The sequence below is a fragment of the Bubalus kerabau genome, chromosome 16, assembly GCF_029407905.1.
Source record: "Bubalus kerabau isolate K-KA32 ecotype Philippines breed swamp buffalo chromosome 16, PCC_UOA_SB_1v2, whole genome shotgun sequence".
Classification (NCBI taxonomy): domain Eukaryota; kingdom Metazoa; phylum Chordata; class Mammalia; order Artiodactyla; family Bovidae; genus Bubalus; species Bubalus kerabau.
In genome coordinates, this window is record NC_073639.1 from 21,218,475 (window position 1) to 21,506,832 (window position 288,358).

At 39.9% G+C, this 288,358-nt stretch overlaps 5 protein-coding genes, 1 long non-coding RNA gene and 1 other non-coding gene across 16 annotated transcripts; 5 read left to right on the forward strand and 2 right to left on the reverse strand.

Annotated features, from left to right (window-relative positions):
- The first annotated feature begins 9,404 nt into the window (after positions 1-9,404).
- UCP1 (uncoupling protein 1) lies at positions 9,405-15,235 on the forward strand. Of its 3 annotated transcripts, none has more exons than XM_055550308.1 (6): positions 9,405-9,542; positions 10,274-10,472; positions 12,393-12,587; positions 12,688-12,789; positions 13,611-13,791; positions 15,121-15,235. In XM_055550308.1, the coding sequence occupies exons 1-6, from the start codon at positions 9,405-9,407 to the stop codon at positions 15,233-15,235; spliced, it is 930 nt and encodes a 309-aa protein (XP_055406283.1). The 3 variants fall into 3 exon arrangements, with proteins under 3 accessions (XP_055406283.1, XP_055406285.1, XP_055406286.1); XM_055550310.1 differs by having other exon boundaries at positions 9,405-9,530; XM_055550311.1 differs by lacking the exon at positions 15,121-15,235 and adding an exon at positions 10,819-10,844 and having other exon boundaries at positions 9,405-9,530; positions 10,274-10,449; positions 13,611-13,795.
- A 2,681-nt stretch (positions 15,236-17,916) lies between these two features.
- ELMOD2 (ELMO domain containing 2) lies at positions 17,917-47,018 on the reverse strand. Its single transcript, XM_055550649.1, has 9 exons — positions 46,482-47,018; positions 45,197-45,347; positions 43,895-43,923; positions 38,164-38,261; positions 36,220-36,349; positions 33,668-33,801; positions 31,553-31,621; positions 30,583-30,716; positions 17,917-21,479 (listed from the first exon to the last, which is right to left on the reverse strand). Exons 2-9 carry the CDS (start codon positions 45,336-45,338, stop codon positions 21,334-21,336), a joined length of 882 nt encoding a protein of 293 aa, XP_055406624.1. The 5' UTR covers positions 45,339-45,347; positions 46,482-47,018; the 3' UTR covers positions 17,917-21,333.
- On the forward strand, positions 23,244-23,315 carry TRNAC-GCA (transfer RNA cysteine (anticodon GCA)). Its single transcript has one exon. It is a non-coding gene; the product is annotated as a tRNA-Cys (tRNA).
- A 10,871-nt stretch (positions 47,019-57,889) lies between the features above and the next one.
- MGAT4D (MGAT4 family member D) lies at positions 57,890-114,228 on the forward strand. Its single transcript, XM_055550822.1, has 12 exons — positions 57,890-58,090; positions 68,720-68,878; positions 72,811-72,948; positions 79,357-79,490; positions 82,094-82,140; positions 90,666-90,779; positions 92,477-92,552; positions 94,126-94,240; positions 96,755-96,885; positions 99,023-99,130; positions 112,209-112,277; positions 114,133-114,228. The coding sequence occupies exons 1-12, from the start codon at positions 57,997-57,999 to the stop codon at positions 114,226-114,228; spliced, it is 1,281 nt and encodes a 426-aa protein (XP_055406797.1). The 5' UTR covers positions 57,890-57,996.
- On the forward strand, positions 58,069-167,500 carry CLGN (calmegin). 5 transcript variants are annotated; one of them, XM_055550648.1, is made up of 15 exons: positions 58,069-58,090; positions 131,549-131,689; positions 134,217-134,290; positions 136,003-136,061; positions 139,560-139,701; positions 143,212-143,293; positions 144,823-145,015; positions 148,050-148,239; positions 159,645-159,758; positions 159,880-160,030; positions 161,608-161,823; positions 163,068-163,193; positions 163,817-163,976; positions 165,192-165,292; positions 167,203-167,500. In XM_055550648.1, exons 2-15 carry the CDS (start codon positions 131,558-131,560, stop codon positions 167,281-167,283), a joined length of 1,821 nt encoding a protein of 606 aa, XP_055406623.1. In that variant the 5' UTR covers positions 58,069-58,090; positions 131,549-131,557; the 3' UTR covers positions 167,284-167,500. The 5 variants fall into 5 exon arrangements, with proteins under 5 accessions (XP_055406623.1, XP_055406620.1, XP_055406619.1 ...); XM_055550645.1 differs by lacking the exon at positions 58,069-58,090 and adding an exon at positions 119,380-119,517; XM_055550644.1 differs by lacking the exon at positions 58,069-58,090 and adding an exon at positions 120,314-120,518.
- A 7,376-nt stretch (positions 167,501-174,876) lies between these two features.
- Positions 174,877-189,794, reverse strand: SCOC (short coiled-coil protein). 4 transcript variants are annotated; one of them, XM_055550653.1, is made up of 4 exons: positions 189,773-189,794; positions 178,310-178,381; positions 177,861-177,944; positions 174,877-176,431 (listed from the first exon to the last, which is right to left on the reverse strand). In XM_055550653.1, the coding sequence occupies exons 2-4, from the start codon at positions 178,329-178,331 to the stop codon at positions 176,289-176,291; spliced, it is 249 nt and encodes an 82-aa protein (XP_055406628.1). In that variant the 5' UTR covers positions 178,332-178,381; positions 189,773-189,794; the 3' UTR covers positions 174,877-176,288. The 4 variants fall into 4 exon arrangements, with proteins under 4 accessions (XP_055406628.1, XP_055406626.1, XP_055406625.1 ...); XM_055550651.1 differs by lacking the exon at positions 189,773-189,794 and adding an exon at positions 186,616-186,811 and having other exon boundaries at positions 177,861-177,941; XM_055550650.1 differs by lacking the exon at positions 189,773-189,794 and adding an exon at positions 186,616-186,811.
- Positions 186,875-222,374, forward strand: LOC129630207 (uncharacterized). The gene is made up of 3 exons (XR_008703597.1): positions 186,875-186,942; positions 195,097-195,137; positions 221,998-222,374. It is a non-coding gene; the product is annotated as an uncharacterized LOC129630207 (long non-coding RNA).
- The last annotated feature ends 65,984 nt before the right edge of the window (positions 222,375-288,358 follow it).

Consider the following 288,358-nt stretch of genomic DNA (forward strand, 5'->3'; position numbering starts at 1 on the left):
CTATTTGCAGGACAGCGATGCAGTCCATGGGGTCGCTAAGAGTCAGACACGACTGAGCGACTTCACTTTCACTTTTCACTTTCATGCATTGGAGAAGGAAATGGCAACCCACTCCAGTGTTCTTGCCTGGAGAATCCCAGGGACGGGGGAGCCTGGTGGGCTGCTGTCTATGGGGTCACACAGAGTTGGACACGACTGAAGCGACTTAGCAGCAATGGAGACACAGACATGGAGAACAGACTTATGGCCATGGGTGGGGAAGGAGAGGGTGGGACATACAGAGAGAGTAACATGGAAACATATGCACTGTCATATGTAAAACAGATAGCCAGTAAGCATTTGCTGTGTGATCCAGGAAACTCAAACTGGGTCTCTGTAACTACCTAGAGGGGTGGGATGGGGTGGGATGTGGAAAGCAGGTTCAAGAAGGAGGGGACATATGTATCTCTATAGCTGACCCATGTTGATGTTTGGCAGAAATCAACACAATATTGTAAAGCAATTATCTTTCAATTAAAAGTAAATTTAAAAACAAAACCAAAGGTCATTCTAGAGATCCCTGGAAAACGGTGCAAACGAAGCTTTATTCTCTTGTCTGTGAGATTCTGGCATCTTAAAATCGGTCACACGTGTCTCCAAATAATCACCGTAACCACACAAATAAGATATAAAAGAGAACACTTTTACGGAATTTTAAGCACACAAATGTGCATGCACGTGACAAAGTCTGCATATACCCTGAACTCTCCCTTCAGACACGGCAGCTTCAGAGGCGCGAGATGACACGTTTCCCTGGGGAGTTCCCATTCCCTGCCCCCTTAGCCTTTCACACTCCACACTGACACAACAAGGTGAGGATACGTAGAGGCAGTGTTTTATTTCACCCTGTTGTATCATGCTATGGAGGAAATAAAATCCACTGCTTCCCTAGTGTCAGGGTTTCCCGTCCCAGACACTCGGGATTAGGGGCTCGCCACACAGGCCGACAGTGGTTCTTTCTCAGGCAGCACACGGCTGAGCGGCCTCCTGGCCTGTCTCTGATTTCCTCGTCGTTGGAAATAGGCAAACCATGTTTGAAGCAACAGATTCAGACATCATAAAGAAAGTTTCCAACATGGATGAAACTACAGATCATCTTACTAAGTGAAGTAAGTCAAATAGAAAAAGATAAATATCGTATGCTATCACTTACATGTGGAATCTAGAATACAACACAAACGAACATAGCTACAAAACAGAAGCAGACTCACAGACATAGAGAACAGACTTGCGGCTGCCAAGAGGGAGATGGAGGGAGAGGACAGGAGTGGGAGCTTGGAGCTAGCAGATGCAAACTGGTATATGTAGAACGGACTGGGCTTCCCTGGTGTCTCAGACAATAACGGATCCGCCAGCAACGCGGGAGACTTGGGTTCCATCTCTGGGTGGGGAAACGGCAATCCGTTCCAGGATTCTTGCCTGGAAAATTCCATAGACATAGGAATCTGGTGGGCTACCACCCATGGGATCCAAAGAGTCAGACACAACTGAGCAACTAACAAACAACAGGGTCCTACTTTATAACACAAGAAATTATATTCAATATCCGGTGATAAACCATAATGGAAAAGAATATGAAAAAGAATGTATGTATGTGTGTATATATACATGTATATATACATATATATGTATACGTATAACTGAGTTACTTTGCTGTATAGCAGTAATTGACACAACATTGTAATTCAATTTGATTTCAACAACAAATACTTTTTTTTTTTAAAAGAATGGTTTCAACATAACCTCAGTTGGTTTTTGTTCCTGTCCCCAGTGTCTGTGTCACATGAGGCTGCAATCCCTAACCTTTGGCCAAGTTGTCTCTGCCAGGCAGGACACACCAGTCTGAAGTTTCCCCTTGTCCAGGAGATTAGGAAGAGGAGGGATGAGGGAAGGAGAGGATCCTGGAACTGGGCTGTGACCTCTGACCAGGCCACCATGTCCCCATCAGAGCACTGACCCAGCACTTCCACCCCATGTACCAGGAACATCGAGGCTTTTTCTCAGCCGGAATGTCCCCATTTCACCCTCATGCCACTCTTGGCTGATCTCAGTATAGAGATCTGGGATCCAGCTCTGCTTCTCCTCTGTAATAACTGCATCCCGGGGGGGGTCACAGAGTCATGGACTCAGGAACTCAGAGTGTGAAGCCACTTTTCACATCCTTCACTAAAACCTTTAGTTCAATGCTTTGGCTCCTGACGACCTGCACAGTGGGCATCAAACTGCATTCATAAAAAATGCAATTGTTCTGATCACTTCTTATGCCCTTTCGAGGTACCACGTTGCAGTTACTAAGATCATTACTTGTGGCGTTATTTACTTGTGACCTCTCAATATCACTATAATTATGATTACGGTCCCCATTTTATAGACAGGAAAACAGAAGTATAAAGAGATTAAATATGATGTATATGGGACTTCCCTGGTGGTCCAGTGGTTGAGAATACACCTGCCAATGCAGGGGTCACAGGTTTGATCTCTGGTCTGGGAATATCCCACGTGTCATGGAGCAGCTAAACCTGTGCACCACAAGCAATCAAGCCCGCATGCTTAGAGCCTGCGCTCTGCAAAGAGAGAAGCCTCCGTGATGAGAAGCCTGAGCAACCCAACTTGAGAAAGCCTGTGCGCAGTAATGAAGACCCAGTGCAGCCAAAAAATAAAAAGTAAATTAAGAAAAAAGATGCCTGAGGTCACACGGATTGCAAATGGTAGATTCAAATCCAGGTCCTTCTGAGAATAAATGTGATGCTCTGAATTAATCTTATACCAAATTACCTGAAATTTAATACGTGTAGTGAGAGAGAACTTATTACCCAAAATAATATCACAGTCCATCTCTGATCGCCCCAAGTAGAACATTTTTTACATTTAACCCTAAATCTGACCACCTGTACTTTCCACTCCTCAGCATTAATTCTTTTCCTTAATCATATATAGAACAACTCTAACTGTCCACTGCCTTCAAGTATCTGAGGACAAGAAGGTCCTGCTCTCTAAGTCACCTCTGTGTTCTCTGCTCCCGCCGACTCTTTGCAACTCCATGGACTGTAGCTTGGCTCCTCTGTCCGTAGGATTTCCCAGGCAAGAATACTGGAATGGGTAGCCATTTCCTTCTCCCAGTGGGGTCTTCCAGACCCAAGAATTGAACCCAGGTCTCCTGAATTGCAAACAGATTCTTTATCATCTGAGCCACCAGGGAAATCCCTGCTCCCTTTACTAGGCCTCAAACCCTATAAATCTAATTTTTCTAAATCTCATATATTACCTTCCCAACTCTTCCACCAGGTTCAACTGAAAATGACATGAAATCAAGTGATTTTTAAAGCAAAAGTGTTGTTTATTTTTGTCTTTGTAAAACTTTCAATAATGTATATAAACTGAGTAAAAGAATGTTTGTTTCAAAAAAAAAAAAGAATGTTTGTTTCATGGGATTTGGGGGTAATATTTGATGTGACTTATAGAAAAAATATGATATATCTAGCCATTACACACCTTCAAAACTTAGCAAAGTATCGTGTCACAAATACATTTGGGATTAAAATATACACACTACTATATATAATATAGATAACCAGCAAGGACCTACTGTACAGCACAGGGAACTATATTCAATATCTTATAATAACCTATAATGTAAAAGAAGCTAAAAAGAATATATATTCTATATATATATATATTTAGAATATATATACTGCACACCTGAAACTAACACAACATTACATCAACTATATTTCAATAAAAATTTTAAAACAATAAATAAATACATTGGGAAAGCATTTTGGGCATCATTTAGAGATTGAGAGTCTGGGGGTCAGACAGATTCCAAGTGTACCATGAAGTGGTTATGTGACCTAGATGTTACTTAACTCCTCTGAACCTCTGCGTTTCCGCCTCCCATGAAGTGGGTAATGGTAGTACATCAATCCATACCTCAGGGGGCAGCAATGGGTAGCGTGAGATGTGCTCAGTCGTGTCCGACTCTTTGTGACCCTGTTGACTGTAGCCCACAAGGCTCCTCTGTCCATGGGATTTTTCCCAGGCAAGAATACTGGAGTGGGTTGCCATTGCCTCCTCCAGGGGATCCTCTCCACTCAGGGATTGAACCTATGTCTCTTGCGTCTCCTGCATTGGCAGGCGGATTCTTTACCACTGCTCCCTCTGAGAGAGCCATGAGGACTAGTGTTAAATTTTGTCAAGTGCTTAGAGAAGCTTCTGTTAACTTTTCATTAAGTGCACGAAGTGGATGATCTTTCGGAGGGTTATAAGGATTATGTTCATTCAGTGCTAAGCATAAGGAGTGATCGATTAGTAAGAATAACCTAGTGATTCATACCTATCACAAAAGTGAAGCATTCGAGGCTCAGAGAAGTTAGGTAATCTGTCCACACTCACCCAGTTGAAAGCATCTTAGAATTGAACATGGGCTACTTGTCGTTCTCTTAATCACTAGGCTATACCATGTTAATCGGGATGAAAATGGAATATTTTCTCCTTAATTTGGACCTCAATAGACTCCTTCTCTTTGGGCTGGACTGGACCCCATCCTGCCCTCTCCCTACCGCTGCCCTGTTCCTAAGGGCAGGCTCTGTCCCTCCTCACGCATCAGTGCGCAGAGCAGACACTTGTGGACAGAACATGCCCAGCCCTGCAGACACACCCAGACGTGCAGAGCTAGATCTCACCTAAGGCTGGCACTGCCTCTAGTTTGCTGCTATAAATACTTAACTGTCATAATCTTCCTACATATTGACTTTTTCATATATTGGCTAATGATTTTAAGATAGCTATCCAGAAATAGAATCGTTAGAGGAAAGGATATGGACATTTCTTGGCTCAGGACATGCCGCCAAACTGTTTTCTAAAAGAATCATGTAAATTTATACTGCCATCACTAATATAATGCTGACAAGATAATTACCACATTTTAAATATGCATAATTTACACCACTCACAATTTGTATTTATGATAGTAAATTTAAAATGTACATGTAAATGTTAAAATAATTATGCTTTTTGTAGAGACACTGTATTAATTTATTAGGTGAAGTACATTTTTTTTATTAGTGATGGTAAATATATCAGTCTATTTTAAAGGTTGTATTTCTTCTTTTATAAATTGTCTCTTCTGTCATTTGCACATTTATCTCTATAGTTATTATCTATAACTACAACATGATATTTCCTACTGGTGGTTAATGAGAGAATTATGGGAAAGTACAGAACATTTTTCAAATGTACAGCATTGTTATGCTTGTTTAATATTAGTACAAAAAGACATTTTGTTCAGAGGTTCCTAGTCGACCACAGTTTGTTGTTCTAAATTTTATTTTTTATTAATTTTTGTTGGCATATAGTTGCTTTACAATGTGCTAGTTTCTGCTATACGGCAAAATGGATTAGCTATATGTTTATATATAGCCCCTCTTCTTGGATTTCCTTCCCATTCAGGTCCCCACAGAGCGCCAAGGAGAGTTCCCTGGGCTACACCGTAGGTTCTCACTGGTTACCTATTTTCTCCATAGTATCGACAGTGTAAATATGTCAGTCCCAAGCTCCCAGTTCATCCCAGCCCCCTTCCCCCTCAGTGTTGTTCTAAATTTTAAGAGGGAAGTAGGCGTTTACCATCCCGTAGCTACGTCACAAAAGCTCTGCTGCCCTTGCTCACACTGCCCTGCTCTTCACCTCTCTACTTCTTTGTGCCAGAAGAGCAGATGGCTGAGCCTTTGGGGACACCGCCCTCTCCCCTACTGTTCTCTCCAACCTGAGGCAAACTTTCCCCTACTTCCCAGAGCCTCCCGAAGGGGTAAAGGAGCCTGGTCCTTGGAATCCAGAACCATTTCCGAATCTGGAACGCCTGTGACCTCTGATGGGTGCCCCACAGGAGACTTTAACTTTTTTTTTCTTTTTAACCATACCACGTGGCATGGAGGAGCTTAGTTCCCTGACCAGGGACCGAACCCACACCCCCTGCATTGGAACTGCAGAATCCTAACCATTGGACTGCCAGGGAAGGCCATGGAAGCTGTGACTTCTGCTTCTTCTGGACCCTTAGTTTGGCTTTCTGGCCAGCACACCTCAGATGCTCACTCGTCAGTCACTGAATAAACCAAATCTACCTTCTGGAGAAGTCTCTTAACTGGCCACGCCCACCCAGCTAGAAGTTAACATTCCAGAGCTCGAGGCTGTCCTTCTCATAGTCTCAGAGCAATCGCAGTTCTCCGGTCACAGATCTCCTCTCCTTATCTGTTCTTAGCTGGTCACAAATCTCCTCTCCCTATCTGTCCTTAGCTGGTTGGGACCACAACCTTTCCTCATTTTTAACAGACCCTTTCTCACGTTCCCTTCTTTTCTAATAGCTTTCATTTCACCCTCTCCTCTAGCCTGTCATACCCTGCCTTTTAAAAACATGAGCCTAAAGGAAACAAAATGACTTTCCGTTTACCCTGCTTCTCCTTCAGAAATGTACTACGACTTCCCTTTATAATCATAATTCCAAAATTCCACACCATGCACTGTATCCAACTCATCATGAAGGTAGTGTTGGAGGAAAGTGTAAAGAGAGTGGATGCCAGTCCTAACTTCTCAGAAAAGAAAAGGTTGTTCCAGCTTAAAACCACAACCACTGCGTTATGTCTCACAATTTCATGGGTCAGGAATTTGGGCAGAACTCAACTGATATGGTATGGTATGGTCCCATCACTTCATGGCAGACAGATGGGGAAAAAGTGGGAACAGTGACAGATGTTATTTTCTTGGGCTAAAAAATCACTGTGGACAGTGAAATTAAAAGACACTTGCTCCTTGGAAGGAAAAGTGAAAGTGAAAGTCGCTCAGTCGAGTCAGACTGTTTGCGACCCCATGGACTATATAGTCCGTGGAATTCTCCAGGCCAGAATACTGGAGTGGGTAGCCATTCCCTTCTCCAGGGGATCTTCCCAACCCAGGGATCGAAGCCAGGTCTCCCGCATTGCAGGTGGATTCTTTACCAGCTGAGCCACAAGGGAAGGAAAGCTATGACAAACCTAGACAGTGTATCATAAAGCAGAAACATCACTTTGCCAACAAAGGTCCATATAGTTAAAGCTATGGTTTTTCCAGTAGTCATATATGGATGTGAGAGCTGGACCATAAAGAAGACTGAGCTCTGAAGAATTCATGCTTTCGAATTGTGGTGCTGAAGAAGACTTTTGAGAGTCCCTTGGACTGCAAGGCGATCAAACTAGTCAATCCTAAAGGAAATAAACCATGAATATTCATTGGGAGGACTGATGCTGAAGTTGAAGCGCCAATACTTTGGCTACCTGGTGCAAAGAGCCTTTAATGCTGCGAAAGACTGAAGGCAAAAGGATAAGGGGGACGCAGAGGATGAGATGGTTAGATAACATTACCAACTCAATGGACATGAATTTGCGCACTGGGAGATAGTGGAGGACAGGGATGCCAGGTGTGCTGCTGTCCATGAGGGCGCAGAGAGTCAGATGCGACTGAGTGACTGAACAACAGCTGGATGACCCTTCTGTCCTACTCCAGCGATGGAGATCACGTGGTGTTTTCAGCTGGCAGGCGGGTTTATCCGAAGAGTCCAAGGCAGCTGCACTCTCGTGTCTCCTGCCTTGATAGGCAAGGCTGGAATTGCCTACCTAGGGCAGGCCTCTCCAGCATGACAGCCTCAGGGAGGTTGGATTTCTTACATAATAACCCAGAGTTCCTAATGTTTCCTTAGGAAAGGACGTTATAGTCCAGCGTCAGAAACCAGCGGTGCTGTCTTATTCATTAGTAAGGCATGGACCAGCCTTCCTGGATGCAAGGGGAAGAGATATGCACCTTTGTTTTCTGATGAGAGCAATTTGCGAGTATGCTTTAAAACCACGTCAGATGGAACCACTGTGAAAGACAATGCATAGGGTTGGTGGGTTGGGTTGTGGGTTGGGGATTATCCAGTTGACAGCAGTTCACCTTTTATGCATTATAACAAACATTCCCAATCTGCTTAGCCATCATCCTCACAACCTAATAACTCTACCACAGCTGCACTCCCTAAGGTGATCAATTATGTTAGAGCCAAATCCAATACTTTCCTTTGTTTTTATTCTCTTGACATTTTTTCTGAACATTACAGTATGACTACTTGACAGACCCAACCCTTCATTAATTATATTCTCAAATGCCATAGTTCTATGGCTGAGGACACTGTTTCTTTCCTAATTTGACCTTTGATAAGGTCATTTTTCCTAGACTATAACTTTGGGGAATCCCTATAGCTTGACCCTTGACCCCTTTTCCTAGTCCCATTATACTCATTCCCATGTAAAGTGTGGACCTTCTTTTATTGCATTCATATTGCTGACTCTCAAATATCCACACTTTACATGGGAGTGAATATAATGGGACTAGGAAAGGGGTCAAGAGTCAAGGGTCATAGATGACTTGCGAAGGTAAGAGCTGCATCTGGAGCCTGGTGACCTGCCCTTGTCTTTGTCCTTTTCACCACACCGCCCCTGCACCCAGAATGTAATTAAAAGGAGCACTTTATTGCTCTAGCAATTTACTCTGGGTGTGCTTTCTAGAATGGTCATCATTTCATTTGACACCCTCCTACAAAAAGTGTTCAAATGAAAACCTTTGAAAGTTCAGAATGTTCTCGGATTCTGCTTGGAAGTTTTTGGAATGGCATTTGGCTGCATGTGGCTGGGAGGGTGAGAGGATAAGAAATCAGAAAGAGAGCAAAGGGAAGCCAAGCAGAGAAGGTGTCTGCAAGGCTCCTGGGGAGTCAGAGGAATAAGAGGAGTCCACTCTTGCCTTGGAGCTCTCCGGCTGGGCAGGGACTTCTGCCAGGATCACTGAGCTCGCTCTTGTTTCAGAGACTCCCCCTCCCCGCCCTCCAAGGGTGAGCAGCTGAAGACTCTAGAAGCCTGGAGAGATGCCCAGCTTGCCAGGCTCAGGGTGCGCGCTGCTGTGCGCCCTTCCCTGCGCATCGAGGGTAGAGCGTAGACGGCGGGTCCCCAGGTGCCGAGCCAGGATGGGGAGGTGGGAGGGACCTGCACCCCAGGACACGCCCTGCCATTCCCCAGAGACCTGGATCGGCTCAGCCCGGATCCCGATCGCTGGCGATATAAGTCATCCGCGGAGGCAGAGGGCACGGCGTGGCCAGCCCGGACTCGAGGCAGGGCAGGCAGGCGCCGCTGCATCGACCCCGCCACCTGCCACCTGGGCCGCTGCAGCCCCCTGTCTGCCTCCCCCACTGGGCAGAAGTCGGAGAGGACGGGTCTGCTGCCCGGCCGCGCAGGAGTGAGAAGCCAGGCAGAACTTCCACCTTTGGGACTGAAGCCCTCATCCCCTTGCGCCGGAGTCCGCGTTGAGTCAGGATGGTGGGACACACAGCGTCAGACGTGCCCCCTACCACGGTGGTCAAGATCTTCTCGGCTGGGGTGGCGGCCTGCGTGGCTGACATAATCACCTTCCCGCTGGACACCGCCAAAGTCCGGCTACAGGTAGGGAGCGCTGTGGACAAGGGGAGGTGCCTCGGGCAGAGAGGGGACCTCTACTGTGTGCACCCTTTTGACTCTGGCTTCGGTTTTACCATCCTTTCTCACCTTAGGTAGAGCAGGTGGCCACGTTAAAAAAAAGTTTGCCTGTCACTGGATGGATGCCGTAGGGTGGGAAACTGGAACATTGGAGGAATTAACTAAAGAAGAGCGAGGGTCAAGGAGGACGGGTTGACTGTGACTGTTGCCAACCTCTCCTGTACTTGATCAGACAGGCACATCTTCCTAGCCTACTGCCTAAGGGTTCTGGAGAGTTCCTGGGGGTGGGACAGTGAGGTGCGAGATGGGGAGGACCTTCAAAGTATGCCTAGTAGCCAAATTCTCTCCCTTCCCCCTTTCCATAGATAGATATCTAGATATCTAGCTCTAGATGTGTGCTAAGTCACTTCAGTCCTATGTGACTCTTTGCGACGCTATGGACTGCAGCCTCCCAGGCTCCTCTGTCCATGGGATTCTCCAGACAAGAATACTGGAGTGGGTTGCCATTTCCTTTTCTAGGGGATCTTCCTGACCCAGGGATTTAGATAGATAGATAAGGGGAGATGTTGGCTTAGAAGGCGAAAAGGACTGAAAATAGGAACACAATGGAAAAAATATCTTGGCTCAAGTTTTCTCCATTGAGGACAGCTTGATGCCAACCTTTGTTTTTTCCTCACTAGGTAGGACTCCCTTTCAATTTTCACTTCCAGATCCAGGGCGAATGCCTGACCTCCAGTGCCATTAGGTATAAAGGCGTCCTGGGAACAATCATGACTCTGGCAAAAACAGAAGGGCCAGTGAAACTCTACAGCGGGCTGCCTGCTGGTCTCCAGAGACAAATAAGCTTCGCCTCTCTTAGGATCGGCCTCTATGATACTGTCCAGGAGTTCTTCACCACAGGGAAAGAAGGTAAGCAGGCAGTGTTCCTGGGAGGGGGAGAAGTCAGAGAGACATGTCCTAGGCTCAGCTGTGACCCAGTAAACAGTTACACACAGGGTAGTGGTCTTCATAACAAACTGGCAAGCCAACATCAACATTTGAACACACAGAGCATGGAGGGAAGACATGCTGGTGAGTGGGAAGAAGTGACACCAGAAAGGCAGAAATGCATCAGATCACAGGAGAGCTTGCAGGCCATGCTAAGGAGTTCAGGTTTTATCCTTAAAATGATGGGAAGTCATTGAAAAATAATAAACAAAGGAATAACATAAATAATTTATATTTTCAGAAGGTCACTTTGGCAGCACTGTAAAAGCTATACAGAAAAAGGGGAAGAAAAGGGTAATTTAGAAAGGAAGAAATGATCAGGGCAAGCTAAAGCAATGGCAGTAAAGATTTTGGAAATGTAATTGACTAAACTTGGTGGAGAGTTGGAAGTGAGGTATAAAGAAAAGGTAGGAATGTTAAGATGACTTACAAGTTTCCGGTTAAATATCCCATTCATTCTATCCCATTCATAGAATGTGTCGAGGATAGGTAATGTCTGGTCTGCACAAAAACTTAGGAGAAACACCTGGGATAGATTTCCCAGTCATGGGAGGAATTATCATTAGGGCCAAACAGCAGAGGTATCTAGTGAGGAAAGGAGGGAACGATGTACCTAACAGCAGAAACTCATGGGTTTCCTTGGCAAAAGCATGTTGAGCCGAGTAGTAGAAGTGGCAGCTAAATTGCAGAGGACTGAGGAGAAGATGGGCCGTGAGAAGGGAAGACAAAGAATATGGCCCTGCTCCCAAGGAGCTTGGGAATTGAAAAGGGGATTGGAACACAGGATGAGTGCAACCAAATAAGACTGTAAATAGGGGCCAAAAGTGAAGGGAATTATTTAAGTATCATCTTGCCACTTAAAAGATGGGTATTATTCAGTGCTCAGCTCCTGGCCAAGCGTATTGAGAAAGGAAAGCAACCACACAGTCATGAAAAGACTTGCTGAATTTCCCATACGCAGGACACTATGCTAAGTGCTATGTTGTTATTAACTCTTAGAAACAGTGACTCTGTGAGGTAGATATTATTACCTCCATTTTATACAGCTCAGGAAATAGAATTAGAGACTGAGAAAGTCCTTGATGAGTAAATGTGATTGATCTACACTTTAATTATGGGAATAGGTATGGGGCTTCATGGGGTCACAAAAGAGTAGGACATATCTTAGCGACTAATGAGGCTCCAAGACTATTTGTCATTTTATTAAATGATATCTGTCTTGAGGAACCCATGTTAATTTTTCAAAATTTGCAATTAAAAATCACGTGATCACTTCTTTCTTATTTTTGTCCCTTTAGGAGCCTGTTGAAGCCTGAGACCACTTGACGTCCCAAACTCGGGCAGTTTGTTCTTTAGGGCTTTTCCTAAGATCCTTAAGTCCAATAATTAACAGTCTCATTGATGGTTAGAAGACTAAGCTTCACTGGTGACTGGTGCTTCCGCCCAATTGGGAAATACTGAAAAATAGAGCAAATATAAAGAAAGAACTAAGCCAAATATAGGAAAGAACTAAGCCATTGTTTAAACAAGCATTGGGTTTTTCTTTCTCCTTGAAAGTCTTTATTAAAAAAACAATTCAGTCAACTTTGAAATCTTCTAGCCCTCCTATGACATACATTCTTAGTACAGTCCATGGGGTGACAAGGAGTTGGATGTGACTCAGCGGCTAAGCACAGCACAGTACATGATTAGCACGTGCACAAGCATTAGGGAAGTACTCAAGATAGAATGACACAGTAGTATTAACCACTAAAAATTAAAAAGACATACCCATGCATTCTGGGTCTTGACTTTTTTCTCTTTTGCTTGACACATCATTTTTTTCTCTCTGGATAACAACAGCTAGTTTAGGAAGCAAGATCTCAGCGGGTCTAACGACTGGAGGCGTGGCCGTGTTCATTGGGCAACCCACAGAGGTGGTCAAGGTCAGACTGCAAGCTCAGAGCCATCTCCACGGTCCCAAACCTCGATACACTGGGACTTACAATGCTTACAGAATGATAGCAACAACAGAAGGCTTGATGGGGCTTTGGAAAGGTGACTCTCTTCAACATGGATTCTATAATCGTTAAAACACGCATATCCAATTAGCATCTTATCGTATGATGGAGCTATTCAACACTTTCTTTCCCCCCAGGGACTACTCCCAATCTGACAAGAAATGTCATCATCAACTGTACAGAGCTAGTAACGTATGACCTAATGAAGGAGGCCCTTGTGAAAAACAAACTATTAGCAGGTAACTTTCTTTTTCACATGGCAGGTCTGCACATTTATAATTTCATCTTTTATTATACTGAACCCCTTAATTGTAATAATTTTATCTTTAAAAAAAGTAATACTCTTGAATAATAGATATAACCAAAACCGCAGGCTTTAGAAGTTCTGTTGCAACAGTTTTTTTCTTTAGCTCATCTTATATCCAGATGAGCTAGTTAAATAAGGAGCTTCTTGGTGGTTTCATCCCAAAGTAGAACCATTGGATAGGTTCCTAAAAATTTTATTCTAATGGGTTCTGGAAACATTGAAATTCTCCTTGGACAATGACTTTAATCTTTTTAAAAAAGTATAGATGCCTATGTGTTGAGTATTATGTCATGCCCTAAGGACAGAGGTAAGTAACTGGTTATTTTCCTAAAGCACTTATAATCCAGTATGCCATGTACCATTTGCCAACTTTTTCTAAAATTATAACATTCCTTACTGTATGTACAAGCTTCCCTTGTAGCTCAGTCGGTAAAGAATCTGCCTGCAGTGCAGAAGATCCCCGGGTTCGATCCCTGGGTTGGGAAGATCCCCTGGAGAAGGGAATGGCAACCCACTCCAGTATCCTTGCCTGGAAAATCCCCTGAACAGAGGAGCCTGGTGGGCTGTAGTCCATGGGGTCGCAAAGAGTCGGGCACGACTGAGTGACTAACACTCACTTACTGTATGTTATTTATTTATAAGACAACTACGTTGAGCTGTTATCAACAGGCTTTTGAGGATCTGATAGATAACTAAAAACTAGAAGCCCCTCCCCAGAATCCACTGTTGACCTGCCTCATCGACCCGTTTCAGACGACGTGCCCTGCCACTTCGTGTCCGCTGTTGTTGCTGGATTCTGCACAACGGTTCTGTCCTCTCCCGTGGATGTGGTGAAAACCCGATTTGTTAACTCTTCACCAGGACAGTACACAAGTGTGCCCAACTGCGCAATGATGATGTTCATTAGGGAAGGACCGTCAGCTTTTTTCAAAGGGTAGGATGTGTTCTTCGGTATCTACAATGTTATGTTCAGGGATTCTGTGTGCTACGGTTGGGGGGCGGGAGGCATCTCATCTGAACAATTGACAGCTGAGCAGCCTTAGAATGTGCAGTGTACTTAATGTCTACTTTTCTTTGCCATAAATCTCTCCAATACACCAATTCCACTGTGTCAGGAAATTTAAAGCTGTGATAGTAAAATCTTCTCAAGCTTGATCAGTGGCTCATTCGAAACCGACAGCTTGTCCCTTGGTCTCAATCTATTGGCTGAGGGGAGTGGGGAGTTATTTTTTAATGGGTACAGAGATTCAGTTTGGGATGGAGATGGGGACTGGTAATGAGAACAATGAGAACATATTTAATGCAACTGAATTATACTATTGAATATATATATATGAGAGAGACATATATATATATATACATATGTATGTGTATAAATGGCTGGCTAAAATTATAAATTGATGTTATGTATATTTTACCATAAAACACACACAAACATTCAGGAGTCAGAAGATATATATTAAGAGATTCCCCCAGAATATTGGGGGGTGATCTTTATAGGCAAGATCTCTAACATACCTATCCAAGACAGATTTAACAGATTTTACATCATTTTCTCTGGGAATATTTCATTGCTGTAGACAGGATTTTCAAAATAAATCATCTGGTGTGTACACCATGGCAGAATTCTTCAAAACAGCAAGAGCAACAGAAACAACAAAACGCAAATCAGTCTCTGGCCACCCCTCTTAGGACCAGAATTACCAAGATCTAGACAGCACTGATTTCTTGACCCTGGAAAATGGTCTAATTACTCATCACTTTGCTTTCTCCACTTACTTCGTCTTTTAAACGATTAAAGTTTCCTACACTCCATTCAGAAAGCAAAGGGAAACAAGATTTCCTGTCCCCTCAAAAAGGAGAAGATGATGGAGAAGCAGGAGACCAGCTTTGGTTTAGTTTGGTGGGACCGTTGTATAGATGGGCTCCTCTGGATTTCGTTGTTCAGAAGCAGGGTAGGGCACCTGGATGAAACTTGAGGCCGAGGAAGGAAACAGGAAGAGCAGGCACTCTCAAGTGCCTGCGCTGGAGATGCGTGGCACAGGAGAAGCATGCACTGCCTGGACCATGATTTGTTGTTGTTCAGTCGCTCAGTTGTGTCCAATTCTTTGGAACCCATGGACTACAGCACGCCAGGCTTCCCTGTTCTTCACCATCTCCCGGAGTTTGCTCCAACTCATGTCCATTGAGTCGATGAAGGCACGCACTGTAATAGCTATCAGAATTTAAGCAAACTAATAGAGTGATGACATCACTTTTCTAGATTTGTACCTTCCTTCTTGCGACTGGGATCCTGGAACATCATCATGTTTGTGTGCTTCGAGCAGCTGAAGCGAGAATTGATGAAGTCGAGGCAGACCATGGACTGTGCGACCTAGTCCTCCTCAGGAAGAAGACGGAACAGACCAGTGGGGATCTTTGCTAACCAGATAATTTTAAAAAGCAAGCGAAACTATTCACTTTATTTCACCCAGATAAGGAAATTCTGATAGAGAGTTCTGGACTATTTTTTTTCCAAGGGAAAACTACTATTTCCTATGACTTTTATTCTCAGTATTTTAAGGAAGGGAAAGCAAAACATTCAATGTATACCCTGGCAAATGTAATATCCAGATAAGCTACTGTACCTAATTGACTATTTAATGGGGGGAGGGATTTTATGATTGAATATGAAGACCTTTAACATGTTTTAATTATTAATTCAATTATTAATTGATGGAAAAGGAAAACTGAGTGAAATACACTTTATCAATACTTAAAAACGAAGTTTCCTTTTTATTAACCCCGTTGTCAGTTAATATATTCAATAAAATATTGCTAACATCTCTTAAAGTTTGCCTTTTTTGGATCTGTTTCTAATGTAAGAGTTGAGGTTCACCTGGGTTACAAAACTTCCCAAATAACAAGGAAAGGTCTTGAGAATCAATGGGCGAAAACTTACTTTTAATGTTATTAGTACAGGCTTTTGATTTTGAGAGTCCACATTTTATGGCATCTATAACAACTTCTAAGACACTGTGTTCATTGGGGCACTGCTGTTATTAGAATCATAGTATCTATCCTAGAATCACAGAATTTTAGAGCTAGAAGGTGCCTTTGGTTAGATAGAGGAACAGATTGAGATGAAAATTAATCTACATTGCATCTCTCCAGCAAAGCCAACTTCGTCATTTGCATCTGTAGTAACCTTTTCATTTACCAGCTGAGTACAGAAGGAATAGGCAAAGAATAAACAGGAGATTAAAAGAATTGTTCAGACAAAAACAAGGAGTGGCCACTAAATGGCCAGGTAGTCCCCAGGCTGCCAGGCGCTGTGAGCTCCACATCACATTTACTATTACGTTTCTCCTCCGTTGACTCTGAGGGTTCCCTCCCATTTCTTTCCCTTAGTTGTTAACTGTAAAGCATCTTGTTGCAGATGACCTCAATTTAAGGCTAGCTGAATCCAGCTGAGACTACCCAAACTGTCTGGCTAGCCTACCCATGTGTGAGGAGTAAAATTGTTTTGTAGGTCACTGAGATATTTTTGTGGTTGGTTATTGTACATTGTATTGTGGCAATGACTGACTGATACAAGAGATGAGAAAAGACATCCTTTCTTAATTCTGATCCCAATATTTTATAATTAAGTATATTTGCTATAGTTCATTTTATAAAGATATATTTTGTAAAATTAAGGTAATCCCTTTCTATTTCTCATTTGCCAAGTTTTTAACACGAATGGATATTTAATTTTTATTGAATGCTTTTTCTGTATCTATTAAAGATCATCATATGCCCAGTGGTAGGTTTGCTGGGTCATATGGTAGTTCTGTTTTTATTTGTTTAAGGAATCTCTGTACTGTTCTCTATAGTGGCTGTACCAATTTATATCCCACCAACAGTCCAAGAGGGAAGGTATATATGTACACATACAGCTGATTCACTTCACTGTACAGCAGAAGCTAATGAACATTGAGAGCAACTATACCCCAATTTAAAAAGTAGATCATAACAGTCTTATGAATTGCAGAGTGTACACATTAAGTTATTTGGAAAGTTCTGTGAAAACTAACATTATTTTATTTTTAAATGTGCTAACTCACTGGTGAAACCCATATGAAACTGCAGGTTTTTCAGTGGAAAGGTTTTTAATTGCTGAATCCATTTAATAGCTCCAGGACTTTTTTGCTTCTCTATTTCTTCTCGGATAGGTTTGATAAAATGTATTTTTCTAGAAATTATTTCATCTAATTTTCCTAATTTTGATATTATTCAATATATTCTTTTTAATATCTACAGTATCTCTAGTGATTTTTCATATTTCATTCTTGACAGTATTTATTACTTGCTTTCTTTTTTATTGTTAATTTGTCTCACTAAAGTTTATCAATACTGTCAGTCTTCTCAAACACTTTGTTGATCCTATTATATGCATTTTTTCTTTTCTATGCATCCAAGCTCTTGTCTTTGATATTTTCTTCTCTATTTTCTTCAGGTTTATTTGGTACTTCTTCTTCAAACTCCTTGAGACGATTGCTTTGTCTTTAAAGCACTTCTTCCCTAACATATACATTTAAAGCTATAATTAGTACTAACTTTAATAAGGACTGCATTTGCTGTATCAAACCAGTTCCATATTTAGTTCAAGATAAGCTACAAACACACACACACACACACACACACACACACACACACACACACAGAGGAATGCTTTGCAGCTTTAAAAAAGTATGGAAGCTATGCATTAACATACAAACAGATCCGTGAGCAACTGTGAAAACACGTTGCAGGATAGTATGATTTATTCCTAGCCTTTCTAAGAACAGGGGGAGGGGGGGGTGATGGTAGTTTCTTTTCTGGTGTCATAACCAATTGTTCTTTTCCAATAACCTTTTAAATAGGTAATCAGTAGATGAGTTAAAGTCATAAAAATAAGAAAATTTTCTGTATATTCTGATTTTACCCTACAGGAACATGATTAAAGGATTAAATGAAAAAAGTATTATTTCATGAACATAAATGATATAAATAAGGGATGAGGAAGATGGGAAGGAAGCAGAAATATTAATAGAGAGGCTTATGACAATTTCAACATGTTTTTATTTGCTCACAAATTCCAAACAAAACGACATTACATTTCAACTATTGCTTTTACATAGGAAGTTAATTGCTTTATCCAAAGTAGACAGAAATCTATTTCTTTACGTTGCCAACCAGCACTCTTTCCCCTAGGGAAAGCTACTGCTTAAATATTTTTTGAATACATTGTTTAACAGAAACACAGCCTTGCCCTATAATAGTAAGGTAGTAGTTGGGTCTTACCTGCACTACATTTTAACATTTTTCTTATTCAAAGCTGAAGCTAGGGGAAAAAAGGCTCACTCATGATTTTTCTCAGATTTTTATCAACTCCAGGAATCCTCATTTAAAAATATCGGAGAGGTTCATAAATATGAAATCGAAATAAAGCCTCCCCAGAAGTTGGGTGGACCATTTATCCTGAGAAAATAGCTGCTGGTCCCCAATCACTAATTCAAAAGGATAATAAACATTATTGCCCTTCAAGCCAAATGTCTTCTCTTTGTGCTAAGATAACATGTAATCTTTCCTGCTCTGGCAATGAACACTCCTCCTTCACATTCCTCTACTGTTTCTCCTTTTAGCAAATCTTTGACCAAGTTCTATTTCACTGAATGCAAAGGGGGGAGAGAGCACATAAACAACTACGGACACTGGAATAAAAATGAAGAGTACATATATTTTCACATAGAAAAATACATACAAATCCAAGTAGCTCATTTTAGGAAAAAAAATCAGGACAGGCATTTTTAAGAAAAAGATTCCGCTTTCTCAATTATAAATGGTGCCAGTAAGACACTGATTTTTATATCTAACTATATCACCATATTTATATATATAAAGAGGGGTGGGTCTAAGTTCACTGATATCCCCTGATTTCTCTCAATTCTTTAAAGATTGTCTTTCAGAATGTATTTAAACTGCAACTTGTAATTATATTTTTAGACTACTTTTGTCACTGATTCACTCTTCAGTCTGGCACACACAAAAATTCATTTCAACACTGATTAACTTTTTTGATGCTAAAGCGAACAATTTTCCTTCTACTTCAATTCTATCACTACTTTGGTATTGTATTACTATAGAAACAGGTCAGATTCTAACTATGGATTTTTAGACTACCTAAAATTCTAACATACATATGTTGAAAGCAAGGAAAAGTAGGATGGCAGACACAATTATCATATTTCTCTTTTCATGTATGTCACTATCACATGAAAATCAGAAGGCTCATGTTACATTCTAATTTACAACTGGTGACATTTAGCTTGGCTTTCAAACTATCAAATCTTAGAATCTATTGGTGACTTTCAACCAACTTACCATAGAATTGTCTGAAATGGTTACGGATCATCTTAAAAACAGAGCAATATATTATACAAACAAAGGTGGACTTAAATAATATATTATTGAACAAAATTTCAAATGACATTTAAAAACATTATTATTAAAGAATTATTAAAAAGGTTTTTCTTCCCCCTAGGAGAAACTTAATACTTGAAAAGTTTCCCATTCTATACTTCAATCATTCTTTAAAACCATACTGACAAAGGTTTATATCAGTTCAAGACCTCATCTGTTAAAAGATTAAATATAAAGGTAAGTATTTTCTAAGCAAAAACTAAAAGACTAACAATCGCTTTCCATGTAATGGTAAACGTCCTGATAAAATGAACTTTAATGGCTAATACCTGATTTTTATCTCATAGAACTCTGGCTGGATGATAAAGTATGGAAAACATTTAAAGAGATGAAGTCAAGGTACTCCTAGGATTGAGAAGTCTCCCACAAGAAACCTGTTTTAAAATTCCTATAATACGGAAAATCTAAACCACCATTATAGTAAAATGGAGCCAATTATAACATTTTATCTTGTTGAGAAAAGAAGAATTTCAATGCATGTACTTTTTTTTGGCATGCACTGTTAATGTATGTGCTATACAACACTGCATCTGTTATTTTCCAGCTGAATATTTTATACCACTCTTCTCTTTGGCAAGTTTGAAGAGAGAAGTCTGTCAGTAGACATAAACAAATATTTGAAAGTTTCAGGTCTTGATATATTATATAAAAGCCAGTCCTTAAATGCTTGATATGTACCACTTTAAAGATGTATTAACTATCATCACATTTTAAATTATGTATTTAACAGGCTGCTTTCTGTAGGATTTAAGGAGGATTTGGTAATCAGATGGACCTATCTTTAAACTCTCTTAGTTTTGCTGTGAGTACAAATGTCAAACACACAAAGAAGAAACTGTTCCTGTTAGAATCTCATCGCTTTATAATCCTTGGCAGCAGTCGCCGCTCTCCTGAGATTTTCAGAGAATAAAGCTGTACAAAGGCACAGCCATCATCCTCGGGCTACTTTAGGTCCCACAGACCATTACAGAAAACCCACGAGGCCGCACAGCATTATCTAGAAACGTGGTGGCGTCGAAGCAAAGGGAAGCGAGACTCAACAGTGAGTAAAATCAACCAACATCGCTTAACTGAGATCTTTAAAAAGCTTGGTTTTTCTCTTGCTAAAATTCGAAGACAGCTTTATTAAAATAGCACCTGTTCTTTGAGTATAATCAAGATTTTCTTAGCAGAGCATGTCTTTTCATAAACGTACACAGACAGAGAGGCCTCATAAAAGCCCTCACATCAAGCACTGAAATTTCTTCTCTGTAGCTGATAAAAAATACTGAAGATGAGAAAGTCTTTAAAGCTTTAGAATTACACTGTGATATTTCAAAGTGTGTTATTTAAAAACAAAAGAGCTAGTCACTAATACTTCATTCTCGCATTAACTATCACATGAAATAATCAGAAACACCAAAAAGAAGCCCATAGTTCTGTCTTCTCTGACAAAGAGTGTCTCTCTATACGCTCCTGTTGCTCCTATGAGACAACACTGCGACGTGTGATTGAGATGCAAACAAAGAGAACCATGACGAACTATTCTGTTAATTAACCTACAAATAAAATAAGGCAAAGGAAAAAAAGACCATTTCCAGACTAAAAACCAGAAACTCTTAACAGAGCTTTGAAAAGATACCAACTTGATAGTTACAACACATAAAAATGAAAACTGACTTTTACACATTTTAATCAATCAATTTAACAAAAATTGATTTGTACCTGATTTGTACTTTTACACTGAATGGGTTAAGTCCGAAGCTCCAAACTGCAGCAGTTCATGCGACTCTACAGAGGGGATCTTTGGAAGATAAGGTACCTTTGGAGGACAGTGTATTACCAAGTGTAAACATACACTGATTGTCCACTAGCTTTCTTAAATAGAATTTCTGAAATATTTTTGTAGGAAATTATATATAAGGTGTGTAATTGATCAGATAATTTCTGGTACAACATATAAATTCTGTCGTGTGTGCAAAATGTGGTAGAAATAGAAGATACTATGGATGAGTCATATTTTTAAAGTAAGTGATACATTACAATCCAGTAAGAGTCCTTTAATCTTTTCATGAAACTTCTCTCTGTACACGTTGAAATACATAATGCTTTCTGGCTTTTCCTCGAACCAAAACTTGTCAAATTCATACACAAGATAACCTGCAGTTAAAAAAAAAAAAACAACACATAAATATAGTGCTCAATAACGAAATCACACCCAACCATCTCATTTTAAAAGTGTATAACCATTCTTTAAATTCCATATTAGGATTCAATGATCAGAAACCATCTTTAAGAGAAACCTGAGGAACTTTATAAGAAATATTTTTTTATGTTCAAAATAAATATCAACTTCAATAAGATATTTAAGAGTACATTTATTCTTTGTCTCAAAAAAAATCAACAAAAGTCTTCAAATTTAGAAACTATCAGAAGATACCCTGAGAGTAGGGGGAGAAGTTATCTCCAGAGACCCGTGAAACAGAAAAATGAAAGTATAAGAAAATGTCAGGCATGGATAAAGTACAAAAAAAGCTGTGTTTTCTACTAGATTTAAAAATGAGTTACTTTTGCTTTTTTCAAAGAACTATCCAGCACCTTCTCTTTTTGAAAAGAATACATGAGTACTAAACAGGCTTAATATTTTTGTTTTTCAATATCCTCATTACAATAGCCAAATTAACACTCAAAATGTTAAAAGCATTTAATGAAGATGAACGTGTAAATAGACATATTTACAATAGCAAAATATGTGAATTTAAAACTGTTCCTAAACCCTATTTGGATTCAACCAGATGCATTTATTCAATTACTTAGCAAATGCTACTATAGCCGTGGCCATGTGCTCATTCACTCTCATAGCAATGCTACGAGCCAGTGTTGTCTATTCTCATTTTTCTGCAGAGGAAACAGAGGTGCAGGGAAGTTAAACGACTCGCCCGAACCACAGTGTGCAAGTGGCCTCTAGTACTTTATAAATCAGACTTGGTTTCCACCAGCATCTCACTCCCCCTTCTGAAAGGCTGTTCAAGAAGTGACCTATTTCAGATAAGTGGGGGAATACAGCCACTGACTTTACATAAAAGAGTGGCTACATGATCACAATTGCATAGTATGAAATGACTGTAAATTCCACTTTACAACATTAGTCATAAAGTAAACAATAACAGATAAGAACCACGACACTTCAACAGTGAAATATCATTTCATAAGAAGGTCAACTGAAGAAAGATTTCAGACTAATCCCTTGATAACAGATCTTTGTCAACCGGGTATGTGACACAATCAAAGAATAAGGCCTCTTTGAGCAGAGAGACACCATCTGCTTCCTGTTCCCAAGAGACAAGCTGAGAATGGTGATCTTGTAATTATTTTTAACTAATATTTTACATCTTTCATTCAAAATTTATTCTGTGTATACATTAGCACAATAGTACATCTACTCATCCATATATAAATTGAGTCTGTGTTCTCCCGCACCCTACTCCCAATATCATAAAAGGGATGTGCACTCAGAAACTTTGGAGATTTAATGCTCTAGGTAGTATTATAAGTCAAGCATCCAACTAAATTTTATAGAACACAGCTTGTTTTAGTATTTCTGGCTATCGGGTTTTAGCTATTTACCATACCTTTAAATTGCTTTTCATTACCTATTCAAACGACTTTAAAGTGATAGAAAAGAGTTGTTTCTATAAAGCAACATACCCAGTCTATTGTCCTTTGACTCCAGGAGTTTAAAACACCAGACTTGATGGAAATACCACACAAAACTTCTAAACTTACAATTCCCTGTATGCTTCTACTGTCCGTAACCAAAGCTGCAGGGGTGCTTTCCCACAGGGATTGAAAATAGGAGAACCACAGGAACAGGAATTAACTGGTATGAAGGATGTTACTGGGGTGAAGGATGCTACAGAGGCTTCCCTGCTGGCTCAGATGGTAAAGCGTCTGCCTGCAATGCGGGAGACCCAGGTTCAATTCCTGGGTCGGGAAGATCCCCTGGAGAAAACAATGGCAATCTACTCCAGCACTCTTGCCTGGAAAATCCCATGGATGGAGGAGCCTGATAGGCTACAGTCCATGGGGTCGCAAAGAGTCGGACACGACTGAGCGACTTCACTTCCCTTTTCCTTTCACTGGGGTGATACAAACGTTCTAAAGCTGGATTATGGTGACAGTGTACAACTAAGTAAATTTACTAAAACTCACTGAACTGCACACTTAAAACAGCTGACTTTTATGGTATACAAATTACACCTCAATACAGCTAGTAAAAGTCATAACCTTTTTATTATACAAATTTAAGAGTTAACTTTTTGGAACCTCCAAACCAATGGTTGGTGACTTCCCAGGATGACAGTGACTATGTGCTTACATGTTAGATATACAAACGGCAACAACAGAACTAAGAAGCTGATCACCACTTGCTGCTTCTAGTCTTGTCCATGGAAGATGATAACAATAAAATGGTAGGAGGGACAAGGAGGACAGCGGAGACAGACACAGATCATAGGGAAATAAACAATGTGAAAGCTAATCTTTTTATATAGTTCTTTCTTTTTGATAGAAACTATGACCCTGGAACTGACTTGTGCAAATGAATTGGGCTCAATCTCCCAACAAAGAAAGGTATGTATGTTCAAAAGATAAGGTTTCAAACTATCTTCCAGTTAGAATATGCTTCTTCTAATAAGAGCAGAAAAATTGGATTAAAGATTTACTGAGCATGGCCCCGCCCACCAGAACAAGACCCAGCTTCCCCCTCAGTCAGTCTCTCCCATCAGGAAGCTTCCATAAGCCTCTTACCCTTCTCCATCAGATGGCAGATAGAATGAAAACCACAATCACAGAAAACTAACCACACTGATCACATGGACCACAGCCTTGTCTAGCTCAATGAAACTATGACCCATGTCCTGTAGGTTCACCCAAGACAGATGGGTCATGGTGGGAGAGTTCTGACAAAATGTGGTTCACTGGAAAGCAGAATGGTAAACCATTTCAGTATTCTTGCCTTGAGAACCCCATCAGTTCAGTTCAGTCACTCAGTCATGTCTGACTCTTTGTGATACCATGGACCACACCACGCCAGGCCTCCCTGTCCATCACCAACTCCCGGAGTTTACTCAAACTCATATCCATCGAATCGGTGATGCCATCCAGCCATCTCATCCTCTGTCATCCCCTTCTCCTCCCGCCTTCAATCTTTCCCAGCGTCAGGGTCTTTTCAAATGAGTCAGCTCTTCGCATCAGGTGGCCAAAGTATTGGAGTTTCAGCTTAAGCATCAGTCCTTCCAATGACACCAGGACTGATCTCCTTTAGGATGGACTGGTTGGATCTCCCTACAGTCCAAGGGACTCTCAAGAGTCTTCTCCAACACCACAGTTCAAAAGCATCAGTTCTTTGACACTCAGCTTGCTTTATAGTCCAAATCTGACATCTATACATGACTACTGGAAAAACAATAGCCTTGGCTAAAAGGACCTTTGTTGGCAAAGTAATGTCTCTGCTTTTTAATATGCTGTCTAGGGTGGTCATAACTTTCTTTCCAAGCATCTTTTAATTTCATGGCTGCAGTCACCATCTGCAGTGATTTTGGAGCCCAAAAAAATAAAGTCAGCCACTGTTTCCCCATCTATTTGCCATGAAGTGATGGGAATGGATGCCAGGATCTTAGTTTTTTAAATGTTGAGTTTTAAGTTTCGCTTTCATCAAGAGGCTCTTTAGTTCTTCTTCACTTTCTGCCATAAGGGTGGAGTCATTTTCCTATCTGAGGTTATTGATATTTCTCCAGGAAATCTTGATTCCAGCTTGTGCTTAATCCAGTCCAGAATTTCTCATGATGTACTCTGCATATAAGTTAAATAAGCAGGGTGACAATATACAGCCTTGATGTACTCCTTTCCCGTTTTGGAATGAGTCTGTTGTTCCATGTCCAGTTCTAACTGTTGCTTCCTGACCTGCATACAGATTTCTCAAGAGGCAGGTCAGGTGGTCTGATATTCCCATGTCTTTAAGAATTTTCCACAGTTTGTTTTGATCCACAGAGTCAAAGGCTTTGGCATACTCAATAAAGCAGAAACAGATATTTTTCTGGAACTCTCTTGCTTTTTTGATGACCCAGCAGATGTTGGCAATTTGATCTCTGGTTCCTCTGCTTTTCTAAATCCAGGTGAACATCTGGAAGTTCACAGTTCACGTATTGCTGAAGCCTGGCTTGGAGAATTTTGAGCATTACTTTACTAGCGTGTGAGATGAGTGTAATTGTGCGGTAGTTTCAGCATTCTTTGGCATTGCCTTTCTTTGGGATTGGAATGAAAACTGTCCTTGTCCATTCCTATGGGCACTGCTGAGTTTTCCAAATTTGCTGGCATATTGAATGCAGTGCTTTCACAGCATCATCTTTTAGGATTTGAAATAGCTCAACTGGAATTCCATCACCTTCACTAGCTTTGTTCGTAGTGATGCTTCCTAAGGCCCACTTGACTTCACATTCCAGGATATCTGGCTCTAGGTGAGTGATCACACCATTGTGATTATCTAGGTTGTGAAGATCTTTCTTGTACAGTTCTTCTGTGTATTCTTGCCACTTCTTAATATCTTCTGCTTCTCTTAGGTCCATACCATTTCTGTCCTTTATTGTGCCCATCTTTGCATGAAATGTTCCCTTTAACCCCATGAACGGTATGAAAAGGCAAAAATATAGGACACTGAAAGATGAACTCCCCAGGCTGGTAGGTGCCCAAAACGCTACTGGAGATCAGTGGAGAAAAAACTCCAGAAAGAATGAAGAGACAGAGCCAAAGCAAAAACAACATGAGTTGTGGATGTGACTGGTGATGGAAGTAAAGTCTGATGCGTAATCAGCAATATTGCATGTTGCTGGAATGAATCAAGGCAAATTGAAAGTGGGAAACAGGCGATGGCAAGAGTGAACATAGACATTCTAGGAATCAGTGAACTAAAGTGGACTGAAATGGGTGAATTTAATTCAGATGACCATTATATCTACTATTGTGGGCAAGAATCCCTTAGAAGAAATGGAGTAGCCATGCATAGTCCAAAATGCAGTACTTGGATGCAATCTAAAAAACAACAGAATCATCTCTGTTTGTTTCCAAGGCAAACCATTCAATATCACATTAGTCGAAGTCTATGCGCCAACCACTAACGCTGAAGAAACTGAAGTTGAATGCTTCTATGAAGACCTATAAGACCTTCTAGAACTAACACCCAAAAAAGATGTTCTTTTGCATTATAGGGGACTGGAATGCAAAAGTAGGATGTCAAGAGATACCTGGAGTAACAGGCAAATCTGGCCTTGGAGTACAGAATGAAGCAGAGCAAAAGCTAACAGAGTTTTGCCAAGAGAACACACTGGGCATAGCAAACACCCTCTTCCAACAACACAAGAGAAGATTCTACACGTGGACATCACCAGATGGCCAGTACTGAAATCAGACTGATTATATTCTTTGCAGCCAAAGATAGAGAAGCTCTATACAGTCGGCAAAAACAAGACCGGAAGCTGACTGTGGCTCAGATCATGAACTCCTTGTTGCCAAATTCATACTTAAATTGAAGAAAGTACGGAAAACCACTAGACCATTCAGGTATGACCTAAATCAAATCCCTTATGATTATACAGTGAAAGTGAAAAATAGAGTCAAGGGATTAGATCTGATAGAGTGCCTGAAGAACTATGGACAGAGGTTTGTGACATTGTACAGGAGGCAGGGATCAAGACCATCCCCAAGAAAAACAAATGCAAAAATGAAAAATGGTTATGTTAGGAGGCCTTACAAATAGCTGTGAAGAGACGAGAAAGGTAAAGGAGAAAAGGAAAGATATAACCATTTGAATGCAGAGTTCCAAAGAATAGCAAGGAGAGATAAGAAAGCCTTCCTCAGTGAACAGTGGAAAGAAATACAAAGCCTAGAGATCTTTCCCACTGGAATGGGAAAGACTAGAGATTGCTTAAGAAAATTAGAGATACCAAGAGAACATTTCATGCAAAGATGGGCACAATAAAGGACAGAAATGGTATGGACCTAGCAGAAGATATTAAGAAGAGGTGGCAAGAATACACAGAACTATACAAAAAAGATCTTCATGACCAGATAACCCATGTGATCACTTACCTAGAGCCAGACATTCTGGAATGTGAAGTCAAGTGGGCCTTAGGAAACATCACTACGAACAAATCTAGTGGAAGTGATGGAATTCCAGCTGAGCTATTTCAAATCCTAAAAGATGATGCTGTGAAAGCGCTGCATTCAATATGCCGCAAATTTGGAAAACTCAGCAGTGCCCATAGGAATGGACAAGGACAGTTTCATTCCAATCCCAAAGAAAGGCAATGCCAAAGAATGCTGAAACTACCGCACAATTACACTCATCTCACACGCTAGTAAAGTAATGCTCAAAATTCTCCAAGCCAGGCTTTAACAGTATGTGAACTGTGAACTTCAAAATGTTCAGGCTGGATTTAGAAAAGGCAGAGGAGCCAGAGATCAAATTGCCAACATCTGCCGGGTCATTGAAAAAGCAAGAGAGTTCCAGAAAAACATCTACTTCTGCTTTATTGAGTATGCCAAAGCCTTTGACTCTGTGGATCAAAACAAACTGTGGAAAATTCTTAAAGACATGGGAATATCAGACCACCTGACCTGCCTCTTGAGAAATCTGTATTCAGGTCAAGAAGCAATAGTTAGAACTGGACATGGAACAACAGACTCATTCCAAAACGGGAAAGGAGTACATCAAGGCTGTATATTGTCACCCTGCTTATTTAACTTATATGCAGAGTACATCATGAGAAATTCTGGACTGGATTAAGCACAAGCTGGAATCAAGATTTCCTGGAGAAATATCAATAACCTCAGATAGGAAAATGACTCCACCCTTATGGCAGAAAGTGAAGAAGAACTAAAGAGCCTCTTGATGAAAGCGAAAGTGAAAAAGTTGGCTTAAAACTCAACATTCAGAAAACTAAGATCCTGGCATCCGGTCCCATCACTTCATGGCAAATAAATGGGGAAACAGTGGAAACAGTGACAGACTTTATATTTTTGGGCTCCAAAATCACTGCAGGTGGTGACTGCAGCCATGAAATTAGAAGATGCTTGCTCCTTGGAAGAAAAGCTATGACCACCCTAGACAGCATATTAAAAAGCAGAGACATTACTTTGCCAACAAAGGTCCTTCTAGTCAAAGCTATGGTTTTTTTAGTAGTCATGTATGGATGAGAGCTGGACTATAAAGAAAGTTGAGTTCCGAAGAACTGATGCTTTTGAAACGTGGTATTGGAGAAGACTCTTGAGAGTCCCTTGGACTGCAAGGAGATCCAACCAGTTCATTCTAAAGGAAATCAGTCCTGGGTGTTCACTAGAAGGACTGATGTTGAAGCTGAAACTCCAGTACTTTCCCACCTGATGCGAAGAGCTGACTCATTAGAAAATGCTGGGAGAGATTGAAGGCAGGAAGAGAAGGGGATGACAGAGGATGAGATGGCTGGATGGCATCACCGACTCAATGGACATGAGTTTGAGTAAACTCCGGGAGTTGGTGATGGACAGGGAAGCCTGGGGTGCTGCGGTTCATGGGGTCACGACTGAGCGACTGAACTGAACTGAATAAGAGCAAAACCTTAACCAAGACATTAAAGTCAATTCTGAGGGGGAAACTTCTGTGTAAAAGATGAGTATATGTGTGTCTTTATGTGTGTGTGTTTGCTTTAAATGTTTCAAGAAATTTGAAAAACATTAGCTTCACTGCTTCCTGGATGATCCACAGGTCTTAGGGATCTGGCTGATAGAAACAAAGCAAATGAGAAGGTCCTATAACGACTTTGCCACCTCACGTATTACTCTGATGATCTTCCTAGTCAGGAGCCAAAGAAGATGCTGGTACTGAAAGCACTGTAAGCAACACTATCGAAGATGCTCCAGTTACCCCTCTGTGGGGAAAATACTGGACAGAGTTCATTTTGTACTGCATTCCCACTTGTCACTCTAACACATTTATTTAAATATGGTAAAATGCTGAGGGGGGGGGGTAGTTTTTTGGTTGTTTATTTTCCTATTTGTTTTTGTGTTCAACAAGCAGCATTACACACGCATATATTCATAAAGAAGACAAATAATCTGGAGACAGCTGGCCAAGTCCCAGGAGTTTCAGCCCTTTGCACAAAGTCAATGAGAGATTTAGGAGAAGAAATCAAACAAGACTAGAGGAGGGAAAAACAGTTTTTCAGTGACAAGATGAAAGAAAACGACCAGATTTTCATTTTAAATAACTATACTTTCAATGTGGACATCTAGAAGAGGGTCATGACTGAAAGACTAGGGAAAAGGCTATAACAGTAACCTAGTAACAAAGTAACATTACAGTTCCAATGGGACAGAAATAGGTGGAGAAATTCAGGAAGGAGACAAACCTGGAAATTTGGGATTAGTAAAGGCAGGGGAGGGTATGGCAATGGAGACCTGGATGACTCCTTTGAGAATGGATGAAGATGTTACGATCTGGGCCCTTAGTATCTAAGTAGTTTCCTATTACCTATATCCTATCTAAAGACACAAAAAGATCAAGAAAAAGGAGAGTATGAAGCCAGGGTAAATCTGAATTCTTTGCTTCTGAGCAGTATCTTCAGAAGATGCGTTTATTCACATTAAACCTTCAAGATTCAAATATCATTAAAATAAAAGTTCAAGGAACAGTTACAACTGTTACATGACTGTTACATAACTGCTTTAAGAAGAGTTACTAGATAGCCCCAACCTAACACACAAAAAACCTGGTCTTGAAATAAGGGGTGTGTGTGTGTGAAACATTCCTTTAAACTTCCTTACAAGAGTAACCAAATGATATCTGTCCTTGATTCAACAGCATTCATTAACCACTACATAAGAAGAAAAATTCATCTATAGTTGACTGGAAAATGAATGTCTACAGAGAAACTGCATAAATACTAAATTTGCATACATGTCAAAAAACTGCCTCAGTGAATTTTTTACATCAGCAAATATATAAACTGAAGTACAAAATACTCTTAGAAACCCATATTCCATTATCTTGTTTTTCAGAGATACTAAATAGCAAAATGACAAATACACATTATATATTTGATCAAGGTAGTATATATTACATATTTAATATTATATACTGTGTACATATATGTATTTATATATGTACACTTTACTAAGGATTTAAAATTTTTCTTAGAAATATCTACTTTTAACTCATTTCAATACTCACAATAAAACTGGTGAAAGTGTTCCATTGTTGGTATACCAGGAACAAAGTTGTAGAGGTGAAACTTCAAAGCTTCACTCTTCAGTAAGCTATAAGCCATCTCTGTAAGATTGATTCCAACTATTGCATAAGAATACCTATGTCAGAAACATTACCAGTTATCCCAGCTAGCCAAATAGTTCATACAGTAAATTTTAAACTATGCAAGGAATTAGTAAAATGTTATTCTAATTAATTTCTAACACAGTATTGATTTTAAAATAATTTCTACATATTACAAAAGTAAATCAGAATTGATTAAACATTTTTGTTCTTCAGAGCCTATTGATTTTCTGGATCTAATCTAAAACATGAAAATAAAGCTCTGGTCACATGAATATCTAAAACCAAAATCCTTTTTAAAAAATCCAAGAGAGTACTACATACACCCTCATTGATTTCTAAAATACACTGGGTAATCTGACAGTTTCTCCATTATCAGGGTATTTATTTTTATGATGTAATACTGTTATCAATATAATGCTTTTTCAAAGATAGGTATCATTGAAATATAAAAATAAATAATGATAAAGCTAATAATTGCAAAGAATCAGACACAACTTAGCAACCGAACAACAACAAAGCTAATAATGTCAATTTACATTTCACTTCACAAATTTCAAAGTTATTTCTCATTTTCCTATTCCTATTTCAAAGCCATTTCCCATTCCCATTTTCAAATCTTCCTCAGAAAAATTTTAAAAGGTCCTTATTTTCATTTTATAGATAAACTATATCTTGTGATAAAAATAACTGAAATACATACAAAATCAGTTTATGATCACATATATTAAAATAATGTCATGCAGTATTATTTATAAAGTTCTTATTAACTAAAATAATCTAAAAAAATACCCTGAAATACTTTCAAATTCAGATCTTCTAATTAACTTAAATTCAAGAGTTTACAGTTTCTTTAATATATCCAGCTTACCCTAATTTTGGATGATTTGAACGGGAAAGAATCTGATGAGCTTCACTGGTGTAATTTTCACTGAAATATCTGAAAAAGTTTAAGAAAAATAACAAAATTAACATGCCATTCAAACTGAAGATACCCAGAAGCAATTTTAAAAGCTACTGTCAAAATGACAGTCCTATTGCCAAAAGTACCCCAATCTCCATCTCAAATCCTTTAGTGACTCTGAGATGCTTCTCAATCAAAACTTAATTCTGAGCCATCAGGCCTATCTAGTATAGGATATGGGTCCTTTGCTAGATTTTGAAGTATTTGACAAAAAAATGATCCAACAAGAGATTTTTTAAATATATCTTAAGGAAAATCTAGAGTTCTGTCTGTCTGTTCCACATTTCTTATAAAATAGTCACTGTCTACCTCTTGGGACACTTCCTTTCACCTGAGTTCATTCCTTCTGTTGTGACTTAAGTCTGTCAATGCAATCAGAAGAAAGTCAATAGCCTTCCTTTTGCTTAAAAACCAAACAAAAACAAAACCCTCCTTGATGAGTGGTATAACTAAAATACCAGCTATAAAACAGAAGTATTAGCAGGTACAGAAGAGAAATATATAAAGGCTCATACATCCTGCTGGTGAGTACCAATGCAACCTCTTTTGAGTTCTTATAGACCAAATCTTATAGAGAAGTCAGAGCTAATTTTATATTTTCAACCATTTCTAGTACTTCAATGGCCATCAAACAATATATCTGGATCTCAGTCATTTTTCAAATTAGTAGCTATTAGCTCTAAATACAGTAAAAATATCTGCAAATTATTTAAAGATCTATCAGAATCCCTTACCACAGAACTGAATCAAATCCTATTAAATTATTTAAGTTTTAAGCTAAATTATCTTCTGAAAAGTGCTGAAAATCTTGATTTCTGAGGAAATGAGCCAAAGCAAGGTTATTTAGCAAAAGTTAAGAAAGGAAACATCAGAAGAATGTGTATCTAACTGAACTCCAATTACCTGTGTAGTTTACAAGTACCAAGAAAAAAAGATGGACTTTAAAGGCTAAAAACAAAAGATCTACAGGTTCTGAACAATAATAAATTTTAAAATATTTTAGAATTTTCCCAAGTGAAAACAAACTGCATTTATTCTACTTAAATTCAAGTTTCTGTTTATCAAAGTGAAAAATTGGCAATCTCATTTTTTGTAATTATTATTATCATTATTTTTCAGACTTTTGTGCTTTATTTTTGAAAAGTAGACATATAGGGAACTTTCCTACTCATAAATTTAGGTATTACAGAAAATTAAATACTTTTGTTACTGGAAAAAAACCTGTAAATATCAAAGCCCTACTATATCTTCTATTTTCCTCCCAAATAGCCTTATCCATATTGATCTAGATATTTTTTCTCAATATTAACATAAATTAGCTTAGTTTGGGGATTAATTCTTTCACAGTAACAATTATATGAACTTTGTTATGGTTAGGGTTCTCACCCTAGGCATTTTATAAGCCTATAAATCACTACTCAAGGACAGGCCCAAACACAGGCCCAAATATCTCCATCTGCACATTCATATACATATTAATCTTCCAGGTTAATTTCTAAAATAGAGTTGGTTATCAATTCTGACTTTAGTTACATATTTTGAGATTTCACATATATGCCCAAGCATAAATATTAAAAAAGAAAAACAAGAGAGAATTCATATAGGCTCTGAAAGGTCAGGGATTTAGATCACTTGTCACAGATGGTGAAGATAAGTGTGAAGAGACTTTATTTTCATCTTGTGTGCTTATATTTCCTAAAATGGAATCAGAGAGCCAAGAAGGAAGAGGCAAAAGGATAAAAAGAGTAGGAAAAGAGTACATACAATTCCTTAAATGGTATCAGAAAGGTAGGAAGAGAAAGAGGAAAAGTTGGTAAGTAAAGAAATCATACACACACACAGACAAAGCATATGGCCATATTCAAATTTTTGCCAGCATATTAGTAAATACTAATAGCACAGCAGCTACTAAAATTCAGAGATAATATGAAACAACCAGATTAATTCTTCCTAAAACTTAACAAGATTGGAGATTACATGGAATTTCATTTAGAGAAGAAAAGAAAGTTTATTTTCACTTACACAAGATTGATTAATCCAAGTATGCCCATGCCTCTGAAGTCTGTTTTGGGATCGTCACCCTGGAAACCAATGTCAGCCCACTGCTTGGAGATTCTAGCCTTCAACTTTTTCGTGGGCATTAGAAGATTCCAAAGCTGTATAAACATGCTTCCATATTACAAACAATAGTGATGCTCTTAATTACCAAGACATTTTCCTTCTCGCAGCTGACATACTGGTAAGCTGAATGCTTTCAATTAAACTACTTTTGTAGACAAATCACAGGCTCAACAAAGACTTTAGAGAACATTTCAGTTATCCTAAAAAATGTAGCACACTTATTCCAATATAAAAGACTGATATAAAGAATGACAGATTTTGAAAAGGTAACAAATACACAGAAATCTGAAACAATAAGATGGCTTTACTTACTAAGTAATACATATACACTAGACTTGGTAAACTGCTTCCTTGAGAAGAACACAGTCCTAGGCACTTGGCCCTTGCCTCAAACACTATATTCTTAAGTAGGCTTTATTCTAATGGTGGGCGATTAGTCCCTAGTCAGAAGGAATACAAGTCTGAGATAGGGAGGGGATCATGGAGAAACAATACCAATAACATTATTTTTACAAATTTTCATAATTTTAAAAGAAAAAAGTATGACTTGTTTGTAAGTAAATATATTCCTCAAGACTGAGGATTTAAGAACAGCTATCAACTATTGGATAGCAACAAACTAATCAATGCAAACTAAAGTTAAAAAAAAAAAAATCAGTCATTTTCCAAATTCAACACCACAAGTCATCAAACAAAACAGACTTACAAAAGTTGATAAGAAAGTTTGTGAAAACTTGCAAAACAGAAATACTTGCATTTTTTTTCCATTTCACTATCATTTCAGGCATTGTTGAGTAAAGGACTCCTAATGAAAGGAGTATCCTGTTACCTAGAATGAAATGTGAAGACTTTGTGACCTTACTGTAAGACAGGGTCAGGACTCTGGCCCTGAAGCTAATACAGTCATGAGACTGGGTTTTCTCTGGTCCCTCCTCTCATCACTAACACATGCATCTGCTCACCTTAGCATCTCTCCATGAGCTCAGCAAGCATTTGATTATGCCAAGAGTGAGGCCCACAACGATGTGGTGAGAGACAAGGTAAGACCACTAATACTGAACACTTACTCTGTGTAAATATCAAATTTCTGGGTTTCACCCCTGGAGACTGTGATTTCATAGGCCAACGTGGAACTCTGGATTCCAAACGTTAAAACAGTGGTTACCTTTAGTGAAAGAGGCCCTCAGACTGCACTTAAAGAGGCATGGATCTCCTCAGCCCCTGACCCTGCTGAGTTTGTGTGAGGCTGGGTGATTCACTGCCAGCCACTGGCTCTTCACCTTTCGGTAAGTTTCACGATGAATCACCAAGATGAAAACTCCCCTGACTAAAATGCTAGGACCTGGGTCTTACTCCTCTAAAGAGAAGATACAGTGTAGAGAGGGTCTGAGGTTACAGGAATAATGATGATGAGAAGGTTATAAAGAGCAGTCCAGCCTCAGTGAGTGCCAGGCACTAACTATGCTAACACCTGAAACATAAAAACTCAACCCGCAGCAAAAGTCCTTTGAGTAGTTTTATTATCCTCTGCCAAAATCAAGTTTTATTTTTAAAGTTCGGTGAAGTGCATATTTATACTCTTTCTGAAAACAAGGAAAAAGTGTTGTTGTTTTTAAACTTGTCTCTCACTGTTACTTAGATACCCTCTTACTGGAATGACATTTCTTTCCACAACACTTTTAGTTTATAACTAAACACCAGGTGCTCTGTGCTGTCTTCCCTAACTTTAAACATTAAAAAATACAATCAGAATAGGTGAAGTGGACAGGCAGGTGATTCATTTCTGTTTTAGAACTGATCATTGTAAGACCTTCCCGAAGCAAATGACTTCATCTTCTCTAGGCCCCAGAATTAAACTCATCCCTCAAACAAAGGTACTAAAGTAGATGATTTGGAAAGCTTGCTCCAGGTCTAATCTCTCATTTTGGCACCACACCGGCCTTATATACTTCTACTCCAGAAATAAGAAATAGGAAGGTTCTAAGTAAATTTCTTTACTCCCTTAATTTTTAAATCTATTGTGGCAATATTCAGCACGTTTCATAAATCCCCAAAGATCTGACATAATGATCTGAAAAGGGACCTCCGTGTTCACAGTTTGAGAGGAAGCTGAAAAAATGCCTAATTTTTATGAGGAATTCTATAAAACTTAAGGGGGAAAAAAGTCTGAAGCTTGTGGACTCACTTCTCAGTTGAAAAGATCTCCCTTTTTAAGTTTATGATTTATTTCAGAATTTAAAAAAATTAAAATTAAATGTGAATATCTTATTGATTCTTATCAGAAAATTACAAAAGTAGTTAATGAAAAATCTTTCACCAGCATGATTACATTTTCTAAGAGGCAAAGAAATCAGATAGCTGTGTAAGCCTCTAGACATTGCACACAGGCCTTACTATCTTAAGCCTGATTTATTTTCCAGTGTCACTCCAAATACAGAATGCCAAAAACTTACCTTGATAAGCAGCTTTTCATGTTGCAGGTTATCAGAATCATACGGCTTTTTTCTCACACTTTCTACATCCAAATAGAGCTGTTTGTAACCAGATATCTGTAGTAAGCATGCCTTCATGCAGATTTTAAAACTGAAAATGATAAAAATTATCATTTTTTAAAAACATACCTTTCTACCACAATAAAGTAACACCTTCCATAGCTTGTGGTTCATATGTCTATTTAGAAAGCAATTTCTAGTTTTCAGTTGCATACAATAAGCATCAAGAGCCTCTGAAAACACAAAACATTATACAAAGTATCATGTACGGTAAGATAGAACAAGGCCTAGAAAGAGAGCAAGATGCATAGGAAAAGCAAACTCTGCAAACTGTAAAGTGTGCAAATCCTTCATTTGTTCACTTCTTTTCACATTTTCTTTGTGCAATCTCACACATTTCCCAATTTTTATTGCCCAATATTAACAGCAGACCTGGTTTTCCAAGGATCAAACAACACACATCACCATGACAGGTTCTCCCAGTTCTCCTGAACACAACAGCTTATCTTCCCTGAAGAAGCATGCTCCTTCTCAACTCAGTTTCTCAATCTGTTCATGGAATCACTAAGCTAGTTCCCCAAGCTAGAATGCTCCGAGTTCTGACACTCCTCTCCATCAAAAACACATCAAAAGGTCCCCGAGCCCTTATCCTTTCTGGCTCTGAAATGTCCGTTAAAGCCCTCATCATATATCTGTTTAACATGGTATATTTATGGCTTCATTGTCTCTTGTCCAAATGCCTCAGTTTCTTGTTTTGTCTTTATCCCTTCTACCAGCCTTCTATACCCTCAAATTTACCCTCCATCTTCCTAAAATACATATCTGATCATGCAGCTTGTTCACTTAAAAAAAAAAAAAAAAACAGAGGACAAATCCAAGTTTTTCAGTGTGACGTGTGAGCCTTGCATGTGTCTGACCTCGCACCCCACCCACTTCTCCAGCCTCTGCTCTGTGTCTATCCAACGCTCAGGCCGCAAAGGACTCTACCATTTCCAGATCCACAAGGGCTCTGTGCCTTGTAGCCTCCTTCTCTGCATGAAATGTCCTCCCCAACCCACTCAATGAGGTACAGCGCAAACGCTCCCTCTTCTGTGGAATTATCGTCACAGTTCTCTCCTGTACCTTTCCCTGTTTCAGCCTAAACAAATGACTCCTTCCTCAATATCCACATAGAAAATACCAAATGAAGAAAAAATTGCTAAATATTTACTATCTCAATAAACTAGTGCTGAGAATACAAAACTGGAATAAGTCAAGTCCTTCTCTTATGGAACTCAGAATTCATTTGGGGAGGAGCAAGAGCAGATCAGCGACTATAGGACAATGGGTTAACTGTGTAATAGATGACCTTCCTGGAGGAGGGTGGAGGAACTGAATTTTGAAAGACAAAGGACACAGGTGCTGAAGTTACATTTAACTTTGGGAAAGTAATGGTAAGCTATTTGAGAGAAGGCAGATGATAAATTGGCAACAGTACTGGACTGGGACCCAGTGAGTGAGTGAGTGATATCGCTCAGTCATGTCTGACTTTTTGCGACCCCCATGGATTGTAGCCTACCAGACTCCTCCGTCCATGGGATTTTTCCAGGCAAGTGTACTGGAGTGGGTTGCCATTTCCTCCTCCAGGGGATCTTCCCGACCCAAGGATTGAACCCGGGTCTCCCACATTGAAGGCAGACACTTTACCGTCTAAGCCACCAGGGAAGTCCTGGGACCTAGAGATACAGGTTTTAGATTTCCTACTACTCACCTCTCCGGACCTCACTTCCTCATCGAGTGAGGTGTAAGGATTGAATTGGATGATTTTCACAAACCTTTCACCTCTCATGTTTCACAACTTTGTGTGATCTTTAACCTCACAGGATGTAAGCACACAATAAATGAGAATACTGTAAAAACACACACCTGGCATCCTTCTCAGGGTTAATATTCTTTTCCTTCATTATATCTTCTACACATCTGTCCACTTCACTCTGAACAACAAGTGTAGCTTTCTGTAAAACCTATTTGTGTGAAAGAAAGCTGTATAAGAAAAATCTCTTATAGCTGGGGAAAAAAAGGAGTATTTTCAAAAGGGCAATTGTGCTTTTTATTACTGAGTTCTAAAAAGTTCGTTACTGGATATAAGTCCTTAATCAGATATATGTGCTGTAAATGTTTTCTGTGTGGCTTGCCAATTCATTTCTTAAAGGCGTTTTTGATAACTAGTTTTTATTCTGATGAAGTCTAATTTTTCGATTTTTTTTTTAAATGGTAATGCTATGTCTTCTCTAAAAGAAACTTCTGCTTAACCCATGGTAGAAGATGTATATTCTCCTATGGTTTCTTTGAGAAGGCTTAACATTTTAAATATAGGTCTAAAGTCCATACCAAATTAATTTTCACAAGAAGAGAGTGATAGGAGCCTCCCCACCCCTGACCCTCCCAATTTGGTTCCAGCTGTTCCTGCACTTTACTGGTTTTCCAATACTTTCCTGATCTCACTGAATTGCTTTAGTATTCTTTTTAAAAGTTACATATGGCCTATTTCTGTTCTCTCACCTGTTGTATTTATCTCTTTGCCTAGAAAGTCTTGGAAGTCAGACAGTATATGTCCTTTAACTTTGTTCTTTGAGAAGACTATTTGAGCTATACTAGGTCCCTTAAAACTCTGTATCAACTTTAAATGAGCTTGCCACTCCCTTCAAAAATAACTTGCTGGGATTTTGACTGGAATTGCATTGAATCCACAGGTCAGTTTGGAGATTGGCATCATAACAATACTGACTCTTCTAATTGATGAATACAGTATATCTTTCCATTTTAATTTTTCTCAGGAAAAGGAGTTGTAATGTGGAAGTCTTACACAGCTTTCATTAAATTTATCCCTGAAAATATGCTACTGTAAGTGGAATTATTCTCTTTTTTTGTTTCTAAGAAGTTTATGTTAACATACAGAAACATACTATGTCCTAGGACATTGCTAAATTCATTTACTAATAATGCTAGTAATTTTTAGATTTCTTAGGATTTTCTATACTCATAAACTATGCCATCTGTTAATAAAGACAGATGGCATTTATTTCTTTTCACTCATTATGTCTTAGATTTATTTTCTTTGCCTTACTACACTGCTTAGGTCTTCCAGCAAATGCTGGATAAAAGGAGAGTAAACAGCCTCATTTTTTTCCAACTGAACGTGCATAGCATTCAATATTTCAGTGTTGTATGTCATGCCAGCCTTTAATATGACGATGAAGTTCCTTTTATTCCTAGTTAGTTGACTGTTTTTGATCATGAATGGATATTAAGTTCTGTCAAAACAGTTTTTTTAATATCTACTGAAATGACCATATTTTTCTGATTTACTTTGTTAATGTGGCAAGTTACATTCACTGACTTTGAAAACATTATTATTTTTATATATTAACTGCTTCCATATTAACATCTCTAGTCTTAAAACAACCATGTGGATATTAATACCTTCCTTTTACAATGAGTAACTTGCACAAAGTCAAAGGAAGTGACAGAATCTGAACTTAGACTTTTTTCATAGAAATAAAAAAGTAGAGCAAGTTAATGGAAATACCACAAAATCAGAAATCAATTTTACTCTGCAAAGTATGGATAAATGAAGTATACAAATGAGATACAACACACATCATAAATTGTATGTCTAAACTGATAAGACTTCGCCCATTAGCTTATTGACAAGTTTACACTAGATTTAAAACTTAAAACAAAGCTCCTATGATTTAATTCAGTAAATATTTAACCACCCACTTGCTGACCATTTCTTTTTAGTATGCTCTTGAAAACACAATTAGCAATTTTCAAATAATAACATCATAAGAATACAATTTTAATGTGTAGTTCTCTAGTGAACTTTAGTAGCCAGTAAAGGAGATAAAAGATAATGAACATTTTATTTTCTTTAAACTTGCAACTACTACCTTAAAGCCTCCAGACACTTCACCTCAGCCCACCTTACCTCTTACATCTCCAGATGCCTGTTTATAATTACATTAGATTTTGTTTTTTACTTCCTGTTTCGTATCCCAAAGACCCTGATGGAATGTTGAACATATAGCAATCACTCAAATCTTTGCTCAAGGACTTGACTAAGGCACTAGAGTTCTTAAAAAGTAACGTCTTATATACAGTCTCACTTAATTTGGGCATAATTTTACAACACATGAAATCCCACTAGCAAATTCCATGACTGAAAATGTTAAAATCAATTTTAGTAATAATAGTTACAGAGACAGATATGTGAAAGAGAGTTCCCAGTTTCAGAATCTCGCCAGATGTTCATCTACAATTTATGATGTTATTACTTCATAAAATTGTGTTCCAAGTTATTAAAGGAACTATATGGGTGGATAGGTATAAACAAATTTTTAGAATCAGCAATTTGGTAACACTCTAGATCCCTACAGTCTCATTAAAGAAGGAGAGAAAAAGATTCTGAACCAAATAAGATTCTGTAAGATTCTGAACAAAAAAGTAGGACTCTGCACTGCTCCCCACCACAATATTCATTCATGTATGAGTTATACTGACCATTTATAAATAAAAGACTATATCAGTAAAGCACCTATTTTATAGGTCACTTTCCAGAACTTAACTGATAAGCTTGCAACATTCAACACTGTCCATTTTCTATCTGGCATGAATCAGGTACTCATATCAGTATCATCAGACACTAGTAGAAAGTCAACATTGCTGCTAAGTCGCTTCAGTTGTGTCTGACTCTGTGCGACCCCACAGACGGCAGTCCACCAGGCTCCCCCGTCCCTGGGATTCTCCAGGCAAGAACACTGGAGTGGGTTGCCATTTCCTTCTCCAATGCATGAAAGAGAAAAGTGAAAGTGAAGTCGCTCAGTCGAGTCCAATTCCTAGCGACCCCATGGACTGCAGCCCACCAGGCTCCTCCATCCATGGGATTTTCCAGGCAAGAGTACTGCAGTGGGGTGCCATTGCCTTATATCCACATTGTACATCACGACCAAATACAAACATATATGAATATCTAAAAAATTTATAGATGTATAGTGACAGTGAAGTTGCTCAGTCGTGTCTGACTCTGCGACCCCATGGACTGTAACACATCAGGCTTCCCTGTCCATCACCAACTCCTGAAGCTTACTCAAACTCATGTCCATTGAATCGGTGATGGCATCCAACCATCTCATCCTCTGTCATCCCCTTGTCCTCCCACCTTCAAACTTTCGCAGCATCAGGATCTTTTCAAATGAGTCAGTTCTTCACATCAGGTGGCCAAAGTATTGGAGTTTCAGCTTCAGTATCAGTCCTTCCAATGAACACCCAGGACTGATCTCCTTCAGAATGGACTGGTTGGATCTCCTTGCAGTCCAAGGGACTCTCAAGAGTCTTCTCCAACACCACAATTCAAAAGCATCAATTCTTCGGTGCTCAGCTTTCTTTATAGTCCAACTCTAACATACATACATGACTACTGAAAAAACCATAGCTTTGACTAGAAGGACCTTTGTTGGCAAAGTCTCTGCTTTCTAATATGCTGTCTAGGTTGGTCATAGCTTTTCTTCCAAGGAGCAAGCATCTTTTAATTTCATGGCTGTGGTCACCATCTGCAGTGATTTTGGAGCCCAAAAAAATAGTCTCCCACTGTTTCCACTGTTTCCCCATCTATTTGCCATGAAGTGACAGAACCAGATGCCATGATCTTAGTTTTCTGAATGTTGAGTTTTAAGCCAACTTTTCACTCTCCTCTTTCACTTTCATCAAGAGGCTATTTAATTCTTCTTCGCTTTCAGCCATAAGGGCGATAATCATCTGCATATCCGAGGTTATTGGTATTTCTCCAGGCAATCTTGATTCCAGCTTGTGCTTCCTCCAGCCCGGCATTTTGCATGATATACTCTGCACATAAGTTAAACAAGCAGAGTGACAATATACAGCCTTGACATACTCCTTTCCCGATATGGAACCAGTCTATTGTTGCATGTCCAGTTCTTCTTGACCTGCATATAGATTTCTTAGGAGGCAGGTCAGGTGGTCTCGTATTCCCATCTCTTTCAGAATTTTCCACAGTTTGTTGTGATCCACTACGTCAGTCAAACAAGAATCTAGATGACCCACTCTACCTCTGCCACACCAACTAATCTATATACAGAGGAAAAAAACTGTGAACTACTATAGGGAAGTATAGCATGTGTTAGGGAGAAGGCAATGGCACCCCACTCTAGTACTCTTGCTTGGAAAATCCCATGGACGGAGGAGCCTGGTAGGCTGTAGTCCATGGGGTTGCTAAGAGTCAGACACGACTGAGCGACTTCACTTTCACCTTTCACTTTCATGCATTGGAGAGGGAAATGGCAACCCACTCCAGTGTTCTTACCTGGAGAATCCCAGGGATGGCTGAGCCTGGCGGGCTGCCGTCTATGGGGTCGCACAGAGTTGGACACTACTGAGGCGACTTAGCAGCAGCAGCATGTGTTAGAATGAATAATCGGCCCCTATTTTTCATTCCCATGTAACTGAATTATATACTCACATGTCTAACATGGGTTTATGGTGAGCAGAATGTATTTCTCCATCCCTTGACTCGGGCTTGGCCATGTAACTTATTCTAGGCATGTTAATGACACATGACACAAGAAAACTTAAAATATATTTGTGTGGTTGGAGCTCCAATGATTTACTATGAATCAATGTGGATTCTTTTCAATCTGGATCCCAGAAGGAGACAACTGGAACAGACCTGAACTTGGCACCAGCTTGAGGAAGAGCCTGTCCAGTCGGCCCACAGATATATGAGCAAGAAATAACTAACTTTGGTACATGTCACTGAGATTTTATAATTCTGTTACACAGAAGACTCTTACAAGAGTCCCTTGGAATGCAAGGAGATCAAGGCAGTTAATCCTAAAGGAAATCAACCCTGAATATTCATTGGAAGGACTGATGCTGAAGTTCGAATACTTTGGCCACCTGATGTGAAGAGCCAACTCACTGGAAAATACTCTGATGCTGGGAAAGAGTGAAGACAAAATGAGAAGTGGGTGGCAGAGGATGATGGTTGGATAGCATCACTGACTCGATGGACATGAATTTGAGCAAACTGTGGAGATAGTGGAAGACTGAGGAGCCAGGTGTGCTACAGTCCATGAGGTCACAAAGAGTTGGACACAACTTAGAGACTAAACCACAACAATACAGCAGTAGCTGACTAATCAATAGCATGAGTAATAAAAAGTGACTTATTTTGGATCAAAAGGTTTTCTATTGAAAACCCAAATAACTATCCAAACCTATCCTAAGGACACAATCTATGAGAAGGCTTTCCCCCTAAACACTTTGCTTTCCCACAAGTTATCAAGTTTTGAGGTAAAATAAACAAGCAAAACCTCAAAACAGAACAAATTATTCAAATACTTCTTTGTGACAAGTATTGTACGCTCCCCCCCCCTCCTCACACACACAAAGAGGAAAAAAGTGTTTTAAAAAATAGAATACTACTTCTTAAGTGGGAAAACTTCACACAATACTCTTAACAGCAAAGACTCTTCTAGTAGCACACTAAAAATAATTAACTCTAAAACTGAGACATTCTTTTAAAGAAAAAGTATCTCCAAGTTAATTTTCTAGAATTATTACCTTGATATGATCCTACCTTATTCTTGGAGTATGTCAAGGAATTTTCTGAAAAGAAGCAAAAGAATATTATTACTTAAATACTGTTTGTGAATTACTCTATAAACAAATATTATAAATACCAAGAAAATAACAAATTATTTTAATAGCTCTAGATGATACAATAATTTTTACATTTTTTTCTTATCAAGAGGTACTTTGCTCTCTTCAGAGCAGTCAAAAGGGCAACTCTTAAGATCAAGCAAGAATTTAAGTCAGTCAGAAATTTGTGAAAAATCTTAGGAAGTAATTAAACTTCAGTCATCCAGATGCCCTGAGGTTCCCTCCCTGACCGTCTGCCATTCTTTGCCTGTTGTCTTGGCTACCAACACCCACTGCTCACATCTAACAGGGGTGGATTTCTTAGTTGAAGCGCACTTGTTCAACACAAAAGAGGTTTTGGTTAAGTCATGATTTTCCCATTTAACACCGTGAGCATGAAGTACAGTCCATCCCTGGTCTGCCTTACTCTGGTCAAGGAGAAATGACCTCAGTCACACTTCTCACTCATCTGTGTTCTAATTTAAAGTAATATTTTTAATTTAGCATGGAAATCTGATCAATTTTAGAAGGTTCTAGAGTAGCACTGTTCAACAGAAATATAATGCAAGCCCAAATGTGAACCATGTATGTTCACATTTAACATTTACATCTTAACATTTTCCAGTAGCCATATAAGAGTAACAGACACTGATAAAAGTAACATTAATATATTTTAACCCAATGATCCAAAATATTATCACTTCAACATTCAATGAATATAAACAATTATTAATGAGGCACCTTTACATTCTTTGTTCAGTCTTTGAAATCCAGCATATATTTCATACCTCTGCACATCTCAATTCAAACCAATCACATTTCAAGTGTTCAACAGCCACATGTGGCTATTGGCTACACAGTATGACAGAGCAGATTTCCAGTCTAATGATTTTTCTCAGGGATTACCAGATTGTTCTTTCATGACCTGCATTGAGAAATTAAGACTGAAGGATGCTGAATGTAAAAATTTACTTTACTTAAGTGAAAATTTCAAAGGGGTGATAGCAGTAGAGAGATTTTTTTTTCTAGAAAGTAGGTTGCAAGTATAATCTAAGATACAACTGATGAATTAAATAATTGTTTCTTTTTCCATAAAATCAGTTTTAGAGTTAGAAGGATTCAAAGATCATGAAACAGATTAAGTGATTTGATCACGATACGCAAGAGCATCTGTCACTATCAGTACTGAGAAAAATAGAATCTTGTTCATTTTTAATCATTCTTTTTTGAAAAACATTACCTATCCTGTGCGTCCTTTGTGCACCTACATAGGTATCAAAAATTCGCTGCAATTCACATTTTCCAGTCATCTGCCGTAAGAGCCATTTCATCCAAAATCGAAAAAAGTGCCCATAGAAGAACTCCCACAAAGCAATAAACATTTTTTTTCCCTGCAGAAGGAAATATATGACAGGTTTAATGGCCCTAAATTGGATTTTTTAAAAGGGAAAAATTAGTTTATCCAACTCATTGAATCCCAAATTATATTGTTAATCCATCATGCCTGTTTTGTAGTAGTGTTAGACATCTAAGAAAACAATGACAGGTGTAATATACACCATTTATATTAATTGAATGATGCTGGGTCAAACAGTCTATTTACGTCTTTTAAACAACTAACTGTAAAAATCAAACTATTTACCTAGATTCAAGCTCTAGGTAAGATTCGGTTCACTATTTAATTTCTTATTCTTTGAGAATAGGGATCAACAGCCCAAGAACGAAAAAACCCCAGCTAAGCAACGATTAAATCAAATACAGTATACATCAGGATTGTTTGTATAAGGAACAACTCTTCTTAACCCCGTTGGTAACCCAGTTACATGTGTCCCAGTCAGGTGATCCCAGCAAACAAAATCACTACATATAGCTTACAAATTGAAGTACAAAGTTGAACACGGAGTAGATCACACCCTGGCTAATTGCTGATTTTCCATTCAACAGGTGAAGGGCAGAAATACTAAAAAGAGTGATAAACTACACCCTCGATAAAACTTAATCTTTATGCCCTAAGAAAAAAATCTCCTGTTCTTAACATGGAGCGGGGTGGGGGAAATTTAAGTCAGGAGGAGTTACTTAAAAACTAAAGAAAAAGCTCATCTCCCTCCTGGCTTAAATATTCCCACCGATACATAGTCTCCCGAGGGATTGTCAAATTCGAAATCCCCTCAAGTCAGCGCAGAATCTGTGCAATCAGAGACGGGCTGAACTGTGACTTTAAAAAGAATCCATCTGGTCCGCGCTCATCAGAACAAAAGAAGCCGAACTGCCAAGCAGAGGGAACGCCAGCCTCGCGGCGCCAGAGCTCCCCAGCCCTTGGGGTGTCGCTGCGCCGCCGAGCCCCCCTCCCGGAGTCTGGCCGAATCCAGCTCGCGCCCTCCCCGCGAGTGGGAGGGAACGGCTCGCACAAAGCCCCGCCGGCCCGGACGCCCAGTGGACTTTCCGCAGGGCGCCACGGGCTCGCGCGCCTCCAGCGAAGCCGCACCCAAGCAGCACCCGGCGAGAGGAAAACAAACAGCAGCCACCTCAAGGGAGCGGAAGAACTAGGAGGAGCTGGAGCTGCCTCGGTTTCCCCAACTGCAAACTGCCGGCAACGGAAACGACGCTACTAGCCGTGCGCTCCCTGCAAGCACCGCGACCCGGAAGTCGGGGAGCGAGACGGTGGGAACGCCTTCCCTTGGACACTGCTCGTCCCCGGCCCGCCCCACCGGCTTCTCCGATTGGCCCGAAATCCACCAATCAAGACCTCTGAAAGAATGACGCGCCGAGGGCCCCCGTCGCGCGTGCTCGGATGCTGGAGACGCCAGACAGTTGCCCTGATAACGGTTACCTCGCGGCTTGTCCCGCGTCAAAGATAGGTCTTTGTCAGAGGGGCTCTGAAGACTTCGCTCTCCTTCAACTTCAGGTCAGTTGCGCACTGGAGAAGCGATGCGCTTTGTGTAACTTTCATAGCGCCAAGGTTACAAAAGCACTTTCACCTACATTTAGTCTTAACTCTGTGAAGTAATTAGCACTTTATGGATGAGGAAACGGAATTTATGTTGAATGACTTGCACATGGCCACTAGCAGGAAGATAAGGAGAGCCCTGTACGCTGAGTAAAGAAGTTTAGACCTTGTCCTTTCATGATATATATCTAATCGTCAATTAATAGGACATTTATCCCGTAACTGGTGTTTGTTTTTTCTTGAAAAAGTAATTTATGCACATGATTATTTTTTTTAAAACCCAACCTCAGACAATGTATTCATTAAGTCAGGTAATCTGTTGATTGGCTGTTATGCACCAGGCAGTGTTCCAAAAGGGAGTCATACACCAAATAAATGCAAATATTTAGTATGTCAGGTGGTACTAAAGTAAAAGGGTATTAGGGAAAGGAAGGAGTGTATTTACATACAGTATAGTCAGGGCAGTCTCCGTGTTACGGTGCCACTTGAGTAGTGATCTGAGTGAAGTAAGACAGGGAGAGAATCTGGAGGAAGAGTATTCTAGACACTAGAATAGCAAATGCGAAGGGCTTGAATCAGGAGCATACTTTGTAAGTTGGAGGAATAGCAAAAGGACAGTATGGTTGGAGAAGAAAGACCAGGGGGAGAGTAAAATATAAGTACACAGGACAACCTATATTGAAAAATGACTTTTACCCACCCATGCACAACTCCTGGTCCCTCAGCCCCTTGCTCAAAAGCAACTAGTATTAGTTTTTTATACTTTCGGGGGTATTCTATGAAAATGTGTGTGTGTGTGTGTGTATACATATATATATATAGAGAGAGAGACAGACAGGTATATATAATATTCCCTCCCTCCATCTCATTGTTAACACAGATTGAAGCAGCAGTACACACTCTTCCACACCTCAACCACATTTTTCAAAAAGGTGCTAATTGTAAAACAGTAGACATGTGAAGGGTGCGTAAGTCCTCATCCCTGACCCATAGAAGCAACCAACTTGTAATGAAATCTGGACGTATACTATAATGATAAAACATAGACTCAGATCTTGAAAGGAACTTAAAGATCATCTCAATGAATATTTTTTTATTGTACATTAAAAATATTCAAAAGGCAAAGTTACACAGCCAGTCTGGCAAATTTAAGATCTAGAAACAAACTTCTATTTTAGGGGTCTAGTATTACATAATACCTTCATATAATAGAGAGTGAGATAATTCTGTAGTACAATTATGTAATTCTTTTACCTTTTCAAGGTGCTACACTGAGTGGGGGAGGGGCAAGAAAAGAACTCTTCTTATTGTCTCCATGCTGCCTGTTAGCCCATGTCTATCCAGGTTTTTCTCCAGGAGAGGAGAATGCTCACCCATTTGGTCAGAACTCAGGAAGTTGATTGAACTGATTTATTGGAAGTAGGATCACTGTCCATTATAACGCCTTGTGCATATGATTTCCTTGTCTGCCACAAATTCATTTGCTTGTAAGAAGGCAATGGCAACCCACTCCAGTACTCTTGCCTGGAAAATCCCATGGATGGAGGAGCCTGGTGGGCTGCAGTCCATGGAGTCGCTAAGAGTTGGACACAACTGAGCGACTTCATTTCACTTTTCACTTTCATGCATTGGAGAAGGCAATGGCGACCCACTCCAGTGTTCTTGCCTGGAGAATCCCAGGGACGGCAGAGCCTGGTGGGCTGCCGTCTATGGGGTCGCACAGAGTCGGACACGACTGAAGTGACTTAGCAGCAGCAGCAGCAGATACATTGGAGAAGGCAATGGCACCCCACTCCAGTACTCTTGCCTGGAAAATCCCATGGACAGAGGAGCCTGGTAGGCTGCAGTCCATGGGGTCTTGAAGAGTCAGACACGACTGAGTGACTTCATTTTCACTTTTCACTTTCATGCATTGGAGAAGGAAATAGCAACCCACTCCAGTGCTCTTGCCTGGAGAATCCCAGGGACGGCAGAGCCTGGTGGGCTGCCGTCTATGGGGTCGCACAGAGTCGGACACGACTAAAGTGACTTAGCAGCAGCAGCAGATACGTTAAACCAGTCCTGTGCCTCAAGAAAGACTGGCTTTCTCTCTCTCCTATTCTATTTGGCTTTCTTTTTTCATGTGGCTGGTAAATGACGGTTAAATCCTAAGATTAGAATTCTGTCTTCAAAAAGATAGGACCTACTTAGGTCTCTGAACTAACTTCTAAATTTCGACCAGGTCTTACTAGATATGCCTACATGGAAAACAAAGGCTATAGTGTATTGGAGTTTGGTTGTATTTCTGAGTAGTACTGAGGAATCTCTGCTTTCTTGGATTCTCAGACTAAACAGCCAAGGCACTGTTGATTTAGAAGCTGCTTAATGGGAAGAGTTGTTTGGTATGACTGTTAATCAACAATTTGTTATGGTGTTCAGTTTGATTCATGTGCATCCATGTGTGCTAAGTCACTTCAGTCGTGTCCCACTCTTTGCAACCCTATGGACTGCAACCCTCCAGCCTCCTCTGTCCATGGGATTCTCCAGGCAAGAACACCGGAGTGGGTTGCCATGCCCTCCTCCAGGGGATCTTCCTGACTCAGGGATTGAACATGCGTCTCTTATGTCTCCTGCGTTGGCAGGTGGGTTCTTTACCACTAGTGCCACCAGGGAAGCCCCCGATCCATAGAGGACACAAATAAAACATCGAGTCTTTTGAAGTGTGTGAACTCTGGAATGCAGCAAGTTTATACTGAGAAGGAAAACTATATTCTCCTTCCACTAACAGTGAAATGGATTACTTCCTTGGAAGCATTAAAAATGTTAAGGACAATCAACAGATGAATGGATAAAGAAGTTGTGGTACATATACACAATGGAATGTTACTCAGCTATAAAAAGGAATGAATTTGAGTTAATTGTAATGAGGTGGATGAACCTAGAGCCTGTTATTCAGGGTGAAGTAAGTCAGAAAAACAAATTTTGTATATTAAAGCCTATATATGGAATCTAGAAAAACAGTACTGATGAGCCTATTTACAGGGAAGGAATGGAGACACACACACAAAAAATGGACTTGGGACACAGCAGGGAAAGAAGAGGGTGGGACGAACTGAGAAAGTAGCATTAACATATATACACTACCATGTATAAAATAGACAGCTAGATGGAAGGCACTGTATAACACAGGGGGCCCAGCCTGGCACTCTGTGATGACCTAGAGGGGTGGGATGGGGCTCAAGAGGGAAGGGATACATATATATACACACACATAGTTATGACTCATATGTGATGTTGTACAGCAGAAACTAGCACAACACTGTAAAGCAGCTGAAAGTGAAAGTGAAAGTGAAGTCGCTCAGTCGTGTCCTACTCTTTGCGACCCCATGGACTGTAGCCCACCAGGCTCCTCCATTCATGGGATTCTCCAGGCAAGAATACTGGAGTGGGTTGCCATATCCTCCAATAAAAAAATTTTTTTAAATGTTATGTTCAATGACAACCCTGATTGGTTTTATGCTGATTTGTGTTGCACTTCCCTGAAACTATGTTAGACACTGTGCTTAGGGGACCCCCTGTGTGTGAATTCCCCATATAATTCTTTTAATGGAAGACCAAGGCAATACACAGAATTACAAGGTAAATGTGTACAGCTTCTAGTAATGGGCTTTACCAATGAAAAGAAAATGTAAGCTATGCAGAATTAAGGTAATGGGCTGGGGTAAAGATAGTAACCAGAACAAAGCAAATAAACACAGAATCGGGTAGAACTATTTATTTGATCCAAAAAAAAAACCAAAAACAAAACAAAACAAAAACCAAACAAACAGAGGGTGAGAATGAGGGGGAGTAAAGAAGCAAGAATTTTGACAGGGACCCTACAGAGAGTTTGGTGGCACATTAACAATGATTGGGAGCAGGGAAACCTACTCTAGCTCCTGTGTCCACCTCACCTAAGTTAACCTAAGTCTGTTCCAGTTATCCCAGCCTAGATGAGTTTAGGGCTAAGGATGCTGAAGATAAGAGGGAAATAAGGTGTGTTTAGCACAGAGAAGTTATTTTATTTCATCTATTAGGATTGTTGGAGAAAAGCACAACTAACTTGAGGGTCAGGAAATCTTCAGTTGACCCCTGGTAGGAGGTCCAAGATTGTATGATACAGTTGATGTTGAGTGGCAGAGGATAGTGGAAAATCTTTGGGGGATTATCTAACTGTGGTGCAAAATGTACTGTATTATCATCAGGGGAATGGAAGGACAATATTAAGGTACGAAATTGAAATTTGGGACAAATGAAAATGTTATGGTGTGTGCGCACATGCCCAGTCACATCAGTTGTGTCTGACTCTTTGCAACCCCATGGAGTGTAGCCCGCCAGGCTCCTCTGTCCATGGGATTCTCCAGGTAAGAATACTGGAGTGGGTTGCCATGCCCTCCTCCAGGGGATCTTCCTGACCCAGGGATTGAACCCATGTCTCTTATGTCTTCTGCATTGGCAGGTTCTTTACCACTAGCCCCACCTGGGAAGCCCAAGTGTTATGGTAGGCAGCACCAGAATCACAATGAGGCTGAAGCTGGAGAAATAAGGTAGGAACTATCCAGTGCTTGCCATTGCCCGAATCTCTGATTAGAGTGGATGTGATGAAGTGCCTTGTCACTACTAGCTTAAAGCCATTTCTGTCTTTTAAGAGACAGAAATTTGCCCTTTTATGTGTTTTCAATTAAACATACAAAAGGAAAGCCCCGAGGACTGCTCAGACCTCCGTTTGTAGTTAATACCAGGCAGTGTCAGGTTCAGGGAAGACATAGGAAATCTCATCTCTCATTAGAAAATAATGCAAGCAGCAGTGCTAATCTCCACCAATGCCTTTTATTAATCCTCTGTGGTCCATAAGATAAGACCCTTGGAAATAACTGTTAGTGATCATGATTTAAACAAGGTAGCTGGAGAATCCCAGGGACGGGGGAGCCTGGTGGGCTGCCCTCTATGGGGTCGCACAGAGTCGGGACACGACTGAAGCGACTTAGCAGCAGTAGCAGCAGCAGCAGCTGGGACTTCCCTGATGATCCATTGGTAAGACTTCATTTTCCAATTCAGGGGGCGTGGGTTTGATTCCTGGTCAAGGAGCTAAGATCCCATAAGCTTTCAGGGTCAAAAAACCAGAACATAAACAACAGAAGCAATATTTTAACAAATTCAATAAAGACTTTAAAAATGGCCCACATTTAAAAAATGTTAAAAAATCAAAATAACCAAGGTAGTTACCATGATTTAAATTAGTGTCTGTTGTACCAAGTATTTTAAAAAACTATATAAGAGGTTCAACAAATTTTGACTGCAATATTTTTTGTGACATCTATGCAGTCTTCTTTTCTTTAACATTTATTTGACTACAGTTGATTTACAATATTGTGTTAGTTTCAGGTATACAGCTTCAGATTGTTTTCCATATAGGTTATTACAAGATACTGAATATGGTTTCATGTGCTAGACGGTAAATCCTTGTTGTTTATTATATTTAGTGGTGTGTATCTATTAATCACATACTCCTAATTTATTACTACTCTCCTTTTCCCTTTGGTAACCATAAATTTGTTTTCTATATCTGTGAGTCTGTTTTTGTTTTGCAAGTGAGTTGATTTGTGCTTTTTTTTAAGATTCCACATATAAGTGATATCATATGATATTTGTCTTTGTCTGACTCACTTTACATAGTGTGATAATCTCCAGGCCCATCCATGTTGTGGTGGATGACATTAGTTTGTTATTTTTTATGGCTGAGTAATATTCCATTGTGTATATGTACCACATCTTCTTTACCCATTCATCTGTCAGTGGACATTAGGCTGCTTCCATGTGTTGGCTGCTATAAATAGTGCTGCTATGAACATTGGTGTGTATGTAACTTTTTGTTTTCCATTCTTCCAAATGTATGCCCAGGAGTGGTAGTCTTTTTAGGAACCTCCAGACTGTTTTGCATAGTGGGTGCACCAACTGACATTCCCATCAACAGTATAGGAGGGTTCCCTTCACAGCTATGGTATCTTCTTGATCTCACTCTCAGAGTAAGATCAGTTTCCTTGTACAGGAAAAGGAATGTATAATATGTTTATGGTTCTTCCTCAACGACATCTGACCTTGGGGTCTCCAACTCACTGCTAAAATTTGGTGAGACTGTATTTAGAGATGATCACTATCAAAATGAAGTTAATTCATTATACTGATTACATCATGATCATTCCCCACCCTGGAAGGAGATACTCAGGAGATATGAGAGCTGTTACTGGTACATATGATGCACAGAATCAATCCAGTTTAGATTAAGAGCTTAGCTAAATCAGTGAAATTTCTAAAGGTAACTTAGGGCCTCTAGATGTGTTATATAAACAAACAATACATTATTCCCCCTCAAGGACTCTATCAATAAAAAGGAGTTTATTTTTGGAATATTTGACAAGCTATGAAAAATATATAATAGGTACTGGCCCAAGGCAACCCTCAGTTCTAACACACTCATACATAATTTTACATAATTCATACATAAGTTTCTGATACTATAATATATTCAAATTGGAAACTTTGAATTAAATATAACACTGCCACCTCGTGGTGACCACTGGGATTTGGGGCTCAGAAAGTTCCTGATGATGGCACTAAGAGAGCCAGTCTGCCAGCATGCTGTTTGTGGTCTGGTATAAACAGTTCCCATGGCGCTAGTGGTAAAGAACCTGCTTGCCAGTGCAGGAGATGGAAGAGACATGGGTTTGATCCTTGTGTTGAGAAGATCCCCTGGAGAAAGGCATAGCAACCCACTCCAGTATTCTTGCCTGGAGAATCCCATGGACAGAGGAGTCTGGTGGGCTATAGTCCATAGGATTGAGAGTTAGACATTACTGAAGCAGCTTAGCACACATAAACAGTCCCCATAACTTAAGAGTGGCAAATTATATTAAGGTCTGAACTACCTGTGATATAATATGGGTGATATCAGAAAGAAGCTGCACAACAAAATTCTCAAATAAAATGAAATTCCTATCCTGAGAATTGTCTCTGTGGAGTTATAACACGTAGCAGGCAGCATCTCTGCTTTTAGACTAATTCGAAGTTCACTTCTGTTGCTAAACTGTCTAAACCTCATGACTCTTTCCACTAAAAGGGGACAACTTTCTTGGTTTATCCATAAGAGACCCTGCATAGAACAAAGCTGAATATACAAAGCAGCTACCGTTTGTTTTATAGACAGTAGAAACAGTCAGATGATGTCAAGGTAAGTTCAAGCAATGGGCCAATTGACAGCATAAAAGATGGTGGAGGGAGAACTTAGTTCTTTGCCTCAGGCAATGTTTGGACATGTTAAAAAGAGTTATAGGCAGTAACCAATAAGTGAATCTGGGTGATGCCCCCATTGGTTACTACCTGTAAGTTATATAATACTGTACATTAACTTTGTATCAGTGAAAATAAAAGTGTTTATTCTGGTCCCAGTTTCTTCTCCACACCCTTGCCCCCAATCCCCCAGTGAAATGGAAAGAATTCTAAAACCTGAGAGGAAAAGGGAGCCACACCATGGAAGGGCCTGGAATCCCAAGCGATCACATAGAAAATTGCTGGTCAATTGGTCATTATTTGAGCAAGAACAAAATGTCTACTGTATTAATCCATAGAGGTTTCGAAGTTCATGTGTTCCTGGAGCTGGTTGTTCTTTAATTAATTGGTTGTTAATATGTTTAAATCATCACTATGAAGTAAATAAATAGTGAATATGAAGATAATGTGTTTGGATTTATGACTTAGACTGTATATACATATTTGAATTATAATAGCATACAGTTTATAGTAAAATGTACAGAACTAAGCAGTAAGCTTGCCTTTTCACCATTTGGATCTAAGAGTCTTGATGCAAATACAAAGTGTTTCTACAATCGTCGATTGTATCACACAGAGCCTGGGTGTTTTGAATAAATCCATCATCCTTTTGAGCCTAGCATCATGGCCTCCTTGGGTTTTCCAACAGAGATGAACTATGTGGATAAATTAAAGCACCAGCTCTTTTTCCATTGGATATCCTGATTTGCTCGTTCCAATACCAACAAAAATCTAGTGACATTCAGAAGCAGTTAAGAGCCAAATTTAGAAAGATTCAACAATTAGAAACTCTTGGCTATTAAATCGCTTTCCTTAGTTTAGCAGGATGGAAAATAATCCTAGGACTTTTTTCTGGGCAAATGGACTTGTTCAATTAGGCCTGTTTACAGTGAGGTTTTTCTTTATATAACAGTGATGGCCTTGTAAGTTATCAACATAACTATGCCTACCAAAATTTTGTTGGGCTCTCATTGTACCCTTACCCATGAGGTTTATGTGTACAGGGTTGTTTCAGTATATTTATTGTTTATTTGGGGAAATGAGGCTCTGAAGCAGTTTTTCCTCCTGTGAGTCCCATGGTCTCCTTGGAAACAGGCCTTCAGCTTCTGCCCACAGCCAGCTCTTTTTCTCCCAGGGCTCATCTACATGGTATGGTAAAGAAGCAGGAAGCCCTCTTTTCCCAGGCATCCATGCACAAGTATTCTCTATACCATTAACCTTCTTAACCACTGACATGAATGTCTGGAAGTACATTTCTTAGGAAAATCATCAATTATTCAATCTGCTTTAAATAAATTTCTCCCTTAACCGTGGATATAACTCAGACTCATCTTGGGGATCTCTGCCCCTATAGCAAAATGAAAGGCAGATACCTGATACACTACAAGCATTCAGAGAAGTGGTCTGCTGTAGTCACATTTTGATTCATGAAACACAGAAAACTTGAGACCTTGAGAGGTGGAAAGCAGTTGAACGGTCAGGGAGGAGACTGGGCATCCTGGACTGTGGGTAAATATCAAGAGAAAAGGTACAGAAACAGAAGCGTGAACATGACATGTTCAGGACAGAATAGAGTCTGGCAGGTCCTTAAGGCATGTAAGACAATATCAGGAAATACTCTTGAGAAAGCAGAGAGCAGCCTGATGGATTGAACTTTATCACTAAGGAAGAATGGAGCTACTTAACTAAGACAGTTGACACTAGAGAACTGGTAATCTACTGGAGTAAAAAGTGGACTGCAGAGTGTAGATACTACAGCGTGGGCAGCCTGAGTATCATCGTAAGAATATGGCTATTGGGGTAGTGTTAGAGCAACAGAAGTGCAGGTCTGGAAGATGAGACATTTCAAAGGAGGACTGTAAAGATTTATAAATTATGAGGCATAATGAAAAAGAGTAAATTGATCAGGACAACTATGGTGACCTTGACAAAAGTCAAATGACTGTGGGAAGATAGCTAGCTTGGGGAAGAAGTTTGAACATCATCTTTCAGGACATCCAAGAAGTGCTGAGAAGACAGTTAATGAGACACGGGAGCTCAGGTAAGAGAACAATGAAACACTGATTTGGAAATTCCTTTGTGCTGGATAGCTGGGTTCTCCCACTTCAATCTACTCTATATCTTTTCCCACCCTGCTTCATATGTCGGGAGAAAGGGTCGTATAATATAGCATATATAGTACATCAAGCTGAAGTTCCTTTTCTTTTGGTTCCCAGTAGAACTTAGCCAGTAGGAAGCACTGGCAAAAGACTGAAGGGATGGAGGAGAAGAAAGTAGAGGTATTTATTCCTCTGGGCTTCGTCTTTTTTTTTTTTTTTTTAGAAACATAACTAGATTTATTTTTAAGCTGTTCTACACATCTTTTATTTGCTTCAACAAGATGGGCTTCCTCTTTTGGCACCTGGGTAGATCACTGCTTAACTGAAGGCCACAACTTCTAGCCTTTCACTCATGAGTAAACGCACCTTAAATAGCATCCTCACGCTGGCTTGTGTTCTAATCTTTCTCCTGTCATGGGGCCAGAAATTAGCCCAACCAGTGGTGCAGTGCTGATTTGAAGTAGCAGTAGAATGATTGCTACCAGACACTGCCAGGGAATCCCAAATAAGAAGAGAGATCAGAGCAGAGAACCCAAAAAACAAACCACATTTAACCTGCCCAGAGAGTATAACCCTACTGATGTTCTCCTAGTGTTTCCCAGTTTTGGGTAAAAATCTGAGAAGCTGATACCTTGAACTTGGCTGAGCCCAGCAAATCTCTCTTGGGCTGTTGCTCATTGTATTTACAACTTTTTTGTTTTGTTTTTTTCCCCCACAAAACTTGACTCCCTGCTCCTTTCTTTGGGGGACGGGGTACCAAAATATTTTAAAATAAAGGTAAGGGGATTAAACTGAATGTCTAGTCTTGGTCACTTCCCACACAAAAATATAAGCCTCCCAAGTCACTTGGGCATTTGACAGTTACTATTTAAGGCTGTGCTGTGTATGTGCTAAGCTGCTCAGTCCTCTGTCCATGGGATTCTCCAGGCAAGAATACTGGAGGGGGTTGCTATGCCCTTCTGCAGGTGATCTTCCCAACCCAGGATCTAACCCTTGCCTCCCACATTGCAGGCGGATTCTGTACCACCTGAGTCACCAGGAAAGTCCATTTAAGGCTAGCAAATTCCAAGTAAAGACACATATTTTCTTTAGGAAATTCTTGTCCATGTACAAAGTTTGTACTTTGTATGAGAAAAAAGGAACCGCTTCCAGCAGTGCAACTTGAAGCAAGTTGCTCAGCATATTAGGCAGATGATGTTATTTTCATTTTATACTTTTAAAAAAAGACTGAGATTTTGTGAGGACTTAATGAGGTCATACATGCAAACTGTTCAGCCCAGAGTTTGGCTAAAGCGACATCTTACAGGACAATAAAGTTATTAAGCACTCACCTGGAGTGGGAGCTTTCGCATAGTTTATTTCATTTAAAAATCAGCAGCCCTGGCAAGCGGTTCAGGATAGAAGGCCAAAACTGCTGCTGGGGGAAGGGAGCTGGATGCGTGTGTGAGTGGGTGTGTGGGTGTGTGGGTGGGTGGGTGGGTGGGGGTTGGGGGAGCTAGGTTCCTTGCGACGCCGGGGAGGGGCGCAGCGGCGCGCGCCCTGGGGGGCAGGCACAGTGCGTTGCCCATCCTTGGCCGGTGGCGGGGTGGTTGCCGTGTGCACTGCTGTTCTAGCCAAGCTGCGGGTTGTCGCCGCCGTCGAATCAGCACCATGAGGACCAGGCACGTGAACCTGCTCATCACGCTCATCGCTGTCGTGCTCTTCAGCTTCTCCTGCTTCTGCATTTCCAGGATGACTCAAACCAGTAAGCGGCGCCTGGCTTCTCCCGCCTTTTTTTCGGTTCTGGGGCTTCAGGGCTCCAAGATGACTGGAGCGGCCGTGTTGGAGAAAAGTGGGAAGATGTGGGAACATGATGGCTGTCTCTCGCTCTCGTATTAGGGTCTTTCAGATGTGACCCCCACACCCCGCCACCACCACGCCCTTAAACGGCCAGCGGTTAAACTGTAAAGAGCGCCCCTGGCTCACCGGGTGGTCGTGACCCCTGCGGGGCGCGCGCGCTAATGGTCGGTCAGCGGGGTTCCCTGGTCCCCTCACCTCTGCGGGCTGTTTTCCCCACAGAGGTTCAGGGGCCCCTTCCGTGCCCTGCATTCCACACAGTTCGTCGTTCTTTTCCCCATCGTTTTTTTTTTTTTTTTTAAATGTGAATGTCTGACTTCAGGAACTCCTTTTACACAGCCAGCCTCTTTCCTCTTTCATATTCTATCAAAATGTCAGTTTTGAGTCACACTTCAGGGCTCCCAAGCGTTTTTGGTTTTGTTTTGCTTAGGGATGAGGTGACGGGGAGAGAGACTATGAATTTAGAGTACTGGTTTAGCACCTGATCTTTCTCAAATGGACCATGTGTGTTACCACTTTGAAATGCACCAAGGTTTTTAGTTTATGGTTGTCTTTAGGGTTGCCGATTTAGCAAGTGAAAATGGAGGTTGTCCTGTTAAAGTTGAATCTCAGATGAACAATGAATGCATTAATTTGAAGTACAAAAACTGCATGGGATATATTTATACAGAAAATATTATCATTTGTCTGAAATTAAAAGCTAACTAGGTTTCCAGTATTTTTTTCTTTCAACTGTAATCCATAGTGAGTGTGTGTGTGTGTGTGTGTGTGTGTGTGTGTGTGTATATATATATATATATAGTTAAATTTTGAATTTAAGACTCAGGAAAACTGCAAATATATTAACTCAGCCTTCCAAGATTATTCTTATATATTAACTCCACCTTCCAACGTTGTTTTTGGTTAAATTTTAATTCTTCTTATTAAACACATTTATGTATGACTCTGGGTGCACACTAAGTAATCTTGATAGTAACCTGCTGGTTCAGGTTTGGAAGTGGCTTTGGTCCTATAATTAATGTTGATGTAATCTCACTAAAGTTAAAATTTTGTTTGTTTCCTAACGGTAAATTTTGTCATGTACATGCAATATCAACATTTTACCCCGTTTGTTTGAAAAATCAGAAATGTATATTAATTTGATTTATACTGATCTTCAGTCATTTTATACATTTTTTTCTTCTTCATTGCCTGTAAAGAACATTATCCAAATGTGTTTTTATTTATTTTAGAACAGTTAACAATGAGCACTTTCATAACAAAAAAATAGTTACTGTTAATTAGAAAGCAAAATAGAAACTTTGTTTTGTAGTAATTTTGGAAGATAATTTAAATTAGTAACCTCAGAAAGCATTTTAATACAGTTAGCATTCTTATAATGAAATGGTAGCCTTTGACATACATACAATCATTTGGATGTTTTTTTTCCAGTTTTGTCCAGGAAAATGAAGTTTGATTCCTCAAAACATCTATTAATAAATATTCCCATCATTTGTATTTTCAAGTTCAGAAAATGAGATATTGTTCTTGAGAATGCACTACTCTTAAGAGCAGATGAAACAGTTTTTTCATTTTCTAAGTATGTGTCTATATGGAACCTAGCTCTAAAATAATTAGGAAGTCAATTGTAGCACTATAATAAGATGTTCTTACATCAACAGAAGAAAACACAGACTTCACTTATTTGAAATAGTGATTTTTATAGAACACCAAAAATGGTCCCTCTGTCTTTAAACCATGATTTATGGTTATAATTCTTATCAATGAAACTTTGGGAATACTTATTCGAAAAATAGTGACTACCTAGTGCTTTATTCTTCCCTTCTTAAAATTAATTTTTATGTGTAGATAACCTTTTAGTTTCTTTTTGAAAACTCCTAGTATTACTAATTCATTGGTTTGTTCAATAAATATGTAAGTTCCATGAGGAGAGGAATTTTTTCCCTGTTTTTGCCTGTTTGCTTCACTGCTATATCCTCAAAATCTTGAAAAATGTCTGCATATAATAGATATAGGGGCTTTCATCTCATTGATGTTAACTACTCTCCTGAATTATGTGCTTATTGTTTCTTTGCTTTTGAGAATATAGTTTTCATCAATTTATACATGTCCCTTATCTATGCTGTTTAGTTTGCTTTGTTCCTGAGCTTTCTAAAACTCGCATCTGCTGACAGTCTTTATAGGCCCTTCTACATTCTTTGTCATGATCAAAACCAGTAGCCTGTTAGGTGCCCTGGCCAGCTGTGTTCTCATTCCATCTTGCCAGTGGGAGGCATTTGTGCCAGAGGGTGCACAAAGGTGGGAGTCACTTTGCTTTTCGTGGTTCCTCTGCCAAACTACTAGCCCTCACTGGAGTGTAGGGGTTCGGGCAGCAGCAGCAGGTCCAGTATTGTCAGGGATGACAGGCATGGGAGGTAGCTAGCAGATGGCCAGGGGCCCCTGCGGAGGCTGCATCACCCAATAAACACTTTCATGAAAGAGAATCTGGAATTGCTTATTTGCCTTGCTTGGGCCTGAACCCATGTCTCCTGTACTGGTAGGTGGATTCTTCACCATTGAGCCACCAGGGAAGTCCCCAAGACTCCTCTTCTTTAACATCAAGGACTCAGCCAGTGAAAAGCCATGGACTCTTTGTTTACCGTGGCCCTCCCTACTTCCTTTTCCTCTCTATTAAAGAGTGCTTCTTCCTTTGCTGCGGAGGGACTTGGCATATGGCTCACCATGGCTGTGGACTCTGAATTGCAATTCTCTGCTGATACCGAATGAACTCTTTTTTTTTTTTTCGGGAGAAATAACCAGCAATCTATTTGTTTTAGGTCATCAATACTCTTTGTAATGTTAAAATATTTCCCCATAAAACTAGGGCATAGAGGAACCACTCACAGGGAGTTTAAAGAGCATGGTACATAGTATAATTTGATTATTGCAAAGCATACATGGAGGGGTGTAATCTGAAATGTATTTACCATTTTAACTACCTCAAATATTCTTTCCTTGAAACCACAATGGGTATACAAATAAGTGAATAATAAGTTTAAAATGGACCAATACTTGAACTTAATGCTGTTTCTCCTTCTTTTCCTTACTGACTGAATCACTTGCTTTTCCCTCACTATTCATACTATTTTATACTTACGTATTTATGTTGTTGTTTTGCTTAGTCTAGAATACCCTTCCCTCTCTTTGCTATATGCAAAATTAAGCACATTCTTCAAATTTTCTAATATTCCCTCTTCTCTGAAACTTTTTCCACTTCCCTCCCCCACTCTTCAGTCCTCCTTAAGAATTAGTCATTAAAAAAAAAAAGAATCATTCTTGCCTTCCTTTCCCTGTAGCACTAAATGATAATTCCATTTTAACAATTAACTTATAATTAGTTGTTTAAATATATGCTCTTTTCCCCAACCAGAGCACCCTGATTGTCAGTTATTTAGGGCAGGAACCTGGCTTTATTTGTGTTTATTTACCTATCACATAGCACAGTGAATGGTACATGGTAAGTATTAAATGGAAGTAAGTATGACTATATCAGCTTGCTTCTCATTACTGGAAATGTTTGGTGAGTGAAATAAGATGGAAAAGTCAGATCGTGGCTATATCGTATCAGACTTCCTATATTAAGATAGGGCTCCCTGGTGGCTCAGCTGATAAAGAATCTGCCTGCAATGCAGGAGACCCCAGTTTGATCCCTGGGTTGGGAAAATCCCCTGGAGAATGGAAAGGCTACCCACTCCAGTATTTTGGCCTGGAGAATTCCTTGGACTGTATAGCACCAAAGAATTGATGCTTTTGAATTGTGCTGAAGAATATTCTTGAGAGTCCCTTGGACTGCAACAAGATCAAACCAGTCAATCCTATAGGAAATCAACCCTGAATATCCATTGGAAGGACTGATGCTGAAACTGAAGCTCCAACACTTTGGCCACCTAATGTGAAGAGCCTCTGATGCTGGGAAAGATTGAAGGTGAAAAGAGAAGGGAGTGGCAGAAGATGAGAAGGTTAGATAGCATCACTGACTCAAGGGACATGAGTTTGAGCAAAAATTTCAGGAGACAGTGGAGGGCAGAGGAGCCTGGCATGCTGCAGTTCATGGGGTGGCAAAGAGTCAGACACGACTTAGCGACTGAACAACAACAATTTAAATTTAGTAACAGAAACAGTGCAAATTCTTTCTCAATTAAGCAAATTTTGTTGTTAAGACTGCATTTACTGTAACTAATCAAAATTTAGCATCTGAATGGCTTCCCTGGTGGCTCAGACAGTAAAGTGTCTGTCTACAATGTGGGAGACCTGGGTTTGATCCCTGGGTCTGGAAGTTCCCTGGAGAAGGAAATGGCAACCCACTCTAGTACTCTTGCCTAGAAAATCCCATGGATGGAGGAGCCTGGTGTCCATGGGGACACAACTGAGCGACTTCACTTTCTTTCACTTTCTTTAAGGTGTATTGTAAAAGTATAAAATATGCACAGGATTTAGAATACTGAGCACAAAAGAATGCAAAGTATTCCATTAATTGTCAATACTTTTGTGTTGATTACATGTTGAGAAATATTTTAGATATATTGGATTAAATTTTCTATGCTATTTATAAAACTTTTTTCTTTTTAATTTTTTTCAATGTGGCTACTAGAAAGTTTTAAATTACAAATGTGACTTGCATCTTACTGTTCCTGGGGAGCAGTGCCTTGGACCTCTGCTGTACCTCTGCTGTGAGGAGCAAAGTCAGTGGTACTAAGGATTTTACCTGGACTCTTCTTATGGGTGAAGTCACTTTTGCCCAGTGTACGCAGGGACTGATGTTTGTTTTCACAATTTCACCTCAGTTAACTCAAAACATCAAATTATTCAAACTTTTGCAAAGTAATTTTGTAATGGTTCTTCCTCTAAATATGTAACTGAATATGCAGTAACATAAATGTTTTAAATAGAACATTGATGAATTGAATTATCAGGTAAGAATATACAAGGAGCAGATCCAAGAGTAGAGATTATATCCTTTAATATTTCTGTATGGTTGTTTCTAAAACTACTCTTTCCTCTGGAGAAAACTCTTTCGTTTACCAAATTAATCCCTCAAGGACTGACTTACATTGTGGAAGTATAGATATGTTGCATCATCCATGACTCCAAACACAGTATCCATTTTGCAAAGCGTATATTACCCTGGGAATCCCAATGACAGGATTATCCTGGTTAAACCCACATCCATTGTAAACAGTTAAACATCCTCAAATAGTATCCACTGTATGAATATTCAAGATTTATCTGGATAGTGGCAGTTCTTTTGATCAAAGCATAATTCACTTTTAGAGTCACTCAAATTAGTTCCTATGCTGGCCAGTCCATTTATACATTAATTTGTTCATTCATTCATTCAGCATGTGTTTGTGGAAGTGCTATGTGGCAGTCACTGTTTCAGGCATAGAGAATTTAATACTTAAAAAATCCAAAGTTCTTGCACTTCTCAAGCTTTCATTCTATGGAGCTCTAGAGAGAGACATAAAAACAGTGAATAATAACAGTAATAGGAATAATAAACATGAGTAGGAAGTCAATGATAAGTGATTTGAGGGGGGGAAAAAAAAGGACAAGGGGAGAAAGGGATGTGCTATTTCATGAAGGATGTTAGGGTAAGCTGCTCAGAGGAGGCAGCATTTTAGCAGAAAACTGAATGAAATTAGGGAGCTCTGGCCACTCAGTATCTGCAGATGAGCTGAGAAAATTTGCAGGAGTCAAAGTGTAAGGTGGGGAGAGTGGTTTGCACGAGGAACAGCATGGAGGCCAGTGTGTCTGGAGCTGCACCCCAGAATCAGGTGGGAGGGACGGGGATGAGGCCAGAGAGGGAGCCAAGGCCTGACACGTAGGGCTCCGACCTGGTGAAGGTTTGGCTCTTTGTCTGAGTGTGATGAGAAATCTCTGATGGGTTTGGAGCAGGGAAATGGCATTACCCAACCTTTGCCACAGGCTACATATATGTATATTCTTGTTTATAAAAGGCAGACAAGTGAAAAAATATTAAATGTTTCTGTCCAGATATATTACCATTACTTTTATACCTTTGCATTTTACCTTAATTTAAAAAAAAATTCCTCTGGAATTTATTGTCTTCCAAGGGGTGAATTCTCTTTTATTCCACCTCAACTGACAGCCAATTTCTATGCTTTCCTTGCTAATTAAAATATAAAATTTTCCCATATTCTTGTGTTTCTAATAGTTTTCTTATGTATTTTGATATTTGACTATATAACATAAAGACTTTGTTTGTATCATAGATTATGATGAACACATAAGCCTTTTTCAGTGTAAAACAAGCCACTTTAACTTATTGCATTTTCCCCTGTGTGATTGTTTTTGACATTTTATACTGAAGCAAAGGGAAAAAAGTAAGCACAAGTCTAGAGCTATGTAAAGCTAAACACGTAGGGTGGTTCTCTTTAAGCAGTGAAATTACAATGGGTTTTTTCCTTTTCTGTGCCTTTTTCTAAAATGCCAACCTATGTATTGCTTCTCTGCGAAGATGTTTCCATATTTCAGCAAAGTGGCCAAGACTGGAGACCACTTGGTGCCCTCATGCTCTCTGTGCCCTGTGTTTGCCATACATTTGGATGCCTCAGGAGCATCACGACTACCTCTACCCCGCTACTTTTCCCGTTTCCCAATGCAGATTGAATACCAGGTTAGAAATCTAGGGTCAGGTTGGAATCCTGAGAGGGATTCTGTTCTCTTCTCTCGGAGCAGGCAATGGCACCCCACTCCAGTACTCTTGCCTGGAAAATCCCATGGATGGAGGAGCCTGGTAGGCTGCAGTCCATGGGGTTGCTAGGAGTCGGACACGACTGAGCAACTTCACTTTCACTTTTCATTTTCATGCATTGGAGAAGGAAATGGCAACCCACTCCAGTGTTCTTGCCTGGAGAATCCCAGGGATGGGGGAGCCTGGTGGGCTGCCATCTATGGGGTCGCACAGAGTCGGACACAACTTAAGCGACTTAGCAACAGCAGCATTCTCTTCTCTATCAGTTGAAAGTGAAAGTGAAAGGCACTCAGTCATGTCCCACTCTTTGCAACCCCATGGACTGTACAGTCCATGGAATTCTCTAGGCCAGAATACTGGAGTGAGTAGCCTTTCCCTTCTCCAGGGGATCTTCCTAACTCAGGGATCAAACCCAGGTCTTCCACATTGCGGGTGGATTCTTTACCAGCTGAGCCACAAGGGAAGCCCAAGAATACTGGAGTGGATAGCCTGTCCCTTTTCCAATGGATCTTCCTGATCCAGAAATTGAACCAGGGTCTCCTGTATTGCAGGCGGATTCTTTGCCAACTGAGCTATCAGGGAAGCCCCTCTATCAGTTAAGTCTTTGCAATAAAAGTTCTCAGATATTTCTCATATCCATCTCCTACTTCCTAATCCTTTGTGCTTTGCTGCTGCTGCTGCTAAGTCACTTCAGTCGTGTCCGACTCTGTGCGACCCCATAGACGGCAGCCCACCAAGCTCCCCCGTCCCTGGGATTCTCCAGGCAAGAACACTGGAGTGGGTTGCCATTTCCTTCTCCAATGCATGAAAGTGAAAAGTGAAAGTGAAGTCGCTCAGTCGTGCCCGACTCTTAGCGACCGCATGGACTGCAGCCTACCAGGCTCCTCCGTCCATGGGATTTTCCAGGCAAGAGTAGTGGAGTGGGTTGCTATCGCCTTCTCCCTTTGTGCCCTGGTTTATTCTTTATCATCTCTCACTTAAAACTAATATCACTATAGGTTCCTTACTGATAGTTTCTCTGGCATTAGTTTTGCTTTCCTGAAACAATCTTCAATGGGGTCATCAGAATGATCTTTCTAAAACTATTAGGTAGTCATTACCTAATAGTCTTCAGTGATGCTTCACAAATGAGATAGTTGTTCCCATGATAGTCTGTAGTGGTGTTCTAAGATGTATAAAGTTACCCAAAGAAAAACGAGTGATTCCATTATCTTTATATTAAAACAAATATGTGCTGTGGAATGGGCTACACAATTTGCCCACATTTTAAAGAAATGTTACAGAAATTCCATGAATGTTGTGGGCATTTCAAGTTATACCTCCCCCTGTGTCCTTTTTCTTCAAATTCACTGCCATTAGAGGTGTTTTATTTATTTTTTAAAAATATGTATTTTTTGGCTATGTTGCATGGCATGTGGGATCTTAGTTCTCTACTGGGGATCAAACCCATGCCCCTTGTATTAGAAGCTTGGAGTCTTAACCACTGGACCACCAGGGAAGTCCTCTAGAGGTTTTATAGAAGAAAGGTTTGAGAAACACTGGTTCATATGAAAAAGTTCAAGCTCCTTATCATAGCTTGTCAAAAAGACCAGTATAATGAGATCCTTTTTTACCTTCACTATGAATTTTCCCTGTGTTGTCCTGAAATAATGAACAGCTTCTGGGTTTGTAGAGACTGTATTTTTGAATGCCTTGTTGCCTTTTCACACTGCTTTCCAACAGAGTACCTTTCCCTGTTTCCTTAACTGTCTAATAACTCTGGCTCCTTCAAGAGTCTGTGAGCGATCTCATCCTTCAGATCCTTCCCCAGCCTGCTCTCCCCTCCCATCCCTAACCTTCTCACTGCTTTCCTCTGTGCATACTATTGTCATTGCATGCCAGGGGTTGAACTTGTTCTCTGCCCATATTTCCTTAAGGGGATATCTTTCATTTCACCCTCCTAGAGAGGGCATTTGAAAGGGAACCCTTGGAACTTCGCCCAGCAGCTCATTACATTTCTCAGAAGACTGAGGGTTCTCCTGAATGGTGAGATTGTTCAGACCTAGCATCAGTGGGCCAGATTAACAACGTGGCAGAATTGCTTCCTTAAAAAGCCAACTTGGGCTATCTCTGGCTTGTCCTCTTACAATAACTGTCTGAAAGAAGGAATGGGCTTCCTCTCTACTCTTTGCTCCTGAGTAGTAGGCACACGCGGCAAGTCATCCGCTCTGTGGATGTGGCCTGACTGTTGTCCACCTCCTCTTTCAGGAGTGAGGCAAGAGCAGGGGTAACTTGGGTGGGCAAATAGGACATCCCAGCGCATTGTGCAGTATCCCATTGTCAGAGCCACGAATAAAGCTCACAGTCCCTGTTTGGAACTGATATTATCAACGTGTGTGCTTAGTTAGTTAAAATCTAAGGAGAAGAGACTCTATAATATCAGAAATAGCACACTGATTTCAGTCACTAATTTAGTTCTATCAATCAGCCTATAAACTTCCTGAAAGCCAGAGCTGACCATCTCTATTTTATATTTCCGTGGACAAGGAGTACTTGACAAATAAAAGATGTTTAATTTTTTATTTCTTAATGTTTTGTGTGATTATAGGCACAATGAAAATGCTTTTAAGAACAAAAGAATTTTGTGAAAATAGGAAATAAAAGTGATTCAACAAACCAAAGATTATATATTAACAAAATATAAACTTGTACACTTTTTTTTTACTATATTAATGTACTTTCTTTGCTAAATGGAAATTATCATTTGCACCTGAAGGAACAAAGGCTAACAGAAATTAAGTAGCTTGCCCAGCGTCACACAAATATGCAGCCATGAGAGCCACCAGAACTCTTAAAAGGTATTCTGTAATTTATTTAGGATACTTCCATCCCTGGGTATTATGGTTGTTTTCAGTTTTTTCACAGTGATAAATAATGCTGCCTATGTTCAACATCCTTAGAGCCAAATCTGTGTATGTATTTCTGGTCATTTTCTTCAGAAAAATTCCTAGAAGTGAATTTTTTGCCTTCACTTGCTTTTCCCTCTAAGTTCAAATCTAATACATGCACAAAATGGAAAATTTGGAAAATACAGAAAAGCACAAAATAATAAAGCAAAAACTATTGATAATCTCCCCTTCTAGATATTACCATTTTTAACACTTCATTTTTTTTATGTATACATGTACATATATATTATATGTATATAGCACTATATGAGCTTCTCTGGTAACTCAGCTGGTAAAGAATCCGCCTGCATTGCAGGAGACCTGGGTTTGATCCCTGGGTTGGGAAGATCCCCTGCAGGAGGGCATGGCAAGCCACTCTAGTATTCTTGTCTGGAGAACCCCATGGACAGAGGAGCCTGGCGGGCTACAGTTCATGGGTTCACAAGAGTCAGACACGACTGAGCGACTAAGCACAGCACAGCACTATATATGTCGTTACTCTTCAGTAGTTAAGTCGTGTTTGGCTCTTTTGTGATCCATGAAGCCCGCCGGGCTCCTCTGTCCATGAGTTCTCCAGACAAGAACACTGGGGTGGGTTGCCATTTCTTTCTCCAGGGACTATATACACACACACATACATATAAATGTAGTGTTATATATAACTGTATTGAAGTATATACTTTACATTTTGTTATAGAAAATTGTATGATATCGCCTAGGATCGAAACTGCATCTTTTATGTCTCCTGCTTTGGCAGGTGGGTTCTTTACCACTGGCACCTCCTAGGAAGCCCATATATTATAGAAAATTATATGATATTGCTACATGTATAAATATCTACATGTTTTCTTTGTAGGTAATCAATTAACTAATTGTAGAAACCATATTTCGGAGTTTAAGGAAAGTATACTACGCTTAAAAAACAAAACAGAAAGAAATCGCCAAGAGTTGCTTAATGCCTTCAAGGAAATGAAGCTTGACATTTCAGAGAAAGAACGTGATGCACAAAACGCAGGTTTGCATTGTTTTTGTTTTGTGTATGGTGGTTTGTTGTGTAATGTTTTGTGTTTGGAAATTTAGATTTTATGCTTTCTGATTTTAGGGCATTTCTTTCCAGTAGATATAACTAAATCAGTACTTATTCTTTTACTATGAAATATGCAAAAGTACGGTAAGAGACATCACTGATAAATTTCCTCTCACCTGTACCTCGAAAATGGTCCTCTTCTAGTTTCTGTCTCTGTGAACGGTGCCGCCATCCGTGATCCATCTGACAGAAGCAGCCAGAAACCTGCACATCCTCTCTGAATCCTTCCTCTTCCTCTAGCATACTTCTCCCATGACTGTCAGTGAGCAGTCCTGTTGATTCATAATACTGTATATCTCACAGATCTATCCACATTTTTCTGTCACCAGCCCTACTACCCAAATCAGGCTCCTTTGATGCTTCATCTGAATGACTGCTAACATCTTTTTTCCCCCTGTCTCTCTCCATTCTTGTCCCCACCTGTTTATGCTCACGTTAGCCAAAGTGAAGGCTACACTGCCCTGCAAATCAACTTTCCGTGGCTCTCCATTTCTTCAGGATGGAAAGTTCTGCCTCCTGCTTCCCCTTCTGTAATCCAGTACCTCCCCTGAACTCAGCCCCTGGCAGCCGCTGATCAAGTCTTCATAGTTTTCCAGAATGCCATACAAATGGAATCACACAGTGTATAAATAACCTTTATGGACTCTTTGACTTAGCATAGATTCATCCAAGTTGTTATGTGACCAATTGTTTGTTGCCTTTTTGTTGCTTAGTAATATTCCACTGCATGGATGTGCAGTGGAGAGTTTGTTTCACCAATTAAGACACATTTGCATTGTTTTTCAGGTTTCTTTGTTTTTTGGTGATTACAGCTACCTGTTGCCATAAGCATTCGTGTACAGATTTTTTTGTATGAAGAGAATTTTCCTTTCTTTAGGATAAATATCTAGGATTGATGGGCATATGATAGGTGGATGTTTAACATTATAAGAAACTGCCAAGATGTGTATCAGAGTGGTTGTGCCATTTTGGATCAATGTATGAGAGTCACAGTCACTCCAGTTAATTATAGCCTTTCTGGTGTCATGGCCTGTCATAGTTTTAAGGTGTATTTCTCTGGTGACTAATGATGTTGAACTTTTTTATGTGCTCCTTGGCCCTCCATATATCTTCTTTGATGAGATGCCTATTCACATATTTTACACATTTCTAATTGAGTGGTTTTTTCTTATTTTTGAGTTTTGAATATTAAAAAGCATATTAAAAAGCAGAAACATTACTTTGCCAATAAAGGTCCATATAGTCAAAGCTATGGTTTTTCCAGTAGTTATGTATGGATGTGAGAGTTGGACTATAAAGAAAGCATCAAGAAAATTGATATTTTGAACTGTGTGGTGTTGGAGAAGACTCTTGAGAGTCCCTTGGACAGCAAGAAGATCAAAACAGTCAATCCTAGAGGAAATCAGTCCTGAATATTCATTGGAAGGACTGATGTTAAAGCTGAAGCTCAAAAACTTTGGCCACCTGATGCGAAGAACTGACTCGTTGGAAAAGACCATAATGCTGGGAAAGATTGAAATTGGGAGGAGAAGGGGATGACAGAGGATGAGATAGTTGGATGGCATCACCCACTTGATGAACATGAGTTTGAGCAAGCTCCGGGAGTTGGTGATGGACAGGGAAGCCTGGCGTGCTGCAGTCCATGGGGTCACAAAGAACAGAACACAACTGAGCGACTGAACTGAATTGTTGAGTTTTGAGAGTTGTACATATCCTGGATACATATCTCATGGATGTGTGATTTGGAAATATTTTCTCCCAGGCTGTGATTTGTCTTATTTTCTTTGTGGTGTCCTTCAGAAAGCAAACATTTTTAATTTTGATAAAGTTGAGTTTTCCTTTTTATGTATTATGCCTTTGATGTTGTATCTAAGAACTCTTTATCTAACTCAGGGTCATAAAGATTTTCTTTTTTTTTTTAATTTATCATTTTAGATTTTACATTTAGGTCTATGAAACTTTTGAGTTTATTTCTATAAATGGCATGAAGTATAGGTAAAGTTTCAGTTTTTATTCAGTTCAGTTCATTCGCTCAGTCGTTTCCGACTCTTTGCGACTCCAGGGAATGCAACACACCAGGCCTCCCTGTCCATCACCAACTCCTGGAGTTTATTCAAATTCATGTCCATTGAGTCGGTGATGCCATCCAACCATCTCATCCTCTGTCGTCCCCTTCTCCTCCCGCCTTCAATCTTTCCCAGCATCAGGGTCTTTTCAAACAAGTCAGCTCTTCACATCAGGTGGCCAAAGTATTGGAGTTTCAGCTTCAACATTAGTCCTTCCAATAGATTTCTTTTCAGATAGACTGGTTGGATCTCCTTGCACTCCAAGGGACTCTTAAGAGTCTTTTCCAACACCACATTCAAACACCACAGTTTTTATTATTAGAGTATAATTGCTTTACAAAGTTGTGTTAGTTTCAGTTGTATAACGAAATGTATCAGCTATATGTATACATGTATCCCCTTCCCCTTGGACCTCTCTCCCTCCCCTCCTCCCACCCACTGAGGTTGTCACAGAGCACCAAGCTGAGCTTCCTGTGCTATATAGCGCAGCCTCCCCCTGCTGCTGCTGCTAAGTCGCTTCAGTCGTGTCTGACTCTGTGCAACCCCATAGACGGAAGCCCACCAGGCTCCCCTGTCCCTGGGATTCTCCAGGCAAGAACACTGGAGTGGGCCGCCATTTCCTTCTCCAATGCGTGAAAGGGAAAAGTGAAAGTGAAGTCACTCAGTCGTGTCCGACTCTTAGCGACCCCATGGATTGCAGCCTACCAGGCTCCGCCATCCATGGGATTTTCCAGGCAAGAGTACTGGAGTAGGGTGCCATTGCCTTCTCCAAGCCTCCCCCTAGGTATCTATTTTACACATGGGTGGAAGACCAAATAGACATCTCTCCAAAGGAGATGTACAGCTGTCCAAGAATCACATGAAAAGATGCTCAACGTCACTAATTATTAGAGAAATGCAAGGTTCAGTCTTTTTCATGTGAATGCCTAAGTGTTTTAGAACCATATATCAAAAAGGTTTTTCTTTCTGCAGTTACCTTTGCATCTTCTTCAAAAATCAATTGGCCATATTTGTGTGGATCTATGTCTGTATCTCTGTTGTTCCATAGGTCTGTGTGTATCTGTTCTATAGTACTCCACCGCCTTGATTACTGTATTATGTATTATGAATTAAATTGGGTAGTATACGTCCTTCAACTTTGTTCTTTTTCAGAATGATGGGGGAAAATTTGAATGAGTGGAGTCATTAAATGTTGAGAGGCTTGAAAATAAAGTTATAAAAAGACAGGCTTTAATGATGCAATGTTAAAGTGATAGAGCAGGCCAGTTAAAGCATGTTTCAGTTCTACTTCCTTCAGTTTGGAACCATCTGTTCTGTTAGCCTCTGGTTGTATCACTCATAGTGTTAGATTTACATTAAATACCTTGAGAATAAATGGGCTTCCCTGGTGGCTTAGATGGTAAAAATCCTCCTGTAATGCAGAAGACCTGGGTTTGATCTCTGGATTGGGAAGATCCCCTGGAGAAGGGGATGGCAACCTACTCCAGTATTCTTGCCTGGAGAATTCCATGGATAGAGGAGCCTGGTGAGCTACAGTCCATGGGGTCACAAAGAGTCAGACATGACTGAGTGACTAACACTTTCACTTTAAAATAAACATGAATCAATAATCTTTGAGCTGTATTTTATAGCCTTACGATGTTGTTAATTCACAGTTAATAGTATGTATCCTATATATTGAATACTTAATTAATCGTGAATTAACTTATTAACTACTATGTTAAAAAATTGTACTGGAAAGAGAAGAATCCCTATGGTTGTGAACTCAAAAACCCTATCTTTTCTCTTTTTCAGTTGAGAAGAAAGTGAATGCCTTGGATACGAATGAAACAGTATCTGATGCATTTGAAGTCTTAAAGTTCTTTTTCCCTCATCTAAGGAAAGTAGATAGAATTTACCCTGATGTAATCATGGGCAGAGAGAAAACAGGCGGTAAGAAAACTTAGCATTGGAAGATCAAATACAGACATTTTGATGATTGGAAACATCCTTTTAAATTTTAAAATGTAATCAACTCATATGATATTCAGACAGACCCCCAGCCTATCTGGCATTCATTTGTATTACTGGAAATCAGTGTATTGTCTTTCAGAAAAAAATTGTTCAATAAATATTTGGAGACTTGAATTTAAATCCAAGTTTAATGAAGATGCTTTGAAAATAAGTCAATATAAGCCAGACATCATTAAGCATCTGTTACATGCTTGGCAACTCTTTTCTCCTTTGGTTTTGATAAATCTATTTCTTATCTGGTTGTCTTCCTATTTCCTCATCTTTCTGGGGAGCAAAGTCAACAAAAGCCTTATAGAAGAGATAATGCTTTAGTTAAGCCTTGAAGAATGGGTTCAATTTCACCAGGTATAGGAGAAGAGAAAAAGTATTTGCATTGGAAGCAGGGATATTAGGTTAAGTCTCAGAAAACCTGCCATTCCCACCAATCTCGTTCATTCCAATGAGCGAGTCATTCCAGGTCAGAGGTCAGCAAACCCGCGCCTGCAGGCCAGATTTGCCTGTCTTTAAGAAGCTTTATTGGACCATAGTCATGCTCGTTGTTCACTTGTTGTCTATGACTACTTTTGTGCTGCAGCAGCAGAGATAAGTAGCTTCAGCAGAGATGATATGGCCCAAGAGCTGAAAATTGTACTGTCTGGCCCTTCAATAGAAAAAGTGAGCTGACCTCTGCTCTTGGCAGTTCCTTGGGAATAAACAATGTTGGTCTGTGTCACATGCCTCTAAGAAACCTGTTGTGTTGGGATGGAGGAGCCAGGTGACATTGTTTTCCATCTCCCGAATTCTGTGTCCCATATACCAAGTTAGATGTTTTCTTTCATTATCTCACTTCATTCTCACAATCCAATGCAGGAGGGCCTGTGATTATCTTTATTTCTTACCTGAGGCCTAGAAAGATGATGGAACTCTCTGAGGTCACACTTGTAAAGGTCTTCACTTGCATCATATTCCTTCCTAGAAGTATTTTAATTGTGGCCTATAAATATGTACATACACATGTGTGAATGTATGAGAGAGTGCACACCAGACAAAACTACATCATACAGAAAGAGGAGGAGTTGAAAGACACAGCGAAGGTAAAATCAGTACCCAGTAACTCTAAGATACTGGATACCAAGGAGAAGCCCAGCCTTGATAAGCATCAGAAAAGATAAACTAAAGCCCATGATATTGAGTGAAAGGAAGGGGAGAGAGAGAGTTTGGTAACTGGGGAGAGCAATGGAATGCCTTGCGTGGGAGCTCGGGGTGTTGAAATAAACCAGTTATCAGTGCTGTATTAAATCCTGAATAATTGTCTAATTCCCCAACTGTTTCCTTCTTTACAACCATTGCTGAATATATTCATCCTTCTTTTGAGAATCCTTTTGTGGATTTCCTAGGTTCTTGGAAGGAGATGCTTGCATATAAACCTTCATCCCCAGAAGTAATTTAAAGGGAGATTTTAGTTACCTTAAGGATGACATAAAACATTTGCAAGAGTGCTGAAGTCTGTAGCATGGCCTCCTGGGGAACCTGTCATCAGGCTTGTATCTTCTCTATTCTGATATATCTCAGATAATTTCTACTCTCTATAGCCCCTCTGTAACTATTTTTCATTCAGCCTTCTTTTCTTGCCTAGTCTATTGAAATAGACTTGTCATTTTTCTCTTGGCTTTAGTATTGTCAAAGTCAATTCATTCCAATACTTTCCTCAGGGGTACATACTTAAGTGCATAACTCATCATGCACAACTGTTCCTTAAAATCCTTCAGTAGATGCTCAGTGCATATAGAGTGACATTAACTCCTTGATATGGTATATGCACCAAGACCAAGTGAAGTCGCTCAGTCGTGTCCGACTCTTTGCGACCCCATGGACTGTAGCCTACCACACTCCTCCATCCATGGGGTTTTCCAGGCAAGAGTACTGGAGTGGGGTGCCATTTCCTTCTCCAGAGTATCTTCCTGACCCAGGGATCGAACCCGGGTCTCCTGCATTGTAGGCAGATGCTTTACTGTCTGAGCCACAAGGGAAGTCCTGTGTATATGCACAGTAGTCTATATCTTGCAAAGTCTTTTAAAGTCTGTATCATTCAAATCTTATTTTCTGCCACTTCCTTTTTTTGCAGCAACCCTAGACATTTCCTACAAGTTGATAATTATCAGTTGATAATTGCCTATAAGGAACATATCACCTCCTGTCAACACACAACTAACTTGTCATATCTCTTATCCAATATGACTTTTCAGCTTAACTGACAACTTCTTTGTGAAGTCTTCCACGTTTCCTCCCTTAACAAGCTTCTGCCCAGCACCAAACACTTACTCGGCTCTAGTGAGATAGTGGTGAACAGATGCGGAACTTGTCCTCTTAGAGACAAATGAGGAAACAATTACAATAGAAATTAATCAGTGCTCTGACAAGGATATGCAAGGGTAGAGCCAAATCTACTTGGGGATTTAGGGAAGGCCAATCTTTATGACCAACCTAGATAGCATATTAAAAAGCAGAGATATTACTTTGCCAACAAAGGTCCATCTGGTCAAGGCTATGGTTTTTCCAGTGGTCATATATGGATGTGAGAGTTGGACTATAAAGAAAGCTGAGTGCCAAAGAATTGATGCTTTTGAACTGTGGTGTTGGAGAAGACTCTTGAGAGTCCCTTGGACTGCAAGAAGATCCAACCAGTCCATTCTGAAGGAGATCAGCCCTGGGATTTCTTTGGAAGGACTGATGCTAAAGCTGAAACTCCAGTACTTTGGCCACCTCATGCGAAGAGTTGACTCATTGGAAAAGACCCTGATGCTGGGAGGGATTAGGGGCAGGAAGAGAAGGGGACGACAGAGGATGAGATGGCTGGATGGCATCACTGACTCGATGGACATGAGTTTGAGTGAACTCCAGGAGTTGGTGATGGACAGGGGCCTGGCGTGCTGTGATTCATGGGGTCACAAAGAGTTGGACATGACTGAGCGACTGAACTGAACTGAATCTGTACTTGGGGAATTAGGGAAGGCTTTCTGGAGGAGGTGACATCTAAAGTGAGACATAAAGGGTAAAAAGAATTGCAATGGGATGAGTAAGGAAAAGGGCTTCCCAGGTGGTGCTAATGATAAAGAACCTACCTGCCAATGCAGGAGATGCAGGTTTTCCTGCATGGGTTCGATGCATGGGGTGGGAAGAACCCCTGGAGGAAGGCATGGCAACCCACTCTAATATTCTTGCCTGGAGAATCCCATGGACAGAGGAGCCTGGTGGGCTACACTCCATAGAGTCGCAAAGAGTTGGACGCAACTGAAGCAAATCAGTGACATGCATGCATGCAAGTAGAGAAAAGGCAGATGGTGGATAGCAGAAAAGGAGAAGAAAGAATGTAAAGGTCTAACAGCAAGAGGACTTGGAAAAAAAGATGTGGTTTGTGTGTGCAACTGGGGCTGGTGACTATTGGCAGTAAAATATGAGGCGGAGGCCAGATAATAGAGGAGTTTGGCCATGTGTTTATCCACCCCAGATTTTTGGACATTGTTATGTGGCAGTCATTATGTTAATGCTGGATTCATAATAACGGTGAACAAGAGAAGCAGAGTCTGCCCTCACTCAGCGTGCAGTCTAGGTAGGAAGACAAATGAGTAGCAACAAAAAGGACAAGTTGTATGAGAGGCGAGGTCAGAATCCATTTAGAAAGAGTGAGTAGAACTAGCACAGGCGCCTGCAAAGGAGTGTTCTGGGCACCAAGGAATAGTGCGTGCAGATGCCTGGAGAGGAGCAAGGACTGAATGATCAGGCTGGGAAGCTGACAGACACCAAGGAAGACTGGTTTTGAGAGAGGGTAGTTGAAACAGAAGAGGTAGGTTGGGACTGGGACACTAAGGGTCTTGCAGACTTTTGTAAATGTATTCCTTATCCTAAGACATGGGAAGCCATTCAAGAAATTGCTTTCAAAAAAAAAAAAAAAAGAAATTGCTTTCAAGAGTAGATCCCAAAATTTGAAACTTGACTCCTGCTTCACACCATTCATAAAAATCAATTCCAGGTGGATTGTAGATCTAAATATAACAGGCAGATAATAAATCAGTTAGAAGATGATCTGAAAAACATCTTTATGGATTTGAAGATAAGCAAACATTTCTCAGCAGGAATCAAAAAGCACTGGCCATAAAGGAAATGATTGATAAATTGCACACTGCTAAAGTTAAGAGCATCTTTTCTTAATTTTAAGAGGTAAAACATTGAAAAGGAAACCTGTGATGGAAGATGATATTTATAATACACATAACTGACAAAGGATTCATATTCAGAATCTATGAAGAGCATCAGTCACTCAGTAAGGAAAATACAGACAACTTAATAGAGAAATGGACAAATCTTGAACAGGGATTTCACAAAAGAATATCCAAAGGTCAATAAACATATGAAAATATGCTTAAACACAATAGTAATCAGGGAAATACTGATTCTTACTGCTGTCACTGAAGTTCAGTAATTTTTCTTAAGTAAACACTTCTCAGTGTTTTGTATACCAGGGCTCTGATGGTTTTGACAACTTTGTTTTACAGCTTGATTATTGCTTTTTAGGGAGAGGATTTTTCTGAGTTCTTCACTGAGCCATTCTCGAAGTACTTATCTCCATTATAAAGGTGTAGAAATTAAGGCAGGACAGGACAGAAAAACATCTACTTTTGCTTTATTGACTATGCTAAAGCCTTTGACTGTGTGGATCGCAATAAACTATGGAAAATTCTTCAAGAGATGGGAATACCAAACCACCTGACCTGCCTCCTGAGAAATCTGTATGCAGGTCAGGAAGCAACAGTTAGAACTGGACGTGGAACAACAGACTGGTTCCAAATTGGGAAAGGAGTACGTCAAAGCTGAATATTGTCACCCCGCTTATTTAACTTTTATGCAGAGTACATCATGAGAAATGCTGGGCTGGCTGAAGCACAAGCTGGAATCAAGATTGCCGGGAGAAATATCAATAACCTCAGATATGCAGGTGACACCACGCTTATGGCAGAAAGTGAAGAAGAACTAAAGAGCCTCTTGATGAAAGTGAAAGTGGAGAGTGAAAAAGTTGGCTTAAAGCTCAACATTCAGAAAACGAAGATCATGGCATCTGTCCTATCACTTCATGGCAAATAGATGGGGAGACAGTGGCTGACTTTATTTTTTTGGACTCCAAAATCACTACAGATGGTAACCGCGGCCATGAAATTAGAAGACATTTTCTCCTTGGAAGAAAAGCTATGACCAACCTAGACAGCATATTAAAAAGCAGAGACATTACCTTGCCAACAAAGATTCATCTAGTCAAAGCTATGGTTTTTCCAGTAGTCATGTATGGGTGTGAGAGTTGGACTATAAAGAAAGCTAAGCACAGATGAATTGATGCTTTTTAACTGTGGTATACTGCAAGGAAATTCAACCAGTCCATCCTAAAGGAAATCAGTCCTGAATGTTCATTGGAAGGATTGATGCTGAAGCTGAAACTCCAGTGCTTTGGCCACCTGATGCAAAGAACTGACTCATTGGGAAAGACCCTGATGCTGGGAAAGATTGAAGGTAGGAGTAGAAGGGGACAACAGAGGATGAGATGGTTGGATGGCATCACCAATGCGATGGACATGAGTTTGAATAGGCTCTGGAAGTTGGTGATGGACAGGGAAGCCTGGCGTGCTGCAGTCCATGGGGTCGCAAAGAGTCAGACATAACTGAGTGACTGAACTGACTGTATATCTTGACCCAACTCAAATAGCTGAGCACTGGTACAGCAAAGATTGAGTTTGGGTAGACTTCGCTGATAGAATCTTAACATCTATTGGAAATGGGGTCTGTTCTCCTAGTGCGTCAGTCATTAACTTGCAATAAAAGTCACTTAGAGGCATGGATCCATGCCTGATCGATTCCATCAGTCATTTAGAAATTACTTTATACAATTTCTTCACAGGTGAAAATATTTCAAAGTATTTTTCCTATTTTAGGTTCCAGCATCTCCTTGGGAAGAAGAATAGAAAATCAGCCAGTGTATGATGTTTTGTACCCAGTTAGATGAAAGCTGTAATAAATGGAGAATGGCTAGTTTTATTTTTTAGTACATTGAAACTCTTCACATGAGAGCATCATAGAGTCTATTTAATGTGTTTGCTAACAATCCCCTGCAAATCGAAATTTCCTCAAAAAGAAAATATGTGATAAAACTTAACAGCAGTTTGGATTATTTTTGCAATAGAGTTCCAAATACTTTTTTGATGATGACACAACTAACCCAAACATAGTAATGAGCATACATATTCGTGCTAAATTATGTTTTTCTCTGTGCTTTGAAATGATACCATATTCCTGTGCCTGCAGTTACCTTTGCCCTGGGTATTTCCACTGTCAACAGAGGAAATTACAGTTATCTGAAGCAAACACTGACCTCTGTCCTCTCCAGGATGACTCTTCCAGAAGAGAAGGACTCTGTGGTGATTGTCTCTATCGCAGATGTATGTATGAAAATAAACAGGTCCCCTCACTCCTGACCCGTAGTCTCTAAACACCGTGGTAATCACAGTGGTAATTTCCTCTGTGGTTATCACTGCATCAATTTGAATTTTATCTTAAATTTTAAAAAGCATCTCCTAGATGCCTTCTTTGAATAACAATGTATTTAATACTTGTTTGATACCACCATCAGTTTAAGGGAAATGAAACAATTCTATATGGAGAAATATGATTATATTGTTAAATATGCTACCAGGAACCCTGTATACTATATGGCACAGAAATTATATTTAAAAACAGGACATTTAAATGGATGCTATAGTAATAAAACCTGCCCAGCCCAAGAAAAGGTTGGTATATGAATCAAGAGATAATTTATATTAAGTCACAGTAACTATTATTAATTGAGGGACTCCTTTCTATGTCTGAAGGATTGTGGACAATTTTTATATACATTATTTATAACCTGCATATAACCCTGTAAAGTAGGTATCCAGATGAAAAACCTGGATCTTAAAGAAAGTAAATAGTTTTCCCAGCACTTAGTAGAGCAGATTCAAATCTGCATCTCTCTAGTGGCCCAAAGTTTTCTGTCTTGCCTCTAATGCCATGTAAAATTGTAAAGTGTGAAATAAATATTAACACTATAAAAGGTGTTTCCAAGGGGAATTTGGCAGAAGATATCAGATTTTAAATGTGTCTATCCTTTGAATCAGAAATCTCAAGTCTTGGGAGTTATCCTAAAGAGATAATCAAGCAAGAATTTCAAAATAATCAAAACGTGACAGTAGATAGGGACAATATGTTTGTAGTACATAATATAGTGCAAAATGTGCCGATGTGATTGAGAACAGACTCTGGATCTAGATTGCCAAGGTTCAGATGCCAGCTCCTCCACTTCCTGCCTTGTGAACTTGAACTTCTGCATGCTTCGCTTTCTTTATTTGTGAATCAGTGATGATATTGCCTGTAGTATATGGATGTTTTGGGCATTAAATTAGCTAACATATGGGGAGTATTTACAGTGATGTATGTTACGTAGCAAGTGTTCAGTAAGTGGCAATTTCAAAGATTTTCAGTGCACTGTCGTTTTATAATAGCATATTAGACACAGCCAAAATAGGTATCAGTGAGAGGGTGAGTACTTTTGTCTACATTGCAATAATTTGTAACCACTGAAAGAATGAATATCCATATTCAGTGATATAGAAGATGTCCATATCATATTGTTGACTGAAAAAAGTTGTTAAGTATCATGTTTAACATTATATTATCTATGGAAACTGTGATAGAAGAATCAAGGAAAGAGAGGAAAAATAGAATACATAAAATGATAGAATACATAAAAAAAGACAATGAACAAACCTCGGAATGATGATCTTCAAAATATTAGTAATGGTTATCTCTGGGTATTGGGAGTTAAAAGGATCTCTGCTGTCCTTTAAGTTTTTTTCTCTGTTGTTTGAATTTTCTATGAAAAACATGTCTTAGTCATTGCTGCTCGGGCTTTTCTCTAGTTTCAGAGATAGGGGCTACTCTCTCATTGTGGTGCAGAAAAACTCAAAACAAGCAGAAGAAGTATTAATAGGAACATAGAAATAAAAGATTAAATAACCATTCTATCCAAGTTTAATTTTTTAATATTGGAAGCATTTACCTAATCTTCAAAATGTTTTATCACATTACCATGTGTTACATATTACAATCTTTATTTCTTTACTGTTGGCACATCTGCCTAAAATGTTTAGACCAATAATAAAATATCAGGGGACAAATTTTAAAATGGAATATAGAATGCTTAAGAGGTATAACTTTAGTACTATGTTTCACATATGTTTCAGTGGGTAAGAAATAGCTGGTGATTATATTTTTGGCTATCTTAAGAAACCAAAGTACTATAATAGAGTGGTCTGTATCATGGCTGATATTTTTAAACAAGCAGTTTAACTATATGCATTCAAAGTTGCCTTTCAGACTACTCAGATTTGACAGTAGTAGAACTCTTAAGTATTCAAATATTCTCACAATTTTGTGTTGGGAATGCTTGTGGGCCCTGAGGCTACATCTTATAAGTGCCATAGGTTATGTTAAAAAAAATTACCTGAAACTATAAGCCATCAAAAGCTACTTACAAATGAATCTGTCACCTAACATAGCAGAGTAGATACAGTTTGCTGATGGAAGAAAATTTGGGAATCAAGCCAACAAATACTGTCTAGAAAAATGTGATGTGATTTTGCAGTAAGCTTCTTGTAGTACAATACTCGTAAAATGAAGACACTTTCAAAAAAGGGCAGTTCTTTGAAATAAGCCATCCCATTTTTAGGACAAAGCTGTTTTAGATACATAAGTTTTTGTGTGCTAATTTCTAATTGTAAATAATGTGTAGTGATATTTCATATTATGACAAAGGGAGAATAAACTGTCTTCAGTATTCCAGTCAGATCTTTCAGATGCATGAATATTTTAAATTCTTTCATAGAAAGTAAAAACACTAGAAATATTAAGACATAGTAACAGTCCACACATAAACTAGGTTTACATGTATTAATAGAACTATGAGGCATGCTTCTTCATTTTAGTAAAATATTTCTCTCATTTTTAGAGTAACGAAAATTATGTAAAATCTGTGGTTGACATGATTACAAAAAAGTAAGTACTGTGTCATAAATTTAAAAACAACTTTTTTCATTTTTCTGTCCAATTACATGATTTTATTAGTGTCTTATTCTATTCAATGAGTGTAACTGTGCAGAAAAAACGTGTAGTTCTATCAATGCTGTGATGAAATGTAGCTTATAATTTCCCCCCAATTCTGTACATCTTCTACCTATTAAAGTCCATATTTGTCATGATATTATTTTTATAGTATCTATTCTTCATGAAATCCATGGCCTCCGAGAGAAGCCTGCTGGATTATTTTTAAAGCATTCTTGTGTTCCTTACTGTATGAGGTTACTTCCACAGCTTCTGCTTAGAATCTCCTGCTGCGTGCAGCCCAGGAGATGCAAGCACATGCTGATGAACCAATATGAAATTTTTTATCAAGCAAGATGCTGTGGAATGGACCCAGCCATCCAAATCCTTATGCTTAAGTGGGCCATACAACTGGTGAGAAAAAAAAAAAAAAGCAAGTCCAGCAAAGAAGCTAGTGGAATGGGAAGGGCAATGTGAGAATACACCGAGTAGGAAGGATTTATCTCTAAGTTCACGTACCAAGAAGGACTTTCCGGAGAACTTAATAACTGGACTGAGTCGAAGTGTAATTAGACATGTTTTGGGCAGACAGAAGGAGAAAAGAATGCCTGGCAAATAGAATTACTTGGGAAGGCAGAAGGGCCAAAGAGGGAGCATGATACATGTGGGGAAAGGACTCTAAGTACTGGTATCTCCTGAATGTAGTAGATGTTTGGAATTAAGGAGGAAAGATTGATGGAGATGAGGCAGGTCACAATGAGATCATGAAAAGCCTTATGATCGGTGCTATGGCTGTGTGCTATTTGTGCAACAAGCTAGGGTTGCCTTCAAGCTGAATCTGGCTAACAGACATGTTTGTTTCAGCCAGCAGTGCTTTGTTTTGTTTTTCCCTCACCAAATAGCTCCAGCAGATGAAGCCAACTTATTCTAGTTAAAAGAATTCCAGCCAGTGACTGTGGAATGAATAGAATTAGCAGCTCACCATTTTGAAACGTAAGCAATTCAGGCATATTATGAAGTGACAGTTGGAGGGGAAGCTTTCAAGGAAGGTGTATCAGTCAGCAGCCCAGTCAGCAGCCAAATGGGAAACTCCTGGCGGTTCAGAGAGAGGAAATACAGACAATTTAATACAAAAAAATTGGCCAAGGGACTCCCCTGGTGGTCCAGTGGCTAAGACTCCTTGCTCCCAATGCAGGGGGTCCAGGTTCAATCCCTGTTCAGGGAACTGTTAATAGATCCTACATACCGTGACGGGACTAAGACCCAGTGCCACTGAATTAATAAATATAAAAAATAAAATTATAAAATTAGCCAAAAAGGTTTACAAGAGCTGAGAGAAGAAAAAGAAGAAGGAAGGAGGCAGGAGAAACTTAAGGGAAGATGGGGTTGCACCCCGAGGTCTGCGGTTGTGCGCGGGCTGCTGTGCTGTGCTCAACGCTGGGACGCAGCTCTGTCGCTCCTGCCAGCGCTGCCACGGCCCTGCACTCCAGGCCGCTGCTGGAGAGTTCTCCAGAAACCAGTCATATGGAGAATCTCCTCCTCCTGCCTTCCAGGCTCTTTCCTCACTGCTTCCCATAGGACTTCCTGGAAGGAGCGGGCAAGAGGTGTTGGAATGGTGGCTTGCAGACCCCTACCCTACAATATCTGGCACAGTGGGAGTGGGGAAATGGGGGCTAAGAACAGAGGGATAATTATCAATAGCGGGAAGGGCTCAAGTTCCCCTTCCTGACCCTCTAATCAGTGGCAATGTCACTGCAAGGTACAGAGTCAGACAATTTTGCCTTCTGTTATGATGCAAAGGAGATGCACCCAGAAATAACTGTAGGCTGTACTTGGTCACCAACCTCAAAACAAAACAAAACGACCTTGACTCTGTCAATGAAAATTCAATTAACACATTAAGGAAAAAGAATTTTAGTAGAGCCAAATTAGGATTAAAACCCTGGAGACAGACTTTCAGAAGCTCTGAGGACTGTTTCTTCCCCCTGGTAGAAGTCAAAGGCACAGTCCGGTACATTTTTGAGACAGAGGATCATACATCAAAATGACAGAGTGATGGTCTACCTAAAGTTCCCCAAAGATACATAGTCCAGGTAAGCACATACAAAGTGAGCAGTAAGTCACTACAAATCCTTACAGGGTTGAGAAAGGATACTAATCTTCTAAGAAATTTACGCCAGAAGAAAGGGGGGAAAAATGGATCTTTATGGATTAGCTGGCACTCCCATCTTTGAGGCGGTCTGGTTAATGTGTATGGAATGCAGAGGCACATGGTGTACTCGGGGAGAGGGTTGGAACAAAGAATTTTATGCTTAAATTTTCTTGTCCTGCCTTAAAATATAAATTTTATCTCATCAAATTTAATCAAGCCTATGGAGCTAAGCTCCAGTTCAGAGTATACACAGTGAGAGGTGAAAGTAATCTGGAGCAAACCCCCAGGATGTGGGACCTTCTTTAGGACAGCTGACCCACTTCCTTCAAAAAGACAGTTGTATGGGGGAAAAGAAAGAAGAAAAACTAAAGTGACTGGTCTAGGTAATAAGCTTAAAAAAGAAATAGTTCAGTTCAGTTGAGTTCAGTCGCTCAGTCGTGTCCGACTCTTTGCGACCCCATGAATCGCAGCACACCAGGCCTCCCTGTCCATCACCAACTCCCAGAGTTCAACCAGACTCACGGCCATTGAGTCAGTGATGCTATCCAGCCATCTCATCCTCTGTCATCCCCTTCTCCTCCTGCCCCCAATCCCCCCCAGCATCAGAGTCTTTTCCAATGAGTCAACTCTTCGCATCAAGTGGCCAAAGTATTGGAGTTTCAGCTTTAGCATCATTCCTTCCAAAGAAATCCCAGGGCTGATCTCCTTCAGAATGGACTGGTTGGATCTCCTTGCAGTCCAAGGGACTCTCAAAAGTCTTCTCCAACACCACAGTTCAAAAGCATCAATTCTTCGGCGCTCAGCCTTCTTCACAGTCCAACTCTCACATCCATACATGACCACAGGAAAAACCATAGCCTTGACTAGACGAACCTTTGTTGGCAAAGTAATGTCTCTGCTTTTGAATATGCTATCTAGGTTGGTCATAACTTTCCTTCCAAGGAGTAAGCGTCTTTTAATTTCATGGCTGCAGTCACCATCTGCAGTGATTTTGGAGCCCAAAAAAATAAAGTCTGACAGTGTTTCCACTGTTTCCCCATCTATTTCCCATGAAGTGATGGGACCAGATGCCATGATCTTCATTTTCTGAATGTTGAGCTTTAAGCCAACTTTTTCAGTCTCCACTTTCACTTTCATCAAGAGGCTTTTTAGATACTCTTCACTTTCTGCCATAAGGGTGGTGTCATCTGCATATCTGAGGTTATTGATATTTCTCCCAGCAATCTTGATTCCAGCTTGTGCTTCTTCCAGCCCAGCGTTTCTCATGATGTACTCTACATATAAGTTAAATTAGCAGGGTGACAATATACAGCCTTGACGTACTCCTTTTCCTATTTGGAACCAGTCTGTTATTCCATGTCCAGTTCTAACTGTTGCTTCTTGACCTGCATACAAATTTCTCAGGAGGCAGGTCAGGTGGTCTGGTATTTCCATCTCTTTCAGAATTTTCCAGTTTATTGCGATCCACACAGTCAAAGGCTTTCGCATAGTCAATAAAGCAGAAATAGATGTTTTTCTGGAACTCTCTTGCTTTTTCAGTGATCCAGCGGATGTTGGCAATTTGATCTCTGGTTCCTCTGCCTTTTCTGAAACCAGCTTGAACATCAGGAAGTTCACGGTTCACATACTGCTGAAGCCTGGCTTGGAGAATTTTGAGCATTACTTTACTAGCGTGTGAGATGAGTGCAATTGTGTGGTAGTTTGAGCATTCCTTGGCATTGCCTTTCTTTGGGTTTGGAATGAAAACTGACCTTTTCCAGTCCTGTGGCCACTGCTGAGTTTTCCAAATTTGCTGGCATATTGAGTGCAGCACTTTCACAGCATCATCTTTCAGGATTTGAAATAGCTCAACTGGAATTCCATCACCTCCACTAGCTTTGTTCGTAGTGATGCTTTCTAAGGCCCACTTGACTTCACATTCCAGGATCTCTGGCTCTAGGTCAGTGGTCACACCGTCGTGATTATCTGGGTCATGAAGATCTTTTTTGCACAGTTCTTCTGTGTATTCTTGCCACCTCTTCTTAATATCTTCTGCTTCTGTTAGGTCCATACCATTTCTGTCCTTTATCGAGCCCATCTTTGCATGAAATGTTCCCTTGGTATCTGTAATTTTCTTGAAGAGATCTCTAGTCTTTCCCATTCTGTTGTTTTCCTCTATTTCTTTGCATTGATCGCTGAGGAAGGCTTTCTTATCTCTTCCTGCTATTCTTTGGAACTCTGCATTCAGATGCTTATATCTTTCCTTTTCTCCTTTGCTTTTCACTTCTCTTCTTTTCACAGCTATTTGTAAGGCCTCCCCAGACAGCCATTTTGCTTTTTTGCATTTCTTTTCCATGGGGATGGTCTTGATCCCTGTCTCCTGTACAATGTCACGAACCTCATTCCATAGTTCATCAGGCACTCTATCTATCAGATCTAGGCCCTTAAATCTATTTCTCACTTCCACTGTATAATCATAAAGGATTTGATTTAGGTCATACCTGAATGGTCTAGTGGTTTTCCCTACTTTCTTCAATTTAAGTCTGAATTTGGCAATGAGGAGTTCATGATCTGAGCCACAGTCAGCTCCTGGTCTTGTTTTTGTTGACTATATAGAGCTTCTCCATCTTTGGCTGCAAAGAATATAATCAGATAACCAATTATAATGAGAGGATCTCATCCCCACCCCCCACCATTAGACCCTGTACTTAAACTACTAGGCATTTGTGAATATCCACCGAGTATTATGTGATGTTAAATAATTACTCTTAGTTTTGTGAGATGTGATACTGTCATGTCATTACATAAACAAATGTCCTTTTACAATTTCACACTGAAGAATTTAAGGGTAAAATATGATATCTATGATTTGTTTTAAAATTCTTAAGCAAAGAGTGCGGACTGCATAGATGAACAAGTTAAAAAATTAATGGTTGTTGAAATCAGGTGATTTGGGATTTGCATATTTGGGGTAATTTTCATAATAAATTTTTCAAAAATTAGTCTCTTCTAAATGAGCTTAACTGATGGGGAGAAAAGTTAAAACTAGCTCTAGGGAGACATGTTTGGGGAGTTTTGAGATGGGAGCAACTAGAGTGTTTTTCTGTGTGCTCAGGTGAAGAGGGAGGAAGCTGATAGAGCAAGTACTGCAGGGGATTAGGTGCAAGGTACACATGGAGATATAGGCAGGACTAAGTAAAAAAAGAAAAGAATGGGTGAAAGAGTAAGACAAAACTAGTTTGGACAAGGAAGGTGAAATGAAACAGTCCCCTCCCTAAAGGTAGGTCTCTCATTTCTGTATAAGAGAGGTAAAGATCATACGTTGAGAATGAGGAGTTAGCTGGCAGCATATAAACTTGAGAACAGTATGGAAGGCTTGAAAGAGCTGATATGTGTAAAAGGAGACAGAGTTAAGCAATATTAAATAAAACACCATGGATGTCTAGTTTTCCCCAAAGAAGATTTCCCAGGAAAAATGTTGCATTATACTCAAATCCTTAAAATGTCCTCATATCCCATGCTATCCTCTCAGTTGCTTTGTTCTGAATAATAAACCACTGTTCAGAGAAGACACGTTATCCTAAAATGACGTTAATCCATGCTAGTTTGATATCCTTATAAGCGATTCTTGACAGAAACAGCTAAAAAGAATACACAGGTTTACAAACATTTCCTGTGGATATGACTACATAATCACAAGCAATTGTTTCATGACCTTTAAACATTGGTCCAAATGTTTAATACTCTCTGACAGCTATAAATGTATAGAAAAATGAAAAATATAGTAAAGCTAATATTCATCTAGTACACTGTAATTTAAAACGTGGAGACATGAAAAATGCTAAACATCACTAATGTCAGAGAAATGCAAATCAAAATCACAATGAAATATCACCTCATGACTGTCAAAATGGCTATCATCAAAAAGTCTACAAATAATGGATATTGTTGAAGGATGTAGAGAAAAGGGAATGCTTGTGCAGTGTTGGTGGGAATGTAAATTCATGCAGCCACTAACTATGGAGAGTCCCCCAAAACTAAAAGTAGAACTGCTGTATGATCCAGCAGTTCCACTGCTGGGTATATATCTGAACAAAACGGAAACACTAATTCGAAGAGAAACATGCATCCCAGTGTTCATAGCTTTGTTTGTAAAAGCCAGGATATGGAAGCAGCCTAAGTGCCCATCAAGAGATGAATGGATGAAGAAGATGTGAGATACATGTATATAATGGAATAGTGGGCTTCCCAGGTGGCTCAGGGATAAAGAATCCACCTGCCAATGCAGGAGATGCAGGTTTGATCCCTGGGTCGGGAAGATCTCTGTGGAGTGGGAAAGGGCAACCCACCCCAGTATTCTTGCCTGGAAAATCCCATAGACAGAGGAGGCTGGTTGAGCTACAGTCCGTGGGGTCACAAAGAGTCGGACAAGGCTGAGCACACAGCACAACAAATGGAATATTACTCAGCCATAAAAAGGAATGAAATTCTGCCATTTGCAACAATATGGATGGATTAGAGAGTCTTACACTTAATGAAATAAGTCAGAGAAAGACAATATCCTGTTACCACTTACATGTGGAATCTAAAAAAATAAACACACACATAACAAAACAGATGCACAGATACAGTGGGGGAAGGACAGGGGAGGAGGGAGATGGAGCCACAAACAGCTGTGTATAAAATAAATAAGCAACAAGGAAATGCTGTACAGCACAGGGAAATATAGCCATTATTTTGTAATAATTTTAAATGGACTATAATCTATAAAAATGTTGAATCACTGTGTTGTACACCAGAAACTAATATGATATTGTAAACCAACTGTGCTTCAATTAAAAAATAAATAAATAAAACCTGGCAATCATTGAGAATAAAGTATTTCATTTAGAAAATTTATTAAGAGTAGTTTAAGCATTGTTTGCCTTTTTCCTGTCCTATAACTTAAAATTCAGAGTGAACATTTTTTTATGCCTTGACAAATTGTCATACTCCTGAGTTTGGATCAGGCACCTACATTTTATCGTTTACATTTTCAATGTCATGAAACATCTCTGAGTGTTCCTTTAACGTGAAGTTTTTTGCCAGCGTCATATCCTACGGGATATCCTTTCCGCTACAAACATTTTCCTCATTTATGTCAGGCGAGTTCACCTTCACTAAGCAGTTGTGGGAGCACATCCCAGGTGTCTCTGGAGAGCGAAGGTGTCAACATTCCCAGGGTCTGTGGTCTTTTAGTTGCATCCAGAGAAAGTTCTGGCGTTATCACTGTCTGCACTTTCATCTGTAAGCCAGTCCCCTCTTTTGGTTATTTTCCTCAGTGTCACGTGGGTTGGTTTATTACTGGGAGACAACGATTGCGTGTTTTGCTGGCTATCAGTGACCTGAAAAACAGACGCACAGTGACCGTCACCAGCAGACTTGGAAAGAAGTGACGAGATGACGTGCATCTGTTATTTATGTAGTGATTTATGAACTGAGGAGTCGGGAAGTGAAGTTTCTACTTTATACTATATTAAGCTAATATTCCATGAAGATTCATATTTGAAAAGTGTTGGGGAAAATGTACATTATTTAATTAACATGTAGTAACTGAAATTCAAAGCGAGTACTGCCTATTTTGCACCGAATTCAAATCCTGCATATAAATGCTGTCCTGCTTCCATTTTAATAAATAATGCCATACCTAGATTTAAATCTCATTTAAAGTCACATTGTTTTTCTCTTATGGAAAACCATTTAAAATGCTCTACCTGGTCTCTCATTATTTACCTTGATGGTACAAGATTTATAGTACAGCTTTTGGAGCAGTATTTTATGCATTTTAATGATGTCCTTGTTGGTCTATAAATATTAACTTTTAAAAATAAAGAGTCTAAAAAATACTCCTCCAAAGAATTGTTGACAAGAGTCACACTTAATCCTTTCTATGACAGTCTGATTTCAGGAGCCACATTGCTATTTGGTAGGACCCTTATTAAATTAAAATTATGCATTTAAATCTTCTAACGTTCTTGCTCTTTTGCAGTTACTATATTGTGCCAACTAGTCGATTAACTTGCATCTGTTAAAGTACATATCTGATTGAAAACTTGAAAAATTCAAAGTACTTATAATTTTTATAAGAGGAAATTAATTTTATATTATATATTGTAATTTTTTACATGTGTCACTGACTTAGAAAAGAACTATTTTGGCTTAAAAAGTATTAGTTTTATGATGTCACTATCAGGTATACCGTGAAGTAATTCAGATCAAAATACTATATGGATATACATAAGGAACTTCTTTTTAATTGTGTGATTTTGGTAAATCAAATTCAATTATACGCCTCCACTTCTGTTTATAGATTCAAAAGGCAGGTGACATCTGGATCCTTAGAAGTCATTTCAATACCTGCTTATTTTTATCCAAACATATCACATGCTGCCCGATCAACTGAGGACTCAGAAAAATTAGAGAGGTATGATATATTGAAAAGTAGTGTCCTTAAATAAGTGGCTTCACCTGATGAAATGTTAGGCTTAGCATATAGTAGTTAGTACTTGATGCGCAGTGGTGTGCTGGAGCCAGCTTCTGTTGGCTGGCACCTAGATTCTATTAATATTCCCAGCTTTTCTATTTGCTGATCATCCGAGGCAGGTAATTCAGCCTTTGTTCCTTAACTTCCTCAACTTTCTAGTATGTATAATAAAATCCACGTTATGTATATGGGAAAGTCATTGTGAAAATACAGTCGTGTTTATGAAAGAATTCTAAAAAAATTAAAAGCTCTATACACATACAAAGGATTGCTATTGTTCGATTATAAATGTGGTATGTGTTACAAGAAGAATAATAATTTGGTTCCTCAAAACTCAGTAGAGCAAAAGACATTAAGATTCAGAAAAAGGTCTTATCCAGGAAGCTTATTGGCACTGGGTTCTTTTTTTAAGTAATAAGTGGTATGTCCGAATCTAGATACCTTTTAAGGATTTTGTTTTGCTTTTAACGACCCACATTTTACTCACTTCTTAGAGTCCTAAAGCTGGGAGACATTCTAGATCCTTGTTTTCCTTCTGCCCTTTGTGACTCCATCATCATTTCATTTTTAGATTCTCTCTCTACATTATCCCTCTCATCCCCAGTCCTCTGCCTTGGGCTTAGTTCAGACCATTGGAGATCTATTGGCTTCCCTTAATCCTAGCCTAGCCTTGCCTCCAATTCATCCTCCATATTCTAGCCAGAAGAATCCTTTTTCATACGGGATGTATAAAGTTTCCTGCACGTCATGAAAGACCCTTCATGAGCAGGTCCTCGCTGATCTCACTACCCTCCACTTCCTTTCCATCAGCTCACAGTGTTCTCGGAGGCGGCATGCTCCTTCACAATCCATGCCTTTGCAGTACTCCTCCTCCACAGTGGATGTTCTACTTCCTGCTGCTCCGCCCTCCCATCTTATTATAAGTCATCATTGTCAATGTCTTTATGTAGTACTTGTCTAATGGCTCTCGGTTTATGATTTTTCTGTCTTTCATGCTAGATTATGAGACCCAGAAAGGCAAGAACCACGCTGTGTATTGCTCGCCAGAGCTTCAGGACCTGGCCTTGTATCTGTCATTGTTTAGTTGCTATGTCCGACTCTTTGCGACCCCATGAACTGTAGCCCATGAGGGTCCTCTGTCCCTGGGATTTTCCCAGCAAGAATATTGGAGTGTTTTGTCATTTCCTCCTCCAAGGGGATCTTCTCAGCCCAGGGATTGAACCTGCATCTCCTGCACTAGCAGGCAGATTCTTTACTGCTGAGCAACCAGGGAAGCCCAGCTAGTATCTGGTTTACTATTAAATTAGTATAATGGTTCTTTATACTTTTATTTAAACAAGACCTAAGATCAGAAAGAATATTAACTTTATTATATAGATGGTAATTTGACTAACCAAAACATAAAATAAGTAGATTATGCTTATCCTGGCTTAGCAATGGCAGACACTGTCCACTGAATAAAGTTGGGAAACCTTTTAGTATAACTTTAGTACGAGATATTCAGTTTCACTTAACGTAGATAGTATTTTCTGTGAGTAAAGTGTAAAAAAAAGTTTGTTTTTAATTACTAAGATATGCTTATAAATAAAAATTAAATAAAATTAAAAATGTTAACAAATTTTATTATTTATCTCTAGTTGGAGAATCAAACAAGTATTAGATTTTTGTTTTTTGATGCTATATGCCCAGCCCAAAGCTATGTATTATTTACAGGTAAGACCTTATTTAGATACATAATTGAAAGTGGAAGTATTATATCCTTCTTCTCTCCTTCAGTTACTTCCTTCCTCATTGTAGCCCTCCACTTGACCCTGTACTTAAAAAGTGGAAAATATCCATTATGTTAAAACGCCAAAAGGAAGCTTAACATTGATTCTGTGTCAGTTTTCTTTCTGGGTCACTGTTAACAGAGGAAATTATAATTACATGAAGCAAACTGAAAAAAGTCTCAAATTAGCAAAAAAATAAATTATATTACATTTTTTCTACTCACAAGTATATTAGATTAAGCACACATATTTTGGGCACTTATGATAGACACTATATATATACACTTATCATTGCTGTTCTGTGTTGCCCCATGAGTAACACAGCTCTACAGTGCCTTATGTGTTTGTGAAATAAATCAACTATATATAATTTGTACCTCCTAAATTCCTGCATGGTGTTAAATAATAATACCACATTTCCCCAAAGTAAGTATATACCACACATGAGAGGGTGCACAGTTGTGACAGGAGTTGGCAGAATATCACTGGAGAATGGAGAGGGAATTTGAAAAAGGCCTGAAGCCAGATCTTCTCTTTTTACTGTAAAAAACCAAAATCCCTTCCGATTCCTGCTGCTGCTGCTGCTAAGTCACTTCAGTCGTGTCCGACTCTGTGTGACCCCATAGACGGCAGCCCACCAGGCTCCCCCTTCCCTGGGATTCTCCAGGCAAGAACACTGGAGTGGGTTGCCGTTTCCTTCTCTAATGCATTAAAGTGAAAAGTGAAAGTGAAGTCACTCAGTCATGTCCGACTCCTAGTGACCCCATGGACTGCAGCCCAGCAGGCTCCTCCGCCCATGTGGTTTTCCAGGCAAGGGTACTGGAGTGGGGTGCCATTGCCTTCTCCGTTCCAATTCCTAGTTAGAGGCAATGTAATAGAGACATGAGATGCAGCCAATGTACTCATCCCCTTTTGGAAGAGCACGATTCTGTTGTGTGCCCTGGTGTTGTGCCTGAGGACTTGCACATCTTCCCAAATCATGTAGGAGCCCCTCTTCATCTATAGATTCCACATAATACACATTAAACTTAGAAAGGAAATTCTAAGTTCCTTTCCACCCCACCCCCTCATGGACATCTATGCTTACTGGCACCATACTTCTAACCAGCTAGGTGGGGCCGAGAGTGCCCCTCCCTTTTGTCACCTCTTTGCCAAACACAATATTTAGCACTAGAACATGGCACTTATCAACTAAGCATAAAGCCAGTTAGTCTTAAGCAAGAAACTAAATAGTTGTGAGAGTGAAAATGAATCCAGATGAATAGACTCTTCTGAAGAGGATTTAGATCGAATGTTACTTACTAGTATTTAGGAAAGAAACTGATAATCTCTGGTCTCAGAATTAGAAAATGAAAATTGACTAACAGGAAATAACCTCAACATGAATTGAACTAAAAATCAATCTACTACATCATAAAAAAATTTTTTTTCAGCGTATTCTATTGTATTTTCAATTTTCAAGCTAATTTGTTCCAGGGAAGCATCAAAGATACTAACGCCTTTTTTTTTTTTTTAAGCTGGAAGATGATATCTTAGCTAACAAGATGTACCTTACAAAAATCACAGATTTTGTACATAACATCACTTCAAATAATTGGCTTTATATTGAGTTTTCAGTTCTTGGATTTATAGGTAAGCAGTGGATCTATTTTTGTGGGGTCAATTTAGTACATAATAATCTTAAAAGTTTTTAAGAACTTATCAAAGAGATTGTTACTCAATGGAAAGGAATGGCATAATTTCTATAAAGATACTATTAGTTTAGCAGAAAAATTAGATCAAGGATCTGAATTTCAGAAAATGTGTTTTTAAACCAAATTTTTTGTAGATAAACAGTATAAATAAGCAGATTGACATATATTCACATGTTATAAAAACATAAGGCAACTACTACTTATTAATGCTAGCTCTGAGTCTGACACATATTAGCACAGTGACTAAGATGTACTTCTGTTTTACGTGAAAAATATTGAAACTCAAAAAATTAAAGTTATAGAGGAAGGAATTTTAACAGGACTATTGTACTCTGAAGTCCTTTCAATTTCTAGTATGCTGAAGCTAACATGCTTAAAAAATGTAAAAACATACGAATTATACCCAGCACAGAAAACTTCCTAAAATTGTGCCCATGGTGTATTGTTTTTATAATTCTTTTATAGACCTTCCTTTTGCTTCCTTCCATTTTTTCCTTCCATCCTTCTCTCCTGTTTTCTTTTATTTAACCCTCACTGCAGGAGGCCAAGTTACCTAACTCGCTTCATATTGCATTTCATCTTTGTTTACAAGCAGGAGCCCTTTTTTATTCCTCTGTTTAAAGCCCACCCCCAACTTCTACCCACTCTCATGATAGGTTTGCACTCAATATATTTCAGTCAGATTATGCATATAAATACCAGATACCATGCAGCAAAGGATTTGGTGTTCATTGTGTTTGTACTTGTTTAAAATTTACATAAATGGTGATTTGATAAACATATTTCTATTCCTTATGTTTTTGTCCACAAAACTAGATTTTATAGCTGTCTATAGGTTGCTTTATGTTCATTTTCCTTATTGTTGCATAAGTGCTACATAATAATCTATTTGACTTGTCCATTCCCAGAGTGGTGGACCTTGACTGCTTCCAGCTGTCTGCTGCCACAAAGAAATGGAGTGATATATATATGCCCTGGGATGGGATCACTGGGGTGAATGTAGCCAGGTCTCACAAGTACTGCCAGATTGCTCTGCAGGTTGACTGTGTAGTATATACTCTCATATGCAATGCATCTGAGTTCCTGCTTCCCCATATACTTGATAACATTTGATTTTATCCATTAAAATTTTTGTTTGCCATGGGGAGGAGAATAAAGCATTTCTCTGATTGCTAGTAAAATCCGTCTATTCTTCTATATCTACCACTTCATATACTGACCACTTTTCCCCCCAAACTTTCTGTAAAGTGGTGTGGAATCCAATTTTAAAACTCTGAAAGTTTTTTTTTTTTTTTCCTCAGCTTTGATTACAATAAAGAGAAAAATTGTAGGTGACAGTAATACCCATTGAAAGCTTGGAGAGATAATTTTGTTGGTTTATTACTTTGAGAATTTTAAATTCTTTTTGCTTTTCTCAGAAAAATCAGGTAGAAGGATAGAGAGTATTCACAAGAGCACATTGAGCAAGAAACACTGTATATATGATAGTGAATTCTTATTTAAGCTTAAATCTATAAAGGCTTCATTTTCTTTGTTATAATAACAATTCTGTTTTTCAGTATTTTCTAAAAATATGCGCTTGCTAAATAGAATTTTCAGAATGCTGGCAGCAGATAAAGAAAACATGTTAAATCAACTATTTCTATCATTAAATCACTTGTTTTGGTTACTATATACATAGGTGCCTAAAATTCAAATACAACCATATACTTGAAGTGACCCATATAGACTCAAGTCCTAGTGAAAAATGAAATGCCTACATCCTAGTATCATATTTATTAGGTGGCTAGATGTGTTTTACACTGTTTAAGGTCAAAATTTACCTGAATCTTATACCTTCAGCTTTATTTTCAAGTTAAAGATGCAATATGTTAGAAATAAATAATTAGATGTAATGAAATCGTACTTTAAAATACAGTAAATCTTTAAAAATCATAAATACAAAAAAATAACATTCTTATAAAATAATGTTCAAATATTGAAATAATACTCTATTTTATTAAAAATTAAGCACTAAAAGTAAAAAATGTAGTATGTTGATAATGTTCTATGTAAATAAGCTTACAAATCATAGTTTCTGAAAAACTGAGTGAAAGGTTACAGGTCCTAAACTTTCCATTTTATTTATATATCTTGCAAGTGGTTTAAACAGTTGAGCCTCCTTAGTTATCAAAGTTAATTTCCTGAGAGTATTCACGATTCTAAACTTGCTTCTTACTTGTCCCACCAAAAGTGGTAACTCTTAATACTGAAGCAGATATATGATTTTGCTTCATCATCCTCCAGCTTCATTAATGCTTTAAGCTTTGCAAGGAATAGATATATTTAATTTTTAATATTTTTGTACTCTTTCCCATGTTAATGGAATGAATAACTATATATAAGGGCTATGTTTTGGTGTGTGGTATAAACACTGAGGAGTTATTGGGCTTTGTTTATTTTTTCTCCATAGGAAAGCTATTTAAATCTGAAGATTTAACTGACTTTGTACGTTTTTTTTTAATGTTCTACAAAGATAAACCCATAGATTTGCTCTTGGGGGACATTTTTCTGGTAAAGATGTGTACCCCAGGAGAACCTCTTGTGAGTATTTCTTTACTTTGTATTTTTAGGAAAATACTCTATGATGTAATTACCTAAATTTTATTTACAAATTTTAGTGCATCGATTTTCTTAAACTGGGTATTTATATATATTTTTAAAAAGAATTGATGTAAACATATACCTGTTACAAATATTATTTCAAAGTATATCACCTAAGTATAAAAGATAAGACTACAAAATTTTTAGAAGAAAACATGGGAAAAAAATCTTTAGGACCCAGGATTAGATGAAGAATTCTTAGACATGACATAGAATGCTTGATCCATTTTTAAAAGTTGATAAATTGGACTTCAATAAAATTAAAACCTTTTGTGTTGCAAAATTTACTGTTAAGAGAAGGCACTGCAGGATAGGAAAAGATATTTGTAAATTCCATGTCTAACAAAGACTTGTATTCAGAATATATAGACAATTTTCAAAACTCAACAACAGGAAAATAATCCAGTTGAAAAATAGGCATAAGACTTGAACGGACTCTTATCAAGGTATTTTCTCCTTTACTGCAGTAAGCAATGAATTCAGCTTTGCTTCATCAACAAGTTATTTGAGTGGTTATTTTGGGCAAGCAAGAATTTGATAATACCATCCTACTGAAACTTTTATTAATAGATTAAAGGTATTACTACATTTCCTATATTTTAAGCCCTCAACTAACTTTATCTGAACTTTAGTTTCAAATTAACTGTACATTATTTAATGACTTTACAGTTTTAAAAACAATTTTAATACAGTATTATCCTACATGTTAACATCAGTAGAAATGAATTTAAGCCTGCTGTTTAACATTATTATGCACATAAATTTGAGATGTATTTTAATGAATTTTATATGTATACATTACATAAATAATGATAGCAATTATAATAATTTTTAAAACTATTTTATTGATGTATAGTTGATTTACAATGCTGTATTAATTTCTACTGTACAGCAGAATGATTCAGTTATACATATATATATATATATATATATACACATTCTTTTTCATATTCTTTTTTCATTATGGTTTCTTAAAGGATGTTGAATATAGTTCCCTGTACTATATACAGTGGGACCTTGTTGTTTATCCAATAAATATATAATAGTTTGCATCTGCTAACCCCAAACTCCCAGCCCATCCCTTCCCCACCCCGTCTCCCTCTTGGCAACCACAGGTCTGTAATCCATGTCTATTGAGCTTGTTTCTTTTTTGTAGATAAGTTCATTTGTGTCATATTTTAGATTCCAGATATAAGTGATCGCATATGACATTTTTCTTTCTCTGTCTGACTCTCTTCCTTGGTATGATACTCTCTAGGTCCATCCATGTTGTTGCAAATGGCATTATTTCATTTTTTATGCCTCAGTCATATTCCATTGTATATATGTACCACATCTTCTCAAATGCTTGTTTTTAATAGGGGTGATAATGTCACAGGCCATCTTTCTTATTTTTATTTTTAAGAAGATTATCCAAATCTTTTTCCATGAATATAATACTGGTTTTTTAAAATCATTTTTGTTTTAAGGAGAAATTGAAGAGGGAGTAATTTAGTTTTGAAATTAATAAATGGGGAGAGAATAATGTAGACCAAGAGAAATGGATAGATGGGAAAATATTGGAAAGTTTATATTACTGGAATAGAGAGGAGAGGAAAATTATAGTTCGCACAATAGAAGCCTGATTTTCTGAGCTTTCCAGATGACTCAGTGGTAAAGAATCCGCCTATAACATAGGTGACGCACAGGAGACTTGTGTTCCATGCCTGGGTTAGGGAGATCCCCTGGAGTAGGAAATGGCAATCCACTCCACTATTCTTGCCTGGAAAATTTCATGGACAGAGGAGCCTGGCAGGCTATAGTCTGCGGGATGACAAAGAGTTGGATAAGACTGAACAAGCAAGCCTGATTTTCTAGTGAACTAATAGAGTTCATGAAAGAAAATACATGCTTTTGTATCTCGATTTCTTTGTTCCATTATTCTTATAAAGAAAAAGCTAAGAATTTAAATGTTTTGTTTAAATTTTAAAATAGTAATATAGAATCCAGGAAAAAACTAATAAAAGGTTCTGCCACCAGTAAATGCAATAAAAATGAGTATTTGGATTTTTACACAAGATTGTTTTTTCTCTTACAGGAAAAATGTATAGAACGAAATAAGCATATTCGTATTCGATATAAACCTTCTCTTTTCCAGCATGTGGGTATACAGTCATCATACCCTGGAAGAGAACAGTATTTCAAAGTAAGTGTTTTGAAATTTAGTTGTGTAATACACAAGGCTTCATGAGCTTATATTATTTAGAAAAGGAATGATGAGAACATGAGAGGCTATCAAAATTGTCTAAACACAATTCATCTTATGACAGAAGTATTTGTTATGAAGAGCAATCAACTTTACAAGATCCAGGTTATCTATCATAGTTAGAAAAATCCAGCCTATGTAAACTTCTATGCCTTACTCTGCTCAGCTGTATAATTTAAATAATGAAACTAAAAAGGTGTTTTGAAAATTATAGTAAAATTCAGCATTTTAGTTTAATATTCAGAATTATAAAAGAATATTTCAAAAATAAAATGCCTCTATTATTGAATTTAATGTAGCAGCATTCTTTTTCAGATCACTGTTTACCAAATGAACAAAACTTTAGCATCATTTGATTTTTAATCATTCCTAAGTTTTTCATCATTTTCAAAAACAATGTTATTTATAATTGACTTAGCATCTTGGTGGAGTAGAAAGAGCAAAGACTTCAGAGTCAAAACAATCAATTTTTAGTTGTGATGACTTAACTTATATGCAGAGTACATCATGAGAAACGCTGGACTGGAAGAAGCACAAGCTGGAATCAAGATGCCTGGAGAAATATCAATAACCTCAGATATGCAGATGACACCACCCTTATGGCAGAAAGTGAAGAGGATCTAAAAAGCCTCTTGATGAAAGTGAAGGTGGAGAGTGAAAAAGTTGGCTTAAAGCTCAACATTCAGAAAACGAAGATCATGGCATCCGGTCCCATCACTTCATGGGAAATAGATGGGGAAACACTGGAAACAGTGTCAGACTTTATTTTTTGGGGCTTCAAAATCACTGCAGATGGTGACTGCAGCCATGAAATTAAAAGACGCTTACTCCTTGGAAGAAAAGTTATGACCAACCTAGATAGCATATTCAAAAGCAGAGATATTACTTTGCCAACAAAGGTTCGTCTAGTCAAGGCTATGGTTTTTCCTGTGGTCATGTATGGATGTTAGAGTTGGACTGTGAAGAAGGCTGAGCGCCGAAAAATTGATGCTTTTGAACTCTGGTGTTGGAGAAGACTCTTGAGAGTCCCTTGGACTGCAAGGAGATCCAACCAGTCCATTCTGAAGGAGATCAGCCCTGGGATTTCTTGGGAAGGAATGATGCTAAAGCTGAAACTCCAGTACTTTGGCCACCTCATGCGAAGAGTTGACTCATTGGAAAAGACTCTGATGCTGGGAGGGATTTGGGGCAGGAGGAGAAGGGGACGACAGAGGATGAGATGGCTGGATGGCATCACTGACTCGATGGCCGTGAGTCTGGTTGAACTCCGGGAGTTGGTGATGGATAGGGAGGCCTGGCATGCTGAGATTCATGGGGTTGCAAAGAGTAGGACACAACTGAGCGACTGAACTGAACTGAACTGACCTGTGTACCTGAGACTGGGCAAGCCCTATCACTCTTCTGAGCTTTCTTTGTCTACAGAATGAGGTTGACATGAATGAGCCTTAAGATTTCTTTCACCTCTGCAATGCTGTTGGCATTGCTATCCTTCTTAGCTTCCTCACACAACAAAGCTAATGATTGCTTTAATACTCTCAGTTGAAATGAGACAAATGCACATGTACACCCTCTCATCATTTCATTCATTATTCGTCTGCCCTCTTTCCACCTTTTCTATCATTTTGCCTGTTCATACTGTTCATGGGGTTCTCAAGGCAAGAATACTGAAGTGGTTTGCCATTCCCTTGTCCAGTGGACCACATTCCGTCAGACCTCTCACCATGACCCATCCGTCTTGGGTGGCCCCACATGATATGGCTTAGTTTCACTGAGTTAGACAAGGCTGCGGTCCGCGTATTTATTGTACTGCACCCTTTGAAACAGTACCTTAGAGTGTGAACTCAGTATACATTAGCTGTTAGCCATCAGGCAAGGTGGAATTCAGGATTTAAAGGGTTTGGTAAACAAGTGTCTGGAATAGTGAAAACTTTTATGAATCTTTATCCAGAAAGTAATATCATCAAAATACATAAAACATAGTCACAGGTGATGCAGACAGAAATTAGTCTAGGCCTTTTTACTTGCTGATACTATTATAAAGGGATTCTTTTTTTCCTTTATATATCTATTTTACAAATAAGATATTTTAACCTATCTTTGTAAATTCATGACAGATTAAGGAGAATGTACATCTAATCACTCATAGTTTGATGTTATAATCTTAACTTTTTTTTTATTCTTTATACTGCATAAAACAGAAAGAAATAGCAATTTAATGATGTGTAAAATATGATTGTATTAAATTATTTTAAAAATTTCCAACAGGATATCTATTATTAGGAATTTCAAAATTTAACACCTTCTTTAAAAATGATCAGAATCATTGTTTGGAAAAAATGGCATATTAAGGATTAGACTATTTCTCAACTTTCTTCATAGTGGGTAAGAGATTACATCATATTACAGAAAGTTAAACCATCAATAATAAGGGTAAGTATAAAAATTGATATAAATATATAGAAAATTGTCAGTCATCAATGTGTTATTTTATATCCTTATGTTTGGAATGTTTTTAAATTTTATGCATGTAACTTTCTAACATTCACTAATACTTTGTTTCATAAGGATCAATTTCCTTTTCCCTTTTTATCATGTACTGTAAAGGGGAATATAATATCATGTACTGTAAAAGAGGAACTTCTTTTTCCCTTTTTATCATGCACTGTGGATGTACAATGAATTTGGAGACAATAGATCTGAGTTTGAAGCCACATTCTTTCAAATAGATGCACCATTATGGATAAATCACTAAAATACTATGCTAACTGAAAAAAGCCAGGTGCAAAAGACTACATATTGTAGGATTCTATTTATATAAAATTCTAAAGCAAGCAAACCTGGCTATCTCATTATGATTTTAATTTATATATCTTTAATGACCAGTGATGTTGAGCATCTTTTCATGTAATTACATGTAATTACATTACATCTTTTTATGTAATTTTATACATAATTATGTATAATGAAATATACTTAGGATATATCCTAAGTATATTTCATTATATGTATTTTATGAAAAATCTGTTCAAATATTTGCCCATTTAAAAAATTTGGTTGTTTGTCTTTTTAGTTTTGAATTGTAATAATTCTGTTTATAGTCTGACCACAAGTCTCAGCTTTGCCTTGTTCTCTCATTTTCTTTTTTTTTTTAATTTTATTTTATTTTTAAACTTTACAATATTGTATTAGTTTTGCCAAATATCAAAATGAATCCGCCACAGGTATATCTGTGTTCCCCATCCTGAACCCTCTTCCCTCCTCCCCATACCCTTCCTCTGGGTCGTCCCAGTGCCAGCCCCAAGCATCCAGTATCGTGCATCGAACCTGGACTGGCGACTCGTTTCATACATGATATTATACATGTTTCAATGCCATTCTCCCAAATCTCCCCACCCTCTCCCTCTCCCTCTCCCACAGAGTCCATAAGACTGATCTATACATCAGTGTCTCTTTTGCTGTCTCCTACACAGGGTTATTGTTACCATCTTTCTAAATTCCATATATATGCGTTAGTATACTGTATTGGTGTTTTTCTTTCTGGCTTACTTCACTCTGTATAATAGGCCAGTTTCATTCACCTCATTAGAACTGATTCTAATGTATTCTTTTTAATGGCTGAGTAATACTCCATTGTGCATATGTACCACAGCTTTCTTATCCATTCATCTGCTGATGGGCATCTAGGTTGCTTCCATGTCCTGGCTATTATAAACAGTGCTGCAATGAACATTGGGGTACACGTGTCTCTTTCCCTTCTGGTTTCCTCAGTGTGTATGCCCAGCAGTGGGATTGCTGGATCATAAGGCAGGTCTATTTCCAGTTTTTTAAGGAATCTCCACACTGTTCTCCATAGTGGCTGTACTAGTTTGCATTCCCACCAACAGTGTAAGAGGGTTCCCTTTTCTCCACACCCTCTCCAGCATTTATTGCTTGTAGACTTTTGGATCGCAGCCATTCTGACTGGTGTGAAATGGTACCTCATAGTGGTTTTGATTTGCATTTCTCTGATAATGAGTGATGTTGAGCATCTTTTCATGTGTTTGTTAGCCATCTGTATGTCTTCTTTGGAGAAATGTCTATTTAGTTCTTTGGCCCATTTTTTGATTGGGTCATTTATTTTTCTGGAGTTGAGCTGTAGGAGTTGATTGTATATTTTTGAGATTAGTTGTTTGTCAGTTGCTTCGTTTGCTATTATCTTCTCCCATTCTGAAGGCTGCCTTTTCACCTTGCTAATAGTTTCCTTTGTTGTGCAGAAGCTTTTAAGGTTAATTAGGTCCCATTTGTTTATTTTTGCTTTTATTTCCAATATTCTGGGAGGTGGGTCATAGAGGATCCTGCTGTGATGTATGTCAGAGAGTGTTTTGCCTATGTTCTCCTCTAGGAGTTTTATAGTTTCTGGTCTTACATTGAGATCTTTAATCCATTTTGAGTTTATTTTTGTGTATGGTGTTAGAAAGTGTTCTAGTTTCATTCTTTTACAAGTGGTTGACCAGATTTCCCAGCACCACTTGTTAAAGAGATTGTCTTTAATCCATTGTATATTCTTGCCTCCTTTGTCAAAGATAAGGTGTCCATATGTGCGTGGATTTAACTCTGGGCTTTCTATTTTGTTCCATTGATCAATATTTTTGTCTTTGTGCCAGTACCATACTGTCTTGATAACTGTGGCTTTGTAAGAGAGCCTAAAGTCAGGTAGGTTGATTCCTCCAGTTCCATTCTTCTTTCTCAAGATAGCTTTGGCTATTCGAGGTTTTTTGTATTTCTATACAAATTGTGAAATTATTTGTTCTAGCTCTGTGAAGAATACCGTTGGTAGCTTGATAGGGATTGCATTGAATCTATAGATTGCTTTGGGTAGTATACTCATTTTCACTGTATTGATTCTTCCAATCCATGAACATGGTATATTTCTCCATCTATTAGTGTCCTTTTTGATTTCTTTCACCAGTGTTTTATAGTTTTCTATATATAGGTCTTTAGTTTCTTTAGGTAGATATATTTCTAAGTATTTTATTCTCTCCGTTGCAATGGTGAATGGAATTGTTTCCTTAATTTCTCTTTCTGTTTTCTCATTATTAGTGTATAGGAATGCAAGGGATTTCTGGGTGTTGATTTTATATCCTGCAACTTTACTATAGTCATTGATTAGTTCTAGTAATTTTCTGGTGGAGTCTTTAGGGTTTTCTATGTAGAGGATCATGTCATCTGCAAACAGTGAGAGCTTTACTTCTTCTTTTCCAATTTGGATTCCTTTTATTTCTTTTTCTGTTCTGATTGCTGTGGCCAAAACTTCCAAAACTTGAGGGGAGGAGCCAAGATGGCGGAGGAGTAGGACGGGGAGAACACTTCTCCCCCACAAATTCATCAAAAGAGCATTTAAACGTCGAGTAAATTCCACAAAACAACTTCTGAATGCCGGCAGAGGACATCAGGCACCCAGAAAAGCAACCCAACTCTTCGAAAGGAGAGAGAAGAAATACAGCTCCATCCACCAGAACATCGACACAAGCTTCCCTAACCAAGAAACCTTGACAAGCCACCTGTACAAACCCACACACAGCGAGGAAACGCCACAATAAAGAGAACTCCACAAACTGCCAGAATACAGAAAGGACACCCCAAACTCAGCAATTTAAACAAGATGAAGAGACAGAGGAATACCCAGCAGATAAAGGAACAGGATAAATGCCCACCAAACCAAACAAAAGAGGAAGAGATAGGGAATCTACCTGATAAAGAATTCCGAATAATGATAGTGAAATTGATCCAAAATCTTGAAATCAAAATGGAATCACAGATAAATAGCCTGGAGGCAAGGATTGAAAAGATGCAAGAAAGGTTTAACAAGGACTTAGAAGAAATAAAAAAGAGTCAATATATAATGAATAATGCAATAAGTGAAATTAAAAGCACTCTGGAGGCAACAATAGTAGAATAACAGAGGCAGAAGATAGGATTAGTGAATTAGAAGATAGAATGGTAGAAATAAATGAATCAGAGAGGACAAAAGAAAAACGAATTAAAAGAAATGAGGACAATCTCAGAGACCTCCAGGACAATATTAAACGCTACAACATTCGAATCATAGGGGTCCCAGAAGAAGAAGACAAAAAGAAAGACCATGAGAAAATACTTGAGGAGATAATAGTTGAAAACTTCCCTAAAATGGGGAAGGAAATAATCACCCAAGTCCAAGAAACCCAGAGAGTCCCAAACAGGATAAACCCAAGGCGAAACACCCCAAGACACATATTAATCAAATTAACAAAGATCAAACACAAAGAACAAATATTAAAAGCAGCAAGGGAAAAACAACAAATAACACACAAGGGAATACCCATAAGGATAACAGCTGATCTTTCAATAGAAACTCTTCAAGCCAGGAGGGAATGGCAAGACATACTTAAAATGATGAAAGAAAATAACCTACAGCCCAGATTATTGTACCCAGCAAGGATCTCATTCAAGTATGAAGGAGAAATCAAAAGCTTTTCAGACAAGCAAAAGCTGAGAGAATTCAGCACCACCAAACCAGCTCTCCAACAAATACTAAAGGATATTCTCTAGACAGGAAACACAAAAATGATGTATAAAATTGAACCCAAAACAATAAAGTAAATGGCAACGGGATCATACTTATCAGTAATTACCTTAAACGTAAATGGGTTGAATGCCCCAACCAAAAGACAAAGACTGGCTGAAAGGATACAAAAACAAGACCCCTACGTATGTTGTCTACAAGAGACCCACCTCAAAACAGGGGATGCATACAGACTGAAAGTGAAGGGCTGGAAAAAGATTTTCCATGCAAATAGGGACCAAAAGAAAGCAGGAGTAGCAATACTCATATCAGATAAAATAGACTTTAAAACAAAGACTGTGAAAAGAGACAAAGATGGTCACTACATAATGATCAAAGGATCAAGCCAAGAAGATATAACAATTATAAATATATATGCACCCAACACGGGAGCGCCGCAGTATGTAAGACAAATGCTGACAAGTATGAAAGGAGAAATGAACAATAACACAATAATAGTGGGAGACTTTAATACCCCACTCACACCTATGGATAGATCAACTAAACAGAAAATTAACAAGGAAACACAAACTTTAAACGATACAATAGACCAGTTAGACCTAATTGATATCTATAGGACATTTCATCCCAAAACAATGAATTTCACCTTCTTCTCAAGCGCACATGGAACCTTCTCCAGGATAGATCACATCCTGGGCCATAAAGCTAGCCTTGGTAAATTCAAAATAATAGAAATCATTCCAAGCATCTTTTCTGACCACAATGCAGTAAGACTAGATCTCAATTACAGGAGAAAAACTATTAAAAAATCCAACATATGGAGGCTGAACAACACGCTGCTGAATAACCAACAAATCACAGAAGAAATCAAAAAAGAAATCAAAATTTGCATAGAAACGAATGAAAATGAAAACACAACAACCCAAAACCTGTGGGACACTGTAAAAGCAGTCCTAAGGGGACTAGTCCTAAGGGGAAAGTTCATAGCAATACAGGCACACCTCAAGAAACAAGAAAAAGTCAAATAAATAACCTAACTCTACACCTAAAGCAACTAGAAAAGGAAGAAATGAAGAACCCCAGCGTTAGTAGAAGGAAAGAAATCTTAAAGATTAGAGCAGAAATAAATGCAAAAGAAACAAAAGAGACCACAGCAAAAATCAACAAAGCCAAAAGCTGGTTCTTTGAAAGGATAAATAAAATTGAGAAACCATTAGCCAGACTCATCAAGAAACAAAGGGAGAAAAATCAAATCAATACAATTAGAAATGAAAATGGAGAGATCACAACAGACAACACAGAAATACAAAGGGTCATAAGAGACTACTATCAACAATTATATGCCAATAAAATGGACAACGTGGAAGAAATGGACAAATTCTTAGAAAAGTACAACTTTCCAAAATTCGACCAGGAAGAAATAGAAAATCTTAACAGACCCATCACAAGCACAGAAATTGAAACAGTAATCAAAAATCTTCCAGCAAACAAAAGCCCAGGTCCAGACGGCTTCACAGCTGAATTCTACCAAAAATTTAGAGAAGAGCTAACATCTATCCTGCTCAAACTCTTCCAGAAAATTGCAGAGGAAGGTAAACTTCCAAACTCATTCTATGAGGCCACCATCACCCTAATACCAAAACCTGACAAAGATCCCACAAAAAAAGAAAACTACAGGCCAATATCACTGATGAACATAGATGCAAAAATCCTTAACAAAATTCTAGCAATCAGAATCCAACAACACATTAAAAAGATCATACACCATGACCAAATGGGCTTTATCCCAGGGATGCAAGGATTCTTCAATATCTGCAAATCAATCAATGTAATACAACCACATTAACAAATTGAAAAATAAAAACCATATGATTATCTCAATAGATGCAGAGAAAGCCTTTGACAAAATTCAACATCCATTTATGATTTAAAAAAAAAAAACCCTCCAGAAAGCAGGAATAGAAGGAACATACCTCAACATAATAAAAGCTATATATGACAAACCCACAGCAAACATTATCCTCAATGGTGAAAAATTGAAAGCATTTCCTTTAAAGTCAGGAACAAGACAAGGGTGCCCACTTTCACAACTTGTTTTCTTTGGGGTTTTAAGTTTGGTTTATTTCAGTGTACTTAAAAACCTCAGATTCTCTGTGAATTATCTAAATCTTTTCTTTATGTATTTGAACATTTCAAAAAATCATGAATGAGGGTTGAATATTGCCAAATGCTTTTCTGCATTTATGTCACTTTCACTTGACAAATTTTTCTCTCCTGGGGCCTTCTGACCGGCTCTGGGAGTTATCTCAGGATCCTCCTCTTTGTCTCTTGAGTTGATTCCCCTATTTTCTGGATTGTGATCTACATCATTCTTCATTTACTTATTTGCTTTTGTGAAGCATGCTGTGGCTGCTGCTAAGTCGCTTCAGTCGTGTCCAACTCTGTGCGACCCCACAGACGGCAGCCCATCAGGCTCCCCCGTCCCTGGGATTCTCCAGGCAAGAACACTGGAGTGGGTTGCCATTTCCTTCTCCAATGCATGAAAGTGAAAAGTGAAAGTCAAGTCGCTCAGTTGTGTCTGACTCTTAGAGACCCCATGGACTGTAGCCCACCAGGCTTCTCCATCCATGGGATTTTCCAGGCAACAGTACTGGAGTGGGATGCCATTGAAGCATACCCACCAGTAATTTCTTGAAAAAGATTGTGTGAGATGTAAAGTCTTGGAGAAATAAAACATCTTTAAATGACTTCAGTCTGTTAAACTTAAATGTTAAATTAGCTGGGGAAACAATTCTGAGTTGGAAATGATTCCCCCCATTTTTGAAGGTGTTTAAGGGTATAGCTATTGAAAAGTGGTTAAAGCCATTTTAATTTCTGTTTCTTTATATAAGGTCAATTTCCCCATCTCTAAACCTTTAAAAATGTTCTTGTATTTAAATCTGGTGGGGCTTTTTAATCTGAAAATTCAGGCTTTGATTCTTGGAAAATATTCACAGAAATCTCTGTTTATGAATTTTCCCCTTTCCATGATCTTTTTAAGGAACGCGTTTCCTATTTTCTCTATTTGCATTTATTTCTGGGAATGTTTCTAAATTTTATCTTTCATTCTTTGTATTAGAGCGTCTTTTATTTTTTTGCAGGGGAGGGTAGTTTTAATTGGCTGGTTGATTTGGTTGTTTTTTTTTGTTTGTTTTGCTAATACACTTTTAATGTCTAAGAACCCCTTTTATTCTCCTAATGTCACTACCTCTTTTTATAACATTTGGTTGTTATTTTGTGATTGAAATTTTAGTAGTTCAACTTAATCCTCTGAGGGCTTCCCTGGTGAAGAATCTGGTGGTAAAGAATTAGGTGGTAAAGAATCTGCCTGCAATGCAGGAGACTGGGGTTCAATCCCTGTGTCGGAAAGATCCCCCTGGAGAAGGGAATGGCAACTCACTTCAGTATTCTTGCCTGAAGAATTCCACAGACAGAGGAGCCTGGCAGCCTTGAGGCTTCCCTGGTGGTTCAGACAGTAAAGAACCTTCCTGCAATGCAGGAGACCCAGGTTTGATCCCTGGGTCATAAAGATCCCGTGGAGAAGGGAATGGCAACCCACTCTAGTATTTTTTCCTGGAGAGGTCCATGGGCCACAAAGAGTTGGACCCCACTGAGTGACTATCAACTATCTGAGAATTTTAATAGTTTTAAAAAGATTTCTTTTAGAAAATTTTTTATAGTATCTTTTTTTGGGTATAATTTTTGTATAAAATCTTTTTTGTACTTCCTGTATAGTTTCTCTTTCCTCCAGTTTTTTTTAAAGTAAGTCCCTGTTTTCATGTTAAAGGGTTTTCTCATATATCCAGTGATAGTAGGTAGGTTGTGTGTTCAAATGCAGAGAGCGCTGATTGGAGGATGTAGCACATGGCTGGATTTGTCCCTTTCACTTTGAGAGGAGTGGATAGGTCCTTCTTTTGGGAAGTCTCCCTATGTTAGTATCTTTAGGTCTTGCTTAAATTGCTAGAGAATATGAGAGCCATGTGGGCAAAGACAGATGGAGTTTTCACTGTTCACTTTGTCAGAATTCATTTATTTACCCTGTTTTTCATTACCACCCCTACCCTGGTTTGAGTCTAGGTACCCTGTTTTCCTTTTTAGAGAATTATCCTTCAAGAGTGGAGAAAAGATAATCATCTGAAATCAAGCGGCCAGAGATGGTCTCTAGAGCTTTAACCACCTCTCAGACAGACTTGCCAGCCACCCCCAGGGTTTTGCCCCACTTTCACCTCCATTTCTAGCAGTACGTGGCAGGTTCTGCCCTGCAGAATGCTTGTCCATTTCCTGCCGAAGGTTTGAGATACAGCTTTCTTAGACATCGTTCATTTTGTTACCTTTGTCTTCTCTCTCACTCTGTAAGATCATGCATTTTCTAAATGGCCTTCAGTGTTGTTTTAAGTGTGAGTTCAAGAAAGAGTGAAAGTACCTGTGTCTGATTCACCATTTTATTAGGCAGACTACTAGTTCATTCTTGCAGCTTTTACTTTTCCGTCTCTTCATTTGTTTTTCAACTTCAGAAAACTAAATTTTAATTTCCAGGACTTCCAGTTCATTCTTTTTATGTATTGTTGTTTATTGTTCAGTCGCTCAGTTGTGTCAGACTCGGCAATGCCGTGAACTGCAGCACACCAGGCTTCCCTTTTTATGTACACAAGTATCCTATCTCTCCGAGAAAATTAATTACACTTCAAATTAGTACCTTAGTATAAATGTAATTCGTTATTTCACCTGCTTCCTTTACTTCACATCTGTCATTAATCCTGCATCATCACCACCCTCTCTCCATTCTCTTCTGTTCTCGGGAAAAACCGAGAAGTATAGCTCACAGAAGGTCTTCATCCAGAAAGTTCCACGTTAGATTCTGAGAGCAGAGATACTCCCATAGACAAGGAAGACAGCTGAGAAGGCGGCGGTCACCTGTGGAGGATCAGGAATTGAGGTTGCGCTTGGTGCCAGGCAGTGAGATCACTGGGGCCTCTGGCCTCCAGGGTTCCTCCCCACGTGGCCTGCTACTGCTCTGATCATCCTCCATGGCTTCCTCATGACCCGTGCACTTCCAGAGCTCCTCAAAGTGGCTTTCTGTTCCTTGTTTTATATATTATACAACCAAAAGTACGCTTTATTTATCTACCGACCACCACTTTAATGTGGGTACATTTCCATGAATATAACTCTGCACTGGTGACTTTCAGTTAGACTTGCATCATGATGAAAGGTTTTTTTTTTTTTTTTTGGTTTTTATTTTAAGTGGGACTGAGATCAGGAAAAGCTTGAAGCAAAGATGAGATATGGTAAAGCATATGTGGAGTTTTCAACATTGTAATGTTCAAAGATACCCAAACATACTATAGCTCTAAATATGATAGATCCCCAGCTGCTTTGTGGAAATAAAGTATCAATAGCTCAGGTATTGAATTTCCCAGGCACCTTTATCCATTATCAAATCAGTCAAGTGTCTGTCTCCTTTCACAGCTCCTTTCTGAATGTTTCCCTTCTTTCATACAAGAACAACAAGCAGACCACCACCACTCCTTTTTCCCTCCCAGTTTAGGAATCTGAAGTGCTTTCAGCATCCTTTAAATCAACTTCAGGGAAATGATGGACTGTTAATTTCCTAGGACGTTTAAATACCTAAGATTAGATGTTTCCAAACTGATGAAAGGTTGCAGAATGGATTATCCCTTCCATTTTCCAAACACGGCATTTCAAAATGGAATAAAATTCAATTATATTTAAGATTCATAGCTTTGTTTCTATTTATCAAGTAATATACACACACATATAGTTAAAAGTTAATAACAAGAACATAATAAAAGGCATCAGTCCCCTCTCCCTACTTCCCCTGCTCTATCTGACTCACCAGCTGCTGCTGCTGCTAAGTCGCTTCAGTCGTGTCCAACTCTGTGTGACCCCATAGACGGCAGCCCACCAGGCTCCCCCGTCCCTGGGATTCTCCAGGCAAGAACACTGGAGTGGGTTGCCATTTCCTTCTCCAATGCATGAAAGTGAAAAGTGAAAGTGAAGACGCTCAGTCGTGTCCAACTCTTAGCAACCCCATGGACTGTAGCCTACCAGGCTCCTCCATCCATGGGATTCTCCAGGCAAGAATACTGGAGTGGGGTGCCATTGCCTTCCAGAGGCAACATTTAATCATTCCTACTTTGAATTCTCGTAGTTATCTTTCTACAGCTAAATAATATACCTGTGCTGCTAATTTTTATTTTTCCACACAATTATTTTTCCTGCAGGATAGATTAATATTAACTCAGATTCTTATTCATTTTTATTACATCTTAGTTTGGGCTGCTATGCCCAAAAATACCACTGATGGAGTGGCTTAAATAGCAGCAATTTATTTCTGACAGTTTTGGAGGCTGGTAAGTCCAGGATCAGGGTGGCAACATGGCACGTTATGGTCAGGGTCCTCTTTCTGGTTTGCAGATAGCTGTCTTCTGGTTATATCATCACATGGCCAAGAGCAGAGAAAGCTCTGGTTTCCTGGCTCAGAGGGTAAAGCGTCTGCCTACAATGCAGGAGACCTGGGTTCTATCCCTGGGTTGGGAAGATTCCCTGGAGAAGGAAATGGCAACCCACTCCAGTACTCTTGCCTGAAAAATCCCATGGACGGAGAAGTCTGGTAGGCTACAGTCCATGGGGTCGCAAAGAGTCGGACACGACTGAGCAACTTCACTATCACTATAAAGGCACAGATCTCATTCATGAGTATTCCACCCTCATGACCTAATTATCTCCCAAAGAGCCCACTTTCAAATACACTGGGGATTTACACTTCAAACATACAAATTTAAGAAAGGGTGACACAGATATTTAGTCCAAGGCATATTATTACTTTGATTATTTTGCCTCTCTTTTTTTTTTTTTCCTAATTTTCATTTCTGAAAGTCTTAATAATCAGACATTAAACTTAGTTAGCCAATCCTCTATATGTCATAGCTTTTATCTACTATTTCCTGTACTTGTTTTCCTATGTACTTGGTGGGTTCCTTGACTAACTTTTCTATTGAAGTTTTTAAAAATGTTCTTCTGTTTTTTCCTAGCATCTTCTTGTTTTGAGGATACAGTTTTCCTCAAATTTCTGAGTATTAGATCTTTTCAGTAAACAATTTTGAAGTTCTCTTCTGCATTCTGAATGAGCTGGGTTTTTTTCTATAATAAAATCAAACTATCTGCCTGTTTATTTTGACCTTTTTTCTGTCTTGTTGCACACTTTCTCAAGTATTTGGTGATTCTTGGTTGCCTGGTGGCAATATAGATAAATTTTATTTCCTTTCCCTCACCCTCAGGCTGACCCTGCATTTATCTTCATATTCCTTTAAAAAACTGAAAAGGATGAGGCTTCCTGGAAGTTTTTGGTACATTTGGAAGAATCTGTTGGTTTGCAAACAATGTTGTAGAGTGTATGAATGCCTTTTCTGTTCATTTACGCTCGCTCATTCCAGTGGAGTCTAGTTCTCCATACCTTAAACAGAGACGTGGGATATTTCATTTCAATTTTTTTCAACTTTTGATTTTGTTAAGTAAAATAAGATTTACATACATGTCCCCAGAGGAGTAAAAGTCTCCGTCTTTTCTTTAATCAAGACCATCATAGCAACACTTTCATTGCTGTGTTTTCCTTAATATTTATTCCTTTTACATCCTTTAAAAACCTTATTGTAAAATTTTTTCCTTAACCAGTTATTTCTTGTACTTCTCATATAATTCTTTTTATAAGATAAATTATATATAGTTTATTAAGCAGAAAAATAATTTAGGTTATCTCTATTCATCTAGCTTATAGTTCAAAAATAATAATCTAGTAAGATAAAAATTCACCTTCGTGATGAATTTTAGTTTGACAAATTTTAAAATTTTACCTATGTCTTCAATTTAAATGTCCTTTATCATTTCATGTTCTACATCTATAATAAACATAAAGAATTTCAACCAAAATGTCTCAGTACTAATAACTTGTGAAAACTCAAAGTACTTAAAGAGTCTCTGTTATTTGATAAGCCAGAGAACAGCGTGTTTGATAATTTGCTAGTGCTTCGTCCTACACGAAAGGTCATCTTCCTTTTACTGCAGTGCCCTGGGCTCAGGGCAGAATGTTTCAATGTGTTGCAGGCAGGGTTGCCAGATTAAATACAGGGTGCCCAAATAACTTTGAATGTCAGTTAAACAATGGCTTTTTGTGTGTGTATGACCCATTTGTTTTGTGTTAGTCCTGGTTGGAGGTGATGGAAGAAGGCATAGAAGAATAGTTCCCATCAAAATACATTAACTGTTGAATAATGACATGCAGCATGTTTGTATTTTCTTCACAATTGTTATGTAAAGTTTTATGTGTCTCTTTTATGTAAAGATAGAGCAGACGGAGGTGGTAGCAAAAGAACAGAATAAGGAAAGAGTACTGTCAAGAAACTGTCATGAAAATAATTACATCCTTATGAATGAATAATATACTATTTCTAGATGTTAACAGATTTCTTATTTTTATTACAGGAAATATGAAAAATGAAGCACAAGAAGAAGAAGCTCTGTAATACTTTAATCTTCGATCACCATGATTTCTAATGGCATCTTTCAGAAATTGTAATATTCAAAACAAATGATTATATATACAAGAGGAAGGAATAATGAACAAGCTTTGAAAATATTTAACTGCCTCTATGTCAAGAAAAATTTGCATATTTGTTTATGATACTTGTATCCTTATTATTACAAATTTTTATAAAAATAAGACAGGGAAGTTTTTAAAAATAAAGAAATCTATTTTGTTGAATTAGATAGTTAAGTAGCTATCTAAGTAGCTAAACATTTTAGCTAAGTAGCTAACATTTCAGAAACTTGCTATCATCCGGGACAGGTCCTGTGTGAACCAGTACATGCTGTTATCTATTGTGTTAAGACACCAAAAATAGAAAGCACAAGGCTGAGCAACTCTGAGGCTGGCGGCGCCACAGTATCTTCCTGTCCTTTTAACAAATGCATTTAAAACTAAAACTTCCAAGTGCCATTTGAGCTGATTAACAAACATCTTGATGTATATGTATTCTGACAGTCATTCAGTTTCTAAAGATTTCATATTTTCTCTTCTTATTGCATTCTTAACTCTTGGGTTATTTGGGAGTGTTTTTTTAATATCTTGGTTTTGCCATCTCTTATTGTTGATTTATAAATTTAATTACCTTGTTGTTAGAGAACTTTGTGTGATAAACTTTGAGAGTTAAGAATTCTTATATTTCATATGAATTACGGAAGAATGTATAGTCTTTACATACTCCCTTTCAAATATGCATTACTCATTTGCATTTTTATTGAGGTATAATTGATTTCCTTTTTTCATTTGTTTTTATAAATGTTAGTTTTGTGCTTTATAAATGTCTTCTTTAAATATTCCTATTCAATGGGTGCTGGTTTCTCTTATATCAGGCTTTTTAATTTATTTGTTAAATGCTTTTAAATCTTTATTAATTCATAAGTTTCTTATAGGAATCTATTAAAATCTATTTTTCTTCTTGTTATTCTATTGAGTTTTACTTTATTTTGAGAAATAATGAGATATTACTTCTTTCTTATCCTTCATAAAATATGAAAATCTTAATTCAAACTGCTGTATTATCCTTGACTAAAAAACTTCACACATTTACATCAATATGAACCGTGTCACATACCAAAGTGAATATGAATGATGAACTGTTCATATGCACCATTTCACTTTCTTCTTTAAAGAAAGGAGCTATATTTCAACTATTATCTCAATAAAGTTGGGAAGAAAAATAAGAATAAAAGACATGTATTTTTAAAATTTGACTTCAGTTTTGAGCTTTTAAATCTACCAGATCATATTCCAGGTTAATATGAAAAATTACAACTAATTCCAGGTAGAGCATTTCTCAAAACGAAGGCACGATTCCTTGTAAAGGTACCCACTAGGACTTCTTAGCTCACCATCCAAGATTGGCACAAAATACCCGAAGGGTTGATACAATAAACTGGAACAGTATGAAAGGAGACTGTCCAACATTCCACTGGCTGTTGTTGAAAGGCCTGAATGATTGCAGATGATTCCAAGGGAACACCGCTGTGACACCCAGAAAGAGGCATTTGAACCCTGACCCATATACCCTGGCGTGGCAGATGCTGGAAGTTATGATAAAGAGAAGGAAGTTAAAAGAGCCTTAAAGATTCAACCCAATGACTGCTGTCCTTAAGGGAATGATTCCAGAACAAGAGTGTTTCAGTGGTCAGCACAAAGCAGTTCTCAAAAATGTTTCTAATGTAGCCGGGAGAGATGCCCCCATCTTCCATTCCCATCCCCACTGCTCCCAAATGGTAGATATTTGGAGGGTCTCGTTCACCACCCACAACCTCTGGTCTAAGTGTATGGGGAAGCGGAGATTTGGAGAATCTTAGACACCTATCTGAAGTATAGCAGAGCAAATAGTGCTCACTGGTTGGTTGGGGCATTCATTTTATAACATACTAATTTTGCTTTTTAAAAATCACTTGTCTTCAAACAAATACATGAAGGCAAATTATGTATTTAAGCACCTGACTCAATATATCAGATAAGTTTGTAGAAGCCACATTCAGAACAGACTTTTTTTTTTTTTTTCAACATTACTTTTAAATGAATAGCTCTGTAAACACGGGAGGCATGGCAAGTGAAAGTCTGTTGCCAGAATGGCTCTCAAGTACTGGTAATAGCCACCATCACCTGCCTTAAATACTGTGGACGTAAATGGTTATATGGTAGTACAATTAATAGTAGTTGTAATAGTAAATGTGGTATACTCCTGGTAGAAGGGAAAGAGACACTCTCTTCTAATGTGTAAAGTATCTAGGGATTTGCTGTGTTCTGTATGGATCTTCCACCTGGTGACAGAATTGAAACAATTATGAACAAATAATGGGAGCTAGATCTGTGCAGGCATTTTCCCAAGAAGACCATCATCTTATGTTGTTTTTGTTTTTTCCTCACTAACCTGCATATATTTTTAGATGCTGTGTTGATATTAGTAGCTACTCATAGGTAATGAATGAATCATGAGATGAAAGATTTTTGTTTTACTGATATTTTCTTTCTGAATGCTTAGATAAAAATGAGTGATTTCTTAGGGTAATACAGTTTACCCAAATTGATAACAAGTAGAGACATAAAATGTCAACCATGATACCAAGAATGCCCACTTCCTTGGCTTTCATAGGGTCCAATAGTACTTCTCTGATGAAACTTTCCTTTAGGAAAAATGAATGGCAACATACTCTGTCCCAGCATTTTGTCCATTCTATTATGTAACTTATACATTATTGAATATTTAATTTGATAATAAAATTATAATGGGGTAATCTTGGATCAGGCGGAGTCATCTTGGATCAGGCATACAAAAATGGAGTTGGGTGGCCAATGAAGACCAGGTCTCAGAGAAGTCTCTGCACCACTGAGAACCTGAACTTTCTTTGAGCTATGCCAGACTCAAGACCACCACCAGCTGTATTCAAAACAACACCTGTCAGCTGCAACCTTATGGTCTCAAGTTCTCCCCTTGTAACTACACAACCATTTGGGACCCCCACCAATCCTCACTTAATAAGCACCCTTACTTCTTGCCAGCTCCAATTATAATTCTTGATAACCACTCAAGTAACTTTAAGCATTCGGTTTTTGCCTTTATAAGCCTCCCTCATTTTGTAGTCCAGCAAAACACAATTCAGGTAGTTCTTGAGTCTGTGTCTCCAGGGTGGAGTCCTAACAGACCCCAGATAAATGCCTTTTTATCTCAGTTGGGTCTCTTTCTAGAATGGTGGTCAACAGATTATATGTCTGTTTTTCTAAATATATTAGCTATTTGAAAGCAGAGCTCATCGAGTTGTGATCTTTGCATTATCAGCATTTTCATAGTTTAGCAGATAGAAGCTAAATATTCAATAAGTGTCTGATAAGCCTCTCAGTACGAGGAACATGGAAACACTTTAGCTTTTCATTCTGAATTCCTATTAAAATAACAAAATAGATAAATAGGTACTCCTTCAAACAACATTCTAAACTGAGAATAAGTATTAAGCATATATCTGAATCTTGAGTTTTTAAAAATCTTTACATCAATGGATCAGATTAAGGGCTCATTTAGCTCAGATTCCTTGTTCCTAAAGTTTATGCTTTCAGCTTCTTCATTGCAAACTTTGAGTGGATCCTTCAGAAATTCTTTTCTAACAAGTCAAATTCGTTACCGGTCACAGAATTATGTTGAATAACAGAAGTTGCAAAGCCTAAGAAAAGAAGAGCATAATACTGTTAAAAGTACCTGGAATAAAGTTGTCTTAAAAAGTTGTTTAAAAAACCCATAAATACCATCCAAATACCAAAAATACCATCTTTGACACAGAAGATGACAGTGTCAGAAGTCTAGATATAGTGGCCTTATCACGGATGCAATGTGAAAAATGTTCAGTGATCTTTATATCTAGCCAATAATCACATTTTATGCATGGAGCTCCATCAATTCCCTTAATCTGAGACACTTTAATAGAGATATCACAAGTTAAGTATTTTATTATTACAATAAAATTGAAAGCATGATAATACCAAAATCAAAGTCAAAATTTACTACCAAGAATAAGGAGTAAGGGCTGTATGATCCAACATCTATGGGGCGAAGAAAGTTGTGATTCAACCTGGTGGCCATGCAAGGGAGCTGAAAGTGCTCATGTCTGCTTCTTGGGGCCCGTTACCTAGGAGTGACTCAGATATTTTCTGCATTTATTTCCCCTTTCCCATGCTTAGACGGTAAAGCGTCTGCCTACAATGCGGGAGACCCTGGTTCAATCCCTGGGTCAGGAAGACCTCCTGGAGAAGGAAATGGCAACCCACTCTAGTATTCTTGCCTGGAAAATCCCATGGACGGAGAAGCCTGGTGGGCTATAGTCCATGGGGTCGCAAAGAGTCGGACACGACTGAGCAACTTGACTTTACTTTTGACTTTACTATGTTTATGCTATATTTTAACTTTTAGTGAGTTAAAATGACAGGCTTTGGAAAAGATTTGAACTCCATTTACACCATTAATACTTAAAGCCAAAGGCAAGTAATTATCTTCAGTTTTTTTCACCAGGGTTGTTGGGACGTTCGATAACATAATGGAAGTAGAACCGTTTAGAGCGCAGTAAACACAACGAAAGATTAACAATTCTTATCAGCATTTCAGAAAGAAACCATGTAGTACTCTTTATTATGTTAATATTTAATATATCTCTATCATACACTTTCAGGGAAGAATAGCTCCCTGCTGACCACAATGACCTCCCATCAGAACGTCTAGAACCCCGGGGAAGGCCTGGGGTACTAACTGGACGCTGTTAAAATATGATTTACTCAAAATTCAGGGCCCAATTATGTGCATTAGGAGGTTGAACCTCACTGCTCCCAGAGAGCAGGCGCTCTGCGGAAAGGAAGGGTCTTCGGATGGTTAGCGAGGAGTTCCTCCCAGGCCATCCGAGGAGCCGGATGCACGCAACAACCGGCCGGTGGGGGCCGCGCGGCTCGGGGTTGGGAAGGTCCCTCTGCGGCGGTTGAGTCCCTTGGTGCAGGTGCGCGCACCACGCGCCCGCGGCCGCACGCGCACGCGCGGTTAGCAGTCGCTGCTGCGCGGCCGGCGGCTGGATTGAGCTGGGGGAGACGCGGGGACCAAGTGGCAGCAGCTCGGACATCTGAGCTGCCACTCCCGAAAACGGGCCCGCAAGACAGGTGCGTGGGCAGTAGTAGGTCACTTTTCCGCGTCGTTCTGTGCTCCAGCTGGGGGTGAGGAAGCCGAGTCCTAGTTCTTCCTCGCAGGGCGGGGGTTCCTGCTGCGCCCCTTTCTTGGGCGTCCGCTGGGCGGACCGGTAGGGACCCGTGAGGAGGTGGGTGCTGAGTTTGGGGATGGGGACGCGGCCAGCGAGGTTCTCGGGAGGGCTCTCCGGGCCTCGGGGGTAGGGAGGCCGGCCCGGGCGGGCGGCGGGCGGCGGTGGGGTGATGCCCCCCTCGGGGTCGGTTGGGACCCCCGGAACTTCTATGTCCATGTCCACCTGCGGCGCTGGGGCTGGCGCGGGGAAGGCCAGGTGGCCCGTCAGCCCGGCCTGTTCCCGAGGGTTCAGAGGCCCCGGGGAGCCGAGTCCGTTACTCCAGCGGTTGCCATTTCAGCCCCGTTCCACGCTCGAGCCCCGGTGCGCGCTCCCGAGCGATGGAGAGGGGGGCCGGTCTCATTTCAGCGCAGCTCACTCCGCCCGCTACTTCGCACGGAAAGGCGAGTCAACCCCAACTAGGCTCAGTTCACGACCTCCCCGCCTCTATAGAGGCGAAGGGACCTGACCTCTCGGCGCTGGTGGCCCGCGACTCCCGGCCGCTCCCTCGACGCGCCGCCTGGAGCCCGGTGCGCGCCGCTGGGGAGGGAGGGAGAGCGTTGTGGTGAATCCCACGAAGCCCTAATGACTCGAGACTCATTATCGCCGACGGGCTGTTTACGATCAGATACTTTAGCTGATTTTATTTATAGCACCTGCCGGAGCAACAGGGCTCCGAGGCGTTTGCTGTCCAGAAGGGAGAAAGCAGATCATTCGAGAGTGGCCATGGGAAGAACTCTCGAATTAGGAAAGTTAGTTTGTATGGAATCTTTTTGATGCTTTAAAAACATCAAAACCTTGATCTAGCCCTGCGATTTTGTTTGCTTTAAAATTTTTACGTCACTCTAGGTCTTTTAATTACTGAAGGTAACCTTCCTTTTGGCAATTGTTTGACTTCTTTTCAGTTTACAGTTTTGTCTTCACATGCAATTGGTTTGATCTTCCAGTCACATTTGGAACTTAAATGTAAATCCATCGAAGATAGCCCTCATCTAGTTGATAAAGTTGATTATTATGTATGGATGGTGTATGTTAATGGATCTGTAGACACTAAACAGTGCTGTGCTTAGTCACTTCAGTCGTGTTGGATGGACTCTTTGTGACTCGATGGACTATAGCCCGTCAGGCTCCTCTGTCCATGGGATTCTCTAGGCGAGAATACTGGAGTGAGTTGTCAAGTGCTATAAATTAACCTTATTGCTTGTTCCTGATAAGTTTTAGTGCTCAAACTGGAAAGCTAGAATTGCCAACTTTAATAGACCTTAAGATCATCCCGGAGAAGGCAGTGGCACCCCACTCTAGTACTCTTGCCTGGAAAATCCCATGGATGGAGGAGCCTGGTAGGCTGCAGTCCATGGGGTCGCGAAGAGTCGGACACGACTGAGCGACTTCACTTTCACGTTTCACTTTCATGCATTGGAGAAGGAAATGGCAACCCACTCCAGTGTTCTTGCCTGTAGAATCCCAGGGACGGCGGAGCCTGGTGGGCTGCCGTCTCTGGGGTCGCACAGAGTCGGACACGACTGAAGCGACTTAGCAGCAGCAGCAAGATCATCCAGCTTAATCCTTTCACTTGATAGATGGGGGGGAAAAAAAGGTTTAGAACAGTTTTAACCCTTTCCTTTTTAGTAATAGAATATAAAACTTGATATGATGGTGCCAAACTGTGTGTGTACTTTCTATCATATCACTTTGTAGTTGACCTACTGAAGTTACATGACAACTAAAACTTTAGTGATTTTTCCAGCAGTACTTTTGAGGCTTAGTCGTGCTGGTGAGTCCTCAGTCAGCCATTAAAACTGAATACCAGCAACATCTTATTACAATAGCAGATAGAAAGCACGAATGTGTTAATAGGTGAGCGTCAAGAGTAAGAAATGAGTCTTAAAAGGGCAGAATTTATGCTGAGAACTGTAGACAACTGTTGAACGTTTTTATGAATAGGTAGTACAATTAGACTTGTTCTTTAGAAAATTCATGCTGGAGAGAAGGTGGCAGATAGATTGGGAAGACTGGAAGTGAAGAAGCAAAGTGGGACTTTACTGATGCTTTTCAAAAGTCATGGATTCCTAAATTAAGGCTATGGCATGGATATAGAAAGATACATTCAAAAACACCCAAACAGGTTTAGCTACCAATGATATAGAATATCAGGAAGAATAATCTTAAGATAGTGACAGAGTAACATGGCTGATTTGGTTGACCAAAGGTGCAGTTAATGGAAGAAGGGAACTGAGATTAGAGAGCCGGTTTGGGTGGAAAGATGAGCCTCAAATTAATGGAGGCTTTGATACATCCTTGAAGAAACTAAAGAGTTGTGGCTTCTGTGCTGTGGATAACATTTGGGAGTCTTCAGTTAGTCTTTAGAGGTAGAGGCCAAAAGTATATGAAATGTAAGGAGAAAGCCTGGGCACAGAACCTGAAGGAACAGCATCATTTACAGGAGATTAGAGAAAGAGCCCATAAAGGTGGCAGAGAAGATGAAGAGAATCAAGACTCAGGAATAGCATCATGGAAATCAAGGAAGGAGAGAGCTTTGAAGAAGCAGTCAGCAAGGTCAAGAGAGAGCAGTAGGCAATAGGACTGAAAAAGCTATTGCATTTACCAAGTAAGATTTGTTTGATGGGAACTGTTTCAAAGAAGCTAGAATCAAGTACAGGAATACTGGAAGTAGTAGTTTTTCATTGTTGCCATCATAAGTTACCATAAACTTATCAGCTTAATGCCACACATTTATTTTCTCACAGTTCTGTAGGTCAGAAGTCTGACACAGGTCTCAGTGCACTGACATCAGGTGTTGACAAGGCATCATTCCTTATTAGAAGCTCTGGGGAGATTCTTCCTTGCTCATTCAGATTGATGACAGAATTCAATTTCTTTTGGTTGTAGGACCGAGGTTCTTGTTTCCTTGTTGATTGTCAGCTGAAGGTTGTGATTTTCAGCTTCTAGAGCCCACTCACAGTCCTTGGCTCATGACCCCCCTTCCACTGTCTTCAAGATCTCTATGGTGGGTGGAGTCCCTCTCACTCTTCAGATCTCTTCTGCCCTCTCTCACTGACTTTTAAGGGCCTGTGTGATTATATTGGGCCCACCTGCATATCCAGAATAATCTATTTTAGGGTCAGCTAGGTAACAACCTCAGAGAAGGCAATGGCACCTCACTCCAGTACTCTTGCCTGGAAAATCCCATGGACGGAGGAGCCTGGAAGGCTGCAGTCCATGGGGTCTCTAAGAGTCAGACACGACTGAGCGACTTCACTTTGACTTTTCACTTTCATGCATTGGAGACGGAAATGGCAACCCACTCCAGTGTTCTTGCCTGGAGAATCCTGGGGACGGGGGAGCCTGGTGGGCTGCCGTCTATGGGGTCGCACAGAGTCGGACACGACTGAAGCGACTTAGCAGCAGCAGGTAACAACCTTAGTTCCATCTGAGAGGCCTCCTTTACCGTGTGAGGTAACACTCACAGGAACCAAGGAATCAGATGTGGACATCTTTGGGGTGGGGGTCATTGTTGTGGCTACCACAGGAAGTTAAAAATGCCAACAGTTAAGACATTCTTTCTAGATGCTTTCATTAAGGTGATACCCAGAAACATTTACATTATCTGTCATGTGATAATTATAGTTCCAATAGTAAGCCTTACTGTTTATCCTTGAGCTTCATAACTGTCTTCTTAAATATCCTGAAATTTGTGTGAACACTGTAAAATTTTAAAATGTCAGAGAAATATAAAGTAATACTATGAAACAAAGGTCTGTCTAGTCAAGGCTATGGTTTTTCCAGTGGTCATGTATGGATGTGAGAGTTGGACTGTGAAGAAAGCTGAGTGCCGAAGAATTGATGCTTTTGAACTGTGGTGTTGAAGACTCTTGAGAGTCCCTTGGACTGCAAGGAGATGCAACCAGTCCATTCTGAAGGAGATCAGCCCTGGGATTTCTTTGGAAGGAATGATGCTAAAGCTGAAACTCCAGTACTTTGGCCACCTCATGCGAAGAGTTGACTCATTGGAAAAGACTCTGATGCTGGGAGGGATTGGGGGCAGGAGAAGGGGACGACAGAGGATGAGATGGCTGGATGGCATCACTGACTCGATGGACATGAGTCTGAGTGAACTCCGGGAGATGGTGATGGACAGGGAGTCCTGGCGTGCTGCGATTCATGGGGTCGCAAAGAGTCGGACACGACTGAGCAACTGAACTGAACTGACTGATGAAGTTGTTAGTTTTTATATTTTTTTGTAGCCTTAAGCTGCTTTAAAATCTTTGCTGGAAAGATTTTAAAGGCCATTTAACCAACTAACTAGATTTGTGTGTATAAATTATAGTTTGGATAGACATCAAAATATGACTTTTAGAATATGAAGCCCACAGAAACTGGAATGGATGTCTAAAGTATGGAACATATTAAAAAAAATACTTAACCTTGTATATATAGGCCTAGAGCCTCAATTTATAGGCCATTTAATGAGCTAAATAGTTAAACCTTCTAACTTTAGAGCTTTAACGAAATGAATATAGAGTTTGAAGCTATACCTATTATAACTTTGGGTCTTACCTTTGCTATTTAGTAGCTTTCTGTATTCTTGAGTAAGTTGCTTCCTTGAGTCTTGCTTTCCTTATGTAGGATGCGGTACCAGTACCTTCATCAGAGAGTAGCTGTAAGGATTGGAATTCATACGCCTGAACAGTGTGTACTCAAACAGCACTTCCTGTTCTCCTCGTTCCACTCTTCTCTTTTCAGTTCTTCCTTTGCCCATGGCCTGGGGAAATTGGTCCTTTCTAACCTTTGTACCTCAGTTTGAATGTAGCTTTCTCAAGGAAGCTTTCTCTACCATGCAAATTTAGTTCCCCGACTACCAACTCTTACAAAGTCCTTACTAGTCGGTCACTTGTCACAATTTACTACGTGTTATACCTGGGTTATTTGTTTAACATCTGCTTTCCATCCCAAACTATAAGCTCTTTGCAGTCAGGGGCCATATGTTTTGCTAATTACTGTAAGTTCAGTAAGTTATTCTAACATCATGCCTGTCATATAATTGACAACCATAGTATTTGTTAAATGAATTCATGAATGATGAATTTTTTTTTTTTAAATCTACTGAATAACCTCTCTTGAATTTCTGGAAACATTAGCTATTACAAAATTTATAAATCCCAGGTGTGACTTATTCTGAAGCATGCTTCTTTGAGAAAGTTTCTGCATTTCAAATGGAGTCTTGCAACTTCTTTGGAAGAAGGCTGCCTCTGTAAGATGCCACTATCAACCCACTCCAGTGTTCTTGCCTGGAGAATCTCAGGGACAGAGGAGCCTGGCGGGCTGCTGTCTATGGGGTCGCACAGAGTCGGACACAACTGAAGTGACTTAGCAGCAGCATTACCTATCTCTCCACCTTATTTGTGATGCTTCAAAGTGAACTATATGCACCATAGCCAGATAATTCCAAAAATACCCTTTAATTTTGGTGAAAATTTGTCCAGTTTTTTTTTTATGACGTGGTAACACTGTTTTCATCTAATTTTTTTTTACTATCTTTTCTAGTAAGTTATGAACTGAGTTGTTAACATGCAGGATGTCTGTAGCAAGATTCTGAAATACCTCACAATGAGGTGTTTCTTCATAGATGTAGAATAGAGTTAAATAATATGTTTAATTTCCCCATATTAAACTAGAGCATAAAACTGCAAAGTTTCTAAATTATTATCTCCTTTATTTATAGGAATACTTTGTGTTACGTTTTAACAATGTTCTAAAAGACTTCAGAGGGCCAGTGTTGGAAGCATTGACATGACCATTTCTGTCTCATAAAACCATAGTTTAAAACATCTACTATATATAAGGTTTCAACCCATGAATTTTTCTAGAAGTTAAATTCTAAAAAAGGATTTTTCCTCCAAGGATCTTGTAGACTTTTATAGACAGTGAAACTCCTTCATTTTATTTCTGGCCTTCCCCTAATTGCCTAGAAATCTTTTTGCTAAATTTACGGTTGCCGTGCTGCTGCAACAATAAAGGCATTCTAGTTGGTTGCTTAGTAACATCTATTTATCTTCCCCGGTAACATTTTTTCCTGTCATTTTTGCATTCATTCATTCTGTGAACATAAATATGTCTCTGTTTATCATGCACTGGCACTCTTTGGCTAGCACTGTGAATACAGAAATGAGAATTCTGGCTGTCAGTGAGCTTATATTTTTGTATGTTTTTTGTTGTTGCAAATTTCCTCACTTTGGAACTATGTAGAAGTACTATAAATCCTCAATAAATACATGAATGTATCATTATAATGTTTATATAACCATTATTTTGAAAATGATGCTGTTTGGTCCACTTTAACTTTAGTGTGTAGCTATGTTTTAAAAGAGCCCAGTGCAGATTTAGTTTATTCTTTCTATAACTACTAAAACCAAACAATATTTACATATCCTGGATTTCAGCTCTGATCACTTCACTACTCTCACATCTTCAGTAGTTTCTGAATTTTATAGGATCAGATCCAGAATTCTTGAAACACTGTAGTTATTTGCCTAAATCATTAGAAAGTTGTATTTTCAACTATTATTTCTGCTATTATGATTCTTTCCCCACTTTTTGCTGTATTTCCTGAGGTATTTTCATTGTTTCTAAGTCCTTGTGATTTAGAAAAATATACCCAGTTTCAGTTAACAGTATGTGTTAGTTAAGGTAATGCTCAAATAATAAAGTAAAAAAATCCCAGGGACCTAACATGATTTCTGGTTGCCGATGTCCTAGGAAGTAGATGGCTGTGATAGTTAATTGTGTGTATCTACTTGATTGAACCCCAGGATACCCAGATATTTGCTCAAATATTATTTTAGGTGTGTTTGTGAGAGTGTTTTTGGATGATTAACATCTGAATGGTAGGCTGAGTAGAGCAGATTGCCCTTCCCCTAGGTGAGTGGCCTTATCCAATCAGTGGAAGGCCAGAATAGGACAATAAAGCTGATACTCCAGTGAGGAAGAGGGACTTCCTCCTGCCTAGCAGGCTGAGCTGGGACTTCAGTTTTTTCCCCTGCCCTTGGACTTGAAGTGAAACACTGGCTCTGCTTGGGTCTTGAGCCTGCTAGAGTTTGTATCATTGGCTGTCCTGGCTTCCAGGCTTTTATACTCAGGCTTTCCTGGGTCTCATCTAACTCCATTCACCTGAGTCATGCTTAACTCTAGAAAAAACACAGTATAGTTACGTCTCCTGGGGAAAAAAGAAAACATCTGCGGCGATCAGCCAGAAATCTCTCCCAGGTATCTCATACTTGGCCAGTTAACTTATACTTCACTTTGTTGTTGAACCAGCCCAGAGGCAATGCAGAGAACATACAGGAGGCCAAAGATATATGCAAATGGATGTGCTTCTCCATTGCTTGCTTTCTTCACAAATATTTTGTGATTTCAACAACCTGTATGAAGTGAGGAATACACAGGAAGCTTAGAACCCTGGGCTTTTATATTTTATACATTTGTAAGGAGGGAAGGGGGCAGCATCAGCACTAGAAGTTCTGTGTTTATACCATATAAACAAATTCTTGCTTTACTAATCCTGTATATCTTAGGACAACTGTATAGCTCAGTAAGAAATTAGAAGAGGACTAACACTACAGAGCAGTTGGCATTTAATACATATACACAAAACACTTTACCTAACAATAGCAGAAAGAAAAATTAATGCCAGTCTTTCTCCAACTCTTCCAGAAAATTGAACAGGAGGAAATACTTCCAAACTCACTCTATGAGGGTAGCCTTACCCTTGACGCCAAAGGCAGACAAAGACACTAAGAAGACTACAGACCAATATCCCTGATGAGTATTGATAAAAATACATATTTTTCTTAAGTGCACACAGGATATTCTCTAGGATAGACCATATGTTATGCCACAAAACAAATCTTAACAAATTTTTAAGAGTTTGTTTAAACTGGAAAAGATTCAGGGTTATCTTTTCCAGTTGCATTGTGATGAAACTCAAAATCAGTAGCAGAGGGAAAGCAGGGAAAAAAATCCACAAATATGTGACAATTAAACAATACACTTTTAAACAACCAAAGGGTCAAAAAAGAAATCACAAGGAAATTGGAAAAGATCTTGAGATAAATGAAACAACAAACAAACAAAAGAAAGCAGACGAAAACTTATGGTATAGAGTGAAAGCAGTGCTTAGAGGGAAATTTATGGCTGTGAACAGTTACATTAAAAAAGAAAGATCTTACAGTAACAACCTAACTTTGCACCTTAAGGAACTAGAAAAACCCAAAGCTAGAAAAAGGAACATATAATAATGCAGTGGGTAAGATTAAAATAAGAAGTAGCATGGTATAATGTAAAGTTTTGGATTCTCTCCTTGTCTCACATTTCCAGTTACAAGAATTTGATCAGGTTTTTAATCTTTCAGTTTTCAGTTTGTAGATTGGGAGTAATAATGCCTTTCATAGTGATGTCCTGGGCTGCAAAGATTAAATTAGCTAGTTCTTTTATGCAAATGAGTGATTATAGTCATAGAACTTTAGAGAAGAAACAAACTTTCCAGATAAAGGGTTTTTAAAATTTTTTCCTGAAGCTTTGGCAACTGTTTCTGAAGGAAAGTTAGGAAGAACTGTGATATAGAAAACAAATAGTAGACATTATTTATATTTAAAATCAAATCAGATCAGATCAGTCACTCAGTCGTGTCCGACTCTTTGCGACCCCATGAATCACAGCACGCCAGGCCTCCCTGTCCATCACCAACTCCCGGAGTTCACTCAGACTCACATCCGTCGAGTCAGTGATGCCATCCAGCCATCTCATCTTCTGTCGTCCCCTTCTCCTCCTGCCCCCAATCCCTCCCAGCATCGGAGTCTTTTCCAATGAGTCAACTCTTCGCATGAGGTGGCCAAAGTACTGGAATTTCAGCTTTAGCATCATTCCTTCCAAAGAAATCCCAGGGCTGATCTCCTTCAGAATGGACTGGTTGGATCTCCTTGCAGTCCAAGGGACTCTCAGGATCTACTGTATAGCACAGGGAACTCTGCTCAATACTCTGTAATAACCTAAATGGTTTCAGCAAATTAATTATTAAACTAAAGTGTGCATTCATTTTGAAGGAGAAGATATGGGGCTAAAATAATATTAGTGTTCATTATTACTGCTGTTGTTCATTTTATGCATTTCTATTTACTCAAATGTTACTGATAGCGTCAAGAAGAACACCTTTTTACTACACTGTATAAGCCATGGAAAGCTCTTTAATTTTTAGAGCAATGAAGCTTTTAGGGTTATTAACAATTGATAAGCAGTTTGCAACTGTACTCATTTCTGTGCCAGTAAATGAAAATTTAAAAAATCTGTACCTTCCTGTTATTGAGTTCAAATCGATCCCTTTACATTTGCTTTCTATCTCAGTTAACCTTTTTTATGACTAGAGAGGTTACACTCTTCCAGTTAAATTGTGAGTAGTATACATCATTTTTGTATTCTTTTCCATAAAAATGGTGATCTTAATACATCTTTTCATATAGAATGTTCATTTTTTTTTAAAAGATGCATTTTCAAAGTAGACTTTAAAGTTGTAGTCGGTAGCCTTTAGAAGAAAGTAAAGCTAACTGGCCCATACATTCATGTTAAGTTTTGCTCTTATTAAAAAGGGTTATTTGAGCTAACCCGATGGAAGAACGCTTTTTATAGTCTGATGTTTCTTTTTTTAAAACACAACTTTATTGATGTATTATTTGGATACCTACAAGTTGACCTGTTTAATGAGTACAGTTCAGTGAGTTTTAACATATTTAGAGTTACACAGCCATTACCGTATTCCAATTTTAGAACACTTTCCTTACCCTCAAAAGAAACCTTGTAGCAATTAACCCTTTCTTCCCACTCCTTTCCTTAGGCAGTTACTAATCTATTTTCTGATTCTATGGGTTTGCCTATTTAAATGAGGTCATACAATACATGGTTTTTTATGACTGACTTCTTTCACTGAGCATAATGTTTTTGAGATTCATCTATCTTGTAACACTTCAGTACTCCATTCTGTTACATTGTTAGATAATCTTCCAGTTTGAATATTCCACATTTTGTTTATCCATTCATCTGTTGATGAACTTTTGGGTTGTTTACACTTTTTTGGCATTAACAACCATCATTATTTGGCTATCATTATCATTCAGTTCAGTTCAGTTCAGTCGCTCAGTCGTGTCCGACTCTTTGCGACCCCATGAATCGCAGCACACCAGGCCTCCCTGTCCATCACCAACTCCCGGAGTTCACTCAGACTCATGTCCATCGAGTCAGTGATGCCATCCAGCCATCTCATCCTCTGTCGTCCCCTTCTCCTCCTGCCCCCAATCCCTCCCAGCATCAGAGTCTTTTCCAGTGAGTCAACTCTTCGCATTAAGCATTTCTATTCCAAGGTTTTGTTTGGACATCTCTTTTCATTTCTTTTGGGTTAGAGGAGTAGAATTGCTGAATCATAAGGTAATTCTGTTTTTAACATTTTGAAGAACTGCCCTCCTGTTTTCCAAGCTCATTTTGTATTCCTGCCAGCAATGTATGAGGATTTCAGTTTGTCCGCATCCTCCCAACACTTGTTGTTGTCTCTCTTTGGTTATCGCCATTCTTGTGGGTGTAGAGTGCTGTGTCATAAATTCAGTGTTTCTTAGGCAGACCCATGTAGGTCTATAAATATGTTCTGCAGGAGTTAAGAGTTCTCTCAGAATATACTTTTTAAATAGAAACTCTTTCATGTTGATGGTAGTATAACTATACCCTGGATCATCTGAATGACTGACCATCTCCTAATCAATATTGCCACACTATTTCATTATTCATATTTACTTGTTTAAAAGTCCACTGGTACCAAAAAATAAACCCTGAATTTTTAACATGCTAATGGGAAAGAGGAGGGTGTAATTATGTAAATTACATATTTCTGCCAAGAGGCAGTCAAGTAATATTTGTCTTCCACTCATCTCAATTCGGAGAAGGCAATGGCAACCCACTCCAGTACTCTTGCCTGGCAAATCCCATGGACAGAGAAGCCTAGTGGGCTGCAGTCCATGGGGTCGCTAGGAGTCGGACACAACTGAGCGACTTCACTTTCACTTTTCGCTTTCATGCATTGGAGAAGGCAGTGGCAACCCACTCCAGTGCTCTTGCCTGGAGAATCCCAGGGACCGGGGAGCCTGGTGGGCTGCTGTCTCTGGGGTCGCACAGAGTCGGACATGACTGAAGCGACTTAGCAGCAGCAGCAGCAGCATCTCAATTAATCTTATAAGGAACAGAGGTTTTGGAGCTTTTGAGTGGAGAAGTGGTTATGTATGTAATTGAATCATCATAGTGTTCCAGGGATGATAAATGCAAAAGAACTTCATTCACAGCAGTCAGCCTGATTGCAGTAAGTCCTGTATTTATTTGAATTTTCAGCTGTAATTTGTTTTCAGTAAAAGGCTGTCACTTTCAGTTGTGGTAAAATTGTTTTTCTTTTCTTTTTTGGGTGTTTACATATAAATGTATTTTGGCTTTACAGTTATAAAATTTCCAATTGTATGTTTATATACACTTAAGCGACATTATAATAAAAAAGTAACTTGAGTGAACATTTAGGAATCACAATCCTTTTTTTTTTAAAAACATATGAGTTTGGTGGTCACTTCTGTATCTTTAGGTTTGTGCCATTGGCTCTTTGCTTTACAAGGCAAGCCTTCAGCTGTAGATGCCTATGGGATTTTGAAGTTTGTAGTAAGCACTTGTTGAAGGCATAATTTAAGTAAGTTTGGTAATGATTTGTTTTAAAAACCATCCTAGAAAAGGGTATTAAAGGAGGACTTATTTCTTGGTAAATATACTTACACTTATTTTTCACGACTTTGTTTTATTTTTACTGATTACTGTCACTTTCACAGATAATCAATATGCGTTTCCAAGGCTTTTGGCTATGTTTGGGTCTTCTTTTCATCTCAATTAATGCAGAATTTATGGATGATAGTGTTGAGATGGAAGACTTTCATGAAAATTCAGAAGAGACTGATGAACTCTCCTCAGAGGTAAGGTTATTGAGAACCAAGCTATCCATTATTCCTTTACATGATACATAAGGCTGACTAATTTCTTAGGATTCCTTTCAATTGGAATAGCCTTTAGTTTCTAAATAAATAGGAAAAAAAAAAACATTGCCTTTTCCGAGCTATTTGTTGCTGTGTTTTTTAGGGTGCCCATGTGCTACAGAAATTTGTGCATGGAGCCTAGCACAGTATTATTACCAGATAAGTATGGGAAAGATTTTTATGATCAAACTAGGAGTTCATTACTAGCTAAAGAGGACTAACTACTTTAACTCTTTTCAGATAAAAGAAAAGGTAGTAATTTTCAGTTCTTCAAAAATTAGAGAAAATGGTGTTTTTTTCATTTCTCTGAGGAAAGAAATGCTGAATAGGAGGATGAATTAGAAAGGAGAGTGATGATGAAATAGGCATTTAGTAAGGCTCCCACTGTTTTGGTCTCAGCATGAAGATGTGTGTTTTGAGGTGGTGACTGACAGGAGTCTGAAAAAGTTTTTAGAGGTTTTTGTGTACTCTTGACAATCCATAAGAACTTTCACATTGAGGAATATTCATATCTAATATTGGGACAATCAAAATTTTTTCAGAAATATTTTTGGTAAGAAAATATGAATTATGGTCTGCTGGCTGCTATTTAAAGGGCTGAGAAGAATAATACATAGTTTTTTTAATGTATTTATTTATTTTAATTGGAGAATAATTACTTTACAATATTGTGATGGCTATAGCCATACATCAACATGAATTGGCCAAGTTGTTATAAATCTCTTTTTAGAATTTTCTTTTAATTTGCAAATGCATGTGTTGCTTAGCTGTTCAAGGTGAATATTCTTTCTCCTGTTAAGTTTGAAGCTCCACAAGCTTCAAACTTAAAATTTTAAATTTCTTTAAAATCTGGTTCTGTGATCCAAAGAAAGTAAGTAGTAATCAAAGTGCTTATGGCTGACTTAAGATACAGCTACTATGAGGGCTTTGGTAGGTTAATACTTTAAAGAAATTGCCAGATACCTGTGACTCTTAACTGTGTGCTGTGCTTAGTCACTCAGTCATGTCTGACTTTTTGTGTATGTGTGTGACCCCATGGACTGTGTAGTCAGCCAGGCTCCTCTGTCCATGGGAATTCTCCAGGCAAGAATACTAGAGTGGGTTGCCATGCCCTCCTCCAGGGGATCTTCCCAACCTAGGGATAGAACCCAGGTCTCCCACATTGCAGATGGATTCTGTACCATCTGAGCCACCAGGGAAGCCCAAGAATCCTGGGGTGGGTAGCCTATCCCTTCTGCAGGGGAACTTCCCGACTCAGGAATTGAAGCAAGGTCTCTTGCGTTGCAAGGCAGATTCTTTACCAGCTGAGCTACCAGGAAAGCCCGTGACTCTTAACTATATTTGATGATAATTTGAAAAGATGGTAAGAAATGGGAGAGAACAATTTTTGATGCTTCTAATTTTATAGCATGAAAATTCTAGGAATGGTAAAGTATGAATAAAGTATATTGGCCCATTTTTGCCAATGCATAAAAATATAGAGAACAGTAAAGTTGTAATTCATTAAACTTCATAGGAGATGGGCAATTTGGGTAGCAGAATCTTGACCCTGTAGAAGTATCTGGGATTTTGTTTAAGTACTGATTTTCCTCCCTTGAGTAGAAAGTATGCTATTAGGGAAGGCTAAGGACAGTGAAAGTTGGGTCTTCATTGCTAAGCAGGCTCTTCTCTAGTTGCAGGGTGTGGCTTTCTCATTATAGAGGCTGCTTTTGTTGTGGAGCACGGCTCTAGGGGACGTGGGCTTAAGTAACTGAGGCACATAGGCTCAGCAGTTGTGGCTCCAAGGCTCTAGAAGTGAAAGTGAAGTCGCTCAGTCACGTCCAACTCGTAGCAACCCCATGGACTGCAGTCTGCCAGGCTCCTCCACCCATGGGATTTTTCAGGCAAGAGTACTGGAGTGGGGTGCCGTCGCCTTCTCACTAAGACTCTAGAGCACATGCTTAATAGTTGTGGTTCACATGTGGCATGTGGGATCTTCCTAGATCAGGGATCAAACCTGTGTCTTCTGCATTGGCAGGTAGATTCTTTACCACTGAGCTACCAGGGAAGCCCAGGAATTAATTTTAAACTAACCTATGTGCTTATTAAATTTTTCATCTTATACGTTTATGATCATGCTATTTCTTTTGCTTCTAATAATTTTTATCCCCAAATACTGTCACCTGTTAGAATCCTTTCAAGGCCTTGTCCACTGCATTATGAGACCTTGGGTAAGTACTTCCTCCCATCCCTCCTGTGTTAGAGGGAGTCAGTGTATTCTGTTTGCATAGAGTGTTTTTTTCCATCATGTATCTCTTATGTTCTGTATGTTATTACCAGTAGGATATAACGTTTTGAGGAGACCATGTAACCTACTATCTCTATTACCTATATGTGCATTCCATACTAGGTTCTTAATTAATGAGATTGTTTAATTAAAGTATTTGTGAAGGTGAATAACTTTAGATTTTTAAAATCTGTTTTCTAGATTAAATATAAGACACCTCAACCTGTAGGAGAAGTGTATTTTACAGAAACTTTTGATAGTGGAAGGCTGGCTGGGTAAGTATTCATTCAGGAGAATTTTTTCCTTGATTTGATTAGCTTTTTTGAAATTATTGGTTGTTAATCTCTGAAAATTGCCTCTACCACACAACTGTAAAAAAAAAAAAAAAAGTTAATGTTCTAGTTAAGGTAAATTAGCACCTTAACACATTTTCATTATTGATAGAAATGTTTAATTTGAATTGTTATTTATTTGTACAAAGAATATATATAAATTATGAATATAAAGTAAAAACTTAGAGCATTTCTTCATTCCTTAGGACAAATATTAATAGTTTAATTTCAGATGACAAATTCAAGCTAATGTTTCACCCTAAATAATGATAAAGAAAATAAAGATTACTCTCTGTTGATTATTATATTCCATGTAGGTAAGAACTGTCTTTATCTGCCTTTTACCAGTGAAGAAACTGAGGCTTAGTGTACCTTACCTATGATCATTGCTGTTGTTTAGTCACTAAGTTCAGAGAAGGCAATGGCACCCCACTCCAATACTCTTGCCTGGAAAATCCCATGGATGGAGGAGCCTGGTAGGCTCCAGTCCATGGGGTCGCTGAGTCGGGCACGACTGAGTGACTTCACTTTCACTTTTCACTTTCATGCATTGGAGAAGGAAATGGCAACCCACTCCAGTGTTCTTGCCTGGAGAATCCCAGGGACAGAGGAGCCTAGTGGGCTGCCCTCCCTGGGGTTGCACAGAGTCGGACACGACTGAGGCGACTTAGCAGCAGCAGTCACTAAGTTCTGTCTGACTGTTTTGTGACCCCAAAGATTGTAGTCTACCAGACTTCACCATCTGTGGAATTTCCTAGGCAGGAATTCTGGAATGGGTTGCCATTCCCTTCTCCAGGGATCAAACCTGCGTCTTCTGCATTGCAGGCAGGTTCTTTACCACTGAGCTACCAGGGAAGCTCACCTATGATCATACAGCAAATAAATTGCAGATTCCAAATTTAATTTAACTCTAGTTTTGCAAGATAGTTGGGCTTCCCTGATAGCTCAGTTGGTAAAGAATGTGCCTGCAATGTAGGAGACCCCTGGATTGATTGTTGGGATGGGAAGAACCACTGGAGAAGGGATAAGCTAATCACTCCAGTATTCTTGGGCTTCCCTTGCAGCTCAGCTGGTAGAGAATCTGCCCGCAGTGTGGGAGACCTGGATTCAATCCCTAGGTTGGGAAGATCCCATGGAGAAGGGAAAGGTTACCCACTCCAGTATTCTGGCCTGGAGAATTCCATGGATTATATGGTCCATAGGGTCCCCCACTCCAGTACTCTTGCCTGGAAAATCCCATGGACAGAGGAGCCTGCAGTCCATGGGGTCGCTAAGAGTCAGACACGACTGAGTGACTTCACTTTCACTTTTCACTCTCATGCATTGGAGAAGGAAATGGCAACCCACTCCAGTATTCTTGCCTGGAGAATCCCAGGGACAGGGGAGCCTGGTGGGCTCCCGTCTATGGGATCGCACAGAGTCGGACAGGACTGAAGCGACTTAGTAGCAGCAGCAGCAGTTAGGGTCACAAAGAGTCGGACACGACTGAGCAACTTTCACTTTCTTTGCAAGATAGTATATAGACATCCTTATTTAGCCTCTAGGGTGAAAAGGGACTATTGGATAATCTTTTATTGTATTTCTGATACACATTGTATCTATAAATTGTTAGTTTTCTTTTAAATGATATATATTTCTTTTGATTTTATTTATAGGTGGGTATTATCAAAAGCAAAGAAAGATGATATAGATGCGGAGATTTCTATATATGATGGTACAGTATTATTTAAATATTCAACATAACAAGGATGACCAAGAGTGCATGAGCTTTTGAGACTATATTTCTGTTAAATATATATATGGGGCCTCAGGATCCATCCTGCTTCACAATAAATGTTCAGTTTTTTTGTCTCCTTTCTAGTATTTCTGGAAGTCCAAGTAATCCATACTTAAGCCACCATCCAGGTTTCTAACTCTAAACAGTTGAATTTTCACTCCCTGCAATTAGTCTTTTGCAGATTTCCCAGGCTACTGCTGTTCTCTACTGTTTCATCTCAAGCGTAGGCCCACTTCAGTTAAGTTGTAACTCATGGCATGATCCTCCTAGCGGGTGCAAGACAGGGGGCGTTTATGAGAGCTACAGGAAATGTGGCTGCTCCTGGAGCCGCCGTCTCCAGGCCCATAACGTATCTCTGATAGGTTATCTTCAGGCTTACCCTTAGAAAGAAAAGTCCTATTAGCAAGGGTCATCTTTTCTTCCTTAACAGGACTCTCCTGGAGTATGATGAAAGAATTTCTTGCTCCTGTTAGTCTAAAACCAGTCTCCTCAGTTGTTAAATCGTAAAGCAGGATTGAATTTCCTCTCTCACAGACCACCTAAGATCCATAAGGATGTGACCTCCCATTCAGATCCCAGTAGGAGTTACATGAGAATAACAAGAGAACAGATAACAGCACGTGTAGGAGGCCAGCTGTCTCCTTCCCTCTCCCTCTCCGTAGTGTCTGTTAGTGTGAGATACAGATCACACCTGCGTGTCGTCCGTGCTGTGTTCTCCATCCTAGTACATCTGCTTCTCAACTCCAGAAGGAACTCTGCCATACGCACAGAACAAACAACACTGAGTTTAGTCATCTGAATTCGTTTAGAGAAGAGAATGACTGCCCTCAAAGAAGCAGTATTTGCAGAGATAGAACTGTACCTAAAATAATACCCACAGAAATACATGCCATCAAACAGAATGCTTGACTTAAAACATCTATGTTTAGCTTACTTTACAGTTTTTTAGAACAACATTGGGTAGATGTACGCTGTATGTTTTTATTCTAGAAGTATCCACTGATGGAATTTTCCCAAAATTAGGTTATGGTCTATTTTAGAAGTGAGTTTAAGTCTGGACAGAATGACTCTTAGTGCTTAAATGAGTTTTTGCCTCAGCTTAAAATTAGAACTCAAGCAAGCAAGCGAAAAATGAGCTTACTAACAACACCTAAGTTTGGTCCATAGTCTTATTAAACATAATTATCCACAAAATTTTTTAGCATATTAGATTTGGTATGGTTGGTTGACTTTTCAATTTCTTGAAAAGCACCTTTGAAAAATACAGAATCTCTTATTAAAGATTCAGGTCCTGAAAGTGGCATTTTGTATATAAATGTTAGCAATGTCTTTTATATAGTGGTTAGTTGAGACCAGTATCAATTTCTTTGCAGGAATATTTAGTATTTATAGTCATTAATAACCGGAGGAGGCAATGGCACCCCACTCCAGTGCTCTTGCCTGGAAAATCCCATGGATGGAGGAGCCTGGTAGGCTGCAGTCCATGGGGTCGCGAAGAGTCAGACACGACTGAGCGACTTCACTTTCACTTTTCACTTTCATGCATTGGAGAAGGAAATGGCAACCCACTACAGTGTTCTTGCCTGGAGAATCCCAGGGATGGGGGAGCCTGGTGGACTGCCGTTTATGGGGTCGCACAGAGTCAGACACGACTGAAGCGACTTAGCAGCAGCAACAGTAATTAATCACAGCTTCTGTCAAGTGCCCCTTGAGTAAAACTAATTGTTAGATTTTCAGGAGCAATCTGTGAGAAACATTATATGCTGGAGAACAGGGTTTGCATTTGAGGGAGACTTATTTAAATTGTCAGATCAAGTTATTAATAAAAATATAGCTGTTTAAATAATCACCAGTTCTTTAAGTGACTAATTTTCAGGCTATCTTATAAAATTGTTTGAATTCTTTTCTAGATTTTACTTAAATCAGAGTTCACATTGCCTGGCCTTGAGTAAAGATTGGTTAATGAAAAGTTACTACTGATTTGAAGTTAGGAAAAGCTTCTTGTCCTTGAGGAATAATCACCTTGTCACAGGTTTTCTAAAATTAAAGTAGTACTTTTAGAGAGTACGTTTTCATGGCTGATAAATGTATGCACGTAATTACAAAAGAAAGACAACGTAGTTTTAAAAATTCCTTTACTATCAATATCCTAAAATCCCTAAAGATATAGTTGTTACTTCTTAAAAGAAGGCCTTTGTGATTTGGTCAAGCCAAAGGTTAGTAGTGATAATACAGTTGCTCATCAGTGTGAGAAAAGAAAATGAATTCACCTTTTTAAGAAAAGTTTAGTATATCCAAGTTGGGGGACAAAAAGGAAAACAAACCTGAAAAGTTGAAAAAATGAATTTTTGAAAGCCCAAGAAAGTGTGCACAATGATAGACCCCAAAACATCCCTCTCTGACTAGTGAGACTGTTCAGGTTCTTGTCCTGTTGTTTTTTAGAAAGAAAAAAATGTATATAAAGTGCATTGGTAAATTCAGAAGTGCCCATATTTCATGTTGTCACAATTCCGGAAAATAGCCAGTGTTCACTGAATTTTCTTGGAATAGGCAATACATCTAATTTTCAAAACTGGAATGTTTTATACAAACTAATATAAATTAGTTATTTACTGTTTTAAAAGGAGGAAAGTCTAGCCCACAACTTTGAGGCAACAGATGACCCATCCATCTTTGTATTGTATGCATCCCATGATATAATCGCAGGAGCTTCCTGATCTAAGGTGGGGACACTTCCAGCCCAGACGGGGCCTCGCTCAGCGTTGCTCTGCTGCAGCCTAGTGCTAATCCAGCTTATAGGACTTGCTTGGCCAAAAGTTCTGAGAACTGATTGGCTTAGCTCAGAAAGGGTAACTGCAATTTGTGTTCTTTGGGCATACAATTTTTAAAATAAAATTTAAATCACTACAATAACTTCTGCAAAGTAAGCAAAGTAGTTGATGACACCATGAATTTCAAAATACATAGACTGAGGCAAACTCATTTTGTGTTAAAGAGGTATTTTGTCTCCTGTGTCATTTAAAAATAACTCATTTTAAAAATACAATGAGACCCTATGAGACAAACAATTTCTGTGGTTTCAGTGATTACAGTCTTTCAGAGAAATCCAAACTAAACCAGCTTTGGAGGTCCTTTAATTAAATGCTCTAATATCTGTTGTTTATTAGTGAGTTGGTCAAGAAGTTCATTTGGCTTTTTCCATAAGAGGTTACAGAAACACCTGAATGTTTTTGGCCAACCCAATAGTCCCCACAATTTTAGGAGAAAAAAGAGAGCAGACATACATACAAGTGCAGGTACTAGTTCCTGATTTAAGATGGGATTTTATTTTTCCAAAATCAGCCTTCATGGAAAAATCTTATTGGTTACCATTTCTGATAATTTTTAAGTCAGTGTTTTTGGTTTTAGTTTAACTTGCTTGGTTTTGTATTTTAGGAAGATGGGAAATAGAAGAATTGAAAGAAAATCGAATACCTGGTGATCGAGGACTGGTGTTGAAATCTAGAGCAAAGCATCATGCAATATCTGCTGTGTTAGCAAAACCCTTCATCTTTGCTGATAAACCTCTGGTAGTTCAGTGAGTTTTATTATGTTTTGAATACTTTTTCTAACATTTATTTTAGTTTTGTATAATTTGGCTTCTGAATATGGGTATAAAAATTCAGATTTCCCTTTCCCATTTCATTTATTTAAATACACAATGTGTGTATATGCACAAACACCCTGAGGTTTTGAATGAAACAGAGATTTGTTGCAAAATTATATTAATATAACATTTGCTATAATATGCAATATTCCACCAGAATATAGTGCATATTAAAATCATCATTTTTGTTTGAACTCTTTACTTAAAATTGACTTGCTGTTGAGCTATATTAACTTCAATATATTTTAAATAGAACTATAAATATTGCTGTTGAACCAGTGATAAGGTTCAAAGGCAGAAAATTTGTTTTAAAGAGGAAATGCCCTTTTCAAGGTCTGTGTTCTCATAGAGTCTTCCTCTCCCCTCCCTCAAAATATGACATACACTAGTTTTGTGGTATTACTTGCATGTGTAACTATTGTAAAATCAAGTATTAATTCCTCAAGCTTGTTTCACCTATACTGGTATAAATCCAAAATAGATCTGTACAAATACAGTTACAAAACAAATGAAATTAATATTAAAAACAATGAAAAGGAAATGTAGAAATGTTATTTTCTATCTTATATTGGAAGATTGGGCTGTCCAAAGTTAATTACAGCATAAGAAGTACTACTAACTATAAGCTTACTAACTATAAATTTGTTTTAAACTTTTTGTTAGCATGTTAAATATCTGCCTGTGTGTTATAATTAAAATGCCATTTTGTGTTTTAAAAATGTAAAACAATATGGCATTTGGTACAATTGGTTTAATTTTTTGGCTCTGATGCTTTGATTTAGTTGCATTGTTATTTCAAGAAATTTAAAATATCAAATGTCAAAAGAGTATACAACTATTTAAACAAATGAAGAATATTACCATAAGTATTTGCTGGGATTTAATATTTGAGCTTGATATTATGGCATTATTCAGAGTTTTGTATTTATTTCTTCTTGAAAATTTGAAAGTAATCTTATTCAGTTGAATTTAGGTGAATATAATTTTCTATTTTAATATTTTGTGGCTTAAATGAAAGGTTAAAGGAAAATAATACAAAATTTAATTTCTCCAGAGTAAAATGAATCAAGTTTGGTATTTTCAGAAAGTATAAATCACTGCTAGGCAAGTAAGTGAAAGATAGTTTACAAGACTGGAAGCAAAGATAGTAAGTCTAAAAAATTATTAAAGCAATTGTGAACTGAAAAAAGTAAAGGAGAATCAAAAAGAATTGAATAGTGGTCTTTGATATGCTTGAAAACAATTCAAAGAAGGATAATGTAAAATGAAATAGTATAGATAAAATAAATTTTGTATTAACTATTATAAATACTGTAAAAACTATTATATACTATTTATAACTATTATAAATACTATAAATATAGTATAACTCATAAATATGAACTATTTAAGACATAACTTTAAAACTGCTTTTCCTAAATTATGTATTTATTAATATGCATTATATGGTCATATACGTTTTAGAAACTAAGAATATCTGAACCTTAAAGATAAGGAAGCATATTTGCCCATTAAAGATTTTGAGAGTTCTACATAAAAAACCTGTTCTTAATTTGAACATTGTGTTTCCCAAACATATTTGGCCACAGAAGTTTTTTCCACCCTAAACAATAATTACTATTTCATAGGACAGTTTAGAAAATGGCACCCTAAAGAGAAGAGGGTTAACATATACTCGGCATTTGTCCTCATTTTTCATGTGATTTAAGATTAGCAGCAAGCAGTCCGTCCAGCTCTATGACTTACATTTCACTGATCCTCGAATTCATTGTGAACTGTTTATACTAGGCACAAGTTAATGATTTGAAAAATCTGGAAGTATGCAGCGTATGAAATAGTGATCAAGTCCATGCATAATAAGATAGCAAAACTGTCTTACAGTTATAAAGACAATTTATACAATTGTTATCTCTAGTTCTTTTCCCAGAACCCTCAGATCACCTATATAAAGCTTTAAGAGTCGCAGATATTTACCTTTAGTTCACATTATGCACCATTTCTTTTACTTCATGCTCTTCAAAGGCATGTTTCATGAAGGAAAAGTTTATCAGCTACTGCTAAAATAAAAATATTGATAAGGCCTTGAGGAAAACAAACTCCTTGATTTAAGACGTGAAAAAAGAACAAAACTTTTCTTCTGATCATAACAAGCTAACATTTTTGAGCATTTATTGACCCATCACTGTGCAGGACGACTTCTAGTCAGCATAACAGTCCTTAGAGGTGTAGGTATGGGCAGTGTTCCCTCATGATAGATGAGCAAATGGAGACCAGAGCTTTAGTAATGTGTCTTGAGCCAGGGCCTACCAAAATCAAGAACAAATCTCAGGTCTTTCTGACTCCAGAGTGCTTGCTTGTAACCGCTGTTGTAGAAATCTGGAGAAATAAAGCAGAATACAAAGTAGGAGGGGAAATCACCCAGCAACTCAGAGATTATCACTTAAAACTTTACTGTATTTTCTCTATTCTTTTCTATATAAAATGCATATTACTAATTGGGCTCAAACTGTCAAAGTTTTGTATGCTAGTTTTACTTTGTCACTGAAGTCTCTTCAGAAACATTTTAAACTATATTTTTTTTATTAAAATTATCACTATATCCTGTTACTTCTCTGGTTCTCATCTGCTTTTGCTTTAATTCATTAAAGCAGTCATAACATTTTTGGTTTTCACTGTTTTTCACTTTGATGTCCATTTCCTCATTGACTTTTGTCACACATAATTCACCAATTTACTGAAAATCTCTTCTACATATTGTTCAGTAAGATTGTCTATTGCCTAAACAAGACACCAGAACTTGTGATGAGAATTACAGTGTTGTTAAATCCATGAGAAGACTGCCATGTCAGTTCGCTTTTTTAGGTGTTACACTATATTTCCCCTGCCTCCTGGCTGCTAAGATCTGAAATAGTCCAGGTTTACAAGATCTCTTTGCTGGGGTTATTTAATTAAATGTACAACTTTTTAAACCTGGTTTAGGTGTAGCTGAACTAAAAGACAAATTAGTTATTGAACTGAATAGCTAAGGTCATTAGCAGTTTCCTAGAAACCTGTGCTGTAACTGTGATCCCCGTAGTCTTCGTTTTTCACTTTATAAAGAGTATGTATAGTACGTACCTTATTTTAACTTGAAGTTTCCTGCTAAAAGTTTTAATCAAAGTATCTTATTCTTAATTAAACAGTTTTGATGAAAAAATTTATTTCAGCAAATTAATTGGCTTTTCTATAGTTGTTTATAGTCATTCTATTTTCAATATTTTAAGGATGTTCATGGAAAAGGCCTTTCTTCTTGTTCCTCACAGGTTGTGGATGTACTTTGTGTGAGCTTTCTGGTAATGTAAATGTTTGTGTTTAAATGAATTGAGAGTAATACATTAGATTTTGAAGAGCAATTAGTAATTTTTATTTATCAGCAGTATGATTCTTTTTCCCTTCATTTAGATATGAAGTAAATTTTCAAGATGGTATTGATTGTGGAGGTGCATACATTAAACTCCTAGCAGACACTGATGATTTGAATCTGGTATGATATTTTAATGTTTAAAAAAGCCTTATTAAAGTTAATAAGCATTTCTAAGGAGTAATTGACACAACTGAAATTTTTATTTTCATCTGAAGTCAAAAATAACTTTGAAAATTTTTATCCAAGATGAGCTTTTCCATGTGCCTTCAAGTTTCATACACAGCCGTGTTACTTGATGGCATCAGTTTTGTAATCTTTAGCAATGTGAAAAAGGTTGCCAAGTCTCTAAAATAAAATATAATCTGGTGCTTATAAATGTGACCGAGAGATCAGCTTACAGTTATTTTCTTTACAAAGCAATAATCATAAGTTTGTTAGGAAAAGTAAGATAATGGAGCAAAGCAGTAAAACAAAATGACCAAAGAATCAAATTAAAAAGGCAGGTCAGCTCAGGAGTTAGCAGTCTGCAAAAATTTACTAACTTAAGAATGTTAAGTTCATAATGAAGCAAGTTATATTAGAACCATTTGAAGTTTGGAGACATTTCTTATAGCATCCTCCCACAGGAGGCTGTGTCAGAATTTCTGCATATAACAAATATAAAATGAATGAAATGTTAATGAGATATTTGTCAGAACTCCTGGATACAAAACATTAAAGGATTCGTTTACTTAGATAAGGGCAAGGGGAAGCCATTTGTAGTTTATGGTGCAACTCTTAGGCGTTGTGAGGGACAATCAGCTGAAGGTACAGTGGCAATGATAAAGTCAAATGCCAAGTAGTTTTCTAAACACTTTATCTGGTTAACTCAGTTAATCCTTAGAGAAGGCTTATAAGGTACATACTATCCCCATCAGAGGTGATGGAATAAGAACTATGGGGAGGTTGGAAGATTTGCTCAGGGCCACACACAGCTGGTTTAAAGGCAACAGTGGGATCTGAACCTCAGTATCTGACACCAGATCCCATGCTCTTAACCAGTAGGCCATGCCAAATGAATCCATGGGATTTTCCAGGCAGGAATACTGGAGTGGGTTGCCATTTCCTTTTCCAGAGGATCCTCCCAACCCAAGGTGTCCCGCATTGCAGGCAGACTCTTTACTGTCTGAGCCACCAGGGAATCCCGAAGAGAAATGACTAGGGGTAAAACAGGGAGCAAGTCACTGTGTCTGTTCTTCACTTTGTGCTTAAAGGGCACCACTTTCTGGTGTCTTACTGAATAGTAGTAGTGCCTAAGTAAGCACTGTAGTCTTCAGTCACAGTACGTTTTTCTCTATGCTTAATTTTCTTAATAAGATATTAATACAGATCTATATAGAGTGAGTAAAGCCTATTATGTTGTTAAAGTGGTTCCAGCTTCTCTCCTACATCTTCAAAATGGAAGTAGTGTGTGCATTTTAAGAAAAAAAAATCTGTTTTGAAATAAACCTTGTCATTTTTCCACATCCTTTATTGTCAATGTGTCAACTAACTCTTTGGTGAATTAGCATTTAATACATTTTTGTGAACTCTACCCAACGGGGTAGAATAGAGAAATTCATTAAGTGTTTCAATTCTGGACTAATCCTAATACTCATCTCTCTTTGAAGGAAAATTTCTATGATAAAACATCCTATACCATTATGTTTGGACCAGATAAATGTGGAGAAGATTATAAACTTCATTTTATCTTCAGACATAAACATCCCAAAACTGGAGTTTTTGAAGAAAAACATGCTAAACCTCCAGATGTAGACCTTAAAAGGTTCTTCACAGACAGGAAGACTCATCTTTATACCCTTGGTATATCCTTTTAATTCATTCATTAATTTAAAAGTATTTGCTGACTACCAGTATTTTCATGGCAAGTGCTTTGGGAGAAGCAAGCAAGGTAATTCTGTTAAGGATTTATCTTTTTGGGAAAATCAGACACACGTACAGCACAGGCATAAAGCAAAGTGCCATATGAGATACAGTTATCTGTATCACATAAAGCAATACTGCTTTCAGTTAAGAAACTTCGGGAAAACCTGGGGAAGGTGATTCTATTTGACCTAATCTTAAGTTTAGGTATACCATGTGGAACATAGGAGAGGAAAGGGATATTTTAGGTACCCTGACATTAGCGATGCTGACAGAATAGAAAACCGAAAAATAAGGTTAAAGAGGAAGAAACCCTTAACATTAGACTGTATTCTATAGGCAGTTGTCATTGTTGGGTCCTGCCTGGGTGGTAGTTAAAGGGAAAGCATTCAGCAACCATCTGTTAACATACTTAGCTTTACTTTTGCAGCTAGGAGTTTGAGTATACATTGACTGGGAAGAACATTATATAGGATAGTTTCTCCTCTTTCCAGGTACAGATGGTTAGGTACTATGATTTCTTAAAATCTGAGCATGTCAGAACCTAACAGGACAACTCCATCCAAGACTAACATGTATCAACTTTCTTCCTCAAAACTGCAGTTACAGAAACATTCCTTTTTGTCTGCCAAGGCAGAGACCAATTTTATTTTTAATGTTAGTATCAAAGACCTTTCTCTGAAATTGGAAAATAGCACTGGACATTTGGGGGAACGTAAGGTAAACTCTTAAAGCATAGAAATAATGAGAAATTATAACTAGAACAGAAAAAAAAAGAATTTTAATTAGACCTTGTATAAACCCAGTCAAAACCAATATGATAATATATATATCAGAGGACACAATTCCACTTTCAGGAATTTTTCCAAAGGAAATAATCCAGAAGGAAGAAAATGACCTGTGTGTGAAAATATACTGTAAATTGCAAGCAGCTCAAATGTTGCAGTAGTGGTTTTCTTTCTATGCAGTACAATACAAAAAGATAACTATGAAAATGTTCAGCTTATACTATTAAAATGGGGGAAGAAAGAAAAGTTGGAGGTGCATTCTGATGGCCACTAGACAAATTATGCAAACAAAACCAAACTTAGAAAAGTCTTAACTTTTATTAATCACCTGATAGGCACCATGCTCTGTGCTAGGCTCTTTGTTTAGAACAGTCATGTGAGGTGAGCAGTTTTTATTTTGCCTTAATTTAAGTAACTTGCCCTAGGAAATAAAAGTAATTGGTAGAGCTGGAATTAAAATTCAAGCAAATTCTTAAAACATTTGCTTTTCTTACTATGATACACAAAAAGTTTGTTGTGTTAGGATTATCCACTTTTAAAGGAATTTCTTCCTTTTAAAAAACCTTTCTGTATTATATTTTCATAACATTATTCTGTAGTTGTTCTAAGAACCTTACAGACTCCCTTAAAAAGAGTTTATAATCCAGTGCCTTTTGTGGTGAATTCATTTAGAATATTTAAAGCCGTTTTCTAAACAGAAAGTTTTTTGGCTAAAGATTTTTGACAAAGATGTCAAAGTGATGTAATTGTCATGTGCTTTTTTTGGATTTACTGTAATTTTAAAATACTTCAGTTGCAAAATTGAGTCAGAAAATACTCTTTCAGGGTTTTTTCTTGAGAAATGCCTTTTTTGAATTAGAGTCTAGTACATTTTTGCATTTAAGATCTTATTATTGTTAGTTGTGCTTTTTTCCTTAGTGTAGTTTTATAGTCTCAGCTGTAATAGAAAATGGTGGAGAAAAAAAGAGAAGAGGGGAAACACTGAGTCTTCATTTGCATTATTTGAATTTGTATATAAATTGCAATATTTGATGTTGATATAAACAATTTGGCATTGTTGTGACTGAAAACCTCTGGAGATTACTTCAGTAATGTTTTTTCAGAAAGTGGTTGTCTACATAGCTAGTTAAGTCAGAATCATCCTGACATTTACTGACAGCTCCTACTTCCTTACTGGGCTTCCCAGGTTGCTCAGCTGGTAAAGAATCAGCCTGCCATGCAGGAGGCCCAGGTCCTGTCCCTGGGTGGGGAAGATCCCTTGGAGAAGGAAGCGGCTTCCCGCTCCAGGGCCAATCGGACACGACCTAGCAGCGAAGCCACCACTGCGCTGCGCCTCCTTAACCTACTTGCTAAAGGCAAATGTTAAGCTGTTACTTTTTATCTACCATTCTTTCCAAAGATAAAAATTGGGCTCAGTGACTCCCCACCCCTTGTTTATAGAAGGGGGAGAGAGCTTTCCTTTTGTTTTTATAATCATGGGAGTCCTTACGAAACTTTTGATGTGGTAACTTTTAAAGAGCTAGAGTTTATCTTGAAACAGCATACCAGAGCATGAGCTGGAGTGTTTTCAATCATCCTTAAGATATTTTACACTACAATGTAGGAATGAAATGCCGATGAGTTTAATAGATTTCTAGATCATAGGAATGTGTGAATGTTAAATTCCTGGTTTTGGCGTCTAGATTAAGGTTATATAGAAGGATGTCCTTGTTTATAGGAAATGTGCATTAAAACATTCAGGGATGATATGAACGAGGTCAATAACTTACTCTCAAGTAATTCAAGAAAAAGTGAAGTTCTTTATATGTACTTGCAACTTTTAAAGTTTGAGGTCGTTTCAAAAAATTATTTTAAAATAGTGAAGATTGGGTTGTATTCTGTAACTATAAAAGACTAAAGCTGAATGGTTATGTGAGTCCTAAATTCAGTTAGCAATTGGGTATTTTTGTGTTTGAGAAGTAATGGAGCATTTTATTAAATTTTTATTATTAAAATTTTATGTTTGGTTTTAGAAAACATTATATCTAGTGATTTTTGCATATTTTGATTTAATACATTGCTAATTCCTCTATTCTGCTTGAGAGAAAATTTTACCCATGAAGTTTAGGGTAGTTTTTTTATTTAGAAGATTATCTTTAACATGTCTATCATTATGATAAGTGTAATATGTTTAAATTGGTCCCTAGTGATGAATCCAGATGACACATTTGAAGTATTAATTGATCAGATAGTTGTAAACAAAGGAAGCCTACTAGAGGATGTGGTTCCTCCTATCAATCCTCCCAAAGAAATTGAAGATCCCAATGATAAAAAACCTGATGATTGGGATGAAAGAGCAAAAATCCCTGATGCTTCTGCTGTCAAACCAGAAGACTGGTAAGCAAAGAATTCAGTAGCAAAGCACTGTTTGGCACAAAGTAATAAAATGTAACATGTAAGTGACATAATAAAATGTAACATATAAGTGACATTTACAACCAATGAAACATATTCTTTTAAACATCAGAAATACTTATTTTGACTTTTAGAAGAAATACTTCTCTGAAATGGATTTTACACTTCCTACCTTTTAATTATCTTAATTTTAATTAATTTTGTTCCCTTTTCCCATATATATATATATAAAATGTATACTTCCAATATGTATATTTTATTTTGTATTCTTTCAGTGCTGTGGGGAAAAAATGCCATGAGTCTAAAGCACCAGCACTTTAATTTCTATTTCCAGTTTGATCTTTATGTATGTTTGTGCATATTTTACATAGTTGTGGTCGTTGCAGTTAATGATTAGTTGGCTTTAAATAGCCAAATCCTCAGCATCTTATAAAACTATATGGGATGCACTCATCTTCCCAGGAGACACTAGTTACATTACATTACATTAAATAATCTGCTTGCAAAGGCAAAAGACGCAAGAGACAGAAATTCGACCCTTGGATTGGGACGATGCTCTAGAGAAGGAAATAGCGACCCACTCCAGTCTTCCTGCCTGGGAAATCCCATGGACAGAGGAGCCTGGTGGGCTACAGTCCGTGTAGTTGCAGAAGAGTCAGACATGGTGAGCACACGTGCAGCAGCAGCAGGATGCAAACACTGCCTTTCACTCTGGGGCTTGTCATGATTTTTTTACTAGAGAGCAGAAGTTTTAAATTTTTATGAAGTCCGGTTTGTTAATATTTGATAATTCATGGTTTTTGCATCTTCCTAAATCCCATCACTTCATGGGAACTAGATGGGGAAACAGTGGAAACAGTGTCAGACTTTATTTTTTGGGGCTCCAAAATCACTGCAGATGGTGACTACAGCCATGAAATTAAAAGATGCTTACTCCTTGGAAGGAAAGTTATGACCAACCTAGATGGCATATTCAAAAGCAGAGACATTACTTTGCCAACAAAGGTTCATCTAGTCAAGGCTATGGTTTTTCCTGTGGTCATGTATGGATGTGAGAGTTGGACTGTGAAGAAGGCTGAGCGCCGAAGAATTCATGCCTTTGAACTGTGGTGTTGGAGAAGACTCTTGAGAGTCCCTTGGACTGCAAGGAGATCCAACCAGTCCATTCTGAAGGAGATCAGCTCTGGGATTTCTTTGGAAGGAATGATGCTAAAGCTGAAACTCCAGTACTTTGGCCACCTCATGCGAAGTGTTGACTCATTGGAAAAGACTCTGATGCTGGGAGGGATTGGGGGCAGGAGGAGAAGGGGACGACAGAGGATGAGATGGCTGGATGGCATCACTGACTCAATGGCCGTGAGTCTGAGTGAACTCCGGGAGTTGGTGATGGACAGGGAGGCCTGGCGTGCTGCGATTCATGGGGTCACAAAGAGTCGGACACGACTGAGTGACTGAACTGAACTGGAGATATTATGCCTAAATGTGACAAAGATTTTTTGTTTTCTAGACAAATAATTTTGAGTAAAACTCTGTTCAAAGTTTGTTATTACATGTAGTATGAGATATAAATCAAGATTAATTTTCAAAAATATGGATGTCTAATTGTTCTACTCTTGGCATCCATTTAATGTCCATATTTATATCCCCTCTTTCTTTTCTGCATCAAGTTTATCAAGTTTTTTCTTGATACGTTTAGCTACAGGTTTATCAATTTTATTGAGCTGTTTGGAGGACGGGCTTTTGTTTTAGTTTTTGTTGGCATTTTTTCTGTTCTTCTTACTTTGGACTTAATTTGCTTCCCTTTTCTGCTTTTTTAAGGTAGAAAATAATTTCTGATAGAAGCAGCTGTAAATTTTCTCTCAGCACTGCTTTAACTATGTTCCACAAATATCTACTATTTCTGAGAACATTCATTCATACTGTTTTATAATTTCCCTAGTGATTTCTTTTTTGATTCACATATTTTTTAAAGTGTTCTCTTTGCTGTCAATTATTTATGGATTTTCCAGATATAATTTTCACTTTAACTCCCAATATAATTCTGTTGTTGTCAGAAAGCATTTACAAATGTCACTTATATCAGGTTGGTTGATAGTGTTGTTCTAAAGCCTTTATATTCCTAATGGTTTTCAGCCTGTTCTCTTATTGGGAAGAGGAAATAAGTCTTCAACTATGATTGTAGATTTGTCTTTATCTCCTTTGAGTTCTATTTGTTTTGTTTTGTGTAATTTGAAGGTCTAGATCACTAGATCAATTCACAGTGTTTCATGACCTCTTGAGGAACTGACCTTTTTATTATGAAATGTTCTTCTTTGTAAACTCATAAGTACTCTCTGTCTTGGAATCTACTTTATCTGATACTAGATCAGCACTCCCATTTTTTTAATCATAGTTCCACTGAATATTAGTTTCCATTATTTACCTGTAACCTGTACTACTACTGCTGCTGCTAAGTCGCTTCAGTCGTGTCCGACTCCGTGTGACCCCAGAGACGGCAGCCCACCAGGCTCCCCCGTCCCTGGGATTCTCCAGGCAAGAACACTGGAGTGGGTTGCCATTTCCTTCTCCAATGCATGAAGGTGAAAAGAGAAAGTGAAGTCACTCAGTCATGTCTGACTCCTGGTGACCCCATGGACTGCAGCCTACCAGGCTCCTCCGTCCATGGGATTTTCCAGGCAAGAGTACTGGAGTGGGGTGCCATTGCCTTCTCCTGTATGTTGTTGTTATTCAGTTGCTAAGTTGTATCTGACTCTTTGTGACCCCATGGACTGTGGCATGCCAGGCTTCTGGCTCCTTCACTATCCCCCGGAGTTTGATCAAACTCACGTCCATTGAGTCGATGATGCCATCCAGCCATCTCATCCTCTGACACCCCCTTCTCCTCCTCCTGCCTTTCCATCTTTCCCAACAGCAGGGTCTTTTCCAGTGTGTCGGCTCTTCACATCACGTGGCCAAAATATTGGAGCTTCAGCATCAGTCCTTCCAATGATATTCAGGGTTGATTTCCTTTATAATGGATGGGTTTGATCTCCTTGCTATTCAAGGGACTTCTCCAACACCACAGTTCAAAAGCATCGATTCTTCGGCATTCAGCTTTCTTTATGGTTCAGCTCTCACATCCATACATGACTACTGGAAAAACCATAGTTTTGACTATGTAGGCAAAGTCATGTCTCTGCTTTTTAATATGCTGTCTAGGTTTGTCATGGCTTTTCTTCCAAGGAGCAAGCATCTTTTAATTTCATGGCTACAGTCACTGTCCATGGTGATTTCAGAACCCAAGAAAAGAAAACCTGCCACTGTTTCCACTTTTCCCCCACCTATTTGCCATGAAGTGATGGGACTGGATGCCTTGATCTTAATTTTTTGAATGTTGAGTTTCAAGCCAGCTTTTTCACTCTCCTCTTTTACCCACATCATGAGGCTCTTTAGTTCCTCTCTGCTTTCTGCCATTAAAGTGGTATCATCTGCATGTCTTAGGTTGCTGTTATTTCTCCTGTTATCTTGATTCCAGCTTGTGATTCTTCTAGTATGGCATTTCACATGATGTATTCTGCATATCAGTTAAAATAACAGGGTGACAATATACAGCCTTTGATGTACTCTTTTCCCAGTTTTGAACCAGTCCATTGTTCCATGTCCAGTTCTACTTCTTGACCTGCAAAGAGGTTTCTGAGGAGGCAGGTAAAGTGGTCTGGTATTGCCATCTCTTTCAGAATTTTCCAGTTTGTTGTGATCCACACAGTCAAAGGCTTTAGCATAGTCACTGAAGTGGAAGTAGAAGGTTTTCTGGAGCTCTCCTGCTTTTTCTATGATTCAGTGGATGTTGGCAGTTTGATTTCTGGTTCCTTTGCTTTTTATAAATCCAGTTGGTACATCTGGAAGTTTTCGATTCATGTATTGTATAGCCTACCTTGCAGGATTTTAAGCATTACCTGTATATGCCTTTATTTTTCAGGTGATTTTTTTGTAGTCAACTGTATTTGGGTCTTGCCTTTAAATTGGAATGTTTTAAATCATCTACATTTAATGCACTTATTGATACAGTTAGATATAAACCTGCTGTCTTGCTGTTTGTTTTCTCTTTGTCCCATATAGTTTGTGGCTTTTTATAAAATTTTTTTCCTGACTATCTTTGAATTGAGTTAGTTTTTTGAGCCTTCTGTTTTTTCTTTCTATTGGCCTTTTGGCTTTTCCTCTCTAGTCTGTTGTTTTACTGGTTGCTCTAGGTTTTGCAGTGCACGTCTTAAACGTATTTCAGTCTCAGTTCAGTTCAGTTCAGTCACTCAGTCGTGTCCGACTCTTTGCAACCCCATGAACCGTAGCACGCCAGGCCTCCCTGTCCGTCACCAACTCCCAGAGTCCACCCAAACCCATGTCCATCGACTCGGTGATGCCATCCAGCCATCTCATCCTCTGTCGTCCCCTTCTTCTCCTGCCCTCAATCTTTCCCAGCATCAGGGTCTTTTCCAATGAGTCAGCTCTTCGCATCAGGTGGCCAAAGTATTGGAGATCTCCAGTAGCATATTGGGCACCTACTAACCTGGGGAGTTCCTCTTTCAGTATCCTATCATTTTGCCTTTTCCTACTGTTCATGGGGTTCTCGAGGCAAGAATACTGAAGTGGTTTGCCATTCCCTTCTCCAGTGGACCACATTCTGTCAGACCGCTCCACCATGACTCGCCCCTCTTGGGTGGCCCCAAGGGCATGGCTTAGTTTCATTGAGTTAGACAAGGCTGTGGCCCATGTGATCAGATTGGCTAGTTGTCTGTAATTGTGGTTTCAGTCTGTCTGCCCTCTGATGCCCTCTCTCAGCGCCTACCGTCTTACTTGGGTTTCTCTTACCTTGTACATGGGGTATCTCTTCACGGCTGCTCCAGCAAAGCGCAGCCGCTGCTCCTTACCCTGGATGCGGGAGGCTGCGAGGGCGCACAAGCACGGCCAAGAGGAGCTACCCCACGTCAGCCTACTCTCAAATAATGTTATACTGCTAATGGGTAACACTTGGCCACTATTTTTCTAAGTATTTGTGTATGCCTCCCCATCTCTTTTGAGGAGATGGCACTGAAAAATGTGTTAGACTGCTTTACGGTTGTTAAACAAGTCACTGAGGATCTATTCATTGTTTTAAACCAGTTTCTCTCTGTGTACCTCACTTTGGAAAGTGTCTATTCCTATTCAAGTTCTTGTTGTTTGTAAACACTGAGGTTACCACCTATTGAAAGCATAGAATGTTGCTCCTGGAAAACCAAGTGTTACCTTATTAACTCTTGTAAATAAAGAGGGATACTGGTTAGCAATGAAAATGTCTTTACCTTCAGGAAAATAGTAAAAGAGAGAAGTAACTTGTGCAAAATAGGAATAACAGTATCTTTAAAAAAAAGTAGTCACTTACCAGTGTATCACTTCCATGAATTCATGGTGTCAGAAAAGATAGGACTATATTCGTATGTGTGTAGTTTCTAACTGCTTCATATTTGTCTGCCTATAAAGAGTAAGGATGGGACATAGGTTTGCCCTTAAAGAGAAAAACTGTATATACCAGTCTCATTATGATGGGTGAAATCTGTGAGAATTTGTTTTATAAAGTACTAAAAGACCCTTAAATTTTAAACTCAGGTTACTTTGAGCCCTAAGAGACCTTCAGATAATATTGATATCAGGAAAGTACAAGTGTTTCCATGTATACAGTTGATTATTTCAGTTTTGTTACTCAGTTTTCACATATATAAATTATTTCAGTCTATTATTCAAGTTTTGTTTGGAAAAGCATAATGTAAATTCTAGATAAAATTCCTGCTTTTCTGAAAGATGAAAATTATATTAGTAATTCTATTCTGTACTTACTCTGACTATGTTTATATACTTTGGAGCTTACTTTCTAAATGTTATTTTTTAAATGAAAATATAAAAATTACCAGAATATGGGGAGTTTAAAAAAAATAATATTGGAGTAGGGAAGACCTTTCCAAATATAGCATAAAATTGAAGAATCATAAAGGAAAATATTAATAAATTTCAGCTACATGAAAATAAATTACTTTTTATGACAAAAAACCCCACCATAAACTACATAAAAATGCATGAGAAACTGGAAAAAATTTTTAATTCATATAGTTGACAACTAATTTCTTACTAATTTCTAATATATTCCAGGATATTAATTGTAGCATTATTTGTTATAGTAAGTTTTGGGAAACACTAAGTATCCTAGAGAATAGATAAATTATTATTTATTCACAAAGTAGAAAACTATGAAACTGTTAAGAATAAAGCAGATATGTATTTATATAAAACAGAGCTCCTAGAATAGTCTTGACATGTATATGTTTGTTGATGAATGGTTTCTTTTTAATTTTAATAATATATTTTATTTAACTCAATAGAGCCAAAATATTATTACTTCAACAAATAATATAAAAAGATGAATGAGTTTTTAAGTGAACTAAAACAAAGTCTAACATACTCTGTAGTTCAGTTCAGTTCAGTTGCTCAGTCGTGTCTAACCCTTTGTGACCCCATGAATTGCATCACGCCAGGCCTCCCTGTCCATCACCAACCCCTGGAGTTTACTCAAACTCATGTCCATTGAGTCAGTGATGCCATCCAGCCATCTCATCCTCTGTCATCTCCTTCTTCTCCCACCTTCAATCTTTCCCAGCATCAAGGTCTTTATAACTGAGTCAGCTCTTTGTATCAGGTGGCCAAAGTATTGGAGTTTCACCTTCAACATCAGTCCTTCCAGCACTGGTCTCCTTTAGGATGGACTGGTTGGATCTCCTTGCAGTCCAAGGGACTCTCAAGAGTCTTTTCCAACATGACAGTTCAAAAGCATCAATTCTTCGGTGCTCAGCTTTCTTTATAGTCCAACTCTCACGTGCATACATGACTACCTTACATGACTCCTCTCTCCTTGCTATTCTTTGGAACTCTGCATTTAAATAGGTATATCTTTCATTTTCTCCTTTGCTTTTTGCTTCTCTTCTCTTCATGGTTATTTGTAAGGCCTCCTCAGACAGCCATTTTGCTTTTTTGCATTTCTTTTTCTTGGGGATGGTCTTGATCCCTGTCTCCTGTACAATGTCAGGAACCTTCGTCAATCAGGCACTTTGTCTATCAGATCTAGTCCCTTAAATATATTTGTCACTTCCACTGTATAATCGTAAGGGATTTGATTTAGGTCATACCTGAATGGTTTAGTGGTTTCCCCTACTTTCTTCAATTTAAATCTGAATTTGGCAATAAGGAGTTCATGATCAGAGCCACAGTCAGCTCCCGGTCTTGTTTTTGCTGACTGTAGAGAGCTTCTCCATCTTTGGCTGCAAAGAATATAATCAATCTGATTTCGGTGTTGACCATCTGGTGATGTCCATGTGTAGAGTCTTCTCTTGTGTTGTTGGAAGAGGGTGTTTGCTATGATCAGTGCGTTCTCTTGGCAAAACTCTGTTGGCCTTTGCCCTGCTTCATTCCATATTCCAAGGCCAAATTTGCCTGTTACTCCAGGTGTTTTTTGACTTTGTACTTTTGCATTCCAGTCCCCTATAATGATAAGGACATCTTTTTTGGGTGTTAGTTCTAAAAGGTCTTGTAGGTCTTCATAGAACCGTTCAACTTCAGCTTCTTCAGCATTACTGGTCGGGGCATAGACTTGGATTACCATGATATTGAATGGTTTGCCTTAGAAACGAACACAGATCATTCTGTCGTTTTTGAGATTGCATCCAAGTACTGCATTTCGGACTCTTTTGTTGACTATGATGGCTACTCCATTTCTTCTAAGGGATTCTTGCCCACAGTAGTAGATATAATGGTCATCTGAGTTAAATTCACTCATTCCAGTCCATTTTAGTTTACTGATTCCTAAAATGTTGACGTTCACTCTTGCCACCACAGTTAAAAAGCATCAATTCTTCGGTGCTCAGCTTTCTTTATAGTCCAACCCTCACATGAATACATGACCACTGGAAAAACCATAGCCTTGACTAGACGGACCTTTGTTGGCAAAGTAATGTCTCTGCTTTTTAATAGGCTGTCTAGGTAGGTCATAACTTTCCTTCCAAGGAGTTAGTGTCTTTTTATTTCATGGCTGCAATCACCATCTGCAGTGATTTTGGAGCCCCCAAAAATAAAGTCTGCCGCTGTTTCCACTGTTTAAAAGAAATGCAAAAAAGCAAAATGGCTGTCTGAGGAGGCCTTACAAATAGCTGTGAAAAGAAGAGAAGCGAAAAGCAAAGGAGAAAAGGAAAGATATAAGCATCTGAATGCAGAGTTCCAAAGAATAGCAAGAAGAGATAAGAAAGCCTTCCTCAGCGATCAATGCAAAGAAATAGAGGAAAACAACAGAATGGGAAAGACTAGGGATCTCTTCAAGAAAATCAGAGATACCGAAGGAACATTTCATGCAAAGATGAGCTCGATAGACAGAAATGGTATGGACCTAACAGAAGCAGAAGATATTAAGAAGAGATGGCAAGAATACACAGAAGAACTGTACAAAAAAGATCTTCATGACCCAGATAATCATGACGGTGTGATCACTGACCTAGAGCCAGAGATCCTGGAATGTGAAGTCAAGTGGGCCTTAGAAAGCATCACTACGAACAAAGCTAGTGGAGGTGATGGAATTCCAGTTGAGCTATTTAAAATCCTAAAAGATGATGCTGTGAAAGTGCTGCACTCAGTATGCCAGCAAATTTGGAAAACTCAGCAGTGGCCACAGGACTGGAAAAGGTCAGTTTTCATTGCAATCCCAAAGAAAGGCAATGCCAAAGAATGCTCAAACTACCGCATAATTGCACTCATCTCACATGCTAGTAAAGTAATGCTCAAAATTCTCCAAGCCAGGCTTCAGCAATATGTGAACCGTGAACTTCTGATGTTCAAGCTGATTTTAGAAAAGGCAGAGGAACCAGAGATCAAATTGCCAACATCCACTGGATCACTGAAAAAGCAAGAGAGTTCCAGAAAAACATCTATTTCTGCTTTATTGACTATGCGAAAGCCTTTGACTGTGTGGATCACAATAAACTGTGGAAAATTCTGAAAGAGATGGGAATACCAGACCACCTGACCTGCCTCTTGAGAAATTTGTATGCAGGTCAGGAAGCAACAGTTAGAACTGGACATGAAACAACAGACTGGTTCCAAATAGGAAAAGGAGTTCGTCAAGGCTGTATATTGTCACCCTGTTTATTTAACTTATATGCAGAGTACATCATGAGAAACGCTGGGCTGGAAGAAGCTCAAGCGGGAATCAAGATTGCCGGGAGAAATATCAATCACCTCAGATATGCAGAAGACACCACCCTTATGGCAGAAAGTGAAGAGGAACTCATAAGCCTCTTGATGAAAGTGAAAGAGGAGAGTGAAAAAGTTGGCTTAAAGCTCAACATTCAGAAAATGAAGATCATGGCATCCAGTCCCACCACTTCATGGGAAATAGATGGGGAAACAGTGGAAACAGTGTCAGACTTTATTTTTTTGGGCTCCAAAATCACTGCAGATGGTGACTGCAGCCATGAAATTAAAAGATGCTTACTCCTTGGAAGGAAAGTTATGACCAACCTAGATAGCATATTCAAAAGCAGAGATACTACTTTGCCAACAAAGGTTTGTCTAGTCAAGGCTATGGTTTTTCCTGTGGTCATGTATGGATGTGAGAGTTGGACTGTGAAGAAGGCTGAGCGCCGAAGAATTGATGCTTTTGAACTGTAGTATTGGAGAAGACTCTTGAGAGTCCCTTGGACTGCAAGGAGATCCAACCAGTCCATTCTGAAGGAGATCAGCTCTGGGATTTCTTTGGAAGGAATGATGCTAAAGCTGAAACTCCACCTCATGCGAAGAGTTGACTCATTGGAAAAGACTCTGATGCTGGGAGGGATTGGGGGCAGGAGGAGAAGGGGACGACAGAGGATGAGATGGCTGGATGGCATCACTGACTCAATGGCCGTGAGTCTGAGTGAACTCCGGGAGTTGGTGATGGACAGGGAGGCCTGGCGTGCTGCAATTCATGGGGTTGCAAAGAGTCGGACACGACTGAGTGACTGATCTGATCTGATCATATCTGAATGGGACTGGGTGCCATGGTCTTAGTTTTCTGAATGTTGAGCTAAAAGCCAACTTTTTCACTCTCCTCTTTCACTTTCATCAAGAGGCTCTTTAGTTCTTCCTCACTTTCTGCCATAGTGTAGTGTTATCTGCATATCTGAGGTTATTGATATTTCTCCCGGCAATCATGATTCCAGCTTGTGCTTCATCCAGCCCAGCGTTTCTTATGATGTACTCTGCATATAAGTTAAATAAGCAGGGTGACAATATACAGCCTTGACGTACTCCTTTTCCTATTTGGAACCAGTCTGTTGTTTCATGTCCAGTTCTAACTGTTGCTTCCTGACCTGCATACAGATTTCTCAAGAGGAAGGTCAGGTCGTCTAGTATTCCCATCTCTTTAAGAATTTTCCACAGTTTATTGTGATCCACACAGGCAAAGGCTTTGGCATAGTCAATAAAGAGAAATAGATGTTTTTCTGGAACTCTTCTTGCTTTTTTGATGATCCAGCGGATGTTGGCAATTTGATCTCTGGTTCCTCTGCCTTTTCTAAAACCAGCTTGAACATCTAGAAGTTCACAGTTCACATGTTGTTAAAGCCTGGCTTGGAGAATTTTGAGCATTACTTTACTAGCGTATGAGATGAGTGCAACTGTACAGTAGTTTGAGCATTCTTTGGCATTGCCTTTCTTAGGGATTGGAATGGGAACTGACCTTTTCTAGTCCTGTGGCCACTGCTGAGTTTTGCAAATTTGCTAGCATATTGACTGCAGCACTTTCATGGCATCATCTTTTAGGATTTGAAATAGCTCAACTGGAATTCTATCACCTCCACTAGCTTTGTTTGTAGTGATGCTTCCTAAGGCCCACTTGAGTTAACATTTCAGGATGTCTGGATCTAGGTAAGTGATCACACCATCGTGATTATCTGGGTCATGAAGATCTTTTTTGTATAGTTCTTCTGTGTATTCTTGCCATCTCTTCTTAATATCTTCTGCTTCTGTTAATTCCCTGCCATTTCTGTCCTTTATTGTGCCCATCTTTGCATGAAATGTTCCCTTGGAATCTCTAATTTTCTTGAAGAGGTCTCTAGTCTTCCCCATTCTATTGTTTACCTCTATTTCTTTGCACTGATCACTGAGGAAGGCTTTCTTATCTCTCCTTGCTGTTCTTTAGAACTCTGCATTCAAATGGGTGTATCTTTCCTTTTCTCCTTTACTTTTTGCTTCTCTGCTTTTCACAGAGGTAGGAAGTGCCCATTGGTACCTTCTGAATTCTGTAACTTGCATTTTTAACTGTTTGAATAATCAGTAATTAGCATAAAATACTGTATTTACAGGGATGAAAGTGAACCTGCCCAAATAGAAGATTCAAGTGCTGTTAAACCTGATGGCTGGCTTGATAATGAACCAAAATTTATTCCTGATCCTAATGCTGAGAAACCCTTTGACTGGTAAGCATTCTTCACCTTCAGATGTCAGTTTCTTGTTTCTTCCATGTTCTTTCATTACCATTGATATGACTGACAGGAGAGTCTTGAGGTTACTCCATGTGCTTTGTTCTGATACCCTAAGGAATGAAGACATGGATGGAGAATGGGAGGCACCTCATATTTCTAACCCAGCATGTCGGGTTGGGTGTGGTGAATGGAGCCCTCCCATGATAGATAACCCGAAATACAAAGGAATATGGAGACCGCCAATGATAGATAACCCGAACTACCAGGTAATAACCACTTACTCCCATCCCACAGTAAACTTTTTAAAATTCTGTGCCGATTTCTGTTATACATCTAGTTATTAATAATGTTAACTTGAGGAAATTTGATTTGTAATAATGTGCCTTAGCTATCTGAAGTCAAAGAAAATAGACTCCAACCAATTTATGTTTAAAAAGTAAAGTGGGGCTTGCTTCCCTGGCGGCTCAGTGGTAAAGAATCTGCCTGCCAGTGCAGGAGACACAGGTTTGATCCCTGGTTAGGGAAGATCTCACAAGCCGGGGAGCAGCTAAGCCTGTATGCCACAACTGCCGAGCCTGTGCGCTAGAGCCCGGGACCCACGACTGCTAAAGCCTGTGTGCCCAGGAGCCCGTGCTCTGCAACAGGAGAGGCCACCACAGTGTTCTCTCCACTCTGCACTCTGCAACTAGAGAGTTCTCCCCACCTGCCACATCTAGGGGAAAGTCAGTGCAGCCACAGAGACCTGACGCAGACAATAAATAAATAATTTTTTTTAAGTAAAGCATCTTTTAATTTTCTGGGGTAATAAAACTAATAACTAAAGATAAATCTCTTCATACTATTTTCCTTAGTAATCAGTTGATCACTTTGGAATATTTTATTTTAGGATTAAATATAAGAATTGAGTTCTCATCAAGAGGACTCACACTATACATTTTAGTAATTGAAGTCTGTGCTTAAATAATGTGTTCCTTACTCTCAGGTTTTATTAAAATTGAATTTTTTTTCCTAATATGAAACAGATTTTTTTGATACTTAGCTTTTGGGGTAGAAGTCCTTATGTTGTCCATTTAATGCTATAGTTTTATCTAATTATTCATTGACATTTTCTAACATTTATTTTATATATATACAGTTATAGACTCTCTTTGCTCACTGTAGTTTTTCTTCATAGAATGATTATTTTGGTAACTTTTTTGTTTGAGATCTATCTTTCCTTCATTAGACTTTACACACCATGATGCAGGGACCACGTCTGCCTTGATTATCACAGCAGAGCATATAGCATAGTGCCTGGCACAGAATAGTCGTAGGTGATGGCAGAATGAGTCAGTGAGTGAACACATTGTCCAGTTTATTTGATTTGGTTGACTTTAATCATTTAAGACTTAATGGAAGTTCTCTGTTGAATAGTTGTTCTGTGATTCAACCATGAGTGACTATTGATGCCCATCATAAGTGTATGTTAAAAAACATGGTTCCATTTTTGCCATACAGTAATCTCTTTGATTTGAGCAATTTTAATGATATCGTGCCTTGAGTATCTTTACTAAATGTAAAAAAAGAAACTCATCTAATATAGTATCAGTTGTGAAATTTAATTACTCAATTTCCTGTGGGATTGTTCACTCTGCTTTTTCACTGAGTTTAAAGTCAGTATTATTCATAGGTAACATCATATATAGGATAAGAGGAAACAAGATTTTATTTCTAGTGAATTATCAGTTAAAGTTTTCTTTTTCCCAGTTAGTATTGCTAATTTCATTCAACAGCAACTGCTTCTTGAGTAACACTTATAATGAAATTATTGTGTGAAAATGTATTTAAATTATTTTTTTTCCAGGGTATCTGGAGTCCTCGAAAAATTCCTAATCCAGATTATTTTGAAGACAATCACCCATTTCTTCTGACTTCTTTCCGTGCTCTTGGTTTAGAGCTTTGGTCCATGACCTCTGATATCTACTTTGATAATTTTATTATCTGTTCACAAAAGGAAGTAGCAGACCGCTGGGCTGCAGATGGTTGGGGAGTGAAGATACTGATAGAAAACGCTAATGAGGTACACAGTATTTAGCATATGATAATAACAGGGTATGGTCCTGGTTATAGGTTATACAGATGGCCTTTTGATGAGTAAATAGGTACAATAATTACTAAATGATGAAGAAACATATTTAAATCTATGTAGACAGAATATGAGCTTCACCAAATTATGATATAACTTCATTATAAACTATATAGTGAATTATATATATATATGTAAGTCTTCATTTCATTTATTAGATTATGATAACATAAATGGATTGAATGCCTTTTGATGTTTATAGAAATGAGACGGTTATTACTACTGTTAGAAATGAGACTTAATACCTTGTCACCTTATCAGTTTAGGGCCTAAGTGGGAACAGAAATCTAAATCTTTATTCATTTTAACTACTTTTCACTTAGAGGAGTACAGAAATTTTTAAAATTTAATTATTATGTTCTAGTTTTTTCCCCCAAATCTTAACACTACTTAGGAAAGCTTAAGCTAAATATTTCAACACAGTACATCTTGGAGAATCTATCTTTAAAACCAATTACCATAAAGAAAAATGTACCTTATATTAGGTTTCTTTGAATATTAGCAAAAACCTCAAAAGAGTAAATAAAGGTAAAAGGATTCTCATTTTGAAACTCTTTTAACTAAAACATTTTAATAAGGAAAACAATTTCCTTCCTGAAGGTTGTGTGTGAAATTTGTTAAGAAATAAGAAAAAACATAGCTATTCTTAGGTTGACTTTTTTTTTTTTAGTACAGAATGAGTTAGAGAATTTACTTGTAAATGAACCAAATAATACATCCATGAAGCATAGTACTATCCTGAAACTTACCAGAAAAGGAAACTGTCCTAATTCTTGCTGGAGAATTAGCAATATTCACTTGTATAATATAATGTATCTTCTACTACCAAGTGTCAAACTGCAATGCATGTGAATAATTAAAGATTGTTTAAGGGACTTCCCTGGTGGCTTGTGGCTAGGACTCAGTGCTCTCAGTGCAGGGGCCCTGGGTTTGATCTCTGCTTGGGGAAGTAGATCCCACATGTTACAACTAAGAACTGGCATGCCAGATAAACATTTTTTTTAAAGATTGTTTAAACTTCACAAAGTATAAAATAGAAAATATTTTTTGTCTTATAAATTTGACTCCTTAGTAGAAAACTACCTAGGTGAAATAACTTTTTTTGTTTTTGTAGGCTATATTTATGAATGAAGGTTTATAAAATCTGAATTGCCTTTTTGTGCTTATTTCTTTTTTAGCCTAGTATATTCAAACAATTGATGTCGGCTACTGAAGAGCGCCCGTGGCTTTGGTTCATTTACCTCTTGACAGCAGCGCTTCCAGTAGCATTAATTGGTTCATTTTGTTGGCCAAGAAAAGAAAAGGTAAAGAAAATGAATTTCCTTCAACATTAAAAAAAAAAAATCTCTTAGTGTTTAGGAGTTCTATAAATGGAGTCAGTGGTTCTTAAAAGTAATAAACTAAATTTCCTATATAAGTTTTTACTGTTCACCATGTATGATATCAGTTCAGTTCAGTTCAGTTGCTCAGTCATGTCTGACTCTTTCCAAACCCATGGACTGCAGCACTCCAGGCTTCCCTGTCCATCACCATCTCCCAGAGCATGATCAAACTCATGTCCATCAAGTCAGTGATGCCATCCAACCATCTCATCCTCTTGTTGTCCCCTTCTCCTTCTGCCTTCAGTCTTTCCCAGCATCAGGGTTTTTTTCAAATAAGTCAGTTCTTCGCATCAGGTGACCAAAATATTGGAATTTCAGCTTCAGCATCAGTCCTTACAATGAATATTCAGGACTGATCTCCTTTAGGATGGATTGGTTTGATCTCCTTGCAGTCCAAGGGACTCTCACGAGTCTCCAACACCACAGTTCAAAAGCATCAGTTCTTCAGTGTGTGTGTGATATCCGTCATTGCAAAAAAAGAAAATGTTTTTTTAAAAAACAGTGCTTTGCTTTTAGTAAAAATAGCTTGTGTTAAACTACCACAGAAAAAATATGAAGATGTGGCTTTCAAAAAACTGGACATATGTAAACCACAAACAAAGGGAGCACTGGAGCAGGAAGTGAAGGAAGAGAAAGCAGCCCTGGAGAAGCCAGTTGACTTGGAAGAGGAAAAAAAGCAAAGTGATGGTGAAATTGTTGAAAAAGGTAGGCCAGTGATGACGATATATAAAGGGGACCCTGGGCAGAGCTCATTAAGAACAGTAGATTAAGAGGGAAACACTAGCTGTTGCACTTGTCTGCTGTCAGATTTATACCATCTGAATCCTCGTGAGTGCATGACTGTGGTGAAGACGAGTACCATCCTTGCCTGGATTGTACCTGAGCAGACATCCAGTGTATGCGTTCTGTCTTCTAGGAAGAAAGAGTTGTCAGAATTGTTCAGTTGCTTCAGAATCTAGCAGCTATCAATCCCATATGTCATAGCTTTTTGCAAGGGTTTTTCTTGCCTCCAGGGATGAGATGGGAGGCACAGATCACAGCTTCTGGGGAAGAGTAATTGGTTTAAGACAGGTGACTGCAGCAACAAAACCCACACCAAGGGCTGTTGTTCATCAGATAGTTTACGTATCAAACCAGTAGTTTAGTCTCTTCAGAGGATTGCTGAATCGTGTGTCCCCTCCTGCCCTCAACTAAACTCCAGGAGATGTTAGAACTGAAGACAACTGCGGCTTTTTGGTACCTCTCCAGTGAGACTTCCTTGTATACATCTAGGTAGCAGTAAAACTATTGATGTTTGCCAGATGTCCCAAGCCAGGCTCCAGAATGAGCCCTTTATAACCTGCATTATATTTTGAGCACTATTTTTAACTTAATCATTGATGGAACAGTTGACTTAAAAACCATGCTCTCTCAAAGCACACATGTATATTTATGTATATACATACACACACATATATTCTTTGATTTTCATTTCACATAGACTGAATGCTTTAAAATTCTTTAAACCTGCCCCTTTCCTCAGATATGATGATATATTTATTGTTGTTGTTCAGTCGCTCAGTCATGTCCGACTCTTGGTGACCCCATGGACTGCAGCACGCCAGGCTTCCCTGTCCTTCACTATCTCCCAGAGCTTACTCAAACTCATGTCCATTGAGTCGATGATGCCATCCAACCATCTCATCCTCTGTTGTCCCCTTCTCCTCACACCCTCAATCTTTCCCCGCATCAGGGTCTTTTCCAGTGAGTTGTGGTAAAATAACGAGTACTTGTATTTAATTTTCAAGAATGTCTAATGGAAGAAATTGCCTTCATATATTGGAATTTAAATGTACTCCTCCACTTTTAATACTTTTAAGTAGAAAAATTCTAATTCATTGAGTATTTTGCGTTGAATAAAATCTGTTTAATAAATTCTAGAAGAGGAAGGTGAACCTGAGGAAAAGAGTGAAGAAGAAATTGAAATTATAGAAGGACAAGAAGAAGGCAATAAATCCAATAAGTCTGGATCAGAGGACGAGGTAAGCATCTCTTTAACAGAAAATAAACTAGTTTCTACGTATGATTGTTAGTCTGTAGAAATATTTTAATAAAAATAGTGATCTCGTTTGTGAAGAATTTTTTGCCATATTTTCTCCCAGCTTTCTTAAGAGCATACATATTGGTATAAAATGTATCCATAAGGAAAGCATGAAAAAACTAATTTATATCCTCCTAATGCCAATGAAATAGTATAAATAAGCCTTTGGTTTGCAAAATAGCTACATCTGTTTAAAAACAAAATTTTATTAAAGTGTTTTGTTGAAAGTTGTAATAAGCAGACCAACTGAATATTTAAGAGGTAATTATGCTTATTATAAGGCAGTCATCTTTATAGACATTGTGAAAACATTCTGTCACATTTATATTTACTGTAAAATTTTAAAGGATTTCATTCATTGGCTAGTGGAGCACTGTGTCTAATAGTGGTGTTTTTCTCAAATCTTTAAGCTCGTTTTTTTCATTAACTTGATATGTCTGCCCTTTTTTCCCACATCCTGATGTATAATAAAACTTTCCACAGTGCCCTTTTTTATAGTCAGTTATGAAATCAGAATCATCCAGGGTATAATTCAGAACCAGAGGTTTCTTTTTTTTTTCTCTTTTTTTTAACCTACTATATACCCCCCAAAAGCCTGTTTTCTCTACTTCTCTGGCCTTTTGAGAGCTGCATAATCTTAACCCGACAGAGTCACTGTCCCCATCACTCTCGTAGCTTAGAGTCAGGCAGGGTAAATGTCCATGATGCCTGGACTGTTGTGTATGATGAAACAAACATTCTGTTTTGTCTGCTTGAAGAAATCACCCAAATATCTGTTTTTATTGTTTTAAATGTTTTCTAAAGCTTATTCTGTACATATGCCTGGTTACTAGTCTTAACTGTCTTGTGAGTTTTTAAATGGGTTTGGGGGATCATTACGAATATCTTTATTGAGAGGGACCTGGGTGAAGAAAGTTTCTTCCAGAACATAGTTTTACATAGTCCTTGTTTCCCTCTGTTATACTTTTAATAATAATACTTGTAGTTATATGTGGAACACTTGTTATATTTTGCTTTGTAAAAAAATATTTTGTGTACCTTTAAAAGCATATTAATTCCATGTTCCAGTCTTTTAATCTTTTATGCATTTGTCAGTGAGCTAAAATAAATCAATTTTTATATAGTATAACCTTGAGAAGTACTTTTAACTTAATAGTTGATGAAACTTAATAGTTGATGAAACAGTTGACTTAAAAACCATGCTCTCTCAAAGCACACATGTATATTTATGTATATACATACACACACATATATGCTTTGATTTTCATTTCATTTTGTATAATACCTCCGTTATTTGTTATACAAGTTGAATTTATGTACAGATGATTATTCTGGAAGGATACGAGTTAAAGAATAGAAAAAACCCAAACCATAAGTTTGATGTTTCCCTTTCCTCTCTCCTAATTCTTATCAAATACAATGTGCCAGAAGTTCTGGAAAAGTCTCTGTAAAACCAGTGCAGCAGTTCATTATTACAGAGACATTGTGATGGTATAGTTAGTGGTTACTATCCACAATGAAAACATTATGCAGCCTTTAATTAACCATGACATTAGATTAAGTTGGAAATCATGAGATAAAATCATGAATTGAGCTGTTAGCATTATCCCTTGTCAGATGCATATCTGACAGGCAGAGTTACTCTAAAAATGCAGTCACGGCAAAAGATGAACAAACTGAAACACATCAGTTTATATACATGTTTTTGACCGATCATTAATTAGTGTAAAGCATTTGATTAGAAACATGTATTTTAGAAATACATGTATTTTAAAATAAGAAATATTTTATATACTACTGTCTACTCATTGCCTACTGTCTGAAAATAAACATTTTCATGTTTTTTCCTAGATGAAAGAGGCAGATGAGAGCACAGGATCTGGAGATGGGCCAATAAAGTCAGTACGCAAAAGAAGAGTACGGAAGGAGTAACCTGTATTCAAGTATTTTTCACTCCTGAGAGAGCAAGTTGGCATTCTCAAGTCCGTGTGCCAGAACTACGCTTGAGTCAACCTGCACACCCCTTTTCTACTATCTAGCAATGTTATTCTTTCAGACATTTCTCTTAATCTTCTTTTTCAGAAATGAAAAACCTTTGAAGTTACCTGGTCTTTGAATTTAGAATAAAAGAAAAGTGGCACGTTACATATCAGATTTTAAGAGATTTTTATCATTAGAGGTTACACAGTTTTCATAGTTTGGAGAAAGTTTTGGTTTCTACAGAACAAAATAAGATGCAGCACGCTGCTTTACTGCTATGGGACAAGTCAGTTGTTGGAATTTCCCCTAAATGGCTATACTACAATATACCTGGTAGTTCTATAGTATAAGTGAGTGTTCTGTTGTACAGAGCTGATCGCAATAAAGCTTCTGTATGGCTGTTTGGTTCTACCAGCGATTGAAAGTGCTGTGTGTGACCCGCGCTTACCCAGTTTGTGTCAAGTTATAATTACGGTCCACTGTTCACTTTAAAGAGGTGCTTTGTTGCCCGCCAGTCAACAAAACAGAAATGTGTCTTATCATTCATAGAATTGCTGGTTAATAGTGCAGCATATTTACATTTGAATACAGAGATGAGGTTTATCAAAATGAAATGGTGTACAGCTATTTTTCAAGTTGTTATAGTTGTTTTATGCCAGAATGGCTTACCCTATTCACAAGATTGCTTATGCCTACATTGCTCTTAAAAACAAAATTTAAGCATTTTTTTTCTTTTTTTAAACAATACCTACTTTAATAGGTAAATTATTATTGGGGTCTGATCAGTAAGAGATTCTAGTGGCTGATAGATATCGATCATCATGTTTTGTATTTTTATCTTTTTTCCAACAAATTCAAATCTATTGTCTTATCTAGCTTTAAAGCTCCCTCTATGGTAGACAGACTATTGCTCCTCTTTTAAAATACTGTTGACCCTTGAACAACACAGGTTTGAACTGCATGGGTCCACTTGTATGTGGATTTTTTCTCCAATTAATTCTGCAGTACTCCACAGTAGGTAGTTGGTTGAATCCTCCGATGCAGAATCTGCAGATAAAGATGGTCAACTGTGGGACTTGAGCATCTGTGAATTTTGATATCTGCCACAGGTCCTGGAACCAATCTCCCATGGACACCAAGGGATGACTGTAAGTACTAGAAGTTACAGAAGTGCATTATAGTAGAACTGTATTATTCCATTTAACATATCTAAGAATTTTTCATGTTTGGGTGATAAACCCTTTGGAAGGTGATCTAAATCTTTGAGGCCATGAAACTACTTTAATACTATCTTGAGAACTCTATACTAGTTGGGCGATATTTTGGATTCCTTCATGAACATACACATCCCATCATTGGGCTAGCCCCACTAATATATTTAGAGCTCGTGTATAAGGAAAATGAGTTTCTAGCTTCTCCTCTGACTGAAGGAAGGAAGCCAAATAGCTAGTGTAGCCACAATTCACTCCTTATTTCAGAGAGTGAATTGAAAGTGAAAATAAGTGCTTTATTCATTGCTGTGTTTTGAATTTTCCATATATTGGTGGTGGACAATCTTAATACATAGCTAACCATGCTTTGTATTTATTTAATACTAACTAAACCTAACACATCTTGCAAAGACTCCTTTTCTTGCTATGTACTTTAAATGAACTAGACACATTGAATGATTCTAGATGAGAATGTTTTTGAAAGTAAACTGCTACTTCATGAGATACATTTTTATGGGAAACTTCTTGCTTGACAAGTGTCTTATATATGATCTTTTTTCCCCTAAAGATTTATTAAAGCTTTTAATTTCTTGATTGCAGATTCATTTAAACTTTAACATTTGGTTAAACTCCACGAGCTCGCAGTGGTAAAATCTGAGCAACCAGTTTTGCCAGTCCTCTGCTCTTTCCTGGGGGTGTCCCCTCTGTGACTGTACCATTGGCTGGTAGGTTTAACCAAAACTTAAAAACCTACGTGCTCCATTCACTCAGTAGACAAAGCATAGAGTTTTCTTTAATAATGAGATCATTTTTTCCTTCTACCACCCCAGTCTGACTCTGTTGTTTTAAATGATTTAAGTTTTATCCTTTTCTCTAATAAAGGAGAAAAATTAATACATTTTGCTCTTTATTTTGGGGGGACTTTTTACCTTGATCAGACTAAAGTAGCTTTCTTTTTCTTGAGGTTGTTTTTTTTTAAGGTAGCCTTGCTTCCATTGGTCATTCCTCTAGAAAGATACAGACTACTAGAACTAAGAGCTTTTTAGATGCATCAGTCCACATTTGCAGGAGACAGAAGATAAAATTCCTTACATGTCAATATTAACTACTAGTAATGAATTTAATGAACCTCAGAAATTTAGAATACTAATTTAGAAAACTAATAGTTTTCAGTGAAAACTATTCAGAATAGTTCAAACATAAATATCTTACTGTAAATTTAAATATACTCTGGGCATCTGTGAAGTTTTTTCTTTTGTCAATTGTGGTTATGTTTTTAACTTCAGGATTTAGAGATGAAATATCAGATGGCTAATGTTGGATAACTCCTTAAGTCTCATGTAAAGAGTTTATTTAAACATATAGTTGACTCATTGGAAAAGACTCTGATGCTGGGAGGGATTGGGGGCAGGAGAAGGGGACAACAGAGGATGAGATGGCTGGATGGCATCACCAACTCGATGGACATGAGTTTGAGTGAACTCCGGGAGTTGGTGATGGACGGGAGGCCTGGCATGCTGCGATTCATGGGGTTGCAAAGAGTCGGACACAACTGAGTGACTGAATAGCATTTCTACATAAATTTTAAGAATATCTTCCCAAATTATAGGTCTCATTTCCATAGTATGGTAGCTGTGAGGAGTTCAGGAAATAAAATTATCTCTAATTGACAGGTCAGATGAAGTAGGTTGATGGGAGAAAAAAATGTGTTTTTGAATATGTTTGGAGTTTGTTCAGAGATCAAAATGGATGGAAGGAAGAGCAATGGTAATTTTAGAAAAAGATGGGCAACAGGGTAATTTTTAAATGATCTTTTAACACCTAACATGGTATCATATCACACTTTATGTTTCTTAAATGAATATAATTTTACATCCTTTGTAAAATTTTGGAGTAATTTAAAGTTTTAATTACTTAGACTAAGCCATCTATAGATAATATAGAAAATTTAAAACAAGGCAAATACATTATACAGTTGATTACAATGTATTACTTTAGCTTCTGTCATTGCTCCTCAATACCCTTTCCATTGTATGGTAAATTAGGTCCTAAGGCCAACATAAAGTCCTAGTTATAGTAAATATCGTCAAATTTCATTAATCTCTATGATTTAAGTGAAATAGTCTGTAGCTTGTCTTTTGGATAGAGTAGCTAAGAGGCAATTAAGTCAGTCTTCCAATTCTTAACCCCATCATGTTAGACATATTCTCTTTCCTTTCACAATTTACAAGTGGTCCTACCAACCACTGCTGCTGCTGCTGCCACCAAGTCACTTCAGTGACTTGATGGGGAACTCTAGATGGTCAACTCTGTGCGACCCCACAGACGGCAGCCCACCAGGCTCCCCCGTTCCTGGGGTTCTCTAGGCAAGACCACTGGAGTGGGTTGCCATTTCCTTCTCCAATGCATGAAAGGGAAAAGTGAAAGTGAAGTCACTCAGTCGTGTCCAACTATAGCGACCCCATGGACTGCAGCCTACCAGGCTCCTCCGTCCACGGGATTTTCCAGGCAAGAGTACTGGAGTGGGATGTCATTGCTTATCCGAACTCAAGATAGGGAACTACAAAATTATCAAGAAAGATTGCACTCTAAAGAACTAAGATCAGTTTTGCTTTGTTTTGGATCATAAAAGTCATCCTAGACTATAATTCACTTTCCATTTCTCATTTGGAAAAGATTAGATCAGAGGGAAGAGTAATGAATATAAATGTGACATCATAAACTGGTTGGAGGGCTTCCCTCATGGCTCAAATGGCAAAGAATCTGCCTCCAGTGCAGGAGAGATAGGTTCCATCCCTGGTCGGAAGATCCCTTGGAGAAGAGCATGGCAACCCACTCCAGTGTTCTTGCCTGGAGGATCCCATGGACAGAGGAGCCTGGTGGGCTGCAGTCCATGGAGTCACAAAGAGTTGGACACTACTGATTAAGAAACTGGTTGAAACTGCAAGCTTCGATGATTTTGGTTACTTCACAAATTGTTTCGTTGTTACACGTACAATTCCAAAAATCTGTGAAAATCTGAAGTTTTTTCATGTTTGACATCAAAACTCATTTGGCAGCCAAACCTGACTTCCCTAAAAGACTACCTGTAGTCTTCATTTATCTTAGTATTCATATATTTTGCTACAAAAGTGTTAATATATTTGATTATAAGTACTGCCCCAAGCTGTATTGGTGTATGAGTTACATAATACTTTATCATGTATGAAAAAATTCCAAATTCTGAAACATCTGGTCCCAAGAGTTACAGATAAGGGGTTATGAGCTGTATTAACTTGCTGTAAGTAAAGTTCATAGTGAATATAAAGACAAATTTTGGATGGAACCTAGTGTTAGTATTGAGGGAATTTCTGCTGGAGACCCTGGGGAAGAGGGGTTCCTGCAAGTCATCATTCCACTAGCATTTAGATAGAGCCAGGAAGAATTAAAAATGCATTCTGACACTGGTTAAAACAGTACAGAAGACTTTATTCAGGGCTGTTGCAGCAAGGGCCAAGGCTGTGGTGACAGGGGCAAGAGAATGGGCTCAGCTCCAACTACAGTGAAGACAGCTGAGGATGTATAGTCATTAAGCAGAGTGGAAGTGGGGCATTGGGGGATGGAAAATTACTGAGAAGACACCAAGATAGGGGGATGCTTGCCATGCTGACTTAACAGGATTCTTGCTGAAGGCCAGCAGGGTGATCAGATTCTGAGAGTAGGGGAATTCTTTCCAAAGTGACGCAGCAGGATTTTTACTAACAATGGACTAGTCAGGCTGAAGACAGGACCTAAGATACAAGGCCTACTGAGAAAGAGGGCTCAGAAGAACCTGGCTAAACTTTGGTTAAATATCAAGCTAGGCACGGTCTCTGCGCACAGTTTACCACCTGTATTTCTAATATAGACACTGACATCCTGAAGATATTGCCATAATTAAGAGTGTGTGTGTGTGCATGCTCAGTCACGTCCAACTCTTTGCAACCCATGGACTGGAGCCCACTAGGCTCCTCTGTGCACTGGTTTACCATCTGTATGGCAAGCGGGTGGGGCATGTATTTCAAGTAACATCTTGTCACCTTCTGGGTTAACAGCTGTAGGATGGCAGTTGGAAAAGGCAGAATATGAAATGAATTGGGTGTGCCCTGATGCTTTTAGCAAGAAGGCATCACAAGAAGGAACTTCGTTTCCAAGCAGAGATGGAAGGGAACAGAAAAATTGTGTATTAGGTACCTCACAACATTAGAAAAGCTAATTGCCTCTGTACCCTGAATGGCAGAAGTTCAGCATTGTTTTATTTGAGGTGTGGGAGGTAGAAGGGGAAGCCCAGTTAAGATTTCTCTGCCAAGTGTTAGGCAAAGGAACCCGGCCCTGCAGTGATACCTGGATGCTGCGATTCCCAGCCCTGTTTTCAGTTGGTTTCACAGTAGCCTCCATCAGAGGAGTCAGGGTCCATTCAGAGGCAGGGTCCTGTGAAGAAGGAAAGCAGGCCAACTTTGGAGAATTTAGTCTAAAGCGCATGATTGTGATTCCCAGCATATGGAACTGAAGCATATAGACAAGAAGTCTATTTCTGAGGGAACTGTACAGCCCAAGAAATGTAAGCTTGGCCTTCAAACAATGGGCACCAAACTCACACCAGCAAGAAGTGGACTGTTTTCATAACGTTAACCTGTGCAGGGGACACCCCCAAACTCTGTTTCAGAGTCCCGGGAAGGGGGTGGGGGGGTGGGGGATGGATAAGGAATAACTTTCCAGCTAGGGGGAGCCATGGAGAGCAAGGAATAAGGTTAGTCCCTTGCCAGAGATTACACTCAGGTCTAATCAAGGAACTTTGTCCACTATGAGAGACAGAATCTTCCAGGGTGTCTCTCCCAGGAGTATTCCACAGCTGACTTTGATGTGTTTCTCTTTGTTCCATTTTCCAAATTGAGAGTTATTTGGGTATTCTATCCCCACTGCTGCTGCTGCTAAGTCGCTTCAGTCGTGTCCGACTCTGTGCGACCCCATCGACGACAGCCCACCAGGCTCCCCCATCCCTGGGATTCTCCAGGCAAGAACACTGAAGTGGGTTGCCATTTCCTTCTTCAATGCATGAAAGTGAAAAGTGAAAGTGAAGTCGTTTAGTCGTGTCCAACTCTTAGCGACCTCATGGACTGCAGCCTACCTGGCTCCTCCATCCATGGGATTTTCCAGGCAAGAGTACTGGAGTGGGTTGCCATTGCCTTCTCCACCTATCCCTACTACACCATTATAAATGGACAGAGCAAATACAGTAAGTCCCTTACATATGAATGAGTTCCCTTCCAAGAGCTAGTTGCTAAGTCCAACTTGTTCATAACTTCAGAGTTAGCCTATGTACCCAATTAACACAATCTGCTATGTATCACAGCTTTTACACTTGCTTCCTGGGCTTGAAATTAAGATGCTGTAGTACTGTATACAGTAAAGCACACAAAAACACAACCGCTTCTAGAGGGTACACGCAGGTGACAATATACACTAGACACGTGAACTTACGTGACTGGACAGCACAGGCACATTCGCATCTTTGAAGGTTCTTATGCAGGGGAGTTATATAATCTGTCATCAGTTTAAAGGTGGTCAGACTATGAGGGGTCACATCTACAACTGACAGACCTTGATAGAGATCCTGGATTTTGCACTGCATCAGAAATGGACAAGGAGAGGCTGAGTATGTTCTACGTATGGGAAGAAGGTTGGGCACAGATACTTCATAGCACGAGAAGAGGGCTGTGGCTAAGGCTGCTACCACCTTATCCTCTGTCTGCTTCCATAATAAAGTTGTAGCTGGAATACGGCTTCCAGCCAGGGGTTACATTTCTCAGCAACTAGATTTAAGTAAATTCCCACACCCTACACCCTTGGGAATGTGCTAAGACATGAGCCATTTCCAGGCAGGCCAAGCCCATAAAACCCTGCATGTGTTCACCAGGCACTTTCTGCTGCAAATCTGAATAGGGAAAACAAATGTGACTTGGAAGCCATGGCTGAAAATGGCAGAGAAATCCCCAGCTCATAAAGCCTTCTACTTTATCATGCTCACCTCAGAACCATTAGCTGGAAGAGAAAACTTCCATATATTTAATCACTGTGTTTCTTGTTAAAAGAGGTTAGCCTAACCTAACCACCTTTCTCCTGGCAATCTTGGATCCTTCTCTTTGAATTCTTTGCTTTTATTTTTTAAATGAATGTATAATATCATTTTTTTAAATATAGTATTCCCTTAAACATCCAGTAAGTAATCCTGTGGCTTGGAACAACCCTGAATATACCACACCACACCACTGTATGTATCCCCGTTACTTAGGCAACTATATCAAAACACACGCAGTTTTTGAAACAGCTTTTTATTAAACAACAAAGCGTAACTGCAACACAATTTTAAATGTTTGAAAATTAGGTCACAAAGAGATGCAAAATGTTTGCAGTATGACTATTATATATTCATACAGCTAAAGTCACCAAATCTTACACCAATACAAACATAAGATTATTCCATGATTAGCCTAAATTTAATAACTATAAACTATATTAGTGGATTTCTTTTCCTATTTAACATTTTAATTAAATACTGATTTCCTTACCAAATGGAATCTACTAAACTAAATTTTAAAAAATGGTTAAATAACTAAAATTCTGCAAACCAGTAGTTGGGTTTGCAGAAACTTCTGGGAGAAGTAGATAAAATACTGAGAAAGCATCAATTAGTTTACATGTAAAACTCTCCCATCTTATTCATGACTCTGATACTAATCCACTCTTAATGGACTTTGCAAAATTGATCTGCTGGTACTACAAATAAACCTGAGACCAAACTCTATTCTCTTCCAGGTTAGCCAAACTTAATCCATTTTTTAAAATGTTCCTTCCAAAATCCAATCTGTGCCAGAGAGAACATAAATCTGGAGTAGAAACATTTGGAGTTGGTTACAGGTACTTACGAAGTACTTTTCCCACCCTATTTCTATTTTTCCTCAAAATTTTCTATTTCAAACACACACACAACCAGAACTCATCTTTTCAGATACCAAGTGGGTTATTTTGTGCAAAGGAAGTTTTTAATAACAAATCTTCCCCATACCATAATTCAAAGAAAAATCTTCATTTTTATAGCCTCCATTTTCAATTAATGTAAGAGAAACCTACTATCCTTACTACTACTAAACATAATAAATAAGCCCTAACTGAGAAAGTATCTTATTTTGGTTAAGTTTCAACAGTTAGAGTTCAGGCTACTCTCCTAGATGATTAGCTACTGAAATTACTTTTTACAAACGTGAAACCAATTTTTTCCCTAGGGGAAGGAAAACCAGGAAGAAAGCAAATGGAAGAGAGGCACACGATGGTAGACAGGGTACATAAAGCTGTGCATTTAGTACATGATTTTGGTTACTTTTTCACAACACGGTAGTTACTTGCTTGTATCTCTATGCCTATAATATAAGACAATGCTAACCCTATAAATCAAAACAAATTTGATAAAACATTCATTTTCAAGTTTCATAAATATATGCATTTCTAATTATAAAGTCTCTACATTTGCACATTTTCATAGACTAACATAATACACAAACTCATGGAAGTCTTCTGTTATGCTCTTAATTTTGCCTAGATCTGACATTATCTTCATAAATACTCAGTGAAGCCACAAACAAAAGTACTGTAACTTTTGGAATCTATCCAAGTTTTAAAGAAAAAAAAAGATCAGCAGCAATTCTGTAAGACGTACGAGATACCAATCCCTTATTTTCTTTTGCTTTTTGTGTCAGTTGTTTGAAAAACACTAGAAGCTGACATGAGGTTTTCTATATATTGTCCAAGAACTTGGTTTTCTGATTTTAGCTTCAGATTTTCTTCCTTAACTGCATCTACTCTTGCAGACAGATCTATATCAAAAATTAAAAAGTGAATTATCAATAAAGTGATGACAATGACTCCATATTACATACCGCTTATTAAGATTTACTCTGAAATACCACAGTCCTTGAATTTTCTGTTTTTAAATTCAGACTACTTTAGATGTAAACAAAGTAAGCTGAGTACGAATCAAGAGCCAAAATTCCTAAAAAGAGATTTCATATTAGATTAAATGTTATACTTTGCAAACAGCATTTTTGTTAAGTAGTTAATTCTTAAAATGGCTATTTTTTAAAAATATTGTTTTTAAAATGTTAAGTTTGGTTCATATCTTAGCATCATAAAACTGTAATTCTTAACTAAAAGTGTTTTAAGAAAATGTAGTAGGTGAACATAACTAAATTTACATACTGGATATAGGCCGTCAGTTTCCAAGCAATTCATCATTTTGTATTTTTGCATTAGCAAGAAATTCAAAAGAGCAGGCCTTGACGATGAAGAGATACTACATCTGTTCAGTCACTCAGCAGCTAAGTTACTCAGCGCCTTCTAGTAGACAAGCACTTTTCCAGTGGCGAAAGTAACAGAAAGGCCCTGCCCTTGCAGAGTTGACACTGTGGTGTGCGTGTGAGCACAGGTGCATGTAGGGGGCTCGGGAGAAGAAGCAAGAAGGATAAGGATCACAGGAAGCAAAGGGAAGTGGTCCTTCTACACAGTGTAGCTAAGGACAGCTGTTTTGATTAAGGAAATTTCACCAGAGACCTAAAGGAAGTGAGGGAACAAGTCACACAGATATGCAAATGACTAAGGGTGAGTCAAACACAGGGAAACAGCAACTGCTAAGACCCTGAGGAGAAGCAAGGAGGCTGGAGTGTCTAAGGTAGGATGATTGAGTCAGGAGTGCGACAGGACTCTGAGAGGTAAAACGGAAATAAGAGACTTCCAGAAAGGGACTTGGTTTTCATTACCCATAAGAAGGGAAGCCACTGGAGTGACATGATCTGCTCAACCTGATTTTAAAAAAACACCACCTTGTAAATTCGTCCAAAACCAAAAGATATTTTGGTGGTGCAATTAACTTTATAGAAGGCATTTAGAAAATGAAAAGACTCAGGTAAGTTCCCTTATAATCTCTGTGGCTAATACACTGTTTTTACTTTCATTTAAACTTTATTGAAGTGGACTTAATAATACCATTCAGGGACTTAAAAGGGGTGCTCCTATTATGTTAGACCTTAAAGAGGGAAGCACAAGAACACTATTTGACTTCCTTATTGAGACAGAACTGTGTTTTAAAAATCACCAGTCAAAGCTACAGGCAGGAGAAACAAACCACTGAAGTAAACTTTGAAGTTTATACATTTTAAAACTGGGCACAGTAACAAAATTTAGCAACATAAATGCTTACAATTTCAATACCTGGATGTTAGTCAAGAAAACTACAAAATGCAAGCTAACCTTCAAGTGTGTGTTGGAGTTCCAATACTTGGTTAATAAGTCGTGTTTTTTCCTCCAGTTCCACCTGATTTTCAGCATCAACTGCTGTAATGAAAAGGTTCAGATTTACTATTATTAACTACCATTTGTGTAGTATAGCACATAAAAGATCTGCACAATGTTTTACATTTATTATCTTCCTTGACTTACACAAAAGCCCTGTAAAATAAAAGATGGATCCTACATCACAGATGACAACACCAAAGTGAAGGTAAAGTGCTTTACCAACATCTTACAGTTAAAGAATGGAAGCTGCCTTAAATTGTTTCTAGAACTAGATAGGATTATAAATAAGTACAACTGGCCAAGATCAAGCCTTCCTTCTAAATACTGCTTCTCTGCTCTTTCCATTGCTTAATAAAGCAATGTGTCTGCCACAAAACATATAAAAAGGAAAACGAAGAACATACCATCCATGTCAGCATTCATCATCTTCAGTAACAAACTTCTGCGCCTTGGATACAAAATTCTTGATGAATGGTCTGCAGTAAGAAGAAACATAGATATCACTCAGTCCAAAAAAGATATTAAACCTCCTCTACACATAGCATTATTAAAGAATTAACTAAATACAAATGGAATAAAAATAATGTTTGATAAAACTACCCCAAGTCTTCCCATGTAGCCAGCATTAGGGCTGTTCTCCCACACATTTTTTACACATGGTTTTAATTCTCTGGTTCTCTGTACTTCAGAGAAAGTTTTAGGTAAGACATGTAGATGGGTATAGATGCACACACACACACACACAGATGACCCTTCAACAAGGTTTTGAACCATGCAGGTCCACTTACTCTCAGATTTTTTTTCAATAAACACTATTACAGAACTACTCGACCTGCAGTTGATTCAATCTGCAGATGTGGAATTGGATATACGAAGGGTTGACTATAAAGTTGTATGTGGATTTTCAATTGTGCAGAGGGTCAGTACCCCTGATCCCCTTGTTGTTGAAGGGTCAACTGAATAAAAATGTGTGTATACACACACACACATCTGCTGATACATATATTCAAATAGACTGATCACAAAAATTTTTCTCAAAAATTCTGTAAGTTATTCAATCCTTTATAGTATTTGAAGACCATACAAATTACTCCTCTCCATTTAATCAAAGTGTCTTCATAATCGAAGAGGAAGGGTGTTAGCAGTGAAAACTTGATTCGGCCCTTGCCCAAGAGAAGAGCACTTTCATACCACTTCAACTACTTGTCTGGGAGGGACGACAGAGCTAACAGTCAAAAGCAAAAGTAAGTGATTTTGGGACTACTCAGCAACGACAGCCATCAACTTGGCTATTTCCCCTGTTACATAATACAGGTATCTCCAGGTTTTAAGTTTTACTTAATGCCAGTGCACTTGTATAAAAGACCTACATTAGGACCTGGTTTTGCTAAACAAAAAAAATCTGCGAGGGTTTTCACTTTCATGAAAAAAGGCAAAAAGCAAAAAAAGCCTTCAGTGTTTGTTTAGCAACAGGGTGTTAGAAACAGCGCTCACTGTGAGCGCTCCCGCCCCGAGAACTACACTCAGCATCTCAGCGTCAAGCTGCCGTAGCTCTGAGCCGTGTCTGTGAGCATCTGTCCTTGCTCCCTCTTCTGTGCATCTGTTAGCAAGGTGTGTCCTAAGACAACTGCTTCATCACTTTATGCCATTTCAGCTTCTAAGAGGTAGGAATGGTCTCCTTTCAGACAGTAGGGAGAAACCTGTATATTAAATGCTCCAAATATCTAATATTCAGTCTTTTTAAAAATACACCTGAAATAGGATTTTCATGACAGCTGAAAAGAGATAATACACAAGTCAAAGCAACAGATAAACACAAAATGAATGCACTCGATTTTAAAGTCAGATCTAGCATAGGGATGGGTTATACTTCTTTTGCCTCTGTTTTCATCTAATACTAAAACCAAAAAAGTCTTCCATAAAAGCAAAGTGTTCCAGACCGATTAATGTAGTAGGTAAGGAAAAGAAGCCCGTTTCTGAAATTCTGGCCACATATAACCCAAACAATCGAAAAATCTATGCATGGCTCATCAACAGCTTGACTTTGAAAAAATTTAATAAGGAATAAAATGGGGTGGAGGAGATTTATTAAAGGAAAAATTATTCTCAGAAAAGCACATCAAGATTGGGGAGGAAGAAGAGCACAAAATCAGGGCATGAGTACAGTGCTACAGAATGTATCACATAACCCAGGAGAGCACTACTCACAGCACAGTCCATGTAAGACTGCCCTGAGGGCTGAACAATGCAAAACCTGCCCAACTATACATAGCATCCCTGTGCAAAACAGCATTCCCCTTTAATAAAGCAGACCAGAGCACTACCAGCTGTCTCTACATGACAACAACAAAAAGACAAGTAGCCCATTTTTCTTACTGTGATGTGATCAAATAGATGGGTCTCAAAACACTACTAGTATATATTCTAAGTCTTTCATGAAATTTAGAGTAGTAAACAGATTTACTGTATATATGGGATCAAAAGATTTGTTGAGCTCTTCAAAGCAAAGTATTTCAGCCATGGATTTTATTTCCTTCAAAATAGGACCAATCCTCAAACTTTGCAATGCCTACATTAGCACAGTAGTATGTCATAATATGCACTCAACACAAAATTGACCTTTTCAACCATAAAATTACAGGGAGGCCTGGCATGCTGCAATTCATGGGGTCGCAAAGAGTCGGACACGACTGAGCGACTGACCTGATCTGATCTGATCTGATCGTTACTATCATATCAATCCAATTCTGTCAAGTGTGCTCTTAAAATAGTTCATTTTCAACTCCTGCTCGTACACATAAATCCAAATCTGACATGAAAAGAGAGACTCCACACCAAAGTATCTCAAGTGTGGGAACACTGAAATAAACATGAGGTGCTAAGGCTGGTCTGTTCATCGAAAATGTACCTTAGCTCTCCACAATGGATACAATTGTCTGGGATTCCTCAATTCTGACCTAAGCTGAGGTCAGATCTCATAAAACTTTTTCAAAAGTCACAGTAAATTTTGGTGCCTATCTTTACCTAACCTTGGTCAGTAGAAGAGAATGTAGAATTATTTTGATAATTAAGTCCAGGGAGCAGAAGTATGGAGGGAACAAGGGTCTAGAAATGTGGCAAATATTAGTATACAGCCATTTTCCATACCCACACAGTCAGCTGTGTCCAAAGACTATCATCTTACCAAATACACCTCTACTTTCTTTTCTGGCACGGCCAACAGGACCATAACATCCTCTTCATAAGAAGCAATTTGCGTGAGTGCTAAGTCCCTTCAGCCGTATCTGACTCTGTGCAACCCTATGGACTATAGCCCGCCAGGCTCCTCTGTCCACGGGATTCTCCAGGCAAGAATACGGGAGTGGACTGCCAAGCCCTCCTCCAGGGGATCTGACCCATGGATCAAACACACATCTCTTGTGCCTTCTGCACTGGCACATGGGTTCTTTACCACTAGTGCCACCTGGTAAGCTAAAGAGGCAGTTAGCACAGTGATTAAGAGCATGGACTTAGACAGTTAACTGTTGTTCAGTCACCCAGTAGTGTTACAGACTCTGTGACCCCATGGACTACAGCACGCCAGGCCTCCCTGTTCCTCACCATCTCCCCAAGTGTGCCCAAGTTCATGGCCATTGCATCGGTGATGCCATCCAGCCATCTCATCCTCTAATGCCCTCTTCTCCTTCTGCCCTGTAAGTCCCTGCTGGATTTAGATTATAGTGATAGTGAAGTTGCTCAGTCGTGTCCAACTCTTTGTGACCCCGTGGACTGTAGCCTACCAGGCTTCTCCATCCATGGGATTCTCCAGGCAAGAATACTGGGGTGGGTTACCATTTCCTTCTCCAGGGGCTCTTCCCAACCCAGGGATCGAACCCGGGTCTCCCGCATTGGAGGAAGATGCTTTAACCTCTGAGCCACCAGGGAAGCCCGCATTTGGATTCAATTCCCACCTCTCCTACTTATAAGATCTGGAACCTTAGGTAAACATCTCAGTCTCAGGTTCTTCATCTATAAAACGAGGTTAAAAACAGTAGGTACCTCACAGTTTTGTTGTGAGAATTTCATGAGTTGATATATTTAATGTGAGTATTGTTGCAGTCACATTATATATGGAGCCACCTGGGGAGCCCAATATATAATGTAACTGCAACAATACTCATTAATGTTAGCTATTGTCCTTTTCATTATAGGGGACTGGAATGCAAAAGTAGGAAGTCAAGAAATACCTGGAATAACAGGCAAATTTGGCCTTGGAGGACAGAATGAAGCAAGGCAAAGACCAACAGAGTTTTGCCAAGAGCACACACTGGTCATAGCAAACACCCTCTTCCAACAACACAAGAGAAGACTCTATACATGGACATCACGAGATGGTCAATATCAAAATCAGATTGATTATATTCCTTTGCAGCCAAAGATGGAGAAGCTCCATACAGTCAGCAAAAACAAGACTGGGAGCTGACTGTGGCTCAGATCATGAACTCCTTATTGCCAAATTCAGACTTAAACTGAAGAAAGTATGGAAAACCACTAGACATTCAGGTATGACCTAAATCAAATCCCTTACGATTATACAGTAGAAGTGATAAATAGATTCCAGGGATTCGATCTGATAGAGTGCCTGAAGAACTATGGACAGCGGTTCGTGATATTGTACAGGAGGCAGGGAGCAAGACCATCCCCAAGGAAAAGGAATGCAAAATGGTTGTCTAAGGAAGCCTTACAAATGGCTGTGAATAGAAGTGAAAGGCAAAGGAGAAAAGGAAAGACATACCCATTTGAATGCAGAGTTCCAAAGAACAGCAAGGAGAGATAAGAAAGCCTTCCTCAGCCATCAATGCAAAGAAATAGAGGAAAACAATAGAATGGGAAAGTCCAGAGATCTCTTTGGAGAAGGAAATGGCAACCCACTCCAGTGTTCTTGCCTGGAGAATCCCAGGGACGGGGGAGCCTGGTGGGCTGCCGTCTATGGGGTCGCACAGAGTCAGACATGACTGAAGCGACTTAGCAGCAGCAGTAGCAGCAGAGACCTCTTCAAGAAAATTAGAGATACCAAGGGAACATTTCATGCAAAGATGGGCACAATAAAGGACAGAAATGGCAGGGACCTAACAGAAGCAGAAGATATTAAGAAGAGGTGGCAAGAATACACAGAAGAACTGTTTTGTACAAAAAAGATCTTCACAACCCAGATAATCACGATAGTATGATCAATCACCTAGAGCCAGACATCCTGGAATGTGAAGTCAAGTAGGCCTTAGGAAACATCACTATGAACAAAGCTAGTGGAAGTGATGGAATTCCAGTTGAGCTATTTCAAATCCTAAAAGATGATGCTGCGCAAGTGCTGCACTGAATATGTCAGCAAATCTGGAAAACTCAGCAGTGGCCACAGGACTGGAAAAGGTCAGTTTTCATTCCAATCCAAAAAAAAGGCAATGCCAAAGAATAGTCAAACTATTGCACAATTGCACTCATCTCACACACTAGTAAAGTAATGCTCAAAATTCTCCAAGCCAGGCTTCAACAGTATGTGAACCATGAACTTCCAGATGGTCAAGCTGGATTTAGAAAAGGCAGAGGAACCAGAGATCAAATTGCCAATATCTGCTGGATCATGGAAAAAGCAAGAGAGTTCCAGAAAAACATCTACATCTGCTTTATTGACTATGCCAAAGCCTTTAACTGTGTGGACCACAACAAACTCTGGGAAATTCTGAAAGAGATGGGAATACCAGACCACCTGACCTGCCTCTTGAGAAACCTATATGCAGGTCAGGAAGCAACAGCACTGGACAGGGAACAACAGACTGGTTCCAAATAGGGAAAGGAGTATGTCAAGGCTGTATATTGTCACCCTGCTAATTTAACTTGTATGCAGAGTACATCGTGAGAAACGCTGGACTGGATGAAGCACAAGCTGGAATCAAGATTGCCAGGAGAAATATCAATAACCTCAGATATGCAGATGACACCACTGTTATGACAGAAAGTGAAGAACTAAAGAGCCTCTTGATGAAAGTGAAAGAGGAGACTGAAAAAGTTGGCTTAAAACTCAACATTCAGAAAACTAAGATCATGGCATCCAGTTCTATCACTTCATGGCAAATAGATGGGGAAACAGTGACAGACTTTATTTTGGCTCCAAAAATCATTGCAGATGGTGACCGCAGCCATGAAATTAAAGGATGCTTGCTTCTTGGAAGAAAAGTTATGACCAACCTAGACAGCTATTAAAAGCAGAGACATTACTTTGCCAACAAAGGTTCGTCTAGTTAAAGCTATGGTTTTTCCAGTGGTCATGTATGGATGTAAGAGTTGGACTATAAACAAAGTGAAAAGTCAAAGTGAAGTCGCTCAGTCGTGTCCGACTCTTTGCGACCCCATGGACCACAGCCTATCAGGCTCCTCCATCCATGGGATTTTCCAGGCAAGACTGGTGGAGTGGATTGCCATTTCCTTCTCCAGGGGATCTTCCCAACCCAGGAGTCGAACCTGGGTCTCACACATTGCAGGCAGACGCTAAAGCTGAGTGCGAAAGAACTGATGCTTTTGAACTGTGGTGTTGGAGAAGACTCTTGAGAGTCCCTTGGACTGCAAGGAGATCCAACCAGTCCATCCTAAAGGAAATCAGTCCTGAATGTTCATTGGAAGGACTGATGCTGAAGCTGAAACTCCAATACTTGGCCACTTGATGTGAAGAACTGACTCATTTGAAAAGATCCTGATGTTGGGAAAGATTGAAGGCAGGAGGAGAAGGGGGCAACAGAGGATGAGACAGTTGGATGGCATCACCGACTTGATGGACATGAGTTTGAGCAAGCTCTGGGAGCTGGGGATGGGACAGTGAGGCCTGACGTGCTGCAGTTCATGAGGTCACAAAGAGTCGGACGAGACTGAGCGACTGAACTGTATCGTCTCTGCCTTTTAGCTCTAACACAAGTCACAAAAAGATTTTTAGAAAAAAAATCTAAAATCTAAATCTCATTTTCACAAATAAGCCAGGGCCAAGATGATAATGGCTTACCCAAGATCATAGTAGTAGTTACACAGAGCCAAGACTACATATAGTCAACGTCCCAGTCTAGTTTTTCCCACATCACCACTGGTATGCTCACATCTGAGACCTGAGCTTTTGAGACTTTTCTCTGATATCCACAACCACTCATTTTTCTACATCTAAAACTGATTTTCATCATCTATGATCCATTCATTAATGAACTAGTAAGACTACTAAATGGAGAAGGCAGTGGCAACCCACTCCAGTACTCTTGCCTGGAAAATCCCATGGATGGAGGAGCCTGGTGGGCTGCAGTCCATGGGGTCGCTAAGAGTCGGACACGACTGAGTGACTTCACTTTCACTTTTCACTTTCATGCACTGGAGAAGGAAATGGCAACCCACTCCAGTATTCTTGCCTGGAGAATCCCAGGGATAGGGGAGCCTAGTGGGCTGCCATCTACGGGGTCCCACAGAGTCGGAGACGACTGAAGTGACTTAGCAGCAGCAGCAGCAAGACTACTAAAAGTCACTGTGCTTTAATATACTAAATGTTTTACACATATTATTAGTTCATCAAATCAACAGGACATGGCAATTTATAAATGTGGACACAATCTCAGAAAGGATATGTATTTTGTCTTGGATTTCACAGCCAAAGTCTGTATCAAGAATTTGAACTCAGATCTAACTATAAAATCCCTGTATTACACAACAGAAGGCACTTTAACATGGCCTTAATCTAAATTTGCAAAACATTTTACAACCCTTAATGTCAAAATTTCTTGCTATTTCTGCTATCTAAAAACCTAAATGTAAGTTCCATACCTTTCAAGTTGCATCGACTTTCAACAAAGTTTTTTCAGGTACCTTCAAATTCTGACTTGTTCTGGTTAAATAAATCCAATTTTAAATTCTTCAAAATTAAGGGACTGATTGCCCAAACAAGAATTTGCTCATAAACGGGATCCCCAGAGTGGCTAGCTATGCTGGCTTTAATCAATGAATGAGTACAGGCACAGAATATAAAAGCATAGCTTTGGATTCTCAGGTACAGATTCAGCGTTGGAAACACAGCATCTGTCCTTAATATTATTACGTCATAGTACCAGAATCGATACATTAAACAACAAAACCCTGTCTTTCAGGGATGTCCCTTGTTTCTCCTCCAATCCTAACTCCCCTAGATGTGTCTATGAAGACCTTGAGAAAGATGGTCATTGAGAAACTAACCCGAGAGCTACTTTCAGAGCCTGACAAGATGCCGCCAATCCTGGTTTTACCGCTCTCTTGCCTCCCTCCCCGCCTGGGCGTCCTCTTCCCCCATTTCCGAGTTCTCAGCAGGTCCAGGCGAGCCAGGTCCCATCCCACCCGAACACCCCCTCCCACAGTCCCATTTCAGGGCTGGACAGAGTCCTTAGACTCCGGAGCGGCGGGGACAAGGCGACAGGAAGTCCGCGCGAAGGACCACCGGCGACCCTCAACAAAGGAACCTCTGGGCCCAATACTGAGAGGATGAGAAAGAGAGGTTGCGCAGGAGTTCTCCGGGGAGCCAGGCCTCAGCCGCCCATCAAATGCCTAGGCGCTCTTCCCCGGTCCCCGATGCGCGGGCCAGCGTCCAGCCCACCCCGCCCTCCAGGCCCTCAGCAGTATCGAGGCCGCAATTCCAGCCGCCAAAGCCGGGCCCTTGGAGGACCACGACAACCCTCACCTGCCTTCTGAGGCGCCGGCAGGGGGAGGGTTCGGTAGGACGCCTCAGGCCTGAACCCTTGGACCAACTGGCACCGGCAGCCCCACCCTTTCCGCCCACAGAGCGTGCGCCGAGACAGGAGTCCCGCCCCTGCCTGCCCTGTTGCCAGCCAATCACCACTCAAGAAAACACGCCTGCGCATTAGCTTCCCGACGCCCCAATCGTCCTATCCCAAAGCCTCAGATCCACCTTTTGCCATAACAAAAGGACGGTGGTATCCAATCAGAGTTGAGATCGTTGTAGGCGGGTCCGGGAAGAGCAACAGCCAATGACAGTACATTAGCTAAGGTAAGCGTGTGAAAGGCTGTCAGATAGAGATAGCTTCTCAAGTCTCAGCAGGTCCCTGAAAATGGGGGTCAAGAAATCTGTGGTAAATTCTGACAGCTGTCAGGAATGAGGTCGGTAAAACTGAACTCTGCGCCAGAGAGAGAAATCCTTCAAATTTAAGACAAGGGCATGTCTGGACATAATAGCAGAGAAAGTACGGTGGTTTTCAATTCTAAAAGCAGACTTTGCCATATTTTTAATTTTCCAAATCTGAAAGCTCTGTAAGTGTAACTCTAATGGATAAGTCATCTTCGTATCTTCCCCCATTTAAAATCCATTAGTGCGCCCGACCACTTAATAATATTTTAGAATTGAGAAAATACCTTAATACTACTTTGGTATAGAACACTTTTGCTCACTTTATAATATTTGATCCTCCCAGCAACCCACAGAAAGAAGCTTAAGAGTACACTCATGTCCTGCTCAAGGTCATAGACACAGTGTGAAATGCTGTGTGCGAGCCTTTGGGATGTAATGTTACCGACCTGATACCAATCACACATACCCAGCACGTGACACAAAGCAGCATCCTGTTTTGTCATTATTGTTTTTCCAATTCAAATGTGTTTATTGTTTAATTTTTTATTTTTCTTAAGTTATGAATGAAAGTATGATAACACATTTACAGGACACTGGGAAAATACAAAACAAAGTAATATATAGTTCCACTATATATTACAATGATTTTTTAAGTAGATGAATTAAAATTTTTGGTTGGAGTTTCAATATCAAACTCTCAAAAGTTAACAATGAATAGACAGAAAAGTAGAAGGATATAGTAGGCCTGAGAAGCACTATTAACCAATTAAACATAATGAAGATTTATACAATTTTCACACAACAGTAGGATACAAATTCTGTTTGAGTTCCCATAGACTAAAAACCATATCCTGCTCGTTTTTAACATTTGTTATTGTTTTGGCGTTGACACTTTCTCCTGAGTTGTAGAGGTGAGCCTTACATCTACTTGGTTTCTTAACTTTTTACTTCTAGCACAGTTTGCTGACCTTGAGCCTTATTTCCTTTAAGGAATATATAAAAAAATTTTCCATTCAGTGTTAGAGAACTATACCTTCCACTGGAACTAAGATGGACACCATGAGGAAAATTTACTAGACTTCACTGCAGGAACTAAGTAAATGGGAAATAAGAAAGGTTCAACGTAAGTCTAATAGTGTCAAAATGAGAGGCTAGAGAGGATGGGTGTGGGCAGCATTCAAAGAATAATAACTAAGAATTTTTCCGGGTTATGGAGTAGTTGAGTTAGATTCAAGAACACTTATTCTTGAGCAGGAATTCCATACCTGGATACATCATGGTGAAACTGCAGAACACCGAAGACTAAGAGAACTATTAAAAGCAGATTTTCCCCCCCTAGATGAACAGGTTTGGGGGGTGTTTTTTCTTTTGGTTTTAAATAGGGTAAAATATACATAAAAGATTTACCACGTAAATAACTGTTTTAAAGTGTACAGTTCAGTATTGCTAAGTATATTCTCATTGTGCAACCAATCCCCAGAACTTTATTCATCTTTCAAAACTGAGACTGTGCCCATTAAACAACAACTGCCTGCTTCACCTCTACTGCTAGCCCCTAGCAACCATCACTTTCTGTCTCTATCAATTGACTATTTTAGGCACCTTATTTAAGTGGAATCATACAGTATTTGTCTTTTGTGACTAACCTATTTTGCTTAGCATAACATCCTCAAAGTTTATCCATGTTGTATTAGAATTTCTTCTTTAAGGTTGAATATTAGTTCACTGTATGTGTATACCACATTTTATCCATTCATCCTTCAGTGGACACTTGAGTTGTTTATAACTTTTAGCTATTATGAATGCTGCTTTGAATGCAATATATGCAAATATCTCTTTGATACTCTGCTTTCAGTTCTTTTGAGTACATAACCACAAGTGGACTTGCTAGATCATATTGAAATTCTATTTTAAAAGCAACTTTTTAAAATGCAGTATTAACTCAAGGACAGACAGAAAGGCAAGTGCCTGTAGCTGGAAGTTGGTATCCAATAAAGGTGTTTGGTAAGGAAGAAATGTTAGTGAAGTTGTGGGAAAAACTATTGTTTCCTCTTCTTCATAGTAAAATTGGCACAATAACTTTGTTAATGTCCTATATAAAAGACAGGTTATGGTGGTTTTAGTTAAACTGGCTGTTCATCTAAAAATATGAGATTAGATCCTGATTTCACACCACAAATAAAATTGAATTACAAATGAAATAAATATGCAGTGTGAAGTAAATATGCATTCTGAACTTTTAGGAAAAAACAGGTATCTTTATGACATCACTGTAAGGAGGAATTTGTTAAACCAGACAAAACAGTACCATTTGTTAGGAAAGATTTTAAATTTTGATTGTTTTATACACAGATGAGAAGACATTTTAAATAAAGTTAAAAGCAAGCCACAGACTGAAAGAATAAAGTTCTGAAAATATAAAGAATCTCAACAAAGATAAAAAATATATTCAAATAACATAAACAGGCAACTCACAAAAGAGGAAAACTTAGTGGTCAGAAAGATTTTTTTTTTAATGTTTACCTTCACTAGTACCAGGGAGATTGATATTGAAACAAGATAAAGGGATCAGTTCATTAAAAATATACAAATCCTAACAGCTACAAAATGGCATTGAAGCAAAAACTGATAGAACTGAAATAAGAAACTAGCCCACAACAGTAGTTGGAAAGTTCATGGCTTCCCTCTCTATAATTTGTAAAACAAATGTACAGAAAATCTATAGGGATACAGATCCAGGTCTGAAGCTTACCTTCACATTAGAGTCACCTGGAAATCTCCTAATGACTTCAAAGAGCAAGAGTTATTAAATGATACATCCCACCCTTATTAAAATTTTAGTCTTTAGGGTGGGATACTGGCATTAATACTTTTGGAATTTACAAAGGTGGTTTCAACAGAGTGGGATCTATTGATATAGAAGACCTGAATGAAAATTCTATCAATATATTTAACCTATTTGACATTTCTAGAACATTCCACCCAATAACTAGAACACATGTCTTCTTTTTAAATGCACATGGAATATTCACCAAAATGGAACATAAAACAACCTCAACAAAGTTTAAATGATTGAAATCATGACAAAATATTTTCTCTGCCCCCAAAGAAATTAAACTGGAAATCAATAACAAAAAGATATTTTTAAAAACCCAAGTAATTGGAAATTAAACTACATGCTTCTAAACAAAATGTGACTCACAAGAGCAGTCACAAGAGAAATTAGAAAATATTTTTAATTAAAATGTAAACATGTCAAGTTTATGAGATGCAATGAAAGCAGCGCTTTGAGATATTTCCTTACCATTAAATGCTTATATGAGAAAACAAGCGAGGTCTCAAAATAAGAATCTAAGTGTTCACTTGAAGAAATTAGGAAAAGAAGGACAAATTAAACTCAAAACAAGCAGTTGGAAAGAAATAGAGTAGAAACTAATCATGTAGAAAAACTTTAAAACAGTAGGAAAAAATCAATGAAATCAAAAGATGGTTCTATTAAAGGAACAATAAAATTAAAAGCTCTAGGCAGAGTTATCTAGGAAAAAAGAGAAGACACTATAAATTACAGATATCAAGAATAAAAGAGGGGGCATCATTATAGATTCTATAGACATTAAAAGGCTAATGAGAGACTATTAAGAACAACCTATGCCAATAAGTTTGATAATTTAGATAAAATGGACAAATCCCTGAAAGAAAAAAAAAAAAAGCTCACTCAACAAGAACAGATGATATGAATAGTTCTCTGTCTATATTTTAAAATTTATCTGTATTTTGAAATGTCATTACCAGGTTAATCTTCCCACAAAAGATACTATATATTCAGATGCTGTCACTGGTAAATTCTTCTAATTATTTTCAGAAATTTTATCAATTCTCTGTAAACTCTTCCAGAAAATAAAATAGGAAAGAACACTTCCCAACTCATTTTATAAAAACAGCATTACTCTGATACCAAAAGTAGATGAATACATTAAAAAATATAAAACTGAACATAGACATGAAGTCCTCAACAAATTACTAGGAAATCAAATCGATCAGTTGTCCCTAGACAGACAACTAAGCCTGGGCAATTGTGATGCTGGCCCCATGAGTTTCATTTCTCTCAGTAATCATGTTCTAAAGCTGATTCTAAAATTCATATGGAAATACAAAGAATCCTCAATAGCCAAAATAATTCTGTAAGAACAAAGTTAGAGGACGTATGCTACCTTATTTCAAGCTTTATTATAAAGCTAAAGCAATAAAATAAATGGAGTGTTGCTATAGAGATAGACACATAGATAAATGAAACAATAGCATCTAAGGATAAACCTATACATATTATATATGATCAGTTGATTTTCACTATGATACCAAGATAATTCCCTGAGAAAGGATAGTTCTTTTTTCAACAAATGGTGCCCCCCAAAAAACAGATATCAGTATAGGAAGACAAAGAATCTCAACCCCTACTTATATCATACACAAAACTGTAAATTTAAAATGGATCATAGATGGAAACATAGAGATATAGTTATACAACTTCTAGAAGAAGACAGAAGAAAATCTTTGTCTCCTAGGTGTTAGCAAATTTTTTGAGAAAGGTCACAAAAACAATAATAAAAAAGAAAAGATTAATTGAACTTTATAAGAATTAAAACTCCATGTTCTTTGAAGGATATTTAGAAAATGAAAAGATAATCACAATACATTATCTAACAAAGGTCTTGAATTTGGAATTTCTAAGAACCTTTTAAATCAATAACAGAAAAATTCCCAATGAAATAATGGAATACTTGCACGTGTGTGTTAGTTGCTCAGTTGTATCCAACTCTTTGCAACCCCATGGACTGTAGCCCACCAGGCTCCTTTGTCCACAGAATTGTCTAGGCAAGAATACAGGAATGAATTGCTATTCCCTTCTCCAGGGGATCTTCCCAACCCAGGGATCAAACCTGGGTCTCTTGCATTGCAAGAAGATTCTTTACCGTCTGAGCCACCTGGGAAGCTGTATTGCAGGCAGATTCTTTACCACTGAGCCACTAGGGTAGCCCAATGAAATACTAGTCAACAATAAAAAGGAACAAACTGTTAATATAGATGAACCTGAACTATATTGTGCTGAGTGAAAATAGACTGATGGAAAATGTATAGACTGCTTGATTTTGTTACTATAGAGTTCTAGAAGAGACAAAACTTATCTACTGTGTAGAAATCAGATCAGTGGTTGCCTCGGGTTGATAATGGGTAGAGGGTTGACTGAGAAGGTGCTGGTGGGAGCTTACTGCTGTAATGGAAATGTTCTATAATATCTTGATTGGGATGGTGGTTGCACAGTGTATACAATTCTCAAAAGGTATCTTCTGTAATTTAAAATGTATATATTTGGATATATATTACTTTTCCTCACCAAAGCTGATTTCTTTCTTTAATGAGAATACTAGCCAGGTTTCTTTAAGGTTTGCAGTATGCCTGGTATGTTACATGTGATATTTCACTCAGTCCTCAATCCAGTGATCTAGGGATTATCAACCCCATTTTACAGATAAGGAAATCAAGGCTCAAAGAGTGTCTTGTCCAATATCACACAGCTAGTAATAGACTGAATTAAAACCTATCTTTGTACCTGGAAAATGAGTATCATAATACGTACTCTATTAAATTATTAAGATTGCTAGAACTAAGTAAAACTAAAGCACTGCCAAGACTTTCCAGATTGAAGTGACATTGGAACCACAGCCCAAAGAATGTGGTTTGGAACTTACATCTTCAACCTAACCAACTCAAATTCCTACCAAAACAAAAATATCAGCATTCTCCTTGGTACTTAAACAAGACCCAGGGTCTCATAATGTTATAGACAAAATGTCCAGGATCCAATCCGCAGTTATTCAGCTTATGAAGAACCGTGAAAATCTCACTTTATGTAAAAATAACGCAGCAACTCTGAGATGGCACAAATGTCAAAGTTGTCTTGAAAAGATTTTAACCAGCTATTTAAAAATACTTGAACAAGCAATTATGAAAACTCCTGAAACAAAAGTTATAATCTAAAGTATAAGCAACATAATAAAAGCTATAAATAAGACCCAAATGGAAACTGGGTAACTGAAAAATAAAATAACCAAAATTTAAAACTGTCTCCAAAGATCCAGTGGCAGGATGGAGATGAAAGAGAGAAGAATGAACTGGAGGGTACCTCAGTAGAAATTATCCAGCCTTCAAACAGGGAGAAAAATGGTTGAAGAAAAAAATAACAAACTCAGAATACAAGGACAACAAAAAAGACCTGGCGTTTGTGTCATCAGAATCATAGAAGTAAAGGAAAAAGAGTGTGGGGCTGAAAAACATCTGAAGACATGCTGGCTTTCCAAGTTTGGCAAAAGACAGTTTTCCAGGGGGAGGGGATGATTAGGAAAATAATGTCTAAAAGGCTTTGGGGGTGGGGCACAGTGAAAAAGACTGTTGAGAAACACTGATCTTGTCACTGGGCACCAATATCATTAACAATACACAAAGAACCTGGCAGATAGCATTTATTTCTGTGGTGTAAGAAGACTGCACCACCAATGAAATAGTCTCGCAAAAAAAAATTTTTTTTAATGCAGCCTGACCTGATCAAGCCCATAAACTAGCAATTTAACAGGAAATACAGAGAACAGAAAAATGTGTTAAATCTATTCTCTGGATAAACATCAAAATCTGATAATGGAACAAAACAGCAACAAGTCAAGAACAAATAACATGAAAAAAAAAAGTCCTTTTGTTTAACAAATAAATTGCATTGGATTAAAAAAGAATGGAAAGACTTGTAGATAAGAAGACACTTAAACTACATTTTAAAAAACAGACCCAAAAAAAGCCCCTATGGTTTATTTTGGATACACCCTTGGAAGATAAAACTATTTTTAAAATGAAGGAAAATGATTACTAATAAGTAGGATATGGTAATTCCAGAGCATTCACCTTTTTAAAATTTCAGTATCAAGCATGTATCTTGCTAGAGAATTTGAACTTAGAGGAAATCTTTAGACAAATTATCTGAAGAAGATAGCATACAAAAAGGTAACCATAATGTCACAAGCAACATGTCATTCACAAAAGATTGCAAACTGGCTAAAACAATGTTGCTGATAACTAAGATGTGTCCTCGAAATAACAGGAAAAAAATCTTGAAATGGCAAAAAGTGACCAAAAGGAACAGTACATCCAAGTGAATATAAAAAGGGTATAGAAACCTTGGCAAACTTTGTATGAAGTGAACTTTTGTTATATTGTTTCATTTGCATTACATTTTCAGTTAAAAAAATCGTTTAAAAATAGCGACAAAATTCCCTTCTGAATGAGGAAAACATTCAATAGGGACCACTGAAATTGCATAGACCCCACTCCAGTACTCTTGCCTAGAAAATCCCATGGACGGAGGAGCCTGGTAGGCTGCAGTCCATGGGGTCGCTAAGAGTCAGACACGACTGAGCGACTTCACTTTTCACTTTTCACTTTCATGCATTGGAGAAGGAAATGGCAACCCACTCCAGTGTTCTTGCTTGGAGAATCCCAGGGACGGAGGAGCTTGGTGGGCTGCCGTCTAGGCGGTCGCACAGGGTCGGACATGACTGAAGCAACTTAGCAGCAGCAGCAGCAACTGATCATAAGATGACCATTCATGTGATCTGGAATGTGCATATATTATAAACTATGTAAATAGAAGCATAAATTAAAATATTCTTCATAGAGAATGGGGAACTCCCAAATTGGAAACTATCATTTATCATTACAAGCCAAAGTATTGTGTGAGGAAGAAATGATAAATAATAAAATAGAGAAACTTCCAAAATCATTTGGATGTCCTAGTCTTACATAATCTCATCAAGCTCATAAAAACTCTGAACTTGTTTTTAGTAATTAGAGGGTTCTAAACATACTGTGGATATTTTAAAGTGAAATATGCTAAATGGAACATTTTGATAACTTTCAAGTGTAACCAGGTGTGTTCCTCATACTTTACACTCATTAATTTGCAAAATGCGTTTGATCTCATTCCTAAAAAAGAACTCACATTTTCCTTTTTACTTATTTTTTTTCTCTTGAAAGGTTATTGAATTCATTGGAGAATGAGTGTTGTCCTGAATTTGGTGAGTAAAGAATATATTCTACTTGTTGAAACTTTATTTCAAGACTAGACTTAATACTGATCTGATCTGATCTGATCTGATAGTGGTATTTGGTAAACTGTTTTCATATACTTTTCTGAAGATTATAATTTCCTAATAATAACCGATAGTTGGCTAATTTCATTCATTTGTTCAATACAGAAAAATGTAAGAAATTACCAGTGTGTTTTTAGTGTTACTCAAATAAAAGTTCAGAATTTTAGGGTCTCCATGGAATCAAGATTTGAATTTATCAACAAAAATGAAAATAGTAAGGAATGAGTCTATACAGTCTTGATGCTTATTTTTCTCTAGACTGTCTAATCAGTGTTTCCCAAAGATTGTTGCTTATAGCTCTGGTTGAAAACAATGAGCTTTTTAAATAGTTTTGTATTTTCTTGGGGCTTCCCAGGTGGTGCAGTGGTTAAGAATCTGCCTGTCAATGCAGAACATGGTTTTGTGAGTTGGGAAGATCCCCTTGAGAAGGAAATGGCAATCCATGTTAGTATTCTTACTTGAAAAATCCTATGGACAGAGGAGCCTGGTGGGCTACAATCCAAGGGGTTGCAAAGAGTCAAACATGATTGAGCAACTGAACACACACACACACCTATTCCATAATAATAGAAAAATATGAATAACACAATCCTCAATTTTCAGATATTGTTTTGAACAAAGCAAAGTTTGAAAGTGATGTTAATTGAATGGTTAGATTCAGTTCAGTTCAGTCGCTCAATCGTGTCCAACTCTGCTACCCCATGAATCGCAGCACGCCAGACCTCCCTGTCCATCACCAACTCCCGGAATTCACCTAAACTCACGTCCATCAAGTTGGTGATGCCATCCAACCATCTCATCCTCTGTCGTCCCCTTCTCCTCCTGCCCCCAATCCCTCCCAGCATCAGAGGCTTTTCCAATGAGTCAACTCTTCGCATCAGATGGCCAAAGTATTGGAGTTTCAGCCTCAGCATCAGTCCTTCCAATAAACACCCAGGACTGGTCTCCTTTAGGGTGGACTGGTTGGATCTCCTTGCAGCCCAAGGGACTCTCAAGAGTCTTCTCCAACACCACAGTTCAAAGGCATCAATTCTTTGGCACTCAGCTTTCTTCATAGTCCAACTCTCACATCCATACATGACCACTGGAAAAACCATAGCCTTGACTAGACGGACCTTTGTTGGCAAAGGAATGTCTCTGCTTTTGAATATGCTATCTAGGTTGGTCATAACTTTCCTTCCAAGAAGTAAGCGTCTTTTAATTTCATGGCTGCAGTCACCATCTGCAGTGATTTTGGAGCCCCCAAAAATAAAGTCTGACACTGTTTCCCCATCTATTTCCCATGAAGTGATGGCACCAGATGCCATGATCTTCGTTTTCTGAATGTTGAGCTTTAAGCCAACTTTTTCACTCTCCACTTTCACTTTCATCAAGAGGCTTTTTAGTTCCTCTTCACTTTCTGCCATAAGGGTGGTATCATCTGCATATCTAAGGTTATTGATATATCTCCCGGCAATCTTAACATGGCAAAAATTGCAATATTGGTATGCAAATGACTGGTTCGGAAAATCAGGTCTATCAACAGGGCAACAAGCACTGGTTTGAAGAAGAGAAAACCCGGATTCAAGATTTGACTCAAGCTGTATGTGTTCATTCAATTCTTCATATAGTCACTAGTTTAAAAGTTTAATGTTCATTAGCGCTAGCTGCTGTAGTTGTTCTTTAGTTGCTCAGTCGTGTCTGACTCTTGTGACCCCATAGGCTGTAACCTGCCAGGCTCCTCCGTCCATGGGATTTTCCAGGCAAGAATACTGGAATCAGTTGCCATTTTTTTCTTCAGGGGATATTCCCAACCCAGGAATCGAACCCGAGTCTCCTGCATTAGCAGATGGATTCTTCACCGCTGAGCCATCTGGGAAGCCCAGATGCTGTAAAGTATCCAAACTTTTGAAATTGACCCTAAGGCTAGAGGCAATGAGTCACTTTACCATACACCTCTGCTTCCTCAGATGAGAGACTGAGATAAAGTTAATTCTGTTTCTCTGCTGCTGCTGCTGCTAAGTCGCTTCAGTCGTGTCCAACTCTGTGCGACCCCATAGACGGAAGCCCACCAGGCTCCCCCGTCCCTGGGATTCTCCAGGCAAGAACACTGGAGCGGGTTGCCATTTCCTTCTCCAATGCATGAAAGTGAAAAGTGAAAGCGAAGTCACTCAGTCGTGTCCGACTCTTAGTGACCCCATAGACTACAGCCTACCAGGCTCCTCCTTCCATGGGATTTTCCAGGCAAGAGTACTGGAGTGGGGTGCCATTGCCTTCTCCATCTGTTTCTCTAATATTGTATAAACTAACGTTGAGGAATTTTTCAAGTAACACTTTTAGCAGTTGGTTCCCCATGTCTAAGAGTCAGCCTTTGATGCTTTGGTTGTGATGCTCCGTGCTGCCATAAGATCTGAAAGCTTTCCTGGGCTAGTTATCTTTGAGCCACTCCATTTGAGCTTTTATGATTTGGGGTTTCTGTGATTCTCTACACATGAATCTACCATTATCAATCATTTCATAACTGAGTACCTATTCCACTTAATTTTTATAAAACCAAGACTAATCATCAGGCTCTTGGAGCATAAAAGGGATTCAGTTTAATAAGACAAAGTGATTCTTTGAAGGGCAGAGGAGTCAGGGTGGCAAGGAAATTAGCATTTTATAAAAGAAAGCATGTGAGTTGCTAGCAAGGCTCTAAAATGCTGGGCTGCTGATAGGTTTTCTTAGTTTAGATACACAGACATAATCCTTATAGTTTTCTGTTTCCCTGGAAATCATTTACACTAAATAATCCACTTGGGAGAGTTCCTCTGTCAGACTGTGTCAGGAACTGGGATTCTACACAATTTACAAGCTTAGCCCACTTTGATTTCGTGAAGGCTGGGAGAAGATGTGAGATGTCTATGTCCAAGTCCAAGGACTGTTCCTCATGGCTCACAGCACGTGAGCTTCATGCTGATTTGCTTCCACTTCCCATTCCCGCCCAGCACCACCCCCCCAACCCCCCCGCTGCCCAGACTGGCACACACACAGAGGGCTGTTATGTGGGAAGAATGCTTAGCTCACAGATTGCTTTTAAGGCAAGTGGAAGCAAGCTCACTCTTCAGTCTTTATGAAGAGTAGAAGGCATGACCTTGTCACTTAGAGTTGTTCTCTGCAACCACACCTTCTGAAACGGCCTGGGTAATGGCCAGGCAGGGCCGTGTGCTCTTGGCAGACCATCAAGAATGGGCAGTGACACTCAGGCCCCATGGCAGACTGCCTCAAACCTCTAACCTCTTTAGTGCATGACAAATTCCTAATTTCCTTCCTCCTTCTTTATACAGTTATTTCAAGGGAAACAAACGGGACAGAGAGGACCAAATGTCTCATAAGATGATGGTGCGATGCCTGTCAGTCAAAAAGGAAGCAAACTACACTAGCTGGCATTGAAGAAACGTGAATAGATGTCAATGGCATAGTCAGAGTAAACACTTTTTTAAATGCATCATTATATTTTGTAGCTCCTCCCACCCTCTCTTTTTTGCTATGTCATCAAACTTTGCAACAATCAGAAAGCAGAATGACCCTGTCTGTAGTTTGTTTTGAAAACAAATGGTTAAAATTATTAATTGCCAGGGTAATTAGTAACACTTATCACAGTAAAAGCAGATCAAGGGTTCCTCAACTTGAAGCAGAGATTTGGCCAACCCCCTTTCTTCTTCTTCTCTAATGAGGGAAGAAAACAAGAGAATGTCTTGCTGCTAAGGGACAGGTGCTTTGCCCGTCCTCCTCAGATATGCCCTTAAAGCTGCCGAAGAAATAACTCCTCAAGTTATCGAAAGAGCTGAATAACTTGACAGAACCCAAAAGTTCCTTTCTGCTCATCCTTGATGGTAGAATTGTGAGTTCTGGCAGACTGAAGTAGGTTTTTTGTATGTACCACATGAAGCAAGGTTATGAGAAAATAGGATGTAAATTTCATTTGGGGAGAAAATTGATACACCCTTCAAAGGCATCCTGGAGTTCTTTCTTCTCACAGGAGTTTCTTCAGAGGCAAGTGCTATGGATCTTTCTGTTTCAGGGCGTTCATTTCACTTAGGGCATTGTTTCTCTCACTTAAAGAGTTTTATTTCAAAATTAGTTTTCATATGTTTTCTAACAAGCATCACTGGTCACAATCCAACTCAGCATTTTAACATTTCTGGCACGTGTCTCTGCGGTTTAGTTTTGGATTTTATGTAAAAGGTACATAATCTACTCTTAATGTCACCTCAGCAAAATGTCATCAACTTTAAAAAGCCACTGACTTGGCCATGCTGTAAGTGACCACCTGCAGACATGGGAATTCGCTTGGTGGCCTGTGGGTACTAAGAGTATCTGAACAGAAAGCCTTCTATACCTGATTCCTTAAATTCCTTGAGGAAGAACCAGCTGATTTTCTTAATTCGCATAACCCAATTGCCAGCACAGTGCCTCATACATGTCTGTAAATATTGGTTGAATAAGCAAATGAATGAACCTTCTGTTCTGGGTCCTTCCTTTTTCTATCTCATGAAAAGCAGATGTGTCTGTGCTGCAATAGAGGATGACACAGTATTTCCACAGTGTCTTTTCACTTCAGAGCTCCCATGACTTTCTACCAAATTACCTCCCTGCCTCTTAACACATCCCAGTGGGAAGGGAAAAAAGCCAGTCATTTTCTTTATGGTCCAAGTCATGGCCCTTCACACTTACAGAATATTAGGCACATATGATCCATCACTTATAGCGACAACTGGGGTCACCTCATCATAACTTATGTCTCTGGCAGCTGTTGGGAGATCAGAATACACTAAAAGACAACATGACCAACATTTGGAGCCATAGAGAGGGACATGCTAGTGACTTGATGCCATTTATTCTCTTTGAGATGGTACACTGGTGACCTCTAGTGGTAAAATTGATTCAAGATCAGTTCTATTTCACCACAAAAAATGTTTATTTCAATCCTCCTGTTCTCCTTTCATTTAGTAGCATTTTCTACTTGTAGGATGACCTTAGATACGCACAATGATTTATGTGTAGCTGCTCATACCCAAACATTATTTTTTCATTTCATAAACTCAACTTTTGAGCTGGAAGAGTTCTCAGAAGAAGTTGCCTGTTTTATTTCATTATCTGCAGAAAATGAAACCTAGAAAAATAAAATGACTTGCCTGAAGTCTCCCCTCAGGGGTGGATCTAAAAGTCTACTGAGTCTAAGGCTCTTTCCAGACTTCAGAGGACTGCAGCCCAGCTGACATCCTCCTGCAGCAGCCTCGGGGGTTTTCAAGGGCAAACTGCCCGTCCAACCCCCTGCCTCCTGAATCTCTCAGTCACAAAACAGTGAACAAACAAAATGACTGTTGCCTTACAACATTAAGTTTTCAGATATGTTGTACAGCAATAATAATCAAAACAAAGAATTTATTTAGAAATTTTTGAGTTATAAAAAATACTGAATGAAAAATACAAAATAATGAACACTTGTCAAGTATGAATTAATCTTTTATTAAATATCAGCTATAAAAAAATCAAAGAGCTCTCAGACCAAATGAATACATATTCTAATTGACAGAAATAAGTTTTCCTTCCTCCATTAGACTGCACATTTTAAAGATATGTACCTGTTTAAACCATGAGCCCAAAAGAAGACATATGTGTTCTGTACCCTATAAAAATAAATAAGTGAATCTCAATCAAAAAGTATGCTTTGAACTGCTAATGTGTTGGTCACTTAGAATATAGAAGTCTCTCAAAGAGTTTATAATCTAGTTGTAAGACACATCGAACCAATTATTAGTTGGTTTCAAAATATCCCCTCTAAATACTTGCTAATTAGTAAAAGAAGGAGGAAGACACCACTGTAAGCAAGGGATCAAAGTGAACCTCACTGGTAAAGGGATAAGTAGAGAGTATGTACCACCTGGTGCAATGAGCAAAACACAGTATCACTTCCACTATTGCCAAGTGTATCAATGTTGAGGACCCCTTTACAAAATAACTGCCCTATAATCTTTCAACGCATCAGGGTTACAAAAGTCAAGTAAAGACTGAGGAATTGTTCCAGACTGAAGGAGGCTAAAGCGACATGACAACTAAATGCAATGTATGATTCTAACTGGATGCTTTTACTGTCATAAATATAATCAAGAGAACTGGCAAGACTTAAATGCACTTTGAAGATGAGGTGATAGTAATGTACAAATGTCATTCCCCTGACTTTGTTGGTTGTACTGTGATTATGAAGGAGAGAGGCCTTGAGGGTCCTTGTTTGTGGGAAATGCATACTAAAGTATCCGGGGAGGATGGGGCATTAGATTGGCAGCTTACTCTCAAATAGTTCAGGAGAAAGGATCCTTCTCCATGGACTTTCAAATTTTGGTACTTGAGATTATTTCATAATAAAAGTAAAACTTAAATAAGATATGACTCTGCTGAAGGGTGGGCTTCCCTGGTGGCTCAATGGTAAAGAATCCACCTCCCAGTGCAGGAGATGTGGGTTTAATCCCTGGGTCAGGAAGATTCCCCTGAAGAAGGAAACGGCAACCCACTCCAGTATTCTTGCCTGGGAAATCCCATGGACAGAGGAGCCTGGCGGGAGTCCATGGGGTCGCAAAGAGTCAGACAGGACTGAGCAACTAAACAACAAGTGCGGAAGGGTAGTGTTTACAGTTTAGGCCTTATCTCCCCTGCTCCCCACCCTCTGTGCCTAGCATGTCCTATAGCCAAATCTACCACTTGCTACATTGTATTTTACTAAGGCAACTGATTGCATGCATCACTAAAAAGGCAGAAGGCAGTAGTGATATTTTGATAGGTGCCCTTAATCCTAGAATCTGAGCAAACTCCAGGAGACAGTGAAGGACAAGGGAAGCCTGACGTGCTGCAGCCCACGGGGTCACAAAGAGTCGGACACAACTGAGCAACTGAACAGTGACAGTCCGAGCACTGGTGCTTTCACATACTTCTCAAAATCAGCACTCCTGTTAGGATTTGTGTTTCACTTCCATATATCAGAAGAACCTTTTAATTTTATCATTAAGAAAAAAATATTGCATAAAGAGAACATGAAAATGTAATGCTCATAGTCTCTTCACACTACTAAATACATTTTCCCGAGTTTTTCTTCCATCCCAGTCCATATACATAAATTACTTTCACATGGTTATGATCACAACTTGGGTGCAATTTTATACTCTCTTGCCTGAACATACTGCGGTATTGTTAGCAAGCCTCAGGGGTGCTTCTTGCCCTCTGATTCCATGATTACATTTTGAAACACTGACCTCATAACATAACTAGGGGGCCATATTTCATTGTCCAGCACCTGAACTCCTTACTGTTTCCATCTTGTCAGGATAGTGCAGTTATGCTATCTGGTAATCTGTGTCCTGATGCGTTGTCATTTAATGAAGGCTTTGAAGTCACTCAGACCTGACTGCTCACCCAGTTCTGTTTTATATTAAGTTGGCCAAAACAGTTGGTTCAATTTCCCCATAAGATGGGTCAGAAAAACCTGAACGAACTTTTTGGCCAACCCAACACAAATTCCTAAACCTTTCTCAGTCCGAGTCTTCAATCTAAAAAAACAGACGTAATAATATCTATTAATATAATATCCATTAATATAATAATATCTGTTACACTATTTGTGAGAATGAAATAAGACAGTGAATGTGAAATTCTTAGCACAGTGCCAGGAATGTGTTAAAGTCTCAATAAATTTTATTATCATTTATTGAAGGATACATGACAAAATGTGGGCCTACTCCAAATACTTAATTTTGTGACTCTCCTAGTTTAATTGTGATGGATGGTGAGTTATTTTTTAGATGACATCACATATCCAAAAGTTCACTAGTATTTCTAAAGAAACCAACTGATTTTCTCAGTTTCTCCAGAATGGAGAACCTATGGGAAAACTAAAGCGACAACTGACTGATGATCTTTCTCCAATGTCTGCTTTAGTTTTTCTGCATCCGTTCCGTTCAGTTCAGTCGCTCAGTCGTGTCCGACTCTTTGCGACCCCATGAATCACAGCACACCAGGCCTCCCTGTCCATCACCATCTCCCAGAGTTCACTCAAGCTCACGTCCATCGAGTCGGTGATGCCATCCAGCCATCTCATCCTCTGTCGTCCCCTTCTCCTCCTGCCCCCAATCCCTGCCAGCATCAGAGTCTTTTCCAATGAGTCAACTCTTCGCATGAGGTGGCCAAAGTACTCGATTTTCAGCTTTAGCATCATTCCTTCCAAAGAACACTCAGGGCCGATCTCCTTTAGAATGGACTGGTTGGATCTCCTTGCAGTCCAAGGGACTCTCAAGAGTCTTCTCCAACACCACAGTTCAAAAGCATCAGTTCTTCGGTGCTCAGCCTTCTTCACAGTCCAACTCTCACATCCATACATGACTACTGGAAAAACCATAGCCCTGACTATAGACTGACCTTTTTTGGCAAAGTAATGTCTCTGCTTTTGAATATGCTATCTAGGTTGGTCATAACTTTTCTTCCAAGGAGTAAGTGTCTTTTAATTTCATGGCTGCAATCACCACCTGCAGTGATTTTGGAGCCCCAAAAGATAAAGTCTGACACTGTTTCCCCTGTTTCCCCATCTATTTCCCATGAAGTGATGGCACCAGATGCCATAATCTTCGTTTTCTGAATGTTGAGCTTTAACCCAACTTTTTCACTCTCCACTTTCACTTTCATCAAGAGGCTTTTTAGTTCCTCTTCATTTTCTGCCATAAGGGTGGTATCATCTGCCTATCTGAGGTTATTGATATTTCTCCCAGCAATCTTGATTCCAGCTTGTGCTTCTTCCAGCCCAGCGTTTCTCATGATGTACTCTGCGTATAAGTTTAAATAAACAGGGTGACAATATACAGCCTTGACCTACTCCTTTTCCTATTTGGAACCAGTCTGTTGTTCCATGTCCAGTTCTAACTGTTGCTTCCTGACCTGCATATAGGTTTCTCAAGAGGCAGGTCAGGTAGTCTGGTATTCCCATCTCTTTCAGAATTTTCTACAGTCTGCATAGTACCCCTCAAAAAAAGTTTTTAAAAAGCCCTTAAAAATGGAGAATGATAGAAGTATTGCGCACAGTTTGCTTTCTAAAGATAACTAGTTCGCTGTGAATTTGCCTAACTTCTTTTATGTCAAATGATTACATACTATGGAAAAAGGATAATGTCTCAACTTAACAAAATGAACCAATAAAAGAGTTACTGCTTTCTTAGCAGAAAAATTCTACAAAATATATACTTTGGGAAATTCCTTGAAATATAGGTAATTGTGTATTTGATGATCACTAAGTATTTCACAGAAAGGCACTGGCTGAGAAATTCAGTCTGCTGAATTATAACTGCCAACTGTTCAGCTGCTCAAATTATACATCAACTATGTTTTATTTAACATAAACATAGAAATTCTGTTCTTACAGTATTTTAAAGCAGAAGGGCTAGGAGTCCACTGTACATTGAGGATCACTGTCCTGGCACAAAGCTCAGGCCATTTAAAATACTAAAATTAAAAAAGGTAAGGAACATTGTTGAAAAAAATCTCTTAAATACTTCTATAAACAAATCTTTCTGAATAGTTATTATAACCTTGGAAAAACGCACTAACCTTGCCACCAGCAATGCAAATGAAGGCTCAATATTCACACAGATGGGCAAGTAAGAGTTGTCTTTTGTCTGTTGGGAAAAGGGAGTGAAGATTCTCAGAATGGATAAGAAAGGACGAATGTGTCTTAAAATGCAAGCTTTCCCCAACAGTTTTTAGAGCGTCATGGTACCAGCAAGGAGAAAACCACGCATATGCACAACCAAAATCATTAAGCTGACAATGAAATACATGTGTGAAAAAACAGGGAAACAATGATTAAATGGGGAAGCAAGCCAGGAAGGGCTAAAAAGAGGCTACTATTGGCTGTGAGCATCCCTGGGAGGCTGGTGGACAGAGGACCCAGGTCATTCTTACAGAAAGGCAGCGAGGGAGGCTCTCTGTTCTCCTGCACCATTCATGTGGGCTGCCACTGAGTCCCTTCTGTTTCCAGTGTCAAGTCCAAGGATGAGAAAGAAGGCTGAAGCCTATCTGTGAAAACACAACATGTCTTTCTGAAACAGCTTTTCCAATAACTGATTCTGTGATTGGAGTACATACTATTTCCTGTAGGGTCACTGAGAGCTTTGGGATCATTCAAAAATTCTATTGCCAAGTGTTGATGAACACAGCTAAAGCTGGTCCCTCCAGTCTGCCCTGTTCTTTTAGAGTTAGCCTCCTTCTCTCTGTACTCCAGATTCTCTTTTCTCAGGATCTCTCAGAGGAACTCCAAGGGCCTCTAAGGAAACCAGGCTCTGACCCTCAAATTCTGAACAGATCAGGCAGGCTGGAGGCCTGTGAGGCAAAGTGGTCCAAAGCTCATCCAGTCTAACTGGGGCCTTTGTGATATGAATGTCTACATAAGGAAAATAGCCACATAGGCCCCCTTCTCAGCAGGAAAAGGACCTAGGGAAGGGCAGCATCTCTTTAACTCATGAGCTCAGGTAAATAAAATTCATCCTTGATCTTTTGAATCTCATCTGGATTTTTCTCTAGGAAATAGAAATTAGCACAATTATGAAGGATTTCATATAAAATTAACATTCTTTCCCCCTTTTTTGTTGTTCATCTAATAAAAGGGCTTCCCTGGTGGCTCAGCAGTAAAGAAGCCACCTGCCAATGCAGAAGATTTGAGTTCGATCCCTGGGTCAGGAAGATCCCTGGAGAAGGGAATGGCAACCCACTCCAGTATTGTTGCCTGGAGAATTCCATGGACAGAAGGGCCTGGCAGGCTACAGTCCATGAGGTCGCAAGAGTCAGACACAACTTAGTGACTAAATCACTGCAATCTAATCTAAGAAAAAACACATTGCTGATGCAGGGCAGTTGATGGGTGGTTTTGTCTTTTAAAGTAATAGTCAAAATACTACTTGTGTTTTAGTAAGAAAATTAGAAAATATTCTAGATTACTGAAAATATTTAGATAGTGTCCTAATATTCCATTTCTTAAGCTTGTTTATTAAAACTAGGTTTTGCATTATGCTAGATTATTACAGTTAAGTAGATTTCCTCTGATGGAAGATTTTTTTCACAGAAAGAGCACTTACGATTTCTAGCAATACATTAGTGATCCCAGAGTCATAGCATTCTCAGAAACTACTGAGAAGCAAAATTAATCTCCTTTTTCTTATTAAATCTCTTCTGCTGAGTCTCTAGGGCATTTTACTGGGCCAGAGAGGTATTTTTAATGTCACTATCTATATTATACTCAGCTTGCAGGAAATGAGACTTCACTCAGCCAATGTCATTATCTCTACTCATACGGATCCCAAATGCCAATTAAGATTTGCTGAAACTTTCTGCCATCGTTGGTACAATGAACACCCTCGTTCAAATCCACAAGAAACATTTCTACTGTACTAGAGATGATCTCTCTTGACATCTCTAAGGATGTCTGAATAATCTTTTAATATTCATGGCCAAATTGGTGGACGGTGTAAACTGAGGCGACATGGGGAGCATATCCAGACCAGCACAAGTGACCAACCCTCTCCTCATCCTTGTGTGCCTACGTAAGGATGCCTCCACTCTGAGACTCTCACCAGCACCAGATCCTCCCATGAGGTCCAGTGTAACCCAGTCGAGCCATTACCAGCAGGGTAGGGGACCTTGGAAAACTACTGGCTGCAAACACTGGCTCCATTCACCATCAGAAAAAGGCCTGCTCCCTTGTCTCAGGCAAGATTCCTGCTATGGCTCAGTGTGTCTCCCAGCTGGGTAGCCACGAGTCTGTTTCCATCTTTAGCCTGCATTATAATGGAGGGTGAGATGAAAAGGAATACAGGCCCTTGATACCTTTTACTTGGAGTGCTAACTAATGCAGGGCCTCATGTCTGATCTGCTGCATGGCTGAGGGGATGGCAGATGGCCTTCAGAAAGCTTTTCAAACCCACCCTCCTTTCAGCAGGGCATGAGGCAGGTATTGTTACATTTTCTGTATGGTGGTAGAAAGCAGCACCAAATAAAAGCACACAACAATTGTGCCACTTCTCTGGGAAGCTTATTACCACTTTACAATGAAGGCTAATTGGCTGATGCCAAAAGCAGACGCAGAAGCAGCTTTGAATATCATCCAGGAGAGTTTTAGCGAGCAGAGTCAGGAAGGAGGCTGAGCCATAAAAGAGGACGGCGTTGAGAAGAACATTGGCAGGGAAAAGGTGAGGGCCAGGATGAAGACGAAAAAGAAGAGCTGTCTTATTTGTATCAGAAAAGAATCATGCTCTTGTTAAAAGAGTTTGTTCATCCACACCTCCCCCTTCTACCACAAGCCTCTTTATCAGGAGGACGTCAACAGTCAGTCCTGGCTTATAGAGCAGTGGCCACAGGATGCTGCTGTTACCATGACAACCAATGTGAACAAATCTTGGAGCCTTTCAAGAAACTTGTGGGTGATCTCCTTGAAGTGGGCAAAGGAGGAACTAAAACATACTGAACACTTACTGTAAACCAGACTGTTTCAGGAAACTTCCTTTATTATTTCATTTAATCTTCAAAACAATTCTGAGACATATTGTTAGGATCATTTCACAGCTGAGGAAACTGAGGCTCAGGGATGTTAAATAACTCGCTCAAAGTCCAACGGACTCAAACCCAGGCATTTCTGACTCCCAAGTTCAAGCCCTTTCTGCCATGCTACTCTGAGCTGATTCTCCAAATAGCCAGGTCCTGTCTACTATCTGGTATGTGATGGTAGTGGTCAAAAAATGTTTTCTGAAAGCAGAACTAAACTGGCCTGGAAGTGGAGATAGGAAAGAAATGATTTAAGAAAGAAATGATTTAAGAAAGTTGACCCTAGGAGTCGATTCTTGGCTAGGGGCCTTCATCCCAGTGTACACAGAAACTCAATCAAAATTATTTGGCAAAAATGTTTTGAGCATCTATTAGGTACCAGACATTGGGTTAGGTGCCAGAAATACACAGTTTAAAACCCAGGTTCCATCTTTTAGCAGCTCACAGTCTCTTGGCAGAGGGTAGAGGGGCTCGTATACATACAAGCTCGTAAAATATGCTATGAAAAAATGTAAGCTTGGAGTTTTCAGGAAGGAGAAAGGAAACCTTAATCAGTATGGGAAGGTCAAGGAAGGCTTCCTGGAGAAAGTGATGCCTGGGTGGGTTCTTAAAGAATAAACAGGAATTAGCCAGGCAAGAAAGGGTGAGTGGTATTATTCCAGGCAAAGAGCAGTGCGAGCAAAGTCCAGAGGCATGAAATAGACAACGTGTCCATAGGACATTAAGTGTTTCCTACTGAGCTGAAGCCATGTGGCAGGAAATGACACTGAAGAGATAGGCAGAGCCAGGAAGAGGGAGACTTTAAATGCCACGTTAAGTGTTTTGAACTTCATCCAGCAGGGGATGCAAGGCATCGATCGGTCTTTGCAGGGAGAGGGAGTGATATGGTCAGTGTGGAGGAGAGATTTGAAGGGATAAGAACTGAAATAGGAAGAACAGTTGGGCAGTTGATGCTGTGGTTTATGTGGGAGATAATGGGGCCTAATCAGGGAAGTGGTGATAGGGGTAGAGAAGGCCAGATTGATTTGAGAAACATTTTCAAGGTCAAGTCAACAGGAATAAGCAATTTGATTGGGTTTTGAGAAATAAAAATGGGACAATGGCATGTGAATTTCTTGCTTAAGGAACCAGGTGGATGATGGGACCATTCATTAAAATTATGAATCAGGAGTGGGAACAGATTAGGGGATGCCCATGGGATAAGATGAGATCATTTGACAACTGGGACATAGCTAGGTATTTAGCAAGCAGTTTGATTATGAATCAGAAGCTCAAAAGAGATAAATCATAAAGATTTGAGAAGTCTGAAAATAGATTCTTCTGCGGTCACTTCTGTTCTGAAGATGTGTTTTATTTGGACTTCCATGATATTGTTTTTAAAATCAGGATTAGGTGGAAAACATGGAAGAATCAGGAAGTTGCCCATCCCCCCCAAAACAGAATCTGTATTTTGGGTGTCTCTTGAAAATTCTGCTTTTTTTGCATTTCTGTTCTTTCATGACAATAGTCAGCTAGAAGCAGGAAGAAGCGGGGCTCTCTGAGGAGGGCACATGCTCTGCAAAAGCCTGTCCTCACCTGGCTGGGCCCCTGGCTCAGGGCTCAGCATTGTCTGCTATCTCATCATCACTATCGCTGTTGCCTTTCTTCCAGTAGAGTTAAGAGAAAAGGAAACTTTTCTTGTTCTCTTATCCTAGTTAAATGTAGAAAATTAAATCTAGTCCAAGAGGACTGTGTTTCAAGAAAAAAGGTGTTGAGAAATGAATAATGTTCCCATATATTCGATGTGCAAACAATGCATATCCTTGTTGAAAGAATTAAACTTGAGATATCACTGTGAAATAAACCATGTTAATATTACTGTCTGCTGTATTTAAAAGATGTGTAATGACTTCCCATTTGTTTGTATCTCCTTTAATTTCTTTCATCACTGTTTTGTAAATTTCAGGGTAAAAGTCTTTAATATTGTTAAAATGTCCATACCACCCAAAGCAATCTACATACTCAATGCAGTTTTTATCAAAATCTCAAAAGCATTTTTTACAGAAGTAGAAAAAACAATTCTAAAATTAATATGAGACCACAAAAGACCCCAAATAGCCCCAAAAATCTTGAAAGAAAAAAAAAGAACAAAGCTAGAAGTATCACACTTCCTGATTTCAGTGTAATAAAATATATATTACAAAGAAATTAAAATAGTAAAAAAAAAAAAAAAAAACTTATGGTACTGACATAAAGACATACACACCACCCTATAGAGTACAGAGTCCAGAAATACATCCATACATGTAGGTCAACTAATCTTCAACAGGGTGCCAAGAACATGCAATGGGGAAAGAATAATCTCTTTAATAACTAGTGTTAGGAAAACTGTCCACACACAGAAAAGTGAGGACCTTTATCTTATGCCATACACAAAAGCCAACTCAAAGTGGATTAAAGACTTAAATGTAAGACCAAAACCTATAAAACTCCTAGAAGAAACTGTAGAGGAAAAGCTTTGTGACACTGGTCTTGGCAATAATTTCACAGATATGACACCAAAAGCATAGGTGACGATGCAAAAACAGACAAGGAAGACTACATCAGTGAAAACACTCCTTCCCAATAAAGGAAACAATCACTGGAATACACAAGAAACCTCAGAATGGGGTGAAATGTTTGCAAATGGTATAACTGGTCATTTAAAAGGCTCATTTATACAAAAATATGTAAGTGAAGTGAAGTCGATCAGTCGTGTCCAACTCTTTGAGACCCATGGACTGTAGCCTACCAGGCTTCTCAGTCTATGGGATTTTCCAGGCAAGAGTACTGGAGTGGGGTGCCATTTCCTTCTCCAAAATATGTAAGGAACTCCTCAATTACAAAAACATTGATAACCCAGTTAAAAATGGCCAAAAGACTTCGATAGACATTTCCGTAGAGAAGACATAAACATGGCCAACAGGTAAGTGAGAAGATGCTCAATATGACTAATCATCAGTGAAATGCAAATCAAAATCATAATGAGATCTTACCTAACACCTGTTATGATGGCAATCAAAATAAAAAGCCCCCAAAGACTACAAGTGTTCATAAGAATATGGAGAAAGTAAAACACTTTACACTACTGAAGGGAAGCTAACATGATGCAGCCACTATGGAAAACAGTATTGAGATTCCTCAGAAACTTAAAAATGGAACTACCATATGATCAGTAATCCTACTTCTGGATATTTACTCAAAATAATTGAAATCAGGATCTTGAAGAGATATTAGCACTCTCATATTCACTGCTGTACTAGTCACAATAGCTTAGATGTGGAAGCAACCCGAACTTCAATCAACAGATGACTGGATAAGCAAAAATGTGATATATGTACACAATGGAATATTATTCAGCCTTAAAAAAGAAAGAAGTCCTGCAATATGTCACAATTGGATCAACCCTGTGGACATTATACCAGGTAAAATAAGCCAGCCACAGAAGGACAAATGCTGTATGATTCCACTCATATGAGGTATCTAAAATAGACTCAGAAGCACAAAATAGAGTGATGACTGCAGGGGCTGGGGCGAGAGGAAAGAGGCAATTGCTTGTCAACAGGTATAACATTTCAGGAATGTAAGACTATTCTAGAGATTTCATGAATAGCATTGTGTCTGTGGTTAATGGTACTGTATTGTTAACTTAAAAATGTGTTAGGGAGGACCTCTCTGGTGGTCCAGTGGTTAAGAATCCACCTGCCAATGTAGGGGACACAGGTTCGATCCCTAGTCTGGGAATGATCCTACATGCTGCAGGGCAGCTAAGCCCAAGAGCTGCAACTACTGAAGCCCGGGCACCTAGAGCCTGTGCTCTGCAACTAGAGAAATCGCCAGAGTGAGAAGCCTACAGCCGGAGAGTAGCCCCTGCTCACTGCAACTAGAGAAAGCCCACGCACAGCAAAGAAGCGTGCCCACCCAGCGCGGCCAAAAATAAATAAACAATTTCTTAAAGGAGTATTTTAAAAACCTGTTAAGGAAGTAGATCTCATGTTAAATCTTCTTACCACGTTAAAAGTAAGAAGTTTAAAAACAGAAAGATACATAATGGGAAAACCTAATAAAGTGAAATAAGTATAGACATTTCAATAGTTTGTTTAGGGAACTGCGTGAAATAAACAATGACAGGCCATTGCCTCTTTCCTACAGATACACTGCTTGGCCCTAAAGTTTATTTTACAAGCTCTGTTTTAGGGTCACTGGTATATAGCATGGACAGTAAGAATGGAACAAGAGAGAGAAGAAAAGCAGGCCAAGAGCGGAATCTTGGGGAAAGACTTAAATAGTACCACTTAGACCAGAGATTCCCAAACTACCTTGGTTCACCGTGCCCTTCATTTTAAGTAATTTTTTCAGGGCTCCAAGGCCAAGAGAGATACCAAACAGTTCCAGAAATTAAGTATTCACGTCCAAACACCTTAATAAGTGTTTGTGTCCTTAAAACTTAGTAATCATTAAAAAAAAAAAAATACTGCATCTAAGCTGAAAGACATTTCAGTTTCTTTAAAATTTCATTCTTCAGTAACAACTTACCTAATGGGATGTGTGGGCCTTCTGGGCACTTCACAACTTTGCCAGCCTGCTCAAACTGACACCCTTATTACCTGTTCTACATGGATTTTTACACAGAACTTGCTTTTTATCACACCAACAGCAGGAAAGCCAGCATGGAAAGAGATGTTACTGAAAGAAATGCAGTTCAGTCTAATGTGAAATTGTGAACAAGCTGCATTTGTTTCATAATAATTTGTCTTCCTGTTTTTATTTATCAAGCACCAAGAACCTCTTATTAACAATAGTGAACCAGTATCCACACATCAAATTGATACACTTATCTCCAAAAGCCAGAGAACATGGGGTTTCAGTTCTTTCCTGCTACAAGTACAGGAGCAACTTCCATTTTCCATGTTGGAATGTTGAAACAGCAGAATTAGAGCTAGTGCCTCAAGTCCACTGCTGGTTCCCACGCTGGACCACCCCTGAAGGCCCCTAATGCCCTGAGATTCTGTGACACCTACAACCAGGAATGAGGAGGCTTTGAGTCAGATCCAGGAGCCCTCAAAGCCCTCCTTCCACTGCCACCTCTCACACTAACAGGGGTATCCTGCTTACTCCGTCCCGGTTTATCAGTTTATTCTGAGTCTGTGCCCCTGGCCTCAGACTCGGTTAGCAAGCAACTTCGATGGAGACCCTGTCCATTGGCAGCCGTGAATTGGACACCTGAGTTCAAATCCCCGCCCTCCTCTCTTTCAGTCCAGCCGGGAAGTGTGAGGGTGGCAGGGGCTGAGACACAGACGGCAGAGTTGAGGCTGTGCCCTAGGCTGGATGAAAGACCTCGGTTTCACAAAGACTCCTTCTCCACCTTGCTGACCATCGCTTTCAGGCCCAGCCCACGTTACAGGGGAGAAAGAATCCTGTCCCGGGATGGGGGGCGAATTCGGAGCAAGCCAGCAGTCTGAAGGAGCTGCACCCGCCCATGGCATATAGGACTCCCCAAGCGCATGCCCAGCGCTCATCGTGCCTTCTAGAAGCTAAGGAGCAAGTTTCCCTGGTCTTTGTTCCCTTCACTGCCTTCTCCAGCCCTGTCATTTTTCTAAAACGCCCTGATGGGAACATGTGAAGGCCAGCCGTATCCCTCTTCTTCGACAAACCTCAGACCTTGTTGTACCTTTCCTCCCATCGTAAAGGCCGAAAATGCTCCTCTTTGATTTTTCAAAGCCCTCAGCATGTTTATGCGGTGCCAGGAGAGGAAGCTGGCTGGCAGTTCGTGCTAATTGTCTGGCCACACTTTAGAAAGAGGCTTTTTGAATCTGAGCATTTAGGGAGAAAGTGGAGAAGCGTGGCTGTATGAAAGAGCAATTGATGTTAAATATTCATGCTCTGCTCTCCGTTAATCAAAATCAGTAACCCCCATTGCTTAGCTGAGTCTTGCTGGCTTCTATTAATAACTATGATTTTGCTGAGGGAACTTGGATACAAAACAGTGCCACTAATACACATGCACACACACAATGCGTGGGTGCTTATAGGTGTGAAGTCTTTCCAGTTAACATTGTGCAAGGCGCAGGAGATGCGGGTTCAACCCTGGATGTGGAAGACCCCTGGAGGAGGAAATAGCAACCCACTCCAGCAATTCTTGCCTGTAAAATTCATGGACAGAGGAACCTGGCCAGTTACCGTTCATGGGGTCACAGAGTCAGACAGGACTGAGCGACTGAGCATGCACTCCCAAATCAGACAGTGCCTGTTTTCTCACCAGTGTTGAATGAGCTGTAGTTATCCCTTCCATCAGCATATTAGAAACACCACTCCCTTCTTTTTCCTTCTTTCATGTGGAATTCAGCAAACTTTGTCCTTGCTTAAAAACCAGACATATTCTGTGACAGATTTTAAAGCAAATTGCAGAGTATCCTAATTCATTTACCAGAAATGATGAAATTTCACAGAACAGAGAAGAAATGGACTATAATTGAACAAATTCGGGTAATAATATCATAGGTTGCTTTAGTAACAACTTTAAGATCATGTTTCCTGAGCCTCCAGGAAATAAACATTTTATATTTTTATTTGTTGATTGATTTTTAAAGTACATGTAATTCAACCACAGGAGCTTTTAAAATAATCACTGAATTTTAAAGGAAAAAGAAAAATAGCTCTTAAACATTTTTTTGTTTTATTTTTGTAGCTATATTTTTTCTACAATGACTATGTTTTACCATCATAATAAAAACAATAACAATTATTGTTTTACAAAGCTGCTGAGCATTTGCTGAATTTTATGTTTTGGAAGTCATCAGTTTCTTCCTTACCTGTGTCATCTGCAAGAGAAATGTTGGTGAAGGCACGGTCCTCCTCTTCCTCTTCCTCTTTGCTGGACCCATCCATCTTGTTCACTTTCAGGCCTGTTAGTGACAAGTATGAGGGCAGAGGACAATGGCTGTTCCCTTATGTGATCACCCTGGTTAAATCATTAATACATGAGCGTCCACACAGGTGCTATCTGATACTTGTAAGAGCCACCCTCTTCCTGTTTGCCACCTAAGGAGTTCTTACTGAGTATTGCAGATCTAACCGGAAATGGTGAGAGGCTAGGTCTTCAGGTTAAAGAGTTACAACCCTTTACTTGAAGCTGTTGAACTGGCACTGCTGCTGTACTCTGGCTGGGTGCCAAATCCAGTGTCAGCTTCCTTAGACTGAATTGCCTGAGAACATTGCCCCAGAAGCCCTGCAGTGAGGTTGGGGAGGGGGAAATGTATTTTATGTGATCAATACATCTTTTAGACGCCTACATAAAATTCTTAGGGATTTGGGCCAGTGACCTGTTAGCATGACTTGGTTCAGTTCAGTTCAGTCACTCAGTCGTGTCCGACTCTTTGCAACCCCATGAATCGCAGCACGCCAGGCCTCCCTGTCCATTACCAACTCCCGCAGTTCACTCAGACTCACGTCCATCGAGTCAGTGATGCCATCCAGCCATCTCATCCTCTGTCGTCCCCTTCTCCTCCTGCCCCCAATCCCTCCCAGCATCGGAGTCTTTTCCAATGAGTCAACTCTTTGCATGAGGTGGCCAAAGTACTGGAGTTTCAGCTTTAGCATCATTTCTTCCAAAGAAATCCCAGGGCTGATCTCCTTCAGAATGGACTGGTTGGATCTCCTTGCAGTCCAAGGGACTCTCAAAAGTCTTCTCCAACATCACAGTTCAAAAGCATCAATTCTTCGGTGTTCAGCTTTCTTCACAGTCCAACCCTCACATCCATACATGACCACTGGAAAAACCATAGCCTTGACTAGACGGACCTTAGTTGGCAAAGTAATGTCTCTGCTTTTGAATATGCTATCTAGGTTGGTCATAACTTTTCTTCCAAGGAGTAAGTGTCTTTTAATTTCGTGGCTGCAGTCACCATCTGCAGTGATTTTGGAGCCCAAAAAAATAAAGTCTGACAGTGTTTCCACTGTTTCCCCATCTATTTCCCATGAAGTGATGGCACCAGATGCCATGATCTTTATTTTCTGAATGTTGAGCTTTAAGCCATCTTTTTCACTGTCCACTTTCACTTTCATCAAGAGGCTTTTTAGTTCCTCTTCACTTTCTGCCATAAGGGTGGTGTCATCTGCATATCTGAGGTGATTGATATTTCTCCCGTCAATCTTGAGTCCAGCATGTGCTTCTTCCAGCCCAGCGATTCTCATGATGTACTCTGCATATAAGTTAAATAAGCAGGGTGACAATATACAGCTTGACGTACTCCTTTTCCTATTTGGAACCAGTCTGTTGTTCCATGTCCAGTTCTAACTGTTGCTTCCTGATCTGCATACAAATTTCTTAAGAGGCAGGTCAGGTGGTCTGGTATTCACAGAGCCTCAATTTCCTGTCCTTTACCAGAATGTCTTATGTAAGGATTAAACATAAATAAAAAGCATTTGGTACGTGTCAACTATAATAATAACCCTAAACGATATGTGAGGGACTAAGATTCTATACATATTAAGCCCATCAATGCCCTTTCATATTACTGTATATGTACCTCACTCCATGAAAGCTTGTTAAAATGTCAGGATCTCCTTTCTCTATTTCTGGAGGGGCCAGCCCTGAAGCCAAGGGCCCTTTGCTAGAGGAGGAAGCCTTTTTTAATAGCTACTTTTCTTTGTCTCTTAATCCCCATTCATATACGTTGGAGAAGGAAATGGAAATCCACTCCAGCACTCTTGCCTGGAAAATCCCATGGACAGAGGAGCCTGATAGGCTACACAGTCCATGGGGTCGCAAAGAGTTGGACACGACTGAGCGACTTCACTTCAGAATTTTACATCATCACTGTTTGAGGGGTGGAAATCAGACAAACTGATGAAGAATTTCAAGCAGATATTAAAACTGAATTACTGCAGGCCGCATTTTGCCCTAAGTGCTTTGATACATGGGATTTTTTTTTAATTCATCTGAGTTCATTGTTGCTTTATCAGGCAAAATGGATGTAAGCTGTTGGAAATCCTGAATACTAAAAGTTAAATTCACTAGAATAGAATTCCCCCTAATTTTCCAATTCTATCCTACACATATTTGTGATTGCCTATTTGATACACCTGGGGGACTTTGGAAGGCTTAAAGTAAGAAATAATTATTGCTGTTAATAAGCTTAGTAAAAAGCTCGAAAGCAAGAGTCCTTGAGGTTTAGAGAAGGTAAAGCTCTTGAAAGGCTTAGAGAAGATGACATTTGAGATGCATGACTGGTGACAAGTGTCATCCAAAAGGCAAAAATGGCCAGATGGTGAGTGCTTTCTTGGTGAAGGGGCATGGGCAAAGGCTCAGAAATGCAGAAGCACAAGGCACATTTGGAAACCAAGAGTGGAAGATACAAGCAGCTAAGAGGTAGGAGATCAAACCAGTCAGTCCTAAAGGAAATCAACCCTGAATATTCATTACAAGGACTGTTGCTAGGCTCCGATACTTTGGCCACCTGATGTGAAGAGCCGATTCACTGGAAAAGACCCTGGTGCTGGGAAAGATTGAAGGCAAAAGGAGAAGGGGGAGACAGAGGCTGAGATAGTTAGAAAGCATCACCGACTCAATGAACATGAATTTGAGCAAATTCTGGAAGATAGTGGAGGACAGAGGAACCTGGTGTGCTATAGCCCATGGGGTTGTAAAGAGTCAGACATGACTTAAGTGACTGAACAACCACAAGAGACAGGAGATAAGACTGCAGCATATAGGTTAAGTTCAAAGCTAAGAGAGCTTGAATGCCAGACTGTGTTAGTCCAAGTCCTCTAAGAATCTGACACTAAGGTGAGATTTAAAGGGAAGGAAACAGGAAAGGCTGCAAGAGCCATCAGACCATGATGCAGAACTGACCCAGAGTGAAGACAAAGCAGAATAGGAAGTCTAGCTTGTCCTTCAGAGTAAGGAAATTTCAACAAGGTTGTCAAAGAGTACTTGAGCCAAAGTTGACCATAAGAGGAGTCCTTTGCCTCCCAGGAATGACCTCCCTTAGCATTTCTACAGGCACTTAGTTACTGGCTAGGGGCAGCTGATGGGAAGTGAGACCTTATGCAAATACGGTGTTAGATTTCAGAGCACAGCAGCTGGAGCCCTTCCTCAGTTACACCAAAGTTGAAGGTCTACAAGGCATATGCTAATGGCCACAATATAAGCTGCTTTTTCAAGCAGCTGTATACATAATCATGGAAGCATAGAAATACCTCTTTTGCCTGATCCATCCTCTGTCAGTCCTAGAAATAGTAGCACACACTGAAGTAGTTACTATGTGCTAGGCAACAATCCCATGAAGTAGGCACTAATATTATTTGTGCCTATTTTAAAGGTGAGTGAGCTGAGGCATGGAGAGATTAAGTAAAATAATAAGCAACTAAGAAAGGCTAGGATTGTAATCCAGGCCCTCTGGATCCAGGGTCTGTGCTCTTAATCACTATTATCCTTATTCCTGGCAAAGAATTTAGAAACCAAAAGATGTGTTTGGTTTAACTTGTGTATTTGGGTTTTATAACTCATAGCCAATTGTACTTTTTGTTAGGATTAGCTTAGGCACTTGTTTTTGCTGTGGTTATTGTTTTTGTTTGCTTGTTTTTGCCTTCTTTCTGATTACTTTCAGTGACATTTCTCATGAAGTGTCTATCTTAGTGGACAAAGGAGTGACAGAGATAAAAATTCAAGTCCATCAGCTTTGCTACCATTCCCATAGTCTTTGGGCAAAGTTATGATGGGAAAGATAATCACCATCAACTAGAGTGGAGAATTATCTGTGGCAGATATTTACTCCTATGTTTTCTTCTACTAATTTTATTGTTTTAGCTCTTAAGTTTAGGTTGTTGATCCATTTTGAGTTAATTTTTGTACATAGAGTGAGGTAGGGATGCAGCTTCATTCTTTTGCACTTGGATATCCAGTTGTCCCAACACTATTTGTTGAAGAGAATATTCTTTTCTTTATTGAATGGTCTTGATATCCTTGTCAAAAATCAATTGGCCATAATGTTTGGGTTTAATTTCTGGGATCTCAGTTTTATTCCATTGGTACTTATGCCAGTACCACACTGTTTTGATTACTGTAGCTTTGTGATAAGTCTTGAAATCAGGAAGTATGAGTACTATACCTTTTTCTTCTTTAAATAATGTTTTGACTATTTGGGTCCTTTGCAGTTCCATATGATTTTGAAGATTGTATGAATTTGGCAATGAATTCTTAGATTTGACACAAAAATTATGAGCAACAAAAAATAAATAAGTTGGATCTCATAAAGAGTGAAAATATTTGCCTAATTAAAAACATTATCAAAACTGAAAAAGCAACCTATAGAATGGAAGAAAATATTTGCAAATTGCATAGCTGATAAAGATTTAATGTCGAGTATATAAAGAACTGTTAACAACTCAACCAAAGAGACAAACAACCCAGTTTTTAAAATGGGCAAAGAGCATGAACAGACATTTCTCCAAAAAGATATACAGATGGTCAATAAGCACATGAGAAGATATTCAGTATTAAAAAATAATTAGAAAATGCAAATCAAAACCACAGTGAGATATCACTTCATACCCCCTAGTATTCAGTTCAGTCGCTCAGTCATGTCCAACTCTTCATGACCCCATGAATTGCAGCACGTCAGGCCTCCCTGTCCATCACCAACTCCCAGAGTTCACCCAAACTCACATCCACCGAGTCGGTGATGCCATCCAGCCATCACATCCTCTGTCGTCCCCTTCTCCTCCTGCCCCCAATCCCTCCCAGCATCAGGGTCTTTTCCAATGAGTCAACTCTTCTCATGAGGTGGCCAAAGTACTGGAGTTTCAGCTTCAGCATCATTCCCTCCAAAGAAATCCCAGGGCTGATCTCCTTCAGAATAGCATTAATAAAAACAACAACAAAAATGGAAAGTAAGTATTGGCAAGGATATGAAGGGATAAGTATCTTTGTACATTGCTGGTGGGAATGTACAATGATGCAGTCACCACGGTAAACATTTTGGCAGTTCCTCCAAAAGCTGAACATAGAGTTACCATATAACCCAGCAATTCCACTCCTAGGTATTTACCTATGAGAAATTAAAGCATTTATCCACATAGAAACTTGTATTATAAATATTCATAGCAGCATCCCAAATGCCCATCAATGGATGAATGGAAAAATAGATTGTGATATATGAATACAATGGGATTTTGTTCAATAATAAACAGAAACAAAGTTCTGACACATGATACAACATAAATGGACCTTGAAAACATTATGTTAAGTAAAAGAAGCTAAACAGAAAAAGTCATGTATTATATGATCCCTTTTATATGGTATAACCACAATAGGCAAGTTTACAGAGGTGTAAAACAGGGCATAAAGGAAGGAGGGAATGTGGAGTGATTACCCAATGTGTGTGGGATATTATTATAGGTGATGAAAAAGTTTGAAACTAGAGAGAGGTGGTGGCTGACCACATTGGGAATGCACTAAATGTCCCTGATTTGTATTCTTTATTATGCTTCATTGCTTGTCATGTCAATTTCACCTCATTTTTTTAAAAAAGATTAAGAAAATCCAATCAGGAAAAAAAAAAAGTCTATGGTTTGCCTGTCTCTCCATAATTGGACTTCCCTAAAGGTTCTAAGTTGGCCACCTGATGTGAAGAGCTAACTCATTTGAGAAGACCCTGATGCTGGGAAAGATTGAGGGCAGGAGGAGAAGGGGATGACAGGGGATGAGATGGTTGGATGGCATCACCGACTCGATGGACATGGGTTTGGGTGAACTCTGGGAGTTGGTGATGGACAGGGAGGCCTGGCATACTGCAATTCATGGGGTCGCAAAGAGTCGGACGTGACTGAACTGAACTGAACTGAAGGTTCAGATGGTAAAGAATCTGCCTGCAATGTGGGAGACCTGGGTTTGATCCCTGGGTTGGGAAGATCCCCTGGAGTAGGGCATGGTAACTCACTCCAGTATTCTTGCCTAGACAGAGGAGTCTGGGGGCTACAATCCATGGTGTCACAGAGTCAAACATGACTGAGCAACTAACACTTTCTCTCCATAATAAGAAAGAATGAATTGAATTATTTCCTTAAATCATAACATACTCTACAATTTCAAATTCAACATAAGGCTAGTCTACCACATATCATAGAATTAATAAAGCTAGGATGGACCTTGTATCCTCTCTACCATGTCTCATACAATTAATAAGGCTAGGAAGGAGGTTAAGGTAAGGATGCAGAACTTTATTAAAATACAAATCTTCCCTAAAACAGGATTCAAAAGCATGAACATTAGGGTCAAAATAGTTATATAACAAATCATTTTCACTCATTTTAAACGGGGGCGTGTGGGATATAATTGTGTGTGTATGAGTAGGTATGTGCATATCTGCATGTTAATGGGTGTTGGGATAACAGAGCTGAAGAAAATCTAAACTTAAAAGAATTAGTAAACTAACCAGGATTTTCACACTCTTTGTTATGATCTCAAGATTAAACATCAATAATGAAGCACATTGGAAGCTAGTGTTTATTGTGGGCTTTCTCAGAGCTTTTTCTAAGCAATGACTCAGGACACATCTCTAAGGGCTCTGAGTACCAATTATGACATCTGGAGTATATGTAATCAGGAGATTCCTGGAGAGAAACTGGCATCTCCGAAGGAGGTGCTAAGCATTCCTCTGCTGTATTAAAGGTTTTCTTTCTTTAGGAGTGATTTCACAAGACTATTTGGATATTTTTGACAAATTAGTGCAAATTGGATTAATTCAACCCATTAGCTACAAAGGGGGCTAATGTGATGGCAGAACTTTATTCTCAGGGTATGTAGCTAATAATAATAGATTTATTTGTTGAAAATGCTTATCACTATGCTTATCACTATTCTAAGTGTTTACCTGTAACAAGCCTCATTATTGCTTACAACAACCCTATCAGAAAATGGACACACTTGGATGAGATGGTATGCCCAAGACTCACAACCAAGAAGTGGCAGAGCAAATTCATATCAAGGTAATAAATGTCTAAAACCCACATTCCAGCCACCCTGGTGCATGACCTCTATAATCACAGGTATTAAAATACACAATCTGATTAATATTGGATTTGTATTTCTATGCATTGATTTTAAAGATAAAGATCAAATACTAAAATATGTAAGAAAGGAAATAGGAAATTTTAAATTTATACTCTTCTCCAGGCAAGAAGACAAAGTTGTTTGAGGAAGCTTTACAAATAGCTGAGGAAAGAAGAGGAGCAAAAGGTAAGGGAGAAAGGGAAAGATATGCCCAACTGAATGCAAAGTTCCAGAGAAGAGCAAGCAGAGAAGAAAACCTTCTTAAGTGAACAATGCAAAGAAATAGAAGAAAACAATAGAATGGGAAAGTCTAGAGATCTCTTACAGAATATTGGAGATCTCAAGAGAAAATTTTATGCAAGGATGGGCACAATAAAGGACAGAAATGGTAAGGCGCTACCAGAAGCAGAAGAGATTAAGAAGAGGTGGTAAGAATACACCGAACTAAACAAGAAAAGTCTTAATGACCTGGATAACCATGATGATGTGGTTACTCACCTAGAACCAGAAATCCTGGAATGTGAAAGTCAAGTGGGCCTTAGGAAGCATTACTACAAACAAAGCTAGTAGAGGTGATGACATTCCAGCTGAGCTATTTAAATCCTTAAAAAAAAAAAAAAAAAGATTCTGTTACAGTGCTGCACTCAATATGTCAGCAAATTTGGAAAACACAGCAGTGGCCACAGGACTGGAAAAGGTCAGTTTTCATTCCAATCACAAAGGCAATGCCAAATAATATTCAAATTATCATACAATTGTGCTCATTTCACATGCTAACAAGGATATGCTCAAAATCCTTCAAGCTAGGCTTCAGTAGTACATGAACTGAGAACTTCCAGAGGTACAAGCTGGATTTCAAAGAGGCAGACAAACCAGAGATCAAATTGCCAACATTCGTTGGATCATGATGAAACCAAGGGAGTCCAGGAAAAACATCTACTTCAGATTCATTGTCTATGCTAAAGACTTTGACTGTGTGGACCACAACAAACTGTGGAAAATTCTTCAAGAGATGGGAATACCAGACCACCTTACCTGTCTCCTGAGAAACCTGTATGTGGGTCAGGAAGCAGCAGTTGGAACTGGACATGGAACAATTGACTGGTTCCAAATTGAGAAAGAAGTACATCAAGGCTGTATATTGGCACCTTGCTTATTTAACTTATATGCAGAGTATATCATGTGAAATACTGTACAATGAATTACAAGCTGGAATCAAGATTGTTGGGAGACATACCAGTAACTTCAGATATGCAGATGATCCTACCCTTATGGCAGAAAGTGAAGAGGAACTAAAGAGCCTCTTGATGAAAGTGAAAGAGGCGAGTGAAAAAGCTGGCTTGAAACTCAACATTCAGAAAAGTAAGATCATGGAGGCGGTCCTAAGATGGCAGAGGAATAGGACGGGGAGACCACTTTCTCCCCCACAAATTCATAGAAAGAACATTTGAACACCGAGCAAATTCCACAAAACAACTTCTGAATGCTGGCAGAGGACATCAGGCACCCAGAAAGGTAGCCCATTGTCTTCAAAAGGAGGTAGGACAAAATATAAAAGATAAAAAGAAAGACAAAAGAGGTAGGGACGAAATCCGTCCCAGGAAGGGAGTCTTAAAAAAGAAGTTTTCAAACACCAGGAAACACTCTGTCTGGTGGGTCTGTGGTGAGCCTTGGAATCTCAGAGGGCAAATAACCAGGAGGAAAAATAAATAAATAATTAAAACCCACAGATTACGGGCCTAACAGCAACTCCCAGCAGAGCAGCAGCCCAGATGCTCCCATCCCCCACTAGCAAGCGGGGGCTGGACAGGGAGGCGGGGGCTGGACAGGGAGGTGTGGGCTGCATTGCTTAGGGTAAGGACCGGGCCTGAATGCCCTGAGGGCAATCTGAGGGAACTAGCTTGAGATAGCAACCCAGACTGTGGGATAGCTATCCCACAAAAAACCCTAACCTAAGACACCGCCAGGCCCACTCACAGAGCAAAGGACTGAGCAGAGCTAGCCGGCTGAGGACTGGCCCATCCTCCACCAGACAGGCAGGCAAGGGCAGCCAGAGCCGGAAGGGGGCATTCGAGGCCCCAGAGAGGCATCCTATGCCAAACTGCAAGCAGACTTCGTTGCTAACCAAGACTTCTTGGCATTCTGGATGGTCGACATCCGGCAGGAGGGTCGCAGCCAGAGATCAGCTCCCCAGAAGAGACACATGGCACACCTGAGACGGCGCGCCTGTTGTACACCCAGAAAACTGAGCGGCTGGGATGGGGGAGGTGATAAGTCGCAGCCTTCAACTGGAGGCGACTGTACTCACCAAGCACCTGGTCACCTGAGCTGCTCAGACCTGGGACGGGCACAAAACACAGGCCCAACCAAGTCTGCACCTTTGTGGAGTACTCGAGAACCTGAACCTGAGTGGTTTAGACCTGGGGAGTGCGTGCAACCCAGGGCCAGCATCAGACAGTTCCCGGCAGAGCAAACTAGAGTCTGAGCAGTGTAGACTGGGAAAGCACACATGCCGTGAGCGGGGGCAAACCCAGTGTGGCTGAATCACTGTGAGCACACACCAGTGATATTTGTTTGCAGTGTTCCTCCCTCCCCACAACACGACTGAACAAATGAGCCTTAAAAAAGTGGCTACCACCGCCCCCCTCGTGTTAGGGCAGAAATTAGACACTGAAGAGACCAGTAAAGAGAGGGAACAAACATAACAAACAGCAAACAGAAGAAGCTAAAATAAACAGAGGGAACCACTTTGGAAGTGACAGGTGCAATAGATTAAAACCCTGTAGTTAGCACTGACTACATAGGAAGGGGCCTATAGACCTTGAGAAGTACAAGCTGGACCAAGGAACTGTCTGAAAATGAACTGACCCACACTGTCCGCAACAGCTCCAGAGAAAGTCCTAGATATATTTTTACTATTATCATTTTTTAATTAAAAATCTTTTTTTCATTTTAAGTCCCCTATTACTCCTTTAATTTTCATTTTTATAACCTACTGTTACTTTGCAAAAAAAAAAAAGACCCTATTTTAAAACAAACTTTAATATATATATTTTATAATTTTTGTGACTTTAAAACAATATATTGTATTTTTGAGAATCTAACCTCTACTCTAGATTTTTAATCTTTGCTTTTTGGTATTTGTTATCAACTTTGTACCTTTAAGAACCCAATCTTCAGTACCCATTTTTACTTGGGAGCAAGATCACTGGCCTGATTGCTCTCTCCCCCTTTTGACTCTCCTTTTTCTCCACCAAGTCGCCTCTATCTCCCCCCTCCCCCTTTGCTTCTCTACCCAACTCTGTGAATCTCTTTGTATGTTCTGGGTTGTGGAGAACACTTAGGGAACTGATTACTGGCTGGATCTGTCTCTCTCCTTTTGATTCCCCCTTTTATCCTCCTGGCCACCTCTGTCTCCTTCCTCCCTCTTCTCTTCTCTGTGTACCTCTGTGAACATCTCTGAGGGATTCAGACTGTGGAGAGCACATAGGGAAGTGATTACTGGCTAGCTTGCTCTCTACCCTTTTGATTCCCCCTCTTCTCCTCCTGGTCACCTCTAGCTCCCTCCTCCCTCTTCTCTTCTCCATGTAACTCTGTGTACCTCTCTGGGTGTCCCTCACTGTGGAGAAACTTTTCATCATTAACCTAGATGTTTTATCATTGGTGCTGTATAGATGGAGAAGTCTTGAGGCTACTGTAAGAATAAGACTGAAAACCAGAGACAGGAGGCTTAAGTCCAAATCCTGAGAACTCCTGAATCCAGGGGACCTTAATCGATAGGAGCTCATCAAACGCCTCCATACCTACACGAAGCCAAGCACCACCCAAGGGCCAACAAGTTCCAGAGTAAGACATACTATGCAAATTCTCCAGCAATACAGGAACATAGCCCTGAACTTCAATATACAGGCTGCCCAAAGTCACACCAAACCCACTGACATCTCAAAACTCATTGCTGGACACTTCATTGCACTCCAGAGAGAAGAAATCCAGCTCTACCCACCAGAATACTGACACAAGCTTCCCTAACCAGGAAACCTTGACAAGCCACCTGTCCAACCCCACCCACAGTGAGGAACCTCCACAATAAAGAGGAACCACAAACTGCCAGAATACAGAAAAGCCACCCCAAACACAGCAATATAAACAAGATGAAAAGGCAGAGAAATACCCAGCAGGTAAAGGAACAGGATAAATGCCCACCAAACCAAACAAAAGAGGAAGAGATAGGGAATCTGCCTGATAAAGAATTTCAAATAATGATAGTGAAAATGATCCAAAACCTTGAAAACAAATTGGAGTTACAGATAAATAGCCTGGAGACAAGGATTGAGAAGATGCAAGAAAGGTTTAACAAGGACTTAGAAGAAATAAAAAAGAGTCAATATATAATGAATAATGCAATAAATGAGATCAGAAACACTCTAGAGGGAACCAACAGTAGAATAATGGAGGCAGAAGATAGGATTAGTGAGGTAGAAGATAGAATGGTAGAAATAAATGAAACAGAGAGGAAAAAAGAAACAAGAATGAAAAGAAATGAGGACAACCTCAGAGACCTCTGGGACAATGTTAAACGCCCCAACATTCGAATCATAGGAGTCCCAGAAGAAGAAGACAAAAAGAAAGACCATGAGAAAATACTTGAGGAGATAATACTTGAAAACTTCCCTAACATGGGGAAGGAAATAATCACCCAAGTCCAAGAAACCCAGAGAGTCCCAAACAGGATAAACCCAAGGCAAAACACCCCAAGACACATATTAATCAAATTAACAAAGATCAAACACAAAGAACAAATATTAAAAGCAGCAAGGGGAAAACAACAAATAACACACAAGGGGATTCCCATAAGGATAACAGCTGATCTTTCAATAGAAACTCTTCAGTCCAGAAGGGAATGGCAGGACATACTTAAAATGATGAAAGAAAATAACCTACAGCCCAGATTACTGTACCCAGCAAGGATCTCATTTAAATATGAAGGAGAAATCAAAAGCTTTACAAACAAGCAAAAGCTGAGAGAATTCAGCACCACCAAACCAGCTCTCCAACAAATGCTAAAGGATCTTCTCTAGACAGGAAACAGAAAGGGTGTATAAACTCGAACCCAAAACAATAAAGTAAATGGCAATGGGATCATACTTATCAATAATTACCTTAAATGTATATGGGTTGAATGCCCCAACCAAAAGACAAAGACTGGCTGAATGGATACAAAAACAAGACCCCTATATATGTTGTCTACAAGAGACCCACCTCAAAACAAGGGACACATATAGACTGAAAGTGAATGGCTGGAAAAAGATATTCCATGCAAACAGAGACCAAAAGAAAGCAGGAGTAGCAGTACTCATATCAGACAAAATAGACTTTAAAACAAAGGCTGTGAAAAGAGACAAAGAAGGACACTACATAATGATCAAAGGATCAATCCAAGAAGAAGATATAATTATAAATATACATACACCCAACATAGGAGCACTGCAATATATAAGACAAATGCTAACAAGTATGAAAGGGGAAGTTAACAATAACACAATAATAGTGGGAGACTTTAATACCCCACTCACAGTTATGGGTAGATCAACTAAACAGAAAATTAACAAGGAAACACAAACTTTAAATGACACAATAGACCAGTTAAACCTAATTGATATCTATAGGACATTTCACCCCAAAACAATGAATTTCACCTTTTTATGAAGTGCACATGGGCCTTCTCCAGGATAGATCACATCCTGGCCATAAATCTAGCCTTGGTAAATTCAAAAAAATTGAAATTCCAAGCATCTTTTCTGACCACAGTGCAGTAAGATTAGATGTCAATTACAGGAGAAAAAACTATTAAAAATTCCAACATATGGAGGCTGAACAACATGCTGCTGAATAACCAACAAATCACAGAAGAAATCAAAAAATTAAAATATGCATAGAAATGCATATGTATGTGCATAGAAAATGAAAACACAACAACACAAAACCTATGGGACACTGTAAAAGCAGTGCTAAGGGGAAGGTTCATAGCAATACAGGCATTCCTCAAGAAACAAGAAAAAAGTCAAATAAATAACCTAACTCTACACCTAAAGCAACTAGAAAAGGAAGAAATGAAGAACCCCAGGGTTAGTAGAAGGAAAGAAATCTTAAAAATTAAGGCAGAAATAAATGCAAAAACAAAACAAAAGAGACCATAGCAAAAACCAACAAAGCCAAAAGCTGGTTCTTTGAGAAGATAAATAAAATTGACAAACCATTAGCCAGACTCCTCAAGAAACAAAGGGAGAAAAATCAAATCAACAAAATTAGAAATGAAAATGGAGAGATCACAACAGACAACACAGAAATACAAAGGATCATAAGAGACTATTATCAGCAACTATATGCAAATAAAATGGAAGAAATGGACAACGTGGAAGAAATGGACAAATTCTTAGAAAAGTACAACTTTCCAAAACTGAACCAGGAAGAAATAGAAAATCTTAACAGACCCATCACAAGCACAGAAATTGAAACTGTAATCAGAAATCTTCCAGCACACAAAAGCCCAGGTCCAGACGGCTTCACAGCTGAATTCTACCAAAAATTTAGAGAAGAGATAACACCTATCCTACTCAAACTCTTCCAGAAAATTGCAGAGGAAGGTAAACTTCCAAACTTATTCTATGAGGCCACCATCACCCTAATACCAAAACCTGACAAAGATCCCACAAAAAAAGAAAACTTCAGGCCAATATCACTGATGAACATAGATGCAAAAATCCTTAACAAAATTCTAGCAATCAGAATCCAAGAACAGATTAAAAAAATCATACATCATGACCAAGTGGGCTTTATCCCAGGGATGCAAGGATTCGTCAATATCCACAAATCAATCAATGTAATACACCACATTAACAAATTGAAAAATAAAAACCATATGATTATCTCAATAGATGCAGAGAAAGCCTTTGACAAAATTCAACATCCATTTATGATTTAAAAAAAAAAAACCCTCCAGAAAGCAGGAATAGAAGGAACATACCTCAACATAATAAAAGCTATATATGACAAACCCACAGCAAACATTATCCTCAATGGTGAAAAATTGAAAGCATTTCCCCTAAAGTCAGGAACAAGACAAGGGTGACCACTCTCACCACTACTATTAAACATAGTTTTGGAAGTTTTGGCCACAGCAATCAGAGCAGAAAAAGAAATAAAAGTAATCTAGATTGGAAAAGAAGAAGTAAAACTCTCACTGCAGATGACATGATCCTCTACACAGAAAACCCTAAAGACTCCACCAGAAAATTACTAGAGCTAATCAATGAATATAGTAAAGTTGCAGGATATAAAATCAACACACAGAAATCCCTTGCATTCCTATACACTAACAATGAGAAAACAGAAAGAGAAATTAAGGAAACAATTCCATTCACCATTGCAACGAAAAGAATAAAATACTTAGGAATATATCAACCTAAAGAAATTAAAGACCTATATATAGAAAACTATAAAACACTGGTGAAAGAACTCAAAGAGGACACAAATAGATAGAGAAATATACCGTGTTCATGGATCGGAAGAATCAATATAGTGAAAATGAGTATACTACCCAAAGCAATCTATAGATTCAATGCAATCCCTATCAAGCTAACAACGGTATTTTTCAGAGAACTAGAACAAATAATTTCACAATTTGTATGGAAATACAAAACACCTCGAAGCCAAAGCAATCTTGAGAAAGAAGAATGGAACTGGAGGAATCAACCTGCCTGACTTCAGGCTCTACTACAAAGCCACAGACATCAAGACAGTATGGTACTGGCACAAACACAGAAATAGAGATCAATGGAACAAAATAGAAAGCCCAGAGATAAATCCACGCACATATGGACACCTTATCTTTGACAAAGGAGGCAAGAATATACAATGGAGAAAAGACAATCTCTTTAACAAGTGGTGCTGGGAAAACTGGTCAACCACTTGTAAAAGAATGAAACTAGAACACTTTCTAACACCATACACAAAAATAAACTCAAAATGGATTAAAGATCTAAACGTAAGACCAGAAACTATAAAACTCCTAGAGGAAAACAGGCAAAACACTCTCTGACATAAATCACAGCAGGATCCTCTATGACCCACCTCCCAGAATATTGGAAATAAAAGCAAAAATAAGCACATGGGACCTAAGTAAAATTAAAAGCTTCTGCACAACAAAGGAAACTATAAGCAAGGTGAAAAGACAGCCTTCAGAATGGGAGAAGATAATAGCAAATGAAGCAATGGACAAAGAATTAATCTCAAAAATATACAAGCAACTCCTGCAGCTCAATTCCAGAAAAATAAACGACCCAATCAAAAAGTGGGCCAAAGAACTAAACAGACATTTCTCCAAGAAGACAGACAGATGGCTAACAAACATATGAAAAGATGCTCAACATCACTCATTATCAGAGAAATGCAAATCAAAACCACTATGAGGTACCATTTCATGCCAGGCAGAATGGCTTCTATCCAAATGTCTACAAGCAATAAATGCTGGAGAGGGTGTGGAGAAAAGGGAACCCTCTTACACTGTTGGTGGGAATGCAAACTAGTACAGCCACTATGGAGAACAGTGTGGAGATTCCTTAAAAAACTGGAAATAGAACTGCCGTATGACCCAGCAATCCCACTGCTGGGCATACACACCAAGGAAACCAGAATTGAAAGAGTCACATGTACCCCAATGTTCATCGCAGCACTGTTTATAATAGCCAGGACATGGAAGCAACCTAGATGTCCATCAGCAGACAAATGGATAAGAAAGCTGTGGTACATATACACAATGGAATATTATTCAGCCATTAAAAAGAATACATTTGAATCAGTTCTAATGAGGTGGATGAAACTGGAGCCTATTATACAGAGTGAAGTAAGCCAGAAAGAAAAACACCAATACAGTATACTAATGCATATATATGGAATTTAGAAAGATGGTAATGATAACCCTGTATGTGAGACAGCAAAAGAGACACAGATGTATAGAACAGTCTTTTGGACTCTGTGGGAGAGGGCGAGGGTGGGATGATATGGGAGAATGGCATTGAAACATGTAAATTATCACATGTGAAATGAATCGCTAGTCCAGGTTTGATGCATGATACAGGGTGCTTGAGGCTGGTGCACTGGGATGACCCAGAGGGATGGGATGGGGAGGAAGGTAGGAGGGGGGTTCAGGATGGGGAACACATGTACACCTATGGTGGATTCATGTCAATGTATGGCAAAACCAATACAATATTGTAAAATAAAATAAATAAAACTGAGATTTAAAAAAAAAAGTAAGATCATGGTATCTGGTTCCATCACTTCATGGCAAATAGAAGGGGGCAAAAGTGAAAGTAGTGACAGATTTTATTTTCTTGGGATCCAAAATTACTGCGGATGGTGACTGCAGCCATATTAGAACATGCTTGCTTCTTGGAAGGAAAGCTATGACAAACCTAGACAGCATATTAAAAAGCAGAGACATCACTTTGCTGACAAAGGTCCGTGTAGTCAAGGTTATGGTTTTTCCTGTAGTAATGTACAGATGTGAGAGCTGGACCGTAAAAAAGGCTGAGCACTGAGGAATTGATGCTTTCAGATTGTGGTGCTAGAGAACACTCTTGAGAGTCCCTTGGTTTCAGGGAGTTCAAACCTATCAATCCTAGAGGAAATAACCCTGAATATTGTTTGGAAGGACTGTTGCTGAAGCTCTAGTACTTTGGCCACCTGATATGAAGAGCTGACTCATTGGAAAAGACTCTTATGCTGGGAAAGATTGAAGGCAGAAGGAGAAGGGGGTGGCAGAGGAAGAGATGGTCAGATAGCATCACTGACTCAATGGATATGAATTTGAGCAAACTCTGGGAGATAGTGGAGGACATAGGAGCCTGCAGTCCCTAAGGTCAAAAAGAGTCAGAAATGACTGAGCGACTGAACAACAGCAGCAACTAGTCTACTATTGAATTAGGTTATCTATTAATATAGTATTTTAAGTAAAATTTGTCCCTTAGTTATACCCTGTTTTAAATGAATTTATCATGTGGTTTTCACAAGTATTTTAAAATTATATGTCATTTGAATCATGTATTGAATTTCGGTAAATATATTTTAATATACTAACAGCTCTCATCAAGAAATCTTTAACATACACAATTAGATTTGACAATAGGATGATAGTGAAAATGTTAGTCACTCAATCGTGTCTGACTCTTTGTGACCATATGGACTGCAGCCTGCCAGGCTCCTATGTCCACGGAATTCTCCAGGCAAGAATACTGGAGTGGGTTGCCATGCCCTTCTCCAGCGGATCTTCCCAACCCAGGGATTGAACCCAAATCTCCTGCATTGCAGGCAGATTCTTTACCATCTCAGCCCCAGTAGGATGAGAAATAGAACACAATTCCTGACTTGTCTGATGGATATTTCCTCATAGTACATCAGCCTGGTTCTTCAGCATTTGCAATAGTGAACCATTATATTCATAATATATTCATTTAGTTATATAACATGTATTTAATGATATAATTTAATACTAATTGGTAAAAATGAACAAATATACAGTAAATTTAACATTTTTTAATTCAACACAAGGCCAACAAGGGATTAAGTAATGTCAGTTAGTAGCTCTGTTCAGCCCAATTATCTTGAGGCAATCTACTCACAGAACACAAAGATGGTGGATTTCAGTCCAGTTCAGTTCATGAAGTCAATGCTTCAGTTCATCAAACATTATATGGTGTCAATGTACTTCAAGAGTAAACACCTTATTTCTTTCTATGCCTTTTAAGATACTCAATTCTGGAAAACTTTAAGGTAAACTTTAATACATTTTATTTTATATATTGCAAGTAACTTTTAGTTGGTGTATAAAATGGCTAGATTCATTCAACATTCATTCAACGAATATGTATTGAACATCTGCTATGTGCTAGGCATTTTTCTAGGTACTGGGGCTGTAACAATGAATGGAACAAAATGCTTTCTATCAGAGAGGTTACTTCCTTGGTGGAGAAGACAGTGATCAAACACACATATCTACACACACACACACACACACACACACACAATGCACGTGTGTACTCAGCCTCTTCAGTCGTGCCTGACTCTGTGGACTGTAGCCCTTTAGGCTCCTCTGTGGAGTGGGTTGCCATTTCCTCCTTCAAAACACAGCTGCCCATGTAGAGCCTTAAAAGGCACTTTCAAGCTCCTTGGTTTCACTGTGGGAGGTGGAACACGTTATCCAGAAGAGAGACATGATCTCACTTAACTTCACTTAGGATCACCCAACTGTGGCAAAGAAATTTGACTCTGGTTGGAGAGTGGGGAGGGGAGGAAGGGCAGAGTCACGGAAATGAATTAGAAGACTGTTACAATAATCCAGGCGAAGGGACTTTCCTGGGGTCCAGTGGTTAAGAGTCCACCTTCCAATGTGGGAGATGTGGGTTTGGTCCCCATTCAGGAAACTAGATCCCACATGCTGTGGGACACCTGAACCTGCACCACAATTAGAGAGAAACCCATGAGCCACAGTGAAGATCCCGTGTACCAGAGCTCAGACCCAGTGCAGCCAAATAAATAAATACTAAAGAAAAAACCCGGCCAAGAGATGATGTTGCCTTCCACCTGAGTGGCAGCTGGTGGTGTGAAGTAGCCCATTTCTGGACATATTCAAATCTGGAGCCAACTGATGTTGCTGATGTGGAGAGTGAGAGGAGGAGATGAGCCAAAGATGATGCCAAGGTTTTCCATATGAGCAACTAAAAAAAGGGGGAGTACCATTTGTCCAGGTGAAAGGCTGTGGGAGGTATGCATGGCAGGCAGAGAAAGAGTTTGCTTTGGGCATGTCAAGTCTGAGCTGCCTTTAAACATCTGAATGGAGATGTTGAGAAGGCAGTTGAATATGAGTCTGAAGTTCAGGGCAGAGACCGAAGGAGATATAAATGTGGGAGTTGTTGTGGATAGATGGTGTGTAAACCCACAGGCCAGGTGAGATCCCCAAGGCAAAGGTGTAGATGGAGCAGGAGAGAGGATGGTTCATGGATGTCAACACCTAGAAATCAGGAATATGAGGAGGAATCAATTCAGGAGACTGAGAAGGAGCAGCCATATAGGAGAAGGAGAATCCAAAGAGCTGTGTCCTAGAAGCCAAATGAAGAAACTTTCCAGAGGACAGAGTGATCCCCGGGGTTAAGAGCTGTTGTGAGGTCAGTTACGGTACGAATTGAGAAGTGGTCAACTGCACGATGTTGAAACACATGCCTACTTTCAGGTTCCCCCTACAATAAATTTCAACCCATGAGAAAAAGTCAGTTACGAAAATGAGGGGCTAGGGAGTGATCAGGAAATGGAGATTATAAAGAAAAAGGCTACTTGGCAAATAACAGCAAAACCTTTCCAGTAGGATAGACTGAAAACAGAGAACAGGATAGGAAAGGTTTCATTTCCAAAGCTTAGTGGGGGATCCAGAATGTTTCTTTAAGGAAGTACTTAAGGTTAGCGTTCTGATCGGAAGGGGACAGGTGGGCAACTTGTCTTGGAACTGCATTTTACAAGAGATAAAAATTATTGTTCTTATCTAATAATTGGGCAGAAAGAGAATTAAAAACTACCCTCAAGCATGCCTTTTCAGTTATTCCTGTGCAGAGCTGCCTGGTAGGAGAAAGTGGGACTTGAAATCCATCCCTTATTCCTGCTCACCAAGCTTTGCCCCAGACTTCACTGATGTGCCTTTTTCTAATTTGCATGTTTGTTTGCTAGCTGTGGTCATCCATGGATCCAGTGGAAACTATTTTTTCATCTCTAATGGGCACCACACACCATATTTATAAATTATATTCACATATTAAGGAGAACTAATGCCAGAACTCACTTCTCTGCCTAACCTGTAAAGCATTAGAGGTAATACAAAGGTAAACTATCCTTATTTCTGTGTCCATCTCCTTATTAGGCATTTATTAGTGTTTATGACATCAAGATGCCTCTTATTATTACAGCATGTCTACTGTTGAGAAAAAATAAACCCATGAATTAAATCTGACTTTAATAAAATTTCATCTGCCTTCCTAGGAACCTAGAAATTAATAACTGCTTGTGTATGGAAACTGCAGTTCTTGTCTAGAAAGGTTGATAGGTTGGCTTGCTAGGTCAGTGTGTTCTTGTGATTCGGGCTGTGTTGGCGCCCTCTGGTGGATAGATTATGTGAACGTTAATTTCAGATGCTCTTTAGCGAAGAGCTTTCATGTTTTGAAGCCTTGAGCATTTTCCTATTCATGGTAAGCTGCAAATTTCATGTAATTTTATATACCGTGTGTACACAGAATGCCTTTGGGAGGTACTAAGGAAAGGACAGTCTGGGTAGCAATGGTGATCTTTTAAACATGTGTCAGACAGAATTTCTACGGATAGGCGAAGGGCCTTTTAAGATTTTGTTTGGAGGTATAACACATGTAGTAAATTGTGCAAATTTTAAGATTATAGGTATGTATTGATAAAGTATATCCAACACCCAAATGACAACCATTTCCAGTACCTTAGAATGAGACTTTTTGAAAATTGGTTAGCATTCAGGTCTATTTTGCAGCAGAGAAAACAACCTTTAGTTACAGAATCCTCTCTGGTAGTCTACCAGAAGGCATTGTGAGAAAAATTCCGTTAAATGCGTTGAGATGAACTTATGTTGGTGCAGAGATTGACTCTGGGGTGGCACACAGCCATTACTATCCCCCACTCCAGAGTGAAAAGGACTCGTTTCTGTGCCTTACTTGGTTGCAATCTCTTTGCTCTCTCAAACAATTTTCCAATTCTATTCCCTCTCTTCAGTTCAAAACACCTTGATTGAGTGTTGTGTGCTTGGGACCGTGGGAACAGAGGCAAGAAGTTATGGTCCCTACCCTTCCAGAACTCATAGACCAGTTAAGCTTGAAGCAAAAAGTGGAAATGGGTGACTCCAACCTAAGACGCTAAGTGTGGCAATAATAACAGCTAACGTTGTAGATTATGGCCCAGAATCAAGCTCTCCTCTCAGGGTGCTATGTGCACCTCCCCATTTCAACCACATCGCTATTGCCGTCAAAACAGCCAGTCCTAAAGGAAACCAACCCTGAATATTCATTGAAAGGACTGATGCTGAAGCTGAAGCTCCAATACTTTGGCTACCTGATCCGAGGAGTTGGCTCTTCGGAAAACAGTCTGATGCTGAGAAAGATTGAAGGCAGGAGAAGGGGGCGACAGAGGATGAGATGGTTAGATAGCATCACTGACTCAATGGACATGAATTTGAGCAAACTCTCAGGTGTTGAAGGACAGGGAAGCGTGGCGTGCTGCAGTCCATGGGGTCTCAGAGTTGGACACGACGTAGTGAATGGACAACGACAACGAATGACATTACTTTCCTGATGAGTGAATAGAGCACAAGAGAGGCTGATGATTTGCCCTGCCTGCCCAAAATACGGCTGGTGTGTGTGGTTGCCAGGCTCTGGCTCCATCACCCACACATGTGTCCACTTTCCTGCAGCTGTTTCTCAAGTGTGGTGTTGGGAACACGTGCAGGGCAGGAAGGGAGCAGGGAGATCACTGACACTTTTGTCACTGGAGCTACACAATCAGGAGCTGCATTCAGTGCTACTAAAAAAAATCCCGTCAGCATCTTTCTCTGATGCAGCCCTGGTCCAGCCCCTAACTTGCTATCCAGCAAATTCAGTTAAAAGCTGGCCGCCGCATTGCAAAAATTCAAAGGCGTGCTTTATTCTTGTATGACATATAGCAAAAAATGCTCCAGAATTAACACACGACTATTCATTGTTACGGCACAAATTTCTCCAAATCACAGGTTAATCAACAGAATCAGGTATCAAACAATTAAAAAAATTTTTTTCTATTCAAATTGATGAGTTTATGAGTGCTGCCCACTTATAAATGATTTACTTTTCGACCTTGAAAGCATTACTGTAACCTTGAGTTCCAAGTCATTCGAAACAGATCAGTGTGGTGGTACAAGATGTTAAAATCCACCTGAGGGTGGCTTTTGCACCTTCCTCTTGTCAGGATCTTCTGAAGCAGGCAGAGACTCAGAACAAAGAGAGCAGAGCCATAATCGCCAACAGTCTTTTCTCCTCAAACACAGACAAACCACGCCTGTGTGAGTCCTCATGATATCTTCACCCTTAGGCTCCTCAGAGGACAAGGACCAAGTTTAACCCGAATTCCATGTCATTGATCACAGGTTAGGTGCAGATGGAAATAGAATAATCTTAACAGAGTCTAGTAGTGGTTGTGATAGTGTTCATGCGGGAAGTGATTTCAGGTTCACCCTCTTCAAGCCATCTTACATGATGTCAGGTGGGCTGTAAAAAAGGAGGTTTGTGATCATCGTTTGTAAACAGAGTAACGGCAGCAACACTGAGTAGTCCTAACAGTCGTCAGGAATGCTTACCTCAGAAGACCCGACAACACTGTGAGCCGTGATTTGGTTTCACCAATTTAAGCTTATTAGATTGAGCTTTACTGGGGTTACAGTTTTCTTTGTATCTGATTTATAAATTTGTTAGTTCATACTGTATATAGAATTGTAAGCAGAAATGGGTATATTTATATGTTTATACATAATCTTAAAACAAGATGGTAAAAGACATCAACATTATGAGTTGACCACACCTAAGAAGTTTTAAAAGGAGTGAGTGTGGATTACTCAAGTTGGCGGGACACTGTTCTGTAACCCGCCTGCCTCTAGAGGGAGACACACACAGGCCTTGCTCCTAGGAGCTTCCATTAGCACAGCATTCATCCATTGCTCACAGTGGGCGAAAGCGAGGAGGTTGTGCACCAGTGATTTTGAGGTCGTGACGCTATATTTACTGCTCTTTGTTTTTTTCTGTTCTTCAACATACTTAATAGTTGCCACTCAGCCAATAGTATTTTTCTGCATTCCTTCTCCCAATAAGGATCTCCTTGACATCCTGGTTGATTTTTTCTTTTTTCCATACGCACATAGTAAAGTTCATACTTTGTAGTGCACAGCCGTGTGGAGTTTGACAAATGCAGAGCCATTTTTCCACCCCTGTACCACGTAGAGCATCCTATCACCCTGAGAAATACCAGGTACACCCCTTTGTAGAATACCCCTCCCTTTTGCCTCATCCCCTGGCAACCACTGACCTATTTTCTGTCCCTATAAAGGTGCCTTTTCAATAATTTTCATAAAGATGTAATCATCCAACATGTAGCCTTTTGAGTCTGACTTTTTTCACTTAAAGGATGCATTTAAAATTCATCATCACTGTGTGTGAATCCAAAGTGCATTCATTTTTATGACTGAGTCACAATCCATTGTGTGGACTATACGTTTGTCCATTACCTGGTCGAAGGACGTCTTGGTTGTTTCAGTTTGGGCGACTTTGAATAACGTTATTATAAACATTCTTATATAACTTTTTTTGTGAACATAAATTTTTAAACTCATTTGGAGTTGAGATTTCTAGATTGTTTTATGAGCATATATTTAACTTTATAATAAATGACCAAACTGTCTTCCAATACAGTTGTGCTATTTTGTATACTCGGTCATGAGTAGTGAAAATTCCTGTTGCTCCAAATCTTTGCCAGAATTTGGTACTGTCCAGATTTTTGTTTTGTAATTTTAGCAACTGTAATAAGTTTGTGGCCTCCTTGGTGGCTCAGTGGTGAAGAATCCACCGCCAATGCAGGAGTGTGCGTGGGTGCTTAGTCGCTCAGTCGAGTCCAACTCTTTCGACCCCACAGACTGTAGCCTGTCAGGCTCCTCTGTCCATGAGATTTTCCAGGCAAGAGTACTGGGATGGGTTGCCATTTCCTTTTCCAGGGGATCTTCCCAACCCAGGAATTGAACCCAGGTTTCCTGCATTCCAGGCAGACTCTTTACTGATTGAGCTATGAGGGAAGCCAGTGCAGGAGACCCTGGTTCGATCCCTGGGTTGGGAAGGTCTCTTGGAGAAGGAAATGGCAACCCACTCCAATAATCCCATGGACAGAGGAGCCTGGTGGGTTACAGTCCATGGGGGTTGGAAAAGAGTCAGACACGACTTAGTGACTGAACAACAACAATAAGTATTTAGTGCCATCACATTATGGTTTTCATTTGCATTTTTCTGGTAACAAATGTTGTTGAACATCTTTCATGTGCTTATTTGTCATTGATATTTTCTTTGGTGAAATATCTTTTCAGGTCTTTTGTCCATTTTAAAAATTGGATTATTTCTTTTCTTTGTTCAGTTTTAACCAATTCTGGATACAAGTTTTTGTGAGATAAATGATTTGTAAAAATTTTTTTCCCAGACTACCTTGTACTTTCTTAACTGTATCTAATCATTCCTGTCAAATGTATAAACACACATTTAACTGGTATGTTTACATTATTCACATTAAAAGTGGTTTTTGGTATAGTTGGATTAACTTCTATCATATTACTAGCTACTTTCTATTCTTTTATCTATTTATTTCTTTTAACCTCCTTCTCTGTCTTCTTTCCTTTTCAACATTTAAAAAATATTTTTATTGGTTGCCTTAAGGTTTATAATATACATTAAAAAAGTCTGAATCTACCTTCAGTTCCAGAATCTTCTAACAATATACTCCTAATTTCTTGCTCCCTCTGATGTGTCATTGTTCTCACATATCTCACTTTTATATATGCTATAAGCACATAATATATTGTTAATTTTGTTGCTCTAAAAAGTGTTATTTTTAGAGCAATTAAAATAAGACAAAAATGATTTTATAAGCCTTTTATTTGTTCCATTTCTGACATTATTTGTTTCTTAGTGCAGGTCCAATGCGCTGACATGTATCTACCTTGAAAAACTTCCTTTAACTTTTCTTGTAAGCTAGGTCTATAGCAGGTAGATAGGTCCCTGCATTTTTGTTTGTCTGAGAAAGTCTTTATTGTTTCTATACTTTAGAAGGACGTTTTTTTTCCGGATGTAGAACTCTGTATCAACATTTTCCTCTCTTTTTGTATATTGAAGATACCAGTCTATTTTACAGTTTCTCACAGGTGGTGCTAGTGGTAGAGAACCTGCCTGCCAATGCAGGAGACATAAGAAACCAGGGATTGATCCCTGGGTCAGGAAGATACCTTGGAGGAGGAAATGGCAACCCAGTCCAGTTTTCTGTCCTGGAGAATCCCATGGACTGAGGAGCCTGGTGGGCTATAGTCCATAGGTTGCAAAGAGTTGGACACAACTGAAGTGACTTAGCATACACACACATGCAAGAAGTCTGCTGTAATTCACAAGGGAGATGAAGGAGATGTATCAGAATAGCGTTTGGGCAGTGGCTACTCTTCTCCATACCCAGCTAGCACCTTACAGCCGGGGTCCCCAACCTCTGGGATCTGAGGCCTGATGATCTGTGGTGGAGCTGATGTAATAATAATAGAAATAATAAGAATAGAAATAATAGAAATATTATTTCTAATAATAGAAATAAAGTGCACAATAAATGTAATTCACTTGAATCATCACAAACCACCCCCACGCCCCTTACTCTATCCATGGAAAAATTTCTACAGAACTGGTCCCTAGTGCCAAAAAGGTTGGGTACCAGTACCTCAGAGGACATTTTCTTAGGATTCTCCCCATCTTCTTTGGGAGTACATGCTGTTCCTGGAAGAAAAACCTAAAGAGGGTGTGAACCCTCCTACGTCTACAGCTCCCTGGGACTTCACAGCCTCCTGCTGGCCCACACTTGGCCTTTAGCAATTCTTTAAACATTTCTAGTTTAATCTTCTTACCAGCTTTTACACATTTGGCAGCATCTGTCTCAGGTGAGCAAACACTTGAATCCTGTTTCTCCCTGCAGTCCTTTGTCTTTCTCTTGGTTTTAAGTTAGTTGTTTGCCTGCAATATAGGTTTTCTTATAGGTTCAAGGAAAGTTGTTAGTTTTATGTTTATCCAGCTTTTTTCTTATTGCAAGGATGGCAAAAATGCTTTTTCCAGCTCTTGAATCTCTAAGCTTTAACCAGAACCTTTATTTATATTTTTAAATTTAAATTTCACCAGCATTAATGTGATTTTTGAAAGTTTAGGAGGATTTTTGCAAATAGCCCCCAAAATATCTCTCAAGGTATATATTAGAAAGCTAGAGCTGGGAGTCACCAATGAAGAGTGTATACAAAATATAATGAAATAAGATTTGGTGTCACTAAGTTCTATAGATTTTTCTTTTCTGTTTCTCTCACTCAGACTTGGAGTTGATTCTATGCCTCAAGGGAGGTATATGTTAGGATAGAAAGAAGTAACTTCCAAGAATTTCTGTGTTTTGTTTCTGAAGCCTAAGCCTGTAGAATAACTTAGAAGGTTTGCTGAGAAAGAGCAAATAGGGGTTTGTGAGAAGAGGTAAAGAGGATAGATAGCACAGGGAAAGGAGACTTTTCAAGACTAGAAGAAAGACCAGGGCTAGAGATCAAGGGAGGCCTTGGAATAGAGCAGGAAGAGGCTGTAGGAACTCATATAGGAAGCACTGCATGAGCTATCCAGGCAGTTGGGACCCCCCCAAGCCACTAAGAGAGTCTCCTGTCTTAGGTATATATTTAAAAAAATACTTAGGAAAGTATAAAAAAGATAATTGAGCAGATACTCAATTAAAATAGTCAGGAGACCAGAAGGGGGAACTCTCATGCGCTGTGACCATAGCAGAGCCCAACAGGAAGAAGAAAGACTCCTCTTCTTTCCTGGCAAGGACTCAGCCAGTGAAAAGCCAAGACTCTTTGTTTACTGTAGCCTTCCCCGCTTCCTTTTCCTCTAAATAAAAGATTCCTCTCTATTTTGGCTGGGGACTTATTGTTGCAGACTCCAAATTGCATTCTCTGTTGATCCCAAATAAACCCATCATTGCTGGAGAAATATCTGGCAGACTATTTGGTTTAGTTGAACAAAAGTGTCAAAGTGCCACCAGTCCTAAAAAGTCCTTGGAAGCAAAGACAGCGACATCTCCATGGGAACCTGTGAGACAGATGGAAAATACCAGAGTACTTCACCTCCTCAAATACCTTCACACCTCAGAGTGTGCTGGACACCTGATGTGACCTTGAGGGAGGGGAGGAAGGGAAGGTAGGTCATTGGCGTGACTGAGATTATACTTTCTCATGAGCCTAGAGACATCTGGGCTCAAATTTAAATTTAGCTGATTTTTAAATATTTATTTATTTGACTGTGCTAGGTCTTAGTTGTGGCACTTGGAATCTTTAGTTGTGGCATTGGAACTCTTAGTTGGGGCATGTGGGATCTGTTTCCCTGACCAGGGATTGAACCCAGGTCCCTGGCATTGGGAAATCAGAGTCTTAGTCACTGGACCATCAGGGAAGTCCCAAATTTGGCTGATTTCTAGAACTATAGATTTACTATTGCTTGCACACCTTAATTTGTGGACTGAGAGTCATACCTGTCACTTAAAGGATTCCAGTTACCCTTCTGTTGAAAATGTTTTGGATTCTAGTGACCTGAGATTCCTTTTCACTTAGACACATCTGAGGGGTTCAACATGCCCTCAACTGTAAGGATGCCTCCTGGGGTGGGCTGGGTGGGGTGGTGGAGACAGCAGGAGAAAGGCACTTTGAAAGAATCCCCAGGTGCTTCTGAAACCCATTCCTTGCCCGTCCCTTCCCCGAGAATCCCTCTTCTGTCTGAGTCTATGTGCTGTCCTCCACTTAGGACCCTGAAACAAAGCTACAGTTTGACTCTTGCGAGCAGGAGGTGTGTTCTTATAAAGGTGTTAAGTAAAGCAAACATATTTCTGTGAAAATATATAGTGCTATATACATAAGTTGAAATGATGACCCTTATTTGCATTACAAACAACTGAAGAAAAAGTATGAATCTGTGGCTAGAAGAGAAAAAAACCCCTGGGTTTCCTTCTTGGGAAGTAGTTGTTGACTTGGGAAACTGTCCTTCTTCTGACCCAGTCTCCCACCAAGGTTGTAAGAAGTATCCTGTAAAGTACACAGAAGCCTCTGAATGAAGATGTCCCCGAAGTGCACAAGTGAGAAAATTACCATGCTTCTCCCATTTGGTTCTGTTGGCAAATTTGGTCCCCTGGCTCTGGGCATCAGTGAGGGCTTCTGGATGTGAACACAGCAGAGATGTGTGTGTTCCGCTACTGTGTCTGCCAATGGGAACATTGTACTGTATTTTCCAGAGCTTCTGTCCAATGCCATTGTGGAAAAACACATTTAGGGAACCTGGCCGTGGGACTTACTTTCTACTTTTTGGAAATTTATACCATCACAAAAGACCGCAGCAGCCTGATCTCTTTCAGCTGCTGTACCAGTTGAGTTTATCTCTTTGATCTAATAAACTCGTATTGTAGCCCTACTCTCCTCCGAGCATTGGTGGGAGGAAGGCAAGAACCAGGTAAAGTAGAGGCTTTTAAAAATCTAGGTTAAAGGTTTCAAAAGCCTGATGAGAGAGGAAGATTCCACTAGACAGTGTTCCTTTGATTCCACCAGACAGTGTGGGCATCACTGAAGACATCTGAGGGAACCCGGTTGCTGTCCAGAGAGGTGAGGTGTGGGCTTTACCAGACCTGCTTAATGGAACACTTCCCGGGAACAGAAAATGCCCATCCAGAGACTGGATGGAATGGGTTTTTGAGAGTTTGCTCCTATGACAGGACACTGGTTAGGAGCTCAGGCTCTGAAGTTAAAAATGAGTTTAAGGGGAAAGTTGGGGAGGGGTAGATTAAGAGTTTGAAGTTAACACATAACACACTACTATGTATAAAATTCACAATAAACTGTGGAAAATTCTGAAAGAGTTGGGAATACCAGGCCACCTAACCTGCCTCTTGAGAAACCTATATGCAGGTCAGGAAGCAACAGTTAGAACTGGACATGGAACAACAGACTGGTTCCAAATAGGAAAAGGAGTATGTCAAGGCTGTATACTGTCACTCTGCTTACTTAACTTATATGCAGAGTACATCATGAGAAACACTGGGCTGGAAGAAGCACAAGCTGGAATCAAGATTGCCGGGAAAAATATCAATAACCTCAGATGTGCAGATGACACCACCCTTATGGCAGAAAGTGAAGAGGAACTAAAAAGCCTCTTGATGAAAGTGAAAGAGGAGAGTGAAAAAGTTGGCTTAAAGCTCAACATTCAGAAAACGAAGATCATGGCATCTGGTCCCATCACTTCATGGGAAATAGATGGGGAAACAGGGGAAACAGTGTCAGACTTTATTTTTTGGGGCTCCAAAATCACTGCAGATGGTGATTGCAGCCATGAAATTAAAAGACACTTACTCCTTGGAAGGAAAGTTATGACCAACCTAGATAGCATATTCAAAAGCAGAGACATTCCTTTGCCAACAAAGGTCCATCTAGTCAAGTCTATGGTTTTTCCAGTGGTCATGTATGGATGTAAGAGTTGGACTGTGAAGAAAGCTGAGCACCGAAGAATTGATGCTTTTGAACTGTGGTGTTGGAGAAGACTGTCGAGAGTCCCTTGGACTGCAAGGAGATCCAACCAGTCCATACTAAAGGAGATCAGTCCTGAGTGTTCATTGGAAAGACTGATGCTGAAGCTGAAACTCCAATACTTTGGCCACCTGATGGGAAGAACTGACTCATTGGAAAAGACTCTGATGCCGGGAGGGATTGGGGGCAGGAGGAGAAGGGGACGACAGAGGATGAGATGGCTGGATAGCATCACCAACTCGATGGGCATGAGTTTGGGTGAACTCTGGGAGTTGGTGATGGACAGGGAGGCCTGGTGTGCTGTGATTCATGGGGTTGCAAAGAGTCGGACATGACTTAGTGACTGAACTGAACTGAACTGATGTATATATATCTGAATCACTGCTGTACACCTGAAACTAACACAGCATTGTAAATCAACTATACTCCAGTTTTTAAAAAGAGAGTTTGAATCCCAGTTCTACCACTTGCTAGATGTGTAGCCTCAGGTTAGTCACTAAAATATAAAAAGGGGACAAGCTAACACCCATCTGACAGGGCTGTTGTGAGGGTGAGGTCAAGGCATGCAGTACTAAGCCTAGAGAGCTACACAATAAATGTTAGATACCATTAGCCACATTGTTCCCTTTTAAAATATTTAAGCTCCAGTCTACTACTTTATATCATTACTCAAAGGTCACATCCCCCTGGGAAAGAAATGTCTGTTGACATCCAGGGGAGGAATAGACATTTTGCATTTTTATTATTTCACTGACTGTGAAGAGAGAATACTATACTCTGTTCAGGGGATTTGTTGGGGTCAGATAACCAGGTCCTTTATGTAGAAATCCCAACATATTATGGAGTAGGAGTCAGTGGGGGTCACTGACTTGGCACCTAGCCCTCAGGTTCTTGATAGAAAGTATAACCCAGCATGTGATTCTTTTGGGTTCAAGGGACTCAGACCCATTTGGTGGTAGGAGGTTATTGTAAGAGTAGATAGGAAAGTAAAAAAAAAAAAAAAAAAAAAAAGGCAGGGAACTATCAGCAACCAACCACATAGCCATGACTCCTGGAGAATTGAAGGGGTGTTCATGGCTATACACAGTCTCAGGTTCAGTGGCTCCTCTGGCTCTGGTCATCTCTTTGTCCTCAGGGACCAACTTCTCATTGCTCCTAAGACTAGTGTGGCCACCAAACTCCTAGTCAGCTTCTCTGCCAACTTCTGCATCTGTGGTTCTTGCTTCCTTGTCTCCTTGAGATTCATATGCAAGAGAAAGAGCTGGCCTGGAATATTTTGTTATCCTGTGGTGTATAAGAATCCTGGTATGGTGCTGAGTTGTCATTCATAGGAAGCACTGAAATCCAAGAAGGACATAAAGAACAGGACCCCATTTTTTCAGGAGATAATGGCTTCCTGCCTATACCCTCTCTTGACTTTATAAATTAGCAAGAGAGTCTTGAATTAAATGGCCACCTCCTCCAGGATGGGCTTTCCTGGTGGCTCAGCTGGTAAAAAATCAGCCTGCATTGCAGGAGACCTGGGTTTGATCCCTGGGTTGGGAAGATCCCACGGAGAAGGGAAAGGATACTTCCCTTACTGGAGTGGGTAACTCCAGTATTCTGGCCTGGAGAATTCCTTGGACTGTATAGCCCATGGGGTCGCAAAGAATCGAATACGACTGAACAACTTTAATTTTCACTTTCCTCCAGGATGCTAGCTGAGGCTCTTGGATCTGAGACTCTTGTCCCTTAGGTGAGGCTGGAAGACTTGCAATAAAAGAGAGAAATATTTTGTTCTTATTAGTCACCACACTAGCTCACATGCTCTGTTTAAAATCCACTTTTCCAGTTTGATGTTTTTTGTTTGTAGAAAACTTCAGGTTGGTGACTATTGGGTTTATTTGTCCAAGTAAAAGTACAATTTATGACAGTGCATCAGATGACCTGAGGATCACTGCCGTGAAAAGTGCAGCATTGACTCAGCGAGAGGCAACCTGGAGAGCCTCTCACCTGGACATTCCAACTCGAGGACAGGAATGGAACTTAATCCACCACCATTTATGATGTCATCTTTATTTAGTTAACTTGTAAAATGTCATCTCAATTTTCTAGAAAACTCAGGTGAAGATGGACATGAACTTCAAATGAATTTCTTTCTTGGTAGTTCTATAGGTTGCAAAATTCCTAGCTGATCAAGTGAATAGCACTTTGAATTTGTGTTAAAAATTGACAAAGAGATGGGACTTCCCTAATGGTCCAGTGGTTAACACCCTGTGCTTCCACAGTAGGGGGCACAGGTTCCATCCCTGGTTGAGGAACTAAGATCCCACATACCATGCCCTGGGCCAAATATTTTTTTAAATAAAACTAAATAAATTTGATGCTTAAAAAGTCAGCAAAGAGGCATTCTGCTCTGTTGCAGTAACAACTCCATGTCTACGAGATGAGACAACAGAAATCCCTAGATCAAAAAGATAATTTTACTCTAAACTACAAACTGGGGCTTCCCACATGGCATTGGTGGTAAAGAACCTGCCTGCCAATGCAGGAGATGCAGGAGACGTGAATTGAATCCCCTGGGTTGGGAAGACCCCCTGGAGGAAGGCATGGTAACCCACTCCAGCATTCTTGCCTGGAGAATCCTGTGGACATAGGAGCCTGGTGGGTTGTGGTCCACAGGGTCACAAAGAGTGGGACATGACTAAAGTGACTTTAGCACACAAACTACAAATTAAATATATAATTATGTAATCGCATATGTAAATTTGAGTCTTCTTTTTACTTTCAGTGCCCCTAGTTCAAACACAAAGGGTATTTTTAGTTCCTGTTTTTCCTTCTTCACCAAGCTTGATCAGTGAACGAGAAAGTCTTATCAATCATCTACTTGTTGGAAAGCATGGCACTTTTGAACCACATAGCTCATTTCAAAATTAGAAATGCCCCATGTAGGGCTCCACATCAACACTTTCAGGAGGCAGTTGTCACTGGATCTTAGGTCTGATATGTGTCTTCATAGGAAAAGCAGTTAAGAAACGTTCCTTGAGATGGTGTGGGTGGAGAAAGCAATAAAAATGGGATTTCTATTTTTTAACAAGTATCCCTTTTGTATTTGTTAGAAAGCTATATAGCTGTTTCTCACTTTCAGTGTTCCTCCTGAAATATTTGAAAAACAAAATTATTTTAAAAGCAAAGCACATTTTCCCAGTGACATATCCTAAAGATGCATCCTCCTGGGATATTTTTGGTGACAGAAAAATATTTTACTGTTGCAACTAATAATCACTAATATTTATTGAAGGCTTACTATCTGCCAGGTATTATTCTAAGATCTTTATATAATTCTCTTATTTTGTTCTTCTCAATGATCCTAAGAGATATTGTCCCAATTTCCCAAATAAATAATCTAAAGGAAAAAGAGTTTAAGTGACCAGCCCAAGGTTTTATTGTTGGGGTGGAGAAGGGATGAACTCAAGAACTGGTCCTGGGGTCCCCTTTAACCATGTTACTGTGCTGCTACCAAAGCATCCCAGGCTCACCAGGAGGAGGAGGAGGACAGTTTCATAGTCTACCAGACATCGAGATGAAAATCCACTGGACGTTGGATCATGGGCTTGATACCCTCACCCTTGATATCGTTCTAGGAACTGAATCTAAGATGGCCCTGTCATTTCTCTTCTCCTTAGACTCACTCCTGGTGGACAGTTGTGAAGTGTTAATTGTATGATATAGATTCATTCAATTTAAGAGTGGGCTTCCCAGGTGGCTCAGTGGTAAAGAATCCAGCTGCAATGAGACCTGGGTTCAATCCTTGGGTCAGGAAAGTCCCTGGAGGAGGAAATGGCAGCCAGCTCCAGTGTTCTTACCTGGAAAATCCCATGGACAGAAGATCCTGGTGGGCTACAGTCCATGGAGTTGTAAAGAGTCAGACACGACTGAACAACTGAGCACACCCACACACATGCATTCTAAGGTATGAATTATTGTGCTCCCTCCCTCAGAGTATTTACAGAATTGATAGTTTAATTGAACTGAATTCAGATATTATGGTTTCCCACGTGATACTGAAAAACAATTGCAGAAATAAGACAGATGATTTTAAAAATACATTTTATTAATGCTAAAGCTGGATTGAAGACTAAGGCTTCATTGTGGCCATAGTCAGAATCCTTAATGCCTTTTCCCAAGTCTAAAACTTGGTAACTCTCACTCAAAGAAGGGTTGGCTCTGCAGAACATACACACAGGACAAGATAGCTACATCTGCTGCCTCTCCTGTGCCCCTCCATTGAATTGAAGTGAGAGCCATGTCTTCAGACCTGGCCATAGCAGTGGATGGCCCTGCACCCCTCATGACTGCCATCCAGGAGGCAGGAGGTGAGCAAAACACACCCATCCTCAGATGGGGAGATTTAAGAAGAAAGAGGAAGAAAGGGCTGAGTTTCTCATGCTCAGTCTTTCTAAAGTCACCAAGCAGATAAGGTATGACTTGGCCCCCAGGGAAGAGCAAACAGAGTGAGAAAGGGGTGAAGCTACTTCCCAATGCTTCAAAAGGGAGACAGCTCCTGTGATAGAGTCCAAGACCAGAACCCAGTGAGGGAGAGGAAGTTCAGTTCAGTTCAGTCGCTCAGTTGTGTCTGACTCTTTGTGACCCCATGAATTGAAAGAACCCCTCAAATGCCAGGGCTTGTGTCAGTTGCTCTGAGCATGCTGGTTGCTGCTCCTGCAATGAGTTCTTACTCCATATAAAACAGGGACACAGATCCGTTGCACATAGAGTGATAATAACTGAAAAGCCTATTGTTCTTTTCAATTTATATAAGATTTGACCAAAACGTATGGAAAAGGAGACGTGAGTCCAGCTGGCAGTAGTTAGGTAGCTGGGAACACATCCACCATCCTAAGAACATGGCTGTCAAGAGGAGAAGTTGGCTATTTGTGACTGAGAGGCAGCAGCAGACTATTTGAAGTGACGAAGCATCAGGTTTAGGGAGCCTTGAATTAATACTGTATTACTTCCAGCACTTTAGGAATTCAATAATGGGGCAATCCAATCAAGGACAGTTAGTTGAAGGTCAGTTTGACTTGAATTTTCATGTGGCAAAAAGCCATGTAAAAGAATTTACAACCATTCCTCTCCCCACATTTTAAGGACAAATTGTTGTCTCAGTTACTCAGTTCCTATGTCTCTGGTGTGTTGGTCAAGAAAATGGGTAGAAAGGAGAACTGGGAGGAAGTGAAGCAGTTTGATCCACACACGAAAAGTCTTAGAGCCACCGAAGGAAGCAAAAGTTAAAACCATAAAACATTCAGGATCCAAGAAGGATAGCAAGAGAGAGGGGAAAATGAAAGTGACAGGAGAGGCAGCCTGGGCTGGGGATTTAGGAAGAGAGAAATTTGAGTAACTATGGTACGCAATGGGATTTGGGGGAGAAAAGGATGAGAAGGGGATTTGTGGCATGTTTGTCATGGGCATTTCTGAGTCATTTCTCTCTCTATCAAGGAAAGCTTGAGTGAAGATCATCACTCCTCAAGATTTAGGAATGGGATTTGTATTTCTCTTGGATAAATTATCATGAGGAGATGGGCTTTAAGAAATGATAAAGAAGCCCAGATCTATTTGCATCTATCTGTTTGGATCTTCCTGGTGCTCAGATGGTAAAGAATCTGCCTGTGATGCAGGAGACCTGGGTTCGATCCCTGGATTGGGAAGATCCCCTGGAGAAGGGAATGGCAACCCACTCCAGTATTCTTGCCTGGAGAATCCCATGGATGGAGGAGCCTGGCAGGCTACACTCCACATGGTCACAAAGAGTCAGACACGATTTGGTGACTAACAACAGTGAGTCACCCTGTGGGTACTGGCACTGAAGGTGTCCACACAGTATAAAGTAGTGAATGTAAAAGTGTGTGTCTGGGGGGTGGCCAGCAGGATGTGACAATGGCTCAAGCACAGAGCGGTGACGGGGTACATTAGATGGTGGCCCTCAGGGGAAGCCAGAGTTCTGAGATAATACAATCACCTCTCCACGCACTTATCACCAATACACTTCTGGTCACCGATCAGCGGGCTTCCCTGACTAACACTTGTGAATGGTCTTTAGCACGTTGTCTTGGAGGCTGACATTCTGAAGGATGTTTGCTGGGGAAGTGAGGTGCCAGCTGCTGGGCACGGGGTGGTAGAAAGTCACTGCTGTGGGATTCAGTAATATAGGCCTTCGAGATCCGTGCCAGTGCTGGATTACTTTTGACCTACTTAGCTTCAGCTTCCTCACCTGCAAAACAACAGTCTTGGGAAGATGACATCCAGGATGCCTTTCAGCGCTAACATTCACCAATACCTTCCCAGGGTCTCTGTCCTTACTGCAGCTATTGCTGCCAACTGGTCCTGCCCCGGGCCTCCCAGCTCCCCTTCCCCGCTATGCAAATGGTGCCCTTCACGACTGGACCTACTTGAGAGTGAGCGCAGACGGGGGCCCTGGCTAGAGCAAGAAAGCAGCAGCCTTCTGAATCATAAACACCAGGCTGGCTAGGGGAGGAGGAGGGTGTCTCTCATTGACCCAGGAGATCCAGGAACCAGGGCCCCTGTCTGTGTGTGCAGACATGTGCACGCACACACACACACACACACACACACACACACACACAAGCCGTTAGTGCCTGTCTGTGGAGTTCAGACAGCTTGCATAGCAGGAGGAGGCAGCTTTGTTGTTTTCCAGACACTTCTCAGAGCCACTGAAACAGCAACTGGATAAATATAGGCGGATGACGCATCACTCCGAGTGCGTGTGCGTGTGCTAACAAGTCCGGGAGCTGCAGACTGCCACGTGGCCCCCAACCTCCAGGAATCGACACTCGAGCTCCCAGAGCCAGAAAAATCTGAACGGAATGTGGCCTCATCAAAGCAGTCTGGCAGGAGGGTGAGATGAGGCCGCAGGCGCGGTCCTGCCCTTGGCACCTCTGAATTCTCCGATGTTGCCCTCTGCTCGGCCTTGCCTATATATAGCCCTGCTGACTGCAGTGCACACGCCAGCTTTCTGAATGAAATACCAGAAATCCTTCCAGGCTCTGTGAAAGCAGCAGCTAAGAGGCATTTGAAAGTCCCAGGAAATGAGTAGGGAAAACAGAGCAGGTGTCTTTTTCTTGCAGTGAAAGGCAAACGCTGATTTGGAAGGTTTCAAGGTAGGGGAAGTGGGCCAAACTCAGTACAGCCAATTTTTAATTACCAGCACAATTAGCAGCCTGGCTTCACAACAAGCGTATTTTGTCAAGCTCTGTTTAAGAACCAGTGAATTGCAGCGTTAGCACCAAACAGATGAACAACGCAGTGATCATATCCTTCTCTGGAAAATCAATGATCTGTCTACAGTCCTGGCCTTGTAGCAGCTCCTGCTACCAGCAAGTACCTGACACCCTCTTCTTGGCCCTGACTAAACTGACGTAAGGGCAGAGACCATGTCTCTATAGGGCCATCTGCCCTGTGGTTGATCAATCCACAGTAAGTGAACTATTCAATATATTAAATCAATGTGATGTACATCTACATTAACTTCTCGAGATAAAACACAGCAGGACTTCTCTGTCCTCTTATTGGCATCCCTAGTGATGACCGTCACTTGAAATAATTTTGAACTATTTCATGTAAAGGCATACAACCCCTAGAAGTTACTAAGTAGCATCTCCTTGGGGACAGGATTTCTACGGGAGACCCAGTGTTCAGGAGTGTCCACAGGGCCTTGGAATTCTTGGCAGAACTTGTATCTGGTTTAATCTGTCATTCAAATCAGGCCTAAGAGACCTATACAGGCCAGGAGTGCTCTTCTGTGATGTGTGAAGTCTCTGAGAAACAAGAGAGACTCAGAAATGGTATTATAGCAGAGGAACTTTTTGAGGAAAGGGAGACTGCAGACACTTCTGGACCTGAGATTGAGTCAGAGAAGGCAGAAACCACAGACTTTGATCAGTTCCCACTCTGCTTTCACTGAGCCTGCAGCCCTTTCATTCCTGGGTCAGACACTCCAGAGCAAACCTTAGGGCAGTCATGGTGGAAGGAATCTCAGATCTCTTGGGAGAGACCTTCCCAATGGTTCTGATTTCAGTTACTCTGCCTTAGGACAGGCAGTGGACTGAGTCATGTTAATTGTAGAGTCATTAAGAACATCTTGCTCCCAAATACTGCCTCACTTGATGCCTCATTCCACCATTTGCAAGAGACAGGCATTGCTTTTCTTCAAGAGTCATCTGCAGATACTGAACAAGGAAATGCCAGTCATTTCCCATCCCTTCCCAGCTGATGCCTACAAATTAGGCCAAAGGGAGGTCCTAGCAGGAAGGGGAGAAGGTATGGGCTATTTCCAGCCCTCTCTTTCTGTCTTGGGCAGCCTCTCCCATGGCGTCCATGTTTCCTTGTGGCCCCAGCTCCTACCAGGCCACTCAGCCATGGCCCTGGTATTTTCTGGACTGTCCAGGCTGTTCACCATTTGTACCTCCAGCCCTAGCTGTTACTAATCTCTGCCTCAGCATCTCCTGGCTGTTCAGCTCTTCCATCTATCTGTAGCTAGATCCCCTCTTAATTCCCTTTATTGAACTAAGGGACCCAGGCTGTTTTCTTATCTCAACCCTGGCTTATTCAGTAAGCTTAATGATAATTTTTTCTCAGCAAGGTCTACAGTAGTAGGGAAGGCTTGGGAAGCTCAAGAAATAAGGACCCAAAGGGGAAAAATGATGAAGATTCCCCACCACCCCCCCCCACCCCCGCCCAGGTCTTGTCTACCCTCCAACAGGCCCCTCCAACTCCAGTGTTGTGTGGGAAGGCCGTAACCCAGCAACCCCCTTCCAGCATCGTGACTTGTCACTCTCTGGCTTTACACCGTGGGATCTCTGCCCCTGCTGACATCTGTTTGCTGGCTCCCATGATTTGTGAGCTCCCAACTGCAGACTTTTGCACACCCATCCTCCTCCCCTACAACCGCATCACTCCTACTCACCTCTCTGTCTGTGTGACTCCTCCTTCTTGGCAACCCTGCTTAAAGCCTAGGATCTAAGCACTCTGTTATGGTTGTATGGCCTTCAGAAAGTTATAGATGCATATGAGCCCCAGTGCTCTTGCCCTCTTTTGTTTGTTTTTGCCAGAGATCTTAGAGTTTTAGTCATATGTATTTTCCTATTTGACCAACAGAATTCTAAGGTCTGTACAGCGATGCAAGCATGTCTACTATTTCTTTTTCTCCCTGCTCCCACCCCTCCTTCCAGCCCTGGCAATTATAACATCTAGCACTGCTCTAGTGTGTTCAACAAATATTGATATGCTGCCTAAACAGATTCCCTCAGCTAGGAAGATAGGCTTATATCTGTTTGTCAGGACAGCATGCTTTCTGTGGTCTGAAAAACCTCAGATCTGTTCTCTCTTTGACAGACCACCCTTGATAGAATGTGGTCTCTGGGCATGAGGTTTACTCAATCATTATTTTTATTCCTCCCTGGGCCTTGTGTGTTCACACTACATTTGCAGCACAGTTGTTTTTTTGTTTGTTTCCCGCACCCCCAGCACAAACCTCCTGAAGGGGATTCTTGCTGATGGCATCTGTGACAGAGACAAGCTCGTGCCTGCAGATATAAATTATTTATGGTGAATGGTGCCCTAATGGATTGTGTGATCAATAAAGCTTATAATAGTACAGCACTGGACAAATCACAGAAGGGCTCGAACGCATGTCTACATCATTCTGAGAATGATGGGTGAATCAGATAGCAAGAGGGGGAAAATGGTACTCGTGACGTCAACCTCAGAACAGCTCTAGATGAGGAGGAAAGTGCACAGTGTTTTTTCATTTAAAGAGACAAATCAGGTTTTAGTCACAGGGATCACTGCACCAAAATGCCCCCAACAGTACCCAGTTACCAAGACCAGCCTTACTGCACTGATCGAGCAAAGAGCCTCCCCGTGCGTCTAAGCTTTTCCAAAAGCTCTGCAGAGGGAAAGCTGAGTTTCTCCCTCTGTGTTGGTAGAGGACCTGCCTGAAAGTAATGAAGACATTAGTATCTGTTGCTTGGAGTGTTAATTGCTTCGCTGTATTGCTTAGCTCCAGTTTCTAGGCAACATCCACTGTCTCAACAGGCCTCTGTGTGCACATGTCATCCTAAGTCTGAACTTTCTCAAAACTCTGCTCTTTCTGTCTGCTGGAAAGCTCCGCTGGGATGTCCAAGTGGAATTTCTTTCTTTTTTTGACCTTGAGGCACGTGGGATCTTAGTTCCCAAACCAGGGATTGAACCCCTGCCCCCTGCAGTGGAAGCATAGAGTCTTAGCCACCACACTGCCAAGGAAGTCCCCCAAAGGGATTTCAAACTCAGCATGTCCAGAGTCAGTCACATTAGCTCTGTCTTTCCCCATCTCCTACCTGCTACCTCATCGTCCATCACCTCCGGCCAAAATAAATCCCTGTTTTCCCTCTTTACCTACTTTCATCCTGTCAGTGCACTGACATCTTGTGGTTTGCCATGCCAGAACATCACACTCTTCCCTTTCAAGGCCCAGCTCACATATGTCTCCCTCCCTGAAGGCCTTGCTTGAGTCTGAGCTCTCGTGGTGCTGGGTTTCTCCCACAGCACTTAGCACGTTCACGGTGATGTTATGGATATTGGTACATGTGTCACCTTTCAAACTACACAATGAGTTTAGGGCATGGACCATATCTGATCATCTTTGGATGTCCCAAAGAGATTAGCCCAACCAATGGCAGACTTTCAGTTAGCATTTGCTGAAGAAATGAGTGAATGATCTACAAGCATCTGCCTAGTGGAGGTGGCATAGGCAATGCTTGTTTTCTTTATCATCTCTACCCCTAAAAAGTGCCCTAGATGACGGGCAGAAGGGATTAAGAGGAATTCTAGGTGAAAAGTCCCAGAACACTTTCAATTTGATTGAGTTCCACTTCCCTTTCCCCAGCTGCTTGTAGGTGTTTCACGAAGACACAAGTCCAAGATGTTGGTCCCCAGCTGAACTGAGGAGCTCAGGAGATAATCCTGGAGAAAGGGGCGAGGAACCTGGGTTCTTCTGGGCTGGCTTGAGTGTGGAGAAGCTATCCCAGACATCCTCAAGACTCTGGAAAGGCTGTGAAGGAAAGAACCAGATGAGAACCCCAATCATGGCACTGGACCATGCCGTGGCCTTTCTAGTACTTCATGGGCTCCGACAAGCAAGCAAGGTTGGTGGCAGGACCAGACGACCTGAGGCTTCACTTCTACACACTCATGCAGGCTTTGTCTCATCTTTCTGAGTCGTCTGGTAGACAAGGTGTAGGGGACAAAGAAAGACAAAATTATTTTTAGATAAGATTCATACAAACGCCCTGCCAGGAGTAGGACACTTGGTAAGTGGTCATTTCTTTCTCTTCCCTCCTTCAACTGGTGCAACCCAAGATGCATTCTTGAATGTAACTCTCAAGAAAGAGGCTCTTGGCATAATCTCTAAAGAAAACCTTCTTTCCAGCTCTAGGACAAGGCAGTACTGGATTTGCAGGCAGTTTCCCAGTCCTGATTTTAGTACCCACGTCACAGTGAGTTCCAACATGTGGGGTGAAACCTCTCCTTGTTACCAGGCGCTGTGAGACTCAATGGTTGCAGTGAGAACTTTAATTTTGTATTTTCTCACTTGGGTGCAATTAAGTTTTCAAACATAAAACTGAGCTAATGTCATCTTTGAGCATTTCATTTACTTTTTTTTTCCTCATAAAGGAAACCGCCCTTGAATATATTTGGCTGTGTGATTGCAGAGTTAAATAAGGACACATTTAAATATTCAGCTGGGTGACTGCATCTACTTTCATTACTGGCTTCCAGCACTATAGATGGATAGGAACACCTACCCTGAGAATGTCTCTTGATATTCACTTTGGCCTCTTGTGAATGACATAAGCATTACTTAGCTGATTTATTTTCCCTTCTAATCTCATCAAATCACCTGATTACCATTGAGGATCATATCCATTCTAGAGATACCATTTAGGATGACTTTACACTATCTGGCTTATTTTTAGTGCATTTTATCTAAGGATTTTTCATATGAATATGAAAAATGGAATGAAATGAAAACCTTTAGACAGGTAACTAACCCTACACAGTCTTACATTGATTGGTTCAGTGCCCATGCCAAAAATCAAATCCATGATTCCTGATTATTCCTTCAAACCCTCTAATTCTTTAAAGGCAAGAATCTCAAAGCAGCATATCTCTTTAATACCTTTTGTCAGTTAGGTTCTCCTCTCCTGTGTAGGGATTCCCTGGTAGTTCAGCTGGTTAAAAAAAAAATCCACTACAATGCAGGAGACCCCAGTTCGATTCCTTGGTTGGGAAGATACCCTGGAGAAAGGATAGGCTACCCACTCCAGTATTCTTGGGCTTCCCTGGTGGTTCAGCTGGTAAAGAATCTGGCTGCAGTACAGGAGACCTGGGTTCAATCCCTGGGTTAGGAAGATGCCCTGGAGAAGGGAACGGCTATCCACTCCAGTATCCTGGCCTGGAGAATTCCGTGGACTATGTATAGTCCATGGAGCTGCAAAGAGTGGGACACGACTGAGTGACTTTCACTTCACTTTCTCCTGTGTCACTTACCCTCTGCTCTGTAGGAGGTCTCTAACAGTAATGACTGATGAGAACAGGACAGAAAACATGAAATAAATAAAAGGACAAAGACCCCTTGGCCTTCTGTGGATACAGCGCCTTGCCACTAGTCTTGTGGCCTGAAAAACAAAAATCCAGCCACGATCCAAACCGTGACTAGAGAAATCAAAAGCATGTTGCATGTGTTTTTGATAGTTAGGCTTCCTTTCAGAAACGTACATTTGCAGGAAAAGAGTGATGATGTAGTTCCATGACAGGTCGGTGGTTATGGGAAAATGTGTACTTTGCCATGGGCAACTGTAACTTCACAGCCGAGACCCAGGCTCTCATTTTATTTTCTTAGCTAGGTAGAATTGAGCAAGGATCAATCCTACCAGAAAAAAACTTCTCATGACCCTGGCCTCAGTCCAGTAGCAGATGATGTTGGTGACAGAGTTCTGGGAGACACTTAGCATGAACCTCTGTGGAGCCCACACCCAGTGCACCTGCCATCTCTGAGGAAAGCTGTGATGAAGAGCTTGCCTCTTGGTGGTAAATAAAAGGGGCATGTGGGCCAGTGGTTAAGACTTCGCCTTCCAAAGCAGTGGGTGGTGGGTTCGAACCCTGGTCAGGGAGTTAAGATCCTACATGTCTTGCAGCAGTAAAAAAAAAAAAAAGAAAGAAAGAAAGAAACAATAGGGCAGAAACAATATTGTAACAAATTCAAAAAAAGAAAGAAAGACAGAAAGAAACAATAGGGCAGAAACACTACTGTAACAAATTCAATAAGGACTTAAAATGGTCCTCATTAACTAAAAAGGATTATGAGATTGTATGTAGCAGCAAAGAACTGGTTAAATGACTATGTGAAGCCCATGAGTATAGAAACATCAGAGAGCAGACAGACACTTTCAAATTTTGTATATTTCACACACACCCCACCAATTCTACAGAAATGAGTTGAAGATAGTTTTTTTTTAAGCTAAAAGGGCCTAGAAAGGAGCATGCAAAAACCTACTGTTTAAGAACTTACTAGAAGTACCAAGGAAAGAACAACAGAGTTTTTTCTGCTATAAACTCCCCCTCAGATATATTCATGCTTCTCACCTACAACTTTGAATATGCCCCCATCGTGAAGCTGGGAGAAGAGCCCAGATTTGTTCCCCATCATTTTCCATCTGCAATTCCCACTTTAGAGTGATGACTGCCTTTCTCCCTGTCCCTGGACTGTGACCTAAATTTCGCCTCTGCTTTTTTGTAAGCTTAGCTCATTGTGGCAAACATCCCTTCCTCAGGCTCCAGTGTTTTGAGGCATGTATAATGTAAGAAGATGGCTGCCTAATCCAGCCAGCTCCTCAAGCTTGATCCATTGATAAAATTGTCACTGCCATTAAGGAGGTGCCAGCCCTCTGTCCCGAGGTAGTGGCTCGTTCCAAAAGAAGGCTGCCTTGCCTGTAGTGTTGGAGGGCAGGAAGTGAAGACTACTTCATCTGAAAACACCAAGTTAATCCATTTCCTTAAAGCCACTTAGATGCTAAAGAGCAAAAGCAGAATTCCCACTAGCGCTGTTGACATTTTCCGCCTCAGAACGATTCCCTTTCAATCAACGAAGTGAGTGCTTTACAGGCCCTGAGTTTGGCTTGAATAGCACAAGAAAGACCAAAATACCTCCCAAGAGTACCCTCCTGGTGCAGACTGGCTTCCATCCACATGCTCAGTAGGTCTGAGGTCCTTCCCCACCCCTCTTGTCTGGAATAGCTACCCAGCTTTCTCTCCAGTGCTCTTCTGAGCTCCTGCCAACATCCAGTGATGAGACCAACATTCACTGGTGCTGCTGATTCATATGCTAAGCTTTCTGATCTGGGGTTGGGCGCTGCGGAGCACCTGGAGGGGCTCTGACCGCGTGCACCTCTGCTTTCTAAAGAAACCTGTAAGGCGCAAGCGTGTGTAAAGACGCAGACTCTAGCTTTGCCAATCTGTCCTCCCACGGAAGGCAGACTGAAGGGGGACTGGGAAGAAGGAAGTGAGGTCACCGGAAGCATCATGCCTCTCTGATATTCCAGTTCTCTCTTCTTTTTTTACACCGATGTGGAAAAGAGATTTACTTCCAGTTTTGTCCAAGGACTATGTGAACTCTTCTATCCTCTTATTTTAATCCAGTCTGAAGAGATCTGGATTGTCTGGACTTCATGAATGAAACTATTCTGATTCTTTGCTAATGAGGTTTTAGACCCTGGGAGCCTCGTTCCGTCAGATAACTTTGCTCACAAATATGGCAGAGAATCAGCAATGTGCTCACCAGACCTGTTGCCTTTTTCTCCTGGGCCCACAGCTAGATGACATCCCCCAGCTCCCTTTGACTAGATGGAGCCATGTAACAGCTGTGGCCAGTGAAAGATGAGCAGAAGTGATGTCATTACCTCTGAGGCAGGCCATCAGACATCCAGCATGACCCTGCGTGCTGTGCCTACCCCATTTGTGGGCTCAATGTTGACACTCAGGATGAACTTGGGAACCATGCATTAAAGGCAGAGGCTGGATCCCCAGATAAGTCTGGCAAATAGTGGACCGTGAAGTGGGTGAAAATTAACCTTTTTGTGCTCAGGCATGGAGATTTTGGGGTAGTTGTTACAGGAGCTAGACTTACCTACTCTGACTAATATGACCATCTCCTTTCACCATAGTCCCCAAACTGTGTGGCCACTGCTCTAAATTTTTAACATTAGTAATAAAGGCTCCAAATACATAGATCTTTAAAGAGGCAAATGACATTACAATTCTAAAAGGGATGTTCAAATCCTTTAGTCTTCAAATTCATTTGTATCTGGTACTGCTCAAAGTAAATTCCAGGGTAAAGCTTTGTTATTTCTAGTTTAATCACAGATTTGAGCTATAGTCATATTTGTTGATACAGAGTCTGACCAGTATTCTGTTTGGCTTCTAACTTTAAGAAATTGCCACTGCCTGTTGAAGAGTCCTAATTCCTTAAAAGGGGAAAAATGAAAAAAAGGAAAAGTGAAATGAAAGTCACTCAGTCATGTCCAACACTTTGCAACCCCATGGACTGTAAATCCACCAGACTCCTCTGTCCATGGGATTCTCCAGGCAAGAATACTGGAATGGGTTGCCATGCCCTCCTCCAGAGGAGGCAATTATGAACTGACTTCTTTTTTCCTTATCATGTCATTTAACTCCTGAATTTGTGTTTAGCATTACCTTTATAGGTGTAGGTATAAGACCTATGTATGATTTGCAATACTTTATACCCCCTCGCAGTGCCTAGCACAGCATTTTATAGTTTTCTGGATATTTTATAATAAAATTCTTCTTTGGCCACCTTTTACTTGCATCCTTTGGATCATTCCTCTATTCAGTCGTTTTGTATTTTTGACCTCAAGAAAAGAATGACACAGCAGAAATTAGAGAAAAGAGGAGAAACTAATTAGCCATGGGGAGGAAGGGAGTCAGAAGAAAATTCCTAGGGCTTAGAGGCTGGTGGGTCCCTGAGAAACATCCCTGTGCCTTCTTCCGGGGGTTGAGCCTGGTGCAGGAGTGAGGAAGAAAGACAGATGCCCTCCTAACACAGCTTGACTGGTTCTACCTAGAGAAGGAAGGGACCTGCATTCAGATTTCCAGGGGCATGCAAACACATGCTCAGTCATGTCTGATTCTCTGCAACCCTATATACTGTAGCCCACCAGGCTCCTCTGTCCATGGGGATTCTCCAGCAACAATAGTGGAGTGGGTTGCCATTTTCTCCTCCACTAAGTTCCACCAAAACCCCCAAAAGCCCAGGAATCAATGTGATCCCCAAAGATAATGCTATTCTCATGCCTCTACATAGATTCACATGAGTGGCCAAGAAATTTGGCAAGGTTTTAGACAGCCTCTTGAAGATTTCTGAGGCCCAGACTAGGGTGACAGAAACAGTTAACACCTACATGCCCAGGTGGTCCTGGAAGGAGCTGAGAGAGAGCTGGATGTGAAGAGTCCCAAGTTCAGAAACGAGGATGACTCAACAGCCCCCTGCTGCTCCAGTAACTGCAGACCAGGTGGCGAGGTGGACACCTCGGGGGAGGCTGGCATGGACGGAGAGTGATCCGAGGACCAGATGTCCCCTCCCCATACCTGGCACAATGGAAGCCTCCAAAATTTAGATGCAACCCAGGGAGCATGGGGAGGGGAGAAGCCAAATTAATTGAAATTCAATTTCTGCAACCCCCAGAGGAATGGAGGCTTAGGAGGAAAAAAGGAAAGCAAAGAACTGCATCTCTGACACTCCTGTGGAATGAAACTGATTCCTGTTAGGTGTGATCCAAGAAACAGGAGTTTCTATTAATCTTCATGAAAAGGCTGAGGGATGTTAACTAGATATTGTGACTTCAGAACAGTGAAAACCCCACTTTCCCTGACCTCGGTGAATTTCCACCATTGCCATTTATTCTGCCCTTGGATTTAAGATTTTCCTCTTAAAATACCCATACTATTGGGGGATGTTAACCTTGTTAATCGCTTACTCCTTAATGGGAATTCATTTATCTGATGTGTTTCTGACAGCAGGGTGCAAACAAGGAATGATCTCTAGAGAAGGAGGGAGCCAGAGGATGCAGGATGGAGGGAAAGGCGGAGCATGGAGAAGGGGCAGGAGAGAATGAATAAATCAAGGGACGAATATGTGCAAAAAATCATGAAAGTGGTACCTCTGGATGTGAATTTTGCCTGAGCCATAATTTGGGGGTAGGAGCAACCATGTGGTTGGAGATGATTCTGTAATTTAAAACTGCCCTGCTTCTCGTCAAGGTGGCTGCCCTTCTCAAGGTGGGGGATGGGGATTGTAGGGGGAGGAGGGAGGTAGGGTGCTTTTTGTGATTCATCGCTAAGTTCTGGGTAGGGTACAGCAGCAACATCCCTATCTAGTTACCAGACCCGATTCCCTCTGCGAGTCTCACAAAATCTTACAAACTAATGAATTCATTCAGCCCGACAGGACACCTGCGAGGCAGGTGCCTATTCAATCAATTAAGCACTGATAAACATTTATTTCAGTATAGAGATGGTGCTCGGAACAGGCAGAAAATATGATTCATGAAAGTCCCAGGACTAGTAAAATAACAGCTTTCTGTTGAGGAGTTAAACCAGCCTTTTGTGCGATGAGGCTGCAGCAGGGCCAGAGCATATAAAGCAGGTGTTGGCTGTGACATGAATCTGAAAAGTTAAGCCAGGGGAGAAACAGGTAAATAACAGCAAATGTAAGATCTAAATCCCACGCTAAGTCCAGTGGCAGGGAGAGAGTCGCTGGGCAACCATGGAAAGATACTATGAAAAAAGAAGAAAACAATGCGGGGTGTTTGTTGGACCAGGATAGTGAATTATGAGGGCTTTTCCTCATTGTGACCTTGTGATATTGAATAGCCTCCATTCAGACAATCAGTGTTGACATCAGCTAGGCTCTCCGATCAATAGACATCTCATAGGATGTTGAAAAACTGTGTTCTCAGAGGCAAAGGCGGCAGCCTTGGTACCTGGTCCACTGCTGCATCACCTGCTTTACCGGGAGATTAGGATGTGGAAATGGGTCAGCATCCTTGAGCAGCCTCTCTGCAAGAGAGGCTTTTCCACTGCACTTCAGGGATGAGCGGGTCTGCGGGTTATTTTCCACTCACCCAGGCACGTGGTCATTCATTAAATCCGGAAATAAATCATGCACAGGGCCCCAGGGGAGCTGTATTTGTTTTGCATGGTTCTAATTCAGCACATCCAGCGAGAGAAGACAGCCGCTAAACCCTTACCAGTTCCAAGGAAATAAATTGTTGCTTAGTTTTCAGCCTTTCTGCCTTAAGAGATTGCCAATTGCTGGCTTAGGATTTCAAACCGACATTTCTCAAGAAGAACAAGCTTGTTAAATCCCATTTTGGATTTGATCCTGGTGAATATCAGGGCCAGTGGGGGTTGTGAAGACATGCCCACCCCCACCGTGATGAGCCTGCCACAATCAGATATGGATTCATGCCTAGGCAGGTGGAAGTCCCCCGTTGGAGTCTGCACAGTATGCCCAGAGCAGTGAGTCTGGCATTTTCATTGTATAAGAATCACCCAGAGAACTTATGAAAATACATGCACATATTCCTGGGATCCCAAAGATGCTGATTAAACAGGTCCATGGCAGGGACCCAGGAACCTGCATCTTTGTAAGCTCCTCAGGTGATTTCCCTGTGGGTGGACTCGTGACCCCAGTTTGAGCCAAGCCCAGCCAGCAGGCAGGACAACTTGGAGGACAGGAGAGTGTCTTTTTCCGTCTTGGGTATCACCTCCTCTCCCTGCTGTTCTTGCTGCCTCTCAGCCCTTGCCCTTGAGTCCCTTCCTGCTTGGCATGATTCTGTTAACTCCATTGCCAGAGCACGCTTGGCCAGCCCAACTCTGACCACTGACTCCTGGAGAGTGAGCGTCTGTGTGACTTCAACCCCAGCGTGGTTGTGAGTGGCAGATGTCATGTTCGCGTGGGGTTGTGGTTAGCCATGGTAGTTAGAGCTTCGGTGATTTTTTAATTTTCATGGTCCAGGCCACCAAGCTTATTGTTTTTTTAACTGTACTCTTCTTTTTTGTAATTTATTATCTATTCATTCTTTTTGGCTATGCTGGGTCTTCATTGCTGTGCATGAGCTTTTCTCTAGTTGCCGTGAGGGGGCTACTCTCTAGTTGCGGTGTGCTGGCTCCTCGCTGAGGTGGCGTCTCGTTGCAGAGCATGGGCCCTAGGCACATGGGCTTCAGTAGTCACAGCACTGGGCTCAGTAGTTGTGGCATGAAGGCTCTAGGACGCACAGGCTTCAGTAGATGAGGCTCCTAGGCTCTAGAGCACAGGCTCAGTAGTTGTAGTGCATGGGCTTCGTTGCCCTGTGGCATGTAGAACCTTCTTGGATTAGGGATTGAACGTGTCCCCTGCATTGGCAGGCAGATTCCCATCCGCTGTACCACCAAGGAAGTCCCCAAGGTTACCTTTTTCTAGTACTTTCCTCCTTACCTGCCAGTTAAAGGTACCACACACAAGTTCCTACAAACTCCCAGCCAGGGTAAATGTCAAGGGCAGGGATCCCCATCATTACATTATAAGTACTTTCTTCAAGAAGGAAGGAAATAGACTGCTAAAATCTCCCAATTATCGGCACTAATGAAGAAAGCCATGGCACAGATAATCCAATTATTTTTTTACTTTGAAATTAATTGCATGGTTTTTTTGGAGCTGCTATGCCTCCTAACTGTGCCTTGTTTTTGCTGGTGTATTTCCTAGGCCATATGCCAGCTGATTGCATGGTGAGGTGGGAGTATGTGGGGTGGCTGGGGGAAATGCGTAGAGAATGTGACTTCAGATTTATTAGGATCACTACACTTTTGCACAGTATGTAAGCTCTCAAGTCACAGGGCCCAGACCTTTGGACACAGAAAACCCTGGACAGCAAACAGTTGTAAGAACCAGAACATGGGCCAGGAGCTACTTTTAACTGTGTCCAGAGCAGCATAAAGGGAGGCAAATGTGACAGCAGAGTTGACATGGATGACATCACCAGGCTTGACAGTCTCGCCAACATTTCAGGGCATGAGGAGTTGAATAGAATGGTTTGTATGGTCCTTGTATGGTCCTTTCTAACCTTGAAATTCCATGAACTTAGTGGTCAGATATGGTTCTAGAAATGAGAATGACTCTTGATAAAGTCTCTACTAGCCCAAGAAACAAACCTTAGCCACTAAGATTTCCTGCTGTTAGAATTCGGACTCATTTCTTCCAGGTTTTTGATCAAGAGAGTTCAGTCAGTTGGTCAGCAAATCAACACGCACCCAGATGAACTCTCCAGGGTCCAAGTTCCTTCCTGGCAATGGACTGGGTAATTAGATATTAAGCAGAGAATTGCATTCACCAAGGGGCAGGAAACTTTTAAGCACACCCTGAACCAATAATATCTTAAATTGGGGATCACTTGGTCCACATGTTGGCAAGAAGTGCTTCCATGGGAGGAAAACTGAGAATTGTTTGACGGGTCAATGCCCCTCCCCAATACCTTTCCTTGATATTGACATTGCTTTATTTTCCTATTCATAAATGGAGTCACTTGGAAGTTGGAAAGAGGTGGGCATTCCAAGTGGGATGACCTGGCCTGACACACATGGAATGTGTGTCTGACACGGCCAGCCTCAGCATTGGTGCTTTGGAACCTGTGGTGGTTATCACACCTGCCAGTGTGGGTTTTAGGCTCTAGCTACAGGTGTCTCTATTTTTAGGTTCTTTGGATCTTGAAGGGTCTTCTTTAGCTTCTTCCCAACTTAACCAAAGTGGTAGACTGCTGCTGCTGCTGCTGCTGCTAAGTCGCTTCAGTCGTGTCCAACTCTGTGCAACCCCATAGACCGCAGCCCACCAGGCTCCCCTGTCCCTGGGATTCTCCAGGCAAGAACACTGGAGTGGGTTGCCATTTCCTTCTCCAGTGCCTGAAAGTGAAAAGTGAAAGTGAAGTTGCCCTGTCGTGTCTGACTGTTAGCGACCCCATGGACTGCAGCCTACCAGGCTCCTCCATCCATGGGATTTTCCAGGCAAGAGTGCTGGAGTGGGGTGCCATTGCCTTCTCCAAAAGTGGTAGACAGTTAAGACTAAATAAGAGAAATCTAAGTTAAGAGTTGGTTTCTGGGGTTGTTGTTGTTGTTCATTCACTAAGTCATGTACAACTCTTTGTGACTCCATGGACTGCAGCATGCCAGGCTTCTCTGTACTCCACTGTCTCCCAGAGTTTGCTCAAATTCATGTCCATTGACTTGATGATGCTATCTATATCACCCTCTGCTGCCCTCTTCTCTTCTCCTCACCTGAATTTTTCTACCACCTGAAAAACTTCCTTTCTGAGAAGCACCCAGAGGCTGGCTCCATCAATCCTGTGAGCAGGGCTGTTCTCCCATTATGGTGACCATGGATGTGCATCACTCAGATCTCCTTTTAAGGGGTCCTGCTATGGGGAGCATAGCTGATTGACAGCCTCTAGCATAATCCTGCGATGTATTGGGTTTGATGAGTAAAGAAGAAGCTTACATTGTGAAGGGGCTGTGAGCATTAGCTATCATGAATGAGCAGGAGCCATGGGAGTACCCCTGGATTAAATTTCTAACATGCTTGGTCAAGATGGTTGAACTTAAGACTGGGGGAAAAAGAGATGGTCAGCCAGTGAGAGTGCTGATTAATACCTACAGACTGGAGAAGGCATGAACAGAGGAGCAGGAGCAGAGAGTGGTCACTCCAGGAAAAAGTCATCACCATTTGCTTTATTTTCTGGACCTGAGAAGATTTTCAAATCTGGATCCCATGGACTAGGGGCAGTCAGATCCCCAGGGAGAATGACACCGCAACGCCGTGGCAAGTACACACCACAGTGATCCCCCGATTCTTTCCCAAAGAGCCCTCATACACTGGGAAAGGAAAAGACCCAGACATTTTAAGGCTGTCAGACACAGATCTGTTGATATTCATTGATACCAGGAGACCTGAAGTGTGGTCACAGTCCCTTTAAAAAAATTTTTTTAATATACTTTTTTCTGTTAATTATTAAAAATTTATTTATTTTTAATTGAAGGGTAATTGCTTTACAGTATTGTGTTGGTTTCTACCAAATATCAACATGAATCAGCTATAGGTTTACCCATGTTCCCTCCCAGCTGAACATCCCTCCCACCTCCCTCCCCATCCCACCTCTCTAAGGTTGTTACTGAGCCCTGGTTTGAGTTCCCTGAGTTACACAGCAAATCCCCATCACAGCCCCTTTTAGAGCTGGAGCTGGCTAAAGTCCTGGCTAAGCCCTGGCTGACTGTGTGCCCTCCGGGTGGTCTGTAGATCCGCCTGGTAGTCATGTCTCCTATCTCAATATGAATTGATATTTTCCATCCATGGGGCCTCAGCCAGCACCACTCTCCAGGGGTTTACAGAATGTGTGACCCACTATCTCAGAATCCCTAACATAGCATCCAACAGGGACCCACTTCACAGTGGGAGTAACCTCATGGAATCACTTGTCGTGTCATGTAACATACCATCCAAAGTCTGCCAGCTTCAGAATTCTGGAACCACCTCCTAAAAGCACAGCTGAAATAATCTGCAGATCAGATGCCATTCTTTAGGATGGTATGTGCATTAAGTCAGAAGTCCGTCTATGACGCTGTGTCCCCTAAATTGAAAAATTTATGGGTCTGGGAATTAAGGGACAGGAGCAGTGGTGACCCCATCACATCACTCCCGTTTCCTGTCCCCACAACTCTGAGCTCTGCAAATTCAGTGTGCTCATCCCTGGTGGGGCACTAGCAAGGCACATTCTGTGTGTGCTCATTGTGTGTGGTGCTGGGATGTGTGTGAGGTTATGCATGTTTGTGTGGTAGTGCATGTATGTGTTATGTGTGTGGACACATGAGAAGTTTAAGCATGTGTGTTGTACATGTGCTGTGTGTGGTCAGGGATGTGGTGTGTGGCATGTGTATTTTGTGTGGCATGTGTATGTCATGGGGCTGTTTATGTATGTATGTAGAGTGGAGGTGTTTGCATGTATGAATGTATGTGTGTGCTGTGTGTGGGTAGATGTATTACATATGTGTGCACGTGTGTGGTGTGTGTGTGTGGTGTGTGGGTGAATTGGATGATGTATATGTGCTGTATGTGAATGTGTGTGATGTATATGGGGTGTGGGAGGATTTCTGTACATGTGTGAGGTACGTTTGTAAGACATATGCATGGCATATGTATAGTGTGTGGGTATATGTGTAGTGTGTGGAAGTGTGTTTTCATGTGAGTGGTGTTGAGTACATCTATGCATTTTGCATGGTGTGTATTTTGTGTATATAGGTCTGTACTGTGAGTGTGATGTGTATATTTGTGTGATATGAAGTATATTTTTGTTGTTCAGCTGCTCAGTTGTGTCCAACTTTTGTAACCCCATGGATTGTAGCCTTCCAGGCTCCTCTGTCCATGGAATTTTCCAGGTAAGAACATTTTTTTCTAGGTAAAAAAATACTGGAGTGAGTTGCCCTTTCCTTCTCCAACGGATCTTCCTGACCCAGGGATCGAACCCACATCTGCTGCTTGGCAGGTGGATTCTTTACCACTGAGCCACCTGGGAAGCCCCAGGAAGTATATATGCTTGTGTGTATGTGTGATAAGTATTGATGCAGTGTGTATGTCTACATGTATGTAGTATGTATGGAACTGTGGGAAGGTGCACAGGTGTGTATGCTGGGGGTATGATCTGGGGCCATTTGTGTGTATGTGTGGTATCAGTGCAGTATGCATGCCTGAGGATAGTGTGGGGTTGATGTGTGTATGTGTGTGACATATGTGGATATATGTATGTGTTGCATAGGTTAGGCACGTGTGTGCTGTGTGTAGCATAGTGTGTGCATGAGTCTGGAGCATGTGGAATATAAACATATGTGTGATGTGTGGTCCACATGGCACATATACATTTGTGTGATATGTGTGTATATGTATCTGTGGCTTGCCTATGGTAGGTATGTGTGCCATGCAAGTACATGTTTGTGATATATATAGAGGGTGCATGCATTAGATGTGTGTGGTGTGCGTATGTGTACATGGGTGTGGTGCTGTGATGTGTGTACACGCGTGTGATGCATGATGTGTGTTTATATGTGGTCTGCCTGTGGCACACACATGTGTGGGGTGTGTGCAGAGTGCCTGTGTGTGTGTGTGTACCTGTGTGGTCTTCCAGCTGAGCAGCAAGCCCTTTGGGGGACCAGCTGCTCTCACCCCCAGAGCACCTCCACTCATTGAGCTCTCAAGAGCTTCCTTGGCTGGCCAGAGTCCATTTCCCAGGTAGCATGAGGGCTGCATGACTCGGGTGGTCGTCCTTGACAACGGCCTCCCACATACATCACCCCGCCCAGCCCTGTGCTGCGCTGGAACTAATCAGCCGTGATATTGGCAGTCACGCTTGTGTGCTCCAACCACCCACGTGCACGTGAGGGGCGCAGGAGACTCCACCCCAACTGGGCCCCTGACAGTACTGCGTTCTTCACAAGCAGGCTAGGCTCATTAGAGGGAGATGTGGGCTGTAATTCCGTGTCACATGGCCTCTTGGCCAGGGTTTGTCTTTGCAGACACCAGGTCTCATCCATTGCAAGCTGCACATGGCTTGTTAAAAGGGCAGAGTTAGAGAGGGGACGGAGTGGGGCTCACCAGCCGGATGCCACAGTTCCCACCCTCCCTCTTTTTCTTTTTCCAGCCTTTAAAATGTCTGTCTCTCTCTCTTAGTTTAGCCTTCTCCCATCCACCCACTAAAAACTATGCACCTGTAATAACTACCATTTATCAAGTACCTACTCTGTGCCAGGTACAATCTTATGCCATCTCCGATCTTCATGACAACCCAGTAAGGTCAGCATTTTCAGCCCACGGTACTAAAAAGGAAATTGAGTCTGTGGGCTTAGGAGCCTGCCTGCATGGAGGAGCAGGATCGGGAGGAGGCCAGGCCTGTGTGGCCCTTCCCACCCACAAGGGCCAGCATTGTCTGAGTCCACCAGAAAGGGGGAGAGGGTTCTTCCCTACCTCACCTTTGTTACAAGGAAAATGCTGCGCTCTCATCTAAATGTCTCCAAAAATTTGGAAAAGCCCTAGTTCCATATTCTTTCTCTTGACATCCCCAGTCCACCAAAAATTAAAATCTAGAGACACCTACAAATGCCCCAGCTTTTCATGACTCCAGCTAAGAGTGCAGTGACCCAGAGCTCCTTTCTGCCAGCCCTGTTCTCAGTCTGTGCCTTGGAAGGACTGGCCCCTGGCCCACTGCTGATCCACTAGGCCAGTAAACCAGGCCCCGCAGCAAATAAGCCCACTCTCTCCGTTTACTCTGTTCAGCCACGTGGGGCCTTCAAAGACGTATTTGTGACAGGGGTGTGCTCTGCCACAGTTTTCCTCCTAGCATCTAAATTGGCTTTTTTCACCTCTGGCTCCTTAAGAAAAACCTGTTCCTGATTGCAAGGGTGCATCTGTTGCATGTTGGCAGGAGAAGAAATATAATGTGATGGCTATGGACGGTGCTTTAAAGTTAGACCTCAGAGATTCAAATCGTGTTTACACCGCATATAAACTCTGAGATATAGCTGGAACTCTGCTCAATGTTATGTGGCAGATGGGAGGGGAGTTTGGGGAAGAATGGATACATGTATATGTATGGCTGAGTCCCTTTGCTGTCCACCTGAAACTATCACAACACTGTTAATCAGCTGCACTCCAATACAAAATAAAAAGTTAAAAAAATAAAATAAAAGCAATGGAGCAGATCTGGACAGTGAAAAATAAACTTCAAATCAATGCAATATTATTTCAGCTCCCACAACTAAAACAACTCTTGTTAAGGTCCACTTATTGCTAAATTCCTATGGCCTACTTTCCTTTTTAAATTATGTATTTAGTTATTTATTTTTAATTTTAAATTGATTTTTTATTGAAGTATGGTTGATGTGTATCATGCATGCTAAGTTGCTTCAGTCTTGTCTAACTCATTCGACACTATAGACTGTAGCCCTCCAGGCTCCTCTGTCCATGGGATTCTCCAGGCAAGAATACTGTAGTGGGTCACCATGCCCTCCTCCAGGGGATCTTCCTGACCCAGGGATGGAACCCATGTCTCTATATCTTCTGCATTGGCAGGCAGAATTTTTACCACTAACGCCCATTGTTCATTTACAGTATCATGTAAGTTACAGGTATACAGTATAGCAATTCACAAATTTTAAAGGTTATACTCCATTTATAGTTCTTATAAAATATTGGCTACATTCCTCATGTTGTACAATATATCCCTGTAGCTTATTTTATACTTAAAAGAAACTCTGAGATGTGTTAATTTGCTTCAGTCCTCTAAGCCTCAGTTTCCTCATCTGTGGTGTAAGGAGAATATAATACTCAAAGCTCTGAGCATGGTATCTGGCCCCCAGAAAAAGTTCAGGACGTTCACAGTTATCATTAGAGTTTTCAGTTGGAATGAATAGGAGACTAGGTGAAATTTGCATGATTGTACTTTTACAGTAAGCCATTAATGATGCATCCATTTAGTTTTCGACTCTGAAAGAACATAGATTTGATTAATTACAACAGGAATTTAAAATATTTCCATTAGTCAGAAATAACCTACAGAGAGTCCAAGCTCATGCCCCCCTCCTTCCTCCCTTCTTTCCCTTTTTTTTTGAGAGATAAATAGCAATTTTGCTGTCGGATTCACTGGCTTGTCCTTACCCTGGTAACAAGCTAAAGCTTTAACCTTGATTGCTGTTAAGTCACTGCTAAGTCACTTCAGTCGTGTCCGACTCTGTGCGACCCCATAGACGGCAGCCCACCAGGCTCCCCCGTCCCTGGGATTCTCCAGGCAAGAACACTGGAGTGGGTTGCCATTTCCTTCTCCAATGCAGGAAAGTGAAAGTGAAGTCGCTCAGTCGTGTCCAACTCTGTGCGACCTCATGGACTGCAGCCTACCAGGCTCCTCCGCCCATGGGATTTTCCAAGCAAGAGTACTGGAGGGGGGTTAACCTTGATTAAGCAACATCAAATCTGATGCAAGTTCTCCCCACCTTCGGCCCAACCCCTGCTTCCCAGGCCCAGCCTCGCCCTGGACTCTCCACCCCTGCTTAGCATCAGAACACTGCCAAGGCTAAGCACCTCAAATTTTTTCTTTGAAACAGTTGTCTGCCTACTTGAAGTTGGAGCATTTTATCTGTTCTGCAGGATGTTCCTGCCCCTCAGAAAATGCTTGAGCACGTTAAGTTGTTTGAAATGCTTCTGAAATGAAGCAGGGTCCAAACCACACCCCTCCCTGTATTTCTCAGCTGAGTTGCCCTGGCATTCTCTCATGGCCCCGAAATGACTTCCACTTACCCTTCCTGTGAATGCAAGGCAGGAAAAATCTCTTGGCACAACAAATTCAGAGGAATGGGGGGGTTTTGCCACTTACTGTGACTCAAGGGAAACCTATTTCCAGATGGTAAAGTATGAAAAGAAAGTGACTAGTTTCACACTGAGGGAAACTGAATGTTGATAAATGAATTGCTTTCACTCAGTCTTTCAGACTCTGTCCCTCACACCCACATCCTTAAAGGTACCTATTTCCTGTACATCATCCTTAGGTTACTCTCAATTCAAAAGGATTCACGGACAGCATTGAGTCAGTCATTCTTATTGACAAAGCTCTAGATTCCGCTAAAGTATTAAAATTGAACAATGGACTTCCAATCTGGGACCTAGACCTACTCACTGACAGAGTGACCTCCTTGTTATGGGTGAAGACATATTTGACACTAAATTTGTTGCCAATTTTAACAGTGTTCAACCTTGAGCCCATGAGTTACTGTATCCTACATGCGTTGGTACCTTACTTGGATTGAAAATGTGACAAATCAATGAGAGTCCTTTCACCCAAGGCCATGGCATTCCCTTTACATGAAGGTCATGTATGCACTCATTGGACAAAATATAAATAATCTTTCTTTCAACTTTCAGTTTTAGATCCTGACCTGTTTTGTGTCAAGAAGCCACAGGGAACCCAACTCATGTCATCAGGTTGGCTTGATTTGCTGATGATCTCCTTAAATCACACAGTGATATTGAATGCAGTTCCAAAAAGGAATGTCAAGTTCCAAGGGACATTTGTTTAAAAAGCCTATAATGTTATAGAAAAGGTGATATATTATAATGTTATAGAAAATGCAAACCTTGACTCCATTTGCTTTCCTGTGTCATAGAAGCTTTGAGGACAGGAGAAAAATATAACTCCTGCTGGGAGCACCTGTCATATCCTTCCTGGGAGAGCAGATACAGAAGAACTTGTATCATTTCGATCAGTTTAACAGCTGATTTTGTAACCAAAAGTGGGATCCGGCTGCTCTTTGCTCAAAAGCCATTAAAGAGGCCAAGTTGGTGGAAAAGAAAGCTTGCTTTATCTTGATGCCGGCTACCAGTGGGAGGAGGGGAAGTGGACGCCTGTCCAGAGGCTGACTCCCCACCACCCCCAACCCTGACAGTCAGTGAGCAAGAGCTTCTGTGGGCTGAGGGAAGGGGCTGCATGAAGACACAGCACAGGCAGTTCTGACAGTCATCTTGAGATTGGTCACCAGCGGTCTGACCAGCATTGTCTGGTGTACAGTAATCTTCAGTTCCAGGGTCGGTTTGTTTCCATTTCTTGAGGCCAGTTCCCAGAACTGTACAGCTTATGTCATGCCTCCAGTCTGGTCATCATATAGTTAAGTCCTTCTACCTGGTGGGGGTTTTAGGATCTATAGGGCAGCTCACAGGATATGACTCAGAATATTATCTGTGGCCCTCAAGAAGAAACCAAAGGTCCTTGACTTTTTTAGTGACTGCACTCACTATTATTGTTTGGTCTCCTTTGACTGTTTTCCTTTGTTTCTGCATTTTCTCACTTCTCTGATTAGACTTATTCTTTGGTTTTTTCCACAGACAAAAGGCAGGCAGAGGACACAGAGGGGGTCCTGCTCTGTTTCACTTTCTCCTTGCTGTAGGATTCATTGATCTGGTCTCTAATTTCTATAAAGCTTAGAATTTTTGACCTTGAGTAAAGTGGGTGGACTCCATTTTTATTTTTCCTGTTAAATATTTATTTTGAAGATGTTAAGAAAAGTGTGCTGGCATAGTTTTCATTCCAAGATGCCCATTCTCTAAACTTAAAAATAAAATAGACATACTCACTGGAAAAAGAAATAGACCAGTCTGCTTCCTGAACACAGGGGGATGGGGTGGGGAAGGATGGGTGGGTGGGGGAGTTAGGGGGAGTGCACAGGGCAGTCTCAAGGAGCCTGAACAGAAGCCGGCTTCTTGACCCTCAGCCTCTTGTCTCCCAAAACACAGGTGTCCCCAAATAAGATTATCAGATAAAATCGGGATGCTCAGTTAAATATGAACTTCAGATAAACAACAAATAATTTTTTACTTGAAAATTTTCCCTAGTATTACATATTGGTTTTCCTTTGCTCAAGCTGGCCACCCTACCCCAAAAGCCTTTAAACAAATGCTCTGCAGCTGTCCTGGGCAGTCAGAGCTAAAGAGACTGATAATCCCCCAGAATCAAAAGCAGGGTGGTACCTAAATGTCACTAAATCAACCTTTCATTTTACAGATGATCAAACAGAGGTCAAAGAGATAAAAACCATTCTCTAAGAACACATAGCTCCTGCTCTTATCTCCCAGGGCAGTGCTGCACCCTCTAAGGAGCCTGCCTTCTACCACTTCTCCGTGAGACTGGATTCTGACTTTAAAGTTAGCATGTGGGCACGTGCATCCGTGTCTCTGTGCCTCTGTCTACTACAGCAATAGGAACATGGCACAAGTAAGTTTCATCACCTCCCAGAGAAGGGAAAAAGGACTGACCGACTGCCTTCTTGGGTAAGGAATGGTGGGGGGGATGAGCAGAGGTAGGGGAGACAAATTACAGAGAACAAAGCACAGATTAGCATCTTAATAAATTATCCTGCCACCTTAGACTCACTGGAGCTAGGCTTTCTCAAAGTGGGGGCACGTTCACGTAGTAACTTGTGATTGCCGTGGTCGGTTACAGAACCTTCCCCTGGAGACCTTTCCAAATCAGACGGAAAACCATTTGTCTTTGTTAGCCAAGTTGCCGCCCTGCCTAGAGATCCACAGGAGGATGAATCTAAATGACTTCCCCAGAACTCTTCTGACCTTGGAATCTATGAAAATTTAAACAACTAATATTATAATGTTCAAATCTAAGACTAGAATAAATGCAAAAGTAGCTTAGTGTTATTACAGAGCTTCAATGTTGCTCAAGGCTTTATGGAATCAAAGAAAATCCCTTTAAAGGCCATGGGAATGCCCGGGTCGCTTTCTTGAAGCTTTAGAAGGAAAGTGTAGCTTTGGTTGATGATGATTAAGGATGCTATTTATATGCATATAGAACACTCAATTTCCTTACCATTTGCAAGGGATACATTCTAGAGACTGCCTGAAACAGGAAAATGCATTGTTCAGCATTGAACTGGGATAACCAAGGTCAGAGACCAAGATGCCCAGACTCCCAATTTCCAAGACTCTCCAGTGACTCAAGGGGCTTCATTTCCAGCTCTCCCAGTTCCCATAGCGTCTGCTTTGCCTATGTAAGCTGATTAGGGGGGCAGGGAGAGTGTTCAAAGAAAGCTCCCCAGATTCCTTGTGCCTTTGTTGTTATTTAGTCGCTAACTCCTGTCTCTTTTTTGATCCCATGGACTATAGCCCCACCAGGCTCCTCTGTCCATGGTATTACCCAAGGCAAGAATACTGGAGTGGGGTGCCATTTCCTACTCCAGGGGATCATCCTGATCCAGGGATCGAATGCTCATCTCCTTCAGAGGCAGATGGATTCTCTACCACTGTGCTACCTAGGAAGCCCCTCTGTGTCTAAAATGGTCCTATACTGGAGATACAGAGAGGCCACCTGCTCCCCAGCCCTGAATGGACTGGATAAAGGACCTGCAAGGTGGAGTCAAGTTCTCTGAGACTCAAGTGACAAAGACTGGGGCTAAAAAGCAGGAAATATAACACTGCCTTTGGAAGCTTCCCACATAACCCAATTCACCCAAAATTTAAGCCATGAATATTATAGTTGGAATTGTTTCACACATTTCAGAGCTGGGAAAGGCTTTGAAGCCTACATAGGCTCAGCTGTTCATTGAACCAGTGAAGAGAGAGGGACTTACGACCAGAAATATTTTTTCAGCCTTTGTTGTTAGGGGAGAATCCTTCTTCCCAGCACCCATGGAAACAGACTCCTTAGCATGAAACCCGTGCCGTCCTCCTACTCGTTACTCCAGGGAAGAAAGAGTGATTTAATATGTTGGGGAGTTTTGGAAGAAGAAGGCTTTCCTGGTAGCTCAGACAGTAAAGAATCTGCCAGCAATGCCAGAGACCCAGCTTTGATCCCTGGGTCAGGAAGATCCCCTAGAGAAGGGAATGGCAACCCACTCCAGTTTTCTTGCCTGGAGAATCCCATGGACAGAGGAGTCTGGCTGGCTACAGTCCATGGGGTTGTAAAGAGTCAGACACGACTGAGCTACTAACACCTGGTTTGGAAGAAGAGATTGTTCCCCTGGCCTCTTCCTCCTCTGTCTTTCCTGGGAATGCGTTGTCCACGAGAAGCCTTTTCTGCTTGCCTCTTTCAGGGAAGGTGCTCACCTGGTAGGGAGGGGACAAGATGGTCTGCTCAGGTACAAGGCTGTAGAATAAGTCTGATTACATCTGCTGTTCAGCATTTGGAAGACCACTTGTCTTCCAAAACATATATGTCACATTCTTTTTTTCTAAATTGAAGTAGAGTTGATTCACATTGTTGTGCTAGGTGCTAGTTTGAGGCACAGTAAATTAATTATATATATATATATATTTTTTCAGATTCTTTTCTATTGTAGGTTATTATAAGATATTGAATATAGTTCCCTGTGCTATTCAGTAGGACCTTTTTGTTTACCTATTTTATATATAGTAGTGTGTATCTGTTAATCCCAAACTCCTAATTCATCCTTCCCTCCCCTTCCAGTTCCTCTTTGGTAATGATAATTTTTTTTTATGTCTATGAGTCTGTTTCTGTTTTGTAAATAAGTTCATTTGTATCATTTTTTTAGGTTTCAGATATAAGTGATATCATATGGTATCATATGTCATATGATAGCATTTGCCTTTGTCTGACTCACTTCACTTAAGTGTGATAATCTCTAGGTCCATCCATGCTGCTGCAAATGGCATTATTTCATTTTTTATGGCCAAGTAATATTCCATCATGTGTATATGTGTGTGTGTGTGTGTGTGTGTGTATCTCACATCTTCTTTATCCTTTATCTGTTGATGGACATTTAGGTTTCTTTCATACCTTGACTATTGTAAATAATTATGCCACACTCTTGAATACCAACTTTTATAGTAATATAGGTAAAAAAAAATTAGCCTCCATCTACCTTAGTCTTTTGCCTTATTTTTCAATTTGTTCTGAATTCCAGCAGAGGTGCTGGGACACCTCAAATCCCACATTCACACCAGGGGCTCTCAAACATTCTCCAGTTACATCCAGCTTAAAAAAATCTCATGTAGACCCTCTCTCCAGAAAAATGAGTTCTCTGAAGCCAATATATGGGCTTAAACATCACTTGAAACACCCCTAGTTAATTTTCATGATGAATTATAAAAGTTGATGTATAGAGCAAGCCAGAAAGATTGATTAAACTTCTAGGAGTTTATAAAAGCACTGGCATTTGACAAACACCTGCCTATCAACATTCAGCTATTCTGAACCCACATCAAGTTTGACTTATTTCACTAATTAAATAAGCAATTACTGAGGGACTGTTACATGGCAGGCTCTCATTTAGGCACTAAGGAGGGACACAAAGAAGGACAAGATAGTATTCATGGCCTCAAAAAACCCAAAGTGTAAAGGAAAATGCACAATAGCAAAATTTCACAATACAATGAACCTTGCATTTGGTGTGGCCATATCTTTCAGCTGTTGTCAAGGGAGTGAAATTGGAAGTGGTATGTACAACCTTCAGTTCATGTCCCTAGAAGGAAGAACCAAAACCTCCCCTTCTATTTTCTTCCTTTCCAATAGCTAGAATGTGGCTGTAATGGGGAAAGCTGGAACATCCAGCCTCTACCTCACGATGAAAGCTATAGAGTGAGATGACAGAGCAAGACGATGTTAAGAAACCTGGAAGAGGGCGGAGAGGAATTCCCTGTGGTCCAGTGTTTAGGGCTCAGCAATGTCACTGCTGCGGCCTGGGTTCAGCCCCTGGTCACAGAATTAAGATCCCACAAGCCATGCATGTATATGTGCATACTCAGTTGCTAAGTCATACCTGACTCTTTGAGACCCCATGTACTATAGCCCACCAGGCTCCTCCAACCATGGGATATCCCAGAAGACAATACTGGAAAGGGTTGCCATTTTCTTCTCCAGGAGCTCTTCCCAACACAGGAATCAAACCCACATCTCCTGTATCTCTGGCATCACAGGCAGATTCTTTACCAACTGAACCACCTGGGAAGCCTCAAGCGATGCATGGTGCTGCCAGAAATAAAAGAAGAAGCCTGGTGGCTGACACCATTGTGCAAACACACCAGCCCTGGAATGCTTACCTGGGTTTTTCTATGGGAGAGAAATAGAATTCCATCTCGTTTAAGCACTGTAATTTTAGGACTCTTTGTTACAGCAGCTAAACTAGCATTTAAAGTTTGAGTTAATGCAATCTGCAGAGATGCTGACTCTTTGGAGAATGGTGCATTTGATATGATGAGCCCAGGGGCAGCAGGAATTTTTGTTCCTGTGTTAGAGACATGAAACCAAGGCAAATCAATTATATCTTCTAGCAATCCAGAAGAATAGAATCAGAGCTAGAATTTTCCTCAGATGTTTCTAAGTCTAATACTTACTTTACTTAGTGTATCTCATATACAAGGATAGCCCTTAAAGCAAACTCTTCCAAGAAAGTCTAAGCAGTTGACCAGAGGCTGCTATGTGCCACTTTGTTGAGCACTGAGGATGGAAAGTCAAGCAAAAACAAGGGCCTTGCTTTCATGCCCATAAGTTGGTGATGGGCTTCCCAGGTGGTGCTAGTAGTAAAGAATCCACCTGCCAGTGCAGGAGACACAAGAGACACGGGTTCAATCCCTGGGTTGGGAAGATCACCTAGAGTAGGAAATGGCAACCCACTCCAGAATTCTTGCCTGGAAAATCCCATGGACAGAGGAGCCTGGCAGCCTATACAGTCCATGGGGCTGCAGAGTTGGACATGACTGAGAAGTCACTCATAGTTGACTTGGTGATAGGGGTTACTTTATCACAAAAATGAGTGTGTAATTATGTACTCACACTAGATGGCTTAAAGGGAAGGAACATGGACTTAAGGGAACATATCAAAAAGAAATGTGACCAAAATAAGTGTCCCTGGGAAGGCTTTCTTAAAGACATGTGCTTGAGCTGTACTCTGAAGAATAGAAGGATTTAACCAAGTAGAAAATGGGAACAATGGAATGTTCCAGATAGAAGCAACAGCATGTGCAAAGGCCCTGTAGTGAGAGGAAGCTTGGCAGGTGTGAGGAATTGAATGAAGGTCTGAGAGACAGGGAGACAGTGGTACCTGATGAGACAGAAAGATAGTGGAGCCAAGTCATAAAAAGTCTTGAGTACCATGTTAAGGACCTTGGTCTTCAACCTCATAGTATTTCATACCCAAGGAAGGATTTAAGCAGAGCGTGAGGAGAGAGGGGAGGATGACATGCTCATATATACAAACTAAACACTGCCTCTATTGTGATGAGTAGATGGGCAGGGTGCAGAATGAATGCAGGGAAAATATTGCAGTTGCCTAGATAAGAAATGAGTACCATTAGGACCAGAATTATGTCAGGGAGTGGAGATGACTATTAGCTGAATGTTAATTTCCTGGCATAAAAGGGAATCACAGCCTGGCCAATCAGGTGTAGTTCACATAGAGATCTCAAAAGAGGCAAAATTGAAACCACAAAATTATATAGATGGTATGAATTGCAAATGTACCAAAGTTCCAGAATCCACTATAGTAAAAATCTGCTTTTGCTAGAAGTTTTGTCACCTTTAACAAAATAAAAATTTGGGGTTTAATTTTTGTATCGGTTTCACTGTCTTCCTCTTCTTAGGGGGCCAACAGATCTCTAATCATGTGAGTTACATCCAGGATAATAATTTGAGCCTTTCACTAGAAACAAGTACACATCCACATTTGTTAAGTGACTAATACAGAAATCAATGACCATCACATTCTCTGCATATGTCTATACTGTTTTCTGCTGTTTCGTCCCAATTGTTTTTACGCTGCTTTTCTACTAAAATAGGAAAATAATAATCTCTTTGTCTAAAAATATCTCTTTGTAAATATTCTTCAGAAGCTCATAGGCTCCTTGAGTGAAACTATTTCCCTCCCTTTTCTGCCAAAAGTGCAAAGATAAGTTATTTCTTGATGAAATTATTGACTGTATCTCCCATAAGAGTCCCTTCAATAGCGAGTAAATATTCCCTCAATAACAATGGATGTGGAAGGGAATAAAAATGGAAGAGTGTGGACAGTATGAAAATTCTTAGATTTAATAAAAGATTTCCAGAGGGATCCAAGGAGGCTGATCTTAAACAGAAGGGACTTGGCAACTCAGAGTGGGCACCTCCCCTCAGTAGGAGGGGCTTGCAGCCTTGACGGGTGTGGCCTCCACCGGAAGGTGAAGGAACATCAATTACTGCTGGAGTCTGTGTTGAGCAGGATAAAAACAATACGTTTTTAAAATTTAATTCTGAAGAGCCTGGATTTTAGGCTTTTTTCCTTGAAATAAGGTTTTCCAAGAAACCTTTTCAAAAGTCGCTTTCTGAAATACAGAAACTCAAATGAAGATTGCAAGAGTGGTCCTTAAAAACCTTTAACTAGGAGGGAGAAAAATAATAACGTTTATGTTGTTGGTATGTACATGAGAACTCTATGCAGACCATCCATCTTGGTTTGCCTGGGACCCAGGGTAACTCCACAGCTTTCCAAGGGGTGCTAATGGTAAAGAATCCACCTGCCAATACGGGAGACCTTAGGAGACAAGAGTTGGATCCCTGGATTGGGAATATACCCTGGAAGAGGGCATGGCATCCCACTCCAGTATTCTTTTCTGGAGAGTCCCAGGGACAGAGGAGCCTGACAGGTTACAGTCCATCGGGTCATAAAGAGTCAAACATGACTGAAGTGACTTAGCATGCACGCAGTCCAGCGAGTTCTCCTGGACACAGAACTCTTTGTTTTAAAACTGGGATGGTTAGGAGAAGACTGATAGAAGTTGGTCACCCTCCCTAATATATATAGTTTATTCATCTTCTGAAAAAGTTTAAGCATCAGTCAATCAGTATATATTTACTGAGTACTGCTCAGTACTTTGCTAGGCATTGTGAGAAAATAAGTCATGGGTATATCTCTTGCCTGAAATTTTGTAGCTCCTTCCCTGCTTCCCAGGAGTTTATAATCTAATTTCCCTAAAACACTCAATGTGGGCCAAGTCGCTTCAGTCGTGTCCAACTCTGTGCAACCCTATGGACTGCAGCCTGCCAGGCTCCTCCGACCATGGGTTCTCCAGGCAAGTATACTGGGGTGGGTTGCTGTGCCCTCCCCCAGGGGATCTTCCTGACCCAGGATCAAACCAGCGTCTCTTACATCTAACTGCATTGGCAAGCAGGTTCTTTACCACTAGAGCCACCTGGGAAGCTAAAAACAACTCAGTGATTGCTTGCCAAACATTATTTATCAGGCACTGTGGTTGGCCCTTGGAATACAAAGATGAATGAGAAACTGAGTCTGGCCACCAGGCACTTCCTCTTTTTTGAGGAACACAAAACATGGTAAGATACAACACAGTTTGGTAAGGGCTGTTGTAGAGCTGGAACAAAGGCCCAGGCATGCACTCCATAGCAGGGCCAGCTGACTGTGGGTGCGGCTGTGTGCACGTACAACCGTGGCACTGAGCGGCGTGAGTTATGTTTCGCGCAAGCAGCGGTCTGGACTCAAGCTAATAAATACTGTAATAATTCAAAGGAGAGAAAGAGCCCCCTTAGTGGGGTCATCACGCCTATGTGTACAGATAAAGAGCTTATTGAAAAGACAGAATTTAAGGTAGATTTGGGTCAAATTTTAATATGTACTTCTATGTATTGTACTTATACATTGTAATATGTGCAATTCCTCATATTCATGTAAGTATGAATAAATATAAAAGGGGCTCTCGAATGGACCAGTCATGCTAGTGTGTTATAAGAGAAGATGGTGACTTATCCAGTTTTGTGCGCCTGAGGTGCTAAAACTAAGCAGCAACCAGGAAGAAAAGATTAACAGGCAGAGATGACATAGAGAAGATGCTAGGTAAGTGTAATGGTATCACTAAAGATTTAGACTAGAGGAAAGAAAGATTAATATCCCTTGGTGGTAAACAGATTTAACAAAGGAGGTGAGTTTGTTGGGGATCCCCAGTATTTTTGGCACCGGGGACCAGTTTTGTTGAGGACAGTTTTTCCGTGGACCAGGGTGGGGGATGGTTGGGAATAACTCAAGTGCATTACATTTAGGGTTTGTGCTCCTATGAGAACCTATGATCTGACAGGAGGTGGAGCTCAGTGGTAATGCGAACAATTAGTGGCTGTAAACATAGATGATGCTTCACTCACTTGCCCACCACTCACTTCCTCCTGTGCAGCCTGGTTCCCAATAGGCCATGGACCAATTCCAGTCTGTGGCCTGGGGGCTGGGGACCCCTGATGTGGAAGACAAGGACTAAGAACAATAGGTTAGAAGACATGGAAACAATGTAAGTGTCCATCAACAGATGTATGAAAGGGACGTGGCAGATAGATAGATACATACATAGGTATATATGCAGTGGAATACTACTCTGCCATGAAAAAGGATGACGTTTTGGCATTTGCAGCAACATGGATGGACTTGGAGGGTGTTATGCTAAGTGAAATAAGTCAGTCAGAAAAAGATAAATAGTGATATTGCTTACATGTGGAATCTAAAAAATACAAGAAACTAGTGAATATAACATTTAAGAAGCAGACTCACAGAGAACAAACTAGTGCTTACCAGCGGCAGGGGGAATACAGGGACAGGAGAGTGGGAGTTACAAACTATAGGTGTAAGTAAGGCTCAAATATTTATTGTATAATACAGGGAATATTGCCAATATTTGTAATACCTATAAATGGAAAATAACCTTTCAGTTCAGTTCAGTCGCTCAGTCGTGTCCGACTCTTTGCGACCCCATGAATCGCAGCACACCAGGCACAGTATAAAAGTCTTTAAAAAAATAGATTAGGGTCAGATGATGAAAGATCATGAATTTCTGAGAAGTTTGGAATACCTTCTGTAGATGCTGGAAAGCCATGGAGGCTTTTGGAAAGGAAAGTGCTTGGTGAAAGTTACATTTTTAGAAGCTTACTCTGGCAAAAGTAATAACCCAGGTCTTGCATGAATTAAAAAAGACTCTGAGTTAATGAACTAAAACCAAGCAAGTTTTTTATAACAGGCACTATGGAAAACAGTATGGAGGTTCCCTCAAAAATTACACATCAGGTCAGTTCAGTCACTCAGTTGTGTCTGACTCTTTGCGATCCCATGGACTGCAGCATGCCAGGCCTCTCTGTCCATCACCAATGCCCGGAGCTTACTCAAACTCATGTCCATTGAGTCAGTGATGCCTTCCAACCATCTCATCCTCTGTCATCCCCTTCTCCTCCCGCCTTCAATCTTTCCCAGCATCAGGGTCTTTTCCAATGAGTCAGTTCTTCATATCAGGTGGCCAAAGTATTGGAGTTTCAGCTTCAGCATCAGTCCTTCTAATGAATATTCAGGACTGATTTCCTTTAGAATGGACTGGTTGGATCTAGTCCAAGGGACTAAATTGGATTGCAGTCTAAGGGACTAAATTGGATTGCAGTCCAGGGGACTCTCAATAATCTCCCCCAACACCACAGTTCAAAAGCATCAATTCTTCAGCGCTCAGCTTTCTTTATAGTCCTACTCTCACATCCATACATGACTACTGGAAAAACCATAGCTTTGACGAGACAGACCTTTGTTGGCAAGGTAATGTCTCTGCTTTTTAATACACTGTCTAGGTTGGTTATAACTTTTCTTCCAAGGAGCAAGCGTCTTTGAATTTCATGGCTGCAGTTACCATCTGCAGTGATTTTGGAGCCCAAGAAAATAAAGTCTGTTTCTGTTTCCACTGTTTCCCCATCTATTTGCCATGAAGTGATGGGCCATCCTAAAGGAGATCAGTCCTGGGTGTTCATTGGAAGGACTGGTGTTGAAGCTGAAACTCCAATACTTTGGCCACCTGATGCGAAGAGCTGACTCATTTGAAAAGACCCTGATGCTAGGAAAGACTGAGGGCAGGAGAAGAAGGGGACATCAGAGGATGAGATGGTTGGATGGCATCACCGACTCAATGGACATGAGTTTGGGTAGGCTCTGGGAGTTGATGATGGACAGGGAGGCCTGGTGTGCTGTGGTTCATGGGCTCACAGAGTCGGACATGACTGAGCAACTGAACTGAACTGAACTGAACTGGTGGGACAGGATGCCATGATCTTAGTTTTCTGAATGTTGAGTTTTAAGCCAACTTTTTCACTCTTCTCTTTTACTTTCATCAAGAGGCTCTTTAGTTCTTCTTCGCTTTCTGCCACAAGCATGGTGTCTGAGGTTGTTGATATTTCTCCTGGCAATCTTGATTCCAGCTTGTACTTCATCCAGCCCAGCATTTCTCATGATGTACTCTGCTGCTGCTGCTGCTGCTAAGTCGCTTCAGTCGTGTCCAACTCTGTGCGATCCCATACATATAAGTTAAATAAGGAGGGTGACCATATACAGCCTTGTCATACTCCTTTCCTGATTTGGAACTAGTCTATTTTTCCATGTCCAGTTCTAACTTGCTTCCTGACCTGCATACATTCCTTAGAAAACTACACATTGCTATATAATCTGGCAATCCCACTCCTGGGCGTATATTCACAGAAAACCATAATTTGTAAAAACACATGCACCCCAGCATTCATTGCAGTGCTATTTACTATAACTAAGACACGGAAGCAACCAAAATGTCAGTCAACAGATGAATGGATAAAGAAGATGTGGTACATATACACAATGAAATATTACTCTCCAAAAAAAAATGAAATGATGCCATTTTCAGCAACATAGGTGGAGCTAGAGCTGATTATGCCAGTTAAGTGAATCAGACAGAGAAAGACAAATATCATATGATATCACTTATAGGTGGAGTCTAAAACCTGGCACAAATAAACTGGGTAGAAGCAAACTAATTTACAAACCAGATACAGATTCACAGACTTAGAAAACAAACTTATACTTGCCAAAGGGGAGATGAAGGAAGGGATAAGTTAGGAGGTTGGGATTAACATATACACACTAATATGTGTGTATATAAAATAGATAATCAACAAGGACCTACTGAATAGCACAGGGACCTGTTCAAAACAGTCTGTAATAACATATATGGGAGCAGAATCTGAAAGAGAATATATATATGTATGTATGAATGAATCAAGTTGCAATACACCTAAAACAAACACAACATTGTAAATCAACTATACTCCAATATAAAATAACAATTCAATTAAAAAAAAAAACCAAAGGAGTTATACTGTACATGGAAAGGTATGTTTTTAAGAGTTCTCCATGTTTACTGTAGAGTGCAGCTGCTGGCTGGAGGGAGGGAGTGGTTCTTGGCATTTTCTTAAGAGGGTTGGGATGTTGATGCACCTACAGAGAGAGGAATTGGTCCTCCTGTACAGAAAGAATCATGGCCACCAGGAATGAGCTCTTCCTCCACTAACAGTGATCTCCCAAGTAGAGATGGTCACCTACAGGGAGAAATCAGGGGCAAAGAATCTTCCAGCTCCAATTTCAAAATAAAAACCAACCAGGAAAATGGTGATACCTATGTCTGTCTAGACTGAATTAAGCCAAAGTAAAGGTAAAGAGCCTCTGTATCATTTTTTAACATAGACTCCTTCAAATTCCTTTCTCACAGTCTATTTCCATTTCTAATTCTACCTGTACAAAATATAATCATGCTGCTTTTAATTACTTATGCATACATGAATACTAGTAAGTTAAACTTGTTCTTCTGTTTACAAAGACAGAGTGATACAGAGTAGCTTAGGAATTGCTTCTTTTCCCAATGATTTTAAATGTGCAGTGAGTTTCTTTCTAAAACACATATTTGCAGATGTCACTTTAAACACTATTTTCTGAGATTATATTTTCCATAGAAAACAGATGTCTGCAATTATCCCTTTTTTGACCTCTGAGACTTATCAAAGTCAAATAGGTAATCATCCAATCAGACGGGCTATCATTATCAGAAGAAAAGTAATTATAATCTGAATATGTTTGAACATGATTATTATAAGCTTTAAACTGTTACACTTTTGATTGGGGCAGAATTGGAAGACATTATCACTTCATAATTCAAATGATGTAACTTCACTTGTTTTTGTCATTTAGAATCTGGAGAGCTAAATTTATTTAACAATATAATTCTTTAAACATGAACAAATTATGCAATAATCTCTTTAAAACCATGAGAATGCTTCTCAAAATCTTGACAGTGAAATTAGGGGATTTTTTTTTTTTTTTTTTTAACTAGAGCAAATCAGAGCTTAGCACTGAGCCCCATCAGAGTGGGAAGCTTGAGGCAGACATATTCATTTGACAGACATTTTGTGATCTGCCTGGTTCTATTAAAACACCAGCTACTTTCCTGCCTACCTCTGGAGGCCCACCCATGGCTGGTCCAAATCAAAAGGAGAACTAGGCCCAGTAGACAGAAATGATGAGTGAGAAGTGTAATAAAAGTGGGAAAAATGGATAAGAAAAAAGTATCTTTCCCAAGAAGATGTGTAAATAGAAGAGTGAATTAGATTTGAAACCAGAACTGAGGATTCTTTCAAGGACATAAGGATTTAAGCGGGGAAAAGCTGGGTTGAAAACCTCACGCCTGATAGACATTGAGTAAAACAGCATTTCCCATTGAAAAGATTTTATGAAACCCTACAACACAGTCCTTCAGTCCAGGTGTTTGATGGGGTGTTTGCCTAACTTGGTGAAACATCCTGATTTTTCTCTCCATCCTTTCCAAGATCTTCTCCTGTCATACTACTCTTTCAGGCAGGCATGCCCTTCCTCCCCCTGAAGGGAGGTGGGAAAAGGGAGTGCATTTCTGGGCCCGTGCAGGACCTGAATTCACATTGAACTGTATGAGCAGGTGGGGCCTTGAGAGAGAATTCCTGTAGCTTGGAAATGTTGGCATTTGTGGTTTCTGAACAAGGCCTGGGCTGAGGATTAGAAGTAGAAAGATAGAGGAGCCTTTATCAGGTTGGAAAAGTACTGAATGGTCATTGTTCCCTAAGCACAGTGTTTCTTAGAACTATGGCTCAACTTGGAATTTAACTTGGAATTCTAGTTCAGCAGAGTGAAGACCTGTGGTTTTCTCCCCCACGCCAGCAGAACTTTGCTAAAAGCCAGGTTCACACTTAACATCTTTCCACCTCCCTTATTCCGAGTTCCCCTCTCTTCTTGCTGGTTTTTTTTTTTTTTTTTCCACTTTTGGCCACAGTTCAAGACATGTGGGATCTTAGTTCCTTGACCAGGCATCGAACCGGCACTCCCTGCAGTGGAAGTATGGAGTCTTAACCATTGGACAGCCAGGGAAGTCCCACTTTTTGTTTTTTCTTGATATAGCCTCTTCCCTTCCCCTACCTCTGCCATGCCTGCACCCCGGTAGGATCCAGGGACATGACTATGTGTCCAATTTCTTCATTCAAGAAAGACCTAGTAAGTATAGAATATGGGCTGGACAGTGTGGATATAGCAGTGAACAAAACAGACAAACATCCCTACCCTTTTCCAGCTTACTTTCTAGTTACATTCTTGCCAAATTCCAGCTGCTGAAATGTTAACTGTTAAGAAAGGGATTGACAGCCTTATCAAGGGTTTAAGGTAGTGTTTCCTTATCACCCAGGGAGTCAGCATCTTTGGGGGTGGGACCCGGCGATCGTGTGCATTGTCAGCCCCCCCAGCCCTCAGTGATGTGGACCCATCTGTGATGACGCCAGGGGAGACTGCCCCCAGAGATAGAGGAAGACGTGCTGCCAGGATCTCTGCAGTGCCTCTTGAAATTTCAGCACACAGACAGGTGCCCATTCATCATGCCTTTCCAAGGCTGGGCCAAACCGAAGCCTCCTCTACTCTCTCTGGTGCTGCAGAGACTGGGAGCTCACTGCTTTACCAGGTCCCTCAATGGCAGAGATCCACTTTCATGAACATGGCTAATGATTTCTAATTCCCCATCACCTCGCCCAGAAACATCCACATGAACGAATGGCTATCAATTCCACCTGCCAGAACCTTTGACACTCTGTTCAGTCCGAACTTTCTTTGTCTGTGTTCTCCCCCTTGGTCACAGATTCCCAGCCTAGCTGATTATCTTGCAAGATGTTGAAGTGGAAATTTCCAGCTTGATTCTGACGCTGCCTTTCATCTTGCCCAGGCATTTAAATGATAGCGCTGTTCCTAGGTGGGAGATATTTCGTTGCTGTCCAGCCCATCACACTGAATGTTTTGTACATGCAGGCACTGCTTCTGATGGATTTAGCTTATTAAAGTGGGTGGCACCCAGCTGCAGCTCCCTTTTCCCTTTCCTTCTAATTGACTTTCAAGTAACCAAGGCAGCCTGTTAACACTTGGGGTTTTCATCAGACCTGGCACGTTACTGCCTTTGAGCTTTGCGATCGCATCATTTCCTGTCTTTTCAGAATAGTCTCCCTTCTCCATTTTGCC

Excerpts from the sequence above, each read along its gene's own strand:
- UCP1 (XM_055550308.1), top strand. The coding sequence starts at position 9,405 with ATGGTGGGACACACAGCGTCAGACGTGCCCCCTACCACGGTGGTCAAG. Across the intron at positions 10,473-12,392 it reads CTTCACCACAGGGAAAGAAG|CTAGTTTAGGAAGCAAGATC; the intron begins GTAAGCAGGCAG and ends GGATAACAACAG. Across the intron at positions 12,588-12,687 it reads CTTGATGGGGCTTTGGAAAG|GGACTACTCCCAATCTGACA; the intron begins GTGACTCTCTTC and ends CTTTCCCCCCAG.
- ELMOD2 (XM_055550649.1), bottom strand. The coding sequence starts at position 45,338 with ATGTTTATTGCTTTGTGGGAGTTCTTCTATGGGCACTTTTTTCGATTT. Across the intron at positions 36,350-38,163 it reads AACCCTGAGAAGGATGCCAG|TTTTAAAATCTGCATGAAGG; the intron begins GTGTGTGTTTTT and ends TATCATTTTCAG. Across the intron at positions 31,622-33,667 it reads CTTGGATTAATCAATCTTGT|ATATTTCAGTGAAAATTACA; the intron begins GTAAGTGAAAAT and ends AAACTTTTTCAG.
- MGAT4D (XM_055550822.1), top strand. The coding sequence starts at position 57,997 with ATGAGGACCAGGCACGTGAACCTGCTCATCACGCTCATCGCTGTCGTG. Across the intron at positions 90,780-92,476 it reads GACTCAGAAAAATTAGAGAG|TTGGAGAATCAAACAAGTAT; the intron begins GTATGATATATT and ends ATTTATCTCTAG. Across the intron at positions 99,131-112,208 it reads GAAGAGAACAGTATTTCAAA|ATAGCTGTCTTCTGGTTATA; the intron begins GTAAGTGTTTTG and ends TCTGGTTTGCAG.
- CLGN (XM_055550648.1), top strand. The coding sequence starts at position 131,558 with ATGCGTTTCCAAGGCTTTTGGCTATGTTTGGGTCTTCTTTTCATCTCA. Across the intron at positions 131,690-134,216 it reads CTGATGAACTCTCCTCAGAG|ATTAAATATAAGACACCTCA; the intron begins GTAAGGTTATTG and ends TCTGTTTTCTAG. Across the intron at positions 163,977-165,191 it reads TGGTGAAATTGTTGAAAAAG|AAGAGGAAGGTGAACCTGAG; the intron begins GTAGGCCAGTGA and ends AATAAATTCTAG.
- SCOC (XM_055550650.1), bottom strand. The coding sequence starts at position 186,796 with ATGCGCAGGCGTGTTTTCTTGAGTGGTGATTGGCTGGCAACAGGGCAG. Across the intron at positions 178,382-186,615 it reads GCCGGCGCCTCAGAAGGCAG|ACCATTCATCAAGAATTTTG; the intron begins GTGAGGGTTGTC and ends TTCTTACTGCAG. Across the intron at positions 176,432-177,860 it reads ACTCCAACACACACTTGAAG|ATCTGTCTGCAAGAGTAGAT; the intron begins GTTAGCTTGCAT and ends TTTTTGATATAG.